The sequence below is a fragment of the Leuresthes tenuis genome, unplaced genomic scaffold, assembly GCF_036924035.1.
Source record: "Leuresthes tenuis unplaced genomic scaffold, fLeuTen1.0.hap1 SCAF_21, whole genome shotgun sequence".
Taxonomy (NCBI): domain Eukaryota; kingdom Metazoa; phylum Chordata; class Actinopteri; order Atheriniformes; family Atherinopsidae; genus Leuresthes; species Leuresthes tenuis.
The window spans coordinates 21,448,554-21,692,346 of record NW_027325375.1 but is presented as its reverse complement, the minus strand read 5'-3'; the positions used below and the strand labels follow the sequence as shown (position 1 = coordinate 21,692,346).

Here is a 243,793-nt window from a genome sequence, read left to right as displayed (position 1 = left end):
TTCACGTCTCACACCTCATTTAGACCTCATTTGAGTTGTTTCATCTGAGCCTGCCCCTGCACTAGACTGGTCAGTACCCATTCTAATAGTGCCCAAGCTAGCAGAAAATCTCCAGCCTGTGTAGCATGTGTCAACCCCATCTGTTGAAACAGAGCTGGTGGTCATCATTGGACTGTCAGCTGGATTTGAGCCCTGAGTCCACATTGTCCATTCCCAGAGCGCCTGCTCTGCTGGTTTTCAGCCTGGCCCCTTGGAGCCTGTCCTCTTCTGGTGACACTGCTGATCTTATCAGTCTGTTCAGCCTTGGCACAGACACCGTACAAAGTACTGTCTCTGAAATGTTTTGCCTCACTGCAGACAGCATGGATATGTGTATACTTAACTTACCCATTATTAGAACATTTTTGATTGGACTATATAACAATGGCAAATTCCATAAAACTGTGCTGCTCCAATTTTTTTTTTGTATTCTTTCAGCTCCAACCTGAGACGGTGTTAACTGATTTTGGGAGCGAATCAAGAACAAACACAAGACACACACCAGTAAGTAGACCTAGCCTAACCATCCATCCATCCATTTTCTATACCGACAGTCCGTTAATCGGGTAGCGGGTGGGCTGGAGCCTATCCCAGCAGTCATCGGGCGAAAGGTGAGGTCTAGCCTAACCAGTTACTCTATAAAAGACAAATAAGTACAAAGCTGAAGTGATTCAATTCTCCTCTGTTTTTGATAAACAGCTCCCTTACCTGAAAACCTTTATATGATGTATATTAATAGAAAGACTTTGAAAGAATTTGTAGATGTAGATGTAGTCTTTAACATAACAACATTAAAATAAAGCAGGAAACTATAGCAACACAGCCTGTTAGCAGAAATAAACTTAAACTATTATGTGCAATAAGACAGCAAGAGCATGTTAAAAGAAATATGCACATTAGAAGATGTATATTTGCCTATATTCTTTACAGAGTCTTGATTTACCCAAGACTTTAATGTTCCATAACTTTATCTTTGACAGATGGAAAAACCTGGTCATAAGCTTTTCCAGTGTGTAATTGGCCTTTAGTGAACTTAAATTAACCTTGTTTGATGTTCTTAAATGCTGGCTGGCTGTGTTCCCTCTCACTCAGAATCCCAGTCGGAATCTGAACCTGGTGTTTCAGCAGTGAGTCATCCGGTGAAAAATCCTACTCCCCCTCACTCACACAGTCAGTGAAAGGTAAAAAAGATATATGCATGTAGGAGCAGATGAGGTGGACAGAAATGAGGCTGACCAATTCACATTCTCTCCCTGTTCTCCACACACACAGTGAGCTTATGAATGAGGCATGCAAGCGGCTGAAAGAACAGCCGATATCTTGATGACAATACTCCAAGGGCAACCATGACAGGCTTGCATCAGTTGTTGGTGGGTGGCTGCTGAACAGATGATGTCACATTGAACAATGCCTGCTCAAGCCATATGGTATATGGCGTTGGCTGGACCAGAAAGGTCATTAACGTTAGTCATGATTATTCATAGTTATAGCCCACACATGGAAATATCAGCCACTGAGTCATGACAGGTTTCACGCTGGCTGTGAGTCAGCATGGAGGTTGGACATATACATGTGTCCTGGACAGTCAGTGAGGTGATGTACTGCACTGTGATCTTTTTTTTTAGTTTTTTATTTTTTTACATAAGAGCCACATAAAAACAAAATAAACAGGAGAGCAACTTTTACCACAAAATATGCAAAGTCATCCAACCATTAGGCACATCTTCTTAGTAATGATTACATAATAATATGTACCACAGCTGCTACAATCCTGACCAAGGAACAAGCTAATCTTAATACTGGGATGAGTGGAGGCAGAAAGAAGGACGTCACCATTTGTACAAGTGGTCTTTAATGCAAAAGTCTTCATTAGACACCACCTTAGAAGTGGCCAGCGTTTTCTCTGAGATCAGCTTTGAGACTGGTGTGTCTGCAATGTGACCATTTAATTTTCCAGAGCAGCACAAATAGAAGGATGGAGCAGCGTTATACATGAAGTGACACAGATACAGTCATGTGAAGAGGTTTTATCAATGAAATTGAGATTCTCTTTTTGGTAGTTCACAACCAAGCATTAACCGAACTTTTGAATAAAATAAGTTATAGCTCAAACACTTAACCCCTAACAGTGCAATTTAAATCATTAGACAGCTACATATTCAATAATTTCGCATAGTATTTTGGGTATGTTTCACAGAGCCAGAATCATCAGCTATTTTGTTTATTCTTTTTAAAATAAAATATAAAAGCTGACTTAACAAGTTGTGATTCCTGTACTTTGGTTTCTGTCTTCCATCTATGTATACATGTGTTCAATCAGACAAACAAGATTTAGTTTCTGAACTTACAGACATACAGTAACTTATCTTATTTTATCATTTTCAACTCAATGTACATGTTTAGTAATGTTCCAAATATTCTATGTTGTCTAAAAATAAAATTGATTATATTCAGACATTTCAAAATAACCCCAATACCACAATAGATAATACTATAAAACAATGATATTTTTTGCTTAATATGGATCTCATACTAGTCCATGTTTTGACAAGAATTAAAAAACAGCTGAATAAAAAGGATAATAGCGATATGCATAAAGTTTTAGTGGTTTCGAAATCATGACTTTTTAAACTGGGATACGTGTTGAAACTGGAAACCATTTTCCATACTGAAAATGTCAGTGTTTTTATGAATAAGGTAGAGGTCTAAGCAGCATATTAAATGATAAACTAAAAATTACTTTGTGTATATTAGTAGTATGTCACAAATGTGAAGAAGTAGGGATAAAGCTGCATTACTTGGAAAATCAGTTAGTCTTAATCACTAGTTTCATACTACGTATCCGTTGTACGTGGTTGGAAAGTAAAGGATGATGAGGCAGCTTAAATCAGCACCCAACTGTGACGCACTGACACAGCTACAATCCGCTTTAAAACAACAGAGGTCCCGCTGAGAAATTTTCCCTACAGATGAAAAGTAAATTCTGATCTCCAAGGATACGGCCTGGATATACACCGGCCAGATTAAAAAAAAAACAGAAAACACCCAAAAAACATCAACTAGTTCTTGGAAAGCCTCACAGCGGGAGGGTTCCTGGTTCGAGTCCCAGATGGTGCCTTTCTGTGTGGAATTTGCACGTTGTCCCCGTGAATGCGTGGGTTCTCTCTGGCTTGCTCCCACTGCCCGAAAACATGAGTGTCATTTTAATTGGTGACTCTAAATTGTCTCTGCCATTGAGTGTGGATCTTTGTTTGTCTTTGTGTGGCCCTGTGATGGACTGGCAACCTGTCCAGGGTGGACCCTGCCTCTCTCCCAATGACAGCTGGGATAGGCAGGTATAAGAAACAGATGGATGGATAGTTCTTGGAAAGATTATCTGTAAGCAGAGGTTGCCATCTTGCTTTGGTGTAAGCAGGACCCTGTGAGGAAGGTGCTTTGCTCTTAGAGCATATTCAGCTGATATGTTAACAGCTTTTGTTTCATGCATCTATGAGCAAAAAGCTTTATTTACTCATAAAGCCCATTAATGTATTAGAGTGAATGACTAATCCCCTTATCCTGATAGTCTACATTTAATTATAGTGCTTATTAAGTAGTCACCCTCCACCCACCCATGTGTTATTTCACACACAGAATCAAAGTATATTTTATTTGATTCTCCACATAATCCACTTCAGTTTCTGCTCAGTGCCCAGTCACAAAGCCTGAGCACATTTTCAGGCCACAGATAACATTTAACAATTTCTCTTTTTCTTTGTACATCATTTCTGTCACCAGTCCTATTCCCCTTCTGCCTAAGCTCTCCTTTTCTTCCTCTCTGCACACTCTGCATTAGGGTGACTGTGCAGTTTTTTCAGTTCTCTCGTTGACATGCAAAGTTGGTTGTACAGATGAAGGAGCGGCACAAATGAATGCAGCACAGCTCAGAGCGCACAAGAAAATGACAAAGCGCTGCCACCAAGAGTGCAGCACAACACATCTGTTCTCTTTGAGTGCGTCTGATAGAGCAATCAACACCCAATTAAAAGTTTATCTGGTAAAAATATGTGGTTATATTTATCACACCAGTGTCAAAGTTTCTAAAGGGGTTTCCAGAACTAGGCAATTTTGTCACTATCCCATCTATTTTAAATCTATCTTTTTTTTCATATCAAAATGGCCAAAATGCATTATTAGCTGACTTCAGTTGAACAACAACTCATCCTCAGCTCTATGGTCTACATCTCATGGCAGATAGTAAAATAATTACATTGCAGTAGTTGTTTGCTCCTACATGATCACATATACTTTCCACATCCTGCTAATGCTCATTTGGCCATGAATGCTCATAAGGAGGAAGAAGGGGATCGCAGAAGGTGTTAAACCATGGATCTTTATGCAAGAGGTTGCTAGCTCACACAGTGTTATCACAACAATTGTTGCGCTTTTCGACTTTACCCCCACCATTCTTCACTCCTTAACAAAGCTTTCAGCCACAAATGGAAAGGACTTGAACTTTCATGCTTCGAGTTCATGCTACTGATCCCCATTCTGGTCATTCTGGTCATGCCCCAGCCTAGAGAAGTGCTGTTATGCCGCAATTTTCAACCATGGATTGTGATACTGCTACGTTTTCAACCTGTGGATTAACAAATCTAGTGCACGTGCTCTGGTGAGACTGGGCAGAATACAGGTCGATACAGCTGGTTAGATACAGTTTCAGTTTCAGGAAAACATCAAGGCCAAAATGCGCTCTTTGACAGTTTTTATGTGACAACATTAATAACATCAGCAACATAACAGCACCAGCAGAGAACATTTGGATTTAGTCTCTTGGTGCCCATTTTAGATAAATGAGGGACTTCTGTCAAGGTTTATATAACAACCCCTACTCACTGACAAATTATGCTATACCCTGTGCACTGAAATGTGATGCAAAGGGGTCCTTACATAGTGGCTATATTTGTCAAGTTTAGCTGAACAGGTTGTGCGAGCATTATAGGAACTTTTAGGTTGGGCTTGTAAACTTTGTACTTTTCAAAAAAGACATGAAGAATTAAGTAAGATACAAATTGATTCAGAATGCAATACGTTGTAAATCATTCAAACCCTAAATTCAATTAAAATGTAACAAAGACTACATATAAACCTCTGAAACAGAAATTTTAATGTTATTAGAAATATGGATTTTCATGTTAAATCTGATGCTAGCCTGAGAGGGACATTACTTTGATGGATCCATCTTGAAGAAGCACCCTGACCTTAAGAAGCTCCTTGTGTGTGTGTTGGATAACATTAATGTTGTTGGATAACAATAATTCTTTGTGCACTTTTGTTATAAAGTTGGACAATATTCAACATTGAATGTAGTGACTGTTCTACCTCATTACATTGTCTGTTATAAGGTGAAACCAAGTTTGTGGGGCCAGATGTTTATAGCTTGTTGTTAGCATCTCCTTCACAACATAACTAGCAACGTGTTAATTTCACTGTGATGCAGAGCTATATGAAGCCTCCAGGTGCCTCTTCAAATCTGAAATTCCCTTCTTCACAGGTGACTGACACTTATCATGACCAAGGCACAATATGCATTTCACTGGGATTGCTTTTGGACTTTTCACCCAAAAATTCTGAATGATGAGAGGACTTCCATGACATGAACGCTGTCCTCTCTGCCACCTCTTTAGCTGGAAGAGCTGCACATGTGCAGCGAGGTGTGCAGGACTGGCTGCCTCCTGTGCAGAATAAACACAGACTGAGAGAGTGATTTTATTTTTCTCTTTCTTTCTTTAGTATTTGTTTTGTAGCAACAAAGGGCACAGACTGATAAAGTAAAATGTCAACAATAATGGAATACTATTGACATACAAATGGAGAATTTGTGTGTGTCGCAGTGCAAGATCCTGCAGACAAAACGAGCATGTGTGCATTTGTGTTTAATTGTGTTTTGCAAAGCAAACATTAGTTGGTAGTTTTAGTAAAAAATGAAAAAGGTATGAGCAGGTTTTATCAGTGCAGTGTTTCAGTAGCCTATAAAGTTCAGTTGTGGTTTAGTTGTATTTCTATCCATCATTTTATCAACAGTTGAAACAGGATTCTTTTAAAAGCCAGATAGATAGATAGATAGATAGATAGATAGATAGGTAGATAGATAGATAGATAGATAGATAGATAGATAGATAGATAGATAGTTAGTTAGTTAAAAAAAACCAGTTTGCATAAGTCTGTAAAGTGTCTTTTATTTTATTCAGTAAAAAAAGAAAAGTTACCCGATATGTTTTCATTAGCACAAACACAGAATCCAGAATAATTGTGGGTGATTTGGCATAAAAACTAAATTTCAGATGTGGGTTTTTCAGATGTTTCTTCTTTAAAACAATATATTACAAATGAGAAAGTAATTGTGACAAGCTTTTACTTCTAATTTGAGAATAAAATTAAAAAAAAGTGACGTGATTGTTTTCCCCTCTCTGGGATGAATAAAGGAAGCAGAATTTCACTTTGGGTTTAGAGTGAAACAACAAAACACAAACACACACACCGTCATTGTAAATAACACTGAAAACTTCAGCATCCCAATTTCCAGGGACTTGATTTCGTCATTTATAAACATGGTCATGATAAGACTTCACAGTGTGGCAGATAAAAGGCGCTTCTTGAATATAAAAAGTATTTTGTATCCCTCAGGAAAGATAGTTAAACCTCTGCATTGCATGGTGAATATAAATTTTTTGCGCATTTACTGTAGATTTACACTAATTAGGGAAACATGCAAAGTGCTTCCCTTTTATTGACCAGCAGGTACTGCAGTTTATGCAGCCTTATTGCAGAGACAGAGGTATTTCTTGACCAGATTACTGAGCCTTGGGAAGTTTGCTTTATGTGCTTCCAACCCTGAAGTGGGACAGTGTCTGGATTTGCCTCAGGAGACATCAGGCAGGTTAACTTGTACAGAATACCAGCTCTCACTGATGTATAGTCCATACCAGACATCAGATAGGCTGTCAGCTCAGTCTCTTATTTTCACTGAAACAGGTGGCAGGGAGATGAAATTCATCTTAGGGTAAGTCACTGAAGTCTTTTGATTTTGGGCTCAGGCTGAGGGTTGAAGGTCTTGTTTACATATTAGCACAGCAGACCAGGTTGGTGTCATGTCCTTTTTGTCAGCAGCCAGAGACATCAGCTCAGTGATGGCTCTGTCATTGAGCATTCACCATATTTGGGTCAATGTAGGTGGTTCCGGAACCTGGGCTCCATTAGTGAGGTCCAAAAGTTCATCCTTAATAGGGATGCTCCTCTTTCTTGTTTAAATTAGCTCTGTGTCTTCCTCTTCTGGATGTAGGAGACTAGATTTGAACAAACTGAGCACAGATTTCATTTTTGGCAATTCCAACACTTATTTGACAGCTTTTTTGACAGACTCAACAACAACCTCCTGATGAGTCACTTGAACAAATATCCTTGTCCAAAAATATATACACAGGAGGGCAGTTGAGTTATTAAATGAAGAATTTTGTGCGATGCTCTGGACGTGGAATTTTTCTCTTACCTCTAATTTTCTCTGTGAGAGACCAGACATCCAGCTGAAATAGTGACATCAATTTGCGCTCGCATGATTTGATTTAAAAAAAAAAACTCAACTGGATACAGTAAAACTGATGTACAACTGCAAATAAACACTAGAGTTTTAACTTAAGTTTCCATTGGGTGACGTTTTCCAGGATATTCTTCACCAAGACTGAAATGCATTTTAGCAGTCGATGAATAATACAGATGTTAAATACCCTCATACAGTCTTATTTGAAGGAGATACGGCAGATGGTTCCTCTCTTGTGCGTAAGCTTTCAGAGGGAGTACTTAAAAGAGGCTGGCTGTAAAACACAATCTCCATAATAAATACATGAGCTTTATGAAAAAAAATGAAAAAGACTATCCAAAATGCACAAAAATGAGAACCGCTTATAGTAAGAGACTTAAGCACACAGTACAGAACTCCATGCTTCATGACTGGAGGATTACATCTGAAAGCAGCATGACAGATGAGATCTTTACTTTTCTAATCTGTTTTGAGTTCAAGACAGGAATTAATTTTGAATGAGATATTCCTCATCTCCCACGGAGACCAGGCTGAAAAACGGCATAACATCAAAGATTACCTGTCAGGTCATTCGTGCAAATCCAGCTGAAGCTCGGTTTAAAAGCGATCATCAGTACAAAACAGCTCACAGGTGAAATTGAAGTTGTTCAGCAGTCTAACTAAACTACTATGCTGTTTAACAATAACTTTATGTTTCAGGGGACAAAACATTACAACCCCGATTTAAAAAAAAAGTTGGCACGCTATGTAAAATGTAATCAAATACCGACTGCGAACATTTTAAAATCTCACAAGCTTTCCATTCACAATAGAACACATAAAAAAACACATCAAGTGTTGAAAGTGAGGCATTTTACAATTTGATTCAAAATATTACATCATGCTGAATTCGATGGTGCCAACACGTCTCAAGTTTTGATGGAGGCAACAAAAGGTTGGAAAAGTAAGTTATACCAACAGGAAACAGTTGGAGGAACATGTTGACAGTTATTTGGCTAACTGGCAACAGGTCAGTGAGAAGTTTGGGTATAAAAAGAGCACCTTGGAGAGGCAGAGTCACTCAGAAGTAAACATGGGCAGAGTGCACTATTTGCAGCTTTAAATGATGGAGCAATTTTTGAAGGTGGAGACATCTCTGTGCACAAGGGAAATGGATGAAAATCAATACTGGGTACCCAGTGATCTTTGTGCCCTCAGGCTGCATATACTGTATAAAAAACAGGCATGATTGATGTTCACTGCACTGGCTCAGGAACACTTCCAGAAATCATTGTCTGTGAACACAGTTCACCGTGCCGTCCACAAATACAGGTTAAAGCTCTATCATGCAAAGAAGAAGCCAAATGTGAACCTGATCCAGAAACACTGCTGTCTTCTCTGGATCTCTGTGGTGAGATGGATCAAAATCTCAATTTCTTTTTGGAAATCATGGATGCTGCATCCTTCAGACGAAAGAGAGAGACCATCCAGGCTGTTACAGATTCAGTACTCAGTTAAAAATCCTGCAATTCTGATGGTATCTGGGCACAATAGTGACTGTTGAGCAGCTAGAATCCTGTCTCGGACAAGAATGAGACAATTTTCCTCTCCCAAAGGTCTGGTGTCCTCAGTTCCCAGATGTTTACAAGGTGTTGTTAAAAGAAGAGGGGATGATAGACAGTGGCAAACATGGCCCTGACCTAACCTTTTAGAGATATGCTGTTGCCATCAAATTCAAGATGAGCTGATAATATAAATGAAATAGTGAAATGTCTCACTTTAAGTATTTGATATGTTTTCTATCTTCAGTTCACTATTGTGAATAAAATGTTAGTTTATGAAGAAGAAGACAAAAGGTGGAACTTATGCACATGTATTAGATAACAAGGATTACCATCAGGAGTCATGATAACATGTTAATATTGTGAACTTGGTGTCTTTGAAGCCAAATTGTAATGCTTTCATAATCCTAACCAGGCAGCTTGTGTGCCTAAACCTGACCTTTTTGTTCTGTTTAGGTACAAATGTGTGCTTCAAAACTAGGGTTTTAACTTTCTTCTCCCATTAACAATCTCATAGCCTCTAAATTTTATCGGCCAAACTGGACTAAATGACCTGAATGTATGTACTGTGAGATTCAAAAGCCTGAGATCACTGCTGAACATGTTTATTTTGCATTCATTTTTAGACACACAAGCTACCTGGTTAGGATTATGAAAGCAAACTTATTAATTGCAAATAATATCAGCATTGTCGTTTGAGTAAAAAGTTATATCAATATATCATAATGTACACGTATCTCCATTAATGAAATTATAATTGTTTGTTAAACTGTTTATTGTTGTGTTTGTGGTTTTTGGTTCACTGCCCGTGGCGGTGGTCTGAGGGGGACACTATGTGACCTGGGCTCATCAACTCTCATGGGTTCAGGGAAAAGGTTGGGTGCAAAGAAGACAGACTGCCCTTTTGTGGGAGACAGAGAGAAGGGGCCAACAGGCAACCCTAACTGATCTCCTCCACCTCATGGCAGACATAGAGGAAAGAGGCATAAATGAATTACCTTGATTTTAGAAAATGACTAAGTGTGACTTCAATGATGATTAAAATTTAAAGAATGTTCACACTAACTATGAAGCCAAACCAGTATTATAACTGACGGTATCCAAGTACTGCAATGGTAAGGCTAGAAGTTGAAATGTATATGTGCCCTGCTGAGATATTATCTGAAGAAGTGATGTCGGTCTCTTGTGCAGGTTGGGGCTTTGAGAGGGAAAGTCATTAGGTTATTCAGTGTAGATTATGTACCGTTTGCCAAGCTGAAGTTCACCAGCAACTTCATTTCCAAAGTTGTGACCTAGTCCCCCTGAGACTTGTAGCTTTTATTCACATGTTCAAAACCTTTTAATCAATATCAAGTCATTGAAAGAGGAATCTGTTTTGCCACCAACCTTTTTGTGAGTGAGGAATCTTGTAGGCAGGTCTTAGATTATGCATAGGCAGGACAGGAAAAGACAAATGATAAAATATTTAAAATAGGACCGTCCCAAATATCACTTTTTGGTGACGGCTTTAACTCGCACTGAGGAGCTGAGGCTTTATCTTACAGCACTGGGAGAAGAAGTGGGCTTATTTGCTGCTGCTTTTAACTGGAGAAATTCCCTGTTTTTGTCATAAAGGATTTCAATAGTTTGTCCAAAGACTTCTGATATTTGTGGCTAGGTGCTTTTTTTAGAAACCGCAAAAGTCAAGTAGTGGGCCTGAAAAGTTCCTAAAATGACAGCAATGTCAGCTGAACAAAATAAGAAGCTTCATATTCAAACCTTTTAAATAGGAGACAAAGGCACTCATCCAAAAATTTTACTTATACAAAACCAATTCCAAAAGTGTTGGGATGCTATGTCAAATTTGAATAAAACAGAAAGCAGTGATATGTTTTATTCAGTACAGAACAGAGAACATAGAAAACATCAAATGGACACAGTCATGTTTACCACTGAGTAGCATCTGCACTGTCCAGAACTTTCACCAGCTGAAAACATTTCGTGCATCATGGAACACAAAATGGAAAGAGGAAACGGGACTGTCGAGTATCAGACAGGAGGTAATGCTACACGGTGGCAACCTTTTTGAGACATGTTGCTGCCATCAAATCAAAGATGAGCTAAAACTTCTTGTAAATCAGCAAAATGTCTCCTTTTCAACATTTCACATATTATCTATGTTCCATTGTGAAAGAAATATTGCTTTATGAGCTTTATAAATCTATATATATATATCATATACTCAGCATACCAACTTTTTTGGAACAAGGTTGTATATAAGGACTATGATAAAAATCCCCTCTGTACAGATAATTGTGCTTTAAATTGTCAAGTCATCATCCAGCTTCTCTATCTCCCAGTCTGTTTGACCTTTCTTTGCTCCCTTCTCTTTCCTAACTGTCTCTCCACAATTCTCCTCCATCCCACAGGTCTGTACTCTCTTCGTGCCTCAGGAGAACACAAAAACATCCGCCAGTGACACATACACAACCAAGGCTCTTTACCTAGCCGGCTACTCTCTCTGTTGCTACTTCACGGCCTCGGTAGACTTACGTTAACCTTAGAAGTGAACTGGTATGAAGCCCCCAGAGGAATTTCTGCATTCAGGTTTAGGGTTAAGCAAGCCCTGATGGAGCAGGTCTTACCTAAATAGAATGAGGTCATACTCTGCTTTTAGGAGAGCTACAGCTATTGCAAAGAAGTTGCATGAGACCTGATTCACATCTACTCTTGTGGGCCACTCAACCTCACAAGATCTCTTAAAAGCACAATTCACAACTTTTAAAGCAGCGGTGAACCACTCTTACCTCATCTCTCTTGGCAAATAAAAAGTACTTGATAAACTTTGTAGTCTTCTGCACTTGTAGAATCACAGCTTTGTAAATAAAAGATGAAGTTATGGGAACATAAGAAATGTACAAATGGAGAGTTTTCAGATCCTTTCAAGTGTGCGACATTTTGTCATGTTTCAATACACAATTCTCCACGATAGCAAAGTAAAAATGGTTCAAATGAGTTGAAAAAAAAACACTCAAAAAACTACAAAACTGGTTTATATTCTGTCTTTGAATATATTTTGTTGAAATTTAAACCTTTCACTCAAGCCTGAGATCCCAAGTAGTGCAAAAAATCGTGTGACGAATAATGTTTGACTGAGTTCTAGTAAGGCCAGAATTCATTCTTGTTTCTTAAATGTTTGACCCTTTAATATGTGAAACAGTCTAACTGAAAGCCCAAAATTCTGGTTCAACTCAACTCATTAAATTCGACTGATTTAATATTATTATCAGGTTAAGACATATATATGATGTACCATAGATAGACTACTGGATATTACACATTGTATACCAGAAAAATGAGAGCATGGGCATTTTATTCTACGCCTTATACGCACACACAAAACAAAAGGAAAACATGCAATCATTAAAGAAAGTACCACTATACCAGTCCTACAGAATATTGATGTGTGACAGCAGAAGAAAACTAAACATCAATGAGAAACTGCAACCAGAGGGAGAAATGCAGTGAAACAAACTAAAAAATCTAAACAGAAAAACAAAAAAGGCCAGAGCCACCAAAGTGATGAAACGGGGCAGCCAAATACAGGGTGTTACTGCATTTAATATTTGCAATTACCTTGATTAATGTTGGCAGCTGGAGCGACCTTCTGTCCTCACTAAACAACAGATGTAACAAGCTTCTACAGAACTTTACACCTTGCCAAACGTGTACAATAAATACAATATATAGTGTTAGTAAAAAAAACCAGTATAGTACATATTACATATATTACATATAGGAGAAATTATACTGAGAACAGTATTGTAAACAGCAATGCCTACTTCTATCAAGGCTTTGTGTGAAGCAACAACAACCAGTTGAACCACTGACCAGAGAGAAAAAGAAGCAATCGGAGCACTGATTGGTACAGTTTGTCAGTGGGTCTGGTCTGTGGTTTTATTATGTTTTTTGCTCTGTTGCTCTGTGGATGATATTTTTTGTTTTATGTCCTGTATTCTTGTCGTCAGTCTGTTCCTCGGTTTGTTTCCGTCTGGCTTTCTACTCTCTATACTCATTCGTATATTAAAACTAGTGCAGGTACTTGCTTTAGATTAGTGTTCATCTATTAAATTTAATTGTTTTGTGTTATACTTGTGTTTTATTTATCTTTTCTACAAAATAAAAAAAAGCAGAACCTCTGCTCAACATCCTCAAAGTGTGGTGACTCCATCATTTTTGCCAGGGGTTTTACGAAGGTAAACACATTAGAAACACAGAAGTAGGAGTAATTAATGCTGAATGGCCCTATAAGCGGCCTACAAGGAACATTTCCCTGGCGGCTACACATGTGCAGTCATGTGAAAAAGAACATAATTATCATAAGAAAATAATAATCTAGTCCTTTCCAGGTCCTGAATTAGGTAAATACATCTTCAGATTAACAACAACTTGGTCCATTTAGCTATGTTTTGTTATTTAAATGACTGCATGTGTCAGTTTTTACCAAATGTTATTTACCAAGATGTAGACCTACTTGAGGAAAGCTAGCTGTTCTGTTATGTTTGTCCATGAGCTCAAACTCAAGTTCAACTGTTGACCTCAACTGACCCTTGGCTGTCTGCGACAACACAGGGAAAGTGGTGGCAAAGTAACTGACAGGCTCCAATTCAAAAGTCAGCATGGTCAAAAGAAGCCTTTTGAATGAAGATTAGACGTCTGACGTTGTTATAGAGTACAAATCAAATCATTAAAATCAAGGTTTCCATTGTGCTGGGTTATTACCACTAAGAGGCATATTGATAAACTGTAACAAACCACAAGGGGGGGATTGATCTGAGACAGCTCAGACTGAGTGCTCTCAGGCACACGACAAACCTGTTTCCACGTCAGCTCGTTTCCTTGGCAGGACCCACAGACTTAAGGCAAACCAATATACCACATAAAGTACCCGGCAAATGAAAATGATCAATTCATTTAGTTTTCTCTGACCAGATAATGCAGATGTCAGCCCGATATTTAACAGCATCAGTGAGCTCCTTCGAGCTTCAGTTCACAAAAAAGCTTCTGTTTCACAACATATTTCTTATGATGAAATTAAATGTTTTTCATACTGATTGTCTGTCGAACACATAATGGAAAGTTACCTGGCTGAGTTTCAGTAAACTTGGTGGAGGTATAGAGCATAGGCAAATGACAACTTTGATGAACTGGGCAACAGATTGGACTCTTCAAGTGTCTTTGCAGTTTTTAACAGTGGCCCGGTAATTTTCTCTTTTTGGGGGGAGTGTCCCATGAAGTGGTTCCAGTTTCTGTTTGGAGTCATTAGCTAACTTAGAACCAGTTTTTCTTTCCATTACTTCCCCCAGAGTTCTGGCTCCAGTCCTGAAAAACTAACTCTTTGCTGGGGAAACCAGAGCAAATAACTGATTCCATCAGGGGCTGGAGGAGTGGTTTTCAAAGACCAAGAAGACCAACTAAAATGCTGTGACCACCATGTTTACAAATGCAGAGCCAAAGTAGCATTTAGTCTGCTTAGAAAAACCCAACAAATTGAGCGTCAACATGAAAAAAATACAGACTGTAAGTGTAAGTGTAAGTGTCGATACAGTGAAATTAACATCTCCTTTGCAGGAAAAGTACTGTATTGTACTGTACTGTAAGTATTGTTGCTAAAATAATGTTCAGCAACTGTAACAACTGTTACTATAAAGAAGGGAGCTGTTGTTACCAAAATGGGTTTGATATAGTATACTTAGGGTTAATCAAGACTAATCTGCTTAGCCTAGTTTAGAGTGTACAAATCTTGTTCAAGCTTATTTTGTTCCCTTTAAATTGAGGTCTGAACAGGGTTCTGGGGTACTGCAAGTCCAGGCTAACACTAAGTATGAACTGTCTTTCTTAACGGTATAAGTAGTAGCTGAATTGTATTTTTATCCAGCTAGTAGATAGGCTGTGTGCACAATGGCGTTAGCGAGCCAGTACAATACTTTGTTATTCCTGACTGAAAGCATCACTGAAGAATTTGGCAATCTTTTGCTCTTTGGCTTCCTCCCAGTAGTTCTGGGTAATAACACCACTGTCCTAAAAATAGAGATACGAGAATTTGCTTTCATGCTTTTGGGGACAGAAGACACCTCCAGAAGCCAACCAAGTATGTCAAGAGACACAGTGAGGTTATGTTACAGGATGTAACAAGAAAAAGGCAGCATGTTCACACTGATGCATGTGATGAATAAACATGCTCACAAAAAGACCAAACATGAAAATAAAAAGCTTTAGTTTATCTGTTATATCATTTGTTTTTGCCAATTAACATATTTTTAAGGTTCTGAAGGGATGAATATATGAAATCAATACATGTGCAACATATATATTACAGTGTCGTACATCGGAAGATGGCGGAGAACCTTTTGAACAGAACCTTACATCATTTCACATTAAACTCACAAGATTTTGGTGTGAAATTTGCAAAGATCGACCAAACATGTTTTCATTGAGAAGACCCTATTTCTACGTTAGTCTGAAATAGAACTGAGGTGCTAACTGAGGCTTCTTCTGTGAGGCAGAGGCAATAACAAGGCCATTTGTTATGTTTCAACAAACCCGCTGCTGTTGTGATGTTGTGTATTTCCTGTTAGTTACTGAGGTATCTAAACTCCTGTGCGGTTTCAGGCCAGAAAATATGTACAACAAAGGCTGTTGTACTTGAAAATGAGTCAGAAGCATAGTTTTACTATTACACAGTATTACATATGTTCACACTGTAAAAGTCATACACATACAGACTATTCCATAAATGTAGGAGCAAAATTTCAAAACTAGAACAACATATGAATGAAATACTTTGCCAGGAATTTATGTTGACAGCACTAGTTTTCTTAGAATCCCATCTGCAGCATCATGAAAACAATTATCAACGTTGTCATGATTTCACATGTAATACGAGCCATTTTTAAGAAATAGCCAAAATTTTGTCGGGATAACAAGAGTGATCCAGTCAGCTCAGTTCGGTTTGGCCCATGAGCCTTTTCAGAGATGAGGCATAATTGGAGACACTGTCTCTGGAGCTGCATTTCCATCATGTGAGCACATCTACTACGGCAGACTCAGGGGAGCGTACGATATCTAGGAGACACAACACCCTCCCAACGCGGTCTCTTCACACTCTTACATTAGGGAGACGGTACAGGAGTGAGAAACGATCAACGGAGAGGACTCAGTACTCATCCACAGGCCATCAGACCTCTGTATGTCTCTCACATCCTCCCACTGACATAAACAACTCTCCAGCTGTGTGCTAGCCTCTAACCTCCTACACACACACCATGTGAAGTGTTCTCATCAATTTCCTCACTTTGTGACAAATAGTTAGAAGAACACAAATACACGATGCTCATTGGGGCATATTACAACTAGAGCAATGACATGACTAATGCATGCAGTATAGACGTGGTTAATCCATTTTGACTTTGGACATTTTCATTGCGAGTGCCTGCTACTGGCAACCTTATCTACACCCATGGCTACTCTTGTACCTTTTAGAAAATGCTCTAAGTATCGTGAAACAACAGCATGGCTTTGTAGTCGAAAAAAGTTTGGGTGCTGGACTGACCTTTCACCAACTGAAAACAGCCGGTCTCCTCAGTTCCCAGATGTTTCCAGACTGTTGTTAGAAGAACAGGGAATGCTACACAGTGTCCCAACTTTTTTGACATCAAATTCACGATGAGCTAATAATATTTTTCATGAAATTTTATTATGAATAACAATATGTGAGTGACATTTTGGTTTATGAGATTTATAAATCCTCGTTCTGGTGATATACTCATTTTACACAGATCGCCAGCCTTTTGGGAATTTGGGCTGTAGTTTTTTTCTTTACTATTCTCATGTGTTGTCTTGTCCAACTTAAAGCAAAGGGCTGTTCAGTCAACCATCTAACTGACTGATGAACCACTCATTTGCATTATTTCAGTCTTTCACTCAAGCTACCATTTTCAAGTAGAGATCCAAGTAGCGAGAGAAATCTAATTTTGTGTTTCAAATGACACAGAACTGGTTGAGTTTCATTACAACAGTTAACAGGCCACACCTGGCTCATTAAACGCCAGTGAGGAATAAAAGCCTGATTGGATGTTAGCGTGGTGCTGAAAATCATAGAACATGATGAAAGTTAAAATTTCCATACGGCATTTGCACTTCACACGGGTCTCTTAAAGCACGCTGCTCGGTGTGACAGTTAGCCGTGAGACACGACTGTTCTCCTATTGCCACAGCAGCCAGAACGGCTGTCGAGCATCACAGAAAAGAGACCAACAGCTGCATCTGTTAGACAGTGATGTCTCTGTCGGAGATGCTGACATACTGTGACTTGACACGTCACACTGTCATTGCTGTAGACAAGCTAACAAGAGCTACTGAGGCCTCATGGGGCTTGAGGGGGAAATCAAAAGAAAGAAATCAAAGAAATTAGAGTAGCCCCAGGATAGAGATCATTAGATATTTTTGTACCTGGATATTTGGCTGGAAATGTAAGTGTGTATTATTATCTCTATCACATGATTTGAACAAAGGAAATTGCTCTTACTTGAGTCTACATCAATACATGCTACTGAATTATCGTCAAAGTAAATACTCTCTCAATCTTTTCCCCAAGTTAAAAAAACAAACAAAAATAAATAAATTTTTCCCGAGTGAAAATAAACATAAAAATTAGACGACTGCATCGTAACTCTCCTCTTGCTGTCTGACTTGGTCATCACCAGATTCCTCTACACATGGTGGCTGGAAACAGCAGCATCATGCTATTGATATTCTCATTGGCCTGAATCTCTGCAGCAGAGGTGGAGAGCACAAAGTTAAAGTGACCCATTTAGATGCATTGGCACATACGTGGGAAATACATATGATCAAAATAACCTGAATTATTCTTTACTAGAGAAACTGAAAGTTTGAGGCAGTGCTGCCCGTCGGGGCTTTGGGTTTTAGAGTGTAGCTTAGATGGCTCATGCAACTGTAAGTTGTTATCATCTAGTGCAGCTGGCATGTTGCCATGTGGTTAATGGAGAGAAAAATCAGCAAATGATAAGGAAATAATTTTTCTTTAAATAAACAAGTCTGTTAATTTAAGATTTAAAAAAAGTTAAATGATTTCATATAATAAAAGAAATAAATAGGAAACTACTATATGCTGAGGCACTTTAGTGTTAACATACAGCACACAGAGCTTCTGGTTGCATCACATGCTTCCTTATCCATATCACCGAAGCTTGACATGAAGATGTGTGGATAAAATGTGTGGATGAAAAGCACCAAAGCATATATAATCTATCCTATATAAATGAAATTACCCTCAATAACTTAAAACAACGCATTTGTCATTTTTCTGGAGGAATTACCAAACCTCCTACAGAGTGGGGGTACTGATAGACCTGAAGGTAGAGTTGACTCAGAGGGAGGCTGAGTCAGTTGAATTTTTAACTGTCACGGACGAAGTTAGTCCATCAATAAAGATGAATCATGCTGAATTTGTCAGTAGGCGACAGCAAATTTATGACGTACCAATGTGACCAGCAGGACGTCATATTCTTAACGCAAACGCTTCTATAGTCTGATATTTCAAAAAAGGATTTGACGACATGGATGTTAGTGATGTGATGATGCACAGGCTGGAGGATTCCTCTTGCCTTATTGCGCAGGATGATACTGCAGCTCCGCTACGGCTTCACACTCCAACCCACCTTGAAGCGGCTCCCAGGCGGGGCTGCATTCAAGTCCTCCTATAAAAATGAGGAGATATCGATGCTTTACAGACGCTATAAGAAAGTTGATGGTTTACTCTAAAACCACGTTTCCTTATTTGTTAAGCAGAGTCACCACCTGTTGGCTTTTCCATCCGAGGCTCATATTGTGAAGTTCTTTAGGGATGATTTTGCTTTTCATTCGTACGTTTATACAATAACACCACAGATTTTTTTTAATTTTGTACATTTAAATGCACATTTACAGTGCGTTCTTATTGTAAACTCGTTTTGCTCAAAAGTTACACGAACACCATTTATTTTGTTTATGTAACGAGACAACTATTGTTATTGCAGTTTATATTTATATAACGAGAAGATGTGGTGCTATTTATGAGCAGGAAACGTCAGAACTCGTTTAATTGAAGATGAATGTAGAATTTCCGAGGGACTTTGATGCACCAGCTAAACTGTACGAAGCGACAGCACAGGTAACCAACCAGCGGCAGCAGACTTCCCACGCCCGTCAATGAAACAAGTGCGGAGGCGGGACCGCGCGTATCTAAAGGCTCGCGCTTGGTTTCACGGCGTCGTCTGCTCTCTTCCCATTGGCGTAGGTGATCTGTCTCAGGATGCGAGAGGAGAGCGGAGGAGAGGGGAAGAGAGAGGGGAAAACGCCGATGGAAAAGTGTCCAGGGCTCGGTTAACAGGAAAACAAGGATACCGGCCCGTCTCAGTTTGTCCTGGGCCACTCGGCAATGAGAGATTCACCGAAAGGGGCACTTTGAGATATGATGAGGTTTATTTCTGGTCGGTAATAGTACTATGATTTGGTATGTGGCCACTTTGATAGCAAGTGTATTCAGCACCCGAGGAACGGCCGCTCAAGGTGAGTCGAAGTGCGGTATCTGCATCCACCGGCGTCCTTTGCTTAAGTTTTAACAAAAAAATTCCTTCAAAATGCGTTTTCTCGCTAGCCTCTTTGGTAACTTTGATTGTCTGGTTTGTATGTTGAAAAATGTCTCACTTTACGTCATGAAGTTTATGCGTGTGTTCATCACCTGAGTGGAGCCAGGTGGCAAATGATGAGGGAGACGCACCGGTTCAGACTTAAAATAAGCTGTAAACCAGTTTATTCTCAGCTTAATGCAAAAAATGGAGACAGTTTTCCTTTACCGACTGCTGTGTTGGAGTTAACTATGATTTTAGATGGAGATCTTGCAGTCCGTTTGGCTTGTCATGTTCCTCTCCAGACGTGTTGAGTTTGCTCTGCCGGAGCTCCGGGACGTTTTGCGGGCAGCCTCGACTGCAGCAGCCGGCTTCACACATGCCTCACACCGGCTTGGCATCATTTTGAGAAATTTGAGGGCAAGCGTGATTAGTATGGTGCGCCGGTGTAGATGTCATTAAAATGCTGTGAGTGGATTAACCCCTTCATGCAAAGCTGCAAACTCATGTCATTACCTACTGTGGCCACCAGAGGGAGCACGGCGTCATTGAGGTTGATTAGAACCGCACACAGAGGCACACACCTGTGATGCAAGTTTGAACACGCGCACCATGTCTTGATTTGACAAAGATACTGGCTTGCCCTGATGACTTTTGAAGAGCCTTCAACCTAAAACCCCTCAGCAGACGCTGTTCTCTCTATGGAGGCTGCAAGTAAAGATGGCCTATCCTTAAAATCCTCTCAATCGATTTTTATCTTTACCAGACACATTTCTGCATTATTCAGGAATAGTTCTCCAGGCTTCTTAAAGGACATCCCAAAGCTCTTCTTTGGACGTTGGCTGCCTTTTGTTCCGTTCTCTGTCAAGATGATCCCATACTGCTTCAATCATGTTGAGATCTGGGCTCTGGGGAGGATTCATCCCTCCATAAGACCTGTTGCCACTGATTTTCAGTCCACTTCTTGTGTCATTTGGCATAGCTCAGCCTTTTCTCCCTGTTTCTCCCCAGAGGTGCAACAAAAAAAATATGAACAAATGATGTGTCTTTTGGAAAGACTGCTTGTAACAAAGTTCCTGAAGATACATATTGAAAGGGGTTGTTTGCCATTGTGTCTTTTACACATGGGCACAGCACCAGTTCGTCCTTTAAGTTTGGTGCCTAACAGATTAAACGCAGTCCTCTGAAAATGGTCACGTACAAGGACTGGACTGAAAATGAGAGGAAAAAGCAGCCAATGTCCAAAAGAAAGAGCTTCAGAAAGCCCGAAGAAACTGTTGCTCAAAACCACTTTAGAAAATGACAGAAAGTCTGGCTTGTTGGAAGCTTTTAATGTAAAGAAGCAAAGGCTTTTGCAGAGTGCTGTTCTTTTTTCTATTTCTTAAAAAATGACAAAAATACTTAGTTCACATTATCACATTTTCCATTCTCTGACCGACTATCTATAAAACACATTATCAGTGTACCAGTGTACAACATGCCAATCAACTTTATGACCTTAATGTGTATCGTGTGGATGGGACCACAACTCATACTGATGCTGATGGACACACCGATGGGGATCTGATGGGCAAATAAAACTGCTACAGCATCACACTAAACCTTAAAAAATGTGCCACCTTCTTCCCTGTAAGCCAATCTTCCTCAAGCAGAAAAGTGGGGCAGCATCTGTTCTTCCACATCACTGATTAGATCAAATCAACAAGCTTTCCATCACTGCTTGTTTAACTTTTTGACCCGACTCTCACACGTTTATGTGTAATTATTGTTATTGGCGTCTTTTGGCCCGATCCAGAGCAAACGGTGATGTAATGTCCTGCCTGAAGAGGAAAGCATCTTTTGCTTAAAGAAGGAGACTTATGGAGATGCTTTTGAGTAGATTCTGTTGTGTCAACAGAGGTTGGGAACTTTTCAGGAAGTGTGTGGTTTGGGCTTATTTTGCAAAACCTGTTCCTTATAAGTCAGTCTTGGAGGCTATCCTGTGGTTCTTGGTCTGTGCTACATTAAATATTCGCAGCGTCCGTACATGCGAGCGCACAAATGCAGATGAACACATCAGCTGGCTCAAGCTGGCAGCTGGCACATGGCTCAACTTTTGCCACTGAAAACCTTGGTCCTGAGCCAGAGTGCTTCTCTTTCCCTCTGTTATCCCTTGTTTCATCCCTCCTTCACTCCTTCCCATCACTTCTCCCGTGTTGATCAGGTCCTCGCCACACTCTGCTCCGTTCTGTCCGTCCATCCTGTTATCCTCCTCTTCCGTACGCTTGGATAAACTTTCATCCCTCCAGGGTTCAAGTGGCCGCTCTCAGCATGGGCGGCCAGCTCAGGGAAGGGAAGAGAAGGAAACATGGTGGGTTTTGTTAATGGAAGCTCAGGGTGCGCTCCACAGCAACCGTCTGCTGCCATTCGCATGCACACACAGGCACGCACACAACAGAAGCACACATGTCAACATGCAACCATGCCCTCAGGGAGCAGTGTGTCTTTAACCAGATCTGAACATATGCCCGCTAACAGGCTCGCTGCCCCAGACTAAGTTGGACTAATTATGACTAAGCTGTGTGATAAATGCCACTCAGTCGTTAGATAAATACATATGGCACAGCATGCTGAGAGGGCTGGGGAGGAGGGTAGAGCGGGGGCGCATGTGTGAACGGGATGCTCGATCACAGCAAAAATCCAAATCACATTTATTTCAGTCAGTACTGAGATCACGATTATGTAACTTTGTACCTCTGTATCTGTTAGTCCCTGTCAGTCTCCTTAAAACCAAAGTGTTTCCAAACAGCCGAACCAGTTTTATGTTTCTTGTTGACCGCAGGCTGTATTTCCATTATCTTGGTCTAAGCTGAACTAGATATGCTACAGCTTGGCAGGGAGTGAGTTTTGGCTTGTAGAGTTGGCTGCAGGTGCACCGCTGTAAAGAAAACACAGCAGAACTGTTATTTTAATCCTGATTAACTCGCTTTTTCACTTGACAAGCCTTTGGTGGTAGGATGTTTGAGAGTAGAGTGGACAGTGGAGGAAGAAAACCACAGCAGGTTATAGCAGCTGCTTCTGTCACTGGAAATCTAAAAATGAATTTATAGAAAGAAAATCCAGCAAATGAAAGGGATTTACAGTCTTTCCCACTTTATTGTGCCAAGAAGAGTGCCCACCCTGTACTTAACATAGTGTTGAAACAGAGTGTGTTCAGTCAGAGGCTTCTTCGGCTGTGCTGCAACACTGAATGCCACAAGTAGGTCCTTCCTGTTAGCAATAATCATACACAGTGACAGCTTAAGATGATCAATAAACATCTTTTTATTTTAGCTTCCTACTTCATGATGATTTTGATGACAGTCAACTGAATCAGTTTGGATATTAGACAAAATAAAGACAGCCGAAGAGCTCGGGCTTTTGGAAAATAAGGCCGCCACCATTTACAGTTTAGTGACATCTTATAGATGAGGCAGACAACAAAGACAAATAACTGTCAGATTAGTCAATATTGGTAAAGGCTGATGGGGAAAAAACGGCATCCAACTCTGCAGAGGAGTGCTTGGATCTTGGCCGTGTCTACACCCGGGTGTCATGTTTTTGGTCTGAGCGGCGTCAGCTCGATCCTTCCTGACGCACATCGTTATGAGGCTGCTTGTTTGAATGCGGTCGGATTTGTCTGGAACTCTGAAGGTACACTAAACTTTTGAACTTGCCTTTGTGATTCGATGGCGCTGTCTCTTGAGTCGGGAGCATGTGTATCCAAGGCCGTGTGTAAATGTATTCAACCGTGTGTGTGTGTGTGTGTGTGTGTAAATGGAGCTGGCGCGGAGCACTGCTGCTTAATTAATTTTGTTCCCACAAACTTTCCTGGTATCCCAGTTTTTTTGATGATTCCTACAGTATGACCACTTAATGAGCAGTCTCCCTCGAAGTGGGTGGCTGCTTGGCAAAAACAAAGCTGCTGACCAAGAAAAGGCAGACTCATTCACAGGGTGGATTTAAATCCTGTGGGTGTTGAGCGCTGCTTGAGATATTTTTACGTTTCATTAGGAGTGCTTGCTTCTGGCTTTTTATTGATCTGATCAGTTATTTTAATGACAAAATGACTCAACATACAAATGTGTCAGCTCCTCTCCTTCAGATTGGTCTTTTCTTGGTGAGCTGTCAGTTATCTGCTTGTCTCCAGCAAGCTATTTACAGGCTGAAGAGGCTAATTTTCTCCTCTCTGTGTACATCTTCCTTTGAGTCCAGCCTCAAGGACTACTGCGAAAGTGTATGTTTGTTCCAGAGAGTAAGGTTACCAGCCTGAGCACTGAAAAAAAGAGTTGACTAATTGTAACATTCAACCTGTAGTATATCGAGGCCCCACATGTTAAAATCAGTATATATCTAGGCTTAAAGACACTTGCATACTGAGACAGAAATAGCAAAATTTTCAAGTAATAAGTTGTTATTTTTAGGCTTCATTTTTTTTTTTTTTTTTTTTAGCTTAAATATACAGGCTTCCTTGATGAAGCTGCATCAGTTTCACACTGGAAGACCCACATCTGACCTATATTTTGTTTTCATTTGGTTCCCAATAAGAACGTTTGGTTGTAATAACTGTTAAACTGTTTTTCTCTCATTATTTGCAGGGCAAAAGCTGCATTAGAAAGAGGAAAGTTTCATTTTGTACTTGGAACATGTGATGGTTGCAGTTTTCTTGGTTGCAGTTTGCAACTTCGTCCCTAGATGTCACTAAGTCTTATTATCTATAGATAACTATAAAAGCGGGTTACAAGCGCCTTTGCTTTCACTCGAGCAGGTTTATAAATAGTTAGTGTTCCAGGCTCCAGGAGTTGATTTGTTTCTGCAAATAAAATCCAACAGAAAGGAAACAGCTTACACCTTTTTATTATGTGAAAGACAGCAGAGCTATTGTTTTTGGGTGTAGTACGTTGTAGACATTCCCAGTGCAATTAGATTGAATGACTGCTCTTTTTGATGAAAATTAGATCTTAGTTCTTATTCTACTTTATTACAGTGGAAAGACAATATTCCACTTATGAGATATTGATCAAGAAAGTTCAAATCTGTTCTTATCTTTCTGATTTTGTAGCTAGTGCATTACACTGCATACTGCTCTGTAGTCATGTCTCTCTCTCTCTCTCTATGTATATATATATATATATATACATTTCTCTCATGCACAGTGTACAGCAGTTAACATCATCTTAAGCTTTGTATCTTCCTAACTTGTGGTGAAGAATTTCCAGGCTAACGTGTATAATATAGTTTGCTGGTGGGTCTGCGCACCTCTGATGTTAATGTCTGTGTCGCTGTGCACAAAAAAACAGGAAAATCAAGTAGACTTCCTGCAGCTCATTTGTATAACTTTGAGCCAGTGAGTGTGACTGGCCAGTCATGGTTCATAGACGATAAGCTGAAAGCCAGCAGATTCTGGTCACAAACCGATCAGTCGGAAAAATTCAGAATGATCCTGCAGTTATACCACAGTGCGATATATGAAACGATAAAGTTTAATTTGTGCTGTTGTCATCATTTATCTATAAATGCATGTCTGTGGCATTATTTCCGACTCTGTGTAATGACAGTAGACTTATTATCAAACCTCTAAGCTTTCCATGTTAAGACTACATAAGTGTAGTCATAGAGAGCAAAACTTTCTGCCCTTATATGTCAGCGCAGCATCAGAGAAAATGCAGCGGCAGAAGGAAAGAGTAGAAACTAAAAGGAAGATGAGACTGCACTTCTATTTGTTGCCATTGAAGCTGGTAGAAGGCATTGAGATCAGCTGCTATCAGATTATGTATTAAGATGAGTCACAAGGGCTCAGCTTGCCTAAACTATCTGAAGTCTCTATTTACTATGATGGAGAAGCATCATTCAATTATTCCTCATAACATTGTACACCGTTTCCTCGAAGATGTCAGCTTTCGCCTGGCAGGGCATGACTTGGATGCAACATATCCTCCAATCAACACAACCATAAAAGTTATCTTTAATAACACAAACACTGCAACAGTTTTTTCACTTCCTGGTTTGGTTTTGGGCAGTGACATTAATTGATTAGGGTTAGAAAACAACCAAAAATAGATTTTTACAATGCGATGGTTACCGTCATGTGCTTCATGTGCTGGACCTATATGCTCTGTATATGCTCCCAAAAAACGTGCATGTGTGTATTAACACAGCTGAATTCCCAAGAAGGCTGCTCTCATTCCCTTATTTTCTGTTTCCAGGCGGCTGAATACATCAGCAACTGGGAATGAAAATCAGTCCATTGGGATTACGTGACAACTTGCAGTTGTTTAAAGCACTTTAGAGACTGTAACTCTGCTCTAATAAAATCCTGATTTTTAAAACCGTAGCTCGACTCAACTGCATGCTGAGTCATGCGCGATTTGCCATCTGACGAGAAGTTTATTCCTGAAAACAACCAACGAAACAAATATTTTCTCATTTCTTGTTGCTTTTATGAGCAGTGTAATTTCTTTACAAAGGAATTATCTATGCTACTATTGTTAATGTTGCCCAGCTCCTTCAGTGGAATCCATCAGTGACATTTTCCACAAAAATACTTATCAGGGACTGCTGCTGAGGACAGCTGCATTGCGTGCATTTTCCCACAGCCTGCAGTGTACATCAATCATAAGAAAAAAACGTTCTGTGACTCTGACCCACTTTGTGGACTTGTGTTATTATTTAAACCAGCAGATTTTGTGAAAAGAAAAGAAAATTATTACAGTTTAGCGGTGCATTTTAACATATTCACATACAGCTAAAGCCTTCACTCCCAGTGAGCTTAATGAAAAGTAGCAGCCCTGTTGCTCGAGGCAGATGGCACACTTCATAAAAGTCACTAACCTTTAGACGTCAATCAGCCGAGTATTTGGGCCAAATAGTCAGTGACTGACAGTTGCTGTCAGCCCTGAAGCTCCCAGCAGCCTCCAATTTGGTTGAGTGAACTAGTCTGCTGGGGGTGCTACACTGGATGATGTGATGGAAAAGACTGTTGGTCAGAGATGTTTCTTGTGTAGTTTTAGAACTGTTGCAGATCCCTGTCAGATGTACATGAGCAGTTAACTGAAGTCTGGGGGTTTTAAGGACAGTGTCTCTGTATTTCACTCCAGTTGGAACAGAAACACACCTGATCCGCGGTTGTTAAAGCTGTCATGTTTGAAGCAGACAGACTGTGAAAGACTTAGCCTCTCACAGCTATATTTGGTTGTTTGAACATGGACGTTTCTAATTTGAGTCCCTGCAGATCTGTTACGATTATAGATGGAATCAGATAATACTCTTTACACTACAGCTGACTCTAAACATTCTTACCCTGAGTAGTTTTTTTAAGCTTGGAATATGCTTTATAGCTCAGAATCTGTAAATATAACAGCTGCGTTTTGTTTTTTTTCCCCTCAGACTTCACTGCAAGGGTTTTTGATTGCACTCGGTGTCGGTTACTTAGATTTTTCACTCTTAGTTCATGTTGTATTCTTTCTTTGGGCAAAATGTTTGCTATTGAAATACACTGCCTGTAAATAGGCAAAAACCTCTTTATCAGAAAAGCAGTGCTGTAAATATTAAACTATGTGACAGTTTGAAAGAAACCTTGGGAAACCTCCCTTGCTAAAAGCAGTTTAAGCTGAGTCTGTCATGAAAAGTGGACTGAATCTGTCATAAAAAGTGGACTGAATGCCGACTGTTAAACGTTTAACTGATTTATTTGTATAATGGTTAAGTCCAGGAAAGCAAAGGATTTTGGGGAACAGTCCAGCCACTGGTTAATTGCGGGAGGTGAATACAACAAGCATCCAAGAATAGGTCCAGAGGTATTGTTTGAAGAAGGTGAGATCTTACTCGTTATGGTCGACGAGTACTTTGAGGGGGATCGCTGGTTGTCCTTGACGGGTGCTGGAGTCATAGGTGGGTGGGCAGGCAAGTGAGCTGCAGAGGTAAGTCATCCACAGGAAATTTTCGATGGAAGTGGACACGTTTGGAGAGGACAGGTACAGCACACAGGGACGTGGGACACTTATTGAGCAACTATGAATCAGACCCTATAGGAACAGACAGCCTGGGAACAGAAGGCTGCTGGGGAGCCGGGACCTTAATGACTGCTTAGTGAGGCAGACAAGTCTCAAAAATCTTGTTATTGAGGAAGAATTTGTTGCTCTTAATGACACAGTTTTGCCACTGTGAGCAGCACAAATGCTTTCCTGCACACACGGGAATAACTGTCATGTTTCTGGTGTAAAAATTACATACAGGCAAGTTTAAAGCAAAGTGACTTTTATCTTTCAATGAGATTCTTGCTCTGATTTTGTATTGGATTTTAATGGGCAGTTGGTTGTTTTCCTGTTGCCTCGGAGAGTTATGTTGTGAGAGAGAAGACAGTTTTCTCTTTGTGTTGATGGATGCACGGTGCCCGCAGGGTGAAAACTGCACGATGGGGTTAGATTAAAAGGTTTTTCTTACTTCTGGCTTTGCGCTACACTCTGAGCATTCTACCCATTTATTTCTGTTGGGATTTTTTCTGATAGATTGTCAGTTATTTCAGAAAATGATACAACGCACATCTGAGAAGAGCCACAGCCGTCACCACGCAAACAGGCCTGTTGTTTTGTTGTGAACCTGTTGTGAAACCGCCTGGAGACAATGCTGCGTTGTAGGTGCTGGGAAGGTGATACCTGAGACCACGTCCTTTGTTCCAAGATGTCAAAGACGTCCTCAAGATCTAAGAAGAAGTCCAGTTGCCCTATTCAAGCTCTTATGATTACCATGACCTGGATGATTGAGAAGCTTCATCAACATAACTAAATGCAGTTAGTCACCTCTCATTAAATCATCATTTTAAAATCGCATCAGGGAAAAGATGTTTCTCTCTGTCAGAAAGGTCAAATCGTATGTGTGCATCAAAGAAACAAAATGAGGTTTCTAAAGCTACCAGTATTGAGTTAAGAACCATTCCAGTGTATTATTAAACCTGGAAGGATAGTGGTGAATCAAAAAATGTGGCTAGAAGAAAATCTTAAATCATCGTGATTAAAGGAAAGTTGAGCTCATTGTGAAGGTAAGGACTAATTGACAATGAGAATGAAAGTGAGGTGAATAGAAAAAAAAAAAAAGGCTGGGAGGCATAAAAATGAACTGTGGTCTTATGAGTCAAGATTTAGCTGAAGAATGACGGGTGAATCAAGGTAAGAAGAACAGCGGATGAAATGCTGGACCCATCTTGCTTGGTGCCAACAGGAAAAGCCTGTGGAGGCAGTGTTATGATCTGGGGTTAAATCAGTATGGTAAGGTCTAGGTTCAGCAAGGTTATGTCCCCAAAAAATGTGGTCAGATGACTTGAATATACAGAACGACCAGATATTATCTTTTTTTCCTTTCATATTCTGACACGACAATGACAGGAGTGTATGTGACACTTTTTTTTTTTTTACCTCGCATAAGTGGAAAATGGTGTTCAGCATAACTGTACGACAGTGTGCAGATGGAACACAAAACAAAATCTTTCTTTATGAAAAGGCAAACATGCAATCTTCTCCACAAAAAATCCTCAACACTCAGTCATCAGTACATTAACCTAAACTAACCTGAATCCCCGGCTCCTTCTCACCCAAAGCCCTGCCTAACCACAGCAGAGAAATCATTTATTCATTACTTTTTCATTCCAGGGTCACAGGGGACTAGAGCCTCTCCCATAAAGCTTCTTGATGATTTTTTTAACCAAACCTCTATTTCAGCCCTGACTCATTTTTTTTTTTTTTTTAAAGTCAGAAATCTCGCAACTGTAGAGCTGATGAGCCATGTGCTCCTTCACAGGCCCTTTTCTGTGCTTCAGCCTCGTAACTTTTACTGTTGTGACAGTGCAATAAACCTTTAATATGATCCCGATATTGTTTATGAGCAAGGCTTTAGAGCTCTGCCTCCAGTTTGTGTCTGCAGTCAGATTTAACCCGTGCACTCAAAGGAAAGCCTCCCCATCAGTTGATGGCGTTTTTTCCCGATGCGCTTAAAGATCCCACTCTCCACAGCGACAAGTGAATCACGGAAGCTTATTTTACAGTCTGGTTAACTTGGAGTTGGCAGTGTCAGGAATTTTAAGTTATTTTGTGTGTGTTGTCTCTCAAAATATGTGAAATATTACTGCTAGTTCAGAATGGAAGGTTTCTGAACTACATTATTCATCCCCATAGTATATTCATTTGGAGGGTATTTCAGAGCAGTGTGGTTTTTGATAATGGCTTCAAGCTGACATACATCTTGGTTGCCCTGTCGAGTTCTATATACTTTCTCTTAATACTGTACTCCATTACGCCTACCCCCCCACCCCCCAACCCGCCATCCTGAGCTGGCTGGCTTCCTCCCCGGTCTCATTTTACAGCCTGGCCCACTGATGCAGCACAGTCAGCTTCCTACATGTCGACTTCTCCAGACCCATTAAACATTCATTGGATGGAGCCATGAGATACCTGATCATGGCCTCAGCTGTGCTACTCTAAATTCAACCCAATATTTGTGCTCAACATAAACTAACTCTGATAATAAGGTGGATCCTTTAGCAGCATTTTGGCACTCCTAAAAGAAGCAAGAGAAAATGAATGCATACCGCAGGGCAGATGGTGGACTTTTTGTGTTCATGAAAACATTTTTTTTGCAAAAGTCTCCATCAACACATGTTATTTGCAAGTAGTTGCGCAGTCTGTCAGATGTAGCTCTGTGTCATGTCATTGGTTGTTCTTCCTTTCATCATTTTGTCTGATCAAAGCACTTTCGCAGCATCTATTATTACACCTGCAATTTTCGCACAAGAAAGGAGGAAGAGGATCTCTCCAAGGTCCTCATTTTCTCTGATAAGTTTTTCTTAACATGGGAAAACACATTGTCATCAGCTTGTTTTGCACCATGTAAGATTTAGCTAACTCCTCCCGATAGATATGAGCTGTTGTGGTTTGCTCCATGTGAGGAGGAACAATCCCCCTCTTGGTTTTTGTTTCTCTCCTGGGTGTCACTGTCTAAACAGTCCCAGCTTCAACGGACAGGGGTTCCACTTGAAGTTCTGGTTCTACAAGTATGTCTTTCTTTGTTATATATGATTTATAAGATATGATTTAGTAAGATAAACAATCGACTGATAACATTGGTGCACACATAATCATGTACATGTGGATCCCACAGATAAGTCATTGCTGCGGTTGACAGTAATATGTATCGGTTAATGATTTTCATGATAATTTATACATATACTTGCAGTGTTGGTTCAACAGAAATCCAGCCTCAGAAATCACCATGGGTGCGATCACCTGTCAGACACCAGGAAAGTCGAATGAAAGTGAAATGAAGCTAAGTCTGTTTGTTGTTCCTCAGGGTGAACCATCCAGCTGTCAGTGGGAGATAATGAGGATTTTATTGTTCTGTATTGTAAGCCTGTGCTTAATCATTAGTTCAGTGCTGCAGTGACTCTTTAATAATTTGTTCGTAGCTTTCTGTTTTACTATTGAACAAGACTGTTTTTTTCTTTTTTTTTGGGTCAGTATTTACACCTCTTGATGAGGCACTGAGAGATATTGATTTATTCAGCTGAATGTTGTCAAAAATTGTAATTGTATGTTGAGTTAGATATGCTATACACAACTAAATGAGCTGATATGTGTCAAGAATTGGAAATAGGGATCTGACAGGTGACAGGCTAATTTCCCAGTTCTTCTTCTTTTTTTTTTAGCTGGTCAGTAAATGCAACATCTGCATTGAGATGAGAAATCCATTTTGTTTCATAGTTTGTTTTTCGTTTGCAGCACTTCATTTTAAGTTCAAGGTTGTTGAAAAATAAGTTATTTTTCTGTACTTTCATATTTTTTGATGGTTACACAAGGGAACATTTTTAAAGACCTGTAATTGGGTGCATAAAGGAGGATATACTACTATTCCTTTTTAGTTAGGTTTTGAACAAATACCTCTATCCAGGGACCAGAGACAAATCCTCGTAGCCTGATGCAGTTTTTGATAAATCCATCCATTCATTCATTTTCTATACCCACTTAATCCAATTTAGGGTTGCAGGGGTGTGGAACCTATTCCAGCTGTCATTGGGCGAGAGGCGGAGTACACCCTGGTGAGGTTGCCAGTCCATCACAGGGCCACACAGAGACAAACAAGACACACAACCAATGCATGCTCACACTCACTCCTAGGGACAATTTAGAGTCACCAATTAACCTAACATACATCGACTGATTATAGCACTGAGAAAAACAATCGGAATCAGCAGGTCAGACCTTTTTTTAAGAAATCAGAATCAGCGAAGAAAATTGCAATCAGTGCATCTGTAGCCTAAAATGAAAAAAAAACCCAGAAAGACTGAGAACCACACGGGTGTAGTCTGACTAGCTTTGATTGGCAGTGACCCACCTGCTGTAATTGGGGTTTCATTCAACAAATGTCGCTCAATCCTGTTTGGCACACAGGAGTACGTGACATCACCTTTCTACATAATATGCCTCACCATGTGTAAATCTCGTGAGAACACAGACAAAAATACACATTTTGAAACATGTGACACCTAATAATTAAATTTTTGACATCAAAAAAGCTTTGGTTATGTTGGATTCCATCAAGGCTTGTGTGATACAGCTGTTGTATATGTGCAGCTGTTCAGCACATGGCAGTATACATGAATCTCCATCACCCCCCAAAGGATGAGGCTGATTAATCAGCCTGCATGGATAGTTTCATGGTGTCAAGTAACAACTTACTTAGCATTCTGCTGATGTGAACGGTTCTTAATCTTCCTATCAGAAGGTCATATCACTGTTGTCTGGCGAGGAAACACATGAGGCATCAGTAAGGAGCGCTTTACTGAAGTTGCTAACACCTCTAAATATTACAAAGCAACTTGGAGACTATAGCTAAAAGGAAAATGTGTGTTTTCATTTATGAATAATGGAGAAATGTTGCAGCGAGGAATGGAAATCTGTAAGCTTTTTGGAGAGAAGCAGATGAGAGGTACCTGTGTTCAGAGTAGCTACACTGCACTCTGGACATGAGGTGGGCAGGGAATAGCTGTCATGTCTAAATAGAGACATATTGGAGGAGTTGGTATTGTATCTCGTCCACCACCAGGTAAAATTTGCTTACTGTGTAGACTGGACAACAACATTTTGCAGACAAAACAGAATTTGTTTCCTGCATCTGCCAGGAATATTGTTTTGTAATCTCATAGGAGGATGATATTTAGTATCTTTCACAGCAATACTGTTTGAACCTCTCACCTTTTTTCCCCTCTAACCTCTTTTTAAGTCCTGCGTGAGCATTTATTGTATCTGTAGCACTAAAAAAACTAATCTTTGTCGACTGATCTTACATGCTCACAATGACTAGCGAAAGTGAAATGGTAAAAATGAACTCAGGACAATAGACGTTAGTAAAACAGAGCTGTGAAAACGAATGGAAATTAAGTCATCATGGTAACCAGGGATTCCCAAACACCTGGCCACGGACCGGCACTAGGCCTGAAAGCATTTGTTAGCATGCTGTCAGTTGTACATAAGAAGAAATAAATAATAATCAAACAGCTTTAAGATGAACAATTAAAAACTAATTCTAATTGTTGCGTGATGAACTGAACACACGATAACCAATCCCAACTACACATGCATGCAAATGAACCTGAACTTTGGGAACGGTGAGTGGATAAGAGTGCATTTGAAATGTTTACAGACATTATCTTGGATTTTGGGCGTAACCAGCACTGGACATCAGGGTTTTGTCACTTGCTTTACTGGAGCGTTATCGTTCAATGGGACCGTCTATTTAAAGCAGTTCAAACTCAGAGTTCTCACAGATTAATGTAAAGATAATATATGCGCTGTGTGTGTGTGTTATCTCTCACAACTTAATATTATGATGAAGGTATAGAGTGGTTAAGAAATTAGCTTCAGTAATGATTATCTGTCTTTAAATGTTAATTCATTACGTGAAAATTACGATGCAAATGATAAATAAGGATTTTAACACTGGGTAACTGATTAATCAGGTCAGCTTTGTATGAACCAAACTGTTAACTAATAATAATTGATGAATTATCACTTGTGTTTTTCTCTATTTTCACCGCTCCAGTTGTCTAAGTCACATGCAGTTTATTTACTTCAGTTTTTATGATCCTCCATGATTTCGATGTTTTTAAGCCTTTGATTTATAATGTAACATTATTTAATAATGTTCCATTTTTAATAACACTACATGAAAAGTATCAAAGTAAAAGATCCCCCATTAGACCTTAGGCGCGTTATAGCACTCTTTTAACCCACAGAAGCTGTTCTTGCTTATTAGGAACAGCTTAGGCTAGAAGAAAATGAGTTTTTCTTGTTGTACAAAATGAGTCGCATTCTATAAAACATGCAGTCGAAAAGTTAACAATTAATTATACTCAGGCTACTAATTGTTTTTGTTGCTGTGTAGTTGTATGATACCAGACGGTTATTGTTCTGTAACGAGATTGAACGCAGCATTGTTCATCACCCGTTGCACTGCAACATGCCGCTCTGTTGGCATCTGTTGTTATCCTTTGATGGTACTGTGTCCCGCAGATTCAGTTTTATTCCTGTGATAAAATACACACAACTTTTATTTTCCACAGTGACTCGAAAAAAAAGCTACAGGGGTTTAGAAATAGCTTCGATGATACTGTCCAAATCCGTATGCTAACTAAGCACGTGCTAGTTGCTTTGCTTTGAACCTCTGTCTCAATATTCAGGTTGGCTGCGTTGAAAAAAAATAAAAAACACAACTTTAATGTCGGATGAAGGCTCCATATCTGCACATTGCTTGTTTCATATGGAAACCTTTTATTGAACTTATGGTAACACGAGGATTTGTGGGGTCTTGAGATTGAAGTTACTTGATTTAACTCCAGTTCAACTTCCAACTTTGTGTTGTTTTCTCAGAAGCTTTGCCTGAGACAGTGCTACTCTCTGTTTTTCATTCAAAAGTAATAACGGTAATTAAAAAAAAAAAAAAAAGAAGAGAAATGTTATGCGCCTAGCCTTTTTAGTTTGTGAATTCAGAATTCAAACCGGGCCTCTCCTCTGCGCTGCAGAGCTGTGGTGTTGCTCGGGAAGAGGAAGCGAGCCTGTCACAAAACAGTAGCATAAACGCACACATCCACACCTACACGCAACGCCGCAGAGAAGTGCTGCAACACTAAATTTTGTGTCAAAGCTCAGCTTGTGCAGTGATCATTTACTACCCAGGCGCACATTTTTTCACGTGGCCTCACATAGAGGTCTGCTTTGGGTTTGGGATGCTGCAGGACCCAGATCAAATCTTTCTGAGGGAAAGATTGAATCACGGTTTTACTGAACAAACACAAAGCTGGGTGAATCTGTCAGAAAAACTAAGCAGCTTATAGGTGCTATGCTGCCTATGTTCACACTTCACTAACTTCACTATCATTTCTTTCCCGTGCTGATGTGCCTCCATGAAAGTAAGTATAATATTGAAGGTCCTTTTACTCTTCTGTTTGCTGTTACTTGCATGTGATTTAACAAGCTGATAAAAGTTAAACTGCTTTGTAATTGTTGCTTCATGCTAGAACGCTTCCAGGATGCCACTAGACTTAATTCGGTAATGCAGACAGTTTTGCGCCTTTCTATTTTGCTGCTGCATTTTGTTGCTATAAATAGCAGCACATTTATTTGATGATTCACACCTGAGGGCTGCATTGGTGTTGGGATCAGGTCTTCTGAGACCCAGTGTGGGACTCTCGGGAAAGCGTTTAGTCGTGGAAATTTAAAAAATACACGCTGAACTGTGTAGTTATGCAAAATGATTACATGGCACATACACATACACATTGATTTGAATAACTTGAATGTATTTATGGTGTGTAGTGCAAGTATTGGATCGAGACTCGATATCGGTCGATACTCATTCTTGAATTATTCATTGTATCTGGCACAAAACATCTTGATGGAGATTCATTTGTTAATTCATTTGCAATCGTAAATGTGCACATTACTGGTGAAGTTTGTCAGTGCATGCATGTGACCGGGTTTATATGTTAGACTGCTCTGATGAGATTCTGTGTAATTGATTGTGCACATGTGCAGAGAGCATGTGAGTGTAACTGTGTTTATGTTTTTTGGGAAATAAGCTGCTCAGTAAGAGCTGTGGGGAAGAAAATGCAAAGTCAGGCTCGCTACACTGAACCTTTGCAATATTTCTTACAATTTAGCAAATAATTTTTATCACCATATGTCTGCCTTCATTTAAAAAAAGACACTGTAACCTGAGTCGGGGTTTAAGGGGCTCTGACTAGGAGCATCTGCTAGATCCTGCAAGTGTGAATGTCAGTGTATATTTACACAAGTGTTATAAGATATCATACGCTGTCATCACATATAAGCTGTGCAAGGAATACAAGATGTAACTGAATGTTATCCTGACCTGTTCCCTGTTTAGAGGGAAATCAAGTTAAACTTGTAATGCATGCTGCCACCTGAATGGATCTAAATGGTCGTGCACATGAATGTATTACTGCAGGGTTAGGCAAATTCCGATTAGTCTTCCCTCACACAACGCTCCAGGCTTGGCTTGGCGGCGCTTTATCACTGCCTCTCTATGCAGACTTTGATTAATATCTTCCCAAGTAAATTGTGCCTAGGCTCTAGGTGTGCCAGTGTTTGATTCAGTTTTAAAATGCCAGCTGTGAAAGCACCTGCCAGGCTGTGCAATACCGCACACAATCTCCATCTTTCTAGTAGCGAGAAAGTGTTTTTTACCATCTCTAAAGTTTAAATGACTATTTTAGAGTAGAAAACAGAGTTTGACTAATTTAAACATCTCATGGGACCCAGGCTTGTTCATAAAATCGAATTGTGTACAGAATCAACTACTTTCATCACTGTATTATCACTGCCTTATTGTGACATCTCCTGAGCTTGAGAACTTGCTGATTCACCATCAGCCATCTGACCTTAATTCCAGCCGGTCAGTAGGAAGTAACAGTCTCAGAAATACTTTGTCTTCAACAGACACATTTCAACAAAATCTAAAACATCAAGGCTTTATGTAAAGCCTAATATTGTCACAGCTAGGTGCCGACCTGACTCACGAAAAGGACCCAAGAACAGATGCCGACATGGGGAAGGACAAAGTTTATATACAGGTAGGAGGTGTGGAGACCCAGAGGGGGAATCCAGGTGAACGGGAAGCTCTGAGAGGAGAGAGAGAGATGGTTAGTGATAGTCCGAGAGAGAGTTTTATCCAGGTAATAGTATTGGTCTGTTCTTACTGGGTCCAGGTGGGGATCCAGTGTGGAGGGGAGGATGCTGGCTGTGGTGCAGTGGCTCTGAGTCAGCGGTGGGGTGAGCAGCCAGATTGGTGAGATACTAACAAACTGCAAAAAAACTGCATATATTTGACCAACGGTTTGAGCAAGACAGGTGGATAGAAGGTTGCCAAGATTATTAGGTAAGACACAAAGTTTGATGTTATTAACAATCATGACATTGCTGGAAAAGTCAGTGAGAAACAGCAGAGAAGATGAACTCTATTGTGACCTACACTCACTTCTTGGGACTGTTCCATTTCCAAATTTTCTAAGTTCACGGAGGGACTCTTTCCTAGCCTACGAAGAACGTGACTTGGAAGGTCTCATCCTACCAAGCAGGCATCTTTGACTTTGAAAAGAACTTTGTGTATTTCAACACAAAGCTTGAGTAACATATCAGTTTACAATTTTCCACAACAGTGAAGCAAACCTTTCTCCACATTGGCTGTCATGTAATCCTGCTCATATGTCTCTTTTAACACTCGTCAATTAAGCGAATGCTCATCACTTAACCGTAATGGCTCCTCTGCTGTAAAACATCTTAGGTTTCTCAGACTAGGGGGGTGTTCCAGTTGCTTTTTCCGACTGGGATTATGGACATTCCATGTTTGCGTTTATATGAAACACACCATGGACTCTCATGGTTTGAGGAATTTATGTTTATTTAAAAACATGTCATACTGTGATTGATAAAGAACACTTAAATCAGAATTTCATTTAGGAATATGTCAGGTCACAGATGATAGAGCATAGCATTTGGAAAAGTAGGTCATGAAGAAGGATGGGATTAATTGACATTTTGTCAACTGCTGCATCGTGATAAAACCTGCTGACCTGAAGTCTGTATTTGAAAGATGTCACTTCTGACCAGTGACTAACAGCACAATCAATCTAGGATTAAATGGTTATCAGAGTCAACTTTTTTCCCCCTGTTCTTCGGGTTAATAACATATTCTGCCATGCTGCAGTATTAAGTCTCTCTCTGCTTTGCTTCATGGGTGAAGCAGGAGGGATCAGATGCCTCTGCAGCCTGGAAAGATCTCCTTTGAATTCCAAATGATGAGCGATGCTTGCATGAGAGTAGGAGACCCAGAATTAGGTCAAGTCTCCCACCCTTTGGTGTAGCATTAGTGTTAGCCACCCTAATGTATCTGAGGGTTAAAGCACAAGCCAAACAACAAATCAGCAATGCTATTTCGCTATGTTCAAGTTGCTGTCCTCTGCTCTTCTCTGCTCTTCTCCTCATTTAAAATGAATGTGAACTTCACACATACCAGCTTTTAGTATTATTTCTCATAAACTGTTCCTTCAGAATGTGCTTCTTCTTCTGTACTGTCAATATACTGTAATGCACATACTTGCACATTTCTCTTTATTGATCTAAACTTCGATCTCAGGCAGGGGAATAGAAGCTCTTCAAGGCCTCTCCCGATGCCTTTGGTTTAGGAAGACATATTTAATACTGTTTTTTTAAATTCCCTCTTTTATTTATTTAATTAAATGTTTTTGTCATCCAGTATTTTTATTCCCACCTCGATTTAGGGAAGGGGATATGATATAATAACAGTGTGAGTACTGCACTGTTATTGTAGTTCACAAACAAGTACATGCTGAATACCAGCTTGTGTAATGAGTATCTGCAGCTGCCATATTTAGCGGGTTTTGGCAGACTTTTGTCATAGTCTTGCATATTTCTATGGAATAATTGCCACTGATTAAAATATACATGTTTAATTTTAAGTGAAAAGCATTTTGGTTGATCATCTCGAGCTGTGTTTATTACATAAACATAACATAGCATTGCAATTTTACATGTCTGTACTATTCACATATTGCCATATTTCACTTCTTTGAACCTCATCACTCAGCAAATAGGCACTCATTTTAGGGCTGGTGAGGTGTAAACAGACCACTGTCATCCTCATTCATTATCTTGTTGGGTTTAGGCAGCAGCACTGGTTCGGTGTAGGTCCAGTTCTCTCGTCACAGTCTTGAAGGATAGATATTTTTGCAACATTCTGTGGAGTAAAGGAAGTGTACAATTGGCACTAAAAAGAAACGGCTGGAAGAACATGTTGAAACTAATTAGTTTCATTGGCAACAGGTCAGTAACATGATTGGGTAACAAAAGTGGCACCTTAGAGAGGTAGAGTCTCTCGTGTGGGAGAGACACGCTGCTTTTTTGGATTACACACATTGAGGTTAAACGTATCTCTGGCAGAGAAAGACGTAACATTTTTCTGCATTGAGGAGAACTTTAAAATGTCAACATCATTGCCTGGAGACTTTCGGTAGAGACCTACTACTTATATGTATTGTCTACCTAGGCACACGTACCTGTTTTAAAACACCACAATATTCGCAAGATTTGCTCGATAGTGTTGCGGGAACTTATCCTTGAGTAAGATGCTCTGACAAGAGTGATCAATTAATGGTTTTGTCCCCTGTTGACACATAAACATCAGATGCCAAAATAAAGCTAAAATTAGCCATTGCATTTGTAACCTGTGCTTGTGTGTGACATTTACAACTGGCTCTCGTTTTGTTACTGCCATGATATGAGTCAAACTTTCAGATAAGATGAAGGAAGACTAAGTGTAGGTGCAAGAATAATAGCTTGTACGGTAATACACTGGCCTTGCTATGGTCATGAATATTTATTGTCGTGTTGTGTAAAAAAACTCATCTTTCATTTATGTTGGCACACAGCAGAGTGGGCTGGTTGCCACTTCTAGACAGCTCCAGGGACAGGAGAACCAGCTGAGACAGGAACGGTGAGGACCTGTGTATATTCGGCTCTTTAAGGGCCAACAAAAAAAATCTCACCTCAAATAGTTTTCTGGAGTGTGATTAATGTGACTATGAGAATGTCTGTGAAGTCACAAAGTGTCACACGGTCAATATTCTCTGTCATACAGCAGAGAATCTCTTTGAAGAAATATGATGAGAGGAAATTTAAATATTTACAAAATGGAGATTTTTTTTTATACTTATACTTATTAGAAATGGACTGCGATATGACTTTCGAGGCTGACCTTACAGTTTTAATGTAGAAACGCTATCCTGACGTTAGAATTCAGGGTCTATACAGACAAAGGAAACCTGAGATTAAGCGAGAAAACAACATGGCCTCCAACCAAACTGACACATTGCGTCAGTTTGAGATTTGGTAGTCGAGCTTAACCTTGCTCCCCCTCTACCTTGTGCTACCTTCTCATTTCATCAGTTCCTCAAAGTGCATGTAAAAAGCTCTATCGAGCAAGTTGTCAGGATTGGTTCCTCCTATCTTCTGTGTGGAACATAAAGGCTGTCCGACTGTGTCTTTCTGAGACTTTCAGTGGTGCTCTGCAGATTTAAAGCTCCTAACATGGATGGCTGATTTTGCCCATGATTAAAAAAAAACATCTTACATGTCATTAAGGTTAAAATGTGACTTTTAGCAGAGGGGGACTTAAAAGTAAAAGCTTATATAAGTCCAAAGAGGATGCTTCTTGATATGCTTTGATAATTTATCATCTTTGATCCAATCACTGCAGACATAGGCCGTGTGCAGTATCCTCACCACTATTGCCAGATTCAAGCTGGGTGTGATTTAGAAGAAAAGATGCTGAGAAAGGATGTGTAAAATGGCTGCAGGGTACCTTTTGATTGATTTGAGTAAACAGTCACCATCAAATACCTTTTAAAAATAAAGTGTGAAGCATTTGCATTTGACTCCTCTGCGATGTCTCTGGTGATATAACTAATAATGCACTATATTCTATAATCTGATGATGGAGTCAGGGAGCCATGTTTTACTCTGCACAAGTGTTCCAGTCCTCCTGACATTAGTCACAAGCAAATATGCCCTCCCAGCTGTTGGTGTTGTGTGTGAGTGAGTGAGTGAGTGCACCTCAGTGGTTTTACCGTGTGCTCCCCTGAGTCGTTGATTGTAAATGAGCTAAACCTTTATGTGTGCTGTGGGAGGGGAGGCGGGGGCTTTTCCACTCCCTCTTCGTCTCATCAGTTACAAACAGTGAAGTCATACCTTCCAAGGGGCCTGTTTTTGTGCAATCTGGGATGATGTCACCAGTAGCCAATCAACATGTAGCGCTGCTGGAAGTAGTGTGTGTGTGTGTGTGTGTGTGAGCGAAGGGAAGGTGGCAGCGGTGGCGGGGTGTTGAAGAGCGGACCACTGGGAAAATTACACTTGCTGAGTATTTATCTGGTTCTTACAGCAAGCATGGAAAAACACAGATTCACAGGCTTCTATCTGACTAACATGGTCATGTGATGTATAGATGCTCATATGGTACATATATTGTACCATATGAGCCATATATTGCATTGTTAGTGATGTTTAAACTCTTTATGGAAGCCTAGTTGACTTAATATTTGATGATTAACTGTTTTTTCCCCTTTTCTTGTTAAATGCCTCAGTTCAAGGTAACACTGAAGGCTTTTCACGCTTCTCTCTTGAAGCTGCAAGATCCATTTGAATTCTCTGTCAAGTGAGAACACATTATTTAGATTAACATGGCTGAGAGTTTATGGCCAGGGCTTTAAAAGATATTCAGTTATTAGAGAAATGTAGTTTGTTCAGTTGGCTCCACAAGAACCTGGACAGCAAAGATTCATGAAGTGTTGGGACTGAGGCTAAGCAGGATCCCATTCATTGAGCCAGCTTTTTGCACAGACATTTCTCTTACTGTTCCAGTCACTGCTTCTTCTTTGAAAGATAACGCTTAAAATGGCCTCTTCCCTTTTTCCCCCCCATGATTCCCGTGTTTATCGTCTAAACGCTTAATAAGGAAAGCGGTCTAATGCTACATATCTGTGAACTTGGAGTCAGCTGATTTTGATCCTCAAGGTGTGAATGAACACCATGTTTTAGTTGCCCCCAAAGCACCAACAGCTGCTGCTCTGAAATTGCTTTGGGTCTTGAAGGGTTAAATAACCGGGATCTATCAAAGCCTCATCCTGCCTATTTGTATTTGTATAACTGTGTTATGACAAAGCAGACAGAGACCTTTGCGGACTTCAGAAAAAACAAGGCTGATGTTCACCAGACTCACTCCAAGAACAGAGGAATTCAGGGTAACCTCGAAGCAACTAAAAGCTTCTTACACATCAGCTAAAGTTAATGTTCATGAGTCCACCATCAAGAGAACTAAACTGCAGTGATGTTTAAGTCAGGGACGCGAGGAGACAGTCACTGCTGTCCCAAAAAAGAAAAAAAAATGTTGTGGATAGATGGGACCAAAGCAGATCTTTGTGTTAGCAATGAGGCACATTCAGGGGAAACTTGTTGAACTTTTAGTATTAAGCAGATGAAGCATGATATGAAATCAAAAAGATAAAAAAAGATATATATATTTGTTTATTGTGTTTTACACATGCAGCATTTTGACAGCAGACCTTTGGCAAGTCCTTTCCCTTACCCCCCATTTAATCACAAGGACCAGGATCTAGATAAGAACCAGGGGCCGGTTGAGAGGAAGTCCTTTGGTCATGTATTGTTCAATGACCTATGAAGAGACAGTGCTTTATATGGTCAAATGAGCTTGAAAAAGAATTAGAAGTTGGTTTAAAAAAAAAATACTGCTGACTTGCTGCTGCTTCCCCTGTGTCAGGTGCTACGATGCTAAATCAGCTCTCTTTAGGTTACCATAACAACAGCAACAAAAACTAATGTGTACTAGGTAATATATTTCAGAACAGTTATTGCCTGTATCACATAGATTAAGACTTCTGGTTGATTGGTAGTCGGGAAGCTCCACTGCAGCTCTAAACAGATGTCGTGTTGTCATGATCACGGTCCTTTAATTACACTCTATTTTGAAGTTTTCATGTTGTTGACAATAATTTAGTTCTACCTCTTCGAAGGTGCTTCTGCCTTGATCAGTGGGATTGAGGCAGATTTGCAAGTGTCTTGTTGAAGAACATGTGAGTACAGATGGGTGCTGCTGTGAGAAGCTGACGAGTCACACTCAGTGAGTGACTGAAAGTTAGAATCCCTAAACAGTATTTTACTGCTGTTTGGTATTTACAATAGAAATGTAGCAGTTAGTCATGCACAGTTGGAGGGCACTTTGCAGAGCTGCAGAACTGGCGGGTGGAGATACGGATCCCCGCTCACTGAATGGGGAAGAGGTTGCAGAGTCGTATCGCATTTAATATTAAGGCCATGGAGTTGTTTTTTTTTTTTTTAGTTTTTAGGTGAATCAAAGCTGCTGTAGTGAAACTTTGTGAGATGTGAAGCTGAAACAATAATGGAGAGGAGGATTTTTTTCCTAAGTTTGTGCTCAAGACAGCACTGCTCCTCAGATTCGGTGCAGTTTCTTTATTGATACACATGGAAACATGTCTTCCAACATTGCAGAAACCATGAACGTATTGTGGTTATTATACTACAATTCACTTTGAGGTCACTTTGCAGTAGATTTACATCTCCCTACACGCACTTCCTATCCCAGCTGTCACTGGGAAAGAGGAGAGATACACCCTGGAATAGTTGCCACTCCATCAAACGAGACAAACAACCCCACACATACTAACAGTTTAACATTTAAAATGTAATAACCATGTTTTTGTAAAGAGAACACCCACATAGGCTCAGGGACAATGTGGAAACTCCACACACATGTCTCAGCTGAGATTTGAACCTTCTTGCTGTGAGGTGACACCAATGTACAGATCACCAGCAGTGGACCTTTTCGGCTTTTTCCACTGTGGTACCGCTGTAACTCTGACTGGTAAGACTGGGCCAGTAAAGTAGGGCTACATGATTCTTATCCTTCTCTGTAACACAAACCTTGCAAAGCCATCTCCACTGTAAACTCTCTGGTCACTGTGTTCCCAGTGATTGACAGATCGATCCTATATTCAGTGATGTGATAAAACAGACTTTTCACCAACAGTCAGATCTCAGTGTGAATTAAACACATTTATAGCTGTGGGTGTGTTTAAGTATTTAGCTTTAGTCTGAGAGCAAAAGGAAGGCAGACGGTTACTTGTGTGCAGAAGAACCTGCTTGGCTTCCTTACAGCTCAGAGAGGAACCAGTAGTAAGTACATCTAATCAGATGTATCGACTGGTGAAATGCTACCACTCATGCTTCCGCTCATAAAGCTGAGGCATATTGTAATTAGCCTAGAATCAATGTGAGCATTCAGCTGTTGCCCACAGACACCCAGTGTGACTGGAATTGCTCCATTAGTGAGAGAAGACTGGATTATTTCAGGGAAAGGTTAGAGGTCAAGGTTTTATTGAATATCAGGGGCATAAATGTCACGATTTTTCTTTAATGTTTTTGTCTGCCTGTTTTCTCTCTGGTGATTGAGCCAAATAAGATTCAGTTGAGATAAATCACCGACATGCGTCTGCAAGTGCTGTTAATCTTGCGTTTCTCCACCTTCTGTCCTTGGTTCTGTATTGGATTTTTCACCGGCTGATTGATGGAACTTAGCACGTTTGTGTTTTCACACTCGATCACTTCATGGATGGAATTAGCTTCATTTGTTGCTTTATGACTTTCTAATCTAGACCATCCAATCTGCACGGTTGCATTCCTGTTAAAGTAGTGGAATGGGCTCACTTCAAGAATTCGAGAAGCTTATAAATAAAAGGGTTTGGGGTCTGAAGCATCAACACCACCTCAATTGAAGGCTGGAGGTGAGCTAAAAGCTTTTCCCGCTCCCTCCAGTCAGTGCTTCTAACAGTTGTTTGATTTGACACGGATGTGCAAACTGTTGATATGATTTTCCATTCTTTTTTGTTGTTGAATCCGTTTACAGACTCGTGGAATCCCTGTTCACCCATGGTGACACGCTCTGGATAAAGGCAGGTCTATGTTCAGCTGTACCTGGGATTGAAAATTTGAATTTAGGAGCCTTATCACTTAACTGCTGAGCGATCCATTGCTGTAATCAGAAGCGTCTGCACTCTGAAGATCGGAGCATTGTGTCAGTGATTGGAAGTTTTCAGTCCCAGATACAGCAGCGTACACCATGCTATCCATGCACGGTGGTGAATAGGGATCTGATTTAGCATGTGTCCGGATAGTGAGCTTTTCACCCAGAATAATTCATTGAACGACACTGCAGTCCAGACTTTCCTCCTCTACATGAACTGAGTGAAAGCGTGGTTATTTGTAGTTTGGAAAGTAGAGTGATCAGAACATTGCTGTGTCCTTGGGTGAAGATACTGAACCCCATGTTGCCCATCAGTGGTTTATTTCCCTTTTAAAATCACTTGGCATAGAAGCATCTGCTAATTGAGTGTAATATAATGGTTGTCATATTCTCCAATAAAGCTGACTAACAGACAGAGTTTACGCTCACCCTTTAATGACATCATCTTATTTCAGGCAGCCATGGGTACACAAAATCCTGAGATGTTGTGAGTTCAAGTAAATCTCTAGAAGAATTGGTTGGTTTCAGCTATAATGATTCCCTTGAAGGCCTAAAGCTTGTACTGAATGCATATAAATCAGAGTTTGGGTAGTTTTCCATTGCAACTTTTTGTTACTTTGTAACTTTATATTTTACACTAATATGAGCCAAATGTGCCAAGATTTGAATATAAATCTGTGTATGATGTAGAAAACTAAGCATTACAATGAAACTGCTGTATTTTTGACCTGTGCTTACTGCTTCTTCAGGTGCCCACGGAGTGCGAGAGGAGCCCCAGTTTGTGACGGCGCGTGCAGGAGAGAGCGTCATCCTGGGATGCGACGTGTCTCACCCCCTGAATGGACAGCCCTATGTGGTGGAGTGGTTCAAGTATGGAATGCCAATCCCTTTCTTCATCAACTTTCGCTTTTACCCTCCTCATGTGGACCCAGAATATGCCGGTAAGATGCCAAATACAGTCATACTTATATTTGCACCAATGTGCGCTAAAACCCACTACTTCTGGTGGCTGACAGGGACAGTTTGTGCTTTACTGTGGAAGTCGGTTAGCAAACTAACTACATGCCCATCCACACAGGCAAAAGAAATGAGCCATCCAGCAAGGAGAACAGTCTGGTGTCTGATTCTTTCCTAAATTCCCCAAGTTTCCATCCAAGCAGAAATTCACATGAGCTTTAAGGAACATCAGAAAGCTTGTTGAAGAAAATCAAAAAGTTTTTAACATAAAGTTTTGCTTTATTCGTCATAACTCTCCAAACTGTGTTCTGTCTGAAAGGAAACTACCAGCCAGTTGAAAAGCCAGATTTAATTGTGTGAAATGTTGTGTGTGTTTGAATGTCTGGTCTCACAGAGACAGGGTGTTTGAGGTCAAATGTGATTTTATTTTATTACCCGTGCACATCGTGATACAATGGTACACCCTGGAGTTCAAATATGCATCACTGCAGCAGGGTGAGAGAGGAAAGCACTGGAGTTATCAAAAGTATAGATAAAGTATTATCTATAGTTTAAACATAACAATATAGATTGGCTAAAATGTGATAATATGTGAGGCAGTCATCTGTGCCAAATCAAAAAGCACATATATTTGCTTAAATCATTATCATCATTATATATAAACTATATTATCACGATGATGCTTCCAGAAACAGATTATTTTCTATTCTATTTCTGTTTCACTACTTCTGGTTTCAGCTGGGTCGTCCTTTCAGTGCCCGTGTCATTTTATGGTCACGATGTTTCGAAAGTGAGAAGTCATGGCTGTTCATTTTGAATGATTACAGCCTCATAGCATTATTTTTGATTTGATGGTTTTTGCATCCCTAGAAATGATAGAGAATACAAGAATATATGTAATAGCAGCAGATACATAAGGATGACCATTAGTGAGTAACGGATCACTGATCGATCGGCTGATGACTTGAATCAGCTGGTTTTCAGCTTGACCTGCTATGACGACAGACTGGCAGATTAAGTTAAAAATCCAATTTTTCTTTTACTGGCCAAGTAAACTCTTTATACAAACCGGTGATGTGCATTTCAAGTAAAGATATGCTATTACCAGGTGCCAGTTAAAATAAGATAGTCACATATCAAGATGATAGTTGCATAAACTGTTTGACTTCTTATGATTTAATGATCATTGAAAATGTTTTAGATTATTGCCCACCTCTAATGCTAACAGGTCCGACATGGCTGACAACTTGGAGACTGTCACTAGATTTAGCTCCTTTTCAGTTATTCTCAGCAAATTTTCTACCCAAAAAATTGACCAGTGACAGATCTACATACTTTAGGTTGTACTGCCACACATGAGCAGATCTTTCTGCTTATAAACAAGCAGCAGAAGCTACGAATGTGCAGTGTTGTCCTTTGGTGTGTTCGGACACTTTGTGGGAGAAAACAGCAATAATATCACCTGTAACTTTCTCTCTAATTGATCATTATGCATATAATCAAAGCCAAAATAACACCCAAACTGTTTTCCTTAACTAATAGGCATGGTGATTTTGCCAGATGATGCCACAGTTATGATTTTGTCAGAGCAGAGCAGCTTGGAAATGCCATGAAAAATGCACCTTACTATGTTGTTTTAATGAGCTGCCTTTTGCCTTCAAGAGAAACTGAAAAACAAGTTAAATAAGAGCAGCTTCATGGGGATATTGGCTGTGTTAATACATGTTATAGGACGGAGTACAGAGCAGGAGAGAAGCAAACTGATGGAACAATATCATCATCAGTGTCATCTGGGTCCAAAACAGCAATAGATGTTATATATACAAGTATAATATATATGTGCATATTTTTTATATTGTGTGAAAGTGAAAGGACCTGTGATCCAGTTGCTTGAAGAGGCTCAGTTTGATGACATTTGTTCCATTAAAATGATCCACAGAAGTTACCTGGTGCATTTCTTTAAGAAACTAAAAAAAGAAAATATTCACTGCAAACATGTTTGCCTGCAGGCTGCAGAGTACATGCACAAAAAAAATGGCCACAATTTCTGTGCGTGCCCCAGAGGAAATCTGAAAGCTTTGCAGAGCATGGAAAAAAGCACAAACCTGAACTACTGTTTGCTTTTTAAAAAGCTACATTTTGTCAGCCAACTCATCAGCGGGACTTCACTCTTTTAAGAGCAGTTCTAACTCACCTGTGGACCTGTTGTCTTCCTGCAACTACTCCCCTCCCACGAGACTTCAGGCTTTTGTTTCTTTGAGACTTGAGTAGAGATCCGTTCCATAATGCTGTGATAACAGCTTGAGCCTAACGACTGCAGATAAAAGTACTTCACTTTAATTCTCCCTTAGAGCGCATTGCTCCTCTTATTCATTGTCTTTCATGTGGGAGAACATTTTGTGACATTGTCACGTGATGATGTGGGAACCCAAAGTGCTCATACACCCACTTAAACATTGTGGAAGCAGAGCAACTTCAGGTGTTTGAATGTATGCTTTGGATAAAGAACACAAGAGGAAAAGAAATCATATTTGAAACGGATTATTTTCCAATTTCTCTGTTCCTCACTTAAAATCGCTGCAGTTGATTATGGTTTTAATATTGCATGCGACTATGTGCTCAAGCTGATTTGGCATCTGCAGTCTTATATCCGTGATGTTAGTTTTGGCCTTTGCTCAGCAGGGATAATACGCTTCTACCAGTGGATCAGTCTGAGTCGGTGCATTCCAGTTTGTAGAAGGGTGTTTTGTTTTTTTTCCTTCTGGCCTTATTAAAACCAGCACTTTCTTGACAGTGTTGTCTGATTGGCAGTGAGCTTACTAGGGTAGACTGTGATAAATTGACTTGGCGACACACTAATTTCGACAGCTTTAAAGCGATGACATTTCCTTTAGAGGCAGCAGCTTTTTTCAGTCTCTGATTATTTATGTGCTGAGCTCAAGGTGAAAGTTGCTGTGGAGATGAGGGGGATTTCCCCTGCTGCTTGCTTTAGCTTTCCTTTCCTCTGATCATTAGATTTCAGAAATATCTCACCTTCTGGTATGGATTTTGATCCAGAGACCTTTTTTAAATGCATTTATTCATGTCTTAACAAATTAACATGCGTTTCCTCCATGTGAGGGGGAGTCAGCAGCTACAGACATTTTGGATGATATGTAGAGATGATGGCCATGATTTATCCTGGGTTTCCCAGGCTTTTTGCCCCTTTTCATGAAGTCAATGCTACAATCCCTCTGTGATCCTCAAAACAGTAACATGGTACGATGGTAAAACTCAAAAAGTTGATTGATTCTTTAGATTTTGGGCACTTGACTTAGTAGTTACTCCGTGTTAAATAATTTTTTGCCCATAGTTTAATAGATTCATGAAGCCACGAATGTATTTCTGCTTTAACTGGACTAACCTCTTGATCTATAATGTGTTAGATTTGTGAAGATTGAAATAAAAAAATGTCCAGCAATGCAGAAGATACTCACTGGAACAGTTATTCATTCTGCTACATTTTTTTTTTTTTTACCGGCATTAAGCAGTTTATTTTAAATCGAGCTCCCCTTGTATTGGAGAAACATATATGGGCAAAGACATTAGATTTGTGTGGAGCAATTAAGAATGGCAAGCCTCTGTTATTGATCCATGAGACTAACAGAAGTTAAATATGTCCACTGTGTTTTATTACGCCTCTTTCACACGTGCATTGCTTTCCAATGTGGTAGCAACTGAACATATCCCCGTCACGTGTTAATTACCCCCTGGTGCTTTTCCGTGACAGATTGTGATGGCAATATGACTAAGTTGTATGCAGTAATATATATATATCAGTTTTAACACGGCTCACGTCCACAATAGCGGACGTTATCTGCTGTTCGGAACAGTCGGACCAGTCGTGACATAGAGTAAATAACACCGTTGTTCAAACTTTCCCGCTCTATGGTATCACTTGTGAAAATTAAATGCAACAACAAGATGGTTTTTTTTCTCAAGATGTAAGTAATAATAAGAGCTTGAAAAAGGGCAACTGGACATTTGACCTTTCATCCGAAAGGCTTCTTCAGTTCGAAACTAGATGGTGGTGAGTATCATCTTATAAGCAGAGAGGGTCGTTACAGTCACGTGTGTCACTGAACCCTCTGGCCAATGTGCATGTCATTTGAGTCTTTATCAGCTCTGGGGGGGGGGGGGGGGCTTTGGTCACAGGATCCAAGGTGTGAATGGTTGTAAAAACTGCCTGGAGTCTAGTGAACAAAAGAAAAGTGTCTGAGCTGCACCTGAAGCATCAGCTGTATTTTCTACTGCTCCAATCCCGGCCTTTTAAAAATAAAAAACTTCATAGAATCAATTTGTTTGTTAGCTTGATGTGAATCCTGAAAGAAAAACTGATTGTTTTCTAACAGCCGCACTGTTACTACAAACTCTTATGAGTAAAACACTGACTGAATTAAAACTCAGATTTTCACCTGTGTCCATCCACTGCTTCTACGTTTTACACAACCTCTGCATGTTTGACACGATGATGAATTTTTATGGTGAAAGGATGTTGTTTTGAGTAAACTGGGACTCTTTGAAGACCCTTATTTTACACCTCACTTTATGTAGCGTCTCATTAGCATGAATGACGAATATCATGCACGGACCGTGACTCTTTCTGTCACTTTCATAGGCAAGTCTGAATGAAACCATGTGGAACATTAACAGAGAAGTGACCAGTGTGGGAATGACGGAATGACTGAATGCCACGGCTCTGACAGGTTGATGAATCCATTAATTCTGCGTCTCTCATGTGTGAAAAGAGCCTAATTATGTCAGCTCGATGCACCCTCTTCTTCTGCGAGGGTTTAATGGTAATTTGCTGGAGAATTTGTGCCACCAGCTGTTTATCTCTACAGAATAACTCATGGTTAAATACTGTAACTGTAGTGGATGGAAAGAGGTACTTGCATTTGTGTTTGCTAATTTTGTTGATACCAGGTTAGAATTAAAGCTGCTGTGCCTTTGATACTTCTTTGATTTAGCTGTGACCAAATGCTTACAAACTATACAATCTCTCTCAACAGTGTGCTGGTTTTACAGCTACGTTTTGCTAATTGTTGTCCTTTGGCCCCTCATAGAGTGGAGTTTTGCTCTCCTGGTCACATAAACGGCATAAAGTTGAGATTTTGTCGAACTGAAGATTTAGTTTTCAGGCTGTATTGCAGGTTTCAAATGTTCAAATTTGTTCACAAACAGGTTAACTCTCTAATGAGAAACATGTTGCTGTTAACATGGTCGATGCTAATGTGGAGATCTCTTTGAAAGCCAGCTGATTGACTTACCCCATCTGCATCGGATAAAAGAAAAGGTTTCCTTTGCACTGTTCACCCCTCCTGCCTCCTAAGAAAAAAAAATAGTCTAACAGATACAGTGAAAAAGGAAACTGGTTGAAATACACATTCTTTGTATAGTCACATGCTTTGAAATAGTACATACCTATTCCCACATCGAGTGTGGGAACCTTGATTAGACTTATTTAGAAAAATAAAAGGATCAGTAGAAAATATATAATTAAAAAGCCTTTTGGATGGTAACAACTTGCGCTGTTCTTTAGTGAAGAATGTCTGGAAACAGGCCCGAACCCCTTACTCTTATTGCAGGGACGGAGGCTCAGGTGGGCCAAGCAGGTTGTCAGCACTCCTGCCTGAGCAGAGATGTGGTGGTTTCTTTCCGCTCGGTCTGAGAGGAATGAGCTGTAGTCACATGTGGCTGACTTGGCTGGGATTGATCTGCAATGTTTCACATTGCTGCAGACTTTCAACTATAGCAGGACTGACATTCGTTAAGCTGGCTATATTTCTTCTGCGCAGGCCGACCTGAAGCAGACTGATGTGTTGGTTGCTCTGAGGTTTGGCAAGCTGTGGGACTGTGCAGACAAGGGGAAACCATTTCATTTTGCAGCCCTCTTCTTGATATGAGACACACAAATTGAAGGAGTAGTCATAGTTTTGGGAGTGAGTAAGTGAATGTAAGGCTAGAGGAAGAGGGAGAGGAGTTGTCTCCTACAGCTATTGAAACAGAATATCAGAGTTACTGCTCCTTCATGCGATAGATCATAGATGTTATTTGTCTGAAATTTGGAAAATCTTTTGTTCTAGCAGATGAAAAGAAAGGTGAAGAGATTAGTAGAATACTCGGAAGATAACCCAATAGAATATAATGGCTCACAAAATGATCTAATAGATCAGTGAGGATGAAATTGCTGAATACTCATAGTGCACAAGGTTGAGCAAACAGGAGCAGAACAACAAGCATAGCAAAATTGATTATAGATAAAACTAATTCTAAGGCTGGTCCATAAGAGAAACCTCTGGGTATGCTTTGGGGTCTCCTCTCAGTTTTTCATGCATAAAAAACCAGGTCACAAGACGGCTAGTTCGATGCCCGAACCAGTGTGGTTTTGGTTGCATTTTGCATCCTTTTTATGAGCAGACCTAGAGAGAGGGGAGAAGAGCTGAGAACATTCATGCTACATCCATGAGGGGAAGAGAATGATAGATGAGTCACAGAGTTAACAGTTCAAACTTGTCAAAGTTCAAGAGCAGTCCTTGCCACGCAGTACGGGCAGAAATAAACAGACCACGAGGCTGGTAAGTTCTCAAAATGAATCACAGTATTACAACCCGCCTGAGTTTCCACAGCTCATGGGGACAGATGCTGCAGCTTTACCGCTCAGGCCATCGTCTCCACAGTTTCCAGGTCCACTGATCTTAATGACTTTGCTTTTGCTTGGTTTGGGCTTGTTTTCATAGATCGGGAAACATCAGCGCAGATATATCTGCGGGAGGATATTTCCTCCGATTTATGGGCTTGGTTAATTATTGTTCCACGTATATCTCTAATTATGGGATCACTAAACAATATCCTAAGTACCCTCTCCTTTCAAATGTCACCCTGTATAAACTGGTCCCACGAATTACCCTTCCAGTTCTGTTTTTTATCATTACAAAACACTCACTCACACTGTCAGAGTTCTCTATAATGAGCAATTGCTGTCTGACTACTCACATTTTTGTTTAAGTGCATGACCCAGACAACAGGCGATCTTAAAGGTGGCTACGCAGTATACTCTCTCAAACCACTTTATTAGGAGCACCTGCGCATTGTAGTTCAACCCAATACAAAAACAGCTCTGCCATGAACTCTGCTTTCACGATTCGTGAAAGGGAAGAAAAGCCAGCTAACGTTACTTAAATGTTTCTTTTAAATCTTCTTGTAGAAGCCGATCTACTCGTCTTCCCTGTAGAAACGGTAACGGTTTCTGCAACCGAATATAACCAGAGATACCTCTCAGTAGGAAATACTGTACCATGTTTGTATTTTGGGATTTTATCATATATTTAAAAGTGCAATGTTGTAAAGACTGCAGTTGTTGAGTATCACTGACAACCAACTGGTTTCGAGGGCTTCTCTGCTTGGGTCACAGTAAGAATGAGACTTATTGTATCTTTCTCTTTACAACACTGAGATATAGGCGGATGTAGGCTGACGCCAACCTCCCACTCTGCTTCTGGTTGAACATTATATTAATGTTACATCATGGAGAAAAGTCACAGGTCACAGTCAAAGCTGCTGAGATACATAGAGGCTTACATTGTGCCTTCTTTAAACGGTGGCGATATAGACGGATTAATGAGTTGAGCCAACTGCACGGGTTCTATTTCCTTTAAGTTCGTCTGCATTTGGTTGAAAAAAGCCTTTGTTTCATTATTTTCTTGACAGCGGAAGAGGGGGATACTAGTTGAACACAGAGGAAGGACATGCATTGATAGCCAGGCGGCATAAGCGATGAGGAATCTGAAAATGGAGGAAACCAGAGAAAAAAAAGAAACAAAGCAGTCCTAAAGTGGCTCCAGACTACATTGTTGAATGAGCTTTAACATTGTGGAGGATCTCCAAGCTGACTCGCAAAATCTGTCATTTTTCAGAATGACTAGCACCAGCAGACATTTTGTGGAGCTCTTCTTTGCTACTTTGTTAAAGTTCTTCAGAATGTTTGAGACCGAGATTTAAATCTGAGAAAGTGTCACTCCTGAGTGAAATCTGAAGTACGAGCGGGAGTTGAAAGAATGATCATAAAATTATAATCAAGAAAACTGTTCTGCTGTTCATTTTCTTTAAAAATAACACCTATATTCCTCCTGCTACTTTCCCCAAAGCTATATCAAGGGTATAAATAGAGAAGTGCATTGAAGTTGCAACTGGTCTTGTTGGATCACGAGGCAGATTTTTGGTTGGTGTTGATCCAGGATCAGACTTTGCCAGAACCCTGACAAATATTTGATCCAAATTGTTGATTTGTCATCAAATATTACGACGTTAGCAAACTGCAGTACATCCTGACTCGATACCATTGCAGTGGTAACCAATCAACCGCAACAATGTAGGTAACCTCAGATAAATAAGTTGAGCCAAGGCAAGTCTTCTTACTTAATGTCAATCGTGATGAGTGGAGCTCTGACAGACTGCCAAGTGGTGGCTGCAGGAATCAGATGGAAGAGGCAGAAAGTGGAACTAGATTGATCAGGACAAGATCAGTGAACAGCAATCCATTGTATGGTTGCTTTTCCTGCCTCACCTTTACACTTATCACGTCCCTATAACTCCATTTACAAAAACCTACAACGGGATTGTACAATCTCCTTGACTTGACCATCTAAAGGTGTTCAATGTCATTCACAACCTTTTTGACGGCTAAATAGTTGTGTGTGTAGCAACGTTTCTGACGGTACTGAGAAGTGATCTTATTGTGGTTGCCTTCCTGTCAGTGTGCTGGTCCAGCAGCTCACTCAAAGACAACAGAGAAGACTTGTTGTTCTGCAGGAGGTTGTTCCACAACTCGAGGCCTGATAGGGTCTCAATGAAAAGTGGTGACACTGGCGGCAATACTGTGTTGGTATACGCTGCAGGGAACTCTGGAGTATAATCTGATGCCTAGCCGTACATTTATGTGCAGACATGTCAAGAGTCCTGTTGACAATGTTAGCACTGACACTGTCTTGCTGCCTTCTTCTGTTGCCATGTCAACAACTGGGAGAAAGACACATAGATTGACCAAGGAGATAGCACCCAATCTAGTGCTGCAAGTCAAAAACCACATGACAACTCTGTAGCTTGAGTTGTTAAATATCTTCCCCCAAGTGGGACTTTTTCAGGACCAAGAAATGGGTTTGCACGAGGATCGTATGCCTAATCTGGGGGTGTGCCTAATCTATCAGTAAATCGCTGTTCTCCAATCGATCGACAGATTCTCTGACTTCAGTCACACATACTCGGAGCTCATGCATATCTCGTCATATCTGGGCTGGGTAAATGTACCCTGCTTGAGGAAATAACTGGATGCTCTTTGAAAGGATTAATTACTGTTGTGGGGATACACGCTGCTGAATTCACCACTGAAAGAGACGGCTTTCAAGTTTTCCTACACTGGGATTTTATGTGTAATAATAACATAATTGCTACTGAACGCAGTTAATGAAATATACAAAACAAGGCCAAAGAGAGCATTGTGTTCTTTTAAATGCCACCAAAGCCCCTCAGAGACACGTCACCTCGGTGTAGTAGCAGCTATAGCGCAAACTCCAAATACTTCCAGAATTTTGCAAAATATAGCTCCCCTCACCAACATCATAAGAAAAAGTGACTAACTAACCCTAACCCTTTGCTTTGTCATAGAGTAATTTGAATGCAAAGTTAGTGCTAACACACTTGTGGATGTACCAAAATTTCATGGTCCCAGCTTTTGAATGCTTGTCCTCTGATTCATTTTGATAATATAAAAGCTTAAGCTGTCATTTTGAGCTCTGAGACTATTTTCTGAATGTTTACAATCCATCTTTTTAGGTGTGTAGAATTCTTGAGAAACCATTTTTATGTGTTAAACCTGTTAAAGAACCATTTCAACAGCAGGCCTCTTCACCTGCCACGTAACATTTTGGAAACCCCTCAGCAGCAGTTTTCTAACAACCGCATTGCCAAATAATCAATCACAACAAAGTGGAGCGTCAACCCAGCTGAATATCTGTGGCCAACCAACAGCTGTGTCACAGTTTAGTGTTTCCTGGTTGAAGGTATGTTGTATTGAGTACAATTTGCAGCACTTTTATACTATTTGTGAGCAAAAGATTTAACAGCAAATCTGGGCGGCTACAGCTTTGGAGAAACAGTTTTCATCCACCAATCGTCGTTGGTTCAGTGCCTGACTTTGCCTTGGCCAAGGTACCGAACCCACATTTGTCCTACTCGTAGTTGTCATGGGTAAAAAAAACGTGTGCTAAATGTGAATATAATTCCTCACTATCCCTGCCGCACAGGAAATGTCAGAGAAAGACCTTATTCGCAAGTTTTGTCCAGAGACCAAAGAAATCTCTTTGCAACTTCAAACTCATAAAAAAATAGATAAAAAAGGGACTTATGAAAATTTTTTAAAAATTGCTTTGATTGTCACATTTACTTTGACTTTTATTTCACTGAAGATATTTAATTATTATTTTTGAGCCCAAGATATTAAGTCTTTGTCCCTTCAACTTCATTTAATTTGTTGATATATGCATATAATGTTAGCATTTTTTGTATTTCAGATCTGCAATACATTCCAAAAAAGTTGTTATTACCACTTGGTGATGTTGCAACTTTTGCCACGACTCTTAAGATGTTCTGGCATTGTGGATAACAAGTGATGACAGGTCAGGACTGCAGGCAGGCTGTCCAGTACCTGCACCCGGTTCTTATTCAGTCACGCCTTTATAATCTAGGCAGATTAGCTTTAATGCTGCATCACATAAGTGTGAATGAGCTCTGTTAGGAGCACTGAAACAAACCCACACCATCACAAAGCCTGCTTTTGGTCTTGTTAAAAAAGTCTGGATGGCCCTTTTCATTTTTGGTTTGAAGCACACTGCATCCATTTCTTCTCAGAGATCTAGAATACTGATTGGTCTTAGCTCTATACATGTTTCCACTATCCCAGAAAAGTACCCACCATCCACTAAAGTATCCATCCCAGATACCTCCAGAGTCCAGAGAAGCTGGTGGGTAAGCTTAACGTAAGGCTTCTGTTTATGCCCACGTGGTTATATCAGCCTCTTGCTGTGTGACAATTCTTGATACAGTTCTGTCTGAGGGATTGAAAACCATGAGTGTTCAGTTTATACTTGCACCACTGCTCCTTATGCATGGAAACGCTCTCAGATTCATTGGATTGTTTCACAACATTCTACACTGTCGAGGAAGAAATGTTCAAATCTCTTCCCATCTTTCTTTCAGGAACATTTCAATCTAACAGATAAGTGATTTTTCTCACACCTTTGTTAACAAACTGGAGATTCTTCATCCATCTTTACTCCTTGAAGAGTCAACATGTCCATCTTTAATTAAAAAAAAATCATCAATACAATCATCTGTTGGCATGAAATAACATCAATATTATTATTTTTTTAGCCAAACATTAATAGCCTTGAATTGCCCTGATCCATCTTGTTAATTTTAAATTTTTTGTAAATGTGTTACAGGCCCTTCTTATTACATAAAACTGCCTGAAATTGAATTTTTTGTACTATTCACCTTTTTCTGACACTCCTTGGGGGCTTTCTCTTTCTTGCTGTAGTTTAAAAAGGAAATCTGCAGGAGTGCGATTGCTCAGTGATGACATCATCCACACATCAATTGTAAGGGGCTGGCACAAGGATAGTTTTCACTTTATCCATCTGTATGACATCTGAGCCTAAGTGTTGTGCAGTGGGGATCCCCATAAACTGCAGGCTTGATGTTCTGTGTTTTTGCGAGCAATAAGATTTGCATGACAAACAAACCCTGCGTTTCACTGGGGGGATTTGAGATATTATCTTAGCACTTTTGCTGCAAAGGATACAAAAAATTCAAAACCAGCTGACTAGCGTTGTCATGTATGGACTTGACTTTGAAGCACGATCTGTAATTTTACATCACTAAGGAAAGGCCACTGACATTTGAAGAGACTTCTATAAAAATAAAAAAAAACTACTAACCTGCTACTTTAGATACAGGTGATTAGATTCAGCATTTGTGGAAGCTGGCAGCAATAATAAGCAAAACTTTGATTCAAACATAATTCACTAATATATGATATTTAATAGTCGAAATGATTGTATTCCGTTTCGGATGTCCCACCGGCTACCTCCTCAGGTTTGTTGAGGTGGAGATTCAAGGCAAGCTTGTCAGTCATCAGTGCTCTTTCCAGCTTTTCTGAACACACATACTCACATAACCTGCTCAGGCTGCGGCATTCCAAAGCGATCCATTGCTTGGTTAAAACATCTGATGGCTCTGGGGAGCCTGAGCCTTAGCTATTAGCACATCTGATCTTTTTTTTTCATATTTTCAAGTGGACCAGCTATTTTACTGGGCTGCTGTGTCTCCCAAGATCTCGTTAGCAGCACCTCTGAGCTTTGACGGATCAAGGATCCTTGTTCAGAATGATACAGAGTCCCCAGGCGGTCATATTCCGAACTCTCAGGCTGCGCAATTAATTGGAGTAAGTCTGAAGCATTGTACTGTACCATTATCTGCTTTATGCCACTCATATACAGTATGTTGCAAAAATGTAAATTTAGGTGGATTTTGAGAGGCATGGAGTATCCCTGGAAGAGCTGCCCTTGTTGAACCTTGACCCAGCATTACAGCATTTAATTATTTTGAGATAATCTGCCATTTTTATTATCTCAGAGTAGTGAGAATGAATTGACTGGCAAATTCAGTCAGCTATCACTAACCGGGGCAGACAGTGACACCCCAGCTAGTGTAAGCAGGTAAATAAATAAACAGGTGAATACATTTCTGAATCAATAACCTTTGCTTCTAAAGAAAGTAAATCTGCAGCGAGGAGACAAAACACAGCTGAAACTAGTTTCATGTGTTCGTCAAGTACAGAAGGTGTTACCGTTTATGTTTGGGGAAAATCATCAAACTCCATGTTCAAAACTTTTTCTTTTTTCTAAAATATGAGGTGGTGGTGCAAATTACAAGCCACGCTTGCCCCGGCATACAGATGCATCAGATGCAGCTGCTGGTTTAAGAGTAAAGTCTTCCTGGCATTAGATGGTTGTTCCTGGTTGAAGCATGTGCTGACTTACAGATACAGTTTCTGAGACGCTGGTATTGAGAGTGACTTTGAATGTTATTCTGTGTGACAACACAGACTTTCACTTTTATGCTTGGATAAATCAAGTCCAGAAATGACACTCAGTAAACTGTCAGGACAGATTGTTAACTCTCAAAGCTAAAGGGGAAATGGAACCACAGTTAGTGTTAAAACCCTCCAGGTTTGCCTTCAAAATCTCCTGTTGACTCCAGTATCCTCATTAGATGCGCCTAAAAAAAACCCTCATCATTTTTCCTAAAGTTCTGGTCTGATGTGTTGCTTTTTATTGACCGTCAGTGAACCAGCCAAATCCCTGGTTTACAATGTTGAAAATTGCTACACATTGATATCTATTAATTATTAAACAGCAGTTGTGTCATTGTTGAAAAGGGATTTTGGAAGGCAAACAAACATCTTTGTTGTATCATGAGGAATACACACAAAGTGGGGAGGAAAGGGAAAGAGTTTGGGGGTGGGGGTGTTAATCAATGAGGAAGAACCAGGCTTTGATAATGTTGATGTTTTTAGCTGGTGTGTGCACCCTGAAAGCCCTTTGTTTAGCCGCTATTGCCATCTGTTCCACCCCCCCACCCCCCTTTCAGTAGTTGATCTGTAATAGTGAAATCCAGCTATTCCTGATACCGTTTACCAAGTCAGAAGTCAATTCTGATTTCAGTGAAGCCCCGAGGACTCTCAGGTTGTCATTTTGGCCACTTCCCATCCCTAAAAGGAAGCAATGACCTGTCTTTGCCTCAGTCTGTCTTTTAAAATAGACCGCCAATCGCATGGAGATGAGAACACTGACGCCGACAGCACTGACAGCTTTGATGTTTTGTTGCAGGTTAACCGCGTCTTTGTTAAGCAGGCATTTATGCACTGTGATGCTTCCACCCACGCTAACGGTGTACTCTGTGATCCCTGCATATTTATATCTGAACTATTCAAAGGTTCATTTTCTCTTTAACATTCATCGGGTGTTCTACTGCTCTCACCTCTTTAGACATTCACCTCTCATCTGTCCCTCTCTTCACTTTCTTGATTTCCCTCAATAAATTCAATCCACCCATCCTTCTCATCTCTCTGTGTCCCCTCCTGCTGATGCCTAATCTCCGTATCTCTTGGCCAGGTCGGGCCAGTCTGCACGGCAAGTCCTCCCTGCGGATAGAGAATGTGCGTTCAGACGACCAAGGCTGGTACGAGTGTAAAGTTCTGATGTTGGAGCAGCAGTATGACACCTTCCACAACGGCAGCTGGGTGCATCTAACTGTCAATGGTAAGAACCATCATGCATTATTAAAGCTGATCTGTGCAAAGAACTAGGAAACAGTGGAATGCCAGAGTATATCAGTACTCAAGTAAATATCAATCAGTTGTCTTTGGAAATGTTATACTTTATTGTGTTTGTATCCGAAGTGAATGGGATGATTTGTCGTTTTTTTATTTCGTTTTACCATCATAGCTCAATATTTTTAGGGGGAGTACCAAGTAGGATTACCAAGAAGAAACTGAGATAACTGATAAGATAGCATACATTTACTTCAACCAGACACAACCAGAAAGACAAGACCACAAGAAGACCACACAGAGATATGCAAACCAACTCCAAGTAAACGACAAAGAGACTAACAATGAGCGTAAAGAGACACGAAAAAACCTGAAGACAAATAAAGGAGCTTGCAAAGATGCACAAAAGTACCACAAAGTAGTTGAACATAACCCTACAGAAGAAACCAAACAGACAAGAGAGTCAACCGAAACACAAATTTGATTCAAATTGTTTGCAAAGAGACAAAATTAATCCCTTCTGGCCCAGACTAGTTTTCTTTTAAGACCAAACTGAACAATCATGGGCTTTATATAACTTCCTGTGTCATTCTCATCAGGACTTTAAAGGTGTCACTTAGCAGCCATCTGACTCAGCCATTATTGTTTTCACATGAGAGCACCAGACCAACACCTCAGTGTAAACTGGTGTCAACACTCACAGGAGACAGGAAAAACTAACAATACTCCTGCCTTCACTTGGTAGCTCAAGCATTCATCATCACTTCATCAGACAGTATATGATGATGCTTGTTGCTGTGGTAACCGACACCAGATACGACCCTGTATGCTCGGCCGACCCCCACCCCGGTGGTCATGGCACATTAGCTCAGTTTCATCAGCGTTGCTCTTGTTCTGCCTGACTTCGCCTTGCTGCTCGTGTCTTTCTTTCCCAGATGTGTGGAAGGCCTCAGGCTCATTCCTCCACTGCCTTTTAGTGTCCCATCACCAAACCAGGCTTTCTCTGCCTCTTTCTGTTATTCCTCCACTGCCTTTTAGTGTCCCGTAACCGAACTAGCCTTCCTCTGCCTCTTTCTGTTATTCTTCCACTGCCTTTTAGTGTCCAAACCAGACTTGAGCCACAGCACTTTCATCAGATGAAGTAGTTAGTGTGTGGTGTTGCACAGCTGACAAGGATGTCAGTTAAACTGAAACTGTGGCTCAGATTTATTATTCTTGCTCGTGTCTCACGCCTCTTTTTCATCAGCGTGTCTGCCCTTTACATTTTGTCGATCAGAATGTGAGAAAAGGGGTGAGATTGCTGTGAAATTAGAGGTAGAGATTTTTGAGTGTTGCAAAACACTGTTTTTCAACAAGAAAAAAGGGGAACAGCTTTGAATTTGTTCCCATCGTGGCTGGTGGTTAGTAAGAAAACAAAAATACCAAATGAATTGAAATCCTGCTTAGTTTGCACATAAAACCCTACAGTAATGCATGGTGAAAAAGGTAATTATTGCTGTTACTTTGAGTTAGAACTGTCAGATGAAACAGATGAAAACAGCATGACTATCGTGGCCAAAGGAATTCATGATAATGATATTATTGTGATATTCATAGTCAATGAAACTATAGATAAATAATCCTATGAGTTAATATAATCTTTACCTTTTATCTATCACTTGTGTTGAGCATATTTTGGAGCAGCTGTTTCCATCAGTTCTCTAAACCCTTTCAGTTCTAAAGGCCCTCATATCCTTTGCTTTGAAGTATGCATTGATTTAATGATCCTGATGGACATTATCCATGCCTTCTTTTCTTATTCATTGCTTCAAAGAACATTAACTGACCTGAATCACTTGATTGCTTGATCTTTGCCGCTGCCTAACTCCTAAGACATCCTTGTTTCCCATTTCGGGAATAGCAAAATAACTTAAAATGACTGAAATTTGCAGGATGATGGATGCAGATGTTGGTGACCAAGTTAGTAGTATTTATCCCACTTAATGCTAACTGTTGATATACTTTACATGCAGACTACCTACGCTCGCCCGTCAACTCCATCATGGTTTTACATGGCAGCAACTTAACACACCTGCTTGTGGCATGAGCGTAAGTCAGCTACTGCCTTATTAACCCCAGTGTGGCATGAAGGTGAACAACCAGAGTTAGAGCGCAGTACCAACCTTTAGTATGTTGTTAACCGGAAAGTAACTACTGCTGGATTATTGAAGATATCATCATATGCCTGTTACTAACGCAATCTTTCTTTTTTCTTATATTACAGTTATTGTCTACTGCTGTAGAGAGTTTAATAAGACTTTATGATTTCTATAAAAGGCATAAAGTGTAAAATTAAACACTTTTCAACACATTAGGTAAGATAAGTTAGTGTATAATTATGGCAGGCAAATATGGCAAAGAATAATGATCTCTGTATTAATTTCTCTGTTAATTACTGGTGCTCTAGTCGGCCAACATTTAATTTAAAATAATTGAATCAGCAATCATAGAAAGGGCCGATTATTATTTCCAAACGGAGAGCTGCACAGTCTCAAGCAAAGCCCGTTAGAGGGCAATGTGAGAACGCAGAGCTGGAGTCGAGGAGAGTAGCTATTATTTCTATTGAGGCTTCATATCAAGGTCGGATCTCTCTCACACATGAGAGTAAAGTGATGTAAACAGAAAACCTTGCGCTCAACTGATAATGTCGGCATTACAAGCAGCTAGCAGTGTCAATAGAAAAGCTGCACAGCATGGATAATTCAACTGGAGTTGACTACACAAGTCCTTATGCTACTGTGAGTTTAATAGATATTTCCAGATGAGTGTTAAACAATGTCTGGGCAGACCGTGGCTGGACTGCTGGCCTACATAAAAAACAAAATTAAACAACACAAAAAAGTAGGGAAAAAAATCGAGTAGCCCACTGGGAAATGCTTTCATTTCATCTGCCTCAGTATATTTCTTGTTAACTCGCCGTGTTGTTCTCATTTCATCGAAATTATGTACATTTTGCCTTGTGAATATAAAATCAGCTGCTCTCTCTCTTCTCTTATCTGGGTACTTATTATGTTAATAAAAGTAGTACATTATTAAAATAATGATGCATTATAAATCAAGGGCTTCAAACACGTGATCGATGCTCTTCCGTAGTATAATTCAATTAGTAAAATTACACTGATATACAGATATATTCAGAATCTTCAGATATATTTACAGTTGTATTTGCATCATTACATAAGCAAACAGAATGCCTTCATATTTCCTGTCTTGCTCACATTCATCCTTGTCAGCTGCAAGGCTGCTGCACTGGTAAAAAATTGGCTGGCCCCATATTTAGAGCATGCAATATTGTGCATGCAATAGGGCAAGCTCTTCCTTCTCTCTGTCTACACCGGCACAGGTGACCTGAAGCTGCTTTAGTTTAAGTTTGGTGCTTTCTTGAGAAAAAATGTTTAAATGGTGCAGCTGTTTGGTAACAAGAAGGACCCAAGAAGACTTCTGCACATGGCCATGAATTGATTCGGTGTTTCAAAACCTTGGCTGATGCTGTGGGCTGTTTGCTATGTCAGTGGATTGACTGATGATGTCTAATGCTTATAACCGCGATCAGCATAAATTTAATTTCATACGAATGCTGAGATCCCTTTATTGTCCAGCCCTAATTAAGATTCTTTTATTAACTATTTAAGTGTTAAAAATGTGGATAGAAAGTTAAAGTTAACTGTCCCCCAGGCCTCAGACCCTGAACTAGCTAGTTAAGAGTCATGTCAACTGTTATCTGAACAGTCAGCAGCCACTGACTCGTCTAAGCAGCTGCTTAACACTATGAGAATGAAAATAAATGATGCCCTCGCAGCAGGAGAAGGCTATAAAAGAGTAGTTTCATTAGGATCTGTTTGGTGTTTAGTGTAGTAGTCAAAACACACCCAAACTTCATATAAACACCTTTGAGTTTCTGTCAGGATGCTGAATAATTTAGGGCTTGTGGGCTCAGTGTGAACCACACCTGACCACCAAACACAGATCATCCCTCAGTGGTAATGCTGCACTAAGAAGAAAAAGAAAATCAGGTGGTAACCAGTATCATCAGAGTTTAGAGTTGCGCTGAAATAATCTTTAAAGCTCAGTGCCCGGCTTCACTTCTATTCATAGCTACTCATTTGCAATACACCTCTCCCCATCACTGTCAAACATCAGGGCTTGTCAGTGATTACACCGAGCACTTAATCTGTCAGCCTTGTTGGCATTGATGAGTAAGTGCTGCATTTAGATTTCTGGTTAGATGAATATAGGCTGCAGCTCATGCTCATTTCTTCTATGAACTGACATATCTGCCTCATTCCCATGGTGTTCCTGTGTTTAGAGTAGCAGCAATCAGCTGTGGGGACATGTCACTGGCAGAATGTGAAGCAGTTGATGGATGGGGTAGTTAGTAAAACACATTGTGTTTCCAGGAATGATGTGGCTCCTGTGAAAAATGTTGGCTTGGTATTTTTGAAAGGAATGGCAGGTTGGATATTGCTTGGAATTAATAGTTTAGCCGTAGGTCTTCTTCTTACCTACTGAGCGCTATAGAAATTGGGTGAATGAAGAAACGCTGTATATTCATGCAGGATTGTGTTCAGACTCCCAGTTTTAGCTCCCCAACATCACTATATTTAACTCTAATGAAATGGTTCTGAGTCGTATTGTTTCTTTGCTCACTCTAAGAGAACAGACCCTGATCCTGCAGGAGGTGATGTCAAAGACACAAGGTTTATATCTCACGGGGTTAGTCCTCAGCAGCTTCCCTAAAATAGCTCCTGGACATCCTTGTGTCTGCTCTCCCTGTGTTCTGCTGCAGACCTCTGCAGTGCCTGTGTGCTGCACACCCGCTCTGTTCTCCCTCTTCACTCTCACTGGGTCTTTCCCCTCTGTCATATTCCCCTTCACCTCCTATAAGCATTTGACACTTGCATTCTGCAAGATCATTTTAACATCCTTTACATTATGTAATGATGCTACAACTAGGCTATAAATGTTTCTTCCATGCTGGTGGCTGCCGTGCAACACACTTAGCAGTTGCATTTTATTGCTCACAGATACGATGACACTGCACAGAACAGATCAGCGGTGCTCCGACCCCATAACGGTAATCACAGACATGAATCACATCTCATTACCTGCACTTTTAGCATGATGCAGCTAATAATGACCACTGATCAAAGTCAGCGTACTATGCTGAAAAGCACGGCAATTTTTCCATGCATTCACTTATCCACACTAGAACCTGCATCATGAGTTTCTTTAAACAATTTGTCAAGGTGCCACTGGTTTTGATCATTTTGTACTTATTTTTAAAAAGTAGAAATAAGCTCGTCGAGTTTGGAAAAATAATCCACAGCACAGTTTGAACAATAGTCCTGTGAGCGAAGACATCAAAACAGTCGTGTGACACCAGCTGTTAATTTTCTGCATATCTTCTTAGGATTTGATCAACCAACACTGCAGCTCGTGAAGTCGATGCTTTGTTAAGCCTTACGATCACTTTTCGGGAGTCATAGTGTCCTTGAATGCACCGCCAGGCAGCATTGTAAAAATAGTTCCTCCTCACAGCTACAGTTCATGGAACAGTAATGTAACTCTGTCCTAATGTAAAGGTGGCAAGTTTCAGGGCTCTGCATCATACCAGTGGGTCAGTGAAATGGCAACTCTTATTCATAGACACCAGTATGAATGGCAGTTGGTGAGGATATAGGACATTGTGACTCAGTTTGTCATTCCTTTATAGATATGGATAGACTGGTAAGAAGTTGTAGATTTAAAAGGTGATTGATCAAGGCCTCCAAAAATAAAGCTGTATCAGGAATAGATGGAAAAATCTCTGCCGTACGCCAGTTATAAGAATATGCTATACTTGTATGTATATGCCCATACATTATTGTGTATTAGAGCCTGTGGAATCATTACACTGATGTGATCTGAATGAGGTATCTGGCAAAGTGTGGCATGGCAAAATGTGAGGCGTGGAATTAGCACTATGTCCTGGTTCATGGCTGCAGATGGAATAACATGTTAGCATTGTAGAGGACACAGGATTATATATGTAAGCAGATCAGCTTCCGTCCTAAGTTGATTAGATCGAGAATTGAATGTTGCTGGGAATTATGTCCGAACAAAATCTGTACTCAATCACTAACAATGGTGTCAACATGCACATGCAAATAGGATGGAGTCGGCATGGGATAAACAGGACGGGGCAGTTAGAAAACACTGAAAAAAATGTTTTTTTTGGGAAGAAGTGCCAGTTGTCTTGTATGATCCTCCTTCCTCATAATCTAGGCAGCCCTGAGCTAAAGAGGATTTTAAAAACTGGTTTTACTAAAAGTCAGATCCCTGGCAGAGTAAAATGTCTCTTGTTTTCAGAGAAAATAAAATGCAGTTGTTGGAAGTGATCAGATGCTGAAAAAAACCCAACAACAACAAAGAAACACATTTTTTTGCATTTCTTGTTCCAATTTGCAAGTCCTAAAATGACAAGATAATTTCGTAAATTTTTCAACCTTCACAACAAATATCAAATGATTGCCAAAGTGATTAAAGCAGCCCCTTTCCTTGAAAAGACTGAATTCTCTTTTTTATGAGAAGATAATGCAGAAAGTGCAGAAAACGTGAAGATATGCAGGACTTAGAACTGCTCGTGTCTGTAATGTTAAACAATTTTCAGACCGCCTCGCTTTTTGAAATCCTGCGCTGTAGAGAAAATGACCCCAAAAAAAGTATAAAAATATTAAGCCAACAAACAAAAACTGAAATGCGATTTTTTTTCCAAAAGTAGTCTGACTCAGCACTTTCTGGACGCCTCTGGCAGCGGTTGTAGCTCTGACTTTTCTCGCTCTACAAGCTTTGTACGCCAGGATTTAGGCATTTGATCCCACTCTTTCGTGCAGATGCTTTAAAGCTCTGACAGCCCGGATGGGAATCCTCTGTAAATTCCCATCTTCAAGTTAAGTGCTGCAGGCTTTAGTTCTGGGCTCCCGTAGGATTCTTCAACACTGGTTAAGCGAAGTTAAGACCAAACCATTTTTGGTGATGTTGGATTGCTGTATGGTGAACTGTTTTTTTGTTTTTTTTTTAGCCAACAACTGACTGATCTTCATCAGCTGTTCCAGCTGTCGTGCTTAAATCTCTCCTTATAATCCATCTATCCATTTTCTATACTCGCTTAATCCAATTTAGGGGGGTCTCCTTATAATGTCAGACAATAATACTAATAGCTCTTGGAGCTCCTGGTTCAATTCCATTTTGCTTGCCTGGTTGTTGAGGAGAACTGGAGTAAGTCATGATATTGAACAATACAAAAATCTAAGAGGCATAGGCATTCACTTCCAACTTTTAACCATTAACTGAAGCACGAACATATACCATTGGTAACCATTGATCAAACACCATTTTGCCTCCAATCTGATCTGCCAAATTTGTCTGCAATGTGAAAATCTTGCTTCAAATGATGCAGTGTGAAGCTGAGTTGAGAGACTTATCATAAAGGTAAGACTGCCTTTCATCCAGTTTTCAGTCTCTACAATGAAGACCTGATTTATGGAGAGTTGCAAAAATGGTTGTTTTTTGGCGGAGCCTCTCAGGCCATTGATTTCTTGTTTTTCTCCCCTGAACTCTCGTCTCAGTCGCACAGTTTAATCAAAAACCGAACGCTCTCCTGGTGGATTCTAATTTTTTCTGAACCTTTTAAAGAGTTGTGGTCTGAATACATTCATGTTTGTCACTCTCCTCTTCCTGCTGTGTCATGAGCTCCATTATGATAGGGCTTATAAATCTAAAAATGTGGACTTCGACGTGTGCAACCAACCAAAGCACAAAGCCCACAATTGGGTACGATTAACTCATATGCATTATAGAGTGGCCACATCGTAACTTGTTTGATTGGCCAGTTGGTAACGGTTTGATATCTAATAATTTAGATCTTTTTTGTTCTGTTAATTTCTATATTTATTTTTCTACATAAAACACAAAAGATGCACCAAAAAAAATCCTCAGGTGTTAAATCTGGAACAGTTCAAGGCTGAATAATATTGTATCACTGATTATATATATGTATGTTAAGCGAAGTGATTAAGAAAATGTAAAATCATGACACATGCTATATATCTATGATGAATAACTTAATCCTAACTTGTTTATATGGCTTTGATGTCTGTGAATCATCATTAAAAGTACCACTAGGTACAGTTTGATCGTGTTTTTATCCAATTATTTTGATGCGCACAATATCTTTGAAATAGCCTAAAAAGAGCCTGTTAACATATCAGTCAAAGCAAATGGCAATGAGGTGCTGTGGAAACAAACTGATGGAAACTTCATGGAAAATCAGCATGAAATGAGCAGAAATGGCATATTTAAATCTTCTTTTTTCACATTACTTTATTTGAATGTTGGCCCGAAGCTCCCTTCATTTTGTCATCTCAGTTTGTCGTCTGAATCATCAAGGCACCAGCGACGCTCAGCTGGAGAATTAGCACTTACAGCCCTTTAGCTCAGCAGACCAACTCTTGTCGTCCTCACAGCGCTGGTGGCACTGGTGCACGCTTCTAGTTCTCAGCTGAGCTTGTGGCTCAAAGGAAAAAGTAACTTCCGGAGTGGGACTTTAACTGGGACATTACTGAACTAAACAATTTACGTCATCATTGTTGTAGTATTGTAAAAGTTGTCACTGTCGTGAACTGCTAACTGCTGGCTATATGCAGCTGATTCAGTTGAAATCAAGCCAAAACAACTTGACCAGCGAAAACATTTGTTGCTCTGTCCTTATTCTCTGCTCAATTCTTTTAAAACATTTTTGAAATGTCACTACTTATTTTTTTCTGTCCAATATTTTCCCTTTTCCTCCCTGACTCCCCAGCCCCCCCCACATTCACAGACACACCACCTCAGTACGTCGAGGCCAAGGAAGGGGGGAGCATCACTTTGACCTGCATGGCCTTTGGCAACCCCAAACCCTCTGTCAGCTGGTTACGGGAAGGCAGCCTAATGGTCAGCAGTGCCAAGTATAAGGTATATTCTTTCTCATTATGTCTCCTCAGTCCATTATACAGGACAACAGCTGTACACCTCATTTATTTTGGCTTGGTTGGTTATAAAACTGACCAAATTCAACAATTTTCTGTACTGAAAATTGGAGCTCATGCTGTCATTCATGATATCAGGAGAAAATGTTTGACGTTAACAATGGTGAACTGGTTGATAATGGTTTGGTTTTAAAATGACAGCTTGCACTCTGATCACGTGAACAATAAACAGCCAATAATGATAAACATCATATAACCTCTCAGTTGGAAATCTGTGTTAGCTTGTGCTTTATTGATATTCAGCAGCTGAACTTACCTATCCTATATTCATTTTTAGTTAGGTGTTCATTCTGAAGTTAAATTTCTAATTATACGTAGCTTCCAAAAGAGCTCTTTTTAACTGGAGCAGTATCTCAATCCAACACAAACAGAACCAAAAGTGAAACTTAACTTAGAGTTTACTGTCTTAGAAACACCAGAGCTGATTGGATTCTGGTCTTATTGCTCTCTTTGTTTGAGGCTTTTAAACAGAAGAACATGGATTATTTGGTGAAAGCTTGCTCTTTACTGCACGGCAGAAGAAATCCTGTCCAAATCGTACTGCTGCTAAACATTCACACTGACAGCTTCTATGTTAACGAAAGCCAAAAGTATGCTTTCAAATTGTATCAATGCACTGATAAGGAAACAAAAGAAAAAAGGTGGTTTTTCATCTGGAGGCATCATAAAGATGGTCCCTCTCAGCATTGTCACTGCCAGTCAGTTTACAGCCCATTGGCAAGGTGACTTGACGGAAAAATGTCTGGAAAGTGGACGCCCCAGACATGAGAAAAAAATGGCCATTCTAAGTGGCAGAATAGGAACCTGTTGCTAAAATTGTTTAAACCGACGGATTAAGCGGGTATAGAAAATGGATGGATGGATGGAACCTGTTGCTGAGTTAGCGGAGTGGTCACCAGTCGAAGTTTGATCTTTCGCCCCACCATTTGTTGATGCGTCTACAGGCAAAACATGCACCCCACACTGCCACCAATATGCTCACCAGTGTGCTGCATGTATAAGATAAGATGTACTGTATGATTGTGTGTTATCTAAGGGATTTATAGAAGTTGCTCAAGGTTAAAAGGCGCTAGTAAAGTGCAGAGTGGGGATGTTTTTATCTGATCTCAAGTACTGGACGGACGTCCCGATCAAGGCACTTCTTTGATTGATGTGATCGGGTTACTGAATACATTTCTGAGTCAATTCCGATCCGGTTGTTTCATATCAATAAGGAAAGATAATTGGCACATGGCTAATTAACATATCAACAGGTTATACAGTAGGAGTTCAAGTGAACACAAGCATGTTGCATTCAATGTCATCTGGGAACAAAATGTTGCTCCATTCAGTGTCATTAATGTATACTGCAACCGCAGTATAACAGTGTTTCTCAAGTTTTATTTGGTTTCTATTTAATGTTTTTGAAGCTTTGCATTGCTTCTTAATCTGATGGAGGTATATGAATAGAGATCTCTAATTAATGAGAGTGAAATTACTGCAGTGTCCAAAAAAATTGGAATGTTTGAGATTTTCTTTTCCACACTTTAGTTTGGCTTCAGTGTTTGTGCTTGTATAATAAGCTTGAGTAAAGATAGTTTTTGGAACAAAAGTTCACCCTAAAAGTTAAGTATACATGTCGGTGTGTGAGTTCAGGTGTCTGATGGGAGTTTGACTGTGTTATCCATCACCCGGGAAGATCGTGGGGCCTACACATGTCGAGCCTTTAGCCCCCAAGGAGAGGCCATTCACACAACACGGCTTCTAGTCCAAGGTAGGTGCTTTTAAACTGCTTTTAGAAGATGCACATTTTGATGTCTATGTTTTGTTGTGGTATAAATCGTAAGCAAAAAATGATTTGGTAGAAAATTGTGAAAAAGGAACGTATTCAAAGGATGAGTTTCCCAGCTTTGAATTGTGAAGACTGGAAGTCTGGGGTACTCTAAAACAACTTTGTGAAAACTGAAACAAACTCAAGCATTTGACTATGGTAGAAGGGATCCATGTGACGTCAGCAGGCATGTACCTGAGTGGAAAAAAAGAAAGCGTCAAAGAGATTACTACAATTCAACAACTAGAATCTAAGGCTGCTTCAGTTTGCACCGTAATGCAGCCACTTTTTTTAGTTGGAGTTTAATTTCATAGATGAGAAAGATGAATAAATGCTGCGGTGCATGAATACATTACTGTATGTGTGCAGGGAGCAGTATAAGCAGGTGGAGTTTGGACGGGCCTCTGTAATTGCCAATCACATCCGCTCCCCTCATCCTCTTTAAAATACAGCAGTGAGTTTAATGAGCGACAGTGTGGGGAGGCGTTGATGGAGGAAACTGCTCCCGGAGGTGCCGAGTAGCACAACAAATGCAAAGCATTACAAATACTATATTAAAATGCACAATGCGACTTTGGGAGAGAGTGTTTTGAAGAGGTGCTCTCTCTCTCCTTTCTCTTGCCATTGTGAAGCAAATTTAAAGGATAAAAACATTATTACAGTAAAAGTCTCAGAGCGAAGAAAAGGGGCATATTGTTGCAGGTGAGAGAGCAGTTGGTTTTCTAATCACAAATGATTTCTGGGCTCACTCTTGTCCCGCAGAGATGTTGTTTCAAATGAAATATGATAATAACACACGTCGACATTCAAATTGTTGTTAATGCAGGTTGATGCAGAAAGAGAACAGTAATATCCCCTAGCAAGCGAGTCTTTAGTACGATGGCTGAAGCCCACTTAAAAACATGCACACTTACTAAGAAACAGGGCTGTCACCATATCTGATTTTCACTCCACCATTTTTGTGGCAAGATGATACGACATTGGCGGCATTATCGCAATATGAGAAGAAAACTTGCTAACAGACTAATTCATCACACAACAATCTGCATCATTCATTCAAAAATGTTTTTATTTATTTAAGAGATCAAATCTTCTCTTCCATCCATGAAATCCATTCTTTTAATGATCAGAAGTAATAGTTCTTTAAAAAAAAATTTTTTTTTTTAGCTTTTTGGCTCCCCCTACAGTTGTGGGATAACACCACTGTGATAAAAAAAACTAATCTCAGTGTGAGCCCTGCACATGTACAGCCAGATGGATTTGTAGTCATGTTAAAGAGGTCACTAAGATGTCGACGGACCAAAAAGCAAAATGGTGTGGTGGGGGGCTGAAAACCAAAGTCGTGAACTGCGTTATCTCAGCCCCTGAGTCCTCCAGTGGAGTTTCGGTGCACTTCCGAACGAGGCAACTGCACATAGTTTTAAAGTTCACAAACTTTTCTACAGTGGCTTTAGGAGCCTTATTAACGTATTTACATGCTATAATTAACACTACACACAAGCAACAGCTGAAGTTGATGCGAATGTTTTTAATTTTGTAACCTGACATCCCAGATGGTTTGTTAATCAGAACCTCTCACGTCATCCATGGACCTGCCAGTTGTTTACTCCATCATAGCACAGCAAAGAGCTTGTTTTTGGACCGTATGATATGACTGCCGTTTTTGGAATTAGTAAGTCTCTTCACCGCCAACCCTTGAAAAGTAATACGTTTATAGTTTTGCTCTCCCGGCAATCAAAAGCAAACAGTCAAAATGTATCTGTGTAATAACCTCAGATTTGACAAACGTCACCAGTGAGGAGAAATGCCAAAGCAGCAAACGCAGCACTGCAGGTCATGCAACGTAAAGACTGAACGGATTCAGCGGATTGGTCATGACTCAACCTCTTCTGCACTCTAAACTGAGGCTCAATCTTTTGACCTCTGACCTCAGATCCATTTAACTCCTCTCATTCTTTGAGAAAGTCAACAAAGTAACAAAGGTAGGCTCACTTAATCATGTTTTGGTTAATAAACAGACTCAGAGTCAAATTTTACTCACATTTTTATAGTTGATAGGTAAACAAAAGTGCAGCTTTAGTTACTGTGTGTGACAGCACCATGCTGGTTAACAATGTTCGCACTCGTATCATTGTTTGAGATGAAGCCAAGGATGCTCGTTCGCACCTGCCAAAGCAGGGGGAGGGCCTTCACTTTAAGACCACCGGTGTCATTAATGACATGTGTTCCCTGATAGTTACACTTAGACGCTTCAAAGAGACTTAGCAGTTTTTATGCTGGTTGTTCGTTGCTTTTATTCATCACAGAACAGACGCTGAACTTGTTTGCAGAAAGGACATATTTCTTTTAGCGGCCGAGCACAAAGCCGGGGCCGAGCCAGAGAGCTTGTTTGACTGTCCTGTATAATTTACGGGAAAGACGGATTAATAGACGCCCTCCTGGAAAGCCATTGAGCAGCAGATCAGCTAAAAGACTACAGTGCCAACAAATCTCCAGCACTCAGCTGGTTCCAAATAGGCCGGGTTGGCACTCACACACACACACACACACACGCTCAACAGCAACATAGTCGTCCAGCACAGGCTGGTCCTGTAAGTCCTGCTAAGAGGCTGGCAGATGGAAATGCTCTGCTTGTTAACGGATCAGGCTGTGGGCTACTAATCAGAACTAACATATGGGACTAGCAGTTTATAGTTGCAACACTGACTCAACTGTGCTGTGTGTGTTTGTGTATGTGCACATGTTGATTACATTCTTTTAAATCTGTCCTTGAGTGAACCGAAGTTATGAACAATTAGGAAATTCAAGGATTAGCGTCTGCATATGGGAGCATCCATCACTGAGAGAAAGCGTTTTGAAGATCATTAAATGACTCTCTTATGCTTTAGCTGCCACATTGTGATCCCGAGTGTGTGTATGTTAGGTGCTATGCTATGGTGTGTGGCATTTTCCTTTAATAACGGGAATAAATAGAATATATTCAGAGATTGGTGTTGAGGTAGTACAGATGGCACTAGTTCCAAAGAAAAGGACCAAGGTGCTGAATTGTTGCAGTTTAGTTTCTACAGTTCTGTAATCGGTGGAGGCCTTTTGCTGGAATGATGAATATTTCACTTAAACTATTAAGCTCACCCTGTAGAGGAACTGTATTTGTTGTGGTCACAAATGTCTGAATATATTTACACAATACTAATGTTTGATTTACCCAATATCTGATTTTCTCTCATTAATCAAGTAAAAGCTTATTTTTGTCAGAATTGTAAATTGTTATATAGATAGTTAAAAGTTTGCCTCAATATCCACACAGTGCTTTGTAAAGTTAATCATGTCCAATTTATAGTTAAAAAGTCTCAATCTACAACATTTGTGTCAAGTTCAAAGCCAAACAAACATTACAAAGTATCAATTTTTTAACTGAAATACAAATATATTGCACTTGAATTTGGACTTTTAAAGCCTTTACATTTTACAATTTTATGCATTTTAAGCCTTTAAGTTAAATGGTAGTGCTCCTTTATAGACAGATGACACATGAAGCATCTCAAGTTGTTCCAAGTCATGATGTTCTAATTATCAGGACATCAAATACTGCATTTTTGTCAAAGATCTTGCTGTTAGTACTGTTTTTTTGGGCAGCGTATCCATTTTTCGTGGATTTGCTACATATACTCAAACGTATTGAGTGGTGCTCTCTGATAAATACAACCACCTAGTGTATGATAAGTGGTTGAAAGAAGAGGAATATTGCTTTTAGACCAAACTCAGGATGGTTATAGTTAGAGCGAGAAAATGGCTGCAAATCATGGTATAAATATATCCATGTGTACAAGGAGGATGATCCATCTGGCAAAGCTAGGATCATTCCATAAATTCTCCTAATCCGTTACAGAGTGCTAAATAAGTATGTGATATGGCTTTGAGGTCTTAAATGACATGACACATAATTCAGAGTTGATGTACCAGTTTCTTTTTGTTTGTTTTTTACTCTGGGGCCATGAATACTTCATAAAAGTGACACATGCTGTGTGTCCACAGTGCTGTGCAAAGGTCTTGATTAGATTCGTTTTCTTTATTTCCTTGTTTCTCTATATTTTGCCCGTTGCACCTGACCATTTTCAGAAGAATGTTGAACAGTGTTGTGTCTACACAAAACAGACTAATTGACAAAGAACCAAGTTTAAATAGCATCTTTTGGCACTTTGTTAGAACTACATGGACGGTTGACTCTCAAGAAGCCATTCTTAAGGAAGGGAAACAGGGAGAAAAGGTTGAGCTATGCCAAATGACACAAGAAATGGACTGAAAATCAGTGGCAACAGGTCTTATGGAGGGATGAATCCTTCCCAGAGCCCGGACCTCAACATTATTGAAGCAGTGTGGGATCATCTTGACAGAGAACGGAACAAAAGGCAGCTGTCATCCAAAGAAGAGCTTTGGGATGTCCTTCAAGAAGCCTGGAGAACTATTCCTAAAGACTACTTAGAAAAATGACAGAAATCCTGTCTAAGAGGGTTCAGGCTGTGTTGGAGAATGAAGGTGCAATCTAAAGAGAAATTTGAACTGTCTCAAAACTTTTACATAGCAAAGTATTACTTCACATACATTTTTCACTGCAGCAGGTAGACTCTCTTCATTTTATTATTTGACCATCCATCTTTTGCAGGATCATAAAGGTTACATCCTGTCATTGAACTCCCTCCATGGGTGCTTGTACCTTCTCTACACCATAAGCTTTTTTAGAAGCTCAAAATGTGCGTCCCTTTCAAACCAATTTCATTATACGGTTGTACTTCAGAGTGACATGTGTACCCTCCCAACATGTTTCACATTTTCCCCATCTCTAAGTACTTTGAGTACTTAAGTCTTTGCAGTGGATTCACACATCCATTTCTATCATTTAAAAGACTTCACTGCTGTAATTCTCCATGACCATGTCAGATATACTCTAAATACCCTAAATTCAATTGTTCATCTGTCAGTGAGTGCCTTGCAGAGGCTGAGGTTGAATGAGCTTTGTTGTTTTTAGTCCTATACTAAGAACAATACAAACCTCATTAAAACTAAAATTAACTCAAAACTGTCTTCTAGGCTAGAATATAAAACAAAAAGAAAATACTTTTCAGGTCCACGACTCTATCTCTGTCCTTTCTGTCAAATCCATTGTCTCTCAGAAATTCCTTCCATTGTGTTTGTGGCTCTGCCATGAATATTTGAATATCTGCTCATCTCCTTCATTATGGATTCAGCCTGAATATTCATCGATATATGGTTTGGCAGCTGTTTCTGAGGTAACCGTCAGTTTTTCCCCATCCTCTGAAAGCCTACAGTGCTCCCCCGATAAGCCAGCCTGTATGTTATGCACGCAGTCCTCCTGGTCGTATCTTTTCCATCCAAATCCCATCCGCAGTTCCATGCTTTCCACTTCCTGACAGTCGAAAGAATCATTTGAGCACCAGTCGTGGAGGACAGCCTGGGTTTGGCCTATGTGTCCTCTCATTTTCAAACTTATACCCTGCGCCTCCTTCAAATTCTTCTAGACCGCAGTCAACCAGGGACTTTCCCACCGTGTGACCACCGATGCTGCTTTCTATCTCAGATTTAATCTCAGATATTGCAGTCTTCATAGCGTAAAAATCTCATGAGTACACATTCTAGGATGGTGCCTATTTAGCCATTTACCTTTTAAACTGCCTCGAAATCGACATCCAAAATCCAAGTGCCTGTCTCAGCTCCCCAACTGCTCCTTTTATCTATTTTAGAAGCAGAGGATCAGACAAAACAGTTGTACTTTTTAGATGCCGTATCATGTTCCAAATGAGATAACTGCTCGGAGAATAAATTAATAGATAGTGATAAAGTTCTCATTTCCTACTGCATGTAAAATAAAAGTGGCCACCCATTTGTTACACACTGTATGTCATTTCATATCGCTGCAATAGATACTGTCCCGTGGTTTGGTTAGAATTCTTCTTCATCCCTATTTGCTGGTGAATATCTGACATCACATCTTTATGAATGAGCTCCCTTTGTCTGTTTGATGGTTCTGTGTGTTCCCCACCAGGTCCTCCGTTTATTGTGTCACCACCAGAGAACATAACGGTGAACATCTCGCAGGACGCCTTCTTCACCTGCCAGGCGGAGGCCTATCCTCGCAACCTGACCTACACCTGGTTCTGGGAGGAGGACAACGTCTTTTTCAAGAAGTAAAGTTATGATCGGGTTCATTATTTTCTCTTCTGCATCTGCAACTCATCAGCCACAGTTAAAAATCCTGCATTGTGTGTATGTGTGGGTTTTTTGTGATGGATGTTCGACACAAAGTAAATTAAATTGGGGAACAGGTTTATTGAAATTACACTTACAGCTGGAGTGACAAACTAGCTAAAACGTTTGATTTAACATAGTAAATTCAGCGTAACAAAAATAAATACCATGATTGATGGATGAACAGAGACACTGTATATAAGCATTATTAAAGCAGACAAAATAGAGAGTAAACGCAGATGAGGGCAAACGGGAGAGAGGAGAGAATGAATTGTGCATTTCTGCCTTTTAAAAGAATATCAGCCACTTGATCATTTTTGTGAGGTGTTGTAAGTTAATTGTCTACTTCATTTAATGAAAAGACTACACTGAATGCTAAGCTTTCTTGTGGTTATAACCCATTCAATAATTGGTTTAATGTCTTAAAAAGTGTCTTCTGAGTAAAAGTCACATCTGAAAATTCTGGCATGTGATAGTAACTGTGAGACAATAATTGGGTTGATGTGGAAAATGCAAAAGAATAGACAAAAACGAAAGGGATTCTGAGATCTACTTGGACTTTATTTATTTGCAAACAGTATGTTTAATGCTTTTTCCTCACACATAATTTTTTTTGCTTTTCAGGCCTGTAACTCATTAAAAAGAAGTTTGGAGAGTAAAACTCTTACCGCTTTGTGATGTTGCCGTTTCTTTTCACAACCCTTAAAAGCCTTTCTGTCATTGATGATACCAAGCAATAGGGCCTCTCATTTTGTATTTGATGCCCATTCTTCCTGCAAACGCATCTTAAAGCCTGCAACACGACTGTGTTGTCGAACTTCTCCACGTATCCTGTTTTGGAGACATGTCCGTCTGCCCTTGAAATGCTATTTAAGGGTAAATTTAAATGATAAAATGCAACAGTGTTGTTGAATCATGGTCAAAAATAAGACTAGAACTAAACAAACATGATAGGTAGTGAAAGTTTGCGGATAGATGCATAAAAAAATGCATACATTTTAGTTAAAAGCAAGACCACAGAGATGGAGGCTGCTCCACAGATGTGGGCCATAAGAGGAAAGAGGATGGACTTTCAGTTTTAGTATTTTACACATCAGATCATTACGCAGGCTGAGACAGATTTATTTGTAACTGGCCAGTGTTGGCTGGTTAGGCAGCTGATGGTTCAGTGAGGCTCTAAGACCAACTGTCTCATCTGCTGCAACCATTCTTTTGTATTTTTACGTGATTAAAAGAAAGAAAAACAGGTAACTCTGTAAAACCTCAGTTTGTCAGCTTACTTGATTGCTTCAGCTGTTACATCAATGTAATGAAATAAAAGCACGTGGTTTGCCTGCATGAAATACTCAAGTTAAGTAAAAGCACATCCAAACTGTATTGAGTTACGTTGATTAAATCCCTTTATCTGGGAGCCCATTTGTAGTATAACTTTTATATGTGTTTACATACTAAATGTCCAGAAATGTGACTGTGTGTTTGGCCTGGATACCCTTAGTTTTACAAGCCTGTAATGCACTGTTATGGAGAAGTTTTATTAGTGTGAAATATATGGTATTGGTATTGATAAATCCATCAGCCTCTCACTGGTTACCTTGAAATATTTGTGTGCAGTTGGGTGGGACCTAATAAACAGGGGGAGTACAAGTTCCTTTGAAGCCAGTAGACTTGTAGAGTTCCCCGGAAACCAGCTGTTCAGCTATGAATCATAAACCAAGCTCTGTGCCGGCCGTAATTTGTATCTGGATCAGAGCTACACTTCCGCGGGGACATGAGGAAAGAAATATGAGTATATTGTCGCCATCTTGCATCATGTACGAGTGACTAAAAACATGTGAATGCAGCCATAAATATCTTTCAGCAGATGATGGAAAATGTGTTGAAATAACTTATCAGGAAATGTTCAGTAAGACGAAGAACTGTGTGAGGCTTCACAAAATGGTTCACATATTATGAACATTTATTTGAAAGACATTTTGTGAAATACTGACTGACTTTGACCCAAACGTTTCCCTTCCCTTCATGTCCACAGCGACCTTAAGCGGAGAGTCAGTATTCTCATTGACGGTTCTCTCATCATTGCCCAAGTCAAGCCAGAGGATGCTGGGAAATACACCTGTGCTCCCAGCAACAGCCTGGGCCAACCACCGTCTGCCTCTGCGTACCTAACAGTGCAATGTGAGTGTCCCGCCAGCATTTACTCCTTTTTAACGCTGTCCTCCTTCATTGTAAGTCCTCTTCATATTCATAAATCCAAGGGAAGATCATACTCACCATCCCAGCAGCGGTTCTAGTAGTTTTCTCCATTGAATATTCTTGACTGAAAAAGCAGCAATGAAAATATGTCTATTTTTAGGGATTTATTTCTGAGAGTAATGCTCAAGAACTTGGAATTTGACTGAAAATGTCATACTCTTGAACAGGTATGGGTGTTCCTACTCGATTATGTTTGTTCTTTCTCTTTTAATTTTAATCTTCCTACATTTGAGAACAATTCTGAAGTAAACACAAACGTTTAAACAAATCTAAATGTTTTCTGTGTTAGTTTCCTTAGAGTTGTTGCCACCACCCAGTCACCCTTTGACAAACTGAGGCCTTTGTTACATACAACACATTGTATTCATGTAGGAAATGCTCTTATCGACTTACAAATAAGGATCAGATTGTATGGGCAGCAATGTGGGACCAAAGACCACTCTTCATCCTGAGCCACAATACTGTCACCCCACATAAAGCTCACTCACATTGACCAAATAGTGATTAAGTTTTATTCAGTTTTTGTCATACAGTACAAATGAACAGCTACAGTCTTCTGAGGGATCATAACATAGTAAACATTTTGCCTTTTAGCCATCACTTGAAGACATATTCAGCCCTGGCATGTGGAAACAGATCGATACTAGTGGTTCTTTAATATCTGAGGCTGTGCTTGTTAAAGTGAATGGTGAGAGGGATTTATTATAAAAACATATTTTGTCAGCAAAGTATTTGTTTTCAGTGTCACTAAGGTATCTCTATATAATATCCACTGGCATTAAACATAAGCAGCTCTGGGGGGATGCTTGGAAGTTTAGACTAAAGGCATTATATGTGGAATATTAGTGGTTGGTGTCTTTAAACCCATCCTGTCGAACTTGGTCCTTCCTCTCCTTTTTCTCTTAGTAACGCTGCATTCGATGTGCTTTGGAAGTGGCATGTCGAAACGCAAAATCACATCATTTTCAAGATGAACAAAAAAGCTTCTTTTTTTATTACCGTATAAGCTTTCTTTTCTGGATAATTCATCTGAGTTGCCGGTAGGAAGTCCGACTTCTTGTGGCTTTTTTTTTTTCTCCTTCCATGATGAGAAACTTTGAGTTTTCTGCTGCAGATGAATTATTTAAGTCATACAAGTTGTGGTCAGTCACAACCCTGTTAGAGGCTGTTGAAATAAATGGATTTCATGTGAAATTTCACAGAAAGTGTTTGTACATTTGTGTTTGGATGATGACGGACTGCTTAGTTTTATAGTGCCCACACTTGCACCACTTATAGGCTGGTGTCTAAACTAAATATTCTCCATAGTGTGCCTTTAACTGATGATACTGAGCGATCCTGAACGTTGACCCGTTGAGCCATGCATCGGTAAAGCAACCGAACACAGCAGCACTGCTGCCATTGCTATAAAATTGATTAAGTTATTGTTCTTTATCATAGACAGAAATTCAGCTATGAAATTAATTTAATTTTTACTTAGCCAAAAAACTGGAGGGATTTCCATGTGTTCATTATAGCGAGGCTTTTGCTCTAAATGCCCTTCTTCAATATCATGTTTGAATTGATTTAATTTCAAGTTAAAGAGCTCTAATGTGCAGCTCTGCTATTACAGATAAACTGAGAGCACTTTGAGTGGCATCATAATTATGTTAACCTTTCCGTGATTAACAATAATGCTGCCAATGTTTCGCTCTTGCCTTATTTGTAATAACAGTAACAATAGGATTTTTTTATTTTTTATTCTTCACAAATTTTCATTATGACAGCCTCCTCCTCACTGAATTAGGCAACATGTTATAGGTACATTTGTTGTGGGGAAAAGTGTGAAATGGTGCACAGAGCCTAAAGAAGAAAGCCAATTTCTTCATAAAGAAAGCTGCTTCCAGCCTCTGTTTATAACCAGGCCTCGCTCAGCTGTCTTGACTCACTTATCGTGAAACTAATTCAGTGTTGTACCTTCTTAATTTCACTCCTGTAGGTTTTGTTCATTTGTGTTAGATTTCATTAGAAAAAAAGACCCTTCCTCAGCTAAGCCTGACTAAAAATCCGCCCATTAACACTTCGTTCAAACTTGCAGTCACTAAAAACATTTCCAGACTGTCGCTCTGCTCTATGATAAAATCCCGGTTCATTTTTTTGAAGCGTCATCTGACCAAATCACCATTCAAGTGACTTAAAGATAAGTGTTACATGTACGATGATCTTCCTCAGAGAAAGTTGGAACCTCCACAATGTCTTGAACATTTTCTCATGGCCAACAGCATTGCGAATCAGACACACCTCAGTCAATAACTTGATTTTGTCCCTGCTATAGCCCCACCATGGCGCTGCCTATGTCTGAAGTCATGAACGTTAGCTGGTGCTCCAGTATAACTGGTATGCCTGCAAAAATAAGTGCGATTATATGCGTTGATTTTTAACGCATTCATTTTGGTATTATTAATTCATCTTAATTAACGCGTTAAAGTCCCGGCCCTAGTTTTTTTAAATTATTTTTAGCAAACTGGAACACTTTTTCAGTAAAAGTTGGGGGTGTTTTAATATCCACTTTTCAGAATCTTAATCAACTGGGTTGTGGCATATTGCAGACTATTGATGATCAACTGTCCCTTGTGAAGCTTGTTAAGATATTACCCTTCCTGTCCAAAGCCATCTTGATGACAAATTTATTTTCTTTCTTTTTTTTTAGGAAACTTGAACATGAAGCAGATTTTAATTTGACACTTTTTGTTTACCGTGTAAAAAAAAACGTCTGACAAATGAGCGGGAACTATGCCTAACTCCCAACAGATAGACTTCTTAAGAGATTTACCCAGGTCTAATTATAACTCTCTGGTTCCACAACAGCAGAGTAGCAACAGTAAGTGAATCACTGACAGGTTTGATTGCATTGAATCCCAACAGACTTTTTTGTCTTTGTCCTTATATCGACCGTACGAATTAAGGAGAAACCCCAGTTTGGTCTTAAGTCAAAGGTGCTGTAGATCATGTGTATCGTCTGCACTGTGCAATCAGTTTGTACACTCCATCAGTATCCAGGCTACCTTTATTCAATGTCTCAGACAGGCTAATCTCACCCAAACACCGGCTTTCTTTCTAAAACACACTTCAGTTTTTCACATATGCTCTCCCTCTCTGCATCTCTCATGTATTCTCATTTATGTACATACATTCCTGTGCACCCTAACTTATCCATCTCTCCCTCCATCTCTCTCTCTCCGTGTTTCATCATGGTTTGCCGCCCCCTCATTTCTCTGCTCTAAAGCTTCATCAGTCACTGCCGGCTCGATTCTTTGTGATTCTGTCGCTTAGGAAAAGCATCTGGCTGGTGTTCGGAGCGGACAGGCAGAGGCAGCAGGAGCTGCGAGATGGCAGCCTCGTCGACCAGTGACAACTGGCATTAGTCAGAGCAGCATACATTTTGAATTCCTTCGGTGTCCACCACTGATATCTGCATGCTTGTGGTGTGGGTTTGTGTGTGTCTGCGTGTGAACAGATGTAGGCAACACCAGCCGGGAGCGGGAGGGAGACATGAGAGAAGGGGGGATTACATCATTGCTGTAAGACCGGGGACTTTTCTCGTCAGACTGCAGGGGGCTCTCTCTGTCTTTCTGTCCCATTATTTTCTCTTATTCTAATCTTTTCCTTTTGTTCCCTCTCAGTCTATCAGTTCTCAACAGTTGCTCCACTCCCTTTTTCTCTCATTCTGTTTAAATCTATCCCACACACTCTCCTTTTCTCCTTGAACTGCTTGCCAGTGAATAACTTCCCCAAAGCATCTTGCAGTGTGAACCAGCGTGTCGTGAGCGATAGGGCTGTCTGAGGGCTATATTTAGAAACTTGGCTGATATTCTTGTCCGTGGTGCCGCTGGCGTCGCTCCTCTGGGTGCAGAGTGCTGGCAGGGCGATGGTCTGGACTTCAGAGGAGAGCTGCTCTTGGTACAAAGTTGCTGTGGGCGACAGTGCAGTTCATTCGACCTCACCGCCTCATGCAGTCTTTTTGCTTACTTCCTCGCCTTCTCCTTTTTCCTGCCTCGGTCTCACCACCTCATCCTCAGCTCTCTTCCAACAGCTCCTCTCTGCCTTACGTCATCCAGTAACATCTCTCTTTCTCACCTGTCCTCTTTCCCACGCTCAGCCTCACTCTTCCTTCGTTCTATCGCTCCGCTGATAGCACTCACCCCTCCTCTCCTCACTCACACCGTCTCTCATCCTTATCACACCGTGTGCACTGTGAAGCGCTCTTCCCTGACCTCAATAAGGCACCGCACTTTCCCCCCCACCTTCAAAATTCTTGATCAGGAGGAAATTTTACTTCTTTACTCTCCTCTTTGCCCCCTTTTCCTTTTCTTTACAAGACAGCATCCTCTTTTTCTCTTGTCAATTTTTACCTAAAGGCGACAGGTCGACCACATCAAACCCAAATTTTACTTGATTTATAGTAAATATGGGAAGAGATAACCACTAAATAAAGAAAAACTTCAGTTAAATACTGAAAAAATCTGAATAGATAGAATAATTGCGGTTAGACTTGGAGTCATGGAGCTACAGCATTTACTCTCAGTGGGTCATAATGGGGAAGATATTTGGAAATATTATTCAAAATCTATATACTCCCCAGCACATGGTGAAAACCATGTTTCTGTCTGTTACTTGCTTCGCTCAACATAAAAACTATAAACTGGGAGAAACAGCCTTCGTGGCTCCTTCCAAAGGCTGAAAAATATCTTACTTGTTGAATTGGTTTTAAATAAATTGACTGTAGAAATTATACGTTGTGCTTTCAGCTTTAACGGTGGCATTATTCGTCTCATCTAATTCTAAAGCAAGGGGCTGGTAGTGGAGGCTACATTAGTGACTGCTGGGTCAGCATTTCTAAGGATGGCCAGTGTGTGGGCATTTTTGTAATGTTTTTAACCATAACCACTACTGTGTTCCAGACTTAAACAAATGTAAAAACGTCTTTTGGGACTTTTGTGTTCTCTCTCTTTTACTTCCAGTATCACTACAAGGCCAGCAGTTTGATTTAATGGATCACCATGTAGAAAAACTATACATACGCAACTTTGCTTGATGTGCGTATGATAGCAGCTTTCATAAACACAACTGAGTATTTAAAGTTGTTTATGACTGTTAGAAATGACTGTTTCGGTGTCATTTGCTTAGTTTTGTGTGTGTTTATGGGTTTATGGGTTCTGACCTTGCAAACATATTCCATTATGCATTGGACCCTGAGAAAAGACAGTTTGCTGTAAAGTAGACCCACAGAAGCACCAAAACCATGTCTGACCATAAATCTGATGTCAAGTATGGTTTGTTTTGACATTTGCTGTTATTGTTATTTCCAATGTGGTAGAATTTGGACCAATTATCAAATCCTGCACTTAAGCTTAACCCACAATCAGCTTTTTAATTGCACATTTTGAAGATGTGCAGAAGAAATAGAAATTGCAAATTCTGCAAAATTTGTGTTGGAAAAGTGTTTTTTCACTCGCTTGAGATGGTTTTTGCCTTTCTTCTTTTTTTTTTTTTTTAGAAAGAGTTAATAGGCATCAGAGCAAATAAAAAGTCCAACGGATCACCTGAAGAATCAGCTTTTTCTACCCTCAGAGAGTAAACATGACCAATGCTCACTGCTATGAAAGAATAATCACAAAAACCAGAGCGTATTCCTGAGAATCTCTCCATTTTACTCCTCTTTTTTTTTCTTTGACTGTTTTTTTGTGTGTTTTCATTCCGCCACTTGTTGACAATACCGCTCAGCCCATTTTATGTGCTCCAAAGCATTTAAAGGAAACAAGCTGAACATTTTAGCCTTGAATTCAGTTCCACTTAATGACAGCAGTCTTAAACACTCATAGAAACTTGCTCATATTCATTTTCGTTTCTTGTTGTGGTTGTGACATTCATGCAAGAGCTGAAGAAGCTAATGCAGTGTATAAATGGTCTTTGGATTCTAGAAAATCTAACGTTTCTTTCCCAGCAGCAAAAAGGCATGAAATTAATGTTCTACAACCTTTACCTCTTAACATACAGTAAAGCAATTAACCAATTAGGCGAGCTAGTCACTCATCATTTAAACACCTGACTTTCAGTGCCACTAACAGCTTCATAGTTGGGGTTTTCTGAAACATGCTTTTGGTAAACAGCAAACACTGCAAATACAAACAAATGCTGCTCCGACACCAGGTTTACTCCAAGCACAGCAAATTAATTTGTCATTTTGCCATGAGCCCTCTACATGTGGGTATTTCCAAGCTTCTCCACACAACTTTTGTAATCACCAGCCATTGAGTTCCCCTCAGTATAAAGGGTTGGTTTTATCACTTCTCTTTCTCTATCATCAGATCCTGCCCGTGTGGTGAACATGCCGTCTGTCATCTATGTGGCCATTGGTCTGCCAGGATTCATCCGCTGTTCAGTAGATGCCAACCCCCCTGTAACTCTGGTTAAGTGGAAGAAAGATGGCCTCCCCTTACGGATAGATAAGGTGACGTGGTGCTGCAGCTTTGGATGACTGAAACCAAATTGTTCATATATTTTTGTTCGAAGCTTCTTTTTTTTCTGCTGAACTGGACTTCTCCATCCACAGTACCCTGGATGGAGCCAGATGGACGATGGGAGCATCCGTGTGGCAGAGGTGACGGAGGACTCTCTCGGCACCTATACCTGCATGCCTTACAATGCCCTGGGTTCCATGGGATGGTCCCCTCCTGCTCCCCTGGTGCTAAAGGTACACACATTTGATTGAAAACATGTCTGATGCATGCATCCAGGACAGAGTGAAACTTTTTCTTTACTTGGTCTGGCTGTTTCAACACGGTCAGGACCCTCCTAAATTCTCAGTGGTTCCTGGAGGGGAGTACAGGCAGGAGGCTGGGAGAGAACTGGTCATCCCCTGTGAGGCGGAGGGAGACCCTTTTCCCAACATCACATGGAGGAAGGTAAGACACCCTCACACCTTAGACTCTGCTTGCGGGTGTGCAGTTGTGTACTTGTGTAAGGACACTCATTAATAAACACTTCATGTTGTGTCACATTTAGTGTTTTTCATTGAGAGAATGCTCAGATTTGACCTGCTCAAGCTACTGTATCCCATATTAGTTGTTTTACCATGTTTAAAAAAGATTTGAGAAACACAACTGATATTATTACAAGCTGATAAAGGGCCTCTTTTTTTCTTCAGAATGACATTTGTGTTGCATTTGCCGATGTATCGGTCACCTGTATGCCTCTCTTCCATTTGCTGACGCTCCATTTTCTCCTGCCTGGGTGGACTGCAGGTAGGGAAGCCCAGTAAAAGCAAGCACAATGTTCTGCCCCGAGGCAGCTTACAGTTGAAGTCACTTACAAAGGAGGACCACGGGGAGTGGGAGTGTGTCGCCACCAACGTTGCCACGAGCATCACTGCCAGCACGCATGTCCAAGTCATAGGTACCTTTTAATACACATACATGTTATATAGTTAATGTAGGAACTTAGATAAATACATCAGAAAAGTTTTTAATCTTATCGACACATTATGAGCTAAATCAACCAGTGCTTTAGCTTAGGATTCCTCCTGTAAATCTACAGAGAGCCATCAAAAGTCTCAGAAAGTCAAGGTCAGACCAAGCTTCAACCAAACCTGACTGTGTGGGGTGGGGCTGTCCAACTGTTATGTGTGCACAAAGATTAAATTAGAAGCTAGCAAGCTGAGTATAAATTCTTACAGGCTAGGTCGAGAACACAGAAGAATTAAGCCCGAGTGAGCAGCTGCAGCACTTTGCAAGCTGTGCGAGGTGGCAGGGGACCTCGTTCACTTGCTCCCAGGTGAATGGGAGCTGACTGTGGACACCGCTCGCTCTGGGAGTGCCAGACTAGATGGAGTTAGGGTACCAGGCTAGAAGAAGAAGCTAGCAAAGAGATGTAAAAAATGCCTTTTTTTTTCATCCTGTTTGTACACTGTCTTGTAACTTTTTGAAAATGTTTTTTTTTCTATTTTTTTGGCACAAGTGGCCCTTACTCAGCATTTGAAAAGACAGGAAAGTGAGGTATGACATACAGCACAGGTCAGAACTCTGGGCAGGCTGCCACAAGGACTTCATCCTCCTCCGCCTTTCTTCTCAGTCACCATTTAAGCTTTGACTGGAGCTCTTAAAATGATATCCATTCTTTTTAAAGAAAAAAAAAAAAAAGGAAAAATGCAAGTTCTGAGTAATGCTTCATCTTTAAAAAAAAGCCCTGTTTCGTTGTTTTTTGCAGTTTACTTTCAAGAGCAAAATACATGTTACATTATTAATTAACATGAAAGAGGATGCTCCAGTTTCAAGATTACAAGAGAAAAGGGTTTATTTTAGAGATACTGACAGCCAAAGTTTTGAACCAGGTAGAAAGCAGAAAAGGCTGTGTCCAACGGTAACAGCGTAGCGTATGCACAAACTATTACCATGTTGTAAACTAGTCAAAAGACTGAGTTTGAAGCATAGGCTTTTTCTTAATGCAGACCTGTTTACAGAGGCTGAAGGTCCTTGTCGCAGCCGGTTCAGGTTTGAGTCTGGGCCTGTGGCTCTCTGGTGCATGTCATCGCCCTCTCTTTCAGTTTACTTAACTAGCCTTACAGCAAGTCTGCAAAATTATGGTTACACATTTTTTCTTGAATGATGTGATATTTTGTACAAATTGTGACATAATCTGACAAAAACTCTGCTATATTTCATTGTAAAACATGCATACTTTTACTATATGCAGCCCATTCCTTTGGGTTAGTTTGATATAGTTTAGCATATTTATTGAATGTTTAGTCAAAGGAGAATATCATTGTGACTTTGATGGGGATAAGAAGCACATTTCAAAGGAACCCTTAGTTAGCAGAACAGAACCACACACCTGGAATATGATAATATTCCAACTGCATTAATTATAACATGTCACATGTCTTAATGCAGGCAGTGGCTATGATTTGCTTTTGGCCTGTTGTTAGTCATAGCCTGTTGTTAGAAAAATTATATAGTTATACTATGAGAAAAGCTGCAAGAATAAGAGTTCTGTGATGGGGAGAGGTCTCCTCCCCAACTTTTCCATTCTCATAATACTATGTATCAAGCAAAAGTGTTTTGACTGCATGTACTCGTCTTTCCCATAATATTAAATGGCGAGAGATGCCTTTTCCCATAACATTGAAGTCCCTTCTCATAATGTTAAATGGCGAGAAATGCCTTTTCCCATAACATTGAATGTCCCTTTCCCATAATAATGAATGGCGAGAAATGCCTTTTCCCATAACATTGTGTGGTCAGCAAGCATAAACAATATAAATAGCAATAGCACTATTTTGTTAGGCAGACAACTGTGAGCCAGCTTCCTGACAGGTTGTGCGGACTTGTCTCTTTCTTGCAAGTAATAAATGTTTTGTGTTAATCGTATCCAGCGACTCTGAGCCTAATTTTGAGAGAATTTTTCTGACACCTGTGCTGATGTTGATGATGTAAGCCTGTCAAATCAGAGCGACACAAAGGATGTTTTCGATGGCTCCATATTGGTCCCCTGTTACTTTGGCTAAAATACAATAACTGAATTAAAAAGAATAACCTCGGTTTAAATAGAAAAATAAAATTGTTGCAGGCAAAACATTTTTTTCCATATTACTTTAATTTGAATATGTATATATATATATATATATATATATATATATATATATATTCAAATTAAAGTATATATATTTATATATCTTTGGACTTCTGATTGTATTATTCATGCCATCAAAAATTGTATTTACTGCAGCCTGAAGTTACGTTGAGTTGGTTGCTGCTTAACATCACTGGGATCAGCTCACAGTGAATCTGTTTGACAAGCAAAATTAATGACTGCATCGTGACACTGCAGGGCTACTCAGTGACTAATATGCCCTTTTAACCACCGCTTTCTCTTTGTACAGGCACAAGCCCCCACGCCCCCGCCAGCGTCCACGTGGCAGCCTCCTCCACCTGGGCCAACGTGTCCTGGGAGGTCGGCTACGACGGAGGCTTCCAGCAGACATTCTCAGTCTGGTACGGCCATGTGTGAGTCATCCCAGCATGCTTTGCTTCCTGCTTTTTTTCTTCTTTCAATACGTCCTCCGTTATTTCTGAAAATGTCTTTTTCAGGGTTACGTTCAGAACAGTTGTGAATGCGTAGAGATGGAAAGTACATGGAGATCCAGTGTCAGTGAGTTTCCATCTCTAATCTTGGAATTTTTTGGAGGAATGCATTACAAGGAAATAAAAACAAAAATAAAAAGATAAGATAAGATCATTGCAACTAAGCTGAACATGACCCAAAGTTCTCTGTTCTGATGCTGCTTCTGCTGCTTTGCCACTGCTTGACTTGGTAAAAGGCCTGGGTTGAAAATAAGATTTTAGCCATCACTGGTGCAATCTAGTTGAACAAATTTTCATTAGTTAACATATCAAAGGTGTTTTGTTGTAAATTATTATTTTTTTTAACTTGTTTCTAATCCTGGCTTGGATTATGTCAAAGTGTAAAGTATTTAATCTTTTAGACTATCGTTTTAACCCAGGTCTACAAGGGAACAAGATATTTTGCCTGTTGGGTGTTGTGAAGCAACTTCTAAGGGTTTCCCAGAAAATGCTGTATGAATGTGTGTATAAACAGGGGAAATTAGCTTGCAATGTAAAGTGCTTTGAGTGGTCAACAAGACTACAAAAGCATTATTTATGCAGTCCGCTTAATAATTAATAACCTTGCATAATTTTAGATTTAAATAAAAAGAGAAAGTAACTGATAAACTGATAAGTCAGTAACTAAACTGCTACAATAAGGTAAAATTAGAACTTACAATATGAGTTATGACTGGAGAAGAGTTGTTAAAGCATGCATTTAAAAATGTTCAAATCTGGACAGCCAAATGAATATCTGTTATATCTGCATTGACTGGCATAATAGCCACGGTCTTCCTAATATGCTAAGCGTGAGCAAACTAATCTTTTTTATTGTGATTTAAGCATTTTTTTTTTTGTTGTTGTTGTTATGAAGCAAATCACATCAGGGATGGTGTTGCTCATGAGTTACCTTGTTCCCACTCATATTAACAGGCTATGCTCAGTAAGGACAAACAGAACTGCTGCATGTTGTAGTAGTCTGCATTACGGATATTTTGTCTTTAAATTGCAAATTGGAGTTAATTCGATTTATTATAGTGCTAATCTATAAGAAAGAATATCTCTGATTGATCTAAACGATCAAATCAGTGCCAAGGTGAGGCATTAGCTTGCCAGTGACTGGTATGTTAGACAGAGAGCTTGCTAACATGGTAATGCTAATGTCTGCAAACTAATGATTTTTACAATGATTTTAGGATTTTTTGTGCCGGAAAACAAATCACAACACAGGTGGAAGTGCTCATAACTGAAGCTGTACTCATTCAGACTAACAGGCTGCGCTCAGTATTGACAAGGTGAGCTGCAGTTTGGCTGAAAAGCAAACTGAATTGCTGTGATGACATAATATTTTCCAGCATCTCACTTTCCTGAACTCTGTGTTGAAAATTCTCTCAGGGAATCAGAGTTTCACTTCTAAGAATTTATCTTTCAAATGTCTTTTTGGAGCTCATTATTGTCATTGTTATTGTTATTAACAAATGCAAAAGGGTCAAGGGCCAATAAGTGCTAGTTAGATGTGTGAAGGCGTTAGAGGTGTTTGGAGAGGCGTTATATGAAGAGATCATTGTCTTCAAGACAGACATTTCTGCTCTTAAAGCACTCTGATAGATGCTTTCAAGAAAAAAAGTGCCATACAAAAGAGAAAAGAATTCACAAAAACATCATTTCAATTTGTAAAATACCAAAAAATAGGATAGTTGTGAGCAGGAATTATAATTATAATTGTATAATTGTAATTATAGCAGGATGCACCATAACCTGACCCTGCTTACTGGAACCTGTCATGTTTTATTCATACGGTGAAGGCACCAGAGAATAGCACAAATAGAAACAAACTACTGTAATTAAGGATATTCAAACTGACAGGAAGTCTCTAACATTTGTCAGATGACTCTTGCCCCGACAGTCCTTGTGTCATTTAAAAAATCCTTTAATTATTAGTTTTTATTACTGCTGATAAGGAAGAACGGATCTGTCTACACTTTCTTGCTACAACAGGATCCCTTTCTTTGCACAAAACAGTGCAGGACATCAGTATAGTTCTAAATATCTTACAGGACGAGTGCCGTGAAAGATTCCTAGTTTTTATATATTCAGCTTTCAGACCTCTGATGTAATTTCTATTATTATATCTAATCATTTTCAGTAATACATTGAAAACTTATTAAAAAACTGTCCTGCGTTAAGTTCACATTTCTATGTTCTACCAACTATGTTGGTGACAGAAATTCAGCAAATGATGTATTACATTCCCCGCAAATAAAGAAACTAGTTAATCATTCTGTTCTTCAACTGCTAAAGCCAGGAATTTGTTGCATGTGTCCAGTTGTCTGCTTTATTTTGTGATGATGATCATTGTGAGCTGGATGTATGGCATGGCAAACAGCAAACTGCAAAGCTGAGCACAGCATCATCAAGTGGAAGCCATGTTTCATTTCAGAATAATGTAATTGGATCAGGAATGGTGCTAAAATAAGTCATTTTCCATTCAGTTGTTATTGTTATGTGCTTAACTGTGTGAAAATTCTAATGGAGAGACAAGGCTTAAGACACAAAAGAAGATTTCTTTTAAATTGTTAACTTAGAGGCCATTATCGTCTAAAACCTAAATGTCAAAGCAGCCCCATAATTACCCTCTCCTCTTCCTGAGCCATCTTTGAAGTCTTTCCTGTTTGTCCACTCATATCTCACCTTAACTCCTGTGCAGGCTGAAGAGGGAGCATTTAGGTCCACATGACTGGCTTTCCATACCTGTGCCTGGAGGCCATGACTGGATGGTGGTGCCTGGCTTGGAGCCAGAGACAACATACCAGTTTAGTGTCCTGGCCCAAAACAAGCTTGGCACAGGCCCCTTCAGCGAGGTTGTCACTGTGAACACACTAGGTGAGTATACTCAGCCCTGCTCAGGAAAAAGAGATCTAATTATAAAATTTTCTTTTGAAGTCAGACAAATAGAAGGAGGACACAACTGTGTTTTGTTTTAGAGGTAATACACCACTTTTTAAGCAGGTGTTCTTGTATCCTTACACTACTAATTTATTGGTTCACCTCTCTTGAAGTAGATGTTCAGAAGTTTGATAAGTACATATTTCACTTCTGAGCTCTGGAAAAGCCAAACACTTATCGACTTGAGTGCAGGTCCTGTAATCTTTCACAGGCGTAACTTACAGATACTATTAACATGCGTCATTGGTGATCCAGTCGCCAGTCAGCAACTTTAAGTGCATCGAGCAAACATTGAGGACACATTTATGTCCATTTGCTCAGGCCACAGTTAGATGTGATGTGGAACTCATGTGAGCACATTTGAAATAAACACAAATGTGTCCTGGGCCGCTTGGAAGGACTAATCATTAACATAACCTGCCGTGGGCCAGATAATTGAATTGAAAAGCTGATGGTGAGCCCTGTGACATCACACTTTTCTGTCTGCTTTTACATTTCTCTCACATTTGATCGATAATATAGCAAAGGTAAAGACAGAATACCATAATAAACGGGGCCCCATATAGCTAAACTTAACAGACCAAGGCTCGAGCCCCAGCCAGGAGCTGCATGTGTTCCCCAACTGTTTCTGCCCTATTTCCTTTCTACCCATTGATAAACAATGTCCACTAGTGCACAAAAGATTACTACAGATATCCTGTTCGTTTCCTATGACAGCCAATTTTGAGTGACGTGAGCTCTGTTTTTATTCTCAAATAGAGCAGAGAAGTAAAATCGTATGAAGTGATCAATGGAAACTCCTTTTATTACTGGGTGTAAACTATCCTCATGTGATCGAATCACCCAAGATGCATGTCACTACCAGGTGTAAACTGGCCCACAGCCTGAAGGATTTAGCTGGTAATGGATGAGGATACATTTTTTTTTTAGCCATCTCATTTAGCCATCATATCTAGCTGTGCAGGTTTCACTTTAGGCTCTCAACTGTAAATCCACTTATTATTCTGTAAAAATAATCATCTATTGACCTTGTTTTTTAATTGAAATTTATTTATTATTATTATTTATATATATACTTATTTTATGGGCCCAATCTTATCGCTCTTGAAAGTTTGCAAGTTTTAACCTGAAAAGTCCTCAGATATGTCAAAAAAGCCTTTTGCAAGTAGGTAAGTAGGTAATTTTAGGGGAAATATTAAAATTAGTAATGCTTCAATTATTTTGCCGCGGCCCTGAAAAATGTTTGGAAAACAGATGGATGGATGGACAATTAGTTTGCATTTACTTTTTTTTTTAATAGTATTAGGTGAATAAAAGTCAGGCAGATACACTCCTATGTGTGCTAAATGATATACATTTTTAAATGAGTGTCCTGCCCTTGACTATACTACTTACACTACAAGTCAGCTGGCAAGCTGCCATGTGGAGGTCATAGCGGATGTAAATATCAAACTGCATATCAGTTTTCTATCAGTTTGCCCTGTGACTTTTGCAGCTTTAGCTTGGCATGTGTTTACCTTTTTTATTCTGTTAGTTATTATCTGAATAGGAGTGTCAAAGCTGCTGTACCTCTAAGTCTTGAGTCATAATGTATTATTTTGGTCCTTCCTGCAATGAGTAGAGGGAAATTTATGTTGCTTAATCTAAGTGTAAATGAAGCTGTCATAGATTATTACAGAAAGATAAGTGACATGCTGAAAATTGAGATAACTATCCAGGCTGCATCCCCTTCTGTGTCATCCAAGGAGAAAAAACAAGGGGGGGCAAAGCTTTTGCCACAGCACTGCTTGTGGTCTCGTTGTTTGACAAACTTTAAAGTCTTCCATCACACGTTTCCAAGTCAAATATGCTGCCTCGTACAATGTGGCTTAGTTCTAATTGAGGGGAAAAAAATAGAAGCATAGGGAGATTAGCTGGAAATCACCTTAAATTACAGCCTGCTTTCATAGAAATGTGTACATTTAAAACCACGTCTTTAACAATGCATAACATAGTAGTGGTACGTAATATGTTTGAATTACATGGGAAGTCAGTGAGCAGCTTTATTGTTGTGGACACACAGATTCTCTTAACTCAATTAGGGTACTTTGATGACCAACAAGTCTGTTTCTCTGAGCAGGAGTGGTTTCTATTTCATTGCATGCTCTTAAGTGTGCTTTGGGCTATTGTTGTAAGCTAACGTGGGCAAGTAGTTTTTACTCTTGCTTTAAGGCTGTGGTTGGTTAGATATGGGCAACAAGCTTCTTGGTTAGGTTTAGGCACAAAAATACTTGGTCAGGTTTAGAAATAAGGATAAGGATATAAGGCAGGATCTGGCTTAACCAAGTCAGTGGATGAAAGGCTTGTTGCTTTTTTGTTATTTGAACACTATTTTTTACTTAACGTCTCAACTTCATTACAAAGTTATGCTCATTTTGCACAATACTCAGCACAGTGACATGCACAGTTGAGTCGAGTCATGAAAGGTACTACCTCCAGTAGGGGTCCTCAGGCAAGAGGACCTGCCTGTCTACCAATGTAAGTTGCTTTGGATAAAAGTGTCTGCCAAATGCATAAAAATAAACATAAACCCTGTCCCTGTACACATGACTTGGAGCAGAATGTGGTTATTACCTGGAGTTTGTCTGATGCTCCAACACCCTGGACATTCTGTTGCCTCTAACTTTGGTTATTTGGTCTCATTATAATCTGGTTGTGAAATGAAGATTTTAGTTGAGTTACAGAGTTACAGTTTGGAAATGTAACCTAAAGTGACACATAGTCTTAATGAACTGCTTTTCATTCATCCATTTTCTGTTGTCAGCTGACAAAAGAAACAAAAAAAAAATATGTGAATATAAGCAGCTTTATTGGGAATATGGCTGGATTAACATACACTTACACTTTGGTACATGTCTAGTTTTAATCTAGTTGAGTGTATACATGTAGACATGTGACCACATCACTTGGGTTTGCTTGACTGAAATCGTACGAAATCAAGTGTCTCAAAGTTGGTCTGGCCAGTTTTGATCGTACCAACACAATCATTTGTAATTTTTTTTCTAGTGTCTTGTAAATATACTGACTTGGAGGGACCAGGCATTACTTGTAGACAGAGTATTCTTAATTTTGAGGGTATCCATTTGAGTTTGAGAATAAAGGTAATGGCATGGAATTGAAGATCTTTAAAACAAATGGTCTCAACACTCTATAATTAGGCTTGCATATGTTTACCTTTGATATGTAAGTTCTGCTGTTTCAAAAACATTTTTTAGCCGATTGTTAAATGATTTGCTCAGTCATCGCATAAGTGTTGAAAAACATCCAGAGGAAGCTTAATGGAACTTGAGAAAATTAGCTCAAAACCCGTTGAATGAACTACATTAGATATACACAGTCAGAAATGCGTTCTGTCCCTTTTTTTTTTCTTCCCCATTTTGATATTTATCTGCTTATTTTAATGAGAAACTCCAAATCTGTTGGTCACACTGACGTTTAAGCCGAAGTTAGTATGATTAATAATCTTTGAGGATGAGCAAGAGATGGTAATTAACCTAAAATGATTAAAACGTATACATTAGTACTTCATTAAGAGGCAAAGATTAGATGTTAGAGTACTGATTCCCATTGAGCAACAAAAATTGTGTAGTTATGAAAATGGGAATTACTCCTGAGCTGTCACCTTATCGTGGTGGGGGAGTTTGCGTGCCCCAATGAGTCTGGGAGCTATGTTGCCCGGGGCTTTAAGCCCCTGGTAGGGTCACCCAAGGCAAACAGATCCTAGATGAGGGACCAGACAAAGAACAGCTCAAAAGACCCCTTATGATGAACAAAAAATTTGGACCTCGTGATCCCTTGCCCGGATATGGGACACCGGGGCCTCCCCCCGGAGCCAGGCCCGGGGGTGGGGCCCGGCAGCGGGCGCCTGGTGGCCGGGTCTGTGCCCATGGGGCTCGGTCGGGCATAGCCCGAAATGATGACGTGGGTCCCCCTTCCGATGGGCTCACCACCCGTGGGAGGGGCCAAGGGGGTCGGGTGCGATGTGAGCTGGGTAGCGGCCGAAGGCAGAGGCCTTGGCGGTCTGATCCTCGGCTACTGAAGCTAGCTCTTGGGACGTGGAATGTCACCTCTCTGTTGGGGAAGGAGCCGGAGCTGGTGCGCGAGGCTGAGCGGTTCCGGCTAGATATAGTCGGACTCACCTCGACGCACGGCTTGGGCTCTGGAACCAGTCCTCTTGAGAGGGGTTGGACTCTCTTCCACTCTGGAGTTGCCCGTGGTGAGAGGCGCAGAGCAGGTGTGGGCATACTTATTGCCCCCCGGCTGTGTGCCAGTACATTGGGGTTTACCCCAGTGAACGAGAGGGTAGCCTCCCTCCGCCTTCGGGTGGGGGGACGAGTCCTGACTGTTGTTTGTGCCTATGCGCCAAACAGCAGTTCAGAGTACCCACCCTTTTTGGAGTCTCTGGGGGAGGCACTGGAGAATGCTCCTACCGGAGACTCCCTCGTTCTGCTGGGGGACTTCAATGCTCACGTGGGCAATGACAGTGAGACCTGGAGGGGTGTGATTGGGAGGAACGGCCCCCCCGATCTGAACCAGAGTGGTGTTATGTTGTTGGACTTCTGTGCTGGTCATGGACTGTCCATAACGAACACCATGTTCAGACATAAGGGTGTCCATATGTGCACTTGGCACCAGGACACCCTTGGCCGCAGTTCGATGATCGACTTTGTGGTTGTATCATCGGACTTGCGGCCGTATGTCCTGGACACTCGGGTGAAGAGAGGGGCGGAGCTGTCAACTGATCACCACCTGGTGGTGAGTTGGCTCCGCTGGTGGGGGAGGATGCCGATCAGACCTGGCAGGCCCAAACGTATTGTGAGGGTCTGCTGGGAGCGTTTGTCAGAATCCCCCGTCAGAAGGAGCTTTAACTCCCACCTCCGGCAGAGCTTCAACCATATCCCGGGGGAGGTGGGGGACATTGAGTCCGAATGGGCCATGTTCCGTGACTCCATTGCCGAGGCAGCTGATCGGAGTTGTGGCCGTAAGGTGGTCGGTGCCTGTCGTGGCGGCAACCCTCGAACCTGCTGGTGGACACCAGTGGTGAGGGAAGCCGTCAAGCTGAAGAAGGAGTCCTATCGGGCCTTTTTGGCCAGTGGGACCCTGGAAGCAGCTGATAGGTACCGACAGGCCAGACGGGCTGCGGCTTCGGCGGTTGCTGAGGCAAAAACTCGGGCCTGGGAGGAGTTCGGTGAGACCATGGAGAACGATTTCCGGACGGCCTCGAAGAGATTCTGGTCCACCATCCGGCGTCTCAGGGGGGGGAAGCGGCTCACAGTCAACACTGTTTACAGTGGGGACGGGGCTTTGCTGACCTCAACTAGGGATGTTGTGAGTCGGTGGGGGGAGTACTTCGAGGAACTCCTCAATCCTACCAACACGTGCTCGGAAGAGGCAGAGTCGGAGAGCTCGGAGACGGGGCCTCCCATTTCTGGGGCTGAGGTTGCCGAGGTGGTCAAAAAGCTCCTCGGTGGCAAGGCCCCGGGGGTGGATGAGGTCCGTCCTGAGTTTCTCAAGGCTCTGGATGTTGTAGGGCTGTCTTGGCTGACACGCCTCTGCAGCATCGCGTGGACATCGGGGACAGTGCCTCTGGACTGGCAGATTGGGGTGGTGGTCCCCCTCTTTAAAAAGGGGGACCGGAGGGTGTGTTCCAACTATAGGGGTATCACACTCCTCAGCCTCCCTGGTAAGGTCTATTCGGGGGTATTGGAGAGGAGGATCCGTCGGATAATCGAGCCTCGGATTCAGGAGATGCAGTGTGGCTTTCGTCCTGGCCGTGGAACAGTGGACCAGCTCTATACCCTCGGCAGGATCCTGGAGGGTGCATGGGAGTTCGCCCAACCAGTCTACATGTGTTTTGTGGACTTGGAGAAAGCGTTCGACCGTGTCCCTCGTGGAGTCCTGTGGGGGGTGCTCCGGGAATATGGAGTGCCGGACCCCTTGATAGGGTCCGTTCGGTCTCTGTATGACCGGTGCCAGAGTTTGGTCCGCATTGCCGGCAGTAAGTCGGATACGTTTCCGGTGAGAGTTGGACTCCGTCAGGGCTGCCCTTTGTCACCGATTCTGTTCCTAACTTTTATGGACAGAATTTCTAGGCGCAGCCAGGGCGTTGAGGGTGTCCGATTTGGCGACCTCAGAATCGGGTCTCTGCTTTTTGCAGATGATGTGGTTCTGTTAGCGTCGTCAGGCCGTGACCTTCAGCTCTCACTGGAGCGATTCGCAGCCGAGTGTGAAGCGGCTGGGATGAGAATCAGCACCTCCAAATCCGAGACTATGGTTCTCAGCCGGAAAAGGGTGGAATGCTCTCTCCGGGTCGGGAATGAGATCCTTCCCCAAGTGGAGGAGTTCAAGTATCTCGGGGTCTTGTTCACGAGTGAGGGACGAATGGAGCGGGAGATTGACGGGCGGATCGGTGCGGCGTCTGCAGTGTTGCGGGCTCTGCACCGACCCGTCGTTGTGAAGAGGGAGCTGAACCAGAAGGCGAAGCTCTCTACTTACTGGTCAATCTACGTTCCCATCCTCACCTATGGTCACGAGTTGTGGGTAGTGACCGAAAGAACAAGATCGCGAATACAAGCGGCCGAAATGGGTTTCCTCCGCAGGGTGTCTGGGCTCTCCCTTAGAGATAGGGTGAGAAGCTCAGTCATCCGGGAGGGGCTCGGAGTAGAACCGCTGCTCCTCCGCATTGAGAGGAGTCAGATGAGGTGGCTCGGGCATCTGGTTAGGATGCCCCCTGGGCGCCTCCCTGGGGAGGTGTTCCGGGCACGTCCCACTGGGAGGAGACCCCGGGGAAGACCCAGGACACGCTGGAGAGACTATGTCTCTCGGCTGGCCTGGGAACGCCTCGGGGTCCCCCCGGAAGAGCTGGAGGAAGTGGCCGGGGACAGAGACGTCTGGGTTTCTCTGCTCAAGCTGCTGCCCCCGCGACCCGACCCCCGGATAAGCGGCAGATGATGGATGGATGGATGAAAATGGGAATTACTTCGGCATACCTGTCGGACCATGAAAACCAGGAAATTGGAAAGCTGTAAAAAAGCTGTAAATAGGAGATGAGCTAGTAAAATTAAATGTTTATGAGATGGTCTCAAGGGATACAAGCCTTCAAAGATGTTTTTAAGGAGTGAATTTTATGCACATGATGGTGATGGATTTGGCTTCAAAACTTAATGAGGTTTAGTCACACTCTAGTTAAGATGCGTGTCAGTGTCAGTCAATGTGCAAAGAAGGGCTGATTCACTGATAGCAAGCTGTTTGAGTAGAACATGGCTGAATCACTCACACACATTCTCAACCCTGATGTGCTCTCTCAGTATTTCCTATAAGTACCCCTGAACCATTGGTGCTGCTTACCCCACCACGGTGCCTCACAGCCAATCGCACGCAGCAAGGAGTCCTGCTCACCTGGATCCCACCTGCCAATCACACAGCACCTATCCAGCATTATGTAATGGAGTTTCGCCTGGGGGAACGATGGGAGATGTTGGACGACAGCATTCCTGCTGGGGAGTTGGAGTTGCTCGCTCGAGACCTCATCCAGGTAAAAGACAAAGTTAAACGAGACCTACATCTGCCATGTCCAGGCTAAAGAGGTGTCTAAGGTGTAATGGAAGGTTAATGTTTAAATATGTTGAATTGTAAACCTTAGTAATACTTCCGAAGCAAACAACTACTAACTTGGTGAATATTTAACTGTGTATTCATGTTCTTGCTAGAGGATGAAGCATTTCTCCCTTATCCTTTCTGCTTATTTTAGGTAAAAGACGGCAGCATGTGAACAAATACGTTTGCGCAAACATGCATGCACTTCTCTCCAGTGCTGGTTCAAAACCCAGCTTAATTTTGCTTCGACCTCCAAAGCGCTGGTTCAGGTCCCTAAAAACTGGTGCTACGCCAGCACCAAGTCTTTGCTGGAGCAGTGCAGAGAACCACTAATGTCAAAGCCTGCGGGCGGAGTTATGGAGACCAACCAGACCAACTAAAATGTAGCAAACAGAGCCTCTCATTTTCCTGCTGTTTCATGTCACCAGTCGTGTTCGTGTACGCAACCCAATGTGTCCCTTAGAGCTGCATTCACAGTCTCCATTTTCAAATAAATTTTAAAAGAATGTGTTTACAGCTACTTTAATAAAAATAGGTCCAGCTCAAGACTAGTGATATTAAGATATCAGTTCACAGGGAAAACCAGACTAATACTAGGATTTGTGGAAATAAACTATGTGCCTGCGCTGTGGTGGCTCTCTCTCTGCAAAATCAAAGCATTTCTTTGCTGTTTAGCCAAATTAGAAGTGGCTCCAACACTAGCCTTGGACCAGCACCTTAACAACCTTGGTCATAAAGACTGCACTTGTCTGCGCAGATGTAAAGGTTTCTGAAACAAAATCCAACATAAGAATGTACTTTAGAGCATTACCCCAGCAGATGAACAACCACCTGATTGCCTGAATTAATCTGCTGTTCAGATGACTACAACAGCTAATCTGAAAGGGTAGTTTTATTTTATTTTAACTCAGAGGTCTTTGTTAATATGATTTATGTTAAGTTTCAGGTTCATACAGAGGGTTTTATGATGCTTGCCTCACCACAAGTGGTTTTAGTGGTATTAAATTTCTCTCCAACAGAAACATTGTCTCCTGAGCTTTTACGTATTTTTATTAGATAGAAAACAAATAAGAGATGTAATTTGCATAAAAGGCTTTAAAAAAAGTCCTTTCTGCATCATTAAACCAACATAAATCCACCAAAAAAACAAACAAACAAACCTGATCTAAGTCATTATCTGAAGAATCCTTAAGAAACCGTTTGTTGAATGTTAATAAAACAAAATTAGCTTGATCCTATTTTCCAAATCCCATTTGTACTGCTTTATTAGTTTCTCAATGTATGAAAATAAAGAACACATAGAAAAGAAATGATGGCAAATCAGAAATAAATAATCCCTCTGCTCCCAGCCTTCATGCCAATTAGCACGTCGATACAGAAGTCTGACGCAAAAGTTTGCAATGTATAACACGACATAATGAATTCTTGACCTTGGTCTTGGTGGATGGATGGATGGATGGATGGCCTCAAAGTCGTCTCAGATGTCATCATGCCAGAAATAAAGTAGCTGCTGAAGATTAAATGTATATTTAGTTTCAAGATGTTTTTCAAATCTCACCTTTAAATAGCAGTTTCCAGTGTCAAGTTCTCTGCTGTAATGTGCCGTTAAATCCTCTTTGGTTGTCATAGTGACAATGCAGGTGTGCACAAGCTGACTATGCTGACTTTCTGACTCTGTGGGTTTCACTTTTGAGTCATTAGATGTCATGCTGTTTCTTGATTTTACTTTTGGTGGTATGTTGAATCATAAGCGAAGGGCACACACATTTTTATCGCTGTAGGTCTTCAGCTGACCACACAGAACAGCAAACGGAAACATGAAATTCAATCAAATATAATTACATTTGGAATACAGCTTGCTTTTCCTTTTTTTAATGCAATAGTTTTCCTCGAGCCACCCTGCACCACAGCAAAAGAAGGTAGATAAATCCTCACTGAATTATGGGCTCTGACACGATGCTTTTCTTTTCAGCTTCTCAAATCTTGTTCCTGTCGGCTAATTCGACTGCAGTGACATGTCTGAACATCTTTCTTTAATCTGACTACCACTTTCAGCTCCACAAAAAAAAAAAAAAGCTTTTATCTCTCCTTGCACTGCATACTAACACCCACACATACTTGTTTCTCTCTTTTCTCTCGCACATAACACACATTACACCTAGATTGTGTAATTTTTCTGCAACAAATTTCTCACTTCAGGGTTGAGGTAATTTGACCACAGAGGAGGCTCGGTTTGGTTGTCAACATATGTCCAGGTTTAATCTGTTATAATATTGTTCTGGGTCATGTCTGTGGGTTTGCCGAACATGACCATTTGGTTCTGTTGGGCCATTCATGTAGGAATGATGCATTTTTACCAAAACGTTGACGTCAGAATCTCAATGCTGTTCAAGGCTGGAAACTAACCGTGTTCTTGAATTCAGTCCATCTTTATTCCTAAAGATAGCCACAGTGGACCAAAGTGCTGTACAGAAGAGTCGGTAAGGTGTGTATTCTGCTGTAGCTGGGTCGAAACTCACCAGATCGCAACATTGTGACAGAAATTGGACGTTTTTAGTCTCAGATACAGCAGAATACAACTCTTATTCCAGAGCTCGGTCTATTTCCAGCGCCGAACAGAGATTTCACACATCCAGATACTGAGGTTTTTCATCCAGTGTTTGCAGCTGTTTTAAGCCTCTAGACAAAACTGTGATGTTTATTTTAAAATGTTGATTTCTCTGTTATTGTTCTCCCAGGAGGCATGGTATGAGTTTCGCGTCATGGCCGTCATGGATGACATGATCAGCGACCCTAGTAATGTAGTAGGAGTCTCCAGCACAGGTGAGCTTTACATCATATAATGCACTAAAATTTTATGTTTTTGAATACTATTATATATCATATTATGTATGCAGGTCAAATTAATTACAGGCCAAGACAAGAAGGAACACCAAATGTCATCATCTCAGTGCTTTTCATCCAGAGCTAAGCTGGGATTCATCCTGACAACCTCTGGCTGCAGCCAGCATGTCTGACCTCAGGCTATCTTAGCGTTCCTGAGCTGAAGGGGGTCTACTGTAGATGTATTGCACACGCAGCAACTCCAACTTTGCATTTTGCTCTCTCAGCACTATTAAATTTAAGCTCAATTTATATTCACACTCCTTAGTAGCATTTTGAAAAGTATGACGTCATCGTTCTGCTCAGTTCCCACTGACTGTATTGGGAATGCTTTATGCTAAAATTAGGGGGGGAAAGATCAATTAAAACATGCCTTTTTGTTTGTTCTGAAAGTGTGTTTTAATTCTGAAAATAAGCCTCTCAAAATGGGATGTCGCTCTCCTGCAGAGGTCACCGAGTACATGTCGTTTGGTAAAAGCAGCTGTTGGGAGCGTTTAGAGAGATTTTCCCTGAAACGTTTGGATCTCTGGAGGCGCTTCGCTGCCCCCCTCTGGTAAAGCTGGGGAGCGTTGCTGATCAAAGGCTCATTTCTGCGCATTTCTCTGTTGATTTTGTTTTCATTTGTCCTTCTTCCTGTGAGCTTCGTGCTGAGTATCATTAGGGTGTACCCCATCCTTTTAAAGACCACAGACTGTGACTGAGTACTGCTTCATTCTTGTTGGAGTTTGCTTTTAGCTTTAATCGTGCTTCACTGCAGCGCAAACACCACTTCAGCAAGATCATAACAGAGGCTGATACATTGTACCCCCTGCTGCTAGCTGACACTTTCATTAGCATGTAGGTCACAAACAAACTCCCTCATCAGTATCTGAGGACAGTTGTTAAAGTTGGTAGCTGTGCAACAGAAGTATTGGCCTCTCTGATGCACTGACTGGTTTTCCATATCAGTTTTAAGTGCAAAAGTGCAGTCATCTATGTAGAATCGTCAGAAAATATGGAAAATAAATCTGAATTGCTGCTCAGTATCTTTCTTCATACAATGATGCCAAGAATATTCAAGAGCATAACCTAGGCTACGTTGACAGCCGCCAGCCACATTTTTCACTTTTGATTCAATGCAGATCAGATTAAAGTTCAACAGTTTAAAATCCTAAAACAACAGATGCTTTGCATCTGAAACAACACACGTGTGCACCGGAAACCTTTTTGTGTGGATCAACAACAGTGACATAAAATGTGTCAATTTTTATGAATCCTTTAATGAATGCTGGAGCATACAAAACAACAAAGTTCTATTTTTTGTGTGCGAGTGTGGAAGAAAAGCATCAGGGAAATGAGGAAATGACTGCAAAGACACAGAAAATTAATAGGAACTTGGGATTCAGCCTGCAAACTCACATCGTTTAATATCTGCCTAATCAGAGCACGGGGTGTTCTTGCAGCGTACAGTCTGTTCTTTTCCAGGGAACTCACATCTGAAAGGTAATCTCACAGCAAATATCGGCCCTCATTTTGGGAGCGGATGAATAGATGTTGGCATAAGCATTTGTCCTGAGAAGTGTCATACCACATGTCAAGTGCACACACTAAAATTTGACACACTAAACGTCTTTCTGATCGTTTAACAAACGCTCACCTGTCAATCTGTACACCACTTTGCATCCTTTTCTGTCCCCATCACCAACCATCATTTTGCTGTCGCAGTGAGACTTTTTAAGCCTTACTTTGGACTCTCACCCTGCAGACTTCTTCCCTCCTCCAGAGGTGGTGGAGGAGCGTGGATTGACACGGCCTGTGGTTGCTGGCATCGTGGCCACCATCTGCTTCCTGGCAGCAGCTGTGCTCTTCAGTACAATGGCTGCCTGCTTTGTCAACAAGCAGCGCCGGAAGAAACTCAAGAGGAAAAGAGGTGAGAGAAGTTCTGTATGCTCTACACAATCACGAAAACAATGGCAAAAAAGTCAGAGACAACAACTATTGAACTCTGAGAATGTGCTGCAGCAGCCATAAGGACATAAGGACAATTCCCTCAGTAAGGTTCCCTAGATAACTCAGAGTTTAATTCACACCTCTTACTGTTCTTGTTGTTGTATATTCTGATTCTAGATGTGTAATTACATAATGCTTCTATGAAGTTTATTTGCTAAAGACAAAAAAATAAGGTTTTAAAAGTAGTTGTAGTGTAGAAAAGAAACAGAAAATGTCGTATTTACAAATAAAAATGGAAGGAATGGGAAATACTGAGGATTCTGAAACTTTTAAAAACAAACTATCTATAAAATGAAGATAACGTTGTGTATCCTTCCATTAGAGCAGCGTCAGATGACACTCGTCAGATTTTACAAACCTGCAGAAGGTTTTGGGCAGTGCATGACACTCTGAAACACTTTGTGAGCACAACATCAGAATTTCTATACATTGTTCACTGAAAGGGAGAGAAACCACTTGGTCACGTAGTCAAAATTCTCTAAATTCTGGATTCAGTCGTGTCAGCAGCAGGTTGTCCTGTAATGGACTGAGGTCAGATACTCGAGATTTATAAGAAAAAGGGAAATAATTCAACCCCGGACTATCACATTCGTAGTGAAATGTGGAAGTGGGAATATTTACTAATGTTCCACCCTCTGATTTTCATCTTTCTAGAGAAGGATTCTTACTGCAGTGAGACAACAAGCCCAAATAAGCCTGCCAGCTTTACAACAACCACTTGAACAATGACTGTAGAATACCAACTCTCATGAACTTTCCTCCACAGTCACCTGATCTCAACAACTCTGAACATTTCTGGTGCAGCTGAAGACTGAAAAAGCAAAGAAAATGTTCATTTTATTCCAAACAAATTCCATTTTAGACCTTTCAGATGAGTGTCTGATGCCAACGTGACACGGTGTAAATATTACCGTCATTTAAGTTTGACGTGTTACTGAGATCGCTCTGACCGCTGTCTACAGCAGGTAAGACGTTGACTACTAAGCACACAACTTTTCTTAATAAAGAAAAACTAAGTATTCAAACCTGATATTTACTTAACTGGTACGTGCTGCTAAACCTGAGTCATATAATCTTTCATTTTGACATTGGAATTGAGACGAAAGTAGCTAAGACAGAGCAGCTTTGGTGGTATGAATCGTGTCCTATGTTGGCATTCAAAGGCTTTTACTTTTTACCGTTGTCACTCAATTTAAAAACTTTCTCCTAAAGCTCCGCAGCAGCAATTTCACTGTTGTCTCCTTGAAACGTTGAATAAACCTTTTTTTTCCCCCCTGTGAAAGTTGAAACTCACCTGAAAAGTTAATTGGCCTCCTCCTGCCTTGCCTGCATTTAACCTGCCTGATGTTTTTTTAATTGATTAGAAAAAGATTTAATCGGTAATGGTCTTTTCTGTCACTTTTTCTTTCTGCAGACCCCCCTCTTTCCATAACACACTGCAGAAAAAGCATGGAAACTCCGTAAGTAACCTCTCATATCACAGTAACCCCATGACATGAGTCACTACTGCAGTGCAGATTTTAAAGACCCAAACATGTACAATTACTGACGGCAGCATTATTCAGGAACATTACTGCTATGAATACGTTAACGAATAAACATTTCGGAAATTTTACACAAAGAGGATTAAAATCCCAAATGGATAATCATATACTAGGTATCTAAAAGTGGACCGTACATTAACCTGTTGGACCTGCTGCTGGTTGAGAATGTGGTTTTATGTTCCTGAAACCCCCCTCCATTACAGCATGCTGCCCTTCTGCTTCAACCCCAATCCTAAAATCCTCAGTGGTTCAGTGGGAGCGCGGTGAGACAAGTAAAGTGAGACTGAGCAGAGTAACACATGGACAACAATTCCGTCACAACCACGTGAAGTTGTGGCAAACTTTTCAATAGCCGGGTTTCCATTGGTATTTTTGAGTTGCATTTAGAAAATGGGAAAAAGAACAAGGTGCATGAACAAAGTAAGAAGAATTTTAAATCCCACTGCAGTGCTAAAAAAAAATTGATACTCTCGCTTGAGGTGGGTTTTGCCTGTTTGTAAGAAGACATGATGCATTTTAGGAAGAATGAACGCAACTTTGCAATTCGCTTTTGATTAGGTAAAGATTAAAATGATGTGGCTCACCAGCTGTTTTGGTCTGAGCCAGCAAACAATGAACTTGATGTAACATCTCAGACATTCCCAGAGATAACAGGGATTGCTGAAGAAGAGCAGTCTTGTGGATTTCCATCAAAGTTGTTGCTTCTTCCTCATCAAGGTCTGTTTTCAGTTCGGACTTTTCCTGAGGTATATTACTAGCAAAGTAGATTATGGCGCCATTCTCTGGTGGCACCAAGCCAAGACCTTTATTAAATTGCTCTTGCTTAAAGAACAACAAAACAAATGGCATCAGCCAACTGCTGAAAACCAAAATGCTCTCCATAAATGATCCTGTAAAGATCACTTCATCATTAAGGAACACATCTTGGCTGCAAGTCACTTTTGTTTTGGTTTGACTACAGAGAACAGACATCTATCTGAGGTTTGATTGCGCTCGTGGAAAATGTCACTGAAAAAAGCTGTGGAGATTGTGAAAAAATGTCAGTTTCAATTGATCTCATTCTTCTGTGCTGTTGAGATTATGAAAATGTTCCAGTGTGCCCCCCCCTCAGCTGTCATAATCCATCTTTCTTTTCAGCAGACATCTTGAAATGTCAGGACAGGAAACAGCTCAGGTGGAGCGATTAGCATTTATAGTCAAAAACTGGCCTAACTGTATTGGACAAGCTGAATGAGCCATGACAAGAAAGGTAGATTCTGCTCTATAAATGAAGGTCGAAGGCAGTGTTTCTCAATTCCAGTCCTCATGTTTCCCTCCTCCACCACACCTGATTCATATGATCAGCTCGTCATCAAGCTCCGCAGTGGCCTGATAAGGAGCCATTCATTTGAATCAGGTGTGGTGGAGGAGGGAAACATCGAAAACATGCAGAGCAGTGGGTCATGAGGTAATAAAGATATAAATCAAATTAAACTTGATGAGAGCTGTGAGGCCTTTACCTGGAAGGAATTTCAGTTAACTGGTTTAACTTATTTCCCTAATAAGCCAAGAACACACATACAAGGAGTTTTCCCTCCATTTTCCCCCCAAAAAATACACATCCATACATCTGTGGAGCAAAGATAGAGACATCAATTTTGTAACTTGTTGGTATTTTCGTTTACTTGTACGTATGTTTCGTCAGTTGAGTCACCGTGTTTGAGAAGGAAGTGCATGGATAAAATCTGCAAATCTACTATTACAAATCAAATCCAAAAGTTATAGTACGGGTCATTTCAAGTCTTAAAGTACAAGTCAGTGACATGATTAGCTGAAGACAAGCAGGCTCTATATCTGGATGGCTATAGTTCCAGACACAGATGGCTCAGAGGCTTTCTTCTTGATTGGTCAGTAATAAGAAACATCTGCCTGATGGGTCTTTTAGATATTCAGGCATCCAATCAGGCAAGTAAAGATCAAGAAAAAAAAGCCTAAATCAGATGTTCAGATTGATTTGCACTAAATCTAATCTAATTGTTTACATTTAATCTGATTTAATTTGAATTTGATCCATATATGCAGATTTGATTTGTACTTGTACTTGACTTAACACATTTATATATGACGATACAAGTAATAGAACTAGGGTCCATATCCTATTTCAGCACTCAGCAATGTTTTGAAAAATATCTTTTTCATAACTACCTGGTAAAATGAAAATTCATGCTAACCAGCAGTAGCTCATGAAGAGATTTAGTTTTCAAGACGTACAGGCTGTGATTGGGCATCCAAGAAGGTGGGATTATGGCTCCTTTTAATGTTAATAAATGCAGATTGTCTCACGGTGCTCCTTCTTCTTCCTCTTTGATACTTTTTAGAGTTTACATGCTCTTATTCAATCTTATTCAATCTGATGACTCATTAATGGTTTCTTTCCCCCCAAGCCACTTAACAGATCCAAGCTTCCTCTCTTATTCCTTTCCTTCTTCAGGCATACCTCTTGTTTGCAGGCCACCTGTTAACCTCCGTGTCCTCCCCACTTCTTACTTTCTGATTTCCCTCCTTCTACAGGAGTCCACTAAGTTTCTTTTCCAGCGTTGAGCCCTACTGGGAAGGGCTGGACGCAAGGTACAAGCCACGACCTTCCAGTCTTCAGTGAGTGTGCCAGCCATTGTCCCCCTGATCTTTCACTTTGTATATGCCCCCTTTGCACTTTGGTTCAGCTCCTCAAACTCCTGTTTGCATGTTTCTGGCCAAATGGCCAAATGTCGCAGCCAGGCAACAACAATACTGGTCGTGGTCTTTCATTTGTAAATGGCGAAGGGTCTTAATCAGCCTTCTTGACTTCTTGTTCACGTGTTCATGAGTAAACCCCTATCATTATTTCACCCAGTGGTTGATACTCTGTATGCACTGGCAGTGTTTTAATAGATTGGGAAACACACATATTTTCTCTTTTACTGAGCGCTGAAGCAGACTTTAAACCACTCCGATCTTGATGCTAAGCTAACAGGTCTTTTTTGCTAAGATGTAGATGTCTAAACATGCTTTAGATGTACTTAAGTGAAAGTGGTATCCATTTTCTTTTGTTCTGAGACCGTTTTAGTGACCTAAATATAGCATTAACTGTATGGTAGAGGTGAGAGATTTATTGAAACATCGCGTCAGGGACATCTTATGAAGTGCAAATGAGGATAGAATTGTTGTGCATTGCTAAATTTATAATTATTGGTAGTACTTTACGGACTCCTTTCAAGACAAATTAAATCATTCTTGAGATGTGCAGTCAGTCATAGTCATGCACAACGTCAATTCCAGAAAAACTGACACGCTGTGTAAAATGTTAATGCTAACAGAATGCAATGAAATGAAATCTCATAAGTACTCTATTTGCAATGATTCTTTTGAACACTGACTAAACACCCTAAGATTGCAAATGAATGAAGCATTAGGAAATACTTGTGATTGGTCTGTCTGCAGACTGTAAGAAATGAGCATAAGTGAAATGACAAGAAATGGGTGGGAGCTGAAAATTTTTAGAAATGACAGAATAATTGAGACGGAACATATTTTAGCCTCAGCCATGACTGTTTTCCCGTCCTAACTAAGTCGTTTTGATTTTTTAATCTAATCCAGTGAGGCATTGCCTAAACCCAACAAGAAAATAACTAAAGTGTTACAGTAAATTGTTCCCATGTTATTAAGTTAACATAAATCAGAAGGGGGAAAAAAACAGTTGTCGTGTGATTAAAAGTGCTTCGTTTACCTGTGCCAGTTTTTCTAATATTGTGCAAAAAGTCATATGATTCTTTTTAAGTATCAGTATCGGGAGTCTTTTTAAGGCGTTTCCTCATTGGCTTCTCTTTAGAGGCATCATTTCCATTATTTATACAGTCATATGTTTCAACTTTGTGTGGGTAGCTTTCCTTCAGGGAAATAGTCCACAGGTTAATCCACCTTTGCATTTGGCTGCTGAATGTCCAGAAAGTCTCACACAAACCAGTGCTTCAGGCAAATATTACTGGCTGTTCGGTCAGTCTGGCTAGATAAGATCAGGGATGCATTTGGCAATGTGAACATCACAGGCAGCTACATTATTTGCTTACTTTCAGTTAGACTGCAAAGTCTGAAAACAAACATTTAGAATATCTGATGTAAAAATCGGATATTTTGGAAAGCTGCAATAGTCACTCTGAATCTCTTCAGGAGATGGTGATGTAATGTAAAATGGATCGATGTAAAATTAATTTGACCCTTAAAGTAGGCTGTAGCCACAAACTGTAAGATTATATATGCCAGGTTAAAACGAGGAGTGGTACCAGTTGTGTGTTTCCCAGAATTTAACTATTCTTTTAACATGCCTCTCTCATGCCAAATGCTGTCACACTCACACTGTCTCTGCAACTCTGCCTGGCAGTTTTGTTTCTTTAATTGAAAGTGATTTCACATTTCTTACTTGTAGCAATTGCAACATCTGTGCCAATTGCTGCTTATGGCAGTTTAAAAGCTTATAGAAAACACAAGATTTTATGTAACCATGTGATAATAGAGATATTTCTACAGCATGAATAATTATCATTGCGCCTTTACTCAGTAAATAAGGCAGTAATTGCTGTTTTGCCTAACTTTGCATTTTGTCCAAATACAGTGGAACTGACTCAGCATTATTTATTCCTTTTGCTGGTGGTAACATCATCCTAAAACGTCATAAAACGCTTTATTTGGTTTCATAAATTAATCCCTATTGTCTAAACAAAATGATTAAGCTGATGTGTACCTTATTACTCTAATCAATGTGACTGATGGCCCAGTCTACACGAAACAAATGATTCATATTACATAACCTTTCTGTGGCTTCGCACAGCTGATGTATTTTTTTTCAAATGCCTACTAAGCGTTCCATTTATAAGAAAGTCATTACGAGCACAAGCCTTGGTGATTCAGAGAACAACAGGCTGTGTGTGTCTTTATTTGTTGCTAAATAAATGTTACCCTGTTTTAAAAGCAAATTGTGGTTTCATTTCCTTCTTCTCATAAATCCACATTTTATAATATTTCCAACAAAAATGGGAGTTACATGTTATGTACTATATACACAGTACTATAGATTGTATAACTGAAATGGTAAAGGCCTTGGTCTGGCCAGGATGTATACGTCATGCAGATGGAAAGTCAACAAGAAGAATTGTACATCTTAAAATTGACTACAGGAATAAGGCTCAAATAGCTTTCATGATTGATCTGACCTTTAATCTGGTTTCGACAGATTTTGATACTCCAGTCTGTGTTATACCAAGCTAAGTCTGGGAATATTCTTTCTTTTCTGAAGGTAATTTCTCCACAAATCACTCACACTTATCTGTCATACTACTGAGCGTTACCTGCTGCTAATGAAAGCTTTTTCTACCCTGTTAACACATGTTTGCTTTAATTTAGGGAAAAAAAACAGATCTTTCATCCAGTGATATTCTCATGGACTCTCATGTATTAGCATTTTGGCCACAAAGCAAGTTGTTTATTCTTAGCTTGACTCCAAAACTGATCCCACACAGATTCATTTATTTGCCAGCCATCCCTACATTTTTAACTGGTATAGCAACTAAGAGAGGCATCCTCACGATCTCGCACTGAAATGGGTGTCTCTTGAGCAGGTTTTGTATGTATTGTCAAACAAGCTAGGAGATCTGCTCTCTATGAACTTGAGTTTAAATGTCCACATCCAACAACTTATGTACCCCTGCCAATATGTCTATTGTAAGGGAGCTTCTGAAATAGGGCTGACGGTCCTGCCTTGTTCATCTAATATACATATGAAGACCCATAAGGACTGTTAACTCATCTTAACCCATTTTGTTGCTTCTGATTGTAAATTATGGGAATTATATGTGAGCTCCTTCAATTTATTTCCAAAAATAAGGCTGATTCCGAGTGTCTAATAGGGTGTATTACAGTTTGTCATCTCTCTCTGTCTGTCTCAGCTCCTCTCACTGCTCCTCCCACATAATGTGACATTTGTTACCAGCTGGTAACTGTTGAATCAGAATCCAATTTTTGGCTTGTTCATTATCAATCAAATTTAATCAAACTATAAACTCTCCTGATGCATCAGATTAGCCTTAATTTTTAAGATCTGTTTTATTATACTTGATTATTTAATTTAAAATCAAATTGTGCTAATACAGTGCCATACTTCAAATTTCACCAAACTAGAGTAGAAGTACTTCAGCCTGCTGCCACTGCCACGTGGGTGCTATGATGAAAAACTGCTTCATGTAAGAGCAATCAAGGCAGGTTGCTCAATGCGCGTATTTATGAGCCAGTTTGTTGTTGTTGTCAGTTTTTTCCTATGTCTCTTTTAATGGAGTTGTGCATGTAATTAACTGTGTCATACACCTTTCTTTTGTGCACTACCCTGACATTTTGAGAAACAGTTGTCTTGTGTCACCAAACGTTTGCATTTACAGTCCATTCGATGTCTCTTTTCAATTAAACTGTCTCAAGTTTCCCAATCGGTGGCATAACAATAATGCAAATAATGGTTTTTTTGTCCTCAGGCACAATGGCATATCAAATAATGTTTTGAATCAATGGGAAATAAAAGGTTTCTTAATTTCCTGTGAGTAATTGTACAGACTGAATATAAACATGCAACATATTTTTCAGGGCACTTTTGATTTCTCATCATTAATTTTCAGGTTGGTGTTTTGAAATTGAACTTACAATCCTAAATCTCATATCAAGACCAGCATCTTTAACGCCATCAATCTCTCCTGTGTTTCAGTTGTTTTCAGCACCATCAGTGGAACTTTGCTGTGCACAAAGTACTGACTCTTTTAAGTTTTTATCATTCACTTCTTCTATTTTCTTTTACATAGGTCATCTTCAGGAAAGTTGAGCCCAGAGAGCATTCGTTCAAAGGCATCCCCATCAGAATCATCTGAAGATAGTCACAACCAGCGTGGGAGAAAACCACCCCCAAGTCCAGGAAAGAAGGAGGAATTGTCTTTATACAAAAAGACCAAAAGAGCAATAACAAGCAAGAAGTACATCTCCAAGCATGAAGCGGAAGCAACAACACCTATTGAACTCATCAGTCGAGGCCCAGATGGAAGATTTGTCATAGATCCCACCGATATAGAAATGTCTGTCAAACCCCGGCGAATCGAGGGATTCCCTTTTGTGGAGGAATCAGACCTCTATCCAGAATTCCGGCAGTCAGATGAAGAGAATGATGATCCCAGGCCTCTTCCGCCGGTTATGGCCCCCCTTCGGCCTCACCAGATTTCCCCCATCTCCAGTCAGGAATCCTACCTGCAGCCTCCAGCATACAGTCCTCGTTTCCACAGGCCCTTCGAAGGTATGACCATCATGGAGAGCAGTCGGCTCCAGGCCTCTGGGCAGATCCGAGGCGCTCTCCACCACAGGGCTTTCTATGGCTATTTAGGACACCCTGGAGATCATGATCCCCCACCTCCTTTCTACCTGCCTGATTCCAGCCCACTCAGTTCTGTCATGTCCTCCCCACCATACCTTGGTGAGGGTCCTTTTGCGCACCCAATGATTCCTGAAGAAATGGGAGAGGGTGATTTTCCACAGTATGCTGTCTCCAGTTTTCCACTTCCTCTGACACTCACCCCTTCCTCTCATTCACCAGAGATTTGGCAGGGACTGGATTTCACCTTTTCAAGTCTGGAGGGGCCTCAGTTCATTTTTCCACCACACCACCCTTTGCATCTCCGCCACGACCCTCCTTATCCTCCTCCACCTCATGTTCTTCCCCTCAGTGCTTTCCAGCCCTCTCCCCTTCCAATGCCTACCTACCCAACTGTCCTGCCACTGGAGGCTCCAAAGAGCCACTCAAGCAAGTCTCCCAGCAAGGCCAAGCCTCATGGCTCTCCAGCCAGGCATTTAGCTATGCAAGAGGCACACTTAGGGCAACTAAGACACACAGGCCACAGTACTGGTGTGCCGGTTTTGCCTTACCCCGATCCAATGGCCCATGTAGTCCCTAGCACATTCAGCAGCCTGGATACACGATGGTTTGAAACAACCCCTCGGTTTAGTCCTAGGCAGACTCGTAGGCTGGATCCTGGCATGCATCAAGTGGTTCTCCAGCCCTCCCGACTCTCTCCCCTTACCCAAAGCCCACTTGGCTCTCATGAGGGTTCCCCAGAGATTGTAGTACGCCCCAGGCCACGTCCTAGCATAGTCCAACCTCCCATACCCCCAGAGATGTCTGAGATTAGCCTCCTCCCTCCCTCCACAGCCAGCTTTTCAAGGAGATCATCCCCATCCTCCTCACCTGCTCAAGGCCATGGTAGCAGGAGAGCAAGCCCCAGCTACCGTTCCCACATGGCTTTTGCCACCTCTGCAACCAGCTACCCAGCTTCCCAGTCCCCATCACCTCCCATGGAAAGCAGCAACTTATTTGGGCAGATGCCATCTCAGAGGAGGACTGAGGAGGAGATCCTTCCATCTGAGCCCTCTCCACCCCAGTTGTCAGCTTCAGGGTAGGTCTGTTAGGCATGCAGAGAGGGATGCCATTTGTGTCATCTGCCCCAACCCATAATGCTTTGATGTGTAAAGTTGCTCTGACATTTTGGTTATCAAAGTGCTGTCTAATATCCATCAGTTTTAAAAATCATCTCTGTGGCTTATTAGTGAAATAGTTTTGTTGACGCCTTCATGAAACATGAAAACTAAGTGTTTAAAGCAAACTCATCCTGTTGATAATTTTAGCTCTAGAATTTGTCAAAGAAGTTTCAGTTTAGTCAGCGCTGCTTTTCATGTCAGACATAAAGTTGGAAGTATTGACCAACTGAATCTGTGAAGCATTGTTCCAAGTTGGTCACATGGAAAAATGCGTTTTTTTCCTGTGAAAGCACCAAAAAAGTACAAATTACCCTCAACAAATAATAAGTTGGATTGGTAAACACAAATGCTCACAGATTTCATGTCAGACCTTTAAGGGCTATAGTCCATCCAGATGAAAAACACCATGGCCAGAACAGTGTGTAATTTGTTTGACACAAGCCCCTAAAAGCCTGGGAATTTGCAGTCATCACAAAGGATCCCTGTTTTTCCATCTGTATCATGCGTTACCCTGCTTTTACTTAACAGGAGGAATGCCATAATATTCATCCAGCTGATTCCCCAGACAAAACACCCATTGTTATGTCTAGTTCCAAGTCTTTGAAAGTGCCTTTATCATGCAGAAGGATGCTTTAAGAAGAGTTCATCTTGGCAGGCCCTGCGGCCCATCCTCAGCCTTAGTAACTTGATTGCATGACCAATTCTCCTTACCTTCCAACTTCTCAGATTTTTTCCTTCCCAACATCCTTTTCCCTTTCTGTAACCCTCATCTTCCCACATCTTTAAATACCACCAGGTCACCCTCAGGTCTGACTACCAAGGAAAGGTTTTTGGGCAAAGTGTGTCACAGGGCCTGTCCGCTTCTCATGTACTGCAATGTCTCCATCATTATGAATTAGGGGCAGTGTGGTGGTTCTTAATGACTCCTGGAGTCTTACCTGCTTTGTTTTTGATTGATCTCAGCTATCTGGGCAGCGTTGTTGTGACCAGGTCCTCTACACCGCAATAGGTAAGGGTTGGATCCATGTCTGAAAGGGGGGGGTTAGCAGGTGGGACTTTTTTTGATCACCTCGTCCTTTAAAGGGGAATACAAGACTTTGAGTCTTTCTTTAATTTGTTCCTTCCGTCAGTCAACACATGTAGTTCTTTTCAGTTTTTTCCTTTTTCCTTTTTTTTTTCAAAGTGACTATGCATTTTAAGTTCTGCAGTCTTAAGTACATTATGCATTCTGACTGATATGCATATGCCATCTGTTAGCTAATAGATCAGGTCAAAAAATATCACCAACATGACTTCATGCTTGAGTTGTTTGCTAATTGACTACAATCTCATGCAGCTTTTTAATCCGACGTACCTCAAGTTTAAACTTAAAACAGTAATCTTATCAGCCTCAAATCAGCCTTTTTAAAGGTAAACATTTATTCATGCATCAGCCATTTGGTTTTACTTTAGGAAAGATTAATCCAGGAAATGTCAACCATGGGTATTCAAAGCATTCCAGGGTAATTTTGAGACAAAACACATCCTTGCATGGTCAAACATGACCATGAAACATTGTTTTTAGTTTTGACAGATATTTGATTAACAGGAATTTGCACAAAATGAACAGTCCATGAACTTCTCCACTTTGTGTGCTCTGTGACAGTACCCTGTGACAAATCAGTGCACGTAACACCCATTTAGGTATTAGTATGCTGTAATTCTGTTTGCTATAATAGTTAAGTTTACCTTTAATAATATGAGGCACTCTTCAGCAAACAACAATATCACAAATACTATCTTCATATATTATCATGGACAAAACCTGCTTTATCTGCTCCACTCCAATGTCGGTTCAAGGCATCCATTTTTCTTGCCTCTGGTGTATTTCAATAGGTCTGCCTGTCCCCACAGCACCAGCTCAATCCCACCAAGTTTAAGGATGACCTGCCAGCCTCTCAATTTGCCTTTACTTCCTCGGGTAGCTGCTTTAGAAATATCCGGATTGTGTCCTCACCCTCGCCTTCAGATCTAAGCCAAGTGCCAAGTGAAAGGGCTGTTATGAGTCCCCAGGGTGCACTGATTTTCACCATACAAAGTGAGATCCAAATGCACAACTAACTGCTGATCTCTTGACTGTTTCTTTGCTACCAAATGCATGGTAAAAATGCACAGCAACCAAACACAAATAATTGCATGTAAAGGATACGGTTAATATGTACCTCATTCTCTCTTTTCTCCTTTGCCCAGTGGTCTGTCTTTTTTCCCATTTGGCTCTCTTCATCAGGATGGAATCAGTCACTGTTTGATTCTGTCCAGTTTCTTACTGTAAGTGCAGGAGCTGCTCAAAGTGCTGCCCTTGCTGAAGCCTTGCTGGCAACTTCCCTTGCTTGTCTTCCCAACATCAAAACTGAACTGAATGCAGTTAGTCAAGGCTTTTCATTAAGTCCACTTAGACATTGCTATTAATTATAAGGGAATTATTTGTGTCTGATATATGCACCAGGTCAGACACAAACACACAATCAAAGAACATGAAAGGTACAAACACATCATCCCTTCTTTGATGGACTTAGCTATGACATCGTGTTTTATGTGCAGACTGTACCATAACAATACCTGCTGAATTATTGTATGCTGGGAATGTGAAGAGAAGCAGAGATTACAAGTGTCACAATAATGTAAAGTAGATTTTATGAGTATTGACTGCCCTGTTTACTACAGTGTATGTTAATATGTTCACTGGTTTGCTGCTCACCCGCAAGCTACTATTCCTCAGCTATGTCTTTCAATGCTGCGTCCTTCTTGGCGTGGTCATGGAATAAGCAGGATACATCATACAGATAAGGCTTCTGCTGCCACAACACTCCCCCAGATTTGCTTATTAGTCTAATTCCACAAGTTAGATTCCACTTGTTTGGCTGCACTGTTCAGGTTTGTTTTGATTTTAGTCAATGGAGCCTGTGTTGCATTGATGAGTACGTCATTCCATGTTATATTCCTATTGTTTGGTTAGTAGACTTAAGGCATAGCAGAAGTCAGACTGCAGGATGGAGGATCACCCGAAATATATTAGACTGTCCGGAATCAGTCCCTGGCTATCTTTGATCGCAAGACTGTTGCAACAGCTGTCATTGAAGCTAGCTCATATTGTTCTACTGTTTACAGTCTTGATTGAAGATATCCTAACAATTATTTCATGTTGGTTGTCTTTCATCTGGGACAGCAGAAAATGCCAGTGTATATTGGCCTTAAGTCTGAACATGTGTATGGTGCGGGTTGTAAGGATCAGCCTCATCAGCACTTTCACTTCTTGCCAGAGGTGGCAAAAACTGCTATTAAAGAACGATGGGTCATTGCCTTTACGTTCTTTACCACTAAATAACAAATACAGAAGTATATCGGTTGGCCACACACATATAGTCACGTGAAAATTTAAGTACACCCTCTCGGGACATCATAAAGCACATCGGGTCCTTCTTGAAATTATGTAAGTACAACCTCAGAAGTACAACAACGCACGAAACATTATACCATATCATTGTTTGTTTAAGTAAAACTAAACTGAAATGCAGAAGCTCTGAGTGAAAACCTAAGTACACCATATTATTGAATTTTCTAATCATTTTCTTTATGACACTGTCAGTCTCACATCGCTGTTTCAATCAGGTTGAGGTCTGGGCTTTTTACCATTGCAACACCTTGATTTCTTTCTCTTTTTCTTACATTCTGTTGAGTTTGGGATCATTGTCCTGCTGATGACCCAGGATAGACTGACAACTGTCTTTCTCGCTGTAGAAGACTATATTGGAAATGGCCTTATAACCCTTCCCAGATTGATAGGCAGCAACAATTGTATCTCTAAGATCACTGCTGATATCTTTCTTCCTTGGCGTTGTGTTAACACACTCCTGAAGTCTCCAGACCGACAAAGCAGTGAGGTGATTAGCAGCACCAGGCTGCTGCTTTACCCTCTTAATGGATGCAAAAAATGGTGTACTTAGTTTTTTATACACTGCTTCTTTATGTTTCCTTTGTTTTAAGATAAATGAATGATGACATGTGTAATATGTAATTTAATGTTGTTCATCTGAGGTCTCACTTACCTCATTTTAAGTCCAGGTAAGGACCAGATTTCTATTTCCTTTTTATCCTTTCCTAATATATAAAACCCAAGTGATAAAAGAGGTTTTATATTATTTTTCATATGAATATCATACTATCAAAGAACAACAACCAGATGATATGAACAATAAAAATCTAATCCCCCATCTTCAGCGTGTGAGTCACCAGTTTGGTTCAGTGTCTTTTGCACTATATAGAATATATCAAGGTGTGGCATTCAGTGGATTTATGAAAGCATTGATGATCAACATTTTTTCCTCATACACACTCTTTACTATTGGAATCATCCAAAAATGCTCTTAGCATTCTCCTCAAGCGTGACACATTATGCCATTTATATTTGACAGATGCTTATTTAACCAATTGAAAATATTTTGAACTCCATGAAATATTTTGTAAGATTGGCATTGCAATGTCACCTTAAGCTGTGTGTCCACTTGGAGCCGCTGTCCACAGCTCCCTTCTTTTGCATTAGCCGTTCAGCAGATAGAGTGTTGCGTGTACCTGGCAGTGATGAAATTTCAGTATGTTTGAAGTTCTCAGCTCACTGGTTTCAAGAGGTTCGAAAACATTCCAGCAGTAGCAGGAGCCTTTACCAACCCTTCCCACAAGCATCTCTTTAGCCCAATAAAACTAATTCCCGGTGGACACATGGCCTCAATAGCCTGCAGAAAGCATCTGTACAGAGCACGAATCAGTCCATCTGCTATAAGTATACATTAGCACTTGTGAGTTTGGACAGCAGAACAGATGTCACTGCCATGTGAAATAAGTGTCCTGCCACCGCATCTCTCCTACTTGTTTTATTCTAAGGAACAAATATTTTTGCAGAAATGGGCACACAAGGGGGTTGATGACCCTATACACTGAAGTGCCCAGTGAAGTACTTTGAATGTATTCCCCTTTAAAGTCGTGTTCCATGTGCAAACTGCCATGCATGCCATCGCTAAATATTGCTCTTCCGTTTCAAAAACAAAACAATTATATGGAAAAATTATTGTTACATTTGTTGTCCTGGTGCTTCGCTTTTCTTTGGCTTATTTTTCATTATGTGACTGTTCCCGAGTAGTCATTTTCCCCTCCCGCCATCTCTCCCCCTGTCAGCATGGTGAAGCCCATTGTAGACAGTATCCATGTCTATGAACACATATTGATGATGCTTTGTCGCTCAGCTGTGATTCTCCCCCCTCTACTAACGACATTCGGTTTCTCTCTGCAGCTACGGTGGGAAGATGGCCTCTTTGTAATGCTAATTGTTTTCTGTGCCGCGAGAGAACCAAGTGTGTGTTTGTGGCAGAAATATGTGGGCTGCCAAGTTACATGTGCCTCCATAAACAGGAGGGAGTTCATGAGAAGCTGCGAAATATAGATACTCCTCACCAAGGAAACATTTGCATCTGTTATTTTCAGAGTGGGATTGCTTAATTTATACAGTAACTATCAAATCTGCTAAATTAATGAATTGGAAAGCTTTTAATACATTGTGTTTTGTTATAATATTCATAATTACTGGAGAGTTTTCCTCTGAAACCAACAGTGCAAGTCTTTTTACATGTTGTATCCTCTCAAGAACTTTGCTCACTTATCTAATCTGCACCGTGAGGTAAATTGATGGTTTCAGGAGTTGTGAAGTAGTTTGCTTTTCTTTGGATGTAGATCATTTGGATCAATTTGAGCAGTAAATTAGTAGATGTCCTTGAAGGGCAAAGAAATTTCAAGGTGCACAAATTTAAATGCTATTTGGATTTCACTTTTGTGAAAACAATTCGTATTTCACCTGAAAATAGCCGTGTTAATCCAGATCATATACATGATTATGGTATTAGTAAAGTAGTCGTTTTGTTCTTTAAACCTTTGAAAAGAGACCCCTTTGTTGGATTTCGGACTACAGCTGTTTTGGTGACTCACATTGATCCTTTGGCAATGTGTTGCACCTCTTGCTTAGCACGAGCAGTGCTGTTTTGGGATTGTGTGGGTTTCCGTGCGCTCCGCAGTGCACAATCACAGTGCGCTGATCATGTTTGGCCTGGAGTTACCCGTTTTTCCCTCTCTCTCTCCTCTTTATCCAGAAAACGTCGAGGTGCGCCTAGTGCCCATTCGGGGTCTGAGAGGATTGATGCATTGAGATACCAACGTATTAAAAAGGCCAAGAAGATGACTATGAACAACAATAACTCCAAGACCAGAAAGAAAGCAGGTAACCACCTCGTTTCTCTCTGTGCTTAGCTTTTAATCGTTTAAATCTTCAGCATCATGATGACCATGGGATTATTACTTTGTTTGTTTAAAATATTTTTTTCCTATGTAAAAAAAAGTTGCAACTGCTCTATATTGGTTAACTGGGAAGTTTAAAAAATGAAGTTAGTTATTCAGTTTTAATAAGGTAAGACCAAAGTGAGAGATGTATCCATATCCTTGGCACAAAGTCAAACATGTCTTCAGTGGATTTGGGAACATGCTGAGGCTATACCTAGTCTTGGAGTCTGTTCACGGTATTCATGGACAGAATGTTGTCTCTGCTATTTTTGGTTGACGTGTCTCTGCTGGCTTCATCTCTGCTGGGCTGGCTCGCAGCTCAGTGTAAAGTGGTGGGGATGAGAGTCAGCAGCTCCAAGTTTGAAACCATGATTCTCTACCAGAAAATGGTGGATTACTTCCTCCGGCTGGGGACGTAAGTTTCTGTTTCTCGAGATTTTGATCACAGAATTTGGAGGGGAAAATAAAGCGATGCACAAGCAGATTGTAACAGTTTTTGCATAGTGGAAAACTCTGGCTTTCCCCGTGGCTCCAGCCATTTTAGATTTGGGCAGTTACCAAAAGGAATCAGGAAGTGGATACAAGTTGAGTTTCCTTGGTGGGTGGTTGGGCTCAGACATCTGAGGGGATGGGTTAGGAGATTCTATGGTATGAGGGGAAAAAATACAGGGTACAGTATTGCTGTTGGTGTTCATCTCTGTTTAAACTTGACATTTTAGGGACTGCTCATGTTTGCCTCCAATTGTCTTTTGACAAGAACACCTAATTTGGTTCTTATCTGTAAAATCTTAAAAACAGCAAGTTGTGGTTTAATGGGGTGTCATGCACTCGAACTACTTCTTTGCCAGCACAAATACTTCCTGACCATTCTCATTGCCATAAGGTTGCTTGGCAACAAATTCAGACTAAAAGGATTTCTAAATTTAAGGCACCTTCTATATCCTGGTATCAATGTGTGATCAGTATCTTGAATGATTGTCCTGATAATAACATCCAATCAGTGGCTCTGCATTTTCACCTTGTATTAAGATACAGTTCAATTTAGCCAGTTGAGTCTTTTTTGACATGGAAAGTTCCAAATTTATTCAATAAATACCATAAATGGATGTCATTTACAGTATGTCCATGTAACTTTCTTGCAAAGTAAGACTTGCTTGCTACTGCCACTGTTGTTTTTGTTGTTTGCCTAATCCAGCTTGTGTTCATGATGCACAGACTGTATGAACACAATCTGTGGCTTGGCAGCATATCAGCACAAACACCTCATACCAGCTGTCAAACACAGTGGTGATTTGCACTTGTTTTGCATCCATAAGACCTGGACACCTTGCAGTCATTGAGTCCACCATGAACTCCTCTGTATACCAAAGTATTCTAGACTCATATGTGAGGCCATCTGTCTGACAGCTAAAGCTTGGCTGAAACTGGGTCAACAGGACAATGATCCCAAACACGGCAGCAGCTCTACAACAGAATGTCTGAAAAAGAAAATAATCAAGGTGTTTCAGTGGTCCAGTCAAAGTTCAGACTTCAACCTGTTTGAAATGCTGTGGTGGACCTTAAGAGAGCTGCACATAAACCATTGTAGTAAACCTCAATGAGCTGAAGCAACGTTGGAAAGAAGAGTGGGCCAAAATTCCTCCACAACCATGTGAGAGACTGATAATGTTATACAGAAAATAATGACTTCAGGCTATTGCTGCTAAGGTGCTTCTACATACTGTTGAATGTACTTAGTTTTTTTCACACTCTGCCTCTGCATTTTAGCTTTAGTTTTTTGTTCAATGATAAAATATGTCAGGTTTTTAATCTGTGATTACTTAACCTGGTATGGACCAAATAGAACTGAAAACAGAATATGAATACTCACATGTCAGAGGTTTCAAAACTAACAAAAGATTTTGTTTCCTTGAGTTCTCATGGCTTTGACCTATCTCCTGCTCCAGGTGTCTCCACCTCTCAGACCCAGCAGGCCTACACCTCTCAGGTACTCCAGCCCGAAGAAGCTCTCTACCTCCGCAAGAAGAAGAAACGGCCCATTCTCTATGATCCATATACTCGCTTTTCTGCTCTGCTGTACCGCCGCCCACCTCGAGAGGACCAGAAGGCCATTTTAGCTAGCATGGACAACATGGACCCAGACCATGCCACCCTCCTCTGAAAGCCCCTGAGGAAGAGGTTATGATCATGTGATTCACACCCCCAACACCTCCCCCCACTTCCACCAAACCGCAGTAGCTACTTTCCAGTTGGAAAAAAACAACACAGTTAATTGAATATCTTTGCTATTTATTATCTACATATGGAGGTAGCACTCTGTTTTAATTTACTAGAAATTCAGATTTGCTATATTCTATGGCTACATCATTGGACAGTTCGATTTGCATTAGTAAGCAGTCTACTGTTTTCATATGATAACCTTGATTACCACAAATATACTAAAGAAAGACTTAGAAATCAGAGACCAAACTATTTTTACTGGTAAAAGAATAAAACAAAGGACTTGTCTCACCTTGATTTTAATAGAAAGAATTGCAATGGCATATCGGAATGACGTCCCAGATTGAAGTTGTGGTTTGGATGAATTGCACAGCTACTGATTGGGATGCCCAAAGGCACAAGCATGTTCTGTATATTCTTTAGTAAAGTAGTATTCCCTTTTAAAAATCAGTTTCTACTTTCAGCGATTCCAATCAAAACGATAGCTGCCAGAATATCCCAAAGTTTTACTCCAGTGCAAAATCCCCCCCCCCCCAAAAAAACACAGTTTCACTAAAGAAACAGGACTTGATTACCAGGCCCTGTTTTCTTTTCAAAACCCCAGTGTATGCATCCTCCATTGGAGAATATTCTGTAGGCTTACGCCATGTTTCTTGTGCTGAGCCATCTCTGTCCCACCCTAAATCTGCTTCCTCACCCAGAATAAAATCCCCCTGGGTCTCCGTTTACAGCACCTTCCACTGGATCCTCTCCATCTCTTATCTGCCCAGTAACTCGCCTCACAAATATGGGTGTTCTTACTTCCTACCAAGTATACCTCAGAGCACAGGACACGAGACCACACAACCACCAGGATCAGCCAGCTGAACAATTTATCCTTTTTTCTTTTCTGTAGTGATTGCTATTGCATTTCTCCAGGCATGTTCAAATCCTGTCACTCTTCTGTGTTTTCAAAAATATCCACGCCTTGCTCTTTTAGTTAATCTGCCATGCAGAATTAAGTTCTGTTGCAAGAGGAAGTTAATCTTTTCTCATATGTTCATCTTTCCTGCGCCGTGGTTCATGATCTGGACAGCGATGTTTTTCAAGCAATGTCTGAGAAAACAGTAACAACCTTTAACAACTACTTTACGCCACAAAATTTTAACCTCAGTACTTCTGCATGCACTCAGAAACTGGTAAATCGGATGCAAAAAATATTGCATTTCTCACTGTCAGGATTGAATAAGTTGATTTGAATTCATGTTATTGCTCCAATGACCAGCGCTTCAGCTTTAACTGCTTCTCACATCTGAGAAGGATTTGCACTGGAGCAAAATCTTGTCCATTTCCTTTCAAATCCTTCTCTTTTTCTTCTACTTTAGGTAGTGTAGAGGGCTCCAAATCCTATTCGGAAACTCATGCCAAAAATGATTCAATTGATAAACAGTTCATAGTGGAGGATAGGATTTTGTGCCATAGCATATTACAGTGATTTTCTCATACATATTAGAGCACATCAAAAAGCTCTTTTGTTTTGTTTGGCCTTAATCTGCTTAACTTGTGTTAAATGTCTTATTTATGTTAGACTTTTTTTTATTTTTCTATTCTTTTGTCTTTGTGTGTGTGTGAGTGCCTGCCTCTTTTGGCTGGTTTCTGTTTGTGTCCTTGTGACTTAAAATGGGAATGCTGAGCGTACAGTCATCCTCTGAGAGAACAGTATATGGCATTAAAGGCAACACAAAGTGAGCCAAACGCTTCTGGTGTATTTTCCACTGTTATAAGCAGCGGTTTTGTTCAGATGTTCATTACAGATCATTACATTTCCCACTTATTCCCTGTTGAAGTTTTTTTTATTGTTCTGTTTTCATGAGGAAAGGAAGTGCCATAACTCAACTGTATCATCCCCTGCACATCTTGCTGCTTGGTCATTGGCAGTTGTGTGTTGTGTGCTTCATCAATTCAGGCTTTTGTTACTTCTCTTTAGTTTACGTCAGGCGGTGGTCAGTTTCTTCAGAAGGCGTATTCACTTTGAAGGTGTCACACTAACATTTGTTGTGAGAAAAGCATGTTTGGAGTGGTATGAATGTCATCAGTTGCATTCTTTTAATGTATCTATTTCCGTTTTTATCGTGATTTTGAGCTGCTATTCCAACGCAATGCGGTCTTCTCAAATCAGCAACATTTCTACTGACTAAATTTGGCTGCTGGGTTAAGATGTTTCCACAATACATGCGAACAAATGGAGCATGATCAAGATTTCGCATTCGGGTTACGATTTCTCTTTAACAAAACAGGGAATACTGCTGGAATCATCCATTAGCTGATGAAAACAAAAATCAGTTGCAGAACACGAATAAAACTGTGGATTCACAGTCATGTTTAGCTTTTGTTTTAAACAAGAAACGGCCATTTCTGTCATGCAGTCAGTGCCTTTATTTAAGATGGAATTATATCTCCAATTGTGTATTTATTGTGGAAATAACTTTGAAATACAGTTTATAAAAGTTTATAAAAATGTCATGTCAATATCTGTTACTAAAGTGAAACCACAATCTTGCCACAACTTCCAAAGACAACACAAGTAATTACAGTAAGAATGAGGCAGCATCAGTTCATCAGTGATAAATCCACCTAAAAAAAAAAACTAAAAAAAACAGCAGCAACATTTTGTTGAGTGCTGTGGTGTTTGAAGGACTGGATCAAACAGGACATCGTTTTCACATTCTTTCTTCTATAAGGTCGCTAATGAAATGGTGACTGGAACCTTCAGTGATGCAGCCATCCTATCACAGGTGCTTTTGCAGTGGTGTCAAATAGAGGCTCCTCAGACAGCCTAAGGTGCTAAGCAAACCATGAGGTAATGCTGAGTGATCCTTCCATAAATGAGTACAAACGCCACTTCCATTTTCATACAGTAACTGTATTTTTGTATTTTTTTATATAAAAGCAACAGAAATGGGCTGTTGGAGTGGTGGTTGGATTCAGAATCCCACTTGAAGAGAAACAAGGAGCTCTTCTTCCATAATAGCCTCTTGTCATGGCTCTGCAGCAGTGATATTTTAAAAAAAGCTGCAGGCTAGCGGGTGCATAAGCCAAATCTGCAATTCCACTACGTCGCTGCTGAATATCATTGTTCTTGTGTCACACAATATATATTACACAGAAGAAGAAGAGTGCCACTGTTTCCTTCCAACAAAGTGTTTTGCTTTATTGAATTGATTCATGTTTGTGTTGCTGCGGGTTCTCTGGTGAGAGCTCTTTTGGGAGTTTGGTGGGTGGAGTTGCTGAGGTTGCTGTAAGCCAACACTAGAGTAATTTATAGGGCTACAGAGACAAACTCAATACATGGAAGGTAAAAATCATTTCCCAAATAGAAGTATAACAACTGTATTTCTTGAAAAAATGTAGACTGTTTTTCAAGTTTGGAGCTTTTCCTGATACCGGCCTTTCTGACAGATTCTTTTGAAATAATGGAAGCAATTTTAGATAAGTCTTAAGACTTTCCTGTCAAGATTAGATCAAGAAATAGCAGCAAACAAAAGAAAAAAAAATCGGCATTGACAATAATCACATCTTTACATGTGCACACTGTATCGGCATGTTTGATTATACGTCGCTATTATGTTGGTTTATAGCAGAAACGTTCACTTTGCCAACAAAACACTGGGCATATTGAATTTATATATTCTATTTCACAGAAACTAACATAGAAACAACCAAATATAACCCCATTTTTTATAAGAAAAAATTGGTGCAAAATGTAAATAACAAATTGATTTCAATAATTTGCAATTTAATGTCTGAACCAATATTATATTCACAAGAGAGTATAGAAAAGATATGTCACTATTTCATGAAAAGTAATTAATTCATGAAAAGTAACTCATCTTGAATTTGATGGCATCAACGCATCCATGCAGGATTGTCTCTTCCTTTACCAGCAGTCTGTAAATCATCATTATGGCTTCTTCTTTGCATGGTAGAGCTTTCACCTGCCCCTGTGGATGTCACAGTGAACTGTGTTCACAGACAGTGGAAGTGATCCTGAGCCCAGGCCGTGGTTTTCATGGGAGAATCGTGCCTGTTTTTAATGCAGAGCTGCCTGAGGGCCTGAAGATCACTGGTCTTTGCTGTGTCCTTTGTGCACAAAGACGTCTTCAGGTTGTCTCAACCTTGACGATATTATGTACTGTAGATGGTGGGATATTCTAAGTGTCTGCAATTCTACATTGACAACATTATTCGAAAATTGCTCCACAATTTGTATTATTTAATTAGCTGCACCATGTTCCTCTCACTGTGTCTCTTTAGCACCGCTTATTTTTTCAGCGTTTTGTTGCTCCAGTCCCAACTTTTTTGAGACGTTACTGCCATCAAATTGAAGATGAGCTTTACGTATTTCATTGATTTAGTTAGAGACTGATGTCTTCCTCAGTTCACCTAAAATAAACTAACTGAGTGAAGTACTTTGTTGAAAATATTCAATGTCCCAAAACAAACACTTCAGATTAGCAGGCAATGACAAATTGCAGCTCTCTGTGATCGTTTCATCACGAAGGGCTTTAATGAGGCTTCTGAAGCAAGGACATAGAGAGGCAGACAGGTGAGACATGTTGACCAGGCTAAAGACGAGACCATCTCTGCCTCAACAAATACTGTATATCTCCTTGATGAAGGATATGATTTGCATTGAGCAAACCGTGGCAAACAAGATTGGGCCATATACACTGCCATAGCAAACACTCACCAGCTGTTAAGTGTTAGAAAAGTGTGGCAATAGTTAAATTTTTAAAGCAAAATTAATTAAAGTGTCTATAAAATACTATTTTCCAGAGGTATCTCTGGCTTACAATGTAAATCTTTACAAATGTGACCCTCCAATTAGTTTTGCCACAGTAAAACGGAGACGCAATGAAGCACATTTCATGTGGCTCAATCGCTGGATTTCAAGCTTCAGAGTTTTGTCTTGGTAGTCCCCGATTAGAACATGTAGATATACTGCACCTGTGACGTTTTAGAAGTATCTAGTGAACTACAAAACATTACCACGTGGCAAACAAATATAGAAATAAATGCTAAATTAAATATGTTATCACAAAAAGAATACGCACTAAGGAAAAAGGACAGTGAGTTAATGCTATGATTTTCTCCCCCTTCATTTCCATACATAAAAGCATCTCATTGAGGACATATTTCCACATTCCTTTTTTTTATGTGCGGTACGAAGCAAAAGTTAGAACACCAACTTATTCAAAAGGCAAGGGGTAGCTTAATGTTCAAACGTGACTTTTACTGTATCTCTGTATGTTAATAAGCTTAGGAGGGTGTAACCTCACTGAAATCGTCCTCCATTTACCTCACAAACTAGCCTGCTGTAAAAAAGTAACAAGTGTGATGTGATTATCTCTTCGCTAATTCATAGTCTTACTTGTGAAATGATAGATCACTCAGCCCCCTGGTGCTCCACATTTCGAGACAAACGTGATGATTCTAAGTTAACGGTACCATACAAGACTCTTGCAACTAGTTATGTCTGTAAAAGAAACATCACTTTTTATTACTGAAAGACGACTTGTAAGGAAACCCTCTTAACTGGTTCTTGACCTAAAGAGAATCAGACTATGTCTTTAGCATATTTCCATTCCCTTTTAAAATGTATTAAGAGGTATATGAGTTTGTTTGGTTGAGTTAAGGATGTTTCAACAGGCTTTCAACCCTTGTGCTAAAAGAGAGGAGAATCTCTGGTGCTAGCATCAGCCGCTGTGCTAAAAAGTTTAGTAAAATAAAAAGGGGTTTTCGGTTGTTGCTTTTTAACATAACAGAACCCCTTTTAGTAGTAAAAATGCAAGTATAGCTTACAGTACCTAAAAAAGGCTGTATAATTTAAACAATCTCCTTTAAAAAGAAAAAAATCTGTTTCTTTTCAGTAAATTTGAGCCTTATTCTGAAATCCACACGCGTTTTGATGAAAGTTTGTACGAAACACGGAAAAGTTCCAACCAACGCTATTATAAGGAGTAAATACTTGTGAATTCAATAAAAAAAAAAATTAAAACAGGTTCTGTGTTCTTCATTATGGAAAATGGCCTTTAAATTCAGGGGGCAATATCCAGTAATAACAGGCAGGTTGCAGATTTGTCTTTTACCGGAGGGCCAGCAGCAGATGCATTCAAGCAGAGACCTTTGTCCAAACTAAAGTAACGCATCGCTAAGCTCAGTTAAAACACGATAAAGGAAGCACTGCTGATATTTGCAATCATTATATGACAGTAGCCCAGATAAAAGTATAGAAAATGCATAAAATCTTTCCCAACCATGAGTGTACAAAAAAGGCGTAAGAAATTCAAGATAAAGAGAAAAAAACTTTAAAATGTGTAAATATCTCAGATGAGCATACCTTGTCATATACATATATATGTATATATATATACATACATATATATATTTTGTAGAGGAAAATATGATGCACATCAGTTATATTGAAGACTGAGTAAGAACTGAGTAGTGTATGGTCTACTTCAGTGATGTACTATGATGTAACTGACCAGATTCTGTACTGTATGTGAGTGATGGAAAACTTTTAAATGCTAGAAATTAGTCTGAGAATTTAATATCATAGACAGTAAACCTTAAATATATATATATATATATATATATATATATATGCATTCACAACCAAAATGGTTATGAATTTCTATATTTGGGGTCAGTACTTGTTTTGAAGAATGTATAAGTCTATATTCTATTATTTTTATATCCATTTGTTGCTTTATACTGTAGCGATGCAGAATTGTTCACAGAGTAGAGAACTATGACGTCCGTCTGAACTGTTGTATATGAAACAAAAGAGATTGGTGCACCAAACTGTACTGTTTATCTGTCTATTACACAGAGACTCTCAGAGAAGGATACGGTGAATTAGTTTTTATAATTAGTGTGAATAGCAAATGTACTTGCTGAATTATTGGTGGGCCATCATCTTACCACACTGCTCATATGTTTTTAAAGGGGCAGAAATTGTTATTATTGTTTGTTATAATTACTTTTTTTCAACATATATATAAATATATATTCTTTGGCATGAAAAAGAAATAGTCATTTTTCCCTTTTCCGTGGTGCTCTCTTGCAATTAGAGCAACAAAATCTAAATGTGTATTCATGAAATCCACAAACTGTGCATTTTACAATGTTCGACAGCGTTCGTTCCCGTTTGTGCAGTAACAGACGCAGCGCTTCATGGCGCTGCCTTCAGCTGAAATGAGGGGAGATCCAAATGTTCGATATTTCGTTGGAAACTGACGCACGCTCAAGACGATGAGCGTTCTCCTGCCTTTCGCTACGGTGTGGAGGTCGAGCGTTGCACCAGCTGCTAAAAGGTTACGCCTGACTCTCGGTTCAGTGCTGTACATTGCCAAAACAGACAAAAATACAAACATCATTTACATTCTGACAACTGGTGCTATTTAAAAAAGAAAAGAAAAAGAAAAAAAACATCTGTGGTGCTTTCTTTTTTCTTTTAAAGTTATTTCCTTGCTTCAGACAAAATGTAGCTACACAATCCTGTACTGTACTGTGGGTTCCGTTTGGGCCTGTCCATTGACCAGATAAGTTCACATGAGTCAGAGGGTTTTTCTTTGTCTGCTGTTGTTTCAGGGAATTCACAGATCTAATTGGCTGAACATTTCGGTGTGGCATATTTTAAAGCAAGGGAATTTGATGGAACATTGATTTGAATATGCATCCATGCATTTTCTTTTTCTTGGAATCTACTTTCTTTGTTTTCATCAGTGCTTCAACGTCAGCCACATTGCAGGTTGCAAATAATGTCCGCACATTGTGTTTGGTGCTGAGTGATCAGTAACTTTTTATCTCCATCTTAGACATTTAAATCCGTCTAGAGGGTTTCTGTCACAACAGAGTCTCTAACTCCCCCCCGCAGGCACTGTTTTCTAATAATTTGTGGATCATATCGGTTGATCTGCAAGCAAACTTCTCCACTAGATGAAGCCACTGGTCATGTTACTTTGTAGGAACACCAGAGAAAGCATCAAATGTTGTTTCATAACTGTCTTTTTGTTACTGCCTTGTCACATAAAAAAGACATTTACGAGACGCTGATTCTCTTTGCTTTTTCTTTCATCACAAAATGCAATACAAGTGGAGGACGAACAAACTGAACTCAGTGTCTCCTAATTGTTCTGTCTTCCTCAAGCAGATTTGCGTTGAAAACAAAACCAATGTGAGTTTGTTTTTTTCTGTTAGTTACAGGCATAGACCTCTGTACCTCAACATCTCACTTCATGGAAATCTGAAGTCCACATGTGTAACTTATATTTTTCAAATGTTCTTCACCTCTGAGAAGTCAGTACTCATGATGCTTTTTACATTTGTTTGCACAAACACTAACAAGAATGTATGGCTATTATTATTATTATTATGGTAATTCCTGCTCCCCACCCTCCAAAACTTCCCTCTGAATTGAAGCTTTTAAAGCAACTAAATTGAACTGTCAGTTTTTTGTATTTCAAATGTCTTGGTATGCTTGTTGTAGTTGAATATTCAGAATGGTGTATATTACATCAGTTTTTATTTATTAAAATGTTTAAATTTTCTAACACGACTGTTGGCGTTATTTAACTGTGGTTCTCAGAGATCGATACATTGTCAGGAAATGATTTCCTATTAAAAACTCATCTTTGAATTTCTCGTGGATGCTGTTTTTAAAGTATATGTTGAATATTAGTGTTTCCTGAGCCTTTCACACTTGGTCCTTCATCCCCATCACTGCATAATAATGGCACATAGCGGTACCATAGAAATGGGATGTCAGAACTGGAAGCCCGTCCATTTTCAACTATTTCAACTTTTATCTACACAGAGATATTTTTGTTTTAAAAAAAAAGTCAGAAATCCTGGTTACCATGGAATACAGAGACAGGGTTAGGTTACGGTTTTTCCTCCATACCTCACACTGCAGATACCAGTTCACCTTCTCAGAATCCCCTTTTCCACTGAATTAGCACCAGGATTCTGGGAACCTGGGTGCTGTTCTGCACTGTCATTAAAGGGTGTGACACATCTTCTCTTTCCAACCTTTTTGATTCCTGTTGAAAACAAATTTGGGGGGACCAAGTCAGCTTATTTTTAATCAAACTACTTCAAAATTGCAAGCTCCAGAAATCCCTTCCACTTTGGTCTAAAAACGGGGTTCAAGCCTCACAAAGACATTGGCTGAAAGGCAATCTAAAATTTTAACACACCAGAACAACACTCTCCCCCCTCAGTGAAGGATTATTTTTGGCAGCAGTTCCCCCATTAAGGCCTGACTAAATCAGCAGTTGATGTTTGATGTTTGTCTGCAATGTGAACTCTTGGAAGCATTGATGAGGTTAATTTTTGATTTCTGATGGTGATATATGTGTGTACGAAAAAGGTTTATATGGACATGACTGAATTAATCTAAACTGACTGAACACACAGACTGTGTTCTCCGCAGTTGCATCTCCTGCTGCGGAGAAGAGTGCAGGATCCTCCATCCCACATGACAGAAGGGGGTCAGAATCCTCTCTGGGATGGAAAAGTCAGGACAGCGAGAGGGCTTTTCTTGCTAATAAGACCACATTTGACCACTTTCATCAGCTGTTTGAACAGCACCAGGACTGCACTCCTAATGAGTACAATTTTACAGACATGAGTTGTGTGCATTGGCACCATCCACTGCTACTCCTCCCTCTGAGGTGCCTTAACCAAGCTGTGCAAGGAGGCACATCAGTAGTGATGCCTTTGGTTATTTATCTCTGACTTTTGCCCCCTTAGTCAACAACAGATACCTTTATTTTATTTATTTGTTTTTTTATTTTTTATTTTTAAAAAATGAATTATTGGCCCTGGGTCGCCTTTTGTGGAATGTTTCCATAAATGCTGCAGAAGAAGAGTGAAGATCCTGTTTGATTTCAAGCGGTTTTGAAGCCAGATATAATTTGTGCTATTGATTTAATCACAGAATCCTATTATACAGAAGAAAACAAAAGTAAAATAAGTTTTTCAAAACTCTACAAAGCACTAAATATTTATTTCTTTTAAGATTTTAACAAGGTCATATTTGAGAACATAGGATAAAGAAACAGTAGCCCAGCAACAGCTAAATAGACAAAATAGATAACGAATATAAGGTAAAACAAGCACATGTGAACAGATATTGGTACTCATGTTAGATGTAGATATATCATGGAAGGGGAAGCAGAGCAGTTAAAACACTAAAACTGAAATGGAAAGAAAAAGGGTACAGTGAGAAAGACATAAGTATTCATAAACTGATTAAAGACTTAAAGGGATTTTAAAAAGCAGATCATTCTCAATAAAACGACAGAAAACAGGAAGGGATCCAGCAAATTCATGATAGTGGATATAGAATTTGGCATGTAAGATGATAAAAAACTGTAGAAATGTTCCGGTTCCCATTTTCAGGGTTTTCAAAGCAACAAATATACAGTGAGGGTTAAAACAAGACAAAGCATTTGATTGAACTGAAAACGGATTTTAAAGGTCCATTCACATTTTATAACAGATTTCACACACAAAAAAGAAGAGGATTAGAGATTAAAGCATTATATTTACAAAACATGTATGAGACCTCATTGACCATATATTTTGTTATGAAACACACGTTATATTTTACGGGGGTTATAATGTTCAATTCCTTTGCTTTGTTAGAAGTATAATGTTTTAAAGATAATAGCCCGTGGCTCTTCACTGTTGAATGTTTTCCAAACAGGATATCCAGGAAAATGTAAGGCACTATAATTTAGTTTCTCCTCCAGAAAAGCCGTTGGAAAAACTCGTTTTTACATCGTTACATTCAACAGTGAAGAGCTTTAATCAACGCCACTCTGGCTTCTCACTAGCAGAAGCAATTCCTTCTTCTACAATCCAGTCTGATTAAGTATGAAAAAAAGTCAGGTAACATTAATAAAATGTAAATTTATTCACAACCCAAAGACATTTCCATAGCGCAAATAAAATAAAAGTGTATCCGCTTTTCCTCCCCTTTTTAGAGACGTGATATGTCTCCAGGTAGCTTAGCGACTCTTCCCTCTCGCGAGATCAGAGGTTGCTAAGAAACCGGTGTCAACAGTCACCGATAAAACTTCTAATGTTACGCTATTTGTAACAGGATTGAAAAGAAATCATCCAAAGACATTTAAATCCGTGTAATGGAGGTGAGTTTGGTTCGTAAAACCTTTAACAGAAATCTGGTTAAAATATAAACGTTGCAGAAGCTTGAAAAACGTTCCATGGACAGTCAACTTTTAGCATTTGCAACTATTTTCCCACCTGTATGTTCGAATTCAAAACTAATGTTGCCGGGGGTGTTGCTAAAAGTAGTTTTAGCTGGCTTATATTTCATACATCATATGTATGTGTAATGTTATTTTTTTTTCAAAAAGTCAAACGTGTTTACTATGAATTGCTCTTGCTGACACTTAGAAAAGACACATGTCGCCATAGCAGTTGAGTTTGATCAACAGATGAGAGAAGGAATATATTTTAAACCTTCTCTAATGTATGGAGTATGTTTCTAGCAACCAGCATAAATCCAATTATTTTAATCTAATTCTGAATTACATCAAAGAGGTCTAACCTGCCCCAGATATATTTTCACTTCCAGTCTGTGCCTCTGCTGTTTTTCCAGGAGCAGGATGTAATAGGAGATGACTCTTTTCAGTCCTTGGAGGAGTTCAAGAGTGTCCTCAGCGAGTTAGTTGGGGACAAGAGCTTGGACAAGATCCGGGTGGAGTATGAGAAGCTCATCCATGCACTAAAACAGTCACGAGAAAATGAGCAAAGGCTGATGTCTAAATGCAGGGAGCTGAATGCAGAGATCGTGTCGACCTCAACTAAAGTGGCAGCTGCCCTGAAACTGTCACAAGAAGATGAGACAACAATAACTTCACTGAAGAGGGTGAATTACCTCAACACCAGATGTTCCAGTTTAGTTTATTAAGTCTTCTTTATTTATTTGTGTGACTGTGGCTCTGATTCTGCAATGTTTCAAATATGGGAGTTATGTTACTTCAGGTACTGCGCAAAATCAAAGTCCACACATGCACACTAATTTAGCATGACGTGTTTGTTATTAAAATGTATCTTATTATTTAGAATCCACAAATTTGAAATAAAATGTCATTCCTTACATTTCAGGAGCTGGATAAAGCTTGGAAAATGGTTGATGCTGCTCACGATATAGAGAAGAAGGATAAAGAGACTATCAGGAATTTAAAAGAAGAGGTCTCCAACCTCACGAAAACAATTGAACAACAAAATGACTTCTCCACAGACCAGGAACGAAGGTGTGTCAGCTGTCCTCCCCACACGTTCTGCTGTGCAAACACTGTAGATCAGCTGGACTGGACCGGCTGTAATGTTTTCCTTTTCTATTTTTTCTCAGTAATCTATTAAGAATGATTGATGAGTTGACCGAGGAGAAGAATCAGCTGGGAACAACAGTCGAGGATCTAAGAAAAAAACTGAACAAGGGCATTGCAACCCAGCAAGAGATAGAGGCCCAACGGGACAGTGCCCTTCAGAGTATTTCACAGGTAATTATGGGGATATATAGGGATTATAGACAGAAAACAAGACTTCTAAACCTGATTTGATTGTTTCAACATTTTTAAATGAATTGATTTATGTAATATTTTGAATTGTGTATAGATGGACAGATACTTTATAGTGTATCAGGATTTTTAGAAACAAATTCAATCCACTTCATCATCAGTGCTACACCAAGGAGTTATGTGGGATTCATTCTTTTTGGCAGCCATTACTGTATTTACCCTTCGAGCTGTGGGTTGACCACAGGGGGAACAAAAACTGCAGCGCAAAAACCAGTAGGAGCTCTGACAACTACACCCAATTTAAATCAAGCTCTGACATCAAGCTGCTGCCTCTCTGCATGTCTGACTCCAGCTCCAGCAGGAGCTCCAGGTGCAGCAGAATGAGATTTCCAGAGAAATGAGACTTAAGGAAAAGCTGGACAGGGAAGTTAAGCAGCTGCACATCGACACGGAGGCCAAGATGGGTGACATCAAGGCTCTGAATCTGCAGGGCCAGAAGGCCAAAGAGGAGCAGCAAAGACTGGAGCAGCAGCTAAAAGAGTTAAAGGTAACCAATGGGTCACAATGCATTATAGTTATGATGTGCCATGTGAAAAATAACACCTGCTGTCAAATTATTACTTCTTTAAACCCAGGTCATTAAGGCAGAAACAGACATATTTGTCTGATTTTCTTTAACTGATAATGAAGAGTGTGCAGTCAGTGATAAGATATGAATGCAACGTAGACCAGAAAATGACCAAGTTTGGTTTCAGAGGAAACCAGTAAAAACACTTATTACAGCATCACAGAGATATTTTTCATGGAGTTTCTATAAATCTAAAAACAAACAAAAAATTACGGGAATAGAGTATTTTTTACTTACAGTAGCAGGAGGACTCAGCAGAGTACAGGCCACATTGATACAAGGAATAACAATGACCCATTGCTAATTAAGCCTTGATAGATCTTTGATCTTGTTTCACTTTAACTCTTGTCATTGCTGTACAAATTATTCTGATTTCATACAAATAATTTATCATCATCACAGCTTTGGTTTAAGCCAATAATCAATGATAGTTAACATAAAGTTCCATGTAGCAGTCATTTGATTTTTAATTTTCCAATATAGCCTCCTTTGGCTTTGAGGGTTACGGTTAGGGTTAGGGTTAGCTCCACAGACTTGGACCAGCCTGGCTGGTGTGTTTTTCAAGGGAATTTTTAGTAATCCATCTCCAAACAAACTTTCAATAAGTTTTTATTGGCTGCATAACTTAAACTCTTCAGTCAGGCTCATTCCAAATACTTTATTTGAGGTCAGGTTGCTGAGTTGGCCATAGGGAGCCTTCCGTCTCTTTCTTCTTAAAGATTTAGATAAACCTAGGTGTTCTTGAAGTAATTGTCTTGTTGCATGACAAGCTGGGTTTTCTCAAACAATTTCCTGAAGGTATGGTGTGACGCTTTACCGTGAAGGGGTACCCATGTTGGTTCAAGATCATTGTTTGCAGCAAAACACTATGACACAATCACAAATGCTCCCCCTGTTCTTCTTAGTAGGGATTATCTTAAGCTCAATGTATGTATGTATTTAGCTGTTTTGGAGGTGTAAGAGTGGTGTCTTTCTGCAAACTTTGCCCTGCAAGCTGTGAGCTGGATCTGTCTCTGGACAGTTGATGCAGACACTTTAGTTGAACACATTGTGTGTTAGTAAGTTGAACCGTCAAGTTAAGAATCTGTTATGCAAACTAGACATATAGAAAGTTATCCTGGGCTCAGTTTCTTTTGTTTTTGCAGTATTGCAGGGTAGGAGAGCAACATTTTCCCATGACGCTGATCCTTTTGAAGCAGTTTATTTATTCAACTTACTAAATTTCAAGATGCTTGAGTTGGCTCTCAAGTTAAGGTAGCAGTTTTGCGAAGTCACTCGCATTGTGTCTGTAACATTAAACTTGTGATGTTACGCAGTCTTGTTAAGAATGTATGTTTAGAGCATCCCTTCACACAACTGGATGTCAAATAAACCAACTGCATGCAAGGTACTACCTCCATTAGGGGTCCTTAGACAAGACCCCCTTACACTATCTGCCTATCAGTGTAAGTCGCTTTGGATAAAAGCGTCTGCCAAATGAATAAACATCAACATAAACTTACGCAAAAGCTGTGCATAATATATTTTTGGAGGGTATTGCATGTGAATAAAAATCCAAATGTAAATGTCATTGTGAGTTGCATACCTCCACCTTCTCCATCCTTCCCTGACTGTAACAGATCCTGCATGAGCGGTCCACCAAGGAGCTGGAGCAGATGCATGTGAAGAACGCCAAGCTGCAGCAAGAGAGTGAGCAGCTCTCATCAACTAAAGAACGCCTGTCTCTGGAAAACCAACAGATAGCAAATGAGCTGAAGGTACACTGAAGGTCCACTGAGATACACTCCTCTCACAAGGAGAAACACCCCTGCTATGTTTGTTCAGATCTACAGTAATGTAAATAACAGATGGGGTGAACCACTTGGAGGCACTGTTTACTATCAAAATGATTTATGCCAGATGGGTGCACACTAAAATACGCTATCCATTCTCCTCTCTGAAAACCCCTCTCCCTCCCTCTTTCTGTATGATGCATCGCTTCCCTTCCTACTGGCTAGATGAGAGAAGAGGAGGTGAGCCAGATGCGTCAGGAGGTTGCCAAACAAGCAAAGATGAGAGAAGCAGTCCAGAAGAAGTTCCACCAGTTGGAGGATCAGAAAGCTGACGTGGAAGTTCAGAGGGAGACACTTAAAGCTCAAATTGCTGGTCTGGAGAAAGGTTTGGGAGCTTGTCTAGTTTAGGACATAAAGGGTTATGTTCTGTGTTGCCAGTCTGTGTGTAATTCAGCATTCAGAGTCTGTGGTGTAGTATTTGATGCACTGTAGATATGTAGATAATCTGTACTAAATAACTGAAGGTGTTGGTGAAGAAAAAAAAACAGAAAATGCATGGAAACACACTGTTCATGTTCTAAATATCAGTGTATGTCTGAGAACTAACTAACTACTACTATGCCCTCATCACTTAAATGCATCTTCGTTTGATGCCAGAATTTGCAGAAAAACTCAGTTTCGTTACTAAAATTGCCTGGACGTAATGAAATGAAGACAAATTGGAAGTTAAATAGTCCTCAGACTTAGTGGTGGATTGAATGGCCAGATTGACAAGCAATTACTGCAGTTGTTAAGGGACTGGAGTAACTCTAAATGGACTGATTTTGTGAAAAGCCAAGTTGAAACAAAGGAAGATGCAGGGTTAAGCTCATGCACTCATAGAATTAGAGTTGCTTCAGATTCTCATTGCTTTGAATGATTAGTTTTAATTAGTCATTTTCACCACAGCTGGAAAGTAGTTTTAAATTAGCTTGCGTTTGTGATTTCACATTTAAACTGTTTGGTCCAATTAAACTTCAATTCCGTTCTGTTTTCCCAAGTTAGTGTTTTATTTGAGATGTTCTGAGATCTGTCAGATATGATTCTGCCCCATCACTGCTTACTTTTGAAAGATTTTGAAACCTAATTTCATAATCCTGGTTTTTAATTGGTTTTAACTGGTTTCACTCAGTCGTGTCAGCCATGTTTGGGTGGTTATTAAAAATTTTTTGTGGCGTGCCAGAACACACATTTTATTTCTGCTTTACTCAGACATTAAAATATCATAAAAGAAAATGTGTCAACAAACTGCTGTCAATGTTTCTCCCTCTGCAGAACTTGAATCTTCCCAAAAGCAAGTGGAAGTTGACAAAAAAGCCAAAGATGAGCTGATTCGAGAGCGGGATAACTTAAATAAGGTATCCAGCGAATCATGGATTCTTTCAGAGATAATTTCATGACACGTATTTACTGACATATCATTAAAGGCCTGTCAACAATGTTGAAAACAGTAGATCCTATTTTAATGCTTACAGATTCAAGACCAGAATTAACAGTCATTATTTGTGTTCCTGTGTCTGTATATGATTGTGCTCGTTTTCTGCATCAACAGAACATGATCAAAGCTGTGCAGTCAAGTGAGAAACAGCAGAACCTTGGGAAGCTCCTTGAGCAAGACAAGAGGGCCTTAGAACATGAGATCAGCGGCTACCGTCAGGAGGCCCAAAAGCAGAGGAAGATCATCCAGCAGCTGGAAAAAGAGCGTGACCGCTACATCAACGAGACCAGCAGCCTCATGCAGAAGGCAGGTTAAGCAGAGAGGCTGGCCTGTGGCGTCAGATTGTCGTGGTGAATTTAGATAACACAGCCTAACTTTGATCTGCCCGGGTCTGACCGAGGGAACTTCCCTTCCTTCCACAGGTGCAACAAAAAATGAATGACGTCGAAGTCAGAGAAATGGAAATATTTGATTGGAGGAAGAAAGTTACAGAGGCAGAGTGCAAGGTTAAGCAGCAAGAGAACCTGTTAGAGTCTGTTGTATCTGAAAGGAACCTCTACAGCAAAAATCTTATCGAGGCTCAGGTAAGAATGACGTGTTCAAGTCATCTGCTGTTGTTTGATTATTAAACACTTTTAATGCACTTTTACACTTTAGGTAGTCCTGCAAAGTTAATGCCAGTTTATTGCTTTGGCTGCTTCAGTGGACAGTCGTACTCATCTAGAAAGCAGGACAGCTGCTTTATGAAAAGCATTATGAAAACGGACGTGAATATGCTATTTCAGACGTTGTTTTTGGCTGTTTTGGGTTTTGGTGACTTTCTTCACAATTTCTTGTGTTGTGTTCCCCTTCCTTCCATTCACGGTCTGTCTCTCTTCTTTAGGAAGAGATTGCAGAGATGAAGAGAAAGATGAAGACTATGAACAACCAGGTTACCCGGCTGAGAGATGAGATCAGTGGGAAGGAGCAGGCCCTTGCTAAGGATCAGCAGGAGCACAAGCGTTTAGAGAAGGATAACGAGGCCCTTAAGGTACTGTTAAGGCCCGCCTCAGTCAGGGTTAAGGGAGGATCTTTAAGCCAGGTTTGAAAGTCTTATTTGGTGATGAAAAACAACAAAAGATACCAGCTACAACCGGAAACAGTTCTGGTTGATGTTGTTGAAACCCAACAATAAAAATTAAATAGGTATTAGCAAACTAGTTGATAGGGATTTAATCTTAAAAGGAAAGAGTATTCAGTATGTTCCTCTTGTAGTGATACTTTGATGCTTTTAATCTTCACTTATGGTCATTTACAAACACGTGTCTGACCATTTCTGTGTCCGTCCACAGGGAGAGCTGCAGTCAATTAAGCTGCAGCTGGAAGAAACAAAGCAGCGTGTTGACAGTCAAAAGGCAGAGCAGCAAAAACTGCAGAAGATAATAGCCGACACAGAGGGTGAGCAGATCCAGCAGAAGAAACAACTGGAGCAGGTAGAGAAGGAGAAATATTAACAGGAAGAGAAATATTATAGAAACCACTGTCTGAATGTCTATTGTTGTCTCAAGGTGATAAGAGAGCGGGACAGCCTTGGCAAGCAGCTGATACATCGGAATGATGAACGTGCACTGCTATATGAGAAGATCAGGATCCAGGAGTCAATCCTGAGTAAGGGAGACTTCCACTATAATCAGAGGCTGGAAGACATCCACCTGCTCAAGCTGGAGATTAAGAAGGTCCGACGCAAGAAGAGCCTCCTGGACAAGACTGTGTCCAACACAGAGGAGCTGAGGTAAAGGAAAGCACATGTGGTCTGATCAGAGTGAGGAGAGTAATGAAGGTGGAGAAGGACGGCAGGATACAAAGCATCAGGACGCAGGGCAAGATGGATGAGGTGACCAACAAAGGGCTGTAGGTAGAGTAGAAGAGGAAGATTCAAAGAGAAAGGAAGCAAGATGAGGAGAGATATAGAGTAGAAGGTAAGAATAACCTCCTTAGAATGTCTAGATTCTGAAACTACAGAATATCATTTTCTGTTACAACTCTTAGATTTTTTTTTGCTTAAAAACACAGATTCTTTTAATGGTAGACTTCCCACATTTCTCCCCAGTAATTTATATGGTTTCATTTGTACATACGTTTTGCTAGTATTTTCCCAAGTATCTGGTTTCCTGATGGGAACTTAGGGCTAAATGTATGTCTTAATTATTTAAATGATGTTAATGTGAGATGCTGTGCTATAGGCAGGAACTGTTCCACCTGCAGAAACAGCTGCTCAGAGAGAGAGCAAGGAACAGCGTCCTCGAGGAACAGCTGAAGCCCATAAATATTCACAGATGGAGGCGACTGGAGGTGAGTTTTTTTTTTATCCAGGAGGAGTGACTCAGCTTGAATTGACCACATCCAGTGTCTATTATATTTGTTTGTCTCTGCCTTCAGAGGATGAACATTCACATTTCTGGTTTAAACCTAAATATTTAAAGAGCAAAAGGTCATGAATGTTTTGTACTTGACTCTCTCCTTCAGGGCAGTGACCCCAGCAAATACCAGCTCATACAGAAGATTCAGTCCTTACAGAAGCGACTGATCGCCAAGACCCAGGAGCTTGAGGAACGGGAACTCTTATTGCAGGTAAACTCTCGGTGTAAAGTCATTATTGGCAGAGTTTGTGGGCAGTTGTCATTTACTTATTGCATGAATTTGCTACCCTTTGAGTGACTCATTGATGTGTTGAGAGGTTATTGGACAGCTGTGGCACAAAGGAATAAGATGCACAGTTATTAAGTTATATTCTCCATTGGTTTGGGTCTTTTAGTGGGATTTAATGACAGTAACTGCAGCAGTTTTCCATTTTAAAGCCAATAGGTGTATGAAGTATTCAGTGACAGGACACTAATAGAGGTACAAGCTTTCTATCTATCATGCTGGAGACAGATATGCTTTGATGTCTTTTCCTTCCAAAAGACATCCTTTCTGCTAAAAAAAAAAAAAGGCTCGAGTTTTTCAGCAAAGTTTTCTTTTCTGATATCCTCACATAGGAAAAGGAAAGACTCTATGTGGAGCTGAAGCACATTCTGGCCCGGCAGCCGGGTCCAGAAGCAGCCGAGCAGCTCCAGCAGTGCCAGTGGACCATCAGAGACAGAACCAGAAAGCTTAAGGTCTGATGTTATTTGATTGCCAAGCTCACAATTTCTTCAACATTAGATTCTGGTTTCCATTTTGACTCCTCTGTATCTTACTCAGTCCCATAGAATTCTTTAATTCTGAATTTAGACTTAAGTGTTGTCATATTTTCCGACGGGCTCACCACCCGTGGGAGGGGCCAAGGGGGTCGGGTGCGATGTGAGCTGGGTAGCGGCCGAAGGCAGAGGCCTTGGCGGTCTGATCCTCGGCTACTGAAGCTAGCTCTTGGGACGTGGAATGTCACCTCTCTGTTGGGGAAGGAGCCGGAGCTGGTGCGCGAGGCTGAGCGGTTCCGGCTAGATATAGTCGGACTCACCTCGACGCACGGCTTGGGCTCTGGAACCAGTCCTCTTGAGAGGGGTTGGACTCTCTTCCACTCTGGAGTTGCCCGTGGTGAGAGGCGCAGAGCAGGTGTGGGCATACTTATTGCCCCCCAGCTGTGTGCCAGTACATTGGGGTTTACCCCAGTGAACGAGAGGGTAGCCTCCCTCCGCCTTCGGGTGGGGGGACGAGTCCTGACTGTTGTTTGTGCCTATGCGCCAAACAGCAGTTCAGAGTACCCACCCTTTTTGGAGTCTCTGGGGGAGGCACTGGAGAATGCTCCTACCGGAGACTCCCTCGTTCTGCTGGGGGACTTCAATGCTCACGTGGGCAATGACAGTGAGACCTGGAGGGGTGTGATTGGGAGGAACGGCCCCCCCGATCTGAACCAGAGTGGTGTTATGTTGTTGGACTTCTGTGCTGGTCATGGACTGTCCATAACGAACACCATGTTCAGACATAAGGGTGTCCATATGTGCACTTGGCACCAGGACACCCTTGGCCGCAGTTCGATGATCGACTTTGTGGTTGTATCATCGGACTTGCGGCCGTATGTCCTGGACACTCGGGTGAAGAGAGGGGCGGAGCTGTCAACTGATCACCACCTGGTGGTGAGTTGGCTCCGCTGGTGGGGGAGGATGCCGATCAGACCTGGCAGGCCCAAACGTATTGTGAGGGTCTGCTGGGAGCGTTTGTCAGAATCCCCCGTCAGAAGGAGCTTTAACTCCCACCTCCGGCAGAGCTTCAACCATATCCCGGGGGAGGTGGGGGACATTGAGTCCGAATGGGCCATGTTCCGTGACTCCATTGCCGAGGCAGCTGATCGGAGTTGTGGCCGTAAGGTGGTCGGTGCCTGTCGTGGCGGCAACCCTCGAACCTGCTGGTGGACACCAGTGGTGAGGGAAGCCGTCAAGCTGAAGAAGGAGTCCTATCGGGCCTTTTTGGCCAGTGGGACCCTGGAAGCAGCTGATAGGTACCGACAGGCCAGACGGGCTGCGGCTTCGGCGGTTGCTGAGGCAAAAACTCGGGCCTGGGAGGAGTTCGGTGAGACCATGGAGAACGATTTCCGGACGGCCTCGAAGAGATTCTGGTCCACCATCCGGCGTCTCAGGGGGGGGAAGCGGCTCACAGTCAACACTGTTTACAGTGGGGACGGGGCTTTGCTGACCTCAACTAGGGATGTTGTGAGTCGGTGGGGGGAGTACTTCGAGGAACTCCTCAATCCTACCAACACGTGCTCGGAAGAGGCAGAGTCGGAGAGCTCGGAGACGGGGCCTCCCATTTCTGGGGCTGAGGTTGCCGAGGTGGTCAAAAAGCTCCTCGGTGGCAAGGCCCCGGGGGTGGATGAGGTCCGTCCTGAGTTTCTCAAGGCTCTGGATGTTGTAGGGCTGTCTTGGCTGACACGCCTCTGCAGCATCGCGTGGACATCGGGGACAGTGCCTCTGGACTGGCAGATTGGGGTGGTGGTCCCCCTCTTTAAAAAGGGGGACCGGAGGGTGTGTTCCAACTATAGGGGTATCACACTCCTCAGCCTCCCTGGTAAGGTCTATTCGGGGGTATTGGAGAGGAGGATCCGTCGGATAATCGAGCCTCGGATTCAGGAGATGCAGTGTGGCTTTCGTCCTGGCCGTGGAACAGTGGACCAGCTCTATACCCTCGGCAGGATCCTGGAGGGTGCATGGGAGTTCGCCCAACCAGTCTACATGTGTTTTGTGGACTTGGAGAAAGCGTTCGACCGTGTCCCTCGTGGAGTCCTGTGGGGGGTGCTCCGGGAATATGGAGTGCCGGACCCCTTGATAGGGTCCGTTCGGTCTCTGTATGACCGGTGCCAGAGTTTGGTCCGCATTGCCGGCAGTAAGTCGGATACGTTTCCGGTGAGAGTTGGACTCCGTCAGGGCTGCCCTTTGTCACCGATTCTGTTCCTAACTTTTATGGACAGAATTTCTAGGCGCAGCCAGGGCGTTGAGGGTGTCCGATTTGGCTACCTCAGAATCGGGTCTCTGCTTTTTGCAGATGATGTGGTTCTGTTAGCGTCGTCAGGCCGTGACCTTCAGCTCTCACTGGAGCGATTCGCAGCCGAGTGTGAAGCGGCTGGGATGAGAATCAGCACCTCCAAATCCGAGACTATGGTTCTCAGCCGGAAAAGGGTGGAATGCTCTCTCCGGGTCGGGAATGAGATCCTTCCCCAAGTGGAGGAGTTCAAGTATCTCGGGGTCTTGTTCACGAGTGAGGGACGAATGGAGCGGGAGATTGACGGGCGGATCGGTGCGGCGTCTGCAGTGTTGCGGGCTCTGCACCGACCCGTCGTTGTGAAGAGGGAGCTGAGCCAGAAGGCGAAGCTCTCTACTTACTGGTCAATCTACGTTCCCATCCTCACCTATGGTCACGAGTTGTGGGTAGTGACCGAAAGAACAAGATCGCGAATACAAGCGGCCGAAATGGGTTTCCTCCGCAGGGTGTCTGGGCTCTCCCTTAGAGATAGGGTGAGAAGCTCAGTCATCCGGGAGGGGCTCGGAGTAGAACCGCTGCTCCTCCGCATTGAGAGGAGTCAGATGAGGTGGCTCGGGCATCTGGTTAGGATGCCCCCTGGGCGCCTCCCTGGGGAGGTGTTCCGGGCACGTCCCACTGGGAGGAGACCCCGGGGAAGACCCAGGACACGCTGGAGAGACTATGTCTCTCGGCTGGCCTGGGAACGCCTCGGGGTCCCCCCGGAAGAGCTGGAAGAAGTGGCCGGGGACAGAGACGTCTGGGTTTCTCTGCTCAAGCTGCTGCCCCCGCGACCCGACCCCCGGATAAGCGGCAGATGATGGATGGATGGATGTTGTCATATTCTTTCTCATCATAAATGTAAAATAAGTACTTCCACTGCACAGGCACTGATAGCAGAGCTGAGGATGCTTGACTCAAAGATGAATGAGTACAAAAGTGAGAATCAAAGACTGGCCAATGAGCTGGCAAACATTAAGAAGAAGTATCTCAGCCAGAAAAAGCTTCACAGGTAAGGTTTATCTTTGCTTCACGTCAGGGGAGTCATTTATGACAGAAAGTGAACACTGCTGCAAAGCTTCTTTGTGTTTATAAGTGAACAGAGGACCAGAACCAAGGTAGAGCAGCTGGAACTTCTGCCCCAGCTGAGCAGCAAACCTCACTTCACAGGAGGAGGCTTCAGGATCGACAACCCTGTGAGACCACAGTGACCATCACAAAAGAAGCAAGTTTGAATCCAGTCATCTTACACCGTTTATATCATTTCAGCTGAAAGAAAATGTCTGTGTCTCTGAACTAATTGTGTTTTATCACTTCTCTGAAAGTAAAAGGCCTCCTCCACTCCTGATCGAACTCAATTAGGTTTTTCTGTTAAATATGCTGTGAAAATGGTGCGTAGAACACTGTTCCTGACACTGTAAGTCATGAAACGTTTAAGCCTATAATGAACTATGGTCACAAGAACAGAGCAAGGCCCGAGAAAGTTTTAAACCTAAACATCTCTTCTTTGGCTGATATCGACAAACTACAATCGGAGAGGTAATGGACAAAATTTAATGTCAGTTTTCAAATTAACTTCTAAATAATCTCACAGAATAAGAAGTTTTTCTGTAAGAAGAATGTATCGATTTTAGATTTATGCTTTTTGGAAATTAGGCCATCTTTTACTCCTTGACCGGCTTAGTATAACAGATGATTTGCACAAACTTTTGCATGCTACTGGATGTAAAGTTTTGACACCATACTGTATTTCAAAGGAATGAAACACCGGTTGCCTTACTTTCAAATTGCCTTCCTTTAGATATTTATTTAAATCTGATATTGGATCTGAGATCAGGTTTTCAGCTGCTGAGTGGGATTGTTTTCTCTGACATCTAAAAGCACTTGAATTTCAGTCGTCAAACGTATAGAATGTTCAGAATTCTTTGAATGTCAATTACTGACAGTGCTAATAAAGGAATGTTTTAAACTGGGAACTTTTGTGGCTTTGTTACTAAAGATATTTAGAACAAAACCTTTTCAAATGAGAACAAAAAGCAGTACAGAGTCAACCTCATGTCAGCTCATTTCTGAGTCCAAACTCTGAAATATTATTTGTTATAATGAAATAAATCAAGTCAGGACACCAGTGTTCTCTTTTTGAACTTATATTGTGGACACGTGACATAAAGGTATCTGCACTGGATGTGAATGGAAAGCATTCCGTACATTATTATGGAAATGATGTCTAATCTGCAAGATGCTGTGAGAGAAAGTAAAAAAAAAAAAACACACCCTTCCAAAAATACATTTTTATTACAAGAATACCACATTTAATATCCAGAACATAGATAAACACTTGAAGAGCATGCCTACTGAGAGCAGCGAGTCCACATGATAGTGTTTTGTATTTTATTTTCAGACAAATTATTATCACATGGCAAATCCATGCCACTAGAGACACAAGTAAGAGTGCAAAGGGGCCACATGACACATCCTATCTGAATAACCGATTCTGTCGTATAACTTCTGAAAGCTTTTGTCGATCATTTGGCATATTAGTGACATGATGTCCCTGTAATCACCACTAGATGTCAGAAAAGTATAGACTAGTACCTGCCGCTCACCGTTATGACACCCAATAATACTGTTCTGCCACCAGTCAGTCCAGTACTTTAATGTCCCTTTTCTTGTTTTTTAATGTCCTTTTTAATGAATTTGAAATGTTTTTTTTTTCTGTTGTGAAACAAGTGATTTCACTTTTAAATGGTGCTTTTTATACCACTGAAAGCACGAGAGAGAAAGGTTAAGAAAGGTTACAGTCAGAGGGAGGGAATCTCTCTAAGGTAAACATTGCGCTCAGACGTTTCACATATTTAAGTGGACTGTAAAAGGTCTAGACTCCACCACTACTACATATTGTGATTAGAATCAAAAGCATTCATGTTTTAAGGTTTTCCATGTACCCTAGACATCTTTCAGCTGGAGATGTCACGGTCTTGGCCACATATGTATTGCAGTGACCATGTGAGGTGGCAGCTTGGACTATAGACCGATTCATGCTAGTGAGCACAAAGTGTAATGGGAATGGAAAATGTTTCATTTAAGCCGTTAATTCAGTGTTGGAATGGTTAATGCGGGTAAGATTAGTTTCAACATCGCTGTGGATGCGTGATATCATTACAGTAACAGTTTATAGCTGAGAGGGGTCTGTGGGTGTAAGCAGCAAACCTATCTCAGCTTCTTACTGATACAGAGTTTACAGGCTATAAATGGATACTTTTGATAATCTAGTAACAAGCCACCAATACTGAGGACTTGTGACTATTAGTTAGATCAGTACCTGTGCCAAAAGCAACTTGAGGAAAATGTCAGCTATTCTTCAAAAATCCTCATGAGTCTTTGTGCTCATCAGCAGGAAACAGCCACCTCATGCTGTTACTATGATCATTTTGTTCCCATGGCAAAAACAATACTATTACTTGATCAGCTTTGTGTTTAAAGTGAATGTAGAAGATTTAAATAAATAGCCCTGTGATGGACTGGCGACAATGTCAAGGGTGTACCTGTCTCTCACCCAATTACAGCTGGGATAGGCTCCAGCACCCACCAACCCCCCCACGACCCTGAACTGGATTTAGCGGGTATAAAAAAAATGGATGGATGGATGCGGATCAGCTGCTTCGGGTGGCCTTGGTTGAGGGGGTAGAGTAGATGAAGTACCAGCTCAAACTACTCTATCTCCTATTTGAGCGGGCATCTGGTTGTTCTAATCAATGTCGTTGTAATAGTTTTAAACATTCTCAATCAGGGAAGGAGATTCCTATCGAGATCAAATTATATCACATTAAGTCAGTACTTTATCTTATCACATGTTCTCGTGGAAAATCTTATGTGGGAAAGACAAGTAGAGAATTGAAGACTCGGATTTCTGAACATAGCAGTACTATTAGATGCAAAAACCGGTTGCAGCACATTTTGGTGAACTCAACTCTACTTCTTCTCTAAGATACATCGGGATTGAAAAGGTAACTTTCCCTTTCAATATGAGGTAACTTGGACGCTTACTTCCCAGAAAGGACTGGCTTTGTCGTCTGAAAACTCTCACCACATGGTCTCAACATGGATTTTGATTTGAGATGGGTTTTTTTTTTTGTTTGCACGTATTTATTAGATCATCTCTGATGGATGTATTCCCATTTATTTCTAATGAGCCGATTGTCGAAAGAGAGATATTATGTAATCACCATCAGATGTGTGACAAGGGTATGACCTACATAACAAGTGAGTGCCGTTGTCTTACTAACACCGATGTTGAGGAAGGCCTCGGGACTGAAACGTCAGTAAGTATATTTGGATGCATAGAGAACCAGAGCGTGCGACACTTTCTGTTACGTTTTTCAAATGAGGGGATAGATCAGTGATTTAAACCCCAGAAACTCCATCTGTTGAAACGTCCTTGGTTGAAACACTAAACCTTAAAGTGTCAATAAAACCACTGATGTGTGATTGTAGGGAAAAAGTGTTCCACATGCTGCATATAGAGTGCCAATAGAAAACAAGTGCTGTATGAATATGTTTGTAAATGGGAACTACTACTATGACTACTACCCTATTTTATATATATATATATATATATATGTATATATAGAATAGCTTGACAATTATTTTTTTGCCCTTGCTTTTGTAGAGAAAACAAATGGAAAAAAGACAAATTTGGAACTTGGAAAGATTTAACTCTTCACTTTTTCTTCACCTGTTCACAAGTCAGAGTTTCAGGAGACAGAAAATCGTCGGTCAGAAAAATAGAAACGTATTCTTCATGGCTTCAGTAAATATCTGTGACCTCAAAACAACAAAAGCTCCACTTGCCACATGCTGTTTGCTATTCTTTAACCTTGTGAACTATTATTACAGTTACTCAGGCTTTCATATCACACATAAAGTAAGCTGTGGGATATTCAGTAGCTGAAATGGACAACACAATCAGGCTTGTGTCCTTCTTCTTTTCTGCTGCCTGTGGAGTAATTCCTTCGCCAGTGCAGTACAACGTCACCATGGCAACCCATGCCTGTGCATTTCTGGGCTGTGTTGCCGTAGAATTGGGAGGCCTCTGACAGGATTTGTGCCCCCCCCCCTCTTTTTTTTTTCCCCTTGTTGAGCTTTAAAAAGCAGCTGCCTGCAGAGTCTAATGATGTTTGGTGGGTGTCTGTTGGCCTGTTTGTCATGATGGCGGAATCTCTGTTTATTTCTATGGTGTACAACTGTGAGCAGGTGGAGCTCAGCACCTACTGTGTATTGACGTCACGCATCGGTGCGAAGCTCCTCTTCCTTTCTTTGATTTGTCTATCTCATTGCCAATTGCTAAAATATCTTCCGTTGTAGGCGAGTTTTCATTAAGTGACCACAAGAAAATCTTGATTGAAACACTATCTGACTGCTTATTTTGTTGAGTCTCTCTGAACCATCTGGCTGTAAGCTTTATCCGTCAAATCTGCTCATATCTCAGAGCTGGATGTTCCAGTCAGAAATGATGTGAGCCATGAGACTACGTGTGATTATATCATACAAACTGTTACATGAGGGCACGTGTTAACACTATTACATGTGTGGATTTTAAACAGGGAGTCTCAGCCCTGACCAGAGGTTAAAATCAGAGATTAAGCTGATTTATGAAGCAGGCTGTGATGAAGGGAAGCATCATTAGCCATTGGGACACAGTATAAAATCTAGATAAAACAGAATATAATGATTTGCAAATCTCATAAAACAATATTTTTTCACCAGAGAACATAGAACGTATGTTGAATTTGATGACAGCAGCATATTGCTAAAAAGCACTATGTAGCATCCCCTCTTCTTTTAACCACAGTCTGTAAACATCTGAGAACTGAGTCAACCAGTTTTTGGACATTTGGGAGAGGAATATTGTCCCATTCTTGTTTTATATAGGATTCTAGCTGCTCAACAGTCCTGGATCTTCTTTCTTGTATTTTGTGTTTCAGCTGGTGAAAGGTCTGGACTGCAGGCAGGTCAGTCCAGAACCCGGACTCTTCTACTACGAAGTCATGCTGTTGGAATAGATGCAGCCTGTATATACCTTTCAGCATTGATAGTGAAACCTAACTGTGCCACACTAATGCACCCCCAATGAAGTCAGAGATGCAGGCTTTGAACTGAGGGCTGTTAACAAGCATGGCTCCACTCCTCTTTAGTCTGGAAGAAGTGGCATTCAAGATTTCAAAAAAGATTTTCCAATTTCAAATCGTCCAACCACAGAACAGTTTTCCAATTTGTTTCTGGATCATGATCACATATTGGCTTCTTCCTTGCACGATCGAGCTTCAACCTGCATCTGTGGATGGCACGGTGAGCTGTGTTCACAGACAATAATTTTTCTGGAAGTGTTGCTGAGCCCATCTATTGATTTCTTTGAGCCTCAGGCCTGTTTTTAATGCAGCGCTGCCTGAGGGCCCGAGATCATCAGCATTCAACATTGATTTTCATCAATATTGCTAAGAGACGTCTCCAGATTCTCTGAATCTTTGATGATATTATGTACTGTAAATGATGGAATATTCACTTTGAGGAACATTATTCTGAAATTGCTCCACAATGTGTGGCTACAGTTGTTTTGCAGATTGCTGAATCTCTGCCTATCTTTACTCCTGAGAGACTCTACCTCTCTCAGGTGCCATTTTAAGAATACCTAATCATATTGCTGACCTGTTGCTAATTCACTTTGAAAGTTGAAACGTGTTCTTCAAGCTGACTCTTTTTAGTACAGCCTCTTGTTGCCCTTGTCCCAACCTTTTTGAGACGTGTTGCTGCCGTCAAATTAAATGTGTCTCACTTTAAACATGTTTTCTATGTTGTATTGTAAATAAGATATTACTTTATGGGATTTGCAAACCATTGCAGTTTGTTTTTATTTACATTTATACAATATCCCAACTTCTTTTTGGAATTTGGTTTGTTCAAGGGAATTAAATATGTTGCTGTATCTTTTTGCAAATTAATCTATGTCAGGGGTCCAATATAAAGGGACGTCTATCATAACACCCAGGTGCTAACCTGTGGAACTTGTGAAAACTTTGCATTATGGATTTTAATTGTCGATAGCTGACGCTCAGACAAAGCAACAAAAATATGTTCTACTGTCTTATTTGCAATGATAAGAACCCCTGAGATAGTCCCAGTCTGCATCCCCTGATACAGACTGGGACTATCCATATCAGTCAGTCAGGACAGTCATTTAGAATATAGAATAATATAGTTGGAGGGGAAAAGGTGTTGTTTACCTTTACTTACTGTAATCTATAAGTGAGAAACTAGATGTACCAAGAAATGAGATTTGTAACTGAGCGGTAACTGAATCTTTTTACTCAAAAGTAAAACTGGTTAAATTCTAAGAACTGTAACTTGTGCTTTAGATTTGTCAAGTTCGTTACAAATTAATTAACCTTCTGTTCTGTAACTTTTCTATGGGAAGGAAAATTAAAAGGAAAATCAATCTAAATATGCAGATTCATGTCCCACAGTTGCCATAAACGTTTACTCTGTTCCAGTCCATTGAACATTATATTCAGACTGAGGAATGCTTTGCCTGATGAAATAAGAGAAGTTGCACATCATCATGTTTTCTGCCTGATGCCTTTTCATGTGTGGCTTTACGAAGATCCTCACCATTTCAGTGTGATGTGATAAAATACAAGTACAGTGAGATATACTGCTGCATTTTCCAAGGAACTTTTAAAGAGTAAGTCTATGAATGTTTTCCTTTAGTTGGTGTAGGATGATTTCTCCTGACTGTGAAAAGATCTTTGTATCTGTTTTTATCCAGGTTGTAATCGTGTTGTTAAGTATATGTGTTGCCTTTTTCAATGTGTTCTGTTCTGATTTGTTAAAGAAACAAACTACAAACTTCTTGTGCTCTCTGTGCTCATGAACAGGTTCAAAATGTTGTCCTTATATTCCTCTTGGGTCTGTGGCAGAATGATTAAGCAGACAAAAAGAGAAAAGAGAAAATCTGCGCTATAAATAAAAAGGTGTGTAATACAATGTGCTACCCCGCTACAAACATCATCTTCTTCCCCCAAACCTCCTGCTCCTCCTACGTCTCCCCTCATGAATATTGGGGGTTCAATGGAAGCAAAGAGGAGGCAGGGACAAAGGGAGAAAAAAGCGTGGAGGAAGGGAGGGGGTGAGCTGATGTCGTCAGAGGCCCAGCAGTGCGCAGGCTCTGTGTGCGCTGGGCTGGCTGGCCATTGATTGGAAAACAACGAGCTGTGGGAGGACAGATAAGGGTGGCTGTGGGATAACGGGTGAGGGACGGGATACAGACTAAAGCTCTCACCACGCTGCCATCTTTACCTCTCGGATTTTTTTCTCTCTCTTTCACCCTGGAATGAATGTAACTGCTGCTGCTCACCGGCTTTTGCTGCAAAGGAAGGCCCAGATTCTTCAGGTCTGAAACGATCCTGCCTACACTCTAAGCCAAAATAAAACAACGTCTCATCTAACTGCAGGTAAACAGCCTTCCTACTGCCCTGAATCTATCATCCTGCCGTCCATTCTTCCTGTCTTGACCCCTATGTGCATCATCTTGCCGTCATCCCCGTCTTGTAACCATGGTTTCCTCCATCTCCCCTCCTCTCTCCTCGTTGCTCTTCTCTCCCTCCCCCACTCCTTTCTTTTTTTGCTTTCTGATGAGTTGATGACATACACTCGCTTCATTTCCATTTCTGTCACTGTTCTGTGAATATCAATTTATAGTGTTAACCACTGCATTCACATTAATGTGGGACAAAATCACTGGTAATTTCATTTGATGTGCACTTGATTGACTCATGATTAATACCTGCTATGTGAGACTGAGGCTTACTTTGATTTTAATTCAATCCTTTGATTAAAGGGCCTTTGTAGATGAATGATCAATATTGTCATTCCACATTCATGACACACATTAACACATCGGAATTTAATGAAGCTGATTTGTACTGTTTTTGCTGTCATTTAAGAATATTCAAAAGAATAACCTCTGTGTAGAATCTGGACAGATTCTTCCGTTTCACTCTGTTTGCACAAGCAGCTGTTTGGTAAAATGCATTGAGGGTTTTGGTTATATTCCATTAGGCTGGTTGATTAGCTCTCTCATACCTGCGTGCTTATAGAGTGGGGAGGTACACCTGAGACCACCACCACTGTCAGTGAAGGTCACATATGGAAATAAAGAGGTGACAGAAGGGGAAAAATAAATAACAAAGAAGAGCTAATATGTAACCCAGCACACCTTGGCCGTACCTGTACCTTCATACAAACCCCTTCACGTCAATTCTCCAGCCAGCAGCTCCAGTGAGGATGCTGTGATTTTGTAGTTTGCTTCTGTGAAATTAAATTATTGCATGTGTAATTGACTCAGCTGACTTAGTAGTAAGTGAAGATTCTACAGCTTTTGGGAAAATAAATAAGGAATGTGCCAATTTCAATCGGTGCACTGGTGCGCCCTACAAGAAGTTTCAAAGACCGGAGTAGTGGGGCACTAATTCCCATTCCTGATTCCCTTATTCCTGAAGAACTACTTACCTGAATTGGGTACATTGATGGACAGAAGTTGTCCATCACTGTTACTATAGAAGGCCAGGGTGATTGGTTCCTCTTCTGCAAGGATTTAAGTCATATTCTGAAGTATTAGTCCAGAGATGAGGAAGATGTGTTTGAAGGGAACACAAACAAACTAATAAACAGCAGAACAGTGAGGAGAGAGATGGGGTGAAATTGTGAAAGACGATATCCGGCTGTAGACAGAGCGGCACTTTGCTGACTGGTGTAATGAGGAAGAAGAGGCTTGCACAAGCTTGTTTTTAAATGGGCTTCTCTGTGCTCACCCACTTACGCCAGGCCTCGCTCCAGCAAAGCACAAAGGATGAAATTTAGGCCTCACTGCTGTAATGACACTGCGTCAAAACAGCCTGACCAAAGCAGAACTTCTGTTAAAAGTTCAACCGAAGCACCAACAATCCACCCAAGAATGAAGGCTGCCTTTTTGAGCAGATTTATGTTTGATTGATAGAATCAAATACTATTTTTCTTTAGCTACTAATTGCCTTTTGACCTTTTTGCTGTCACAGTCACTGTGCTGATTGTTTTTTTATTTGGCAAACTACACAAGACACAAACGTTATACTTCCCAGATGTCTCTAAATCTGAAAAAATGAGTGGATGAGGCTCTTGGTTTCTCCCAAACTCATCTCAGACTGGTGAAGTAGACCCTTGAGTATGCCATAACAAAATAAACTAGTCATGATTTAAGAAAAGTGCAGTTTGTAAATGTATAGTAAATGTATGTATAGTAGTAGACAGACTCATAAACAACCCTTTTCAAAAAACAGTAGAGCCGTAGGAGCTCATACTGAGGAGATGTCAACAACCTCTGCTGGTATAAAATGTGTGAGTGCTGTCATGTGCACTGTGTACAGAAGCCAAGAGCGGCCTTGCTTGCAATCACTTATTTTGATGCCTGTTTTTGCATGATCACACGTTTATTTGTGTAGTTTTTGAGACCTCAAGGTGATTGTGGTGTTTCCTGTGTTCACACCTAATTTCATAGTTCATTATCGCTGTCGTGACACTTGGGGGGAATCTATCACATTATGTCGAGGCACGCATGTGTAATTCTGTTTGCTGCGTTGAGATATGTGAATATCTGCTCTTGAACAGAGACGGTGGCATCTGTGAGCATAGATGACAATTAAAAAAAGAGGAAATTATAGGATAAAAGTTTAAAAAATGCTACATTTATACATTTTCCCTTTGCAAATCATAACAGGCTGATGTTTTGCATAATGTGAAACTGTCACAAAAGGGATATTGCACAGCTGTTACATGCTCAAAAATGTCTGTGGGGATAGACCCTCAACTGTCATGCAAGAGAGCCAAATTCGAGTTGGTTCATTTATCAAAGATTTTAGTTTGTAATGATCTGAAGATTTACACTTACATTGGAATGATTGTACATTATAACACAGTTAATGACACAATTTACATACAAAGGATCTCAGTCAAGTGAACTTCCTGACCAGCTAAAAAAATAGCCTAATTTCTTGAAGCCTAATTTGCTTTGAAAAATGTTCATATAATTCCAAGGCTCAGAATCTCTGACACCTCATTAGTTGAGTCCCAGTAGGGGTGCTTAATTAACTGCAATTTACTGGTAAAGCCAACTGGTTGGGTTCCCTCTGGGACCTGGTCCCCTTCTGGCACATCTACCTCCATCTCCTGTATGTCTAGACATTATGGTGCCACTCCAGATGAGTCGAGGCAGGAGGGATTTAGGTGAAATCACGTAAATCCTTTTTGGGGTATTGTTAAATCCATCAGATTAAAACTGACAAAAATCACTTGTGCTTAGATCGATCCACTCTTTTGTGCCCTAAGCTCATAAAGAAAATTGTTTGGAACTCAAAATAAGCTTAATTTATGAACCTTGCAGAAATGACCAAAGCCAGTACACTACACACTGTCTAATTTTCACTCTTTTTGGTGCAGGTCTCAGACATCCTACTAACAGGGGACGCCATGGAAGCCCCTCTTGTGTGCTTGGATGAGGAGTTTGAGGACCTCCGGCCCTGTCGGATGGATGAGCTGGAGCATCCGGCTCTCAACCACTCCTCTTACTCTACCACCACCACTGTCCCCCTTGCCTCCATCACCCGCGAGGACTTCTCTGAGCTGGAGAACTTCTCAGAGATGATCAGCTTCAAGTCGATGGAGGACCTGGTGAATGAGTTTGACGAAAAGCTCAATGTGTGTTTCCACAACTACAACACCAAGACTGAAGGTCTGGCACCCATACGCAATCAGTCACACAGCCAGGAGGATGAGGAACAGCTTCAGGATGAAGAGTGAGTGATTGACACAAAACCTGTAGCATAAAGTCTACTTTGGGTGATGGCCTATCCAACACGCCATCAAATTAAGATGATTGTGTCAGAGGAATATACATATTTCTCAATCACATGTTAGTGTAAGCTACATACTCTGTCATGGGTGTAATTGTTTACATACTTGCCAGTCTACTGTACATTTACCAGAGGACTCCACGAGAGGGCACATCTGATGACTCAGGACAGAAAAAACACGGTATTGGCACCGTCCCTGTTCAGCTCCTCCAATACTTTTCTCCATGCACGGATGTTTGTAAAATGGAACTAACCTCTCACCAGCAATTTTCACAAGCATATTTGTCTATTTGCAAGTGGCAAAGACCAATCATAAAGATACTGGTGATTGCGGACTTTCTAGACAAGCTTGTCCTTAGATTTCCTGCCATGTTTTCTACTGCAGATCCCATGACCCTACATCCAATGAGATTTGGCCCTACTCTGAACCTACATATTGTAGCTAAAGAAAGCGTAGAATTAGTTTCTGAGGACGTGCACAAACGACGCTCCAAACAAATGTCGGATACACAAGGCAGCCATGATAAGTACGTGTATCAGAAAATAAAAGCGAGTATATTCCTGGCCTGCGTCCTGTAAAGTACCGGTAGTGTGAAGTAGTACTTTACACAGACAGTACTACTTTGCACTACCAAATATGGTAATATGTTGTAATATCAAATAGGACCCAGTCCTTTCGTTTTAATGTTAATAACACAGCAGCAAAAGCATCTACCTTTCTTCCAAATTCCCAGCAGATGCTTGAGGCCAAAGTGGCGGCTCAGCATCACAGCCCAAAAGCCAAAACATTTCCTCATGTAGACCGCAACATCGCCATACAAGCAGTCAGTCATCAGCATGACTCCACCCTCCCCAGCGCCACCTAGTTAGGCTGCATGCTGAATTATTCAGCGTGCAGTTTTGTACGCCTCACTTGTCTTTGGCTCGTTTTCAGTCACTGCCTCTCAACCAGCTGGCTGTCAGAGCCTTCTCCTTTTAACTTGTATGCTCTCAGGCACAAACACAGGCATCCTATCACTGTGTGGAGCTGAATCACGCCAAATATAGCCTGACAGCAGGTGTGAGAGGAGAGTTTTTGGATGGGACTCTCTGATTTCAAACACTGTTAACGTACTGGTACAGTGTTTTTTATTGAATAAAGCTTTGACTGTGAGTCAGAGCAGAACAAAGTGATGTAGATTCACAGATCTGGCACAGATTGCATGCCATAGGCTAATTTTTATTTTCTTATCACCCTTAAGAAAACCAGTACAAATGCATTCCAGTGGGTTAATGCAACAATCCCAACTTTCTGTGGTTTTGTCCTGTAAACAAAGTCTTACTGTTTTTCCCTTTGAAAACAATCCATGTTGTAATCTCATGTAGCCTCATTCATTTGTTATTTAGTCACCTCAGAGTTACACAGATTCAAGCTACAAGCAGCTAATAATAGAAACTGAGGCAGTATTGATGTGCTCTGGCAGGATTGTAATGTGTTATGACGTGCAGGACAGTTTTCAGGATAGTCCGGTTCAAACCAATAACACCAAACTCATAGGCTAACGAAAATGATCAACGATAATCTGCCATTTGGTGACGAACATGCCGGCCTAATCGCTGTAGTTTTCCGATATGAAATATGAGAGAGTCCTACAAGCTGACGGAGAACTAGAATATTAAACAGAGTGATCACTGTAGGGTGGCTACTCGCCAGCAAACACAGCAGGGCAGCTTTGTAACATGGAGCTGCAGTCCCTGCAGGACAGATGATTAAACCATGTTCCTGTGCTGAACATGCAGAATGTGCCGTGCGGGTGTTGATGTCATTTCTACTCTGAGTTGGGACTTTTTTGGTTTGCTTCAAGGTTCAGCTCCAGTTAAATGTTGTAATGTAGGAAATTACATTGTAGGTGACAGGCTGATACAACTCGGTATATTGGTCACTGTATAAAGCTGAAGCCAGTGGTCAGTTCAATGTAAATATGTTGGTCCATAGTGTAAACAGCTTACTAAGATAAAGGTTTGAAAATGACAGAATTGCTTTATGGCAGTGTGTGCGTGTGTGTGTGTGTGTATAGGTTAAGGACTAAGAAGTGTTTATGGCGTGTTCATACTTACACATACGAGTGTTAAGGGTTTCCGGTGGTAAACAAAAAACAGAAAAGTGTGATATAAGGGCTGTTACTATGTATCTATTCCAATCCTTGTTAACTTACAGCCTGCAAAGAACTGTGTAATTGATCCGCAGTGATAGTGTGAGGTGTGTGTGTGTATGTAGATGTGTCTCTTAGGGGAACCGGTGTGGATAAGTCACCACTATGTTTACTCTCTGACAAAGTGTCAGTGTTTGACATTTAATGTCAAACTAAGGATTTAGTTTTATTCTGTGTTAAAAGTTTTCGTCACAGTTTTTTTCTTTCATAGGTAATGATGTATCTTTAAAGCAGTGTTGCATCTGTTAAAGGGATATATATTTTTTCTATCAGGAGTGTGTGAAATACTTTAGAGTCGTTTTTGTGCGTCTCGGGAAAGATTCCTGGCCGGGCAACAAAGCTAAATACTCCCGACAGAGGAACAACAGAAGAATGAATCTTCATCATCTAAAAGAACTCAAACATCATACTCTCATTTTCTCATCTGAAGAGCATCCATGTTGCAATTGGAACCTTTGCAAATGTGACGTAGTGCAAAAATCCACAATATGGCTTTCATTTGGCCCACAATGAAATTTTGATGTTTGGGTTTTTTTAGATGGCAAAATTCTCCAAACTAAGAGCACTGTCTATTGTCTACTGCATGTAACACACTCTACATACTAATTAATCCTAAGTACTTCACACAGCCCCAATTAAAACTAAGCCAAATTCTCATTTTAATGTTACGTACAACCGAAAGCATCATGAACTGTTTTATGATAGAAACAAAAAGGTACCCTGAAATCCAGTAACATTCTGAATCCAGGCACCTCATACATATACCATTAGAAATGCACCTGCAGCTGCTGTGCAGGTCAAAATCATATTAAAGGAGAAATGCAAGGCATTCAACCCTGTTAGGAATCAGAATGGGCACAGCTTGGTGATGTGTTATTATCATGCAAATGAGAACGGAGAAGGCACTGCAACATTACACCTTCTTCTCAAACACAAAACTATTTCTAGCTCAAATTATTTCAAAATTTTAAACGCACACAATAAGGGGAAACACCATTCCAAGCTTTTTTTTTTTTTCCAAATCTAAGCGTATTGAAACTTCAAATAGCTGTGCGTTGCCTTGGCGGGCATGACTGGTGAGGTAAGCTGGGAGCTGAATGGGGTCCACTGTGTGAGCAGGCAGGGGCAGTGCCACTGGGCGCAGGGCTGAACCAACGTCTGAGCAAAGCAGGGAGAAAAAAACAAGAAAGGCACACAAAGGCCTCCAGACAAAGAAGACTCTCTCTCAGTTTTGTCCTTCTTCGTCAGACGGTCGCTCACTCCGGTTCGCAGCCAGAAGCCACAGTGCACAATGATGTGAGAAGCTTTATTTAAGTCTCTGCTAAGGATACCTTTTAACAAGTAATAAGCTGTGCTTTTTTTCTGTTGTGCATTGTTCCTCTGCACGCTCCTCTGCACTGTCATTGACTTGCCATACTGAAATATTGAGTTTGAGGCTGCTAAAGACACAACCGAGTAGATCTTTTATAAGAACAAAACAACACTCCAGACGTATGTTTAGTGGGATCATAATGTGCAGAATGGCTTCCTGAATAGTGAAATTTAAAACAGCAGACTTTGGAGCTGAGGGGGAAAAATAGTGTCTTGTTGCCTCTTTTTGAGATTTGTCTCTGGAGACTGCCTTGTTTACATGAGTGTATGTGTTGTTTTGCAGTGTGTGGGACGCTCTAACTGACAACTACATCTCCACCTGGGACGGCCCCAACTCTGAAGGACTCAACGGCAATCTTTCCGACCAGGAGGTACATGCTGCTCTACATCTCTTGCTTAACTCAAGGACGTTTCTGTTCTGTTTTTTCTCCCTCTGACACAATCATTTTCTACAAGGTTTAAGTTTAGCATTTATTTAGCATATTCTTAGGTGTGAAACCCTTTCTGGACAAACCATGTGAGCAGTATTTGAAATAACATCCCATGAAATATGGTTTTATGTAGGAGGTGTGAAACCAATAATTAACAGCTAATTCTGTGGTGCTTTAAAAGCACAGAGGTCTGACCAAGAAAGTGTGCTCCCACACATATCTTCCGTGTTTTTGCAGATATCCTGAAACATAGCATGTTGTACTCATCCGTCTTTCCCCGAAGAAGTGCCTTCAAGTGCCAAAACTGAAAGGTTAATTCTCTGAATTAATGCTTGACCAGCCTTGACTGGTCTTCCATTCTGGAGAGTTCTCCCTCCTCATCTTCTCCTATAACTAGTTGTCGAAAAATAACTGGAGAGCACACACTTAACAGTCAAGGTCAGAGTGGGTGCTTCACCACGGAGATGAGAGGGTCATTGAGGGATTTCATCACAGAGCTCACATTCAGCTGCATCCTCACTTCAACACAAGTTTAAAGCTTTATACAGAAACAAGAAGAACAGATAACAGAGCTTTCATAATGCAAACAGATTAAGCATTTTTCTGTGGGTATTTCAAATATACCAGAGGCATAAAATATGCTTATTTTCTTGTAAGAAAACAAAATGGAACATTATAGAGTTGTATCTTTGGTCAGAAGTAGTGGCACAATGCAAAAGTCTCCTGTGCAGGTAACATTTCTAATCCTGCTGTTCTTACTCAGCATCACCATCAATTATACTAATGTTTGAGTCTTTCCGAGCCTGTGTGCTGTGATTAAAGCTATCGCTCAACTGTAACCTGTGCTAACTGTGCTCACCCACAGTCTGTGTGCACAGGTGTGAGCCAATTATCATCCCATGGGTGTCACACCTTCAGATGTGCAGAGTTCAACCCACTTAAAACAAAGCGTGAAATTACCAAGACAAAACACATCACAAATCACAGTTCAGTCTTTATCTAATATCTAATGAATGAAAGCATCAGCTTCATAGCGGTCAAAAACTATGCAATCATGATAAATGCCAACCCCTCCAAGTATCATGGCTGTAAAATAAAGATCCATTAAGCTACTTTGTGCATAAGATGCCATTGGATTGCATCATTTAAATCTTGGTATTTAGAATAGAACGATGTGCACATCTGAAAGTGTGATTGCCAATTACTGAAGTACTCACCCATGCAATAGTAATTGTCTCACACCTGTGCAAACAGAAAATGGGTGAGTGCTATCAGTTTAAGTTCACTGGTGAGCCAAGGCTCCTTTCACAATACACTTTGAAAGAAATGCTACATTTGTTTGAATTTCCCCCACTGGGGGATGAATAAAGTATTTTTCTATTCTATTTATATTCTATTATACATGCTGATACCCCCACAAAACTAAAATGCTGCGTTTTACATAGTCACAAAAGCTCTTGAGGTCCTCGCTAAAATGTCCTTTTTTTTTGCATAAACTTGATGACAAACAGCAATGATCAAATTCTGCACAGCAAATGTCTTTTAATGGTTAGATTAAACATTAAAAGATCATGATGTAGATCATCCACTGATTAACATCCATCAAAACTTCAGGCTGTCATGAAAATAGTTCTCACATCAAAGCATAAATGTCAGAATCGTGGTGGTGCTTGAGAGTCGAATCCAGAATTTACCCAAGTCACTGGAAATGCCTCTTTAAGATGTTGTGTGGCCAGTATGAGCAGTATGAGAGGAGATTTAATTTTCTTGAAGCCATGAATGTAGAAAGTTTTATATAAACCGCTCCGATAAATAAAAAGGAAGCAGTCTGGATTAAAAAAAAAAAAAAGCTTTAAACAGCTTTAACATCATTATCAAAAGCTTGCGACTGATTAAAAAAAACACTAGATTAACTAAAGTTTTGGAAAGTACTCAGAGAGGCCATCCTCTGCCACGATTAATGATACAAACAAGAGCGATCCCAAGTTATTGTCTTGGAAGAATTAAATGGAGTGGTTTTTGTCTGATTGTTTATGATAATCTTGAACAGTGACATTATTTAAATGCATCAGCGCTTGGAGGTTTGTGAGCCCTTGAGGATTTAATACATTTCTGTAAGAATAAGTTCTAAAATGTTGCTTTTCGAGAACCCAATTAAACAAACGAAAGCATCTGAAAGCAAATTATTTATCATAAAAACGTATGCAGTATTACATTTCTGTGAAGCGCTCTCTTCGGGTCCTTACACAACATTTTTGTTCATTCCAAAATATTACTTTCTGTCTTTCGTGGAACGACTGGCTGTCATCTTGCTGCACGATCTGCTTGCTCTTGAGTTCAGTTCAGACAGACGTGGAGTTCTTTAAGAAAAATGTCTGAGCTAAATCTTGGCTTAGATGCAGCAAAACAAGCCCAAACCATTCTTTCCATCTATCTACTTTTAATATTAGCCAATGTGAAAGAGACTTTTAATTTTAAGAGAAGATGACCCAGGCTCCTTTCTGACCGCACATTACACACATTTCTTTTGGTGTAACCTTGTAAGTTTACCAAATCACAACTGTCTTGAACTTCCTCTACTTCTACACAATCTTTCTGGATATTAATTGGTGGAATTCTTACTCCTGGGATGTTCAAAGTCCTTCCTCGAGGGCCGCTGTCCTGCAGGATTTAGATGTTTCCCTGCTTCAGCACACCTGATTCAGATTAAATGGATCTCTTCAAAACATTGTTAAGTTCTGCAAAAGCTTGCTAATGATGCATTGATCTGAATCAGGTCTGAATCAGTGGGCCCAACTTGTTAATTTTTTGGGACCCGTGTAAAATTTTCTGAGACTTTAGGTCATATTTATATTGAAATATCGGGAGTACTAAACGCTTTGAAACCTTTTAGGCACCACTGTATTCAAGCATGAGACTTTCAAATGATCGAACCTCTCAAGGAGGAGAAGATGTTTTGCAAAATTGTTGTGTGTTGTGTATATTCAGTGTGTAATTTTAAAGCAACGAATCCACAGCTATTGTAACGTGTGTTTGGGTCACAATCTGCAGATTCATGAGAAGGAAGAGGAGGAGATGAATGAGAAGAATGATAACGCCAGCTGTTTGAATGAAGAGCCTCTAATCACAGCAGATCAGGTGTGTGTGTGCGTGTGTGTGTAATGTGAGACAGCGGAAGCAAGGTGCTACATGATATTTTTAATGGTTTTGTACAATCTGTACACGAATATCACACATTTATCTTCACATAGTTCTTTTTGTTGAACTCACTGTGGTCTGTTTTTTGAGGTATTTGTTTCATGACTTTATGTTGGTCCAGTACACGGAGTGATAAACTAAATAAACTCCGATCCAATAATTAAAGATTTATGTGCAGTGGACAAAATCCCGTAGGATAGAATGAGGTGAGATGGGCCAATTTCTTTTAAAACATGTGGTCCTCAAGATAAGAGAAAATGGGACAGATGTCAAATGAAAGTCTCGAACCAAATTTCATGACGTGTCTTATCAGTTTGAATTACGAGAAATGATCTATGGCAAATAAATTAATTTGGCAAACAGATTAAGAAAACATATGGTTTCTCATTTAAAAAAGAAAAAAAAACTGCTCCCATGGCTCAAATGAAATTTAAATCAAGTCCATGAGAAATGTATAAATAGCTTGCTTCTTTTAGAAACTAAATATATATATATATATAAATAAATATACTGATAGATACTGAAGTAGAATGAACAGAAGAATGTTTTTTATTTGTTTATTTTAGTCAACTAATAGAATTACTGCTGCCCAAAATAACATTGGCACCATTTTTTTCACTCTTGGGAACTTGCAAACGAGCCAACAAGCTGCAGCTTGAACACCAGTGTAATTTACTTTCAAACTTTCTCTTCATCCAACGTGAAAGTGAAATATGAATTACTGCCCTCTTCTTGCAGTTCTTCCAACCTCGAAGTTGGCTCAAAACTGGTGTTTTGGAAAAAGCTACTTGGCTTTTTGATTCAGGCAAATATTTAGCTCAATAATTTGCATGATTTGATATGTTGGCATTTTCTCAACATACAAGATAAGAATATTTAGCTCTTCATAGACTGGCATTGATGTAGCAGCCCTTACATCTGATGTGTCAAAATCTCCCCTCCCGTGAGCGTCTTCTTTTTACAGTATGACTGAAATGATGGCTGCTCCCAAAATAAATTTTGACAAGGCAATTAAAGCGCATGGTTGCCAAGATACAAAGGGTGGCTATTTTACCCCACTCCGCCCTACATTCACGTGTGAAAACATTTGTTTTCCCCCCCGGTTTAAAAAAATTACCACTTAAGCAACTCTGTCACAAGACCCCTGAAATTGTCATGTGGTGTCAGCAGCAGAACCTTCAAATCCAGTCAGTAGTGTTGATGAAGATTCTCTGTAATCCAAGTCATGGTAATCATAAGGGCAACTTGAACAAGTTGAACCAAGATGATTCCATAAATTGTTTGTGTAGCAGCTTAGACAGATGCCCGACTCAAGCCAGCGTATGTTGCTGCAGTCTGAGCAGACATCAGTAATGGATTTTATTCTGACATGTATTCCTTTTAGAGGAGGCTTTCTGCATTTTAGTGGCCACCGACAAATGGACAGTGATAGCTTTGTGTGCTTCTGTCTATCCTAATTCTTTTCCATCCGCCCATCTTCTTAAATCGAACCGTCTCTCCCTCTTCTAGGTCATTGAGGAGATAGTTGAGATGATGGAGAACTCTCCGGATCCCGGTGAAACTGAAGAGGAGGACGAAGAGGAGATCAGCCACTGCTCCTCCAGGACCAATCCCTCCCTGTTAGAGGAGATCAGGCAGCTGTCTCAGGCATCCAACAACAACTGCTCTTATGAAGGTAGAGCTGCAAGTGATCCGTGCGCCTGTTTTTTTCCTCTTTCTTTTTTGTTTTTAGAAAGAGAACGTCTTAATTGAAACAAACCATAAAGAGTAATTTGTTCACCATTAATCATCAGGGCTATATCTCTACTTGTTCATTTAGAAACTATCTAAATAAATTACAAGGTTCCTGATTTTTAAATAGCTGTACCCTACAGCTTCAAATTGAGCATCAATAAAATATTAAAGCTGTGACCTTTGTCAATTCTGTCCTTGCCTTCAACCAAACATGAAAACTCTTTGACACCACAATGTATTGAATTACCAATATAAAGGCCTGTCATAATGACTGCATGGACACTATGGTCAAAGTATAACATGACAAAGCTGCAATAAATATCCATATTATGTTTTCTCTTATATTAAGTTTGTAAAGAGAGATCCACGGCAGGCAGCTCATGCGCTCCTCGTGTCAGGTTTGGATTCAGTCGTCCATGAGGTTAGATTAGTCATCTTGTTTCAGCAGGTCTGTAGGTGAGAGGTCAAGAGGACACAGTGTTCTCTGCCATAAGGTTCCCTGTCGGTGAGCATATTGGAGGTCCATGTGGTCACTCTGTTTGAGTCACACTAATGCGTTGTGACCACTGTGAGAATGGGGGAGATGGAACCAAAATAAAAATAAAAACTACTGTGGAAATGAATGAATTTAGTAGTAATCTGCATTTACATTGTATGTACTTAAGTTTTGGCTGATAAAAAAGCAACTGAGCTGGAACCGATTTAGATGTTTTGAAGTAGAACAGATGGACGGACTAAATGTATTATCATACGTTGCCAAATGATGACATAATCAGTGTCGCATGTTTCAGTAAATTGAGTTATAGACACAGGTTATAAGATTTGCTGATAGACCCTCACTCACTGTAATTCTAGAATTTCCTCTCCAACAATTTGTTTTTATTCTTTCATCTGTCCTGCAGGCTTGAGCTTGATGCCCAGCTCGGCACTTGTTGAACTGCTGCACAGGGTGGAGGCAGCCATCCGTGAGTACTCTGAGGAGCTGGTCAACCAGCTGGCTCGGCGTGATGAGCTGGAGTTTGAGAAGGAGGTGAAGAACACATTCATCACGGCACTGATGGAGGTGCAGAACAGGCAGAAGGAGCAGCGAGACAGCAGCAAACGCAGGCGCCGGGACAAGGCCCTGAGTCTGCAGGGGGGTGGGATGGTGTCTATGAGCACGGGAAACACAGGCTCCACAGGCTCCACGGGCTCCACAGGCCGCTCGGAGAAGACTGGCACCATGCCTGTCAAGGTGAGAAGCCTTTAACTATTCATGTGAATAGAAGTGGGGACCTAACTACACATTCAGCAGCAATAATAATTACATATAAAAATATTTCCAGGACATGTGCAGCATCCATCTTTTATCTTATAATGTATATTAGAGAAAGGTGAGATCACAGTGCCTGAGGGCTCTTCCTCTTCCCTCCCTCTGACTGTTCACATAATGGAGCTCAGATCCATTAGCCTCTAAAGCATCTTCCAGGAAAGTCCACAGTATGTCCAGTAACAGCCCAGTCCAGTCTACTCCTGTGCAACAGCAGAGTTTAATGGATTTTCCCTTTATGCAACGCAGCACCTGTAGTTTTCTCTTTAACACCCGGTGACTGGTGCTGCATTGAAAAAGAAGTAAAGTAATATGGATTTACTCATCATGTATGTTACCCGCTATACGTCTCCCTCGACCAAAATAAGTGGCTTGATAATTCCGATGCAACAAACACAATGAATAAATGTCTCTGACAGTAATGCTGGGTAGAAATCAGCTGAAGGGTCCCCATTGTACTTGTACAGCCAGTCTTTCAATCTGATGACGAAACTGCATTTGTAGTTTGTAATAATTCTCCCGCTGTCTGTGTGTGCATAGCGTTTCAGCATGGAGGGACTGTCCAACATCCTGCAGACAGGCATTAGACAGACATTTGGAAGCACAGGAAATGAAAAGCAGGTAAGCAGATCAAATATTAAAAAATAAAAATTACATATTGAATTTAAACATTACTTTGAAACGGATCCAAACTCACATTTAAAGTGTATCAGCATGTTCTGGGGTCTAGAATAGATTAGATGAAAATGAACACTTTGTTCTGGTGGTCAGCATGTTTAACGTGGCAGAAATTGGCTTGAACAAGAACCAGATTCTTGTGACCAAATGACTTGTTGAAGAATCTTCCAAATGGCAGGGCTAATCTATCTTTGAGTATTCACAGGACAAGTCAGCAGTCTACCTCAGGGCTAACAGAGAACCTATGCTTCACCTTAAGGCCAGAATGTGTTAGACCGTTATTTATTCTTAGCAGTTCCTGAACCCAACCTGGAAGATAACTATGCTCTAGTATCCCCTCCACTGGATAGGCTGCCATTTCGTAATGACTTTAGTTTATTCATGTGTAGTGATGACACTATGATGAAATAATTATTCATTACCGGTACATGAAACAACATGCTTGGCCATTGAATTTCCAGGTTGTTTTTTTTTTAGCCTTCTAAACTTCTTCCGTCTCTGTTTCAGTATCTAAACACTGTTATTCCATTTGAGAAGAAAGGCACCCCTCCATCTGTTGACGACCTGCAGATGCTCACAAAAAGTATGTACAAAGACCAGGGTGCTTGTGATAAGTGATAAGTCTTTAATGTAAAGAAGCTGTATATGCCGAGTAGATCCATTTAGACTGTTTGCTCCTCATAGTTCTCTATGCCATGAAGGAAGACAGTGAGAAGGTGCCTACACTGCTGACTGACTACATATTAAAAGGTAAACTCGATGATATAACCTTTGATGCTCATAGAAAGTCAGTGGAATCGTATCTATCAAATTCAGCTGTTGCTAAATCGAACTACCTGCTCCAAGAATATATAAAGGTTTCTTGTTTTATTTTCATTTCTAGTTCTGTGTCCTACCTAAAGCACGGCCAGGCCAGGGGCCACAGTGTGACAGAGGAATTATCCCCAGAGGACCTCTCCAACCTTCCTCGCCTCTGGCCCAAACTGCATGAGCTCCCCTCTTCTACCATTATCATCCATGGATCCTCACCATCGACATAATCTTACTCACCTAGACTACAACTACTGCCTCTCGCTGAGCTCACCTCCTCCTTTCCCACACATTTGTCTCGGGCCAGACTCCAAAATGGCCGCATTCTGAATAGCAAGTGGGACTGACTGCCAAACTCCACTTTTACAGGACTTCACTAATGGAGCATGACATGCTAGTAACGATCATGAGATCTCTTCGGTACAGGGATACAGTGTTATCACTGCTTTCTTGTCTTTTTCTTTTTAATTTCTTAACTTTTCTGTCTCTGGGTTTTTTGTTTTCCTAGTTTCTCTAACAGGACTTCAGTGTTGCCAAGTTTTGACAGTAATTCATGAACTGACCTCTCAACCACTGGATTCTGATCATTGTTTCGTTCACTAATGCATAAAGACACTCATCCACACACACACATACACACACACAGTTGTTTCCAATGAAAATGGTAAATTCATTTGAATACAAAAGCCATGCACCTTTTTCTGCCAACTCAGTACTGTAGCTCCACAAGAATGACAAGAAACACACGACTATTACGGGTGCAGTGCAGTGCATTACAAAGCTTCTTTCACTATCTGAATATCCAGTGCTCTTTTGACTTATTTTGTATTTTTTTTCTTATTTTGATATTTGATATAAACTCTGTTGCTGTTTTTTATATTATTATTTACTGTATCATCAGAGCGACAGGCTTCTTTTCATTCCACTCCGTGCAGCCACCTGGAGGTGCATCACTTGAGTTTTCCTTGGATATTATCTCCCATTGAGACAGGCTGATTTGAATAAAGACGTGCATATTAGCGTATTTATGGCTTCCTTTGCTCCATGTAGGTGAATGCTACATAGCTAATTGCAAATTCTAATAAACATTCTACCCTAAGTTGTGCGCATCTACTTCTTTTTGTCTACAACTTCAGAGCTTACAAAGTGCTGAAAAGTGTCACGAGTTAGGTTTTATATTTCACTCGGAGGATTTGGGGTTTTCAAAACCACGCATACATGATTTTCCAGTTCCTCGGGGCCTTAACCTGTGCTGGGGGCAACTTTGACAACTATGTGAGAGCTGGCTACACACAAACAAACTTGTAAAGGATCCCAGAGCTAAATGAAAATTGCAGGATTTCCCCAGAAACCAATCAGAAGTCCTGATTGTATCTTGGTTTACAGAAAATGTAGAAGACAAGCAAACATTTTTACAGGTTAGTTAATTTGGTCATTTCTTTTTTTAAGCCATTTTTAAAGGGCAAACAACTGTAATCTTTCCTGCTTTTTTTCCCCTCCTGTTTATAGTTTATATCTTAGTAAACTCTACAGTAACGGGTCTTTTTTCAGGCTCAGGAGCAAGACACATTTGAGAATTCATGTATCGGGCTCATGAGGCTCAGTTTTCTTTTTTTTTTTTAACAAGGGTTAGGGTTAGGGTTAGGGTTAGGGTTTTGGTCCGTGCTCTTTGAAAACACCACAGAGGTTCCAGATGAATTTGTTTGACAATGCCAAGTTCGCATTGTTTTACTATTTTACTAACTGTACAATCAGTTCAGATAAGATCATTATCTGATTTTCTAAGTCCTCAAAAATTATAGCTAATAAACTGAAATGGCCATTTGGGATTAATAAAGGTTCCTGAACTGAACACAAGATTTTAAATAGGCTAATACTGTATTTCTGCAGTCTGGCTGAAGTAATTCTGATTAGAGACTCAAACATGATTGTGTTCAGATGAACATTGGATAACCTGAGCAAACAAAGAGTGCATTTACATGTTGCCAATCATTTATTCAGAACAAAAGTCTTTGACGTGCACAAAGCTGGACTGACCTCTGGTCTTTTCTACAAATTCGGACATTTTTTGCCTCTTTTTCCTTAATCCATCTTAGTCCTAAAGTACAGTATGTCACGCTGCAGCTTTGGAAAGTCATGTTGCTTTGCCTCCAAGTGGTTCCATCTGATTAAAAAGTCATTCTGGTTGAGCTGGGTCAGATCAATCTGATCTGACTGAGGTGTTGATATAAGGCTTCTTTTCTTTTTTTTTTATAAAACGATTGATAAAATTACAAGTTCATGGAAACACAGCTAATACCTGGCAGTTTCACAGTTGGTAGCTTTTGTGTTTTTGAGTTCATGTCTTATAATTTCCTGTGTTATTTTGGTAGAACCTGTTCTTTTGTTCACTTCCGTTAGTTTCAAAGCTTATGTCTCTCACCTGGGATTCTGTTACTGATTGCCACACCTGATGCTTGTTTGTTATTAACTCAGTGTGTGACCTCCAGGTTTTCCTTTGTTCTGTGACAGATCAGTGTTTTGTCATGTTCTGTTGGTGCTCTGTCATTTAACTACTCAGTGAAACTCGAATTGTGACAAGCAGTATTTCTGATGTGCAATGTAAAGCCCTTGCCTCAGGTTCAACATGTTTGTTAATTGTTCAACTCCGATCAATTAGTTAAAAAAATGTGATCAAGTGATCATTATTTAACTATGCGTCCTGACTGAGGGAGTCTTTCCTTTTCCTTCTAACACTCCTCAAGCTGGAAATCCAGGCCATCCGTCTGGTTCCTTCTTCTCCTTTAGGCCATTTATTGCCAGTCAAGTAGATTGTATCAAGAATGAAAATTAGCCAGTCATAATTTTACATTACAAAAGACATATTAACCATTAGATCTCCCCCTAAATAGAGTGCACCCATCATTTATACAGCAGCGCTTATTCTGCTGTAGCGTTTCAGTTAATATGCAGAGAAAAGGTTCTGCTCTGCCCTATGACAGTGTTTGTTTGCTTGAAATTGAAGACAAACCCCAATGTAGTTCCTTGTGTGAAAAGTCATCAGTCACTAGTTGTTATATCCTGCAAAAGTTCAACTATTCACCGTATGAATCTGTGGTGTGACTGTCTATTGCACTGGATATATGTTTGTGATAGAGTCTGAACACTTCTAGGTCAAATAATGTGGTGTAACATTTATCACATTGACTGATCACCGACTGTCTCCTCCATTTTCACTAACGGAGCTGCTTAGCTGCCATCTAGTGGTGAAAATCTGGAACAAAGACTGCGCTTTTGCTATATTACTCGTAAAGAGAGAAATGCATCAGAACATTGATCCCTGTTTCAAAATATAATGTAATTAGCTTATTTACTTAAATCTTCCCAGATGCTTGATTTAACGGCACTTTTGATTAGACTGTGCACTGCTTTGTCTCTTCAAAAAGCGTTTTCCCTGAAAGTTGGAACCAAATTTTCATTTCTGTGATATTTTTCCCGCTCTTGGTCATGAAACGACAGGCATGACTGCACTTTGATTTCCACAAAGGCAGAAATGTGTAAACGCATTATTTCCTGCAGGCTTGCACCTCCCTTGCATCAGGTTACAACTCGGTGTAGTGGGTTTTTCTTTTTAACTTCTTTTTCACTCTTTTTCTTTTCTTTTTTCTTTTAAAACAACAATTCGATTGACTTTACAACAGTAACTGTTGGTCATTTCAAACCAAAGCTCTGTCCCAGTGTCTCCTCCCTGTTTGGACCTTTGGATTTTTGCTGTACAGTTATCCTTCCCTGGCTGCAAAAAGGCAAACCAAAAACCAACCCCCCACCCAAAAAAAACCCCAAACAAACTTGCAGACATATGTTCATTTGTATTTTAATTGAAAATATCATACAAGGCATTTTCGATGAACATAAATATGGAGGATACAAGTGCACACTGTACATTAATGTCCACAGTTTAGGCCATCTGTACAAATAAGAACACGTTTGGCCACCAATTTGTCCACAGAAGTTATAGAATCCATCCCGGTTTATAACTCAGTGTGACAGAGAGCACTTCTTTAGTTCGTAAAAGACTTTCTACTTTATTAGGAAACTCTGTTCATGTGCTCGTATAAAAATAAAGGCTTGTCTTGCATACATTTTTAATATCGATAATGTACACTTTTAAATGACCCATTCACACTTTAAAACACCGAGTCTGTTGATTCTAATAAATCCTAGTTATAAAAAATGCTTTCAACTCGGCCGCCAAATTTCTCTCATCGGTTCTTTCCAATTTGCTTTAGCGTGTTGCAGATGCTCGTAAAAAACCGTCAAAGCTTCAGTGCAACCACATTTAGCTTTCAGAGCAGTCGCCATCGAATGTTATCGCTTTCAGTGCACACAGCACACGAATAATCCAGTGTAACGACAATACAGCAGAAGTTGATTTTCTTCTCTTTTTTTTTTTTCAAAATCTGAATGTTAAATTCAATCATCACAAGCGTTTATAAAACGGTGGCCGAAACAATTTTTAAAAGTAAAAAGAAAAATACGACCAAAACGATTAAAAATAATACTTTGATATTTATTTCTGTGTTATTGAATCCCTCGGTGTAAAAGATAACCAAGCGTGCGTCTCTCTGGTTCCGTTCTTACAGAAGCGAGTTGACTGGAGTTTTTTCATTCATATTTAAACCAAATATTTCTCCTTTTTATGGAATGGAAAACTGTCTTTGAGCCAATATCCAGCATTCGTCTACTTTGCTGACATGAAACAAACACATGTTCATTAAAACATTGCTCTAAATGAACAAATTTATCCTCTAAAATCTAAGGAGAGCTTTTCACATAAAATGGTAAAAAAAAAAAGAAAAAAAAGAACAGTGATCTTGAGGCTTTTTCTTTGTCAGAGAAAACTGAGTCAGCCTTTTGTTGCAGTTGTTGTTCCAATTTCCTCATAATGTATCTGTCAGTCAAACGGTAAAAGGTTTGTCCAAAAGGTCTTTGACTGCAAATCAAAACGTCACATTAACCTAAACTCTCATAACCCCGACTTTCTTTCCTCTGTTAGTGGAAACAAGCTCGAACATACGGAGGGATCTGATACAGAACGCATTTCTTTGGTCGTTATCCAGTGTTGCAGGCAAACACGTCACCTGCGTCATACAGTATGATCCACACAGGCTGTCTGTAAAACATTTAACATCCAATAAATAGCTTATTTACAATTTCAATGCTGCAGGCAACTGGAAATCTATATTAGTAAAGTTACCACAGTGCAGTTCTGAATAGTGCTCAATATCATAAGAAGCTTTTGCTAATCCATGTTTAAAGAATAGTCTAAGAGCATTTTACAAAATGAAAAAAGCTAAGTAAAGCCCAAACCACAACCATCCACCCCCCACCACCCACCCATCCACTCCAGAGGATTATGATTTTCTCAGGGGCCGGACTTCACCGTGGGCAAACATTACACTGTCTTCTCTGAGCTCTCGTACGACTGCTGCAGAAGCATACTCAGCGACACATTTAGCATTACAATCTTTGAGAGACATTCCCCGCTCCGAACAGTACTACAAACATGTGCTTAAACCTGTTTTTGGTCTTGACGAGTTCTGCTTCAGGTACTTTTTTTTTTTTCAAAGTTTAAAACGATGGACGGATAAAGCCGACTGGCATCACCTTCCTCTCATTTCATCTGTGTATTCATCTGAGAGACTTGCGAATAAATACAAATAAAATTGAAAAAACTCAAACGCTAATCCAGTTGTTGTGAGAAAGGCGAGAAGAAAAACTCTAGAGGATATAACATTGATGATTATAACATGAAAAAGAACATAGTGGACAGATGTATGAAAATCATATCTATACATACTGAAATCTGCAAAATATACAGTGAAAAAGGAATATGGAGACTTTAATAAAGTATATTCAAAGCAAGTAAACAGCACATCTGAGATTCTTGTCATGACAGCCTGTGGACTTGAAAGCATCTAACAGCAAGTGACCTTTTCATCTTCTGTACTTCTTTGCTAAATACTAATGAAACAAAGCGTTCCCTTTAAATCAACAAACACCAGCATCTGACTCTGTGTCAAACACGCCATTTTAACACTCCACGTCAGCACGAGGTGACGTTAGACCAGAGAGCCTGCCTGGTTTTGTGCAGGCACCATTATGGGCACCCCACCCATGCGGCTGATGTTGGAGGCTGTGATGGTGGAGGTGGGCAGCGGAGGTGGAGGGGGAGCGACCTGGAGCTGCATCTGAGGCTGGGTGTAGGACTGTGGCAGCGCCTGGGCCTGGGGTAGCTGGGTGTAGCGCTCCTGCACCGGCAAGGAGCTCCCGTTGGTGATGGCCTCGGACGAGACGGGCTGCCCGCGCGGCAGGGTGGCGCTGTTGTTGTAGCTGTAGTGGGTGGGGGTGGACGCCCCGTGGTGGCGGGAGGGTCTGTAGCCGGCTGTGCTGCCCGTGGCGGTGATGATGGAGGCGGTGTCCGAGGCGGGATGCTGGGGGTACTGCTGCAGGTGGTGGTTGCTGCTATGGTGGTGTGTGGGGTCTTTGTGGTGCGGACTGGAGGCGATGGAGGACAGAGTGCCGTTCTTGGAGATGACATCAGAACCCATGCCGCTCTTTGCCCACGACACTCGTTTGGGAGCCTGTGCGTCCTCTCTGGAGGTGAGGAAGACATGAGGGTGTGAGGAAATGACACCAAATGTCTCCCACTTATTTCACAAGACTCCACAAAACGCCTTGATAGGAAGGTACGGTATTAGCAGCTATTTAACCTTTATTCATACAGGCAATCTCATTGAGAAACACAGACTCATTCTCAAGAGAGACCTGTTTCAAACAAACCTAATCATCTGTACAGTGCTTACAGCGCCTAAATAAAAGCGAAAAGCACTAAAGTCAATGCAGCAGAATAAGAAAATGCCTCTTTGCCAAGCTCTGTACGCACCGAGGGAACACTGAAGAAAAGAAACGAGCAAAGGTTACGTCCGCCCTGTCCGTGTGACATTTAGGAAGACAAATACGTTGGCAGCAAACCAAGGATGGAATTGTAAATCAAATTATACCAATGCAATAGTCTGTGTATGGGTAATGATGAGCAGTTAACCAGAGAGTACAAAGTGCATTGGTGAGTGAGGGAATACAGCCTCCTATGAAGCTTGGTGCTCCATAATAAACATCTGAGTTTCACCTTTACAGTGAGGACACATGGAAGCTCTTCAGACGTTTTAACAGAAATTCTGCCACATGAACTCACTTGATTTCGTTGGCCATGTCGTCCTCGTTGTATCTCCGCCTCTTGAAAAGCACCAGGAAAGCCAGGCAGACGAAGAGGAGGAAGATGAATCCCAGCACCGAGCCCACCGTTGCGCCGACGATCACTCCCACTTTACTGGCTGGAAGAATGTAGCACACATGTGATCACATGTCACCCAAATCCACACAACATAGATGCTGGACCTGGGGGTGAACTCTTGGTTGTACACCAGATAAACAAGAAACGGCAGTTTGATTAAAACATTCCTCAGTTTACATGAAGTCCATTTTATCACAAATGTTGCTGTGTGTTACGTACAGCTGACGATATCCAGGTTGATGACGCAGGTTTCTGCACCGGCTGAATTGCTGGCCGTGCACATGTACTTCCCGGACATGTTGCTGCTCAGGTTGCTCAGCTTGAGAGTGCCGGTCTTCTCATCTGAAACAACAGGACGGCTACGGTCAAGCGCTCATGCATTCAGTAAGGTCAAGACCGAAGACATTATGCGCTCAATTTACATTTCAGATTTCAACTCTGAGGATCAGAATTAACCTTTAGATGTCGGCTCTTACGTAAATGCTGTTAACTGAATGTCTCAAATAGTAGTTCTGAGCATTGCTACTGATAAAGCATGCGTTCAACTGGACTCAAACTACCCAAGGGGTTTAACACATGCTCCATGGTTCCCATTTTGATCTTTGAGCTGGACTTGAGAGATGAATCTGGCAACAAGAGACAATAACCAAAACAATAAGACTGATTAAGATTATTTCAGTGACTCCACTCACTGGCCATGGGTGAGAAGAAGACCTCAGAGCTGGGGCTGGTTTTCCTCCACTTGTACATGGGGATGGGTTTCCCACTGCTGGAGTGGCAGCTCAGAGTCACATTTCCTTTAAGCACTGGTTTCCCTGACAGAGAGCACTTAGGAACAGCGGGAGGGACTGAAAGCAAAACAAAGTATGTGAGTATTTTGAAATGTTAGCTTTCACAACAGAATGCCTCCTCCATAGTCAATGTGATTAGTACAGCTGTGACACAAGCCAAAGCAAACTGTTGTTTATCTCACCCTTCACATTCAGAATGAGCTCAGCGGTGACACCAGCCTTATTGGGAAAGAGGACCTGGCAGAAGTAGCGCCCTGAGTCCGACTCCTGGGTGTTGTTGATGTACAACGACACATCCCTGGAGGGCATCTTATCAGAAAAACGGACGCGGCCATTATACTGCGGGCTGCTCACGCTCGTGGATCCTTTGTTGTAGGATATAATCTGGAAAGGAGGACAGAGGTCAGAGAAAGTCAGCTGAAAATTCAGGATGCTAGAGATAAACATTTCTGATCTTCACCAGTTGCACAGAAGCAAACCTAGCCTCAGAACAAGCACTCGTCCACATCCAAGGACGAAGGAGGAGGCAGTTTTATAGACATCCGAGTCAATATGATTGCTTTGCCGTTATCCTGGGTCAAAAGAATCAGAGGGATTTATATTCCCAACATTTCTGGCCCAGAAAATTTTAAACTTTTGGCATTTCTCAAATGCATGTGAAATGCATTGCCGAGGTACATGAACTCAATTTGTTTCTGCCAAAGCAGTCTTCTCGTAGAGTCATCTACTGCCCATTTTTTTAATCCATTTCTATAAGCCTGGAGTTAAAAAGATGTTCTGTGTCACTAATGTAAGGTTGGAGTTTCAAAACATGCAATGATTCTGTGAGAATAAGAGTCTGACCTGTTTTCAAACTGGTACGTATGCAAGAATTTTCACCTTTGAATTCCATGTTATAGCAATAGATATTCCTCTGGGTACTTGCCGCTAATAATAATCTCATTCAGAGTTAAGTTGTCACATATGCAGCATACGTATCATAAAAGGCCAAAATGAGTGTGTGCTTCCTCTGTTTAAATATGGACTTAACAGTAAATGGCCTCAAGAGATCACACTTCATTCGAGCTGCTTACCAAGAACGAACATTTCATTGCTAGTAGCACCAGGCTGCCTCTTCAGTGTGACCTTCCAGGGTGGAAATGGTTGCAATGTGTAAACTACATTAAAAAAAATATATTTTACACAGTGATCCTTGCATTTAAACCTTTATTTCACTGCAGACAGTGCACAAACTCAAGATATTCTGGTTTGTCCCATCAACTTAATTTCATTTGTTGACTGTTCATTTGTCAGCTTTTTTATTTCACGCCTGCAGCACATTTAATTTCTAAATTACTCAATTTTAGTGGTTAAAAATAAATAAACTTTACTTTACACCATGTTTTTTTTCTTACCAGAACATAGAAAAATGGACCACATGGCATTGACATGCTGCTGATTTTATTTTAGAAGAGACATACCTGTATGTACAATCAGCAGAGAATAAGTTCTATTCTTAATGGAGGATGATGGTTGATGGGTCATCAAAATACTGAATACATGGTCTCTATAGTTAAACAAAACCCTCCCAGAAGAGAAGACTTCTTTCCCAAACTTAACAACATATTGTTATGATATGTCGAAACAGATAACAGATAATATGTGGACCAACACATATGTGTGAGACGTGCTTGGAACTCTCCAAAATGGTCATATTTTGAATAGGACTCAGGGACTGGGGGTACTTTCAGGGCGCAAGCCGAAGCTGGACAGATATGTTCTTCGATCCCTCAGATAAGTCTGCATAAAGAACAATCATTCAAGCGATAGCTGATTTAGCCTCATGGTCTGTGGGAAAGCTTCGTAAAGCACTAAATACAGTGTTACACTCATAATGACTCAGACTACATCGTACAAAAGAATTAGCATTGTGTTAACTTTTGTCCAGAGATGGCAACAACTCCTCTAGACTCGGAGGCATCTGGGATGGACCACCAAACGCTGGAGATGTGCATTAAGGTTGGACTGAATTGGCAAGAAGCACAAAAACAGGTTAGTATAGTGCTTCAGATTACGTTAAAGGAAGCTGGATCCAACCATGTCATTAAACTTTATTGTACACTGAGTCAATATCACTTTATTCAGGTGGATGGAAGCAAGTTAGGTGACACAAAACACCTGCAAGCCAAACATCAGTAATGATTCTTGCCAGATTTAGTAGGCAGCAATATCCTGGAGTGGAGGACAATTTTCTACTTTCAATAAGTTTCATGTGCCAGAGGCGGTGAGCCTTCCTCGCTTTAACTGCTTGGATGTGCACCAGGCTTGTGGCTGTGCTTCAAAAAAATGGACACATAAGGCGCTCAGAAGAATAAAATAGTGAGACTCTGTTCTTTTCATTCATCACTTTGGCTGCGAATAACAGTACGGCAGAGTGAGACACCGGATGGCTGTTCGTTTGGGATCCTCTTTTTGGCTCGTCCGTTTGCACAGCTCAATAATCCAACCTCGGCAGATATGTACAACAAGCTGGACCACGGCCCAAAACAGAGCTGGGTTGATGAGGAAGCTGCTCAGTCTGTCTTATGTACGACCCCTCAGCTTCATTTCCTTCTTTACCTCATAAAAGACTTCATAAAAATGTAAAGAACACATTTGCCTTACCTTCATTTCGTAACACCGAAAGAAGACAAATGCACAGCAAAAAAGTCCACTTCATAATACGCTTCATATGCTCTCAGAAATGAATCAAAGACAAAACTAAGCTAAAATCTTTCTGAGGAAGAGCTTTGCCAGATTAGGGACATAAGAACATGAAAACCTTTTTAACTGTAATCCCAGATTATATATCCACAAACAGCAAATTAGGATTTGATGGCCGGAACAGATCTGAATTTAAATATTTATAGTATTAATTTGACTTAATGACTGTTTGCAGCACCTATCATCGGGTTCCTTACCAGCTGGGAGTTGTTTGAGACCAAGTTCCAGACGACAACGTTGAGGCTCAGGTCACTGCCTGTGTCCGGGGTGTATAAGGCCTTCAGCTCCACGGACTGACCCTTGATTGCTTCCACACTTGTAGAGGGCATCTGGATCTGGGCCCCTATGCCTGGATGGGGGAAGGAAGGGGAGAAAACATTACCGTTAATGCCCTGCAAAGATTTTTCATGATATGCTTTACTGTAAACTCTTCTGAATCTATCTGCACAGAAAAAAATAAAAAGGAAACGTGTTTTAATTGTTTCACAATTAAAATGACATGCACAAATGAAACGGCAACAACATGAAAGCTCATTATGTCATGTAGAAATGTTCCAACCATGTGAAAAGTCATGTGAAATACTATAGTACACACTTTTAATGCTACCCGAGTCTGTGAAGTGACAAAATGAAAGCTGACTGATTGTGGAGCTGAAACAATGTGAGCATTTTTAGCCAGAGGAGGGCAGCATAGAGCCAAAACACATCTATTACTCATGAAAAACTTCCTATTCATTCATGCTGAAGAAAACTGATTCATTTACTTTAATTGAGGGTTTTCTCATAGAGCATAAGCCTCCTCTTAGTTATAAATGAAGGCGGTTTGAATCCTTATATTAGTCCTCTTTTAGTATTCTGCCCATCCCTGCAATTACAGCAAAAATAACAGACAGAGGAGCAAAGAAGACGAATACATGCAGACATGCATTAGGGCACTAAATTTCGTTCATCTTTTTAAAATTGTCACTCTTAATCATTCACAAAATCCATCCTTATGCGTTCTTTTTCTCTCTCTCATCCATGACCTTTTCACCTCTTCTGGTAGAGAGCAGACTGGTGAGGTTAGAGCTGTGTACGCCTCACTTTATCTAACAAGCCAAACATGGAAGAAAATGAACTGTCTAAGTCATTCTTGATAATTCACATACCTGTCATCTCTAACAGAGTGTACAACAGAGAGTGCGCCTTCATCAGAAAACAAGAAAGGCGGCAATGTGGCAGGTGTACGTATATTTTCAAAATCTGGTGGGACTTCCTGTGTGTGAGACTGACATGAAAACACACAATACAAAAAAGGTGGAAATCCAGCTGGTGACAACTCACACGCATATGCAAACATCTCATCCTCTACACTGCATAGAGGTACCTATTTTAAATAATTTATCATTCCACACGTGGGCTACATACGCACTGCATACTGCATTAGTCCGCTTTGATGTAACACACCATAGAATACGGTAGTAGCTCTTCCTAATTAGTAACATTGTATTGGTGCCATAGTTGTCACCAACAAAACTTTCACCATGCATCGATAATGATGAAATCAAACGTAACAGCAAAGTTCAGTTCGAAAGTGTTTGCCCAAGAGAGCCAAAGCTGAACCTCTTCACTACATCTGCTCAGGGTAGACACTACAAAGAAGAGACTTGGTCTACGAATGCCCTTCTATATGACTCGTACATGATGAAGTCATCTGTATTAAAATAGTTGCCTCAGGCTTGCTGCCATAGTTCTTTAGTGCCATTTCAAAGGTGTCACACAAAACTAAAGGACCAACAACAGCACAAACACAACAGAGAGAACCACACAGCTCTGATATCTCCATTGTATCGTGTGCCGTCCCCAAGTTGCAGCAAAACACTGTAACATGTCGACATGCGTTTGTGCAGCCCTAACCCCCTGCTCAAGAAGTATATTCAAGCCTTTTTAAAATGCAGAAAATAGTTTAAAAAAGAGAGGGAATACGCTGAGAGGCACAATGGACTGGACCCAAAGGATGCCATTACTCCACTATATCTTAACAAAGAAATTGTTGTTCGCTGCAATGTTACTGATTCAAAGGTTTAATCTCATATCTAGAAACAGCGAAGTGCCAATCAAAGTGCCAATAGAAAGTGTGGTGCTTGTTTAATCCCTGCTTGCAAAAAAAAAAAAAGGATTTACTCTGCTTTAATCAGACAGGTGATACAGATGAATCAGCTGCCATATCAGCACAGTGAGGCATTTCTTTTCTCAGGCTTTGAAACTATTAAATTCATGACAATTTTTCTGTTTTCTGACTTCTTTTTTTGCGAAGTAGCACAAAATGACAATCATTTTTGATTTTAAGAATGCAACCTTCAACTTAATAATGACAACTCTAATTAATCTTCAATGCGTTATGCAATGTGTTAGTCATTACACACACACACACACACACACACACAATAGAGCTGGCCTGCCATTGTGTCATCATAAAAGGATCTTCAAACAACCAATCTTGTGATTGGAGGACAAGGTCCACCACCAGCTAAGCCGCAACTGACCAGTGAAGTCAAACAGGCATCATTGGCCTCAATGTGGCCCTCAACCTCAATCTCGATGTCTTTAATTCATAGTTTTAAAAAAAAGTGTATCGTGAGGAATTCATTTTTCATTTAATAATTTAAAACTGGATTAGAATGGCTTTTGAAGGACCTGTAGAAACACTCTGACTCGGCTTTCAAGATGCAACCTGATGTCTTCCTGTCACTTCCTGGCTTTTGCAATTCTCAGTTGTCGGGGTGAAATCAGAGCTGTAAGAAACAAGTAAAGAGATCTCCACAGAGAGGAGGTGCGTGCAGGTATAATTTTCTTCGTCACTATAGAAACGGATGGAGTAGATAAGTAAAAGTGATGACAGGGAAAGTGTGTGGGCAACACTCATTTGGGAACACTGCTCCTAATAGGTCTAATTAAATCATTAAGATATATGCAAAGCAACAGAAGAGTGTGAATACTGGTGAAAGGAGAGAAGGTCCTTGAAAAGGTGGGAGGAGAAATGAAAGATGAGAGAAGGGAAGCGCAAACAAAACAAAATCTGTTTTGTGAACTGTTCTTCAGAAGATTTGCTGGAGCAACAATAGGCACACAGTTGTCTACAGAGGTGCGGACTGATGGAAGGATGGTTCCCGGACATGACAGAGGACATGTTGAGACAATGGACAGACGCCTGAACACAAACTTAACAAGTCACAGGAGGGGCTTTCTGATGACTGTTTTAAACTAGAAACAGGTGCCACTGAGGTGCTATTTCAGAGAGAGGGATGAATAAACGGAATAGAGAATACGAATATCTCTGAAAAGAGAGTTTCTTTGAAAAACAATGCAACGATCAACCTGTTTCATCACAGCTAAAGCAGCAACAAATTGTTGCTGATTAGAGTGGACTCAATTCTACATCAGTGACTGGTTTGACATTTATGAAACTGTAAATGAAGTGCCTTACACCTATTCAGACACTTTAATTTATACATCAAGGGCTTTTGTCTTGTGCAAAGCAATGTTAGGGTTCTGTATCATGCCTAAGGATACTTTTGTCCAAGCAGAGCTGCCCATACTCTTACTTTATATTACCCTTACTTAAAGTGATATTTTAAACTGTAATCTGTGATCTGACACTTGTATTGTGCTGGCATCAGCTCAAGCAAGTTAGTCTAGATGTCCCTCTGCCCAACATGCTACAACCCCCTTTTTATAGACTGATATATATGTATATTTTTATATGTGTTCCTGGTTAATCCCTGAGCCTCCTACCAGTTGAATGTGCCCAAAAACACACCCACTGGAAGCCACCCAGGATGCAACTGGATTTTTGAAAACCCCTCCAGAGAAGAGTCACAGCTCTAGATGTCTCTAAAGCTGGAAGCATCAACACATGTAGATTAAAGATTTCTCCTGCTTGCACTCAGAATGTCATTCTTTTCAGTCACTACCCAAAGCTCATTGCCCTGGATAAATGTTGGATTATAAATTGACCAGTAAATCCAAAGTTTTGTCCCCTGACTTAGCATCCTCATCACCACAAAACACAGGCATCGCTCATGACGCAGCGACTTTAACCTCACTACGAACATAACCCCAGCACTAAGGGCAGACACTAATTTCCAACTTACAATCTGCTGTTTTCCAGAAGAAAATCATGGCCTCAAACTTGCATCAATTTCTACTCTGTGGGAAACTGTCGCAGTGCATGCTGACAGTCAGGGCACGATGAAGCCAACAGATACAGTTCTGAGGCTTCTGTACCAGCTCTTTTTCTCCCACTGGGCTCACCTTGAAATCCTGCCCAGAAAGATCACAAACAGAGATGAAGATGAAAGATAACCCTGACAGAGACAAAAAAAACAACTTCCTGCTGCTGCAAATGCTGGGGATAAATACATCCCGTACCTTGCACTTCTACATTAAAAAAATAACCATATTTTCCAAAGTATTAAACAGTCTTTGTAAGGACAGAAGGACTTAAGATGTCACTTCTGAGTCCTGCTTTGGATAAAGGACTTACTCACTATTGTGAAAAAGAAAAAGCAGCAAATGTAGAGTGCATACAAGACTTCCCAGCAGCAATCCAGACATCAACATTGTATTGGGAGAAAATGGGCCAAATCCACAGCTCCTCATTAGTGTGGATGGCTCTTCATGATTTAGCCCGATCAGCCTGCGGAATTTTTTTTGCCATAAAAATCTTGCCAAGTGCTGCTTTAAGAAGATTTCCTGACAGAAATCCTCCCTGATTCCAATGAGAGTGCACCACACGACAGGACAGCGGAATGAATATAGGGAGAGCTGAAAAATGGAGGGATAAATCTAGCAATGAACAAGGACACTGGGATCACATTCATCATTCACTTTTCATTCTTAATTTCACAGAGGCTTAATCTCTTCTTCTGTGGCAGGTGTTAAATCCACTCTGCGGGCTTCATTATGATTGGCTTTAAATATTCCAGGGTGACTGATGGAAAGGCAGATGGGAGCCAGTTCACTGAGGGAAGTAATGAGGTCGAGATGGGTCTCACTGGAGATAATGTGGAAACTGCACTTAATAAGATATAACTAAGGCCTATGTGAGTGAAAACCAAATTCCTCTCTGATGCCATTCCGTTTGGTGAAAGCTCAGGTAACACAACGCTTCTTGCCCAATTCTTTTTTTTTTTTTTTTCTGGAACGTTTTTAAAAATATACATAAAACATTTACGTTTTAAGACTTTTTACTTTTTACTTTCAATATTTAGGCTGCATTGTAGTTTTTATACATGCAAAATCATTAACCTGTTGTTATTCTAAAAATCCAATACAATGTAATGACCGTGATGATTTTATTACGATTATGCTGTTCTGTTTTATCTTTTTAAAGCTGCTGGAAATCATACCAGTTCTGTTTGACCAATCTTGGTTATAACGCAATGTTTGCATGCGACCAACATTTTCCAATAAACAATGAAAAGACCGGGTCATAAAGTTGTGTCACTTTTAATGAAATGAGGCCATTTCATTTTTCCTGAGGGTGACAGCAAAAGTGAGTCAAGCTTTCTTAAAAAACACGCTGTCAAATATGATACTATGTAGTTCAGGACTGTAAGTGCAGTACAAATGATGGGACAGGATATGAGTCAGCATATCACTAACGGTCATCAGATTCTTCAGACTGAGTCTCAGAACGTCTATCAAAGCGTTTTATTTACATTGATGAGGATAGTTTACTGTGTCTGAGATTCTGTATGAGCTAATCACCCAATTACAGGAAACACTTCAGATGGAGTCTGTTTACTTTTACAGGTCTCACTGAAGATAAAGTGGAGACTGAACGGACTTTGATGGGGCTGATCTTAACGTTTATGCTACAAAGATGGGAGGAGTGGGTCGGTCACTTCCTTTTAGCGTTATCAGCCACTTAGAGTAAACTGCTTGATCGAGTGATACAGATGGAAAATGTGAATGTTCTGTTTATTTAAACTGTTTATTTATTCTGATTTGAATGAAACGCTGAAGAAAAATATCAACTCCACATCTGCCTTGAGCAATGACAACAAAAAGAAAATGGAGGACAGGGAGCACAGATGAAGTAATCTTGAAGATCAGTAGTGAGGAGTTGGGTGGAGACGCGATGCCAACTTCTGTCCCAGGAGTTGATTCCTGGTACAGTTTATCCCAAATTCTCCAGATTAAAGTTTGAATTGTTCAGAATTCCACACCAGACTTTAGATCACATAATGACCACGTGCTATGTCGTTATATCTTCCATGCTTGCTTTATTAAATTAACAGGTTGATCTGAGGTGTTGCAGAAACTTTCACTTATGGCTGAAACAGTTTTAGGTACATGACTTTATTTCACAAACAACAGGTGGACAGGGACTGAGCCAAAAGTTGGTAGAAACTGTTGACATTGTTGTTCTAGAATGTAAACCCAGATGAGCCAATACGCCATTCCTACTAACATCGGTGCTGGTCCTTAGTCCAAAGCAACTCTGACAATAAATTCCTCCAGGCTGTTATCACCCGGCTAAGGGTTTTTATTTTAAGAAAAGAAAGATGCAAAAGTGACTATCCTGGTATCCATACAGTAATACAATCTAAAAACCCTTTTCCTGCACCATATATATGTGACATTAATGGCTTAATCCCTCACACGTAGTCATCATACACAGAAAAAGCTACAATGCAATCAGGATATTTGACATTGAACAGTGCCTAATGTGCAGGCTGTATTACAATAGCCATTATAGCGTAACAGTTTTCTGACAGCAACATCTAATATCATCATAAAATACATATTAGCATGCCAAGTAAGCTACGGTTGGGTGAAGGAGAGTTGTAGTGGATAAAAGTAGCTGAATATACGTTTATTTTTAACATGTTGTTCGACGGTGTTATGCTTGTTAAGGTTGAGTTGCTCTACAGTCGTGCAGAATTGTGTTAAAAAAGCAGTGGATGGAAGCAGTTGAAATACTGACAGACAGATAACGGAAGATTCAACACTTCTTTCTTATTTATTTGGCTTGATCCTGAGTTAAAAAGATTTGTGCAGCAGCTAATTGCTGTAGATAAAACCAGAGGAGGAGGAAAAGTCGAGGAGCAAAATTCGAACAGCAATGTTGTTGCTCTTGGTGCTTTAGTACCCCTTACAGCTGTGGTGAGTCACGTGAGCCCTGCAACTGTACAGCCATACATTAGAGTTTGCTGTCATGTTGAAGAGGCCACAAAGATTTCATCAAAAGCCCACAAAGGTATCAAGCAACTGAAAGCAAAACAATGCGGTGCAGGGCTGGAAACTATAGTCCTGAACTGTGGTATCTCATCCCTGGACTCTGTGGGGAGGCTTTAGGCCCGGCAATTTGTTTAACACAGATCAATATATTTCAAAATGAGTCGTAAGCATATAATTTTAAGGTTAAAAACGGATTCCTCTGAACAGCTGATAATGTCAAATTGAACCAGTAAGTGCCTGTCTGTTAATTTGACTGTAACAGTTCCTACATGTGCCGTGTTAACAGTGATACAGATATCTTCCGAGGTCCAACTTTGTAGGGTTTGTGTTAAATGTTACGGGAAAGCACCATGAGTGGAATGCACACATAGCATCAACGTGTTCAGTTGCCATCGGAATAATGAAAAGCAGTGCATGTGCTAAAAGGCCACTGGGCCTGCAGAGCAGTGCCACAACCCAAAAAAAGTTCCAGAAAAAAAACTCAAATAAAGATGCCTCGGCAGTCTCATTCCGGTTTAAAGCCTTCAGACCTACAAGTCTAAAGAAAATGGAGGGAAACAAGCACGAAGTGCAGCAACAGAACAAAAGGTCACCAACACAACCACTTAAATCACCCAATGAAGCAAGACCACAGGATGAACCAGCGCACACTTAAAAATCGTGATAAAGTGAATCGTCAATCCCTCAGATGTTCACAGCTTGACTAGCATACAGACAGCAGCGGAACTAAATTATTTCAGAAAATAGTTCATAGAAGTTTCGGACTTGGTGCTTGGTGAGGATTTGAAAACACAAAGTAATGCTTACAAAAAAAACCAGCAGCCATGAGTCAATAGAATCATCAATAGACACACAGTTATCAAAGCTTGAGGTCACTTTCCTCGTGGCAGTAGACCAGAGATATGGTCCGCAAACTCTGTAGTGTCCCTCCCGCAAGGTTTACCACAGGATGTGAAGTCCACACAGTTGTGTCGTATAAAAGCCAACACATTTCCAGTCACTCACAAGGTCAACCATACAACAGTGCTTCTCCCTTCAGCTCCTTTATATCCTGTGCTGAATTATTCAGTCACACAAATTCACAGCTTTTACACATGTAAAACTCTGCCCGTATGAATATTTAATGGCTTACACTTAGAACAAACTAACAAACAAGCACTGCCTGTCGTTACACATTACTGAAAAGGAAACGAAACACGGCGCCCATTTCTCATCTGAAAAAGAGACAGAAAAAAACAGCCGACTTCCAGTAACAACCGACAAGATTCAGTTGTTTTCACGAGGATCAAAGATTGACGATGAAGAGCATTTTCGTGCAGTGGCACGCATGATTCTGCCTGGTTTAATCTTTTTCTTCGGACACAGAAAATATGAGATTTTACATCGGATTTAAGTGGAGTGTTTCACTGAGATCCAGAGTCTGTTTTTTTTTTTTTTTTTTTTTTTTTACCAAGTGCAACATTAGCAGCACATTTTAAACACAGAGAGAACAAATGCGTCATGAATAATAGATGAAAGAAGACAGACCCAGTGGCACAGACCAATAATCTCATTCAAAGTATTTCAACTTGAGATAATAATAGATAATAAGATCAGTTGAAGAGGAAAATCAACTGTAAATTCTAGTTCAGAGAGAAATGATCATCAAAATTGAACAGGTGGGGCCCAGCGGCAAATGGACATTCCCAGACTAACAGTGGTTATGCCTACATTACCCTTCCATGCAAAGAAACAAAGTGAGAATTGAACCAAGTTAAGTTATAACTCTGAGCCTGACAGTGACTACCTCTTGTCCTCACAAAGCCAGAAGTAGAACACTCAGACATGGAGCTTCTCATGCACACAGAGTGCTCAGGGCCAGAGACGGAGGCAGAGCTCATCACCTGATAAGAGCGCGAGTGCAGTCCCTAGCAGGGTAATTAAAGCAGAGACAGAGCAGTGGGACTGCTGTGGAGAGGGATATGTCATCTGCCATCGAGCTGCAAACCTACCAGCTCCTCATCAGCTGGATACGCAGAGGGAGGAGGGTGAGAGGAGGAGGAGGGAAACAGCTGCTTAATTGGGGTAACAGAGATAGTGTGAGGACAGGTGGGTCAGCGGTGTGTGCGTCTGGATAAGTCGGCGAGTGTGTTCTTATCTTTGTGTCTGTCATCCTACCTGCGACACGCATCTTCAGCGTTGGACTCTCTCCGTCTCCCTCGACAGCTGCAAATGCGTCTTGGGACACATCCTGAATACTTATTCGCTGTCTGTACTCTGACTGCTAATTAAAGAGTGAACTGTAGATGTGTGCTTTTCCTTTGTCCTTGCACAGTGTGTGACGTTGAACAAAATATCTACATACTGTACGCAGTTTACGTTGCGCTCCAATATGTGCACTTTGTTGCGGTTTATGTGTTATCTGCACGAATAATCATAGTTTCTTAGCTCAATAGCTCAATAGTGGAATGAACACAAGGCACAGGCTGTCACTGTACCTTGAGGTCGCTTGAGTCAGGAGAAAGAATGTCAACCACTTCACAATTCTGCAGCAACTGTTTAATGTTAATTTGCAGATTGACCCCAGCCAGGGCAGCTACTAGCAGCTAACGCTCACTAGGATCAACACATTTCACTTTGTCTACCGGCAAAACAGTCCAACCTTCATCACAGTTGTCATTATGGGAGTGTACGACAGGACCTGTGAGTGTGTTTAACTGGTGCAGATCAAACTCTTTCCTACTTTACTGAAAAGCCCGATGTTGGCAGGGTTTCTGGGTCAACATAAAGTGTAAGGTGCAGGGTTTTATTCTCCTGCCTTGACTCGTCCTTATCAACATCATTAACCTTTATTTAAGACACAAAGGCCCATATTTTACAAAATAGGAACAAAATCCCAAAAAATAGCATTGCCTCCATGAGTTCTAAAGTTGTAGTAAAATGCAATAAACCATCGAAGCTTACTCCGAATTATTCCTTAAAACTCTGACATGTTACACGTCTCAAAACACCTCTGCTTAAAAAGTTCACAATGGAATGAGTTCCCATGTAATTTATTAAAGGTGTTTAAATTCCCTTTCTAGAGTGGTTTGATGATTAAATACCCGCAACACCAACAACGTTCCCATTGGCCTAAACTCTACTGTGTTTATAGGGATTAGAAAAAGGTTTGCATGCAAACACACTGAACTTAAGACGCTGTAGTGAACATAATAACAACTAAATCTGTCAAACAAAAGCATGTCATCGATGACTTTGCAAGTAAGTTAACTTGCAGAGCTTTGCAATATAATCGGACAATCGCTGGAACACGAAAAGGTAATGATCAGGCTTCTGTCTTCATGCTAACAAAACAGCCCCCAAGTAGAGAGCTTTTCTCTCAGTCCGTGGAAATCTAAAGAAATAAAAGGGATAAAAATAAAAGGAATTTGTACAGTTAATATCCAACTGAAGAGGAATTACAGATCTTCATGCACCAGATTATAGGTCCTTCACCTTTTTCTTACCTAATACACATGTCAAAATATAGAAGTGTGAAAGATATTTGGCTTAAAATGCAAATAAAAACAGAGTAATTCTCAGTTAACTCAGTTTAACTGAGTTTTTTATCTAAATGTTTGTCTTTCAGTTAAAACAAAGCTGTGGTTATTAGTGCTGTAAAAGATGACACTATCTGCTGGAAAAGAATGTGAATGCCACCCCGCAATTGTTTTTTCTCAGTCTTGTGTAGCAGTGGCCATATGTCGGTGTGATGTGCAGCTTTCTGGTACCAGCTGAGCCCAGAGCGAGACCAGAGACAGCTTTGGTGAACTGGAGCTGCCTTCCATCTCACGGAGGACGATGTGGGAGCTGCGGCAGGAGTGAAATTACCAACTTGCTGTATTTACCTAACCTGCTGTAGATAGTTTTTTAGGCCTGACTCTTCTTCTTTTGTCCTCCTCTTGTCCAGTTTCCTCAAATGTTTTAAGGACACACTGCACACCATGCTGAGATATGAGACACATTTCCAACTAATGGCTCTTTGGCGATCACCTTGTTGGTGCAAAAATACTATTTTATGTCTGTTAAACTGTGTTATCTTTGGTATTTTTTGTACATGCAACAAAGGAAATGGGAACAAATGATGAGTCTTTGTGACAGGCTGCCCGTAACAAAGCGCCTAAAGATAAAATTTGAAATTGGTTGTTTGCTAAGTTGTCTGTTTGTCTGTGTAGACACAACACTTGTTCACCTCTTAAGGTAGATGTATTTTATTTTGCTTGAATGGTCAGAGTTAAGTGGCTTAACACACACGCACACATACACATCTGAAAATGGTCAGATACAAGGACTGGAGTGAAAATGAGTGAAAATGTAGCCAACGTTCAAAGATGAACTTTGAAAGCCTGGAGAACTACTGATCAAGACCACTTTAAAAGATCAGAAGAAAGTCTGGCTGCTTGGAAACAAAAAAATTATGAAATCTGGGGTGGATCTATCCTTTTGCACAGTACTGTAAAACTGTATCTGTGCGAGTGGCAGCTCATATGTTTAGGATGGAGGAAAGTGAGGACCTGTTCTCATTGACTCTGTGTCTGTGCTAAGAATACTCAACAGTTTTGAATAACTAATGACATCAGTTGTGCAGTGTGTGTAAATGCAGTCTTCATTAAATAGAACTGACATTTATGGAGTTGCAGTATTTTCAATATTATAATTAAAAGCCCCGCTTAGTTAATAATGTTGCATTGACCATGATTAAAAATAACACAAATCTGTTGGCAAGTTGTTGTGGTGCATGAAAGAGTTAACATATATAGCTTTAAAAAAATCATAGATTTGCAGGAAGTGATTTAATCATTGCATTTATCTCACCCTAATGTTTGGTATAGACTCAAGGTTTGTGAATTCTTCAGCGAACAACAACACAACAGGCCAGCTACCCCACAATTAAACATACAGCAAATAATGTGGAGCAGCTTTAAGATATGGAGAACTGATAAGAAATAAGGTAAAACTTTATCGTGAAGGAAAGTTTTGAGGTCTGACTCCTAAAAGTGAGACAATTATATTTCTAGACGGGGCTTCGTTATTGTCCCCGGAGAGTTTCACAACTTCACTAAACGCCAAAAAGGGTGGAGAGGGGAGGAAAAAGTACAAAAAGGTGATAACGTCTTCAACATTTGTAGGATATAGAATGTGTTTATTGTTTATTTATTTTCACTTTGAATTTATAATACTTTGGGGGCTCAATCCAAGTCTTACCACATGGCTGTATTTTGGGGAAGGTACTTGTCATTCAAACCTGAAATAGTATTTGGTTTGAAGCGATCTAACCATCCTTTAAGTGCCCATTGGTCAATACGTCAGTGTGGATGTATCTGATTGGTTGGTTTGTATTTTTTTCTTTCTTGCATCTGTGCAGACCAAAACACACACACACTTCCTCTGCATTGTGTGGATGATGGCCGAGAGGAAAAAGCTGGACGCCCTGATAGCGCTTTATTCCAGGATTAGCCTGTTTGTCTTGGTAAGCCGCGTTAAAGTGAAGTCCAGTAGTCGAGGTCAGACAGGAAGTGGCTCTTTCTGAGGCACCAACAGCCTCTGTTGGACACACTTCACTGACTTACGACTCCCGCATTTAAATGACGAATCACTGCCCTTTACTAATGGGTGGTAATGCTATGAGCTAACATTTCACAAAGGAGAGAAGGCTGAGACCATCCATACTTAACTGTAACAGCACAATAACTCCATTGTTCCAAGAATAAACAATTATTTGCTCTGTGCTAATTTTAAAGAAAAGCTCTTGCAGTATTTACTCGGTGCTTTGTTACATTCCTGACACACAGAGGATGCTGAATGAAGGGTGGAATATGACTGTGAAATAATACAACAGGCATTACTAAACATAGAAAATGTCATGGTGGAACTTAAGAGTTTGAGATGAACGCTGAACTCACATTTGATTCAAACTTCCAAGGTTTTTACCATGAATCATAATGGCAGGATTGTATACATTCTGGGATTGACATCATATCAAGGGCAAGAGAGAGTTTGGAAATCAAAAACCAATTGATCATATATGCAGAGTCAAAAGTACACTGAATAGATATAGACTTTCTAAATGGTGACATTTACATGCACAGTTGAGTTGATCTATGGTTATAGACCTTTAAAGTTACTGACCAAAGGATGTCTGCTAGGGGGCAAAATGCCGAATTGAACTTATTAGTATTGGGCCTCTTCCAGAAACTGAAAATGATCCATTATTTTATAAAAAGATGCACATTATAGTAATATTTTTTCTAGTAACCGGTGTCTTATGTTATTTCTGGGTCAAAGTCCAGGATGGGAGCATACCCAGAGCACCTAAGCCAGTTTAACTCCAGTTAAGCCAACAGATGCACGAGTGATTCAACACAAAACTGCATTATCTGATAGTAAAGTCTGGTTGTGATGAACATCCTTTTTCTTCGAGTATCATGTAAACTCATTGTACGTCTGCTGTACAGGACTGACAGTTCAATTAATATATGAACTCTTATTGTAACTCCTGAAAAAAACTAGTCGGGTTTTAGCAAATTAGAAAGTGTCATGTAACATATTCATGTGGAAGATGCCTTTGCATAAATAGGTACAACGCATTGTAAATCAACAAAAAGTCTGGTGAAAACGCTTCAACAACCTCTTCTATGTTCCGCCTGCCATCCAGACACGTGTCACAAGACTTGAAGGTGCATAAAGTACATGCAAGTACATGCAGCTAGCAAATGACATTTTCCTTTCCTCTTTCTTTTCTCAGCTCAAGGGAGGAAGAATATAATTACTAGCAGGAGTGGCAAGTCACCCTTATTAACCGAAGACTGTCACAATGAGATCTGATAAGCTTCAATAATTTTGCGGCCTTGCCAGGCCCTTAGGCTCTGTGCCAATTATCAGAAGAAAACCAAACAAGTATGTGGATGACCCCTGACGATCTGAAGAAGCCCACAGACATGAAAGCAGATTTTCAAAGGGCAGATCATAGTCTGAATGATGAAGAAAGGTGACAAAGTTAAATGCTGCCGTATTATTCTGTGCACGGACACATGTAAACAGATCCACAAGTCCATGTGGTACATAAGAAGGCAAGAGTTAAAAAGTGGCATCCAACAAAAGCTGCCATCTGGACCAGTCGGTGATAGAGACATCTTGATTTCACCTAAGAATACGGTGCTATATGCGAAGGCAATCAGTGTCAATCAAACAAACGCAGAGGCGTGAGGCAACATTTCCTGTATTTATATTTAAATCGAAGTGTGAATCAAATGATAGAACATTTCCCACGAGGCATATTTGATTTGTCTGGGGACAGCTGAGGAAATAAATCTGGACAATACAGAGAAATGACAGGTGACATGATCTGCTCAGGAAGTCGCTGGATCATAGTGAATTAAGCCCTGGGTTATTCATTGACATCAATGTGCGCGTGAGACAGACAGGTGGAAATGAGTGTGATTAAAAACCCAAAAGTCTGGTAAACATTTTTGTACAACGTGACCCTAAAGAAGATGGACAGACATGTGCTCTCACCGGTGGCTGAAGAGATGCTACATAAGTGGATCACAAGTAAGCATGCATGTGCGCTTTGAGCTTTCGGCCTATCTAATGAAGTGCTATCTCATGTGTAGCATTTGTGTGTGCGTGTGTTTAGTTTCTGGCGCATCTATGTAATCCTCTCCAGCACAAAGCCAGCCAATCTAAGGTAAAACAAAGTATGGTAGATTCACAAGTGTCTAAGTTTCAACACCAGGAAATGACTTGTAGCTGCTACTTTTTACCAGTTATGGACTATGGTGATAGTGTCTCTTGAGAAAGAGATCTCATACCTCCATGGGATTACCTGAACAAATCAAGGTTAACAATAATAAAAACACCTTTTTTAACTTGAAAAACACAAAAACTGTGGGAACATCGGGCTGTGGAGCAACACGCTTTAAGAGACCGAGTGGAAGAAAGACTCGGTTTTTGGTGTGATGAAAGCAGTTTGTCTGGCACAGCAGGAGCAGACGAGGTCCATAATGATGCCATTTGGTCCTCCCACGGTGCAATGCGCACCATCATGCCGCCTGCTCTCTCTCTAAACTAGCAGCAGCAGATGCTGATGTTTGGATAGTTAGCTCTGTGCGTGCGTCTGTTTGTGCTTGTACGACACATCCACCTGCCTCATTTAAAAAGAGTCTCCACAGTCAGGTGCACGCACGGGGACACGCGTTCCTCGTCATGGTCTCACTCCTATAACCACGATTGGCTGCCTTGAGAATCTGATTGTGCTTCGTTAGATGTTACCTATTTTTGAAGATGTTACTCTTTGGTGTTGAAAATGGGTTTCTCCATAATTAAGGAGCATAGTCTTGCACACCCTTGAAAAAGGCGAGGAAGGAGAGACGAGGACCACGCATGGAATTGAAGATAAGGGCTCTGCATTGAGTTGGGGAGAGACATTCATCTTGTTGTGACACAAAGACTGATAATGTGGAGGGCTGGATGGTGCACGGTTAGAAAACTGAGGATGTAAAACAGCTTAACATGCTTATTTGACCCGAAATGCCAATGACAAGCAGGGCTGGAAACTTTGTGCCATATCTGGATTCTCAGCCGATGATTAAGGCAACAACTGAGTGTTTCTTTCTGGATTACATCATCACTGGTACGCTGGTGTTTGACGGCTTATGGGAACAACAACAATCAGACACGGCGCTGTAAAATGAGAAGTACCCTGTGACTACATGAGGGGTTGGATTATGTTACATTCTCAGGATGAGAGAAGTGGCTTTCCCCCAAAACACACCACAGCACTTAAATGATCCTAGCACCGCACGACAAACACAGAGTCAGAGAAAGAAAACATTCTGCACTCCTATGTTGCGATACGAAGCCACGTGGACACACCCTCTCAAGTCGTCACATACTGCTGCTGCTTTGTCAAGAGCCCTATATATCAGTTTTAAACGCTTTTACCGTCCCTTTCCAACACACAGGGAACTCCTAAAAGCTGCATATTGCCAGTTATGCTTCTGCGGTAGACAGTAACACCTCAGCTGTGTAAATAGTAAATGCTGACTAGACTTTTCATTCATTCAGCCTTTACATTGACTTCCATTGTATCATACGGTTTGATCTACTGTTATTTTTCTTAAATGTTAATGTATTTGATGAAAGTTACACATTAAAAAGTACTTGATTACAGTTAGGAAATAACAATAGTTTGGTGTTAAAATCATGAATGATCACACTTTTTTTACTGAGAGCTTCAGCAACATTTTTTATGTTGCCATGATTGCTTGTAACACGACTGTTGAGTTACCAAATCAGAAGACACTGTAAGCCCACAAATGATGCTTAATGTAACGGGTAAAACAGGGAAAACTTAATCCATCCGCTGTCTGTGCTCTACCTCCCCAACAAACACACAAAATGATGAGCTGACTGATGAGCATTCGCCAAGCGGTAAAACGTGCATCTGTCACGTCACCTTGTCCTACCAAGACGCCCCCAGCATCCTCTGATAACATCCTGTCTGTCCCTCTCACGGAAAAAAAAAAAAAAGCATATCCTAATTAGCGAGGTCACAATCCCAGAGAGAGCATGTAGGGGTGGGGCCATCAAAAATAAACAAAAAAGCTCTCAGAGGCGGGAAGTGACAGGCAAAGTTCACTGTCCCCAGAGGAAGTGCTTAGTTTGTTGTTTGGTCTTTGATATCTCCACCACTGCTCAGCAGACATGTACTTCCACGATGGCCCAAGAGAGTTTGGAGCTCTTACAGACGTATTTTTAAAAAAAAACACACCTGTATATTGATGCGATGAATAAGTGTGGTTGTGATATTTACTGAGTACACGTCTGAAGAGACAAAAAGAAGAGACGCAGCCCCTTGTGTATTCAGTATAAGCTATCAAAAAGCCACTTGCAGATGGATTATTCAGAGGGACATCAGGATGATGAATCTAAATCTCTGAAATGCGAGGAAATGTTTCCGGGAAAACACCAGTTTGCTTAGCTTTATGTTGGCAGAGGGCCAGGAAAGATGACCAAAGAGAAAAATGTAGAAAGTATGTAAACATCCATTTGAAGTAACCCTGTTATGACATCCTGGATGAAGGGTTTAATAAGTGTTTTGCTCCTCTTAGATTCTTCAGAGATACATAAAAATAAAGGAGGGTGCTGTATTGTAGTCCATGAGGTTAAAATCCAAACTGATCAGAAAGGTTTTCCTCCAGTGAGGTTCAGCCTGCTTTTTCTGTATCACCTCTGCTTTCAAAGCTTTAGAAGTCAGGAAAAAAGGGTTTGTTTTTAAATGTTAATGCCGGCGTGGCTCTGGAAGTGACAGTTAGGAGCTAAAGGAGAAGTCTTAAATCTAAGAGTATATGCACAGGGCACTCAAAGGGAAAAACCTGACCTGACATGTTTCACACTCGCAGGATTTGGTACCAATTTCACCTTCACGCTGGGAGCATAAAGTCCACTTTACAGCACTGTGAACAGTGCAAACAACAACAGATGTTTCATTACCAGGATGTGTTAAGCAATGGTAGTTTGAAGTAACCTCATGCACTTTTCATTTGGTGCTAATTCATATTTAATTCTAAACTACATCTAAGCTGAAAGCTAGACAGGGTTACTGTGCAGATTATGATTTTAAACGGAGAATATCACGATAGTTGCATTTTGATGCATCATCATTTTGTTTTCTGTCCGATTTCTTAAGAGTATTTGTCAAATTGTTCGTTAATACATTATAACAGTGCTGGAAAGTGAGTTTTGACAATATTAGTACCGTTCAAACTAAAGCAAGTGCAGAAAGCCCTGCATGAGTCATACAAGCAACATACTTGGGACTCATGTGCAACTCCATCGCCAAGCCTCTCAAACCCCCAAATGCAGTTATTTGCTTGTTGAAGCTGATAATGGACTTATAATACTTGTACATAGATGTGTAAATAAACAGCATTATGGTGAATAATGGCTTTAATTAGCTCCCCCTTAACCAACCGTACGATTCCAACGCTGCTTACATATTAAAGCATCAGTCCTTGCAATGCTTCCATGCAACAACATTATTCAAAATAATTTATGCTTTCATCTTCACTATCCTGAGATATCTTTACAGAGTAAAAGACATCAAGCACACAAGCTATTCAAAAATGTGTTGCTATGCTATTTCTAATCCACAAGTCTCGACATGACGTAACTGCGCTTCTGCTTTCTAGACCGGCCCGTCTTCAGTTGACTCGCTGTGTCCACGGCATTTTCCAGTTGGCACAAATAATTATGGCTATGAATACAAAGCTTAACTGTCTCGACTGTATGGTGTTGGAAGTCAGGGGCCAAAAAACACCGTTTGTCCTTCAGAGACCGAGCTCAGGAACGTGGTGTGGTTCCCGTGTCATAATGAGTCCCAGACATAATGTAGGACTAATGTAGAGTAATAATAGCAATTGTGTCACATAATTACATTGTTACATGCAGACGATGTGGGCCTGCAGGGGGTCTGGGTTAGCTTGACTATAACTGGCGTTTGTGAATAGATTACTGAATGAACACCCCGAGACAAGAGCCTATTTTCATGCTGTAATTATAGTTGTTGGTGGAGAGATAATAATTATATCATGCCACAGCCACTATTGCTGACATAAAGACAGACATTACCACATCAATGCATTTTCAGCGGTCACACTGACTGTACAGAGCAGCACTTTTTTTTTTTTTACAGCTGCTGCCTGTAAATGGACAACGTTACCACTGTCGCTGTTCAACGCAACTTCATCAGTTGGCGACAGAATAAATGATAGAAGTTTCAAAGCAGAGTTCATAAAGACGATTTTCAAATGTCCCAATGATGGCACAAGTTATAACTTTTTCCACTTTATGTGGAGGAAAGATAAAACCCCTCATTGGTGGAAACAAACTGGCCAATCTCTGGGGCCATTTCTAGAAAGAAAAGTGTACATGAAGACAAATATCAAATAGATTTCACAGAGAGTAACACTCAGATGTTGTGTTGTGAGATGACCGAACATGACTGCAAACATTTTGAATGTATGCGTGTGTGAGGGCAGGGGTGTTTTCATGGGAGCTCATCCTCTCATCTCTCCTGCACTCAGAGTTGATTGGGTTAGATGGCAAAGCAGCGAGGACTCTTTGCTAAGCCTCAACACCCTTAATCCTATCAGTGTTCAAAGGCAGAGCTGAAGATAAGGCTCCCAAAAGAGACGAGCACATCTGGTGTCGGGGTGGAGGGATGGTGGCAGCAGACGGACTGGGAGTCAATCACATACAGCGACACTGAACTGCACCCTGACATCCACCTGCAAACACGTGTAACTGATGAAACTTTGCCAGCAGCTATAAATAACAGTGACTGGCAGTAAACACGCCACTGATGTAAATCACAGGCACAGTGAGAAATATTAGCAGCGCCTCTGTTGTCGTGTATCATCAATCATCAGGCAAGCCGTCAGCCTGTCAGCGGAAGACGCGCTTTTAATGAGATGGAATCGAATTAAATCAAACAATGCTCTCTGAAAATGGAAAAGAAAAAAGTGGAATTAAAGACAGAACAAGGAGCATTAGGGTACAAAGTGACAGTCAACTGGCACTAATTGAAGAAGATGTAACGTACGTCACACTTAAATGAGTCAAATCCATCTTGACTAAGGTTTTGCATATTTTGCCAGAATTATTTAAAACTGTATTGAATGCAATTATTATTTACTCTTAAATTGCTAAAACCCTCAAAGATTCAGAATTGTTGTCACCATCAATTACACCTGCAAAATGCAGTTTTAAAAATCTACATCAACAGCCATGTTAGCTGGACCGAGACTGCTTCAGAACAGCAGAAATATGATCACCAGTCTCTATAAAATCTCTCAGAATATTTACCATTTGCGACATAACACAGAAGTGCATTTGAGGAGGATGGAAATGTCGTCAGTTTTAGGTTTCTGTGTGTACAACTACAGGGCAGAAAGCAGTGCTCAGCAACGTTTGTTTGGCAGAGTCGAGCTCTTAAACGGAGATGGCAAGGCAGTAAATTTTACAAATCGCCCGAAAAGATGGAAGGAAATTCCTCCAAATTTCAAGGGTGTCGCAGCTTATTGCCAGGAGGAGAAGAAGATTGTGGATCCAGGCCAGTAAAAGAGCAGACTGAAGTAACTGCGAGTCCAAAAGGCAGCAGTCTTGTTTTGTGCCCTCAACACACTAAACTGTTCATCCTGTACCGCAAAACTCATCTTTTAAAAACTGTAAAGTGCACCAAACTATAGGTACTATAGGTTCTCATTATGCATCAGGCCGTGCAGCAACTCACCAGCTCAGTCTGAGACGATGGCTGGAACTGATTACATTTTTTGATTGAGACCTTTTTTTTTAAATGGTCACTTCATTCAGAAATACTGTCAGTTAACATTCCCACAAAGTTATATTAAAACTCTTAACAGTGAAGTCGTGTTTTACAATTTAGTTACTAACATTTGAGTCAAAAAGTATTTACAAACAATGAAAATGTATATTTTCATTTTAAAGAAGTTCCATTCAATCCTGTGACTACTAACTACAGTTTTGCTCCCTGGTTATACGCACATCTAGTAATGTCTGTAAGCAGGAGACCTGACTAGAGGCCTCCAATCTAACTTTACAAAGAGTGAGCAATGCTGCTAGTGTTGCTAAAAAATCCCAAAAAGATACAAGAAAGTAGACTGTTGCTTGTCTGCAGAGACTTACTGCAGAGAGTGCTAAGTGTGGAACCAATTTCAAGGCATCAGAATGATCTGAAGGGATTCTGAAAGGATAAGTATCCAAAAAAAAAAATAAAAAAATTACACAGCACTCTGAGTCCAAGTGGTAACCCATGAAGTTACTGATGAGAAGTGGTGTGATCTGTTCTGTCAGCATGAGCAGATGTTCTGTCTGCCATACCCTGAATGCACAGACAGTGATGGTGGCACCAACACAGAGCTGTCTGCGGCACAGACAGCTTTGTAAAAGAGGAAAACGTCGAGGAAGCTTCTGGTTTCGATCGGAACGGGACAATCTGTTGTTATTTCAGCATCATTTCAGATGAGTATTCAGCTCATCTGTCAGGAAACGCTCAACTCAGTAAAAGGAGCAGCATCTGTCATATTTAAATAAAAGCGGCCAGTTCAGAAAAATTCATCAACCTGAAGAGTTGGGGCTGTTAGCACGAGTTCACTGTGTTAGAGTCAGACATTTAGTTGTTTCTCAGGTTAGAGTCCAAAAAGCTAACTTTATGCACTTTCAGTTTCGTAGCATCCCAGCTGCTAGCAGCAGGTTCACTTTAAAATATTAGACAGCTAGGGCCTAAAGCTTATATGACAATCCCTGATCTGAATCACAATATTATTTGAAGATCTCACGGCAGCTCTCTGGTAAGAAATCTGTCAGTTCAAATGAAGCTAGGAAGATAGGAGAAGTAGGAAGATCTGATCCATTTCTTTCCCTCTTTTTTGCCTTTTGGGCTTTTCCTCTGCTTTCCTGCTATTCCCCTTCTTTGCAAGTTGTCATCACTGCTTTGGTCCAACGGTCTTCCTGCTTCCTTTCTCCCCCACGTGGTCATCCTCTTTCCTGTGTTTTAAATGCCACTTCCTTTGGCATTCTGCTTGTAGACCACACATCGCACATCTCCTCCCCAGCTCCACCTTCTCCAAGACGAAGCATTAACAAAAGCCAACCGCCAGGGTCTTTCCTATCAGTTATCACATTCCGTCTCGATGCAGCACCAGTGTCCAAGCGCCTAACTTTATTCCAATTCTTTCACAATGAATATTTGTACACCAACACATTTGTGTCGACCTATCATTTGATCTGACCTCACTGAACTGACAAATCCCTGCATCCTTTATTCTGAGTCGGTTCACCATAAAAATAAATCTCAGAGCACTTTACGGAGAAAGTAGAGAAGGTTTGTAATCGAGGAAATGAGTGGGAACAGTAGCATTTAAACACAGAAGTAATTACGCCAAGAACCCACTGCCAGAGAGTAAAGGACACAGTGAAAATCTTATCCTGAGCAAGAATGACAGCAATTCTTGCTAGATTCTTGCAAGAAGCCAACTTCAGGTTGCAACATAAAAATCATCCTGTCTTTAAAGGACCAAGCTGCTGTACTGAACCCCACAGTAAGACTCCCCTCACTTCAACACCTGTTTGATCCATAACCGAAGCGAGAGTCAAAACCTCAACACTGCTCCTTTCCAGGTAAGAGCCTCCATTTTCTAAATCGAGCCATTGTGCGCACCACAGCCTTCCCCTTCTACCCAGCATCCCTCAGGACAATAGACAATGGAGTCCAACTCCAGTTACCAAGCAGCTGCACGCTTGTGTGAAAAGCAGAAACGGGAGACAGAAAGTCCCACGCACAGCTCAGACCCACTCTGGCCCCTCACCAGCCACCCCAGCAGGTATCCAGTTGCTGGAACGATGGGCGTGGTTCCAGCTACACTCTGGCTAAATGAACAATCCCTGCTCATCTGACGACTGTCTAAGTTTCCATGAAGAAGCTTTGCAGCACCTTAATATATCCATCACCCACAAAAAGGCTTAAAACATTAATCAATGCCTTCTGAGGTGCTGAGGCCACTTTGACGTGATAGATGCAGCCGACTCTACTGACACTTTTCAACTTCTTTCTACAACAAATCCACAGTCTGGGTTATTTTTCTTCTCCACCCTATCTCCACAATAGAGCCTGCTGTTCATCAAAAAGCCACTAGCCTTTGTATCGAGATGCAGAGAACGCAGAATATTTATTTATATTATATAACAGTTATCAGTGGATTGATCGCTGTGGTCTGGAATTGGTGCTGGGTGGAGTAGAGAGCATCAACAGGAAGGTGGAATGTACTGAAAGGCCTTATCTGGGAGCACCAGGCTGCTGTGACGGGAAGTGGAATGTCAGGAGGGGAAGCGGGGAAGTAGTCACGGACGTAATGTGCAAACACACACATATAGACAATCGAGCACAAATACACACAAGCACACAAGCGTATAGCATTTTCTGCCTAATCTCTACTGCAAGTGAGACGGATAACTTTTTTATTCCTGCTATCTTCCGATTCTTCTTTTTTCACTCTCTTACTTCCTAGTTCCCTGTGTCTTTATCGGAGGGTTTTAAATTGAAAGGGAAAGCAAACAGCAAAACAGAACTATTACGCTGCTCAGGGTCTCGTGAATGTCAAGCCCGGGCACAGATGTGCTAACAGAACGACAAGACCAGGTTCAAGTTCTGCAATAATTAAACAATCTTACTGTAAGCAGAGAATGCATCTGGACTCAAGAAGCTGAAATCATCAATCCTTGATACATTTCAATTACACACCTAAATCAATGCCTGAAGTTCTTCAAGCCTTCAAGCCTACGGCCCACAAAGAAAAAAGCGTTTTGACTGAGTTCTGTATGTTAAACTTCCACCTGGTGATTCTACATACTGATTCACTGATTCACAATACAGAGTCAGTTGGTCAGTTAAGATCTTGATAAAGCCAGGTGGGAGAAGAGTGAAGCATCCTTTCGAATGAGAAAAGCATTCAGTGTCATCCTTTACTCCTCTGTGGAGCTTCAGCCTACTTAGTACCGTGTGGAAACTTTGTGTGAAAACGCCTACAAACCTGAGGTAAAAATCTTGTAATCTGCTTTATGGCTCCGTCTTATGCTAGATGAATGTTGCCTTTGCTTCTTTCTTCTTTCTTAAGCAGCTGCATAATCATACAGAGTCCTCTGAGCGGAGAGTCGCTTCATTTATTATTTACATCTTGTGAGGTGCCATTGTGATTGTATGTACACTACCTAAATGCCTTCTTCTAAACAAACAGCTGGGCTGTTATGTACAAATTTACTGTTCCTACAGTGAAACCGTTGGAAACAAAGCACGTTGTGCCAGAGTGAAGCTGACATTTTTACAGCAAAAGACCAAATATAGTTTTTTTTTCCTCTAAAACATCTAAGACACGTGCACAGGTGTTAACTGAATGCCTTTCCATAGAATATATAGCTCCTGTTTCATTTGTGTGCAGTTGTCTGTGGCCATGACCTCAAAGGCTCTCTCTCCTTCCAAAACCAATGAATTATTTTTCAAAATAGCAACATGTCATCTGCGCATCTTCTCTCTGCTCCAAAGGCTCACGTAAGTCAGTCTGCAACAAACCGACCCTGCACCGCTGCAGACTGGATGTTAGAAAGCGTCTAAGCTGTAGCTGTTTTCCTGGCACCTCCTGCACCGTTTTATTATCCTGTGAGTCAGCCTTAAACCAAGTATGAGCACAACGTGATAAAAGTGGCTTCAGCCAGTCTAGGTCTTGAGGTCTCTTGAGGATTTAATCCCATTAGGGCGCAACTTGTGACAAGTGTTTCCCGAATGTGTTTTCAAGGAACCTAACAGGAATCTTTTTCATTAATTTATTTATAATTAGGAATATATTCAACTGTCAGCCATAAATATTATTCCACTGAAAATGCACAGTATCTTAATGGGAATCTTATCTTATTGTATCTTGTGTCAGTATGGCAGCGTTTCTGTGTTTTTTTTACCTCATGTCTGCAAGTTTCAGATGGATGACAAAATGCTTTTATATTCATCTTTTTTGTTTATGTTTTGGTCAAGCAAGACAGAGGAAAGAAAGCGACTTATTATCAAAGACAAAAACTCCTGGGTGATTGACAAGTTCTCTTTAAAATGTCTAATGGTGATACATTGACATCTGAATCAATTGACACTAAGTACAGACCAATTTGGCTCCCTGTCTTGTGCAACGAAAAGTTTGAAAAGTGTCGTGAATCAGAGGTTGGATGGGGATGACTGGTGGCTGGGTTAATAGAGTTGGATGCAGGCTTTTTGTTTAAATTATTTATGTGTTTTAGACGGCACATTTTGTAGCACTGATCATTTTTAAAAAGTACACTTTAAGTAGATTTTTTCATAGTTTGCAGTGCAGTTGAGTGCTTCTGTAAATGTAAATGATTAAAAATTAGCTACGTTTTACAGTTATTACAGCCTGTTTGAAATCAGATCTTGTGTGTATGTTGTGCTCAACTGTTTCTTCAGTGCTTTACATTATGCTCCAGCTGATCAAACGTATCCCTTGACGTAACTTCTCTGCAATTATTCTTGCTTCTGTGCAGTGTCCAGTGTCAGCCTACTAGATAGTATGTTGTGAATGACCAACATAAATGATAAGTAATCAAACTATAAGCTTCAACTTTGTGAGAAAAAAAACTCACTTTTGATAGCTTCTTACATCATCCTTTAGTTCAATTATGGTGCACATCGAGCCAAGCTGCAGCCTAATGTTGCATTATTTTCTCATTAGAAGTGAATGAGTCGCTGTGTGGGCAATGGACCTGTGCAGACTGAAAGCTCCGGGCCATGTAAAGGGAACAAATAAGTTTGCCATCAAACTCTCCTGACTAAAAATGACGCAATCATGTTGCCATCTGCACCTTCCAAACAAGCTTTGAAGCCTGGCAACGCTTTCGTTTCGAACTCATCTTTAACCAGAATTGGCCGCAAAAGATTTCTAACAACTTCCCTTAATCCTGTCCAGTCTAAATCCAGTTTATTAAGCTGTAGAGGATGCTGCAAACTTTCACAGTCGTGGTGACATTAAGCTGGAAACCCCCCTCCCCTGTGCACACACAGATGCAGGGGGCTGTGATGGAAGAAGACAAACATTCACACACACACACACACCTCTCACTGACACCCTGGTGTCTGTTGGCATTTGTGCTCGTGTGCGGGGCCTGTCGCTTGCAGTGTGAAATAATGCATGCACTCCAAAGCACGGCCACTATCTCGCGGCCTGACGATGAGGGCCAGCTTTGTAACAAGCCGCCCTCTGCCCTGAGAAATAAAAATAAAAAATAAACGGGATCCACACAACTCTGCAGGAAGGACCAGTTAATGGAACCCACTGGGGTTCTAACTCCATTTCCATAGTCAGAAATAAAAAAAAGAGAGAGGGGGGGGTTAAAGGACACAACTAAAAAAAAGCAATCTGTGAACACGCAACATGAAGCGCTGACTGAGCAAAAACCACGATGACGCCTGACAGAACCATGTGATGAAAATAACAACCAACATTCATAATGCAAGACACTCTACCTTTCACTGAACCGAGCACTCTGGACTCTCTGGGATGTCGCTGTCCCCACCGACCCCACACACCCACACACCCCACCCATCCACACCCCCCCCACACACACACCATTGGGTATTCTCCATTCAGCAGCTTCACAGTTTCTGCTTCTTCCTACACAGATTACAATCGTCCAACATCAGGGACGCTCTCCTGGGAGCAGGGACTTTAATCATGCAATGGGTGGTGGTGATAGTGATAGTGCTCTCCACCCTCAGAAGTGAGTGGTTCGCACTTGATCTGCCCAGTAGGCCCTGAGGGCGGCAGGAATTACTGTGTTTGACCATTAAGCAAACAAACGATCATCGAGGAGAACAGGTGACAGAGTCGAGCCACGGCAGCTGAGCGACGGGAGCCTGTGATTTAAAAGTATGCACTGTTGCAATGCTCTGGGCCTTTAGACTTATCACACACAGTGAAATCTAATTCAAACCTGCTGCATTTCTCATTCACGAGGCTGCTGTTGCTCCAAGGCTCATGTTAGCCATGCAATTTTCACTCAGAGATTCAGGACAATGAAAAGCAGCTGAAAATATCACATAGTTGCTGTCATGAACATTGGCAGTAGTGTCAAATGGGTGATTGGGAAAAAAAGGAAAAAGAAATCCATGCCGAGTCATGTTCTGAACATAAACCTGAACACTCAGATTGTAGGTACTCTGTTTCTGCTGCTTTTGACACACTAACATTAACTAGATTTTTCTTATGGCATTACAAATTTTCCCCAGTTTTAAGGAATCAATAGAAAATGGCGCAATCAGACGAGTAATACCGTATTTGACACATTTAAAAAGCAGTATAAGGTGTTCTGGTCTCAATAAAAGTGACTCTGGCCTGTTTGTTTCTTTATGATCAGAATGCAAAACACATAAAAGGAAAAATAAAAAACTAAAACTACAACTGCTGATCCCTCAGTACCTAATAAGCCATGTCCAGTTTCACTTTTTTTTATCAAAAGATTAAGTAAAGCATTTCTTCCTAATCTTTTTATGACTTTACATCTTTCCTTTTGAAGCACATTACCGGAGATCTGCTCCAACTGCTGTTTCACTGAGACTCAAACTTGCTTCTCTTCAAGTTTGAGTCTTCTGACTAACACAAATTCTCCTTGCATAGGAGGAAAGTTGTACAAAATGTTGTAAGCCACAGTTATTATCTCCATACGATACGGGATATGATACTTTAAAAGAACATCTTAAAAAAGTTTTCTCTGGCTCGACATACACACCATACGTTCTCAGGCTGGATAAAAAGAAAAGCACTGGCGTTATGCTGTGTTTACCGCTGGCGTTCAGGGAAAATCCTTCATTACTTCATCAGATTACATTCTGATTAGGATTTTCCTTGATGTGCTGTGAATGGTTTGTGCGCAAACAACAAGCTCCTCTGATTGTTCTTTTAGCTTCCCTAAATGTCTTTCCGTCAGTTCCAACTCACCACAGCGGTTGAGAGGTGGCTTGGTGTCGCAGCACAAAACACAAACATTTATCTAGCAGTACATAAGTTGCACCCACAAGTCCTGTGGGTCCAGTTTATGTGGCGTGGAGTGTAAAAAAGGAAACTATTCTTTCTGTGGGTCCTGACGAGTGTTAGGGTGGGACACAATCACACTGAGTCCTGGTTCAACTCCATCTCACGACAGAATGTTTCACAATGAAGGCACAGAACTGTACAACGATTACATTTCCTCGGCAGACACGCAGCTTACGTCTCGCGAATTCGTCACAAAGCGGAAATTTGACATCTCACCACTTAGAAATGTAGATATGGGACACCATTGGTTTGGCTTTAAATGATTACAACGAGGAAGGGATAGTTTGAGATCTATCTCACACAATATGCTTTCCACTGTCCTCTCACTTTTCTATTAAGCTCTCATTCGCGAATGGTTCAGGCGATAGACACTAAACACGGTTAGCTTTAGATTAGGAACGCATCTGCAAACAGGATAACATCAACCAGTTGTCACGTTTATGTTTTAATATTCTTGTTTTCAGGTTCTTTGTTATGTTTCAGGTTTTTTTTCCCCTGCCACTTAGTTTCACTCTAGTCACCTGTTTTCTGTTTCACAGTTGCACATCATCATAGTCTTGTTTTTTGCATCATAGTCTTGCCTTGTTTTGTTTGTTTGTTTCATAGTCCAAGTATTTTTGATAACCGGCTCAGCCTTTGCCCTCTGTTCTTGCCTCACCTTTGTTTTTGGAATAAAACCTTGTCATTTTTGAAGTCTGCATCTGGGTCCTCCCTTCCTGCATCGTACCTGACACCAGTGGCAGTAGCTGACATTTATTAGGTGTGTCCTGGTTGTGGTTCATTAACTACGCCATGACACTTACAAGATTTACTTACATTTAATTTTGAAAAAAATAACTGTTGGGCTGTTTAATCACTGTAAAGTTGTATAAAAGAATTTCTGCTCATTCAAAGGTGTTTTGGAGCTTTTATAATGCGCATTTTCATTGTTTTCATGGCATAAAAGAGGAAATTAAATTAAATCAGTATCAGTTCAATTTTTTATCTTTAACAGCTGTATTGGCATTGGCTTGGAATTTCAGAGTTGGTGCGTCCCAAGTTTGGATGTTACAATAGGCGTGGTTATGGGTTAAATTCAACTATACTGCACATGGGTCAGGGGTTGCTGCCCTACGCACGACTGGCTGGTGATGATTTGCCATCTCACAGTTTCTGACCATCGTTTTAAGGACGTGGGCAAAAACATTGATTATATGTTTTCTGGTGAGATTGGACTCGGCAGCTGGATCTAAGGGCAGTGCACAGGACTAAAGTAAAGTCTGAGCTGCTGCTGTAAGGTGGACAGGAGCTCTGATGTAGGGGAGCAGGGGGGGAGTGCGTCGCACACACTCGGGTGAAAGCTCCTGTGAGCATGCGTGTGAGGCATGTCAGTGCTGATTACAGCGTTTACTGAGGGCCTACTGGGCTGTTTCTGCCTTCACGGGTGCCTGACCTACCAGCTCTGATCAGGTTTCATCAGGGCTGGTCTACTCACAGGACTGCAACCACTCACTTCAGTTCAGGTCTTAACTGGATGGTAATTCCAGCCATCCTAGCACACTTAAGGCTCAGTGTTTTTTTCTTAAATCCCTCCTTAATAGGATTTCTTTTAGCAAAGAATTTCTTATTAGCAACATAAAGCTCAGAAAAATCACGTAAGCACACATAGTTCAGTGTAATTTCCATGATCTTTCAAGGCATAACCATGTGATTTTAGGTTTGCACACTGTGGTATTTCATCATTGAAGCAGTGCATTAAAAAGGCTAATTCCTTCTAAAAAAAAGCCCTGAGTTATTTTTCCTTAACATCAACCAATCAATTGACGGATCAAAGTAAAAAATATAAAGCCTAAATGTTTTTGGGAGGGTATATGAACACAAGCATATATTTTTAGCTACAAACCATAAAAGAGTAATGTTATGATTACAATACTGTTTCCTTCTGAGAGAACAGACCAGTTTATGCACTTGTGTTTTTTTGTCAGTCTGCTCTTTAACACTGTTATATTTTCACCAACAACAATGTGACCTCATTACTTAAGTATCACAACACACACAGACACACACTCACACACACACGCTGCTGTCTGGTCAAGTACTTTGGCTTTGTCCGCCTCTCAGATTAAAGCTACCGGGCTAATTTGCTGCTGTGTCGCAATTCCTACATAATCCGGTTCTAATCCTCACCGACTCGATTAAACAGCCAAATCTCCAGCTCAGTATCAGGCCCTATTTGTCACACTCACCATTTGTAACTCTCTCCTCCACTTTCTTCCTTCTCTCTCTTTCCATGCCCTCCCCACCACCTCTTGACTCTTCACAAAGCCTTCTGTTATCTTTCTTTGCCTCGTCTTGCTCTCCTCGAGCTGCCAGTTCTCTGTTTTATTTAAACTCTCCTTCTCTCACAGTGTGACTTAGATGCTACTGTTGCTTCTTTCTTTTAGCTTAGATAAACTCGTCTCCTCAGTCACAGCTGGGCCACCTTAAAAGCTGTCCGACAGACTATAGGTACACAAGCTTAAAAGCTCCCACTATTAAAGCAATGTGTCTGATGGGGATGATTAAGGTTAAGTGGTCTTGTAATACTATGCAAATGTCTTGTGCCACAGTTATTATTTTTACATATTGCCATGAAAGTAGGAAATAGTAGCAGTGATTTATTGAAACATGTGCAAACAACGATGAAAATAAATCAATACATCGGGCAAAAAAATGAGTTTGTACAATTCTAACAAGCTTGAAAGTCAATTTTTGGTGTGAGCAGCTTCATTCTCCAACACAGCCTGAACCATCTTAGACAAGCTTTCAGTCATTTCTTTAAGCAGTCTTCAGGAATAGTTCTCCAGGCTTCTTGAAGGACATCCCAAAGCTCTTCTTTGGATGTTGGCTGCCTTTTGTTCCGTTCTCTGTCAAGATGATCCCACACTGCTTCAATAATGTTGAGGTCCGGGCTCTGGGGAGGATTCATCCCTCCATAACACCTGTTGCCACTGATTTTCAATCCACTTCTTGTGTCATTTGGCATAACTCAGCCTTTTCCCACAGTTTCCCTGTCTTAAGAATTTTCTCTGCAAATGCTCAGGTACAAGCACTGTACAACTAAAAATGGTTGAAAAAGCCTCCAATGTTCAAAGAATAACTTTGAAACATCCGCTTTAAAAGATAACAAGAGGGTCTGGCTATATGGAAGCTAAATATAAAGAAATGAGGGGTGTCTCAAGAGTTTTGCACAGTATTCTATCTTAATAATATTTTAAATGCAGCCCGTTTCACATATTAAGTGTATTTACAACAGATATTTTTCCTTATCTCCCACCAAATAATCTTGTGTTCCAGTGTATAACCAGAAGCAATTCATGTACGAGCAGATGAAGCTGCAAGCTAACTTTTTAGATATTTGCAGATGATAAACTTTTTCATAGTTCATCTAACAACTGAGGAAAGCTCACGCTCTTTCCATATTTAATAGAAACTCCTTTCCTTTTGTCTGGGATTTTTAGCTCCTAGTTCCGAATAGCTACCCGACCAGTGGGCAACGTGAATGAACCCAGAAATCAAGCCCATGAAGCTATCTAATCCTTCTGTGAGCTCCCTTGACCCCCCCCAACGCTCAGAAGCTGCCATGGGCTGCATCCGCCTGTGTCATCAGCTGATATCATATCATAGCTACATCTATGTTGATGTATGTTGGCAGCACATGCTATAATTAATCACACAGACACACGTTTAAACTGTGTCCATTCATCAAACACAGATAAGAGGAATGAGCCATCCATTTAAGACAGAAATCAAACTCTTTGTGTGTGTATATCAGTGCACTGGTGTTACATGAAGGTCTTCACAAGCACACAGACCAACAACCCTCCAGTCTTCATCATGTTTCTTTTCCTTGTGATAAATTGCAGAACTGCTTGGTCTAAAACTTGCTGGAGAAAAACAAACACAACTTTGATAAGGGACAAGAGTCTAATAGCCATTTATCCTTGTGAAGGGAGCAGATATTCCTTCCTCACTTTGATTCTTGCGGCTTTGATGCCATGTAAAGCTGCACTTTTGAGTTAGTCCTCCAAGAATATGCTAGAATACCAAGTGAAGCTGCAGCTGACAAAAAGAAATCCACAGTCCAAGAGATATCACCTTTACAAAAGGAAAACACCAACATCGAATTTGATCTGAAATCTGAAAAGAATTTTTTGCAACCTCCATCATTATGTTTTGCACACTGCTCTGACAGGCGCGCATTTCAGCTTTGACCGACATGGAGAGAAGTGGAAAAGCAGTTTTTTGTTGACGAGCCACATCTTTACTTTGTCATGTGGCCTGTAATGATGGAGAAAATTGCAGTACCAGCGAATTATGGAAAGCTGAACAAAGTGAGTAAGAGAGGGTACAAGAGCCGGAGAGAAAGAGTGGGGGGGAAAAAAATGGGTTTGCCACTTGACAGCTTGGGTCTATTTTTACCACAGTGAGGAGGTACGAGACAGATGAGCGACAAGTTTCGGTGGTTAAGGGGAGTTCTGATGGTGTCTCCTGTGCCTCGTCGCGTGATGTCTTGCACACTGACAGATAGTGTCAGGAGGGGAAGATGAGACAGAAACCGGTACTCCTGTGTGGATACTGTGCACGTGCCAATTTTGTTATTAAACAAAATCTGTACTTTTTTTTTTTTGCTGTGATAGCGGAGGAGGTGCGTCACTTGAGAGAGCGATAATGGAGACGAAGCCTATCTTTTGTCCTCACGGAGGACGTGTTTTAAAAATGAGTGAATCAGTGAGTGAGTGTGTGTGTGTGTGTGAGCACGCGGCGGACTGGATATATGGATCTGCCATCATGATTAAAGTGTTCCCATCCAGGGAAATGGCGGGAGTACCGTGGAAACCATGTGGGGGTATACAACAATATTAAGGGAAACTGCAGTCTGAAGAACAGGGTCAAAAAACACTGAATTTAAATGAGGATTTTCATTTTATATGACAGTCTGATGAAGACATTTAATAAGGCCTTTGTGCCTGCATATTATGCTATGTGCACAGGAGTGTGGCCTACACTATGTGACAGGATCCCTCCCAGCACTATCACAACCACTGAGGTTTCATTCGGTTCTCCTTTAATAAACTCCTCTTTCACTGAGTTGACTCTTCATCACAGCATGGAGGAATGTAGCCTTCTTGGAAAAATAGAAAACGGAGCACCAAGAGGTCAATTGCTCGCCTCGTGTAAATTACCAATGCATCCACATAAACAATCCTTTGTGTGCAAATATGAGCGCAAAAAGTGAGCCCTTTGCCTAATTGCTTTTAATGTTTGTGGTTAATGGGCTCTCACGGGTGGTTGGCCTCAGGAAATCAGTGAACGTAATGACCAATCACTAATGAACGCTCCAAACGTCAATGAAGATCCTCGGCTGAAAGGCTTTCTGCCTGTTGGCGCTTTCTAAAAGGGGAAAAAGTCTGTGACATTCGAAAAAATCTGTCGCTTTGTGGTTCATACGGCGAACATTTCTGACTTCACAGCTGTGAAACACAGTCAGCAATAAGCTAGACTGCCTCAAACTTGAGCTTAATCCTGATAGATCCTGTTTAGCATTCGGTTGAGAGATTTCCACCTCTTCAAACACACGAGCAGGGGAGATTATATGGGCTTTCTGTGCCTCTGCTGTACTGTACTTCACAGCCTCTGTACAGTAGCGCTACTGCAGACACAGACATGAGAAGAAAGACGAATTAAAGAGGAACACAGAGTGCTTTTTATTTTCTCCGACAGTAGAGGACACAGCATAGGCAACTGTGACATTTACCAAGGAGCATTCAACACAGCACAAGGCATTCCCTCACAGTGTTTCCTCTGAGCTTTCCTGTCTCCTTTTTTTTTTTGCACATCGGTTTATATGCCATTGTTCTTGTTTGGAGAATCAGAAAATAGAGCTTATGTCAGGCATTCATTACAAAGTGATCTAGCCTTTCGGATCCGTAGTGAACCTCAAAATGAACAATTGTTGCATGTACATACAGCTGGTTCTGAGCAATGGATGCCGGTACATTGTGTGGCAAATTACGACATGCAATGGACAAAGGCCATATGAAGAGAGAAATGTGAGCCAAATCAAACAGCCCCCACAGTCATTGCAGCAATAATCCCAAAACGACATGTGTCAACAAGCTCCCCCGCTGTACAAATGACCCATGCTGACCTATAATAAGTAACAACTACATGTTTTTTTTTTGTGAAAACAGGTTATTACAACCTTTAGTTACACTCTATTCTTAAGTGACCTGTAATTATCATGTGGATGCCAAACAGGTTTCAAATCATCAAATTCTGGTTCAACAATTAGTTTTTTTCAACAAAACACTGGACTGTAACACAGAGAACTGCTGTTTACATCTTAGACAAAACTCTAATCCTTAGACCAATGTCTCCGAAACCTGAAAGAAGAATTTGATTCGGTTCAAACCGTCATTTGGTCTGAACCCAGCTACTTAGTGTGCCAACACCTAACCCAACCAAATCTAGATTGTGGCATTAAGGTGCATTCGGATCGAACGGCTCAAATCTCTCCGAGATAGAGGGTTGCATTAGGATTGCAAATCTTAAGAGTGTTGGCGGTTTTAACATTGCCATGGGTAAGAGTCAGTGGTTGGAAAATAAACTGCGCTTCCCACAGTGATAACAACTCATTTGCTAGCTTTAACCGCAGCGCTTGAATTAAAAAGGGGCAGAATAAAACTTAACAAGTTGTCTCCACTTGTTCAGTTATGCATTACATGCTTTCTACTTATTATCATTCAGTGGAAATTAGAAGGCTGACTGGAAGTTTGTGACTTTTTTGACGGTAAACACGCTGTCTCTGAGGGCTGTTATCACTTTGCCTGAGAATGAAGGAAGACAAATCCAATTATGGCCGAAATTGGAGGAGATCCCTTTGCATGTTGATAAAAAGAAAATAAAATATTAGCTGAGAATTAAAACAGCACGGCTATCTCGAAGAGGGGCTGCAGCACAGGGGAGAGCAAAGATGCAGGGGATATTTTTTAATAAATGGCAATTATGCTGTATGTGGTGAGGATAGGGGGAGGGTTGTGGGAGCGGCTGCACCTCTGAGCCATTAATGGAGATAATAACATCAACTGAACTCTCTCCAGAGCGTAGTTGTGTGTGACAGAAAAATAGATAAGAGCTTGTAATTACACATACACCACCCAGGGAGGAGAGGAGCAGTGAAGGGAAAAGGGAGTTGGAGGGAGAGATGGAGGGAGGCATAAAGGAGTGAAATGAAGAATATACGCATAGATTAAAAACGTGAGTTCGAGGAGTGAATACAGAAGAACAAATGGGAGGGGGAAAGCCACCTCGCTCTAACCCTCTCAGTTGACCCTAAACACTGATGCTGATGAGATGTTGGAGCTGCATCCCTCAGGAGATTTGTAAGATGAAGGAGAGGTGGATTGGACATCAAGATGAAAAGGAAAAAGGGCAAGCAGGAAGAGGCAGGGGGGAGGTACATGCAGATGTAACAATGTTGATAAAAGTGTCTTTTATGTTGGAAGACATCTGTGAGCAGATAAAAATTAATCAAATGTGAGGGGAAAAAAGAGGACAATTGATAGAAGATAATTAGCTTTTACTCTATCAACAACAGCAAAGTCTTACTGAAATGGTATGTAGCTCAGTGAGGGAGCAACAGAATTTTCAATGAGGCAATAACTGATATGACAAGAGGTCCTGCCCTCTGGAACATGACACAGATGAGCCGGTAAAATAACATTATCGACAGGGTGGTTTCTTCCTGTGCCGGTTTGCTCAGAACTTTACAGATTGAGAAACCCTGGCTGTCTCCGGTTTGAAAAAAATGCTCCAGTTTAATCAGCTCTGGGAATAATGAGACCACTGCAATGCAAATTTAATTTGTGGACTGTAAGTTAAAATAAACAAAATCATTACTTTTACTGGCCTGGATCAACAGTTGAAATGAAATGTGAACACTGCTTTTGACCTTATTGTTCGTGTCCAGATGCGGGGGATTTTTGATCAGTTTGTGGTCGGGAATGTGCTAGAAAATACTTCCAAAAGGGCATCATTAAGGATGCAACGAAATAATGGAGATGATAGAAAACAAGATGTTTGTATGTGTCAGAGACCCCAACTGCAGCAAGTTCACGAGCGTTCCCTGTGGGGGTTTTTTTCATGAAGAAAGTCAGTAGGTGAGGATGGATTATAAAAAGTCAGGCAGAAAATAGTTTCACCACAGGAAAGCACACACAATGTCCTGCTATGGATGAATGGTACTTAGTCATTCAGCATATGTAAAGAGGGATTTTTCCCTGAGTGGTGTGTGCATTAAACAAGAGGCATAAACCTTACTTGTGTCTCCCACTGTCTTTCAAACCACGTCTCTTCGCTCGTTCTACCTGGCTGAGGACACCAATCCAGCCTCTGATGCCCTAAAGGCCTCGGCTTAATGTGCGACTGTAATGACTTTTTCCACATAGCTGCTCACTGCCAGCTCTTACTCCATTACTCCATCAGGCTTCCACTGGTTTACACAGGTGTCAGGTGACTTGGAAAAAAAACAACTCTGTATGTGTCCATGTGGTACCATACGGAGCTGATGCAGACATAATGTTGCTGCGAATGTTTGTCGCAATCCACCAGTCGAAATGTCCCTAACTGATCTGAGGGATCACTATCTCAGTGATCCAGGGCAATTTTATATAAGCTAAAATTAAGCAGCTCAAATGGCAGTCCTGTCTAATCTCTGCTGTGTTTGGCTCACCTGCTGTTGCAAAGCTGCTCTCCCTGACAAAAGCTGGGATCTACACCGGGAGTTTGTGACATTGCTCGGTTTTGTTGTTTTATGCTGTCAACCAAACATAATTTGTGAGATAATAAATTTTCCACTTTCCAACAACACTGTGACAATAACGTAAAAGCCAAGCGCAAAGTCTATCTGACAGTGTCAGTCTTGGTCAGTTATTTGTTATGTTTGAAGCTGGGCTTGATGTGAGTAGACAGAAAGGCTGGTTGTGCTTCTTTTTACATTGGCATATATAATAAATGAGGCCAAATTTTATATGAGTTTGTTGACAAGTCGACTAAACAAAATGATCTCCGTCAGGAGCAAGTTAACATGACACGAGGTGCCACAATGACAACATTATTTGGTGCCAGGTGGAATAGAAAATATCCAAAAATGTACTTGATATTCTTATCAATATCCTGGACAAGCCTGTTACACCCTTCTGCATCCTCGACAGCCTTGAGGTGGCAGCGCATGAGTCTTTGGGAGGTGCATGGGCTTAATTGTTGGAACTGGCTTAATTGTTGGAACTGGCTTCATTGACTGCACCTGTGCAGGTGTGCATGAAGCATGCCAGGTGTGGCTTAAAGAGGGGTCAGTGTGTTTGCTGCTTGTAGTGTGTTGCTGAAGGTCGATACTGGATGGGTTCTAATACCAAATCAAGTACCTTTTTTTGCCCCTTGTGTTTAAGCCTCATTTCACAGTGCAGCCCATTTAAAAATGCCCCAATAAATAGCCAAATACTAGGTTGATGAGCTTTGAACCAGGCCCAGTATTCTGACCAATCCTGTTCAAATGTGTTTCTGATTCATACAGTCACTTTCATTTGGGAAAAAAGGGAGACCGTTAACACATATTACTACACTTTAAGAACCTTGAAGTGTGCTTTATTTAGAGATGACATCCCTTCTGATCCAAATTCTGCTTGAAATAATGAATAAATAAATGAGAAAATGACAGCTTACCAGTTTTAGTACGTTTGAGTGAAACTGTGTAAGGTTCAGATCATTCCCGAACACAAAAATGTACAAGAATAACTTTCCGATAAATAATTACTTTTAACTGTGAAAAGAAAAATTGGATTTCTATCCAAATCCAAAAGCTGAAGGTGAATCCTACATGCTCCTATTTTGTGCTTCGTTTAAAAAAAACAAAAAAAAAATTACAAACCACATTCCTAAAGTGCAATAAATGAAATCTGTTCGATGGCCTTTATTTAACAGACTCAAGTCCAAAGAAATAATTTTCTTTGTCTTCACTAATGGGTTTTGCTGTATTTTAACAATGTTCTGAAAGATTCTGCAGGTTGAGGGTGTCAGGATTGGGTATAAAAGATTGAGTCTTTCATATGGGTCATGATTCACTACTTTACTAAAAGGTTGTAAAAAAAAAAAAAAGAAAATCCCCAATGCAAGATTATAAAGATTTTCGAACCCTCGGGCAGCAATGCATGCGAAAACCTTCATACCCAAACGATCAAAGCATTCACGTGGGCTCAGGAGACACTTGTAAATTTATTTTCACTCTGGAAATGTCACCTGAAACCCACAAATTTGAACAACTCACAAAGGAATAAATGCAACAATAGAAATATAACTACAAAATATGAGCAATAACTTAAGACTTATGAGTTATTAAGAGTCCCCAAAACACTCGAAAAAGAAAGCCATGATCATGTCAGAGTCCCAGAAGTCCTGTGTGCTTCAGGCTCTAAATAAGATTAATTTAACACGGCCTCACGCTCTTAATTCCCGTCTGTGCACAGCTTTATTAACCCTAGATTTCTTTTCTGTTTTTGTTTTTGAAGGGCAGGTCAAAAGGATATGTGGTTGTTGACTTCTGGTCGGAACATCTGTCAGCGGTACTAGAAGCAAGCTGCACTTCCACACTGCAGGGCGAGAGCTTTGGACCAATCAGAGCTCTCGCAACTCCAGCTACGTGACTGCGGTCCCGTGTGGATTGAAAATTTTTTTACAAACCTTGGCCTAATGAGATCCTTTCAAGAACCGTTAGATAACGGTTGAGAAACGAAGAAGTTGAAGATGTTTTTATTTTTTTTATCCACACAAACAAAACATATTCTACCTTCTCCCTGTGGTCCCCCTGGCTAGAGAAGGTTAGCTTTGAAATCAAACAGAGAAGATGACATAAATCTAAGGCATCTGCAGACAGAAAGGAAATCTGGGCATTTTTGTGCCTTGAGCATGTTGTTTTAGTAGCACAGAGAAAGACCTTCTGCTTCCCTTGTGACTCATCACAGTAGTTGTGGCTTTGACATGGCTGCATTCTTTATTTATACAATAAGTTCATCTAAAATCTGGTGAAATGTAAATGGGATTTAATTGCTAACATATTTATTCAATCCATTTTTTCTTATCCTTTGAAATAGATTCAGGTATGCTCTGCCAAATCCAAAGACTTCATTCTGATTCTTCATTCTGGTATTGACACATGAAACGTGGATTAATGTCACAGGTTATCTGTGCTCACCCGACACACGGGTCAGAACACGTGACCTCCCGTGGGTCATTTGTTTATACCGTCCATAGTGCTGTTCTTTCTTCTCAAGAGTTTTATTTAGACTTTCCACTTTCCCTCTTCATTTTTAGGAAAAAAAAAATGTGATAAAACCCAAAACTAAGGGCAAGGCAACGCAAGCTTTCGCGGTAAGCTTTCTGTTGTATACTGGAGCGTATGGTGTTATAGAGGTAAAAATAACCTTTAGTAAGCGAAACAGAGACTCAAGTGCCGCATTTATTGTCATTATTGCATTTTCAGTCTCGCACCTAAGCCTTTTGTTTGTATCATTCATTTTACGAGATTTACGAGAGCGTTTCTCGCTCGGGGGAGCATTTCTACAGTGAAAACTTTGTTCCATGAGTCCCGCGGGGGAAGAAATGCTGATTCTGACAGCATGGCCAGCGACACAACACAATGAAACTGCAAGAACTACTTTAGCATTCAAGGTTTCCTTCGGTGCTTCTCTCAATTCCTGGTATGAGTACATTTTGAAATGCTTTCCCAACCTGTTTTTCACGTACTTTAGGCTCTACGTGAAAACGTTTTTAGTTAAACGTTTAGCTTAATCAAATAAATCTGCAAAGCACACCCACTACCTCTGCATTTTGGCTTAGTTTTTGTTAGATATAATAACATCTGACATCGTGAAAAGTTTTTTTTTTTACTTATTATATCCTGATACGCAAAATCGAAATTATCAAGTAATCAACAGTTAAAACGTCATTGCTCTGATTGGTGGAAGATATGAGATGGGGCTTATTTAATCAGCAGAGTAATGTGGTGACTGTGAGTACTGACAAAACCCGGCAAAAGCAGCCAGACTGGCCTTAAGAACCACCTGATAAACCTCCTGTGGAGCTCTTTACTGTAAACAGTCATTAGCCAGTGTGCTGCCAAAGCCCGGCTACAACCCTCAATTAAGAGCTGGGTATGAGACGACTGCTGCGGTCTGCATTATGTGCAGTTTAGCAGCAAGCCGTTATGACGAAATCAAGATAAGAGTCTCCATAAATAAACTACTCTGCTTGTATTTATTTATTTACATGGCGGCTTTCTGAGTGTCTGTAAATTGCCACAAGAAAACATCAGCTGGGAATAACTCTGTTTATGTAGCCCACATGCAAAACAATACTGAAAACTATGTGTTACTGTCCCCAAGAGATTCCTATCTGGGCCTGCAGGCATCTCTCCGGGCATCAATCACTCAAGTATGAAAAATATACTCATATTTTGCTTTCTCGCCATATAGGTTGCTGTTGCTTCTTTTCAGGAGAGGATAAAGCGGAGGGACATACACAAGAAGACAAAAGGAAAAGGAAGATGAAGCGAAGATGTTTGGGTGTCTGTGCCTTTAAGAGTCCACAGGCCAAGGCTGCATGTTGGGAAAGTCGCCCAGTGGTTTTCTCATGACCCCTGACTGACAAAGGCCTTCTTCCTTTTGGGTCCGAGGATGGAGATGAGATGACACAGAAAAGAAAGAAAGGGACAAACCTCACATGCGGCACATGTCATCTGCCCGTATCCAACCTGCATGCCGTCATGTCGTCGCTGTTTTCGTTATCACTGTGAGAACAAATTCCTTTATCCCTGCAATTGTCAGCAACTCATCCACATATCTGAGAGCAGCATGTCACATGTCACACGGAACTTTCCCACACTTTATCCGAAGTTGAGACTAAAAATATGGATGTTTGTATATGCTTAAAAATAGGAGCAAGTCAGTGGATGTGGGGCAACTCATCAAACCTCCAATGGCTGGGCTGAACATGGTCTTTAGAGGTCAAAGCAGCCCTTTAAAACAGCGGTTAATGGTGCTCCACATACTTTAATTGGAGTATTAATCCCACGAATGGGACTTTAATCGGGGTAACATAATTAGATTAAGATGTCACTATGACCCCGGGTTTAATTGAAGAATCAGTTTAAATGAGACCAAAGTATCAATGACGGTCTTTGCCTAGAATAACTGTTCACATTTCCGGTTGAGCCGACACCACAAAGAGAAACGCAGCGATCACAAAGACATAAATAACTAATAAGAGACAGTAAAGATGCAAAAAGATTACATTAAATATGTGAAAGGGGGGAAAAAAAGCTCAAGCTAAAACAACCACAAAGGCACATGAAATAACCACTGAATCACAATCTTGGTGCAAAAATACTATTCTATGTCGGCCAAACTGTGTTATCTTTTGTATTTTCAAAGAATTGGAACAAATTAATAATAATATAAGGCTTTAGCACAGTACTGCACATAAAATACAGACCTGGTACATTTGAGGGGTTTCAAATACGCATATGTCGTCTCTTACATTGTGACAGCTCCCTCTGTTCCCATCACTGTCAGTCTGAACCTGTTCTAATCTTTCGTCAGGTTCTTGCTCTCCTGGGTCTGGTACAGAGTGCCAGTGGGTGTAAATACCAAGGATTACAAGAGACACTGGCACACTCGCACAGACTTACGATTGGACAGCAAACAGCCTCTCTCTACAGAGGGAAAAGCGCACGGTTGTATGTTTCTGTCATTTCGTACCGATAAATCCCTCAATCTCTCTCCTCAAATCAAAATTGCGCCAGTTGCCGGGGACGCGTACACGAGGAGCGCGGGCTTCAAACTGCTGTAATCTCTGTTCAAAGTGGAAAGAGGCTTTGCCGCACATCCATTTAGTATTATTCTACGGCAAAGTCAATTAAAGATAAGGCTGCCATTGTCCCTCATCTTCGATTTCTTAGGGGACGTCAAAGTGTTGTCACTGTAACAGTAGAGAGTGAAACAAACCTACGCTGAAGTATTGCCATGCATCGAGTGTGCAAAGCCACAGTAGTGTTGTTATAATGGGAGATGGATCACTGCCCAAAGTGGCCTGTGGTAAAATAACGCATGATGAAAAATAATCTCTTACAACGCTCTCACTCATAAATCACTCTTGGTCACCACAGAAAATCAGCACGGGCAGCAAAGCTGTATCACCTCCCAATAGAGCCTTTTGAAGTTTGTGTGGATTGACCTTGTTAAATAAGTAAAGCCCATTCTGGGACCCACCTGGAGAACAAATGAAGACGTTCCTTCTCCAGGCGGTGTGACCAGAATACAAAAGTAATTGCACAGCAGTCAGTGGGGAGATAAGGCATGGCTAATACATCGCTGCCATGAACAACCGGCCTTTGATAAGGGACCTCTAGCTTCCAGATTACTTTGTGTGCTCATGTAAATGCACCACTTGGGCACAGTGCCAAAGCCAGTCCCAGTGTACACAATCCATCTTATTCGAGCTGGAGCATATAAATATAGTACCGGTTTCCACTTATAGGGGCTCTATTACCATTCTACTGTTATCCTGGCAAATGACGACTACAACAAGCTGATGGCGCAGTAACGGGGACAAAATTAACACTTCTGAGGAGCTGGCAGGGGCGAGGTGACATCCTTGCGGAGGCTGGGACTGAATGATGAGCCCACATCTTGTGATCAATCCAACCATCACTAAAACTGGAGCATGCCCATATTGCAAGCTTTAGATGGCACGGAAAGAGCTGACAGGCTGGGTTAGTGACTTCTTTTTCCCACTTCACAAAGACGAATCCCTGCATTACGACAGCTGAAAGTTGAGGGGGGAAAAAAAATAAGGGGAAAATGACAGGATTGATTCTTCAGACCATTCTTCAGTACTCTGAGCAACCTCAATTAAATACTAAACAAACTATTCCTTTAGAAATTCAAAGCATTCGCTTGTTTTTCCCATCCTCACCAGTCCATGAGGATCCAACAGGTTCCTCTGCTGCTGACTGCATGCAAACCCAAAGATTTGCAACCGTAAGGACTGAGAACACTCACTACGTTTGCACCTGGAACATCTCCATTCATAAAAACGACTGACCAACAAAAGAAGACAAGGAAGAGAAGGACGACATGGACGTGCCTATGCATGGGAAGCTTTAGAACAGCTGACCCAAAAGGTAGCAAGTTCAGGAGCATGTGCACATCTGCAGAGTCCCACTTTATTTGACCCCTGGTTTGTGATTTTGGTGGAATGAGTAGCCGGCTGCAGTAACCAGCCCCAGCTTGTCAGTGACCAGATCAGCAGCTAGCTTTAGCTGCCAGCTTCTCAGAATACTTAATCATTCTTTTGCTCGGCCGTCTTAGTCTCTGTGTTTTGTCTCTAACAGGAACTCGGACCAATGTGTAAAACATTAATGCGAGGGCGTGAACTCATAAGAGTGAAACCCTCCAATCACAAGATAAGCGCTTCCATTTTAATGGTAAGAGTGGATTAATAACGGAAAGAGATTAAACTCTCCTCAAATGTGATTCGTGGCTTCATATACTTCAGAACAAATGACAGGGAGGCAAACTCATTTCAGCAGTTTGAATCAGGTGCATAATCAGGCACAGAGCCCACTGACCCTAAGCTGAAGTAATAAAATTAGCTGACCCAAACGTGACTTCGCAGAGATAATCTTAATTGGTTCATGAGACGGAGAAGCTCTGTTAAGTGTTTGACTGGAAAGCTGAATATAAAAAAAATCCTGAGTTATAAAAAAAAATAAAAACAAAGAATTTAACAAAGGGTCATAGTGGACAACCTGATCGTTGAAGTCCGTTTTTCAATAGGTTTCTTTTTCAGCTGATCTTACGTGAACGAATGGGTCTGGAAAACTTGTTTCGTGTGTTCTTAAATGATGTGGCTGATTACACTAAATGCATGGTCTGAAAACAGTGGGGGAAAACAACAACGCACCAACAATGAAAAACACCCAATGTATTCAATTTGCCATCCTGTGAAGATGAGAGCTCTCAGCCGAGTCAAGTGTTTTGCAATTTTGCATTGAAAAAATGACCCGATTGATCCCTGTCGAACGAATTCTGCAGCAAGACAATGAACCCAAACAAGCAGCCAAGAGTCTTAGATGACAAACCATCAACAAGAAGAGCCCTGCGGCACCTGATTTGGCCTCCACAGAACTCGGATCTCAACATCATGGAGTCAGTCTTAGATCACACAAACGAAAGAGATTGATGCAAAAGGCATAGCTAACATGTAGCCTTAAAAACTACTTTGTGAAAGTGCTCTGGGGGAGTGAAGTTAATTGATCAGCCGTTCATGTCATGGTGGCCTCAGTCAGTAGTCTAAAATTCTCTGCTGTTCTAATTCGTGACTGAAACACCAACTCAGGCTTTCTTCTTTGTGGGAGGATGTTTGTTCACTTCCGCCTCTATACTCAGCTTTATACTCGTCGGGGACTCAAGGAGCATTTTTTCCTGTTACAGCAGGCTGCCATTCATGATCATTTCCTCTCTGTATCTTGACCACTCTGTGTTTTCAGGACACACCTGCAGGCCCTTTTTTTTTGATGGTGAGTCAAACGCTGAGGTCAAGGATGGCGACTGTGGTCTTATTGTTCGTTGACAATGAATCACAGCCTGCTGTTAAAACTCCAGATTGGTCAGTAGGAGATACTGCTTGCAATCATCCCTTGAAATGCCTTAAACCACAGTGTCACATGGGGTCTGGGTGGTAAAGCTGAGCTATTGCTCAGGTATTACTCCTTCCTAAAGGAGTAACAAGCAAGCCTAAGGTTGCCTGCGTCAGCTCATGTGATTGTTTTGGCAACAGTGTTGAGAACAGCTTTAAGTGGCCGAGAGCAAAATCAGGCAAAAAATGTCGCGCCCGCTTGCTTTCATACCTCACAGGGTACGTGAAAGTCACTTGGCTGTCTCTTGGAACTAATAGGCACTCACCTAAAGAGGATAGAGCTCCATAACTTAAATGGACACCCCCTGTTTTTCTATAGAAGGGCAGGGAGCTTTGTAAGAATAGACCGTGGCCCAGTTAAAGGTGAATGTTGAAATATTCACAACTACCACTGACAGATTAAATTTTCTGTCAATGCTGAGGGTTAATTTGGGACAAAAAGATATCTAAAATAATGTCATCCAAACCCACGAGCATACAGCAAACCCCCAAGGAGAATGATTTTCAGTTAAATCTCAAAACGTGTGCCTCTCCATGAGCTCCAGTGTCTGATGGATCAACCCCTCCTTTGAGCAATCTCACAGATTTCCTCCAGAATTTTTTTTTTAGAGCTGTACAACCTTCTAAATAAGAAAATACAAAACGGGTCGTTCAAAATACTTGTGCAGCTGTGCCGTGCCCCAATTTCTAAATCAAAGACATGGCGGGGCGAAAAGTAGGATGCATCTACTGTACAGCTATTGGGGAAAGTAGGAGTTTAATACAGTGCTAGATTGAGGCACCGCTGAGCCAATGTTGCAACAGCTATAAAGGGATTATTCCTCCCTGGGAAACATAATCATGTGTAACACACTTGTTTCCAATCCTATGAAAAACAAACAGGTGTTTCGGCCTTAAATCCAGCTCTTTTCGGCCACACTTCAGCCCCCCAGAATCAGAGATGCCGTCTGATTTGTTATTCATTCGGATCTGGTTATGACTCCTGCCTGTATCCTTTGTGTGAGAAATATCTGTAATATTAAAGAAAGTGGGGGGGGGTTAAGTGCCAAAAAAAATGCACTTAATGCAAAAGGAGAGAAAAAACACAACTGCTGAGCTGAGGATTTGCTAATCCAGTGGATGAAAATGTGGTTTTAGTGTCAAAATCAGTCTAAGTGCTCAATGAATGTCACCTTGGGACACATGAGTGCAACAATTCTACATTCATCATTTGGAATACTTTCAGGAATATGTCACGTGTTGTTGAAGATTTGAGAGATGGGGGGAAAAAAACAAACCTTTGTTAATACATTTTTAAAGAATGTGAGAAAATAAGCTGCTTACTTACCCGAGAGCCCCCACACAAAGGTAAATGAGAGCAAAATAAGTTTCCTCCAAGTAGAATAGACCTTCATGTTTGAAGCAGCCACTTTTCAGTGCGTTAATGTCCTTCGTTTATATATGAGCTCTGATTCCGCCTCAGGCAAAGCTCCTCAAGTCTGTCAAGTGCGTTTCCTTCAGGCTCCCAGCAGACGCGCTGACCGGGGAAGGTAAGGGACACTTCAGGTGAGGACGTAACGAAAGCCGTCTTATCCCTCCACCGTAGGAATGCTCCAGGAGAGATGGCAGTAATAAAGTGAAGTGGAAATTGGATAAGCACCTCCGAAACTGACGGTCCTCGACTCTTCCTCCCGTCCCCTTTACGTCCTCCTCTCTGCGATCCTCTACTTACAGCCACAACAGCGAGTACAATTCTGCAAGTTATCATACCGTGTCCCTTCCTGAGAGGGAGGGCGAGGAAAGGGAGCCGTGACACCTCTTCCAACCAGTCATACAGTTAGCTGAAATATCAAAACGATTTCCGCGTCCAGGCTCCATAATAAGACAGCACTACAAAAAGACACCATCGCTGAAAGCGGTGCCTGAACGCCTCACTTTAATTGCGAAAGCAAAACGTACCCACATCCGGTTGTTTGGGCACTTATGTCGTTTAGCTTAGAACAGTTACACCTGTCCAGTGGCTCAGCGTCAAGAGCAGGTGTAAAAGTTAACTTTAGAACACAGTTTTATATATTCATCAAACAAACACAACACATTTATAGTTTCAAGCCTTTTCGTCACGCTTTTTGAAACATTAATCTGAAATTGTAATGTCATGCTATTTTAGTGTGATATTTTTCTTGTAAAGAAAACAAAAACATCCGACATCTGCTTTGAATGTAGGAAACTAAAATTACAATTGATCTAAAAAGAAAAAAAAAAACTAACCTAATATATCCGTTTTAAATACTAAAGAATATGTCAATATTCTTGCTTGTTCCCCTACAGTTATGGGAGCTAACACTACTGTCAATAAAACAAATCTCTTTGTGAGCCCTGCACATGTGCAGCTACACATATTCATTTTTCTCATGTTGAAAAGGCCACAAAGATGCCTCAAAAGCTGCCAAAAATATCAAGCGACCATAAAGCAAAACGGTGTTGATAAATGGCTCGAAACCAAATTCATCTCAGCCCGAGGGCACTATTAGACTTGGGAATATGCATAACAGAAGTCAATGTGCTTCTAAACGACTCAGAAACACATTATTATGAGGTTCACAAACTTCTCTAGTGTTGCTTTGAAATCAAATAAGAAATTTGATATAAGATTTTCAACCCTAAACATTTTAATACAGTGTGCCTGCTGTAGCAAAGGCTATTCTCACAAGCTAGGCTAATGAGCTGCTGATGATATTACTCTGTAATTACTTTAACTTTTTTCCAGTATGACTTAATACGTCATTGTTATCTTGTTTTTGTAGAACAAATTTGATTTCCTTAAAGCTACTGGCACAAAGTTTTATTTTGTTGAAAAAAAAACGTCACAGCTAACCATAACTAGCCTCAGTTCAGCAGGAGTGCATCTTGATTTGTTGTCTAGTTCTTCTAGATATGATTACATGGTTGAAAACAAATGACATGTCTGTTCCAAGCTCTCCAAAAATATCTGAAACATGGAATGGAATAACAAAATAATCACTTATTTGTGAGGGAAGAGGATGTGATGGTTTTGATGTAAAAAATCAGTTTCTTGAAGTCACATCGTATTTGAAAAATCTCTCTGCTGGCCAGTGATGATCTGAACTGGCTGAAGGAAAAAGGTCCAGACAGGCACTGTAATGCTCCTTTCAAGTGTCAAAAACCATGGCACAAGTGTTTTCAGCACTAAGCCTATTTTCAAACCCCTACAACTAAAAACCCCGTCCCTGTCCCTCGTCCTCCCTTGAAAATCTGCAGCTCCTGTTTCATCATGTGTGAAGAGGTATGGGTCTGTAAGCAGGGAAACAGACTGGACTCAGCTTGACATGAATTCCCAAGGTGACCACACCGCCCTGGCATAAAAATATGGCCTGACCTGTGCTCAGCGAGATGGTCGGTCCTCTTTATTTTATTTTCTGAGGTTGCTCAGTTTCCTCAGCAACAAGGGTGAGGCTAATGTAGGTGGACTGCTCAATTATGGAAGGTGAACAAGGGTTATTCTATGATTAGATCCAAAGAAGCAGAGTCCAATCCATGTGGATATTCTGCTGTGTTGTTGTAAACTGCTCTTGGGCATCCAGCCGTAATATGCAGCATTCAGGCAAAAGCTGTCAAAACAGTTTTTATTTCAGAGTAAAAATCATTTGTGCCGAGGAGAGAGACTAATATTTGATTCTGGGACCAGAATGACAGTCTGCACAAGCAAAACATAGTGCTGTCAAATCGTGAACAAACCTGACACCTGGAGGCCAAACATAATGTTGTCTGCTTTATGCTCTTCCTTTTCTTCTGTTAAAATTTTAGTTTTTCTTTCTTTCTTTTTACTGAAACTTTCTTTTTATATCCCCGTCTGGCTCTACTCAGTTTACATATCCTCCTTAAGGTGATAAATATGTTTATCTACATATCATAAAGTATATAATTCTGGTTGTAACTGTTTTCATCACTCATATTATCGCATTTTGTTACTCTACTCAGAACTGAGTGTGTGGTGGAGCCATTTTAGCGAAGAGCAGCTTAATTTCAAGGACTCAATGAAATGTCTCAATGTCTCAAACCCTCAAAAGTCACCCCTAGCTCACTGACAGTCAACTTTAAACTATCTCTATCTCTGTTGTGTGCTCATACATCTACAAATAATTCCATAAAATCAAATATCAGTATAAAACGTAGCAATAATTATTATTTGACATTATAGGTGTTTTCTAAAGGTGCTACAACACAGAGGAGAGTTAACTTCACATAGTCCAGTTTAGGTGTGGGCATGCTATATTTATGAGAGGTTTCATTAAGAGGAAAGCACTTCATTCATATTCAGCGGGAGGACATAATCAATGCATGAAACCATGAATATGCAGTTGACGGTTTGCTTTTGGTATTCTTGAGAATGGAGACTGACACTCCCTGCAGGCTGCTGAGAGGCTGTGCTGTGCAGTGGAATTTAATCAGTAAAGTGGACGATTTGTCATTCACCGCAAGTTTTCAACATTTCAGACCAACAATCACGGCAGTCATCATACGTGGGCAAACAGGAGGAAAACACTGTCAGAATCTACTGTGGACAAAGCATGTGCACAGTGACAGGGATTCAGGTCACGTTTCAATGTCTCAAACCCTTTCACCACATAGCCCGTGACAGTGGACTGGATTTGTTTATCATTGGAATTGGCTTCAAAGTGATGGTTTTGTAGAAATTCTTTCATGCATGAATAGAATACTATTACACGGTAAATGCAAACGGGCCAATCTAATACAGAATAACAGGAAAACATGAAAAGCTTAACAGACATAGACTTTTTTTTATTAGCCAATGGTTCTACATCCAAGCATCCACGAACACGAACAGTCTCACAAGAGTCAGTCCCCTAACTCTGCCTCATTTTTTAAATTTTATTGCAACTAAACACACACATTCACAGTGAGATCGCCAACAAAATACTGTTAAATATGGTCCCTGAGACAGTGAATTAAAGACATTAGTGGATGGATGTTCCCAAAGGTCATCAAAGGTCACCAAGATAGATAGATAGATAGATAGATAGATAGATAGATAGATAGATAGATAGATGAACCACCAAATCACAGCTGCAGCCTCCTTTCTGAGCTGCTTCCATTCTTCTGTTCGGATACTGAACTGCAGAGTTTATTCCTTTAAGAGCTTTGATCCCACATCTTCACAAACTAAAAGCTGCTTAGTAACAGTTTGAGACAATAAATTAGAGACTCAAACTTTGCCACTTAAAGCTGTTTCACTCTTTACTTTGACCTCTAAAACCTAAAGACTCTTTAAGCAGCGCTCACAGGACTTGAACTTATGAGCTCTGAGTCCCAAAGCAGTTTATTGAGCCTCTGAGTTACGACTCTGCTGGTTTGTGCTGCTTTCTTGGCATTTTTTACGTGAGACTGATGACAACAGACTATATTTTAGTGTTCCAACATGTTTCCTGTGAAGCAGCTCTGTCTTTGGTTTGTTCAGCTGCTTGGTGTTGGGTTGGAACTGTTCTGTCTCATGCTCTGTAGCCAGATAAAGTCTCTAACTTGTTGGTTTCAAAATTTGAAGACTGAGAAAAATTGAGAGAAACCTGGAAAAGGCTTGAACACAGTCCCTCTGCCTTCCCAAGCTGATAGCTAACAGCCGGAGCGGTTCTTCCTGACAGGAGCTTGAGCTTTCTTGAAGCTTTCGTCTCTCTTTTTTTTTTTTTTTTTAGTTTTGGCCTTCAAAGATGGAACCCGGTAAAGACTTGAACTTCGTCCCTGAAACATCCAAAACTGCTCTCCAACATCTCGTGCTATATGCCCACACAGTAGAGATACCTCTTGAACACACTTCAGTCCTCAGAAAATCCCTTTCAGACTTAAAGTCTTCTGCTAACAGTCTGAGCTGTTGAAGCAAACAACCAGACTTCTTTCTTAGAGCATTTCATTCCTGTGTCTGTGTCTGTCGTTGAACTTCAGTTAAATGACACTTATTTGTTGCAAACATCAGAGAACAAAACAGAAACAAAAGTGAGTTTAATACGAGTACAACATTTCTAACAATAGGTAATATGAGCGCAGGCAGGTCTGCAGACCAGATGTACCAAAACTAACGGGAACTGATTCATATGAAACCTCAGCAGCTCCTCTTGAGATGGACCTAACTCATCGATCATGAATCCGTCATACGCTCAGATCCGGGAAGAACAGCTCGCCTTCTCCGAAGACATTTTTTAATCTAAAAGTTCAGTTCATGGACAACATCGAAGCAGTATTTATTTACATTCAGTCACTCGTACGTGAAACAAGTCTCCGTCAAATAGCTTTATATGACGTGTGTTAATATCATTTTATTTTGAAAGGTACCACCGCACGTGCCTTTAATTTGTAATATCTCTACCTTTACCTTTTCTGTAGATACCATTTGTGGCCATTAGAGGGCAGAAACGCCCTGCTCACAGTATTGAGACTGAGTCTGCAGAATGCAACCGGTTGCCTTGACCATATTAACAAAATTACAGTAATAGATTTCACTCCATTTCAGACACAACGGGACAACAATGCTTTCAGTAAATCATTCAAACTGACAATCTATCTATCTATACTGAATAATAAGAAATGTAAGCTGTGGTAGAACTCCAGCATTCATAATCTTAACTAAATATGACAGTGTTGTTAAAATATTAATATGATTGTGCTCTCTTCCATCATACAACCTCAATTTATAAAGATTTCCCATATTTCATTATTCATACGCACTTTGAGGGTGTAGTTACAGCTCATGGCCACTAGAGGGAAGTATAGAGAGATGCAAAGAGGCTGTCAAGCTAGCAGCTACGCAATTAGATATAACTTTCGGTAAGGATGTAAAAGTAAAAGCCTCCGAAATAATTGTAAACGCTTTTCTTTATTCTATATTTATGTATATAATAACGTACTTTTCTTAAGAAATGTAGTATTTTTTGTTAATAAGATATTTCTAGTCAACATATTTGATGTTAGTTGTTTTGTTTTTACTTGGAGTTATTATTTAGAAGACATGAATCTTGAATAGTTTTCCTTTTCCTGCCTCAGCTCGTGTCCCACACTCCAGATAGTTCGCTTTCCCCGAAGACATTTTTTATTTGTCGATCACCCTCTGTGTTAACTTTGTGATTCTGTTGCTTGTCCAGTCATCAATGAATTGTTTAGTTAACAGATCTACTGACACAGCAAAAACCTTCTGGCCCCATGATGACTGCTTTGTTGCTTTGAAATAGTTTTGTTTAAATCTAATGTGCCACTTTATTGATTTTCTTCTGTGTGCTTTCACGTTTTTTTTTTTTTTAGTTGCACTTTTTTCATTTGTTTCTTGTGTTCGCCATCGTACCTGTTATAGCACTTATGTATGCTCTGTTTTACATTTGATCACACATTCATGCCTCTCCAAATAGGCTGTAATGTGCTTTATCACTGAGAGGAGAGTCCAGCCATTTGCAGCAATGGCTACATATCGCCATCTTCTGGCCACACAGAGAAATTACATCTCCAGCCCCCGGAAACGCTCATTCAGCTACTGCATTATCATTTATTTAGAATGACAGTTACCTCCTTATTTTCCAATTCTAAATAAGCTAAATATCTACGGTCTTTTAGCTCCTGTGTATTAGTGTTGTACATGTCTGTAGATGTCGAGTTTTTTGGCTCGAAAAACTTAAAGGTATTCAGTTGCTGGTGGCAAAGAAGGAGAAGTTATTAGTAGGATTCATCATGCGAGATACATTTCCAATCTGGGATTACCGATTACCTGGTTTGTCTTTTTCCCCAAACATAAGATTTTAATCTGACATTTTCTTTTACCGGCGAGTTCTTCTATGTTACTGACTAAAGAACGCGTTTCTCCCTTGCAGCACAGGGATGAAACACCACACACACACATATCCATATCACTATGTGGCAAACGACAGTGGGTGCCCCATTTATTATTTTTCAAACATGTAAACATACAAGACGGTGACTTTAAAACAATCACAAGACATGGTGTCAACCAATAAAATAGAAAATATTATATTCATCTTAATATACTGTATACCCAAACAAACAAATGTTGCAAGTTTGCAAAAGCCGGAATGCTCAAGAACACAGAAACTCTTAAATATATATTATCGATATATATATATATATATATATACGGTAGATTTCATATACATAGATTCATATGGATGTATCCAATGGTTCCTTTCTACATAACCCTTTCCTGGCACATTGCACATAAGGAACCGTGTTCATTAAGGATTCAGTTGGACGTCTTAACCTGACCGGGAGATGTGGGTCAGTATATCCGTCCATTTTTCAAACCTGTATGCAAACAGCTGATCGAAACAAAGTTTCGTATCATCTGTTTCTGAGATATCAGTATGTGGGCGGTAGCTCATCAATGCAGCCTGCGGGGACTGTCTAATGATGCCCACAAACCCCATGGCTGCCGCAAGAGATGCTTCAAAGATCTGGCCGGCAATACAGAACGGCTTACAGTCGGTTTACTCTCAGGACAAAACGCAGTATTGTGTACAAAAGCAATGATTGGTTCTTCGGGATTTAATGTCTATGTGTGCATGCACAACAATACTCCGACTTCTGACCTCCATCGAAAGAAGACGACACTCCAGTTTGCATGAGCTGCAGATTGGATATTCCATAATTATTCCATAATCCCGTTTACCTGTCCCATGTAACATGTCATAGTCTCATTAATGAATCACGCTCACATGCACCTGCATTGTTGTGCTCGTCTAAAGCCTTCATCATGTCCACACCCCTGGAAGCACGGCCCATTAACCGACTGACTTCATCTCTTTACTTTACTTTATTTTATTTGGCGGCGTCTCACTCAGAGCACGATCTTAATCTGGATCATAACAGAACACGGCTCCACGTGTAAACACAGCCGTTGACTGATTTCTGATAAACTGACATCTGGATAGGCTTCCATTTCACAAATAAAGGATTCTTCTCTGTCAGTACCTGTGTGAGTGATCGTGTCGGGCATCGGTGTAAGAAGCTGAAGACTTATGGGAGGAGGGTTCATATTAATATACAGAATCTAACAAAAAGTATTAGATGTTTTTTTTTTTTTCAAAATAATTTTGGAATCAGAACTAGGAACCAATTAGAATTGAAATTAGACTGAACCACAGTATGCAAAGTGAATTGTTTTCTGGCTAAAACAGGACCCCCCCCTCCCAGAGTTTGAATGGAAGCATCTCTTGCCGCAGCCACTTACATGTGCAACACATAAGGCATCAGGATCAGCCTAAACTCTCACACGCTTTATGACTTCAGGTCCAGACTTCGAGAGTCAACATAAAGGCGGGTTGAAAACAAATATACGCTGCGGTCCCCTCGCTGCTGAAGTTTGCTACATCCTACTGAGGTAGACAGATGCATGCTGCAATAGTCACCTTACCCCACACTCCCTGATGAGGCAATATTTATCCACGGCAAACAAGCAGCAGAACCTTTGTAGTGCACATTGGTCTAAAATATCAAGTACTTGCTTCTTGAGCGGCGCAGCTCTTCTACAGTTCAGCTGCAGTTCTCCCGTTTCTTTACAACATAAACGCCAAGCTGTCGATTTTCTTATGAACCAGTAGGGGTGTAATCGAACGTCACACTGAGACAGCTGATGAGGCTGCAAAATCTGCTTCATTCTTTTGAAATTAGATGATGCGCTGAATTAAAGCCCGCGAAAATCAAAGATTTTTTTGCAGTTTGGAAGGTAATTGGAGGAATTACGGTGGGTAGCTTCAGCTAGTAATAGATAGTTTTTTTCAACGGTTTCGTTGGGGAAATAGTCGCCAGATTAATCAGTAGTGGATGATCTTAATCATTAGCTGCTGCCGCCCTAATATGCCAGATTCACATACACATCCATGCTTTATAACAGAATTATTGGCCACCTTTCCTTCAGCTGCTGGCTGTAACACCTGTTAGTTACACAGATCGAAAACACTGAGTGGTGGTTACAACACTTCTTTGTTGTTGTATTTTAAGGAATAACCGACAGCAGTTTCAAGGCACTCCACCAGGGAGCCTGCTGAGAGGAAGTCCAACTCCACCTCGATGAATTTTATGTAAATGGCGAAGCGCTGGCTTGAGTCCTCGCGGGTTCCGGCGTTGCGGCAGTTCTCCTGCAGGAACCGCGTCACGTTGCAAGGCTCCCCGTGGACGTAGTGTTTCCCGGAACCCTGAAAGTGCTGGAAGAGGCTCTGCTGTATGGTCCTGTCCTCGGCTATGCCTAAGTAGCAGTAAGTGACTTTGGCCCCAGTCCTGTCACCCTGCCCTGCTCCTTCTCCGTCGAACTGAATCTGAGCTCCGTTTTCTGACTCGCACTGAGGTAAGCTGTGGTCCCCACTGTCAGCCAGGGGAGAGGTGTGAGCGGTGCTGTTGCACGCCAACAAGGCCTCATAGCCTATAGCATATAGTCCATATGTTTTGGGGATGTCCCCAGGAAGGAGGTAGTGGGATGTGACTTTGCTGCTGCCCGCTGCCCTGGACTGCGACAGGGGGAGCCAGTCCACCTCCATGTGCAGCTCGAGGCAGCGTGCCTCGCTGATGGTAATGTCCAGGAACTTGTAGTAAACATTCTTCCAGTTCATCTTCTGAACCTTTGTCATGATGATCCGGCCCTCTGGCTTTTCTGGGTTGAAGTACTCGCGGAGCCTCTTTCCCAGAGGCACTTGCGAGCTGATTTCCGCGTAGTGGTAACGCACGTCCTCGCGCCAGCGCGTGTTGTAGCCCACGCCGAAGATGGCCAGCTTGTTGGAGAGGTGCAGCCGCGAGAACTCGGTCCACGTCTGGAAGTGCTCCCACTTCAGCTGCACTGACTCAAGGATACGTATCACAGTCTGCATCGTGTCCCTTTTCCTGAACAGAGACACAGACGGGGCGGTGCAACATGTTACAGAAGATGCTGCGTATATAACATATAAAGATGACGAGGATTTTTAAAAAAAAGCGGGTCCATGACTCGGCTCCATCCGGCAAAGCTGATCCGTCAACTGCTATTCAAGAAAGTTGGTACCTGACTGCTGCAGAATGCTGTTTTAATGACTGAAGTCCTCAAATTATTAAAGCCAGACGAGGTGCAACAAAGTAGGTTTTTGGTTCATGAATCTCTAGTTTATTCCCCTCTATTAAATCTGGGGGAAAAAAAATTAAAACATCTTCCTTACTTTTCAAGGGGCTGCAGCAGTGACCCGCCAGACAAAACCATCACCTCCTTTCGAGGCGAGACTTTATAGTTACGGTAACTATTTTCTGGTCTGACTCACCCAAATGGTTGATGAGACATTCATGCATAAATTTGACCAGTTTCATCAGCAACTGTATAGATACTACCCGTCTATAACTAACATTTTACTTGGCTTTTGGGACTCCTAATGGTAGTATTACAAAAAAAAAAAAAAAAAAGACAGAAATACAAACAGATTATTCAACACCAGATTTTGACTCGGTTTGTTTAAACACCTGAAGCCTTTTTTTAAAAGATAACATTTACATCAAACATGCTCAACCCTTAAAGACATGGTGAGGAGACTTTTGCCTGGGTGACTTACTGGATTTGCTCAGACAGCTCGGCTTGAATCTGTAGAGCTCTGCTTTTAGGCACCTGGATTTCATCTAGAGGAAAACAAACAAAAAAAACCACCAAAAATGAGTTCAAACCCACATTCTTGTGGACGGTTATTGCCCTGCAATCTGCCTGCAAACACAACTCACCGGTGTCCATGTCTGCCTCCTGGAAAGCAGAGTCCAGCACCTGGTTGCACCAGTCCTCCTGGGAGAAGTCTTCCAACGTGCTGCCGTCAGACTCCATCTCCTGATAGAGCCCGCTGCTGTTGATCAGCACAGGGGCGCAGCTCTGGGAGTCCCAGCCTCCCTGACCGAACACCTTCTCCAGCTGCTCGATGGTGTAGCTGCTCTTTCTTTTGCCAATGCCATGCTCCTTCACTCGGCTGTAGCAGCGCCTAAGTGTCTGTTTCAGATGCAGGGAGAGGGGGTGGGGGGGGGGGGGGTAAACGAGGATTCACTCAGCTGCTTGTCCAACTTTGCTAAGACGGCTCTACAATGTGGGGCCACTGACCGGAGCAAGTCTGTGGAGCTTTAATTTGAACTGGAATCATTCACCAGGGCTGAGGTTACAGCTTTATGGGTGAGTTTCTGCTTTTGCCTGGTTACCAACAGCAGTTTGACAAAAAAGAGAGAAGGAAAATGACAGCAATGGTTCCCAACTGGACACAAACTGGGCATGATGTGGTCAGTCCTAAAACACCCAAAGTAATTAACGAGCAAACTTTATTAACAGAATCGGGTAACAGCCAGATATGAGCATTTACACATCTTTGATGTGGCGCTTCTTGTATGTACAGCACGGTAAACACATATTAATGTAGCTTTGAGGTAAGCTGTTGGCCTTTATTTGGTAAAAATGGAAATGGGGACATGGCAAGTGTGCCGTTAGCAGTTCGCAAACATTGACAAAGTTGACGGCGAACATTGACAATGTTAGTTGCTGGGAAATTTGTTGTTTCTCAGTCTGACCTCGAGTAAACAAAGAAGTCTCTGCACAGAGGTTTTCAAATTCCATTTGCACATCATGACACAAATACTAGACAAAGTGTCCCTACTGTTACACACACGATTGATTGTGGATCATATGTGCTTTTTTTTTTTTTTCCAAAGAAAGAGCCCATTTGCTCTGTCCAAACAGCTGAGCCGACTGCCATATGTGGCAAACGGGGTCACGAGACCAAGAAGACGGGCAGAGCGAAGCCACTCTTAATGTGCAAACAGACTTAGAACAATGTCAAATAGGGAGTCAATTTCCACTGCAGCGTGGAGTCTGGTGGCACTGTGTGTGTGTGTGTGTGTGTGTCTGTAACAACATGGTTTAAGCACACATTTGCACTGCATATAAACAGAACTTGGTACGATATTAAAGTCTTGTTTTAGCTAACGATGTTGACGGCTACTTATCAAAGGAATCACGAGTGCTGGACCTTTACATTTCCAGGAGGAATGCCTCGGCTGTGAAGATGAGGCGTCTCTTCCTTGCCAAAGAAACACTCCCAGATGGACTCAAACGGTGAGTTTTATAAAGTTAAACGACACAATGTTGTTCCCAGACCATCCAAACAAACAGTTTCAAGGTAGAAAATCTCCCATTCAGCGCCACGTACCTGTCAAAGACAGTTTTCATCACCTTGTAACAATAAAAACAGTAACCCCATCGCAGGCTGCCACAGTCTCCTGACATCTCATTCCTGCACAGAGGTGTGCAAGTAAAATGTGGCGGTTAGTTTTTATAAAAGGGGAAATACAGCTGATTGATCTGGAATTAAAATCCTGGAGAAATATTCTCTGTGTGTGTGTGCTTTGGTATTTTAGTTTTGCTGACACTGACAGCAGTTCTGTGTAGTTCATTGAAATCTTACACTTGCTGTGATTTGATTGGCCTCTTTAAAAAAAAAAAGGTCAAAAAGTGATGAGCGCGTGTTTTAATGTAAACTGATCTTTTGTCGGTGATGAGAAAACCAACTTGAATTTTGTTGCCGTTGATCAGATGAGACACATTACATCTGTGTGCTTTCACATTAGCATGACAAGCATTTTGCTGCTTGTCATGCACATTTACTCACATTTATTTGTTGTTTTTCATCATATGAGCTCTTAGCTAACATGTGTCTTAGGAGTAGCAAACACTGACATACTTAAACGTGTCCGGACTAATCTGACCATCAGAAATCCACTCCGCTCAGTGCCAAAGCTACAGGTTGGGGCTCCTGATGATGGAGTAGAACCGTTAAGCGCTACAGCCATTGTTGCGTCCAAATAAGCTCACTTACCTTCATCCTCTCCCTGCACTGGGACGGGGTTCGCTCGTATCCCAGTTCCGACAAGGCTCTGGAAACCCGCTCGTACATGGCAGGACCGGGGGCCTTACCAGAGAACACGGTGCCAGCCACCTCCAGCTGTTGCATCCTCGCCTCCGTCAGCCTCTCGTTGCCCCACACCGCGATTAGGGCGTTTGTCTCGGATGGCGTCCATGACATCCCTCGGCAAGCGGTGAAGCTGTTGGAGGAGGATGAGGCCGCCGTCCGGCCCGTGGTCCCCGAGCCCACGTTCAGAGGGGAGAACCGGTTCGGTGTCGAGGGATTAGAGTGATATTGATTACTGTCACTCAAATCCTCCGACTCAGGCGATGGCACCTCGGTTTTCGGTATCTTTAACGGCGTGGTTATCTCTGGAGACAGCTCCGCGTTACTGGACGCCGCCATGTTGCCTCTGTTGCTAAGGGGAGGGGGAGGGAAGGTGACGTTCAGGGCTTAACGTTTCAGGGCGCAGAGAAAACCACGGCGTGGATCCGTGGGAGTCCAGGGAGCATAACAATGTAGTTAAGCACCCAAACCCGACTGATTTATTACTACTTATGGCATTATAACACTTTAAACATCGAAGCAATAGCGTTTAAACGCGAAACGTTTAAACGCGAAATTTTTATTTCGATTTTTTTTATTGTTTTGGTGAGATTTATATTTAAATGAAGCCATGCGAGAAAATTAGATGGCAACATTATTTGATGGAGCTTTAAAACGTATTGTTGTTCTTATACCGATTAGATATACATTTAATCTCCAAAGACACCGTGGTGGTGTGGAAGGATGTTGTGGCACAAAGTGGAGCTACTCAAAGAGGATTTCTTTTCATTTCTGTTTTTAACACTGCAAACTTGTGCCATGTTAAGCACAATCAGTTATCTTTTGTGATCAGGATAATCTTTCAGGCATGCAGCTCACATATTTCCATCAGTTTGGTGAAACAAAACCACTGCATACGTGGAAGTGGATTAACCAGGGCGAGAGTGGGGCCAATCTTCAGTCCAGGTGTTTCTTGACTTAAACCATCCAACTGTCTTTTCAATGTTGAATTGAATAAATGAAACAACCGTTCAGGTTTTAGTATCTTGGGCTTTTGTTTCAAAGAGGCAATAATGTCAGAATGACGTATTTTATTTCAGGTCTACAGAAAATGTAAAAGATAAGGCCACTGGGAATAGCGCCATCTTGTGAGGAAGGTTCTTCCATTACCTCCATTTAAGATCATTGCCTGGCTAGATTTGGTTTTGTTTTTGGTAAGAATAGTCTGCTGGAAAAGAGAACAGATGGAGAAATAAAAAAGAAAAAAAGAGGCCTTTACTGGAGCTTAAGTAGGTTATTACAAGCTGGTGTTCTGCTAAATCTATCTGATTTATGAAAATAAATAAATTGTAATTTATCAAATAGATTCAGCATTGTGTTGAGTATATTAAGTCATTTGTAGTCTATATTTAATATTGAAAGTAATTCAAAATTAGATTTGTATTTGTATTTACTTGCAACGAACAGTTTTTCCATTTGGTTATTAGGACTGGAAATAGATTAAATAGATTAGAGGCTGGTCCTACAGTTTGACTGTGGAATTGCTATCCTGAAGTTAGAATTGAGGGTCTGTACATGTAAGAGAGCAAGAATAAAATATGGCATCCAAACAAAACACATACATGACATCAACTTTGCGTTCTCCATGGAAATGTGTTAAACTAAAGTGGACATGTGTCACCAGGAGGTGGCAGTAGTGAACACTGGACAAAAAAACCCACATATCTCAAGTGAACATAAACACAGGTTTGTGCATTAGTTGGAAGTTTTACAGTTTCCATTTATCTTTTTTCCTGAATGTACATCAAAAACAATAGTCAGTCAATCTGAGTGTCTTTTTAATACATATTAACATGAAAGTGTTTCTGAACCAGTAAGCTTCTTAACCTGTTATTTTCATCGATAGCCACCAAATGGGGAGCCCCAGATCTTTAAAGGGATTTTTGAGGGTCAAAACTTGGTTAAATGATTTGAGTTAGAATCAGGAGAATGTCAGGAGTAAACATTGGGATTATGGGATGCATCAGTTATTGTTAATGTTTATGGAATTCATTGTGTTCATGAAACTTTGTAACTTGTGGTTTGAAGTTGTGCTTGGCAACATGCTAACAGTGGCGACTTAAATCATAAGTTACTCAAATTTTTACTTGTTAAAGTGAGGACTGGTGTCTTTTTCTTGTCTGCTACACAAACAGACAACAGGCTTCTGAAAGCCCCCTACCGGCACCATAATTAATGCAGTTGTTGGGCATTTCAGCATGACTTCATTTTTCGGTAATGGAAGACTGACCGATTGTTTTTTTATTTATTTATATAAGTCACAAGGTTTTTAGTGCACAAGGTGCACTAAAAGCTTAGAAAGTTCCATTGGATGCACTTACTCATTCATGTGATATTGTCTGTAATTCTAACAGTAATTATGTAATTCTTAGAAATATATTGTCTTATTGTTAGAACACAGGCTGTTTAATCATTCAGTGGTTAATGCAGAAATGACACCCAAATGCATCTTTCTTTTCTAAATAATATATGCATTGAGTTTTCTTTGAATAATGGCAAGAAAAAATGCTATCAACCCAAAATACAGTTTTACAGTAACCTGTAATTTACCAAACTTACCCCAGCATGTAAGAGGAAATCATCCAGAAAGCCTAAGAGCAGATTTTCACACATGACCCTGTGCTGTTTCCCATTACAGCGCAGAGGAGTAAAGCCCTTGCTCGTCACTGGGCAGTGAGCGAGACCTCTTATTGGATTTTGAGTGTATAATTGGTCCTTTGATGGCCCAATCAATGCTTTGTGTCACTGTTTACTTCATCTTTCCTGTGATGGTGTTTGATTGGCTTCCATCAGGGACTACAAGTCAACCCTGCCTGCTCTGCCATCTGCCCACCGTTTGGCTGTGTGGGTGTCTTTGGTCGGCGAGGTCCTGACCCGGCCATAGGCACAGTAAGATTCTCTCTGAATGAGGGCTACATGCTTGCTGTCCAATAAAGGTCAGAGGTAGGAAACGGTGGATAGTCTAACCTTTACATGTCAAAGCTGCAGCTGTCATGACATGTTTCCTGTCAGGAACGGATTAACTAACCCAGAAACATTGTGTCCCAGTGACAGTTAGATTTGTACTTCGTTTCGATCAACTTTTTTTAAGTGTGGCTCATATTGGAAATCATATTAAAGGAAACTCGTCAAGCTTGTTTTTATTTTCTGTCTCACGTATGATGTTACAGTGTCGGATGTATCAAAAGGACAAAAGCAGCTCGTATCAGGCCAAACTCCAGGCCTGATATGGAGGACATGGTGGCTGGTGGTGCCTTGATCACTGGTTGTCCTCACCTGTTGTTAATCCCATATCTGCGCCTTAAAAGCTCCAATTTTCTCTCTTCTTGTCTTATGGCATGTTTTGTGGACCTTGTCACGACCTCTTTTTCACTTATCTTTCAGGGAGATTGTAATCGGACCCTCCAGTGCTTTGCCAAGCAACTAACACTCTGCACAGCTAGCGCCGTTACCCAAGTTATTCCAGATCTCAGACCAACAACATATCGATCAGTACAAACCGTTTGAAACTCATGTTCTTTACGGAAAACCCTGAACTTTTTATCAACCAACATCTACTCTCCCAGAGACCAAAGTCGTCCTCACCTGCTAACCTCTTCTTGTTCTTTTACCTTTTTATGAATCACAGAATTGTGTTATAAATAAATCACCTACCATTTTACTTGTCTCCCTCCGTCTTTGTTGAATCCTGCCTGTATGCACCACCTTAACTCAATGAGTACACTCATGTCAGCCTGACTTAAAATTCAGAGCGTGGACGTGAGTATGTGTATATGAGATGCTGTGCTTCTGTGCCTCATGCTACTTTGTACATGCGCTGGATAACTGAGTTGATCATTACAGTTTGATTCAGGCATTAGGTCCAATGTTTCCTTGCTTATCCATTGGTCTTTATTTTCTAGTTCCATGAAAGAAAATATCAGAGTGAACAGCACGGTAGACAAGGACCATGTTCTGCTTTGGTCTGGAACTGTGTGACATGAACAAGAGCACCAAGAGTTGTGTTTTATGTCATGGTAAAACACAGTACATATTATAATCTTTACAGATAAATTCCACCACATCTTGACATATATGTTGGCATTTCTATTGATAAAATACATTCATTATTGTCACAGGTGCAGGATGACCGCCTCACGTAAACAGAGAGCTTTACATTTATCCTATTTAATCTTTTTAAAACCACATGCAGAGCACTTTAGAGAGGAGAGGAGTGCTCAGAGACAAACTAACACAGTGTTAATTTTAGTCTTTATAAGTTTTATTGGTTCATTTTCACCACTGCAAATGGTACATTTGTACATAAACTCTATGTATCCTGATAAAAAATACTGAAGTATATGACATGCAAACATTATGTATAATGTGTCAGAATTCAATAATGTTGCCACAAGACTTTATCTTTTCATCTGGAAATTAATGGAGCTTAAACACCAAAAATAGCATAATTGCTCTATGCCTCATAAAACTGTGTGAACATCAGAAATCTGTTGGGTTTTTTTTAAAGATA

General features: G+C 40.8%; 5 protein-coding genes across 7 annotated transcripts; 3 read left to right on the top strand and 2 right to left on the bottom strand.

The window, feature by feature from the left end:
• Positions 1–19,548: 19,548 nt before the first annotated feature.
• Positions 19,549–124,657, top strand: igsf9bb (immunoglobulin superfamily, member 9Bb). The gene is made up of 21 exons (XM_072375286.1): positions 19,549–19,764; positions 45,782–45,973; positions 60,260–60,406; positions 69,296–69,447; positions 71,157–71,274; positions 77,393–77,534; positions 79,625–79,770; positions 86,196–86,338; positions 86,441–86,581; positions 86,676–86,792; positions 87,132–87,282; positions 89,765–89,876; positions 92,695–92,870; positions 100,280–100,506; positions 103,307–103,391; positions 105,196–105,360; positions 106,855–106,900; positions 113,839–115,473; positions 116,519–116,545; positions 121,729–121,856; positions 123,862–124,657. The coding sequence occupies exons 1-21, from the start codon at positions 19,701–19,703 to the stop codon at positions 124,074–124,076; spliced, it is 4,329 nt and encodes a 1,442-aa protein (XP_072231387.1). The 5' UTR covers positions 19,549–19,700; the 3' UTR covers positions 124,077–124,657.
• Positions 124,658–135,330: 10,673 nt separating this feature from the next.
• On the top strand, positions 135,331–147,330 carry cfap58 (cilia and flagella associated protein 58). The gene is made up of 18 exons (XM_072374413.1): positions 135,331–135,336; positions 135,810–136,079; positions 136,319–136,467; positions 136,566–136,716; positions 137,087–137,281; positions 138,982–139,119; positions 139,360–139,519; positions 140,449–140,531; positions 140,726–140,917; positions 141,034–141,195; positions 141,495–141,641; positions 141,943–142,083; positions 142,159–142,382; positions 142,834–142,942; positions 143,117–143,221; positions 143,629–143,748; positions 146,968–147,092; positions 147,177–147,330. Exons 1-18 carry the CDS (start codon positions 135,331–135,333, stop codon positions 147,289–147,291), a joined length of 2,592 nt encoding a protein of 863 aa, XP_072230514.1. The 3' UTR covers positions 147,292–147,330.
• A 6,972-nt stretch (positions 147,331–154,302) lies between these two features.
• Positions 154,303–170,841, top strand: fez1 (fasciculation and elongation protein zeta 1 (zygin I)). Of its 2 annotated transcripts, XM_072375381.1 has the most exons (10): positions 154,303–154,587; positions 157,607–157,962; positions 161,866–161,953; positions 165,065–165,151; positions 166,721–166,886; positions 167,848–168,179; positions 168,795–168,875; positions 169,440–169,515; positions 169,617–169,682; positions 169,816–170,841. In XM_072375381.1, exons 2-10 carry the CDS (start codon positions 157,637–157,639, stop codon positions 169,830–169,832), a joined length of 1,239 nt encoding a protein of 412 aa, XP_072231482.1. In that variant the 5' UTR covers positions 154,303–154,587; positions 157,607–157,636; the 3' UTR covers positions 169,833–170,841. The 2 variants fall into 2 exon arrangements, with proteins under 2 accessions (XP_072231482.1, XP_072231483.1); XM_072375382.1 differs by lacking the exon at positions 165,065–165,151.
• A 2,738-nt stretch (positions 170,842–173,579) lies between these two features.
• Positions 173,580–227,110, bottom strand: esama (endothelial cell adhesion molecule a). 2 transcript variants are annotated; one of them, XM_072374831.1, is made up of 7 exons: positions 226,617–227,110; positions 180,806–180,957; positions 178,049–178,250; positions 177,768–177,923; positions 177,295–177,417; positions 176,977–177,115; positions 173,580–176,378 (listed from the first exon to the last, which is right to left on the bottom strand). In XM_072374831.1, exons 1-7 carry the CDS (start codon positions 226,681–226,683, stop codon positions 175,844–175,846), a joined length of 1,374 nt encoding a protein of 457 aa, XP_072230932.1. In that variant the 5' UTR covers positions 226,684–227,110; the 3' UTR covers positions 173,580–175,843. The 2 variants fall into 2 exon arrangements, with proteins under 2 accessions (XP_072230932.1, XP_072230933.1); XM_072374832.1 differs by lacking the exon at positions 226,617–227,110 and adding an exon at positions 183,285–183,705.
• Positions 227,111–233,204: 6,094 nt separating this feature from the next.
• On the bottom strand, positions 233,205–239,592 carry msantd2 (Myb/SANT DNA binding domain containing 2). The gene is made up of 4 exons (XM_072375366.1): positions 239,152–239,592; positions 237,026–237,281; positions 236,863–236,926; positions 233,205–236,170 (listed from the first exon to the last, which is right to left on the bottom strand). The coding sequence occupies exons 1-4, from the start codon at positions 239,581–239,583 to the stop codon at positions 235,267–235,269; spliced, it is 1,656 nt and encodes a 551-aa protein (XP_072231467.1). The 5' UTR covers positions 239,584–239,592; the 3' UTR covers positions 233,205–235,266.
• Positions 239,593–243,793: the final 4,201 nt, after the last annotated feature.

Bases quoted from the DNA above. Each gene is read 5' to 3' on its own strand.
- msantd2 (XM_072375366.1), bottom strand. From the start codon at position 239,583: ATGGCGGCGTCCAGTAACGCGGAGCTGTCTCCAGAGATAACCACGCCG. The intron at 236,927-237,025 runs GTGAGTTGTGTT...GTTTTCCTCTAG, and splicing joins GGAGGCAGACATGGACACCG to ATGAAATCCAGGTGCCTAAA. The intron at 236,171-236,862 runs GTAAGTCACCCA...GTCTCTGTTCAG, and splicing joins GAGCTGTCTGAGCAAATCCA to GAAAAGGGACACGATGCAGA.
- fez1 (XM_072375381.1), top strand. From the start codon at position 157,637: ATGGAAGCCCCTCTTGTGTGCTTGGATGAGGAGTTTGAGGACCTCCGG. The intron at 161,954-165,064 runs GTACATGCTGCT...CACAATCTGCAG, and splicing joins GCAATCTTTCCGACCAGGAG to ATTCATGAGAAGGAAGAGGA. The intron at 166,887-167,847 runs GTAGAGCTGCAA...TCTGTCCTGCAG, and splicing joins CAACAACTGCTCTTATGAAG to GCTTGAGCTTGATGCCCAGC.
- cfap58 (XM_072374413.1), top strand. The intron at 137,282-138,981 runs GTAACCAATGGG...TGACTGTAACAG, and splicing joins AGCAGCTAAAAGAGTTAAAG to ATCCTGCATGAGCGGTCCAC. The intron at 141,196-141,494 runs GTAAGAATGACG...TCTCTTCTTTAG, and splicing joins AAAATCTTATCGAGGCTCAG to GAAGAGATTGCAGAGATGAA.
- esama (XM_072374831.1), bottom strand. From the start codon at position 226,683: ATGAAGGTCTATTCTACTTGGAGGAAACTTATTTTGCTCTCATTTACC. The intron at 180,958-226,616 runs GTAAGTAAGCAG...TCCCCCATCCAG, and splicing joins CTTTGTGTGGGGGCTCTCGG to GCATAGGGGCCCAGATCCAG. The intron at 178,251-180,805 runs GTAAGGAACCCG...CCTCCTTTCCAG, and splicing joins TCTCAAACAACTCCCAGCTG to ATTATATCCTACAACAAAGG.
- igsf9bb (XM_072375286.1), top strand. From the start codon at position 19,701: ATGATTTGGTATGTGGCCACTTTGATAGCAAGTGTATTCAGCACCCGA. The intron at 69,448-71,156 runs GTATATTCTTTC...GTGTGAGTTCAG, and splicing joins TCAGCAGTGCCAAGTATAAG to GTGTCTGATGGGAGTTTGAC. The intron at 86,339-86,440 runs GTGACGTGGTGC...CTCCATCCACAG, and splicing joins TCCCCTTACGGATAGATAAG to TACCCTGGATGGAGCCAGAT.